The sequence below is a fragment of the Kogia breviceps genome, chromosome 11 (genome assembly GCF_026419965.1).
Source record: "Kogia breviceps isolate mKogBre1 chromosome 11, mKogBre1 haplotype 1, whole genome shotgun sequence".
Lineage (NCBI taxonomy): Eukaryota > Metazoa > Chordata > Mammalia > Artiodactyla > Physeteridae > Kogia > Kogia breviceps.
Genome location: NC_081320.1, coordinates 9,082,557 through 9,336,182, shown reverse-complemented (window position 1 = coordinate 9,336,182; position 253,626 = coordinate 9,082,557). Strand labels below are relative to the sequence as shown.

Genomic DNA, 253,626 nt, shown 5'->3' with positions numbered 1-253,626 from the left:
AAAAAGCATTACCCCTCCTTTGCTGATGAGGAACCAGAGGCTCTGAGAGGTCAAGTGATTTGCAGAAGGTCACACAGCATCTGGGCTGTCTGAGTGGAGATGAAAACCCACATTTTCTCTCCTTGTCAACCCCCCTTCTCCCCCTCCCCCCAACACACATGGGAATTCGACTTTCACCCTTCAGGCTCTAGAAGCATAAGAATCTCGGGTTTCTACCCAGCTGGGACCCAGGCCCAGCCCAACAAAGGATGTTGTTCCAGATTGGGCTGGAGGGCAGGGCTGGGTGGGGAGGGGTTTGGGGGGAAGGGGCAGCAGCCAGGTGCGGATGTGCTCCCAGAGTGGACAAAGCTGGGGAAGCTAGTGTTCACGTGCCCCCGGGGGGCAAAGTGACCAAAGCTCTCAGATCCCCCTCCCAGCGCCACCTCCCCACTCCCTCACCCCCGGCAGTTCCCCAAAGGCCGAAAGCTATTCTCGGCTTTTTCTAAAAGAGGCATTTGAAGCCATGAGCCAATTTTTTCCATTCCTGAGCTTGGGTATCGTCTATTTCGGGCGTTTGTTGTTTTCCATGAGTTGCGAATGCCACTATGAAGCCGGCCTTTCCTGGACAGCGAGCACGAGGGAGCGAGGCAGGAGCCAGGCGGGGCCGGCGGTTAAAAATACTTCCCGCTTCATTTCTCCTTTGAAAACAAAGCCCTGGGGGCCTTTTGCAACTGCCGAGCCTGGGAACGGAGCTTCCCAGAGCAGAAAACTGGCTGTGTGTTATTTCCTGAGTGTGCTGGATGGGTTTGTGGGTCCCAGAAGCAACAACACGGACTTGCTGTGTGACCTTGGACAACTTGCTTAACATCTCTGGGCCTGCTGGCCTCCTCTCCAAAATGAGGCCAGGTGGAAAGAAGATCTCGAATAGTCCCTCCAACTCTGAGAACTCTGGGATGAGGACCACCCCCCACCCCCACGCCCCGACCAGGTTTTCTTCCTAGAACTGGGCCAGCAAGGGGTTCTGGGATTTGGTGGCAAGAGGTAGGAGAAAGCAGCTTTTAGCTCAATCTCCTGGACTACTTTGTGAGCTTTGGAGCCTTGTAAATGTTGGATTCCTGTAATTGCAAAAAAACCAAGCACCACAAAGAGGGGATTTAAATAAAGACGGTGGTAGATCCATACCAAGTTCGGCAGCCTAATAGCCAGGAGAGAGAAACAGATCTGTCTTCTGACAAAGAGGGATCTCCAAGATACATTGTTGGGCAAAAAAGCAAGTTGCAGAATGGAGCAATTTAGAATTGTATTACTTTTTAAAAAAACACCCATAAAACAAAGTTACATATTTTTCTACACCACGTATTTATGAAAATACATAGGGAAAGTTCTGGAAGCTTTTATCCAATCTGATAATAGAGTCCTTGTCTCTGGGTCAGGGAGGGAACTGAGTTTGGAGTGGTGTCAGAGAGGACCGACTTATTTGTAATGTCTTTATGGGAGGAATGCATTCATTAGTGGTGCTTTTTTAAAAAATTTATTTGAGACATAGAGAGACACCAAGATATTGAGGGCCTAGGCTACTTCTCTCAGCCCATCGTGGGCTGGGAGCTGATGGTTGGAAGATGCAGGAGGAGGGTGTCTGTGGGCTCGAAGTGGAGAAGTGGAGGTGTGTGAGATAGTGGCTTGAGCAATGGATGTATTTATGCTTTTAGGGAAGCAAATGGAGATGTCACTCCTCTGCAAGATTTATTGGCTGTTGTAAATTACTTTCTATTGCAAACAGCTGCCGCAGGTGGCAATTAAACTTAGATCATATTGTTCCCAGGTTGGCACAGGCAGGTGTGGACTTGCTGAGGCTTTGCACAGCAGCCACTGCCTGTTAAGAGTGTGTTGGGCTGCCCGGATGGCAGAATAACTCTATCCCGTGTGGGGTGAGCTGCTGCTTTGTCAGGCAGTGAGTCTATCCAATCTGCGAGGGTGGGGTTGGCCTAGATTGGGATGGTGAGGGCAGCGTCCTGGTCTCCATCCTGAACCTTGGGCAAACAATCCTTATAGAATGGACGAGGGAATTCCCTGGTGGCCCAGTGGTTGGGACTCCGAGCTTTCACTGTCAAGGGCACAAGTTCGATCCCTGGCTGGGGAATTAAGGTCCCGCGAGCTGTGCAGCATGCCCCCCGCCCCCGCAAAAAAAAAGAATGAACAAAGCTACCTGATGGCATTCCACGTAGCATCTGCCACCACGGCCTCAGCTCTCCTGGAGAGAGCTTGTAAACTGGGAAGTGGGGTGCACTATTATAATCACCATGATAACAATTATTCTAGGCAGTTACTATTGTTGATGATGTGTCTGTTACCAAATCTACAAGCACTGGCTTTTTACAAACCAACCCGTTATGGAGTAGACAAGGGAGCCCATAGTGTTGTCCACTCTGGGCTGAGCCTGGAGAGTTCTTCCCTCTCAGAGCCAAAGGGTAAGGGACAGGGTTTCAGGGTCACCAACCTACAACTCTGGTCCATTTGTTTAGGGTGATGGCTGGGCAGTAACAGATGCAAACCTGGTTGGTGGGTGCCTGGGTACAAGGGCTCCTTAACCATCTGTATTTCCAATCTGCGCCTTGCTCCTGGATGCCAGGCCTCAGTGCCAGCTACCACTGGACATCTTGCTGACCCACCACGTCCTCACCAGCACTCAAATCTTCCCCCTTACGCTTTCTCCTTCTCAGGCCATGGTCCCTGATTCAGTTAACAGCACTGCCGAGAGATGCCAGGGAAACGGTTGAAGGGACCTGTACTGGAGCTCTGATGCCTGGATTTAGCTCAGGCTCCAGCACTTACCAGCTGATTTACTTGAGCTGATTAACCCTCCAGAGCCTCAGTTTTTTTGTTTTTTGTTTGTTTTTTGGCCGCAAGACTTGTGGGATCTTAGTTCCCCGACCAGGGATGGAACCCATGCCCCCTGCATTGGAGCCCTAACCACTGGACCACCAGGGAATTCCCGAGAGCCTCAGTTTTATCCTATAAAATTAGGAAGTGCATAGAGCTGTTTGTATTAAAACTAATCAACAAAATTGTGGGTGCCTACTCTTGTGTTAGGAACAGAGTTTAAATCCTAGCTAGCCGCATGCTGAGACCTTAGGCTCTTTCTTCAAGTTGAGGTAAAATATATATTACATAAAATTTACCATTTTATATATTACATAAAATTTACCGTTTTAACCATTTTTAAGTGTACAGTTCAGGAACATTAAGTACATTCATACTGTTGTGCAACCATCACCACCATCCATCTCCCAAACTTTCTCATCTTGCAAAACTGAAACTCTGTACATATTAAACACTAACTCCCTATTGCCCCTGCCCCCCAGCCCCTGGCAACCACCATTCTACTATTTGGCTCCATGAATTTGAGTCTAAGTACTATAAGTGGAATCATACAGTATTTATCATTTGTGTCTGGTCTATTTAAGGTTCATTCATGTTGGAGCACATGTCAGCATTTCCTTCCTTTTTCAGGTTGAGTGATATTCCGTTGTATGTACAAACCGCAGTTCACCCATTTATCCATCAATGGACTCTGGGTTGCTTCCACCTTTTGGCTATTGTGAGTGATGCTTCCAGACCTTGAGCTCTCAAACCCAAGCCTCGGTTTCCTCTTCTGTGATGTCAGTATGGCTGAGTTACTTTTCCCTCCAGCAGAAGCCCTGCTGCAGCTGGCTCAGCATCTCCTCGGGCCCCCCACTCCACCCGAAGCCTCACCCCTCCAAGCAGGGGTCATGCCCCTCTTTCGACTGCTCACTTTGTAGCTGTCTTCTCTGTCGTTGAGATATATGTGAACACTGGCCGTCCACATATCAGGTTTCCTGTCCCAGGCATTTCTGGGACCCCACAGAGCTTTGGCCAAAGACTTGCTACTTTGGGCGGGGTCCTTGTTTAGCTAACACCAACCATCTCTACTTATATGCTGGGCCGGGAGGGAGATGGACAATGCCTTCCACCGAGTTCAAGTCAAAGTCAGAAGGGCTTTGCTCACCCCACCCAGACCCCCAGTTCCCTGCTGAGGAGCAAGGAGGATTTTTCCAAGGCTCGAGTTTTGCCTGCAGAGGCACAAGGCAGCAGTGACTCCTGGGTGTCCTGCCTCAGTCCCTCCAGGTGAAGAGCCTAGTTCCGCGGTCTCTGAGCCTGGGGAGGGGAAGAACACACTACAACTTCCAGAGTTCCCCTGCCTCAGGGGGCGGTCCCTGCCCCTCGCGGAAGAATTGGACCCGCCAACCGGAGCCCAGAGCGGAGCGGAGGCGGGCGGGGCGAGGCGGGGCCGCGGGGAGGCGGCTGGCAAGCTGCGCGGCGGGCCAGTCGCGCGGAGAGCGCGGGGTCGGGAGATAGGAGCGTGCGGAGGGTATCGGGCTGGAGCCGCGGGACCTCGCTGCGCCATGGGTAAGCGGCTCTGTGGTCCGGCCCGGGATGGGGCGGGCGGCCCCGTGGGGGGGCGAAGTTGCGGCGCGCCAGGTCTCCCCCGGCGCTCGTAGCCGTCGGTGCTGCCTTGGGGGGCTAGCGGGGCCGGGGGTGGACTCGAGGGCGAGGACGCGGGGACCTAGCCTGGACCGGGGCGCCCGCTCCCCCCGCCCCGAGCGGGCGGGTGAGGCCCCGTGTCGGCGCGCGCTCTCCGAAAAAAAAGAAAGACAAAAGTTTTGGCGGCCAGGGGCTTCCCGGGCGTTTATCTCGAAACTCTTGTAGTCTTTCGACTGAAATTTACCAACTTCTGTACGGTTCTGTCATCCCACTTCCTGCTGTGGTTTTCAATCTCGAGCTGGTCTCAGCTAATTTGTTGTGACAGCTGTCCGCAGCAGTTCTCTGCCTGCAGCCCCCCCGGCCCCCCACCCCCTCTCGACGTCACATCCCGGTGGTTCTCAGAACCCGCCGGCGCCGCCGAGAAAGGGGCACCGGGGTCCGCTGGGCGCGCGGGACGCTTTCCACTGCACTGCGGCCGTCGTTTCCTGAAAGTGCGCGGGCTTTGAAGAACTTGCTCAATGCATTTTGAAGAATCAACTGTTCCTCTTTCAGCCGAGGGCCGTGCTGATCCTTCGGCGGTTACCTGCTCCTCGCCCCCTACCCTCTTTTTCTTTTCCCTTCTCTTTTTTCTTTTCTTCTCTGGTCTCTCCTCGTCTTGTCTCCTGTCCACCCTCCTCTACACACCCCGCCCCCCCACGCTCCCCACGGCAGGGAAGAAGTAGCTTCCCTTTTTGCTCGGCGCATCTTTCTCTTTTTTATCTCCTCGGGTCTCCAGGAGGGACGGGGTGGCGGCCCCAGGAGTGATGGGGGCGGTGGGGGGGGGGAGAAGAGGAGTGGCGGTGCGCGGGCTGCGAGCGTGCGAGAAGTGTTTGGCTTCGCGCTCAGTCCGAGCCTGGGACCACGACACGGCTGCCTCGTCTCAGTTCCCTGCGCAGGGCGTTCAGGGGGCGCGGCCAGGCCGGACTCCCGTCCTGCAGCCCCGCGGACGCTGGGATAGGGGTGGGGGTAGTCGGCTGCCGGACCCCCGAAGGCTCAGGGTGCGGGTCCGGCGGCACGTCGCTGGCCAGACCCAGGGTCCCTTTGTTTGCGGGGTCGTCAGCTATCGAGGAGGGGTCCGCGGGGCTGAGGAGAGGATAACAGGTGCTTGTTGTCCCCTCCCGAGCACCAGGGTTGAGGGCTTGGGGTCTCTGCGCCCACAGGCCGTGTTAGGGCAGAGGAGGGATGGGAGATGGCAGCTAGTGGATTGGGCCACGGGAGTGGAGTTCCAGAGCCCGTACAAGCCCCGGGGACCCGTGTGGGGCCTCGAACTTGGAACGGCCGAGGTAGAAAAGACTTCAGGGAATTAGCCCCTTCTTCTTTGAGTTACAGTCTGGGAAACTGAGGCTTACAGACCAGCCTTGGTCCGGCAGTAAGTACGAATCAGGCCTCTAAGACCCCGCCCCTCTCTCCCTTCGCAATGGTTCTGGAAACTGGCCTGGGATGGCCCACCCTCCCTCTGGGACCTTGCGGTACCGACTTGGAGAGCCATCCTTGGTGGAGGCTGTGGGGTGCTCTAGGAGCGGAGCGGAAAAGCTGAGAGGCAAACGAGTGCCCCAGGCAGAGGTCAGGCAGCTGACACAGCTCCGTCCTGGCAGTGCCTCTGTTGGCCAGTGTTTTGGACAAGCTGCTGCCAAGCCTGGTTCCCCCATAGGTGGAGTAGGTGCAGGAAATGTCGTCCGTGAGGACACAGGAAACGGTCCATAGATGGAGCCGTTACTGTTATTGTCAAGTATCACCCAGACTTGGAGGGGAGGGACAGTGGGGATTCAGCCCCACCCTGGAACAGGGTCCTTTAGGATATCCCAAGAGCTGGCTAAAGAGCGGCCATATTCCAGCAGGGCGTGGGAGTTGGCAGCGTCGTATTTGGTGCCCCCATGCCCCTACTTTTCTACACTCAGGGCTGTCATCTTGGCCCCAGATGTTGCAACACCCTGAGCCCCCTCTTCCCACAGCTGAGACCCAGAGGCAGGGCTGGGTCGGGAGCTGCACCCTGTGCCCTCTGGGCTTCCATGTCCCGGGGTCGTCCGTCTGTCCTTAGCGCTGGCTGGAGCACAGTCCTTGGCAGGTCCCCCTTCCCCAAACCACGCTGGAGCGAGCTCCACACGGAGACCGCCGGGCAGCCGGCTCCTGGGCCACAGAGTGGACTGGCCGCTTCAAAGGCTGTCTTTGTTTCAGCTCCAGCTCAAGCTAAGGGAAACTTAAGCCAAGGGCCTTAGGCGAGGAGGTGTGGCCGCGTCTGCTGGTTGTTATTGAGGCTGCTGTTACCATTATTGTGGTAATTGACGCGGTGCTCCCAGTGGGTGACTTTTCATGAAAGGAAGTGTCACTTCCTTTCCATCACACCAAGGGTGAATGAGGCGGGGGAGGGGGCGGGGGGGGGGGGGAGAGAGAGGCAGGCCTTGAACTAGTCACAGCCAGGCGGCTCTCAGCATCAGCACTATCTGAGGTCAGGTAGCTCATACCGCACCCATGAGGCTCAGTGGGGCTTGTGTTTTTGGAGCACCTGCTCTCTGCTGGGCAGGACTCCAGGCGCTGAGACACACCGGGGAGTGAGCAAGACGGGCAGACCTCAGATCTCACGGAGGGATGTGCGCACACGTGCACACAGCCAACTCTGGTTGGTAGGGGGAGCCTCGTTTCTCGCTTTGTTCTGCTTAGAACGATGGGCCCATGGGGTCTAATACACCCACCTTTATAGACAGGTAAACTAAGGTACAGAAGCACCTGTGTGGAGTCAGAGCCCCTCCCCATCCCTCCTCCTGCCCCACTATCATCTGCTTTCAGTTCATCTGGCAGGGCAGCAGATTAACGGGAATGCCGTGGTGGGAGACTGCAGATCCCCCAGGGAGGGTGGGCAAATGGGCACCCTCTGAGCACAGAGAAGGAATTTGGGGTCTCCCTGCTCCCATTATAAAACTCTAAGATCTCAGGGTTCAGTGTCTTGGGACAGGCAGACTTCACTGGTTCCAAATCCCAGCTTTGCCACTAGTAAGCTGTGTGACTTCAGGCAAGTTATTGACCCTCTCAGAGCCTCAGGTCTTGTATCGTTAAAGCGGGGGAAATAATACCCACTGGGTGCTGGGAAGATGCAGTGAGCAAGTAAGTGTACAGAAGTGCCTAGTCCAGGGCCTAGCAGAGACTGATCTCAGTTGGTGGAGTACATAGTGTGGCAAGAGAGGGAGAGAGGGGCCTGAGAACAGGTGGGCTTCACTTGGGGAATCTCCTCTTTTGCAGCCAGCGACTGAAATTAACCTCTTCACTGCTGCGGTTTTAGGATCTAGGGTTAAGCTTGACTTACACAGAGCCGTGGAGCTGAACAGAGACAGATTCCTAACACAGGAGGGGCCTGAGCCATACCACTGCCCAGCACCTGCCACGCCCCCTCTCGAGATGAGGAAATGGCAGGGGGCTGTGATCTTAGTCCTGCTGTCATTGTCAGGGCTCTTCTCACACTATTGTCTAGCTGCACAAAACTCGGGTAATAAGCTCAACAGGGATGCACAGGGCCTGTGAGCAGGAACCTCTGAGCACTGCAGAGGGAGACCTGAATCTGGGGAGACACCTGGTCCTGCAGAGGAAGATGCACTATCAGAAAGGTGTTATTATTTTTTAAAGTAATTTCTAAATGTAAATGTAATTCAATCAAAACCTCTGGTTTTTCTTCTTTTCTTCCCCCCCCCCCGCTTCCTCCCTCCCTTCTTTTTTTCTTTCCTTTCTATGTGACAGAATTATCCTAAACTTCAGAAGGAATATTCTAAGAGGAGTAATGATGGGGGACATAGGCTCTGAATAGTAAGTTGTGTTACAAGGCTACAGAAATTAAAACTGCATGGGTCCAGCATTCCACAGTGAATCAAGCAGAATAGAAAGTCCAAAACCAGCCCCCAAAGTGTTCCTTACAAGCCTGTAGATTGTGGGGAAAGGTAGCGTTTCAAATTATTGGGGGAGGAGATCACTCAGTCAATACTGGGACTGCCCACCCATGGGGAAGTATGGTTAAATCCCTATCTCGTACCTTATAAATGTATTTTTAAATTTTTGGCTGTGTTGGGTCTTCGTTTCTGCATGCGGTCTTTCTCTAGTTGCAGCGAATGGGGGCTACTCTTCGTTGCAGTGCACGGGCTTCTCATGGCGGTGGCTTCTCTTGTTGAGGAGCACGGACTCCAGGCGCGCGGGCTTCAGTAGTTGCAGCACGCAGGCTCAGTAGTTGTGGCTCACGGGCTTTAGAGCGCAGGCTCAGTAGTTGTGGCGCACGGGCTTAGTTGCTCTGCGGCATGTGGGATCTTCCCGGAGCAGGGCTCAAACCCTTGTCCCCTGCAACGGCAGGCGGATTCTTAACCACTGCGCCACCAGGGAAGCCCCTCATACCTTACAGATTCCAGATAGATTAAAGTAAACAGATAAATAATAACCATTATTGTCATTATTGCTTCCTGGATGGAAAAGGTGATGTCTGAAGGGCATGCCTTTGGAGAGCAGAGGTTTTCTTTTTGTAACTGAATCCACCTCCATTACAACAGGGCATCTGAGGCTTTGTGCTCAGATGGGATCTATACACCCATAAGCTTGGGGCAAGACAGGAACTCAGTGGCTCATGGCAGCAGTGGTCACTCAGCGGCAGGTGGGTTTCTCCTGCCTCTGCGGCTGGATGTGGCTGGGAGACTGGGATGGCCTGTCGGTAAGCCCCTTCCCTTCCCTGCAGAGCCAGGAAAGGGGCCCAGCTCCGCAGTCTCGGGCCCTGCATTGCGAGGTGTGCGAGCTGGGAGGCAGGAGGACTCACCCGGCACCTACAGCAGGGGGTTTCAAACTTATTTCTCGTAGCAGAACTCTTTTTCCAAATGAAGATTTACCCGGAACCCTGATCTACCAATGATTGGGGAAGAGAAGGATAGGACAGCCAGGGACAGGACAGGCTGGGGAAGGCGGGCGAAGACTCTCCCCGCCCTCCCTCATCCAGGGCTGCGAGGGGGTGGGCCCAGAAGGCCCTGCCAGGATCAGTGAGCACACCAGTGCTGGGTGGGAGAGAACGGAGGCCGGCTTCACTCTGGGACTCAGCCGCACACAGAGATAGAGTGTTTCCCTTTGTGGCTCTAGGGAAGCTATAATCCCTTTCCCGTCTGGAGTTAAACAGCTCAGATTGGTGACCTCCTTTCCAGGTAACCCAAGTGCCTGACTCCAGGAGATTTTCCCAGGAGAGAATGGCCCAGGCAGAGCTCACCAACTCTGGAACTGAGCAGGAGGGACTAGGGCCACTCTGGCCTGGTGGCTCTCAACCTGTCTGCCCTCTCAGCTCCCCTGGGGAGCTTTAAACTCTGATGCCTCTTGCAGGACCTTAAATCAAACTCAGGTGGGCGTGGGGTGAGAGACAGGCATCATATCTTTTAAATGCTCCCCGGGTGATTCCAGTGGGCCCTGGTCCCACCACCTTATTTCTCTGAGGCCCGAGGACAGTGACTTTGACTTGTAGCAAATTTGCGAGAGGGCTTCAGTGAGAAGCCCCATCACAGGAACACAGGGGAGAGACTCCTTTGGAGCTGAGCATTTTCCCTTCAGGCAAGAAGGGAGAGAGGATGTGAAAGCAGAGCAGAGAAAGCAGGAAGGGAAAGGAGAAAAGCAGGAGGATGCAGGCACGCCCATGACCTGGAAGGCTTCGGGATTCATGGATAGTTAGCAAAGGACTCCAGCGTCCTTCTCTCCCCATTTCATAGAAGGGGAGACTGAGGCACAGAGTCGCCCAAGGACCTGGTTGGAAAGGCGTCAGTCGGTGGGGGGGCAGTCATTAGCACCCACTTACTTCTGGAGATTGACCGTGTCTCCAGTGGTCAGGAGCCAGCCTGCAAGGACGGCCCAGGCCCAACTCATGCTTGACAAGTGTTAGGCTTGGTTTCTCTTCCAGGTTTATTTGGACTCTCCACCAAGTCTTCGCATTGTTGGTGATACAGCGGTTGCAGTGGTGGCAAGGCCAGGCCACTGGACTGGTGGTCAGACAGACCTTGTTTTGAATCTGGTCCCTCAGGGTTGCAAGCAACTTAACCTCTCTGGCTTCAGTCCCCCCAGCCTCCCTTAAAATGGGATTCCTCTGGGACTCAATGAGAGAACATACATGAAAGGGTCAGGGACACAGAACCAAGAACCTGCACAGCACCCTTGTGAACAGCTACCCAAGGGGACACTGTCCAGCGGCTGGAGGTTCTGCAGCTCGTGCTTCTGGGTACTGCTAACCTTCTGGGTCACACTGGTGTGCGTTTCTTGTTCTTACGGAGATTCTTTTTCTGCCTGGGTTGGAGGAGAATCTTGCAGGTTCCCAGCAGTAAGGATTTCTTGAGTTGGAGCGAAGCAGGACAGTTCTTGCAAGATTAACCAAAAGGAGAGAGACAAGAAAAAAAGAAAAAAGAAAAGGTGGTCAGAAGACACGGGCTCCCGGTCTCACACCTGCTGCCAGCCAGAGCAGCTCCCAGTGGCTGTGCTTTGGCAGCAGCAGGGGTGCTGTGTCTTCGCAGCCATCAGCTCTCAGGACGCCCTTAGTAAAACCAAGCCCCTGGCTCCTGCCTCCCTGTCAGGCTGTTGTGAAACTCACTCATTCTCCCCTACCTGCCGCCTACTTTGTGGGTTGCTGGGCGGCCTCAGGAAGCTCTCAGGAGGCCAGACGAGCCATGGGCGTCTCAGTCTGGATGGTTAGAGGATGACTAGAGAGAAGTGCTGTGCTTCGCGGGGGGGCTGGGAAGGGCCACCCCGAGGGAGTGACTTGTCAGGTGAGACCTGAAGGGGCACCAGGAACGGTGCAGGTGAGGGGAGCGTGTGGCCTAAGTAGGGGCAGTGAGGACTCTGCTGATGCTCAAAGGCTGGGTGCTTCACAAATAGGAACTTACTTTCTTCTTGATTATTCCTGGAGGGTTTATGGTCCAGGCAGCACCCCCCCCGTGGTGTTTCGGGGGTCCACAAACATGGAAGCCTCCGCAGCTTTCCCAAACTTTCTGCCTGAATGTGGGGCTGGTTTTGGAGATGTGATTTCCCTGAGCACCACGGCCCCAGTGCTGGTCTCCTCTCACTTGACCCCAAGGTGATTTAGGGTTTCCTTCCAAGTTGTGGGCAGAGGGCTGGCCTGGAGGAAGGAAAAGTGGCAGGTGTGGCGTAGGCGGGGCCTGGTGGAGCTGAGAGGGGAGGAGGGCAGAGTGGGGGGAGCCCTGTGTGCATGTAGAGGGCTGCCTGCAGCAGCCAGGACCGTGTGCAGAGGACACGCAGCAGAGGAGGGCGGCAAGGACTCAGCCCCACCTGGCCCTCCTGCCGCCCGCCCCTCCCTGCCAGCATCTCCCGTTCTCTCCCTCCTCCCCCTTCTCACCCTCTTCCTCTCCTTCCAGCACCTCCTGTCAAAGGCAAAAGGAAACAGTCAGAGGACAGTGACCCCTTAGACCCACCTCTGTCTCCACAACCCGATGCTGAGCAGAACAGGAGCCAGAGCCCCGTCCAGCTGGAGGTGAGTTGGACGACCCCCTCCGGGGCCCTCCTCCCTGCCCCTCCCTCACCCCCCCCACCCCCCCGTGTGCAGCCTCTCAGGTGAACGTGGAGACTCCCTGGAGATGTGTTCCCTACCCCCCATCCTGCAGAGAGCCTGGAGAGGGGCCCAGCCCTGCTGTCCTGGGCCCTGCACTGGGCACTGGGAGCTGGGCAGACAGGAAGGCTCACCTGTCACCCCTGGCTAGGGTTTCAGGCTTGGTTTCTGTAGCAGAACCCTTTTATCAAATGAGGATTACCTGGAACCCTGATCTATGAAACAGATAAAAGCACTATTCTACTATGTAAAACTACATTTACATCCTTCCGTCCATCGAAATTTATAACATGGACCTTGAAGTCACCTCGTGAGGTCAGCGCAGCTGTGCTGACCAGCGGGTCAGAGTGGTCAGCCTCCTCTCCGCAGCGTCGCGCCTTTCAGCCATTTGCTTCGGTGGCACAGGCTGGAGTAGAAATCCTGATTCATGTAGAAGAGTAGCTGCAAGTGGGAACAGGTTTTAACAGATTGCCTGGAGTTCAGAGAAGAGGAATAGAAGAGCACATTCATTTGAAGAGCTGTGGTCAGAGCGCCTTCACTCTTGAGGCTCCAGAAAACAGCTGCCTTGGGCTCCAGTGTGTTTTAATTTCATGCATTAACATATGAGCTGGCTTGTTTATTACCAGAGGTCTTTGATTAGTCAAAATCACGGACATGGTACTTGAATAGAATATTTTTGGAGCACGTGGCTCTCTGCACGGTTCTAGGCCCTGGTGTTTTTTGTCCTCGTGTTTGGGGCCTCCCCTGCCAGGACCTCAGCCCCAGCCTGACAGCAGCCCCCTGCCCTGCGCTACCAGGCACATGAACAGCACCGGCAGAAATTCCCTCTGAGAGCAGAAACCAAAAGACCTGTGCATCTGACAGAAGTGCCAGTTGGAGCCCAGGACAGGGTCTCCCCTCCGAGTTAAGCACATGGACGGCGGGTCACAGAGTCAGGCCTGGCGGCGTGGCGCCACAGAGCCAGAGAGCACCAGGCACTTTTGTTCCTTCAACCTGGACCACAGGGGCCACTGGGAGCCCTGGGGACACTGCACCTACTGCCAGGAATTCACAGTCTGGTAGAGGAGCTGAGATGCAGTTGTGACAAATACAAAGCAAGTTGAAGAAGTGGGCAGAAGCTTGGAGAAGGTGCAGGGCTGCTCCCAGGGCCTCTGTGGACCCTGACCTGGGGTTCTGGGCACTAACAGCTGACACCTGTGCCTTTTTGACCCCAGGAACAACCAGTGCAGCCCAGAGCCGGGTCTGGGGGTCTGCTCCCTCCTGTGGGAGCCTGGGGTTGGGGGCCACGCATCTCTTTCCTCCCCAGCAGCCAGTGGTTCCTCCTCTCCCCAGCCTCCCACCAACTGAGGGCTCATCCTACTGCCTCGTGTTCTTTCCCCAGGACTCCCCCGAGGCAGGCGGGGAGCGGGAGGAGGAGCAGGCCTTCCTGGTCAGCCTCTACAAGTTCATGAAGGAGCGACACACGCCCATCGAGAGGGTGCCCCATCTCGGCTTCAAGCAGAGTGCGTCCCTGGGGTGCAGGCAGGGAGGGGGGGCGCCCGGCAGGGGACCCCCACCCAGGCAGGGCATCGGGGAGCACCTCCGTTCTGGGTGACCCTGGACGCTGCCAGCCCACGGGGGTTGCACACAGAAAGGGTGCCCCCCTCCAGGCACAGGGCTGGCAGTGGGTGGGGCTGGATTTCCATCCTCACAGGCCACTGGGCCCCCAGTGCACGGGGCGTGGCCTGCCTAGCCATCCCAGTGGCCCTGTCCGGGCATGTACTGGTTCTGTGCCTGCCTGACAGGGCCAGGGGGACAGGCTGTTGGCTACCCCCTCCTCCTGCCAAGACTGAGAGTGGCCCTGCCCTCTCTTTTCTCCAGTTAACCTGTGGAAGATCTACAAGGCTGTGGAGAAGCTGGGGGCCTATGAGCTGGTAAGGATAGCACCTCTGAGGCCTCACCCTGCTGCATCTCCTGGCAAGTCAAGCTGGGGGAAGATGAGCCCAACAGAGCTGCCCTTACCCCTAGACAGGAGGACAAGGCAGCGTCCCAAACCCTGCCCTTTTCCCAGTTCCCCTGTGTGCTACGAGGAGAAGGAGGGACCCGCCTTGCCCGCTGCTACTTTGCTGCTCAAAGCAAGATTTCCTCTTTCCCATCTGTTCTTTCCCTGTGCTTGGAAAGCTGCTTGGGCCAGCACTCGGGCGGCCCCTGGGCGGGAGACCTGGCTGGTGGCCAAGGGAGCCCCCTCCAACCTCGCTGCCCCACTGCTGGAGAAGCAGCTGCAAAACTGCATCCAAGTGGGGACCCCGAGCTGTGAGGACCCCGCGGCCAGGGGGTGCCCTCCGGCCATGGCTTCACGTGGCATCCTTGCAGGTGACTGGCCGCCGCCTCTGGAAGAACGTGTATGACGAGCTGGGGGGCAGCCCGGGCAGCACCAGCGCGGCCACATGCACGCGCCGCCACTACGAGAGGTACGGCCAGGCCCCCGGGTCACAGGACCTAGGCCTTCACCCCCCAGGGTTGGACCAGTAGGGCCCTGAGCGGGGAGAGCAGACTGCAGGCCTGCTGGACGAGACGAGGGAGAGCGCGGGCCCCCGTGGGTTGTCTGTGTGCTTGCCGGGCAGAGGGATGTTCGCGGTCCGGGGCTGGAGGAGGCCGGGCGGGCCTGGAGCGGTGGGAGCCTGCTGCCAGCCTGGCCTCCTGGTCAACGTGCCCGGTTCCTCCTCAGGTTGGTCCTCCCATATGTGCGGCACCTGAAGGGAGAGGATGACAAGCCCCTGCCCCCCTCCAAGCCCAGGAAGCAGTACAAGATGGCCAAGGAGCCTCGAGGGGATGACGGGGCCACTGAGAGGCCAAAGAAAGCCAAGGAGGAGAAGCGGGTGGACCAAGTGAGCTCTGAGCCCGGCTGGGGCCACCAGCTGACCCTGGGCCTCCTCATGCCCTGCTCCTCACAGCGCCCCATACCTGTCCTCAGCTTGGCCGCAGGGCTCCCTGCCTAGAACACCCAGAACCTCCTCTGAGGGCAGCACTGGTGGCTGCGATGGGTGGGGTCTGAATTCCAGTCTGCACCCCGTTCACCAGTCCGTGTCCTGACCCCAGGCTGTGTCTATTCAGAGGACAGGACACCTTTTGAAAATTTTGCACAAAGGTGCTGGAAGGGCTAGCAGAGGCTCCTGGGTGCTCCCTTGGGACCTTGCTGTCACCAAGTCCCCAGGTCAGGGTGCATGGCTCACACCCAGCCCTGAGGCGTGGCCTTTTCTCTCTTTCCAGATGATGCCAGGAAAGACCAAAACAGATGCCCCTGACCTGGCAAGGCTTCCTAGCCAGGAGCCCTCCAGGGATGGCATGGAACAGCGAAGCCCAGCCCCTGGGCCCTCTCTGCCCTTCGTGGGTGCCAGCGGCTGCCCTGAGGCCTACAGGCGGCTTCTGTCCAGCTTCTACTGCAAAGGGACACATGGTATCATGTCACCACTGGCCAAAAAGAAGCTTCTGGCCCAGGTGAGCAAGGCGGAGGCCTTGCAGTGCCAGGAGGAGGGCTGTCGCCACGGGGCAGGTGGGGAGCCCCAGGCACCCCCAGCTATTCGGCCCTTGGAGAATCCCCGGAGCCCAGGAGGGCCAGCCGAGAACTCCAGGCACCGGCTGTCACCTCCAGAGGGAACACAGGGCCCTGGTGGCAGCCTCAAGGAGGAGGCTCAGGTGGGCCCTCGCCCGTCGGCCCCCATCTTCACTGGCTGCTTCCACGCCTACCCCACCGAGGTGCTGAAGCCTGTCAGCCAGCACCCCCGGGACTTCTTCCCCAGTCTTAAAGATGGGGTGTTATTAGGGCCTCCTAGCAAAGAGGAGGGGCTGCCAGCCAAAGAGCCCCAGCTGGTGTGGGGCGGGGATGCCGACCACCCCTCTGCATTCCACAAGGGCGGCTCCAGAAGGGGCGGCCTCTACCCCAAACCCAAAGCCTGCTGGGTGTCCCCCATGACCAAGGTCCCTGTCGAGAGCCCTGTGCCCCTGACCACCTTCCCAAGCTGCCCAGGCCTGGGCAACAAGCGCAGCCTGGAGGAAGAGGGCTTGGTCCATGGTGGCAAAAAACTGCGCGCAGTGTCTCCCTTTCTTAAGGAGATGGATGCCAAGGAGTGCGGGACCAAGTCTGTGGGGCCCGACTTGGCCGTCTCCTGCCTGCTGGGCCCGGCCCTGGGGCCCGCCCTCCCAGAGGCCTACAGGGGCACCATGCTGCGCTGCCCGCTGAACTTCGCCGGCACCCTGGACCCCTTAAAGGGCCAGGCCACACTCCCCTTCAGCCCACTGGTCATCCCGGCCTTCCCAGCCCACCTCCTGGCCACTGCAGCACCCTCGCCCACGGCCTCCGGCCTGATGCACTTCCCCCCCGCATCCTTCGACAGCGCCCTGCGCCACAGACTTTGCCCAGCCTCGTCTGCGTGGCACGTGCCACCTGCCACAACCTATGCAGTGCCCCACTTCTCCTTCCACCTGAACACCAAGCTGTAGGCCTGAGCCCGCAACACTGTGTACAGGGTCTCACTCAGCCTGGGATGGGCAGGCACTGCCAAGGGGCTCTGGGCTGAAGCCCACTCCTCAGGAGAACTCGGCTGTGCCTGACGCAGGGATGCGCCCTCGGCTTGGGAGCCTGGCCCAAAGAGAGGCAGTGAGAAAAGTGGGTTTATCTCTCGAGGCAGCCCGAGCCCAGGGGCTGGGGGCCCAGTGGTTGCAAGGCCTTGGGAGAAGACGTTAAGGCTGACAGCTCCCAGCCGGGGCCCCAGAACAGAGGCCAGGTGTGGGGTGAGGGGTTGAGGGGCTGGTTAGCAGCAAGAGGCATCCGGGCTGCCTATGGAAAAGCCAATAAAATACCTGTGAATCCACGCAGCCCTGAGGTATGTGTGGCGTAGATCTTTGCAAGGGCAAGGTGGGGGCATCCTTGCGGGTGGTGCCTCCCACAGGCTGACACAGGGGAGCCACGGAGAGGGACCTGCCCAGCACCTGCTCCGGCCTGGGATGCTACCACCCCAATGAAAAGCAGGACCCAGAGCCAAACCCAGCCTCCCGCTCATACCTCAGCAGGCTGTGCCCTTCATCCTGTGCCTTCAACCCACTTGGCTAGTTGCGCCTCAGGACAGGTGCTTTTTGCCTACCTCATGGTACAGATGGGGGCCGGAGGCTCAGAGGGGGCTGGGGACTTGCCCAGGTTCCCCAGCAGGTAAGTGGGGGAGCAGAGCTGTGCACTCAGGCGTGACTCCAGTGCTCTGAGCTAAGTCACAGGGCCTGGCTGGCAGGATGCCCTGCAGCACCCCCAGGGGCTGGGGGTGTGAGCAGGAAGCGCTGCTGGATGCAGACTTGCGGGGCTGTTGCTGAATCGTCCCGGTGAGCCCCCCGCTTCACCCCCCGTTGCCTGCCACACAAGGGAATTGGGCACAGGAGGTTCCTACTGGGGACACCTGAAGGGAAAGAGGGGTTGAAGGGACTGCAATCTTGGCCTGGGGCATCTGCCTTTTTTCAGATGTGGTTGCTCCAGGGGCTCAAACCCTGCAGCCTAACACCCTCCTTCCTACAGGCTCTGCCTGGGGAGCAGTGTGCCCCCACCTGTCTCAGTGAGAGGGGTGCCCCTGTCAGAGGCACTGCTTCCCTCCCTCCCTCAGGCTGCCTGTTCTCGGGAGCCGGGCACAGCTGCCTGCTGAACTTCATACAGGTTCCTGGAAGGTCAGTGCCAGTACTGGCCTCAGGGTCCTGGCTTCTGGCGTCAGATTTATCAGTGGGCGATGGGGTAGCTGGCAGGTGGTCACCACTGTTGTGAACACTCAGGCTCTGCAGGGACATCTCTGGATTCCCCTCCTCTGGGGAGAAGCCAGGCACCAGCCCAAGTAGCCCGAGCTCCCAGCTCCCGCAGGCACCCACGTGCCCCCATCCCTCTGAGCCTCTGGAGTCTCCGTGGTTGACGAGCAGGGAGAGGACCGAATTTTCTAGCCACCCTCCCTGCAAGTGCCCTGGGTGCTGGGCTACAGGTCTTTGGGGTCAGACCCCCTGGGTAGGGGCATCTGCTGTGTGGGGAGCCCTGCCTGATATGGGGCAGGGTTGCTGGGAGAGCCACAGCGGCCTCACCCTGGCACAGAGGTGGGCTGGTGGCCTGGCAGCAAAACTTGAGCTCGGGTGGCTCAGAGCCGATGGTGGCGCCCTCTGGAGGCTGCTCTGGGAAATACTCCTTTCCGTGTGAGTATCTTCATGCTGAGCTGGTCCCCGGCGGTGGCGGGGTGGGGGGGAATGACGCTGTGGTTCTGCAAACACCCGGGCTGAAAGTGGATGTGCTTCCTGGAAAACCTCTGTGCCCTGCAGCTCCGGCGTGCTAGCTTTCCATGATTTTCCTCACTCTCAATTCCCGGGGATGGCACCATCCTTGTTTACAAATGAAGCAGCAGCTCCGAGAGGTCCTGTAGCCTCAGGTGCCAGGCTGGGCTGAGTGGAGTGCCTGGCTCGCTGGAAAGGCACCCTGTACATGCTTCCTGGCACTGCCGCCCTAGGCGGACAGGTGCACCCTAGGTCATCGTGGTTTTTATACTCTTTCCTTTGCATCACCTGCCCCTGTCCCAACAGTCCCTGACTCTGCCCTGGGAACCCACAGGCCAGCACCTGCCTTTGAGGCATAAACCATGCTTCAGGGTCTTTTTAGGACTCCTTCCAAACCATTTGTGGTGTTTGAGCTGTCGGCGGTGGTGAGCGGAGGCGACTCTGAAAGGGACGTCCCCACAGTCCCAGCCCTTTTCCCAGGGACAGTCTAAGTAGAGGCCGTTTGACAAACACTGTCTATTTCCAGTGGGTGCCAGGTGCTGTTTTAGGTGTTGGATGGACACCCCAGTGGACAGAGCCTTCAAGTTTCTGCCCTCGTGGAGCTGACGCCCTGTGGGGGAGGCAGTTAATTTAAAAATGAATAAATACAGAGTGTCAGAAGTGCTGGGGAGAAAAATAGGGCTGGGAGTGTGGGTTGTGCAGTTTTGTTATGGCAAACGTAACAGCATAACCTTTACCATTTTAGCCATTTTTAAGTGTACAATTCAGCGGCTCTGAGTTACCTTCACAATGGTGGGTGACCATCACCACTGTCCATTTCCAGGGTGTGGCGCTTTAAACACAGTGGCCAGAGAGGTAGAAGGTGGCGTCTGAGCAGTGGCTGGAGGAGGAGACAGAGGCTTCTGGGAGCTTCTGGGACAGAGCAGCAGGGACGGGGAGGATCAAGGCCCCCAGGGCAGGAGCAGGCACGTGTCGGAGGATCTGGACGGCTGCGGGCTGCAGCAGTGTGAACGCGGGAAGCAGTGGCGGGGGGCGGCTGCGATCACTGTGGTTACTGGGTGAGTTCGTGGCACTGAGTGGTGTGAGGGTGGGAAAGAAATCACTGGAGGAGAGGAGGTCGGGACCAGAGAAGTTGAGATGTGGGAGCCTTGAAACCAGCTTTCACTGCAGGGGGTGCAGATCTAAGATCCCACATGCCTCGCCGCCAAAAAAAATAAAATTTAATTTAAAAAAAATTAAAAAAAAAAATTTAAAACAAAAAATCAGCGCAAGTAGGACAGCAGCGGTTCGGGGCGAGGACCACTGTCTGCAAGGACTGGGGAGGACATGAGGGTCTGTGGGCGACTGCAGCAAGGACACGGGGTGGGTGTCCTATTCTGGTGTGACCTTTGAAGCGGGGAACCAAGGGGTCTGGAAGCAGGGGGCGGCTCAGACCACTGTGGGTAGGGTAGCATAGGAGGGGCTGCAGGGGAGCAGGCTCAGGGTGGGCACAGCCATGGGCTGGCAGTGGAAGGGAGGTACTAGAAGGGCTGGCTGGGAAGACCCCACAGGGAAGTGAGAGATTTCCATTTAGGCTCAAGACCAGAGGCTGCAGATGGTGGCCTGAAGATGTGTTTAGTTGGACCCATGTAATTTTAAAAAATGATTTTGTAACTAGTTGCCAGCATTTAAAAATCAAGAGATTTCACATAAAAATTTGGGTATTGGGCTTCTCTTTAAAAATCAGAATTTCTGGACACATGGAGGTCACTGCCTGAAGCTCAGTGGTGGCTGCTGTCCTTTGGTCAGGATATACCTGTCCATCCACTACAGCCCTGCTTGTCGCCAAGCCCGAGCGACCCAGCCTGGGTTGGCCAACCGGTCTCCCGAGGACACGGGCATTTCCACATTCAAATTGGAGCCCTACAGCCACTCAGACGCTAGGCGGCGGCTTTCGCTCTGTTTTAAGATCAGCCAGGCCTGATTCCTAAGCAAGTTAACTCTAAGAATGTCCTGCTGGAAAACTCAACAGGGCTTCCAGACAGGAGGGCATGGCAGAATTGGGTCATTGCAGAGCCACCTGTGCAGTGTCCTCTGGTTTCCAGGCTGCAGGGGCAGGCGGTGATGGGTGGACGGGACAAGGGCTCAGGTACACCCTTGCCCGGCTCCTCAGGTATCAAAAGCCTTTGCCCCACTCTGGCCATGTCAAGTGGAGCCACTGCCCAGCTGTGTTTGTGAGGCCGCCCAGGAGGGAAAGGGCCGCTGGAGGGAGAGCAGGAAGGGGCTCCCAGGCAGGGAGGGGCTGCCTCCCAGCCTCCACCCCTTCCACGACCGACCAACGATCCTGACTGTCCGGTTCTTGGCTTGGTGTTCGACATTCCTACCACCTTCCTGGCCTGGTCACCCCTCCCTTGAGGGAGCAGGGGGTGGGGAGGAAAGATCAAGGAGGTGGAAGGCAGACCCCCAGCCCTGAGACCCACTCCCCCATGGTTCAGGAAGGATGCTTAGGCCCTTTACTTGCAAACAACAGGAATCAACTCCCACCCAGGCAGGAAAGAGCTTGCACGGCTCACAGGACTGCAGGGAGAGCTGGCCAACCATGTTGTGCGGGCACTGCCCTGCGCCGGCTCCACTGGCTCCTCTCTTCCCAACCCTGCATTCAACGACATCACGCTGGTAGCCTGAACTAGGCCAAAGTGAGAGGATTCACATCCTCCCCAAGCCAGCACTCCGGCATTTCCCAGCACACCACTGCCATCTGGCTCAGCTCTGCTGCCTTCTCCCCCGGGGGTCTCAGGGTAAGGACACATTTTTCAGGAGAGAGAGTCTGATCTCAGGTCCTGTGCTTACCTGTGTTACCTCACAGGAAGTGTGTCTGCCAGGTAGACCAAAACAGTAGCTGCCACGCTGGTGACACCAGACGAAGAGGGTTCACTGGGCCTCCATTTCCTCACCTGTAATATGGAAGTAAGTAATTTCTACCTCAAGAGTCATGGGCACTTAGTGAAAGTGCTTTGTAAACTAAAGTTATGGATGAATGTGAATCATCAACTCCTTCCCGGCACTTCTGCTTGGCCAGCCTGACCACCCCCTGCTCAGCTCCCAACCTCAGGGCCTTTGAAATTCCTGGTGTACTGACCGCTGCTCTCCAGCCTGGCTTCCGACTCAGAGTCACCCTGACCTTTGGATCCTGTCTGGTCTGGGACAAGAATGGCAGATCAGATCTGCTTCATCCCAGGTACCAGCTCTGATTGATGGTGGTTTGTCTGCAGCTCTGGGCTGACTCAGTGTGAAAGTGATATAATTGACTAGTAATGTCTGCCAAGGGCCCAGGAGAGAGAGGCTGCTCACCTGCCACAGAGCCGCCATGTGTATGCATGATGACTGGCTGGTGGCCACGTGATGACGGGCTGTCTAACTTAAACTCAGGTCCCTGACCTCACTGCCACGTCTCAGCCGCAGGTCCTGCGCAGAGCTGTCTGGTTTCCCTCCCACATAAGCAGTGGTTGTGGAGGAGCAGTGTTTCAGCTGGGGAGCCAAATCCTAGAAGCTTGGGTTGGACATCACCTGCCCATGAGCTACTGAGTTGAATGCCTGGGTAGTAATCAGGGAGGCAGCTTCTTCGGAGAGGTCCAGGTAGGCTGGCCCCAACTGTGCAAAAAAATAAAAAGTCTTTCCACGTGGGCTGTGTGGAGAGATATTATCTAGGATGAACTCCAAGAGTAGAGTGGAACAATTCTAGCGTCCCTTGTGGAGTAACTGCGGTGCATTTGAGATGGTGTTGGGTACTGGGGAAGTCAGGAGATGATAAATTAAAAGAATCATTCCAACTTTGATCAGCTCACTGCCCTGCATAAACCTGGCCCATGCACTCCACTGCCCTCAAGTTAAACCCCAGATGTCTTAGTGTGGAAGGCTCTTTATTGGCCCTGTTTCCTCCCAGTCTCCTGACTCCCTACCCCCATGGCATCCCCACCCCCCAAGGCAACCTCTGTCTGGGCTGAGCCCTGAGGCACCACCTCAGCTCCCCTGCATGCCTGGCTCTCCCTCGGATCTGGAAGCAGAGAAAACATTGACCTGAAAAACATTCTCTTCACAGCTCCCACCCTTCCTTCCAGCCTCGCTCAGAAGCCTTCTGAGGAAGACTTACTGGCTCAGGTACCCATCCCATGTGCCTTCACGGCACCCAGTGCTACTCCCATCCTGCTGGTGCAGGACCTATTACAAGTCTGTACCTTCCCCCCAGACTGCAGGCTCCCTGAGGGCAGCCAGTGTTTCCCGTTCACCACCAATCCCCAATCCTACCTACCTCCATAGGACAGGTGTCCTAGGCCCACCCGAATAATTATTATGTTACTTGTTCCTAGTAGTCAACATCAGGGCCCTGTTCCCCAGCCACCTCTGAGTGGCTCCCAGAGGGCTCTTACATGTGCAGGAGCTGTCCCCGGGTTATTTCTGGAGAACTGTTCCTCACCCCATCAGCCCAGAATGCTGGTGGCCCTGGACAGGAGTGACCTGGGCCAACTCCCCACCTGGCTTTGGAGAAAGGATAGAACAAACTCTTGACTACTGCTTCAGAAATATGGGCCAAGCCCCATCCCCTTCCCCCTTAAACACACACACACACACACACACACACACACACACACAGTTGAAACTAGGCAGGGAGAGATACAAGACTTTATTAAAATTTCAGGAAGAACAGAAGGGAGACACAACAAAGACACAAGCCATAACTGCTTCTTGAAGTTGCTACTCAACCCCACCCATGTGGCAGGTGCTGCTCCCAGCTCCCAATGTAGCAAAATGGAAATATATATATATATATATATATATATCTCACATGTCATTACTATTTTTTAAATGAGTATTTAGTAGTATTCCTTGAAGATAAGCAATAGGAACCAGCTGGGTAATTTAAGAAAAGGATGGAAAGGAGATGGTGGCTCATAAACGTGAAGGACTAGAGTAGAACCAGGCCTTGGAAAGCACAAGTCAGATCTGTGCATGGGATGTAAGCCAATCATAACAATTCTGTTCCCACTTCTCCAGTCTCCTGGCAGGTGGGAGCCATGACCCAAATCTGGCCACTGAGATGTTATGGACTGAATTGTGTCCCCCACTCCCCATTCAAATATTAAACCCTTAACCCCCAATGTGACTATATTTGGAGATACGGCCTTTAAGGAGGTAATTAAAGTTAAGAGAGGTCATGAGGATGGGGCTCTAATTCAATATGACTGGTGTCTTTAGAAGAAGAGACACCAGATCTTCCCCCCCACCCTCTCTCTGAACAGAGGAAAGACCATGTGAAGATGCAGCAAGAAGACAGCCATCTTCAAGCCAGGAAGAGAGGCTTCATCAGAAAAAAAAAAAAAAAGCAAAAACTGACAGAATTGAAGGGACAAATATTTCTATAGTAATAGAGACTTCAATACCCCACTCACAATAATAGATAGAACAATCAGACAAAAGTAAGGAAATAGAGGACTTAACACAATAAACCAACTAGATCTAACAGACACATACAGAACACTTCACCCAACAACAACAGCATACACATTTTTCTCAAGTGCACATGGGACATTTTCTAGGATAGACCATACGTTAGGCCATAAAGTAAGTCTCAATAGATAGCAAAAGATAGATATCATTAAAAGTATCTTCTCTTACCACAATGGGCTGAAGTTAGGAATCAATAACAAAATTAAAACTGGAAAATTCATAAATGGTAGAAATTAAATAATATACTTTTAAACAACAATGGACCAAAAAAGAAATCACAAGGAAAACTAGAAAATACTTAGAGATGAATGAAAAGGGAAACACTTAAAAACAGAACTACCACAGGAATTCCCTGGTGTTCCAGTGGTTAGGACTCTGCGCTTCCCCTGCAGGGGACACTAAGATCCTGCAAGCCATATAACACACCAAAACAAAACAAAACAAAACGAACTACCCTATGATCCAGCCATTACACTCCTGGGTGTTTATCCAAAGGAAACAAAATCACTATCTAGATATATGTACCCCCCTATTCATTGCAGCACTATTTGCAATAGCTAAGACATGGAAACAACCTAAGTGTACAGTGACAAATGACGATAAAGCAAATGTGGTGTATATACACAGTGGAATATTATTCAGCCATAAAAAAGAATGAAACCATGCCCTTTGTGACATGAATGGACCTTGAAGGTATTTTGCTAAGTGAAGTAAATCAGACAGAGAAAGACAAATACCATATGATCTCATTTATAATGTGGAATCTAAAAAACCCCAAACTCAAAGACACAGAGAACAGATTAGTGGTTGCCAGAGGTGAGAGATAGGGGGTGGGCAAAATGGGTGAAGTTGGGCAAAAGGTACAATTTTCAGTCTTCCAGTTATAATTATATCCTGGGGATATAATTTACAGCATGGTGACTATACTTAATACTGTATTGTATATTTGGAAATTACTAAGAGAGTAAATCTTAAAAGTTCTCATCACAAGGAAAAAAAAATTGTAACTGTGTGTGGTGATGGATATTAACTAAATATCATGGTAATCATTTCATGATATATACATATATCAAATCATTATGTTGTACACCTAGAACTAATACAATGTTATATGTCAATTATATCTCAATAAAAAAGGAAAAATAAATAAAACTTTGAAAAAACCCCCAAGAAAATGAAAACATGATATAACAAAATCTATGGGACACAGCAAAGGCAGTGCTAAGAGAGAAATCTATAGTTATAAATGCATTAAAAAATACAAAATCTTAATTAGGAACATGGGATTAACAGACACACACTACTATATATAAAACAGATAAGCAAAAAGGATTTATTGTATAGCACAGGGGACTATATTCAATATTTCATAATAACCTATAATGGAAAATAACCTTAAAAAGTATACATAAATGAATCACTTTGTTGTACACCTGAACTAACACAATACTGTAAATCAACTATACTTCAAAATTTAACCTCCCCACACACAAAAACCAAAAATCCCCTCAAGATCTTAAATCAACAACTTAAGGAACTAGAAAAAGAAGAACTAAACCCAAAGTTAGCAGAAGGAAATGATAAAGATTAGAGCAGAGATAACAAAACAGAGAATAGAAAAACAAAAGAAAATCAATAAAACCAAAAGGTGGTTCTTCAAAAAGATTTTAAAAATGACAAATCTCTAGCTAGATGGACCAAGAAAAAAAGAGAGAAGACTCAAATTACTAAAAATCAGAAATGAAAGTGGGGGCATTACAGAAATAAAAAGACTTACAAGAGAGTGTTGTAAACAACTTCACACCGAAATATTAGATAATCTGGATGAAATGGGGAAATACCTAGAAACACAAAACCAACACCAAGACTAAATCACGAAGAAATAGAAAATCTGAATAGATTTATAAGTAGTAAGGAGATTGAATCAGTAAACAAAAATCTCCCAACAAAGAAAAATTGAAAACGTGACGGCTTCACTGGTGAATTCTACCAAACATTTAAAGGAGAACTAATGCCAATCCTTCCCACTTTTTCAAAATACAAGGAGGTGAAGACTTACACAATGAAAATAACAACACTGCTGAAAGAAATTAAAGAAGACCTAAGTAAATGGAAACACATCCCATGTTCAGGGATTGGAAGACGTACTGTTAAAATGTCAATATAACCCAAAGCAATCTACAGATTCAGTGCAATCCTTATAAAAATCCCAATGATGAGTTTTGCAGAAATAGTAAAACCCATCCTAAAATTCACATGGAATCTCAAGGGACCCCCAATAGCCAAAACAATCTTGAAAAATAACAAAACTGGGGGGCTCACAGTCCTCATTTCAAAACTTACTACAAAGCTACAACAATCAACACTGTGGAATTGGCATAAAGGCAGACATATAGACCTATGGAATATAATAAACAGCCCAGAGATAAACCCTCACATATATGGTCAAATGATTTTTGACAAAGATGCCAAGACTATTCAATAGGGAAAAGATAGTCTATTCAACAAAATGTGCTGGGAAAACTGAATATCCACACATAAAAGAAGTTAGACCTTACTTAACACCAGATAGAAAAGTTAAATTCAAAATGGATCAACACCTAAATGTAAGAACTAAGACAATAAAACTCTTAGAGAAAACACAGGACAAAAGCTCCACAACACTGGATTCAGCAATGATTTCTTGGTTATTATATCAAAGGCATAAGTAATAAAAGAAAAAAATAGACAAATTGGACTTCATGAAAATTTAAAAAACTAAACATTTTGCATCAAAAGACATTAACCACAGTAAAAAGGCAACCCACAGAATGGGAGAAAATATTTGCAAATCATGCATCTGATAAGGGATTAATATCCAGAATATATAAACAACTTCCAAAACTCAACAGAAAAAAAAAAAAAAAAAAAAAAGCAAAGAACTTGAACAGACATTTCTCCAAATAAAATACATAAATGGCCAATAAGCACAGGAGAGGATGCTCAACTATCATTAGGGAAATGCAAAGCAAAACTACAATGAAATACCAGCTTACACCCATTAGGATGGCTACTATTAAAAAAGCAAACAGGGCTTCCCTGGTGGCGCAGTGGTTGAGAGTCCACCTGGCGATGCAGGGGACGCGGGTTTGTGCCCCGGTCCGGGAAGATCCCACGTGCCGCAGAGCGTCTGGGCCCGTGAGCCATGGCCGCTGAGCCTGCGCGTCCGGAGCCTGTGCTCCGCAATGGGATAGGCCGCAACAGTGAGAGGCCCGCGTACAGGGAAAAAAAAAAAAAAGCAAACAAACAAAAAACCCCCCAGAAAACAGCAAGTGTTGGTTATAGAGGATGTGGAGAAATTGGAAAGCTCATGTACTGCTTGTGGGAGTGTAAAATGGCATAGCCACTGGGGAAAACAATATGGTGGTTCTTCAAAAATTTAAAAATAGAACTACCATATGATTCAGCCATTCCACTTTTGAGTATATACCCAAAAGAACTGAAAGCAGGGTCTTGAAGAAATATTTGTACACCCTTGTTCACAGAAGCACTATTAAACAGCTAAAATGTGGAAGCAACCCAGGTGTCCCTTAACTGATGAGTGGATAAGCAAAATGTGGTATATACATACAATGAGATATTATTCAGCCTTAAAAAGGAAGGGACTTCCCTGGTGGTGCAGTGATTGAAAATCCACCTGCCAGTGCAGGGGACATGGGTTTGATCCCTGGTCTGGGAAGATCCCACACGCTGTGGAGCAACTAAGCCCATGCGCCATAACTACTGAGCCCACGCACCACAACTACTGAAGCCTGCACACTCTAGGGCCCACATGCCGCACTACTGAGCCCTCGTGCTGCAGCTACTGAAGCCCGCGTTCCTAGAGCCCGTGCTCCGCAACAAGAGAAGCCACCGCAATGAGAAGCCTGCACATCACAACAAAGAGTAGCCCCAGCTTGCCACAACTGGAGAGAAAGCCCACACGCAGCAACGAAGACCCAACGCAGCCAAAAAAAAAAGGAAGGAAATTCTTCAATATGCTACAACATGGAAGAACTTAAGGACATTACGCTAAGTGAAATAAGCCAGTCACAAAAAAGACCAATACCGTATGATTCTACTTATATGAGGTACTTCCTAGAGTAGTCAAAATCATAAGAACAGAAGGTGTCGTGGTGGTTGCCAGGGGCTAAGGGGAGGGAAGAATGGGGAGTTACTGTTTAATAGTTACAGAGTTTCAGTTTTACAAGATGAAAACAGTCATGGGTGTAAATGGTGGCGCAACAAAGGAATGTATTTAATACCACTGAACTGTACAGTTAAAATTTGTTAGGACAGTAAATTTTATGTGTATTTTACCATAGTAAGAAAAAATGACTGGAAAAAAGCCTGAATTTAAGCGCTAAATGTTTGCTATTATTCTCCCTACTAAGGGGGACAAATCAAGGCCTAGATGCAAGCAGGACTCAGCATCGACAAAATGATGCAGAGGCAGGTAATTCCCTGGTGGTCCAGTGGTTAAGAATCCGCCTTCCAATGCAGGGGATGTCGGTTTGATCCCTGGTCTGGGAACTAAGATCCCACATGCTGCGGGGCAACTTAGCCCGCACGCTGCAACTACTGAGCCCACGTGCCACAACTAGAGAGCCCGCGCACTGCAACTACAGAGCCCATGTGCTCTGGAGCTCATACACCACAACTAGAGAGAAGCCTGTGTGCCACAACTAGAGAGAAGCCTGCATGCCGTAACAAAGAGCCTGCATGCTGCAACTAAGACCCAACTCATCCAAAAATAAATAAATAAATATTTTTTAAAAAACGAAACAAAAAACAAACAAATGATGCAGAGGCAGAGCTGAGTTGGGGGCCAGAATCTGATCTTGTGCAGCTCCTAACAATAACTCAATGCTGTCTTGGCCTTTTTCTCCTGGTTGTAAGATGACTGCAGCAGCTCCTACAGCTATGTCCTTTGAGGGAAGGAAACAGTGGTCAATGGAGAGCAGAGAATTTCTCCTCAAATACCTCTCCCTTTTTATGAGAGGGAAAACCCTTTCTAGTAGCCCCTGGCCCATTCCTCTTATAACTTGCTAGCCAGGACTGGGATACATGCCCACCTCTCAGTAAGGGCTGAGTCCTCTTTCCCTGAGAAAATGTTTTCCCCCAATTCTTCAACAAAACTGGAATTTTATTAGTATGGAAAATGGGAGAATAGCCATCAGTTTTGCTATACCATTCTTAAACATCCCTTGGCCACCCTACCATTAAGACTCTTCCCTAGTCCCACCTCCCTCAGAAGCACAAGTGAATATAAATTAATTCCTCACTCTGTTTGCTTGAGTTTCTGCTAATACTCAGGTAGTCAGAGACACACCATCTGTTTCAGTTTCCTAAGCTTTCCCTAAACCACAAGTTCTCTCCCCAAGAGAAATTCTAATGTCAGCTCATTACAAATAAAAAGCTACCTGTATGGTATGATTTCAACTATTTAAAACATGTACAGAAAAGGACTGGGAACAAACACATCAACGTATGAATGAATGATGCAACTGGTGCAACTGGCTGTGAGATTATAAGCATTCTTTCCTTTTTTACACTTTTCTGTACTTGGCAAAATTTCTACGCCGAATATATATGCCTTTTATAGTTAAAAATATATCTATACGGCTTCCCTGGTGGCGCAGTGGTTAAGAATCCACCTGCCAATGCAGGGGACACGGGTTTGAGCCCTGGTCCTGGAAGATCCCACATGCCGCGGAGCAACTAAGCCCGTGCGCCACAACTACTGAGACCGTGTTCCACTACTACTGCAGCCCGCGTGCCTAGAGCCCATGCTCCACAACGAGAAGCCACCACAATAAGAAGCCTGCACACCACAACTAAGAAGAGACCTCACTTGCTGCAACTAGAGAAAACCTGAGTGCAGCAAACGAAGACCCAACACAGACAAAAATAAATAAATTAAATAAATAAATTTATTTTAAAAAGAAGGGGATCCCCCTGGAGATCCTTTTATTTATATGTTTAGATATATATATATATATACACACACACACACATATAGTGTTGCTTATTCTGTTTGCCCCTCCAGATTTATCCTTCTCCCTCTCTGCTCTGCTTTGTGTCCTAGGACACTATTCTAGGATGCTGACCTATATGATAGACTTCTGCTTTGCCTTCTAGCTTCCACCTGGGTTTAGCCCATGGGAAGCACAAGCAGGAAATGAGGCAGGAGAGGAGACTGGAGTATTTGTTCCTAATACCCATCTGTAACAGAAAACAAACCTGACTCCACATTGGATCTATTTCTTTAGCTCTAACCTTTGTGCTCTGTTGCCTGTACTAGTCATGCTGGCTCTACATCTTTGTCTCAAATAATAAAAGACTGGGGCTTCCCTGGTGGCGCACTAGTTAAGAATCTGCCTGCCAATGCAGGGGTCACGGGTTCGAGCCCTGGTCCGGGAAGATCCCACATGCCGCGGAGCAACTAAGGCTGTGCACCACAACTACTGAGCCTGCGCTCTAGAGCCTGTGAGCCACAAATACCGAGGCTGAGTGCCACAACTACTGAAGCCTGCGCGCCTAGAGCCCATGCTCCGCAACAAGAGAAGCTACCGCGATGAGAAGCCCGCGTACCGCAGTGAAGAGTAGCCCCCTATTCCCACAGCTAGAGAAAGCCTGTGCGCACCAACGAAGACCCAGTGCAGCCAAAAATAAATAAATAAATATAATAATAATAATAATAATAAATGACTGTTGCCTAAAGCCTGAAATATACATCATACCCCTTTCTCAAGGCTGTCTCCCAGGCTTGACCTTTAAAGATATGACACTTTTCATTCATATAGAGATAAAAAGTTGCAGAATAGAGAATAACATTTGTCTTATTGGAGGTTTACAGGAACATTGTGACCAGACTTATGTGGACAGCTGTAACAACAAAGGATTATCACAACACTCCCAGGGCAATAACCAGCCACACCCGTTCCCCACTTAGCATAAAAGAAGCTTGAGGGACTTCCCTGGGGGCACAGTGGTTAAGAATGCACCTGCCAATGCAGGGGACACAGGTTCAAGCCCTGGTCTGGGAAGATCCCACATGCCGTGGACCAACTAAGCCTGTGCGCCACAACTACTGAGCCTGAGCTCTAGAGCCCGTGAGCCACAACTACTGAAGCCTGTGCACCTAGAGCCCATGCTCCGCAACGAGAAGCCACTGCAATGAGAAGCCCGCACACCACAACAAAGAGTAGCCCCCACTCTCCGCAACTAGAGAACGCCCGCCTGCAACAACGAAGACCCAACGCAGCCATAAATAAATAAATAAATAAAGGCATACATACATACATACATACATACATACTCAATGTGATTTTTTTAAAAAAAGAAGCTTGACCTCTAACTTGGTTAAGATGATTCTTTGGGACACCAGTCTGTCACCTTCTCGGTCTGCTGGCTTTCCAAATAAAGTCACTATTCCTTGTCCCAACACCTCATCTCTTGATTTATTGGCCTGTTGTGTGACAAGCAGTAACATACCTACCTCACTCCCTCTTGTATTCCTCTTCCAGTCAAAGTCAGGTGGCCCTTCTACGGGGCTACAGTAACAGTGCTCCTTTGGGTCAATGGGTGGTAACAGTTTTCCACTGTTGAGTCCCTGGGTGCTTCACCGTTCCTTGTTTTTTCTCTTACCCTGACTAAATGGTCTCTTCATTAACTCTGATGTGCTCTTTGAGTACGCCATCTCTTCTTGCAAAGGTGTTAAATGATAACTCTATTAATAAACTCTTTGAAAGAAGACACATCTGATCATTCAGAGTGGAATAAGATTTGAAAGAAAGGTGTGTTGATTCACTCAAGCACATATGCAGTTCTTGGAGCCTAAACAGGAAAAGAACCTGTCCTACTGCCTGCTGATGGCTTGCACAGTAGCTTCCTCCTCAGAGAGAGGACGAATTCCAGCCCAGTTCTTATCCTCATGGAGACAGAATCCTTGCCATAGAAAATTTTCCTGTAAAAAGTGCTGTGTGCTACAATCTCTTCAAAAATTGGTTTTGTGGTACCTTCTAAAGCTGGACATAAGTATACCCTATGACCCAGCAATTCCATTCCACCAAAAGAAATGAGTACATGTATTCATCAAAAGGAATGAACATAGTTGCATCATTTATAATAATCCCAAACTAGGAACTATCATATGGTGATATATTCATACAATGAAATACTATACAACATTAAGAATGATCTATTGATGATGAACCTCACATAATGTTGAAAAAAGCCAGACACACAAAAAGGTACATGATTCCATCATTATAAAGTTTAAAAACAGGCAAAACCAATCTATAAGTGGTGGAAGTCATGAAAGAAATTACTCTGAAGTAGGACGGGGACAGTGTGGTACTGTTCATGTGTTGGGAAAATTCATCATTACTGTACACTTTCTACTTGTGCACTATTCTGCATGTACATTGTATTTGAATTAGAAGTTTACATTTTAGAAAGTGCCATGTGGAATCGCTGCATGTCAGAGACACTCTTGTACCAGAAAATTGTTTTAGGGCTTCCTGTGTCTAGAATGGGCTCCATAGGAGGTAGAAGACTTTTGCGTCTGCCCCCTGGTATCCAGCTTCCCAGCCCATGAGACAACAAGCACTCCCAGAATGAGCCCACAGTCTACAGAAGCAGTAGCAAGTACTGCTCAGAACCAGCTCTGCCACCTGCTGTTAGGCCAGGGTCAGTGAAACAGAATGGGCCCTTTTTGAAGACATTTTGGTCTTTCCCAGCCCTCTACCATGAGCTGTGTGGCCCTGGAGAATTCTCTTCCTCTCTCCAAGACTCAGATTCCTCCTCTGGAAATTGAGGGAGGGTACCAGATGCCAGAGATCCCCAAAGCTCACCTAAGGCACTTATTAAAATGCAAATTGGGGATTTCCCTGGTGGTCCAGTGGTTAAGAATCTGCCTTCCAATGCAGGGGACGTAGGTTCGATCCTTGGTCAGGGAACTAAAATCCCACATGCTGCAGGGCAACTAAGCTCCCGCGCCACAACTACTGAGCCTGCATGCTCTGGAGCCTGAGTGTCACAACTAGAGAAGCCCGTGTGCCACAATGAAGACCCCACACACAACGAAAGATCCAGCATGCTGCAACGAAGATCCTGCGTGCTGCAACTAAGACCTGACACAGCCAAATAAAATAAATAAATAAGTGAAAATAACTAAAAAATAATAATAAAATAAAATGCAAATTCTATGGCACAATCCCAGACCTGAATCAGAAGAGTGGGATTTGGTCATAGTTTAAATCCCAAAATAATTCAGTGAGCCAGGTGTGTGGAAAATATGGCCAAGCATCATCTCCAAGGACCCTACCAGCTGTTCTTTATCTGACATTTTGCCCCCATGGTTCTTGGGGCTCAGGGTTCTGGATCACAAAGACTGAGACAAAACAGCCTCTATCAGTTCGAGTTACCTTGGACTCTAATTGGTAAATTTAATTCATTTGTATTTACTATAATTACTGTAATAGGACTTATTCTGTATTTTCTGCTTAGGGTATTTCTCTCTCTCTCTCTCTTTTTTTTCTTCTTTCTTACTTTCCAATAGATTTAGCCAAAAAAATTTTTTTTGCTTGTTGGTTGTGCCGTGTGGCTTGCGGGATCTCAGTTCCCCAACCAGGGATTGAACCTGGGCCACAGCAGTGAAAGTGCCAAATCCTAACCACCAGACTGCCAGCGAACTCCCTAGCAAGTTTTCGTTTATTGGTTTAAAAAGATTACATTCTGGGCTTCCCTGGTGGCACAGTGGTTGAGAGTCCATTTGCCGATGCAAGGGACACGGGTTCGTGCCCTGGTCCAGGAAGATCCCACATGCCGCGGAGCGGCTGGGCCTGTGAGCCATTGCTGCTGAGCCTGCGCATCTGGAGCCTGTGCTCCGCAACGGGAGAGGCCACGACAGTGAGAGGCACGCGTACCACAAAAAAAAAAAATAATTAAATTTTTTTTTAAAAAAGATTACATTCTATTTTTGTTCTTAGAGTGGTTAATTGCCCTAATATTCATTCTTATATTCATATACCCTCATCATCATCTTAACATCTTCCCAGAACAGGACAAGTGCTTCAGCATGCTTTACATTTCCTTTTATCTCTTGCCTTATATCTGATTTTAGAGGAAAGCTTTCAGCTTTTAACCATTAAGTACGATGTTACTTGTGGGTCTGTCATAAACTACCTTTATTATGTTGAGATATGTTCCCTTTATATCAACCTTGATGAGAGTTTTTATCACGAATGGATATTGAATTTTGTCAAACGCTTCTTTTGCATCTACTGAGATGATCGTGCGATTTGTATCCTTCCTTTTGTTGATGTGGTGTATCACACTGATTGATAATGTGAATAATGAACCATCCTTGCATCCATAGAATAAATCCCACTTGATCATAGTGTTTGTGTCTTTTTATACATTGTTGAATTCAATTTGCTAATATTTTGTTGAGGATTTTTGCATCTCAGAATTATAGTCATCAAAGATATTGGCCTGTAGTTTTTTTTCCTCTGGGGCAGTGTCCTTGTCTGGTTTTGGTATCAGGATAATTGTGGCCTCGTAGAATGAACTTGGGAGTGTCCCCTCCTCTTCAATTTTTTGGTATAGTTTGAGGATAGGTAGTCGCTCTTCTTTATATGTTTGGGAGAATTCCCCTATGAAGCTATGCATTCTTGGACTTTCATTTGCTGGGATTTTTTTAAAATTACAAATTCAATTTCACTATTAGTGATCAGTCTGTTCGGTTTGTCTATTTCTTTCTGATTCAATCTTGGAAGATTTATGTTTGTAGAAATTTATCTATTTCTTCTAGGTTGTCCAATTTGTTGGCATGTAACTGTTTGTAGTAGTATGATTTTTTTGTATAACTTCTCTTTCACTTCTTATCTTATGTGAATCCTCTTTCTTTTGTACTTGATGAGCCTGGCTAAAGGCTTATAAATTTTGGTTTACTTTTCAAAAAACCAGCTCTTGGTTTCATTCATCTTTTCTATTGTTTGTTTCTATCTTATTTCCTCTCTGATCTTTATTATTTCCTTCCTTCTGCTGACTTTGGGCTTTGTTTGTTCTAATTCCTCTAGATGGTAGGTTAGGTTATTTGAGATATTTGTTTCTTGGGTAAGCCTGTATTGCTATAAATTTCCCTCTTTGAACTGCTTTTGCTGTGTCCCATAGATTTTGGAAAGTTGTGGGGTTTTTTGTTTTTTAAAATTATTTATTTATTTATTTATTTTTGGCTGTGTTGGGTCTTCATTGCTGCGCAGGGGCTTTCTCTAGTTGTGAGTGGGGGCTACTCTTCATTGCGGTGCATGGGCTTCTCACTGTGGTGGCTTCTCTTGTTGCGGAGCATGGGCTCTAGGCACGCAGGCTTCAGTAGTTGCGGTGGGTGGGCTCAGTAGTTGTGGCTTGCAGGCTCTAGAGGGCATGCTCAGTAGTTGTGGCACACAGGCTTAGTTGCACTGTGGCATGTGGGATCTTCCCGGACCAGGGCTTGAACCTGTGTCCCTTACATTGGCAGTTGGATTCTTAACCACTGTTCCACCAAGGAAGTCCTAGAAAGTTGTGTTTTTATTTTCATTTGTCTTGAGGTACTGTCTGATTTCCTCTTTGATTTCTTCATCGACTCGCTGGTTTTTCTAGATTCCACATATAAACAATATTATACAGTTTTTGTTTTTCTCTTTCTGACTTGCTTCACTCTGTATGATAGTCTCTAGGTCCATCCATGTCTCTGCAAATGGCACCATTTCGTTCCTTTTTATGGCTGAGTAATATTCCATTGTATATGTGTACCACATCTTCTTTATCCATTCCTCTGTTGATGGACATTTAGGTTGCTTCCATGCCCTGGTTATTGTTAATGCTGCAATGAACATTGGAGTGCATGTATTTTTTGGAATTATGCTTTTCTCCAGGTATATGCCCAGGAGTGGGATTGCTGGGTCATACGGTAGTTCTATTTTTAGTGTTTTAAGCAACCTCCATACTGTTCTCCATAGTGGCGGTACCAATTTACATTCCCACCAACAGTGCAAGAGAGTTTCCTTTTCTCCACACCCTCTCCAGCATTTATTGTTCGTAGATTTTCTGATGATGGCCATTCTGACTGGTGTGAGGTGATACCTCACTGTAGTTTTGATTTGCATTTCTCTAATAATTAGTGATGTTGAGCATCTTTTCATGTTTGTTGGCCATCTGTATGTCTTCTTTGGAGAAATGTCTTTAGACAATGATCTAAAGACAAATTTAGATCTTCCACCCTTTTTTTTTTTTTTTTTTTTAGGGTGGACATCAGTTAAGGGAAACTTTTATTGAAAGTCACAAAAGAATTTAGAAAAGTAGTTTTTCCAACCATATTAAATATTTAGATGCAATTTAAATAAAAAAGACTGTGGACTATTCATTCTCATTGGACTTATTTTTAGCAAAACTTTTTACTCGCACTTTTTTTATTAGTTATGTTTTATACATGTTAGTGTATACATGTCAATCCCAATCTCCCAGTTCATCCCACCACCACCACCCCTACCACTTTCCCCCCATGGTGTCCATACGTTTGTTCTCTACATCTGTGTCTCTATTCCTGCCTTGCAAACTGTTCCACCCATTTTTGATTGGGTTGTTTTTCTGATATTGAGCTGCATTGAGTTGTTTGTATATTTTGGAAATCAATCTCTTGTCAGTTGCTTCATTTGCAAATATTGTCTCCCATTCCGAAGGTTGTCTTTCCGTCTTGATTATGGTTTCCTTTGCCCCCATGGTTCTTGGAGCTCAGGGTTCTGGATCACAAAGACTGAGACAAAACATCCCCTATCACATGCGAGTTACCTTGGACTCTAATTGGTAAATTTAATTCATTTGTAATTACTCAATAGGACTTCTTCTGTATTTTCTGCTTAGGGTATTTCTCTTTTTTCTTCTTACTTTCCAATAGATTTAGCCAAAAAAAATTTTTTTTGCAATTTTTTCCTTTCCTTTGGTTTCCTTTTCCTGTGCAAAAGCTTTTAGGTTTCATTAGGTCCCATTTGTTTATTTTTGTTTTTATTTTCATTACTCTAGGAGGTGGGTCAAAAAAGATCTTGCTGCAATTTATGTCAGATAGTGTTCTACCCAGGTTTTCCTCTAAGAGTTTTATAGTGTCCAGCCTTACATTTAGGTCTTTAATTCATTTTTAGTTTATTTTTTTTGCGTATGGTGTTAGGGAGTGTTCTAATTTCATTCTTTTACATGTAGCTGTCCAGTTTTCCCAGCACCACTTATTGAAGAGGCTGTCTTTTCTCCATTGTATAGTATTGCCTCCTTTGTCATAGATTAGGTGACCATAGGTGTGGGTTTACCTCTGGGCTTTCTACCCTGTTCCACTGATCCCTATTTCTGATTTTGTGCCAGTACCATACTGTCTTGATTACAGTAGCTTTGCAGTATAGTCTGAAGTCAGAGAGCCTGATTCCTCCAGCTCCAATTTTCTTTCTCAAGATTGCTTTGGCTATTCGAGGTCTTTTGTGTTTCCACACAAATTGTAAAAATTTTTGTTCTAATTCTGTGAAAAATGCCACTGGTAATTTGATAGGGATTGCACTGAATCTGTAGATTGTTTTGGGTAGTATAGTCACTTTCACCATATTGATTCTCCCAATCCAAGAACATGGTATATCTCTCCATCTGTTTGTGTCATCAGGTGCGTATGTTTTAATGAGTGTTATATCCTCTTCTTGTATTGATCCTTTTATCATTATATAATGTTCTGCTTTGTCTTTTGCTATAAACTTTTTTTAAAGTTTACTTTGTCTGATCTGAGTATTGCTACCCCAGCTTTCTTGTCATTTCCATTTGTATGAAATACATTTTGCCGTCCCCCTCACTTTCAGTCTCTGTGTCTTTAGCTCTGAAATGAGTGTTCTGTAAGCAGCATATAGATGGCTGGTTTTTTTTTTTTTTCTTATTCCAATCAGCCACCCTACACATTTTGATTGGAGCATTTGGTCCACTGACATTTAAAGTGATTATTGATAGGTATGAACTTACTGCCATTTTGTTACTTGTTTTCTGGTTGTTTTTGTAGTTCTTCTGTTCTTTTTCTTCTTTATTTTCTTCCCCTGTGATTTGATGATTTTCTTTAGTGGTATGCTTGTGTTCCTCTCTCACTAGTTTTTGAGTATCTATCGTAGGTTTTTGACTTATGATTACCATGAGGTTCATACATGTTGACCTATACCTACTTGTTTGAAACTGGTAGTTAAAGTTCAAATACTTGCTAGAAGATCTACATTTTGTTTTCCTCACACGTTTTGTGGTTTTGGTGCTATATTTTACATCTTCATGTCTACTCCTTAATTGTTTACTGTAGTTATAGTTAGTTTTACTTCTTAGTCTTCATAGTAGCTTATTTAAGTGGTTGATTCACAGCCTTTACTATATATTTGCCTATATTAGTGGGATTTCTCCTTTCTGATAGATAACTTCTTGTAGCCTTTTCTTTTCCACATAGAAAAGACCCTTTAACACTTCTTTTAGGGTTGGTTTAGTATTGATGAATTCTTTGCTTTTGCTTGTCTGAGAAGCTTTTGGTTTTTGCTTGTTTTTAATCTTTCCTTCATTTCTAAATGCTAATCTTGCTGGGCAGAATATCCTACGATAAGGTTTTTTCCTTCCAGTGCTTTAAATGTATCATGTCACTCCCTTTTTACCTTAAGTTTCAAAAAGATCAGTTGATAGTCTTATGGAGGTTCCCTTGTTTATGACTCTTTTTCCCTTGCTGCTTTTAGAATTCTTTCATTTTTGCCATTTTAATTATGATATGTCTTGGTATGGGTCTGTTTGGGTTCATCTTGTTTGGGACCCTCTGTGCTTCTTGTACCTGGACATCTGTTTCCTTCTTTAAATTCAGGAAGTTTTCAGCCATAATTTCATCAAATACATTTTTGACCCCTTTGTCTCTCTTCTCCTTCTGGGATACCTATAATGCGCATGTCGGTACCCTTTATATTGTCCCAGAGAGTCCTTAAACTGTTCTCATTAAAAAATTTTTTTCTTGGGACTTCCCTGGTGGCGCAGTGGATAAAATTCTGCACTCCCAAGGCAGGGGGCCTGGGTTAGATTTCTGGTTAGGGAACTAGATCCCACACGTGTGCCGCAACTAAGAGTTCACATGCCACAACTAAGGAACCCATGTGCCTGCAACTAAGGAGCCCGCAAGCCTCAACCAAGGAGGCTGCAAGCCGCAACTAAGGAGCCCACCTGCTGCAACTAGGGGGCCAACATGCTGCAACTAAGGAGCCTGTGAGCTGCAACTAAGACCCGGTGCAACCAAATAAATAAATAAAATTTTTTTTTAAGTGCCATTAAAAAAATTTTTTTTTTCCTTTTTGCTCTTCTGATTGGGTGATTTCCATTATTCTATCTTCCAGATCATTTAGGCATTCTGCATCACCCAGTCTGATGTTCATTCCTTCTAGTGCGTTTTTCATTTGTTATTGTATTCTTCAGTGCTCACTGGTTCTCTTTAAAATTTTCTCGTTCCTTGTTAAAATTTTCACTGCACTCATCTATTCTTTCCCCTAATTCAGTTAGCGTTCTTATTACTAATGCTTTGAACTCTTATCTGGTAGATTATTTGTTTCATTAGTTGTTTGTTTTTTTTTTTCTTTTTTCATTTGAAACAAAATTCGTCTTCTCATTCTGCTTAACTTTCTCTGTCTCTATGAAATTAGGTAAAAGTTACCCCTCACAGTCTTGAAAGGGTGTCCTTATGTGGGTGTGTCCCTATACAGTTTGCACGTGCCCAGTTGCTTTGGTGGGGGAGCTGGATCCGACATGAGCAGAAGTCACATCTTCCCTCAGGGTGTATTGGCAGCAATCACCTTGGTAAGAGGTGGGGCTGGAGATGAAGGGGCTAGAGCCAGAGCCAAGTCTGAGCCAGGGCTTCTCCTCTGCTCAGTGGCCAACATCACCCTACTGGTGGGGGCAGGTCCCAAGCTGCTGAAGCAGAAGTCCTGAGGGTCAGGTCCAAGCTGGCTCTGTTCCCTCTAAGTGTGTGCTCTCCCTCACCCAGGTATTGGCACCTCTACCCCAGAGAGAAACAATGCTGGAGCGAGAGGGGCTGGAGCAGGCCCTTGGCAGGGGTCAGGGCATAGGCTGGGGTGGTCCTAGCAGTTGGAGTTCTGGACTACTCTTTTTTTTTTTTTTTTTTCCAGTACACGGGCCTCTCACTGTTGTGGCCTCTCCCGCTGCGGAGCACAGGCTCCGGACGCGCAGGCTCAGCGGCCATGGCTCACGGGCCCAGCCGCTCCGCGGCACGTGGGATCCTCCCGGACCGGGGCACGAACCTGTGTCCCCTGCATCGGCAGGCGGACTCTCAACCACTGCGCCACCAGGGAAGCCCTGGACTACTCTTGATCTGCTGCCTCTGCAAGCTCCAGTAATGGCTGCCGTTGCCTTGTTCAGATGCAGTGTTAGGTCTGAGTCAATTCCATCCCCCACAGCTGCACAATGTCCTCACCCCTGGCAGCTTTCACCCTAGTAGAAAGCTGTACTGCGGAGTAAGCAGGGCTGTAATGGGCACTCAGCTCAGACTGGGGCGTGTGCTTGGGCAGTTGCAGGAAACCAGCCAGAGCCCCAGGCAGTTTCAATCTGCTTCCTCCACCTTGTTTTGGGAGTAAGCAAGCATGTGCACAGTCTTCAGGAGTGGAGTCTTGGTTTCTTACAGCCTTGCTGTCAGTTCCACTGGCTTTCAAACCAGCTAAGGGGACTTGTCCTCCCAGTGTTGGACCCCAGGGGCACCTAATGTGTAGTCTGATCCGCACACTCCCCAGGGAGGATCTCTAAGCCCATATAATCCTCCTCCTCTTCTGTGTCCCCTCCCAGGGGTACAGGTCCCAACCCAACTGCTTCTCTTTCCTTCCTACCCAATTCCATGTGGATCTTTCTTGCAGTGTTAGTTGTGTGAGTTTTTCTGCCAGTCTCCAGTTTGTTTTCAGTGAGAATTGCTCCACGTGTAGATGTATTTTTTATGTGTTCATGGGGGGAGGTGAGCTTTGTGTCTTCCTACTCCACCATCTTGATATCTCTGTTTCTGAGTACTTTTAAATATTTCTTTCAATGTGAGTCTTTATGTGGCATACTTTTGAAGCCTTGTATGCCTGAGAACATTTTTATCATGTCCTTACATTTAAATTCTATGCTGTTGTCCTTGAATGCATAAAAAGCATTAATGAGTGACTCGAATCCAAGAGTCATGTTGAGATGTGTCACAGCTGTCTGATTTTGGTTCAAACCTTGTGGTGGATCTGCATTTTCTCCATGGAAGCCTTTAAGATTTTCTGTCTTTGACTATAACATGTATAGATGTAGCTTTTCCTTATTGCTCCTCTTGGGACTCCATGTGAACTCTTTCAAACTGAGGCCTATTTTCTCTTAATTCCTGAAAATTCTCCATTCTTTTAAAAATTATTTCCTTAGTTTTATTTTCATTTTTCTCTCCAAGATTCTTAATTGTGTTGTACTATTTCCACTTCTGCTGCTCTCTATATTTCTTGGCTTTACTTAATGCTTCCTGGAAATGTTCCTAATTGTAGCCTTCCAAGTCATTAATATTTTTAGCCATATTCCTCCTACTTTTTATCCCATTATCTTGTTCTAATTTTATCTATTTTTTTTCCAAATTCTATATATTTTCCATAACTAATATTTCTATCTGGTTCTTTTTTTATGTTTTCTTATTGTTCCATCTGGATAATTTCTAACCTTAACTCTACATATGTTCATCATATATTAACTTCTTCATTCATTTCTTCCAATAATCTTCTTCAGAAGGCATATGTTGTCCAGCATGCTGCCTTTTTATAAGGTGATTGTCTCTTCAACTGTCTAGATATTTAGGGGTTGGTGTCAAAGAAGGCCAAGTGGGGAACCAAAACTTTTGCTCCAATGAATGGGATGAGGCCTCCAACCTCTATCCCTACTGTGTTATGGGAGATTATATGGTTGGGCTGGACAAGCACCCCACCTTGAGGTAACAAGTCATGCTCCCTTCCCAACTGGAGTGGCACCAGCAAAGGCCTACTGGAGAGTCAGAACATTCGCCACTGCCCAGGAGTAATGACACATAACCCCTGCAGGTGTAAACCGAGGCCATGTGAGGAAGAGTAACGAGGTACCCCCTCCCCAGCTGGATTAGCATCAGCAGAGGCTAAGTGGGGAGCTGAAATTCTCACCTCCACACAGCAGTAAAGGGAAGCTCGCCTCCCACCCCAATCCCAGTGTCAATGAAAGCCGAGTGGGGATTCGAGACTTCCATCTCACCTAGCAGTATCAAAGCAGCTCCCTCTTTATCCTACCAGAGCAGTCTCAAATAAGGCCTGCTAAAACAGATGATTTAAATAAGATCTAGAGTTTCACAGAAAATACACAAGACATCACATTTCAATAAAAATCACTTAACAAACATACCAAGTAAAATCTCAGCTTTAATGAGAAAAGACAATCAACAGATGGTAAACATTGTGATGCCGTAGATATTAGAACTGTCTAACAAGAATTTTAAAGCAGTGATCATAAAAATGCTTCAGTGAGCAGTTGCAAACACACCTGAGACAAATGAAAAAAAAATTCTTAGCAAAGAAATAGAAGATATAAAGAATAAAATAGAAATTTCAGGACTGAAAAATATAATCACCTAAGTGAAAAACTTGATGGGCTCAACAGCAGAATAGAGGGGACAGGGGAAAGAATTAGTCAACTTAAAGGCAGACAGTAGAAATTACACAATCTGAAGAGAGGGAAAATAGAGCCGGGGCAAAAAAAGGTAACGTCTCATGGCCCCATGGGAATGTTAAAGATCTAACATTCATGTCATTGGCATCTAGAGAAGTGGAAAAAGAGGGTGGAGTTGAAAAATAATGGCTAAAAATTCCCCAAATTTGGCAAAAAGGTGTAAGCCTACAGATTCAAGAAGCTGAGTGAACCCTAACAAGATAAGCCCAAAGGAATTCATGCCAAGACACATCATAGTCAAGTCTGAGAATTAAAGAAAAAAAAATATTGAAAGCACAAAGAGGGAAACACCACCTTACCTATAGGGCGAAAAGACAATTTGAATGATAGCAGATTTCTCATCAGAAAGCAAGGAACTGGCTTAATATTTCTGAAGGGCTGAAAGACAAGAATGGCCAACTCAGAATTTTATATCCAGAGAAAATATCCTTCAGTAATAAGACATTGCCAGATGAAGAAAATTAAAAACTTCTGTTGCCAGCTGAACTTCTTGAAAAGGACGGCTTAAAGGAAGTTCTCTAAACAGAAACGAAATGGTAAAATTAGGAGTCTTGGAACATCAGGAAGGAAGAAAGAGAAATGGAATGAATAAAAATATGTAAATACAATAGATTTTCCTTTCCTTCTTTTGAGTTTTCCAAATTATGTTTGAAGTAAAACTTTAGAACATTGTCTAACATGGTTCTCAACATATACACAATTGTATTAGAAGTGGGAGAAGGTAAAGGGACAAAAAGGGAGGATAGGCTTCTACACTTCACTCGAACTGGTAAAATGTGGATACAAAGAGACTGCAATAACTTATGTGTATATGTAATGCAACATTTAGAGAAACCACTGAAAAGGCTATTCAAGGAGATACATTCAAAAACACTATAGATAAATCAAAACAATATTCTAAAAAAAAAAGTTCAAGTAAGTCACCTGAAGGCAGGAAAAAGAAACACAAAAACAAAAAACAGAGAACAAACAGAAAACAAAAACTAAAAATGGCTGACTTAAGTCCTAACATTTCTACAATTACATTAAGTAGAAAGTCTTAAAAAAACACCAATTAAAAAACAAGAGATTGACATCAGATGTGACATGTGAATGTCAGATAAACTTCAGGGCAAAAAAATTTACCAGGTACAGAGAGACATTACATAATGATAAAAGGGTCAATCCACCAAAAAGACATAGAAATCCTAAATGGTATGCACCAGATAACAGAACTGCAAAATACATGAAGCAAAAACTGGAAACAGACACAGATAATTCCACAATTATAGCTGGAAATTTCACCACTCTCCCAACAACCAATAAAACAACTTGACAGAAAACCAGCAAGGGTGTAAGAACTCAATAAAACCATCAACTGACAGAATTTTACCAACATTCACAAAAAAACCACCCAACAGAATACCTTTTCAAGCCCCTACAGAAAATATACCAAGACAGACCACCAGATCATGGACTGTATTACAAACCTCAACAAATTTTTAAATACCGTAATAAGGTATCACAACACAACTATGAGAATGGCTAAAACAAAAAAACAGAGATAGTATCAAATGCTGGCAACTGGATCTCTCTTACATTACCGGTGGGAATATAAAATGGTACAGGCTACTTAGGAAAACAGTTTGACAGTTTCTTTAAAAAAAAAAAAAAAAACAACTTACTACATGACCCAGTAATCACACTCCTGGGCACTTATTCTAGAGAAATGAAAACTAATGTTCATAGAAAAACCTGCTTATAAATGCTCATAGCAGCTTTATTTGCAATAGGCCCAAATTGGAAGGAATCAAGATGCCCCGCAACAGGTGAATGGTTACAGAAACTATGGTACATCCACTCCATGGAACATTCATATTCAGCAGTAAAAAGAAATGAACTACTGAAACACACATCATCTTGGATGGACACCAAGGGAATTATGCTGAGTAGAAAAAAAGCCTATCTCAAAAGGTAACGTACTGCAGGATTCTATTTATACAATTCTGTGAGATGAGAGAAGATTAGTGGTTGCTACAGGTTAGGAATGGTGAGGGGAAGGGGATGGATATGACTGTAAAGGAGTAGCAAGGGAGAGATCTTCGTGGGGGTGGAATTTGTTCTATATCTTGATTATGGTTACTGGGATAAAATGACATAGAACTAGACACACATACTGTACCAATGTTAATTTTTGGTTTTGATATTGTACTATACTTATGTGAGCTTTAAGTACTGGGGGAAACTGGATGAAGTGAACATGGGACCTCCCTATGCTATCACTGAGAGTTAAACAATCACTGTAAGTTACACACACACATACATCTACATAGCCCAAGTCTGTTTGTTTGTTTGTTTTAAATCCCTTCTCTTAGAAAGGTAATAATATGAACCATATGACTTCATCCTCTGGATGCTATTATTAGACTAGGGTAAGAAAGGATAAGAAGTAACAACCCGTAAGTGGGACTGAGCCAATCAGGTTCACTGTGTTCAGAATTTGAATTGAAAGACAGAAAACTGCCCATTTGCAAAGGGATGAAAAAAATCCAGTGAAAACAGGATCAAAACTGGCCCCTGGCCATTCCACGTCAGTTGACGTCATGCAGAAAGAAGCAGAAACTGTCAGGCCGCCTGTCAAGAGAAAACGTCAACTGAGAGAATATTCCCTTTTAGAATATGGGTGGTGAATAGTTTCTGCTTCTTGCAACCATCAACCCTGACTAAAACATATAATGTAGAAAGGGAAGATTAAAAAGGTAACAAAATTTCTTCTGCATTGTAATTTGCTGTGGCCCTGTCCCTATACTGCTAAAGTTTAATAAGACAGCTATCATTTAAACAGTCTGATCCTCATCTCTCACTTCATCTGACCCACCCAAGTCAGCGAGACCAGAGCTGAAAGTGAGGGAAAGATCAGGTCTCTATTAAGGATGGAAACAACAAGAGCTCATGCATACTAGACTCTCCAACCAGTATATCAGAACTACAGTTTGCACCCATAGAGGGTTCCAATGCTTAATGTAGAGAACTGGAATTTAAGGATAAGAAGGAAGGTCCTCTTGGATTCAAGTTTACAAATAATGTGGAGGTTGGAATTCATTCATTCATCTCTAAGTCATTATTTATTTATTGGAGGGCGTAGAGGTATAGGGATTTCAGTCTCTCAAGACCAAAGGTGAGGGACCCCACCTACTGACTCAGGCATAGCCAAGAGCCCACCAGGGCAGCAATAATCACTTTAGGCTTGGTGGGAGGTAAACTGAAAGGGGTCACATGAAGGCCAAGCCACCACCTCCTCACCTCCTGTGCTCATCTCCACTTCTGGTCTCCCATCTCAGAACCCCAGCACAGTGCAGAGTAGACAAACAGACACTGGTATCAGACTGCCTGGGTTCAGTCCTGCTTCTGCCACTTCCTGCTGTGTGACTTCTCTGTGCCTCAGTTTCCTCACCTTACAAGTGAATTACCTTAAAGGGAATTACAGTACCCACCTCATGGCTCCAGGCAACAGTAAGATGATCACTGGAATTACCACAATACCTTAGCTTTTATTTTCTGTGCCACTCAATTGGGTGGTTACCAGAATAAACGTAAGAAGTCAACTAAAAACACACTGAAGCAATCCAAATTTGCTTTTATTTTTATTTTTTATTGTTTTGGCGAATGGAAGAACAGAACCGTCACAGCAGCTCAGCTCGATAACCCATCCAGCCCAAGACTGTTCTAGTGGTAGAGCCAAGGACAGACAGGTCTTCCTCCATCAGTGACCTCTTCTCAAAACAAGGACATCTTCCATAGGGCATCAACATGCATCTGTCATCCAAGAAATCAACTAAAGCCCTCTTGATCCTTCTACACTTTCGGCCAGTAGTATCACCTTCTGAGGTTATGAACTCCAGGTTTGCTACATGATCGGCAGAGGAAAGCTTCCTTTTACACTTCAAGAAGTGCGGCTGGAGAAGTATGGAATTGGGGAACATGACTGTATAGACTTCAACCACTTCCTCCTTTAGCCTGTCCCTCCAGGGTGCAGAAGAATCAATGTTCTTACAACTTCCCTTCTCGTTTTGGCATTCTTTAAGGTGTATGACCCAAGCCTCAGGAAATCATCCATGGGAAGCATACTAGGATTTACACAAATGCAGGATGATGCATTAGTTTCTCCTTTGGCCCCAGCACACACAGGGCCAGCATCTTCCAGGAGCAGCCCCTCCAGGGCTGTCTAGACTGCACTCTAAGTCACGAATGGGTTGCTCAGGAACCTCTGTCCTGAATGATTCCTAAAACTTCACATAGTCTCACAGTTTCACTGTCTTCAATTCCTATTGGTGTGTTACTATCCTACCTGTAAAGTTATTAAACCCCTGACACTGGATGTCTCTTTCAGATTTCGTATCTTCCTCAAACTTATTAAATGCCTCCTGAATTTCAGAAAGCAGTTACCTGCCAGCTAGTACAGGGACGCAGCCTAATTCTGTGTGAATCACTGCTGAGACCAGCTCTGCAGGAGGTCGGGGAGGAAGGGTATGGTGTATAATCTGCCCACTCCACTCCTATCATATACACTCCCCTGGCCCTGCCTGTACCACCCCAAATGGCCTTGTCTGAGACTCCTGCACACTGTGTACTCCCTCCTGGCTGCCACTCATACTGGAGGTGAGGCTCCTGGATTGAATGCAGGTGGCCTGGTTTGGATATACGATGCACTACAGGTCAGGACCCTGGACCACAAGTCCAGCCATGGCATGCTGTGGGTCCTCCCTGCCTTCAGTACAGATACTGAAGAGTCATACCTGGGTTGCCTTATTTATCTCCTTGGCTGGAAACATTCTAGAGTATGGAAGGGAAAGGAGCCTGCTCTGGAGGATAGGTTGTCAGCCAGATCGAAAATACTTTTGCACACAAGTATTGTGAGGAGGTAAGGAGGGCCTCAGAGCTCCATCTTCAGTGATCACTTCTCCAGGGACCTCCACCTCCAGGGCTCAGGCTGGTACCAAGAGCCCTGCACAGCAGTCAATACCAATAATTTCCCCACTTCTAAGCAAGAAGACAAAACGTTTCACAGAGCTGAAACAGAAACACCGAAGCATGGCCTTCGTCATCCTGATGCCTGAGCTTCATGGGATAGCCAAGATGTTAACTTAGCAGTTATCCCTGTTTCACTTCCAGGCACTGGAGACAGAAATTTCAGGGGCTGAGGTTTCTCCCCTCCGGCTTGGCAAATTCTTCTCATCTCCAGTTGAATCAATGGCTCCTTAGGTACCAGATGCAAAGCCTCAAGCCCAAATCGTTTTCACCACTGACATGTCCTTCAAGCCACTTCATCTGCTGTTCCCTTCCTCTTCTTCAGCCTTTCTGGACCTGCAGGCTTTCTGGATACAAGAACTGCCCAAAGCATGATAGAAAAAAGAAAGAAGCCAGCTTTCACCTCCTGGCGACTGCTGGTCCCAACATCTATAGGTGGTCAAAGGGACTGAAAGATGACAGCCCAGTTCTCTGTGCCCTTTCGTGGGTTTGAAATGAGGAGTTCCTAGGTCTCAGCAGGTACTCAGTATCCAATGTGGCTCCTAAGGAGGGAGCTGCACGGGGAGCACTCTCCCATGGCTGCTTGGTGAAGGCAACAGTGATGTACAAAACAAGCCCTTCTGGCACCGAACCACTGGCCAGCGGGCCAGGATGATCCCGGTCCTCAGCACAGGGCTCTCAGTCCCAACTCGTGCAGCCCCAGACCACATGGACGTCTCCTCCCAACTTGGCACGGGGCAGTATAGACTTCAAAGAGGAGCTTCTTTATTAAAATGCAGTGAGCAGTCCAACACTGCTACTTGGGTCAAGTTACAGCTAATGCTGGAGAAGAAGTGCCTCCAATCCATACACGGCCAGATCTGCTGAGGACCTGGAGATTCTGGGAACCAGACCTGCAGATGCTAAAGGACGAGGCCCCCCTTGCTGGCGCCATATCACCTTGTCTAATGGTTACATAAGACCCAGAGGCCCAACCCTGAAGACAGTTGGCAGAGAGGCAAAAACGACTGTCTTAAAGAGGTCTTCAGACAAGTGTACAGCTCAGCAGGACAGCACACGTGCCAGGCCTCACCGTGCAGCAGCCGACACCAACCTGGTAAAGGAGGACATATCGCATGGCATCTTCAGGGCGCTGGAGGCAGGCGCTGTGGCAGGAGAGGTAGGGAACAAGGGTCAGAAGTTTGCCAGGTTAACACATACAGACCCTCTGACCCAACATCCCACTCCTGAGAATTTATTCCGAAGAAATGACGCTCAACAGGGAAAAAGCTGGATGCACAAGGATATGTGTTCTAGCAGCCAAGTGAAGAATAGAACATGGACTCTGGAGGTAGAGACCCACCTCTACTACTTTTCAGGGCAAGTGACTGACACTCTCTGAGCCTCCTTTCCCCACTCGCCCGGTGAGACGGAGGAGACAGCACCTCCTCCCCAGGGTTGTCGTGAGGTTACATGAGACAGTCTGCATAAAGCACCCACAGTCTGTGTTCAACCGCAAACACTAGCTCTTATTGTCATGTATAAGAACAAGAAAAGAATGCAGGAGAAAGGAAACAGGTGAATCGTTAAGGGTGACGGAGTTGAAGCGAAGTTTTCCATGACTGTACTGACAATATCACTGTTTCAGGTCTCGTCCACTCTTTAAGCGCTGTGGAAGATGCCATGGTTGTTGAGCCCTGCAGCTTAGGAAGAAGGAAGCAAGGTAGAGAGAGTTGGCCTTCCTTCACAAAGGTTTTCCCCACCTCTCTAGATTTCACCTTTGGAAAACTCCTAAGAGGTCTCTGAGGATACAATAAAGGGGGGAAGATGGAAGACACAGGAGAGGAGGAATGAAGAAGGGTTTGACAACCAAAACTGGAAAGGATCCGCCTCCCATCTGCTCTCCCTGCCCAAAGGTGGGCTGTGCACAGATGAGCTCTCCATCCTGATCAGGAGGTCTCCAGAGTGGGCCCGCTCACCCGGGGCTGCTGCAGGAGCAGCTAGAGGCTGCCTGCCAGCCTGACAGGGCACCGTGTGGCCAGAGAGGAGAAAAACCTTGTGATCACAGTCAAGGAGTCCATTCCCAGGACCCCGCTGCAGGGCACAACACAGTCTCTGTCTCTCCCCTTCCTCCTGCAACTTCTCAGCTGTAGGGTGTACATAATGGTCCAGTTCCATAAAGGAAACACACGGTAAATATTCACCACCGCCAGAAACAAAACACATAATTAAGTGCTTGCAAAGACCTTAGAGAAGTCTGAAGTCTAGCCAGTGTTTACAACCTTTTTTCATTTAAAATTCATTCTCTCCATAAATATTACAGTATATAACCCCAAAATTTAAAAAAAGGTTATTTTTCAAACTTACAACCATTATCACACATTAAAAAGGTTAACAATTCCTTAATATCAACAATTATCCAGTCAGTGTTCAAATTTCCAGGTGTCTTATAAACATCAAAAATGGGTGATTTGTTTCTCAACCTTTAAAAATGCATATTCCCAGCACCTGAGGACATTCTGAGACAGCCCCTACTATCCCACCACCACAACAATCACTGACTTATGCCAACCTCCTCACTAGACTAGATGAGAAAATGCCCAGAGAAGTCAGGTGACTTGCCCAGGATCACACAGCTAGCTGAAGACAGAGGGCCTATACTTTCCCTGATATCACACTGTCTGGCCGTCTGAACACTGAGGTAACTGTTAGACGCTTTTGAGTCAGCAAGTCTTAATCTAGTAACAACTCCTTTGTCTAAAAGAAAACAATCAACCACTAGAACCCTCCTACTAATTTCATACACCCATTTTACTGAGATAAAAACTAAGCTCTCAAGTTAATACCATCAGGTAGAAGTCAGATTTTGATCTTTATTCTGTACTTCAATTTAGCCATGGAAAAGGATTCTCAATGACCTCTACTCTTCTCAACTCTAACTAGCTCCCCCAGCCAGAGCAAGCTGAAGAGGACCACCTAAGAGAGGGGGAAGAAACCCATGGTGGGGCTCTGTGTTCTAGCTGTGCCTCAAATGTGGCACCAGCAAAGGATAAGACTGCCTGAAAATAGGCCCAAATGGCTTCATAGGTCATTTCCGTCAAACCATCAAGAAACTGTCAATTTCTGTGCTACACAAATGTTTTGGAATATGAGAAAAAAAATGTTTCCCATCTCATTCTATAAGGAAAGAATTCTCTCTTTTCTAAAACTGGACAAGGAAAGGATACACACAAAAAAGCAAGGGTGGAGAGGAAGACGACTACAGGCTAATCTTACTAATAAACACAGAGGTCAAAATCCTAAGTAAAATAAAAGCAAATCAAGACTAGACATGCTTTTTTCCTCTGAAGCACTTAGCTTCTTTCTTTCTTTTGTTTTGTTCTCCTTTGATGGAGTTTTGTTTCCTATACATGCACAATGAATTTAGGTATGTTCAGTATGTCCAAACAGAATAGGACATACTGAACAAGTATTGAATCTGGAATTTAGACAGTTTGATATTAGGAAATCTTTGAAAGTAATTCATCTTTTTTTTTTTTTTTTTTTTTTTTTGCGGTACACGGGCCTCTCACTGCAGTGGCCTCTCCTGTTGCGGAGCACAGGCTCCGGATGCGCAGGCTCAGCGGCCATGGCTCACGGGCCCAGCCGCTCCGCGGCATGTGGGATCCTCCCAGACCAGGGCACGAACCCGCGTCCCCCACATCGGCAGGCGGATTCTCAACCACTGCGCCACCAGGGAAGCCCAATTCATCATTTTAACTGATTAAAAGGAAATGTTTATACTCATTCAGTTCATTTGATTTCAAAAGGTCAATGAACAAAATTTAAAACCCATTATCAAGACAAAGGAAGAGAATAAAGATTATCTTAGCAAACTAGAAACATAATTGATATACTTCCTTAACTTGCGAACCTGCATTATCAAACAATAATAAGCTTGTGTAGAAACAGACAGGGTACAGGTCAAGGGTACAGAACAGGCCCTGTGTGTACAGTAATCTAGAATGTGAGCGCAGCTGATTTCAAATGAATAGAGGAAGGATGAATGGACTCATCAATAAAGTTAGATCTTTACCTCACTTAGCATAAAAAAATAAATTCCAAGTGGACTGAACAACTAAAGGTAAGCAGATGAACAAAAGCAATATAAGAAAACACAAAAACAGAGTTTCAGTATGGGACAATGGGGAAGTTCTGGAGGTGCATGGTGGTGATGGTTGCACAACGTGAATACATTTAATGCCACTGAATCGTAAGCCTAGAAAAGGGTAAAATGGTAAATTGTATGCAAGTAAATTTTACCACAGTTTTAAAAATAAAAATTTTTAAAAACACAGTAAGATTATGTTCTTGCAATGGGAAGAGCTTTCTTTCTTTCTTTTTTTTTTTTTTTTTTTTTTTTTTGTGGTACGCGGGCCTCTCACTGTTGTGGCCTCTTCAGTCGCAGATGCACAGGCTCAGTGGCCATGGCTCACGGGCCCAGCCGCTCCGCGGCATATGGGATCCTCCCGGACCGGGGCACGAACTCGTGTCCCCCGCATCGGCAGGCGGACTCCCAACCACTGCGCCACCAGGGAAGCCTGGGAAGAGCTTTCTTAAGACCCAAAACTTTGGAGCCATAAAGGGAAGAATTTGAAGATTTTACTACATAAAAATTTTTAATGCCTGTTTGATAAAAGATCCAGAAACAAAAATTAAAAGACAAGCACTTAATACTTCAACAGAAAGGAAAAAAAATATAAGCAATTAACTGGAATAAAATATATGCAATTTGTGTAAAATAAAGGATTAACACCTGCATATATAAAGCTGCTATGAATTAGATACAGGATATGACAAGCAATTCATAAAAGAAGACACACAACCTCATAAGTAATCAAGAAAATACATGTTAAAACAATTTCATTTTTCACCTATCAAATTAATAAAATTAAAAATACTGATTTCCACAACTGACAAAGGCATAGGAAAACAGATACTCTCATCACTGTGGCTTGAATTGTAAATGAGCAAACCTTTTGAAGGGCAATTAGCAGCTAGCCAGATGTTAGATGCACAGACTCTCCACTTACTGGTCTCTAAGCTGTAGAAATCTCCCAGAGGTACACAAAAATCATGAACAAGGGTATTCACTGTACCATTATTTACAATATCAAAAACCAAAATATAACCCAACCCACTAACGGGAGCTGATGAAATACGTTTTTGTACATCCACCCACTGAAATACTAGGCAGCTACTGACAAGAAATAGATAGGTCTCTATGTAATGAACAGGGAAACAGTCACAACATGTTTTGTAAAAAAAAAAAAGGCTAGTTACCAAACAGCCATACTCTGTGATCCGATTTTTGTCAAAAAAATAAAGTACTTTGTATACAAAGAAGAATCTAGAAGAATGCATATCAAGCTACCAACAAGGGGATATCATCTCTGGGAGTGGTACCATGGGAAATTTTCACTTTCTAAATTATATTATTTCTGTAATGTTTGCGTTATTTAAAATAAGTGATTGCTTTTGTAATTTAAAAAATAGGGGATAAAGTAAATAAAACCACCTCCGCCTCTCTGCACAAAGGCAGGGAAGCATAGCTATGATCCCCATGATTGCCAGGGAACAACCCCTGTGCAGTATCTTCCCCTACAGAGGAAGAGGCAGAAGAGCTCCTGAAACAGTTGGGAAGGGACAGGTGCCCAGCTCCCGGGCAGGGCTGGTGTGGTGGGAGTGAGGGGACAGGGCCAGGCCCTCAGTCAGGGCAGCCTGCAAAGCACCGGGCCCCGTGCAGGAGGCCTCAGCTGAAAAGTGGACACTGAAGGAAAGGACATGCCTACTGGACTCAAATTATTTTTTTCTTTAACCTGATCTTTGGGTGGCTCTCAGATCACCATTTAAGATAAGAAACATTTTACTTGAAAAGGTCATAACTGAAATTAGATCAGCTGAGAGAAATCGATGGTGACTTACTTCCTGGGTAAGAGCTCTAAAAACCTAACTGTGCCCTGAAAAGACAGCAATGAATGCAAAGATCTGGAATGGCACAATGCTGGAAAGTTGTTGGTCAAAGGAGTATTAGCCAATTAGCCTCTACCCAACCTCTGAATGATGAAAGCAAGAATGAGAGGAGAAAACGATGGAGAGGGGAAGGAAACAGAAACATTAAATAGGCACTAAACGTATTTACATATTTAATCCTCACAACAATCCAGGAAGCGTTACAGAAAAGGAGACTCAAAGAGGTCCATGACTTGCTCAGTCACAAAGCTATAAACTCCAACCAACAAGGACCTACTGTATAGCATAGGGAACTACACACAATATTTTATAACAACCTATGAGGCAAAAGAATCTGAAAAAGAATATATGTGACTGAATAACTGTGCTGTACACCTGAAACTAACACAACATTGTAAATCAACTATACTTCAATTAAACAACAAAAACAAAAACCCAACAACAACAACAAAGCTACAAACTCTGAATGTGGATGTGCATCTGGTCTGCCTACAAGTCCAGCTCCTCCAATCGGCCAGCCGGCCCCAAGCTTCCCAATATTGGAGGCCGTGTCCCTGGTCTTCCCAGGCAGACTCACCTGTGAGCTGGAGGGCAGCGTCTGGGAGCTGGGCTCTTCTGATGGGGCTGCTCCTGAGCCCATGGGGCTCAGGGTGGTGATTCGGCTGGGCTGGCCACGGAGTGTCAGAGTGATGGTGGTGGGGACCTTCAAGCCTGAGACAGAGACAGACAGACAGACAGAGGAGTAGGCTTTTTTGTCACAGCCTCCACTTCCCTTTCCTGGAGAGCTTCCGCCCCATGTAACATACCCCCATCAGCCCCCCGCCTCGGCTTCCTCCTCCCCAGCTGGGTCATCTACGTCCTATCAGTCAGTCTGAAAGGCAACAGGAACAGCCTGTGTTCTCTCAACCTTTCTGGGGGATGGACCCACGCAGCTGAATCCCTGAGGGTCAAGGCCAGGACCCTGTGGGGTTGGGTTCAACATCATACCTTGACCATGAGAGATGGGAAGGTCTTGGGGGAAGATCCCGTATCTGGGAGTCCCCACAGTTCTCATGAGAGACTCACCTGAGGCTTGGTTAGAGATCTGAGCCAGGCCAGGGAGGCTGCTTGCCAACTTGGCGAGGCCCCCATTGGTCAGCAGCTGGTGGATGGCTGTGGGCTTCCCACCAGGAGTGGCACCCAAGGAGGAGAGAGTGGTGGCCACAGGAATGGTACGGACAATGGTGCTGGTGCCCGTGGTGATGGCACCCAGGCTCTGCATGGGGGTGGGCAACTTCACACTGGTGGCCTGTGGGACACACAAGCCCAGGTGATCAGAAGCTGTTGCCAACAGCAACAGTTGAGTGTGGAGGGCCCATACTGTTAATGGCTACCATGTATTCAGTGCCTGCCACATGCAAGGTACTCTGCCAGGTATTCTCCACATATTACCTTCTTTAATCCTCAAAACAGCTCTGTGAGGGAGGTACTATCATTATCCTCATTTTACAAACAAGAAAACAAAGATACAGAGAGATCAAGAAACTTGCCCAAGATCACTCAGTAAGTGGTGGAGCCTTAACCTTTGGTAGTTCCCAGCCGAGAAGCCAGAAGGCTATTTGTCCTTGACCCAGCGTCTCTGCCAAAACCAACTAAGCTGAGGAGGCCTCCTCCCACACCTGCCCAGCCCAGTGGAAGGCAGATGTGCACCTGTGGGGCTGGCCCGGGAGAGGGGTTTGCTGGGAGGCCAGAGGTCTTGCTGCTGATATCCTGCAAGCTGAAGCTGAGGCCTTGGAGGAGGCTGCTGGCTGATGCGGCTCCTAGGAGAGGATACAGCAGACATCGGCACAGGCTCAGTCACTTTCCCACGAGCAGCTGTGCCTGTCCACCCTCAACAATCAACTAAAACACCAACGCTCTTTCTCTTGGACAGTCCCAGTGCTCAGAAAGATGCCAGAAGGGCTCCCCAGACACGCACGCTGGACGCCCACGTGAGGAAAGGGACCGTTCCTGACACACTGCCTTGGATTCATTATGCACACCCCAACCTGCTCCAAACCACCTGTCCTAAATTTTGGACATTTTTAGGAAAACCAAGGAGAACACGAATCCCACTTTTCAGAAATCTATCCCACCTTCCCAGGGAAGAGGAAGGACTTTTTAAGCCAAAAGAATCCCGAACATCTGACTTACACTCCACTTTACACACAGTCCAGTGGCCTCAAAGCAAAGAGGAAAGTCCTCTTGAAGGATCAGGGCATCTGCAGTGCCTTGGCCCTGCTGGGCTCAGGCAACTAGCCTTTCAGTACAGGGTGAGGGCGGAGAAAGTGAGGGGACAAGCATAGGCAGAAAAATGTCTCACTTTGCTAATGCCCAGTACAGCACCATTTCCAGCTGTATTCAACTAGATGTGTTTAAAAACACCAAAATGAAACCAGTACATACATTTCCCACCAGCTATTTCTCCTTGTAGTACAGGAGGCATTACCTGCAGATTGGGACATTTACTCACTGCAGACATTAAGGCCCCAAACTCCCCTACCTCAAAGTTAATGCCAGCTCCATGCCAAGCCTCCACAACAAGCCTGAGACCCAGAGCATCCTCCTCCAGATCTAGCTCCACAGGGCTTTCCCAGGACCACCCTCCAGCAGCAGCCCAAAGAGACTTCACTGGGAGGCAGGGAACACTGAGCTACCAGATACCTGGGAGGGAGCTGCCAGGAGAGGTGGCCACCAGGCGGCTCTGGAGTGTGTGCAAGGCACTGGGAGCAGTGCTGCTAGAGACCACTGAGGACGCTGGGCTCACTGAGACTCCCCCTTCAGCAGCACTGGACCTGGAGACAAAGGTAAGAACTCCATTATCTAAAGGTCCCTGCCAACACAGGGAAGGTCCAGAATGGGGCCCAGCAAGGCTTTCAGCAATGGACACAGGCTAGAACTTTGGTTTCTTCATCCCACTTTCTGAATCCAGCCTCTAGTCTTTCTAAAAAAGTGAGGCCTCAAGGAGAGACTTCAGGCCTTGAAGCAAGAGCTACAGGACTCTTTGTAAATTTTAAGTAAGCACTCAGTGGACCAGCGAAAAGGTGAAGAGAAAGAAGGGAACAGACAGACCGGGAGACAGACTCACTTGGTTGTGGTGAGAAGCCCTGTGAGCTCCTTGGCCCCTGCGGAAGCTTGCCCCAGTGTCATGGTGATGGGCTTCCCTCCTGCGGCTGCAAAACAGAAAACCCCAAGGCCACTGGTCAGTCCTGTTTCGTCCTGACCTTTCAGGGTTCCAGAGGCCAGGCTAAATCCAAAATATTATGGAAAAAACTGCAAGATGAAAAATGAAGGATAACTACATTAGAATAGGAAGAGTTGGGATTATTTTTTCCTCCTACATTCTAAACCTTCTGGAATATTTTATCTTTAATTGAAACCAAAGAAGAACAAAACGTATGATGCTTTGAATGACCCCACAGCTTCCTCGGATCCTGGTTCGGCCTCCCTGATCCTAGTTCAGATGAGGCTGCTGCCCTCTTTCCCCCCACGTGCAACCTTTGCTGTCTTCTCCGGGTGCCAGTTGTGCTGAAGGCGAGGCTGAGCCGCCCAGCAAGTAGCCACCAAGAGGGCAATACTGTGTGCCTGGGACAGTTCTGTCAGTGTTTAAAGAGGCCAAGAGAAACTCACCTTCTGGAGCTCCTCCTTGGGAAGGAGTACAAGGCCCTCCAGCTGTGTCCCCTTGGGAGATAAGGGACACCTTGATCTTCGGTCGCTTGGAGGTCTTACTGCCAGGAAGAGGACTGGAGGGATGGTGCCGCTTCAGCTGGACCCTGAGATCCTCTTTCTCGGCTTCCTCCGTTTGTTCTGATGAAACGGGAACTAAAAAATGGAGCTGTGGTGAAGTTCTCCACAATCCAAAAAAGCCCGACGATACTGACAGCTAGTACCAGCACTGGCATGGCTGTGCAGGAACACCAGGAAGAACCATCCCAACACGTGCAAGGAGAATGCCAATGCTTCAGTCCTGCCTCACTCGGGCCCATCTACGGTGCAACTCCACCTTGGCCCTCTCAGAAGATGGCTCCATCCCCTTCCCTTACCCTGCCCTGGAGGTGGAAGAAGGGGCTCTGAGTTGGTGGAAACAAAAAGAAAGGAGAAGACATCCTGACCCTGCCTGGCAAAGGCCAATCAAACAATAGAGGACTCACCACAGTGGACCTCAGCAGGGCTTCCCAGACTCAAAGAATGTGGCAATTCTCATGCCCTCCCCACATCACACAGCTGGAGGGCAGCAAACAGTTTCTGGAGAAGCAACAGAGGAGCAGGCTATCCAGTGCTCCCGACAAGGGAGACTTCCTCAAAGCTCTGAGTCGCACCTCTGCCCTCAGAGCCCACGGTTGAGGGTTTGCTTGCCAAATGGGACAACGGGAAGGATCATCACCAGGACGTAAGGCTGGCTTTCAGTTAAATCCTAGGCAGGTTATCGCAGCCGAGACAACTTTACAGTTCCTGCCCAGAGGTAACAGGGCAACAGTGGCCCACGTCACAAGCTAGTTCCCAGGTCATTTGTACTAGTACAGAGAAAGGCCACTTGTTCACACATGGGCTTCCCCCTCCACTGCATCAAACAGACTCATCCTGCACATGGCCAAGCCTCCTAGACTCTTAAGTTATCCTTCGGGTTTCCTCATGGATCCCCTCCTCTTTAAACCTAGAAGCCCGCCCCAGTCCTTCTTCTTAGCGCAGGCAATCAGGGGCGGAAAGGCAGGAGTCACACGAGAAATGGGAGGCCGGGGGGGCTGCCATGGGGCCACAGGGAGCTACTCCAGACCACAGTCAGGCCACAACCAGCTGAAAGGAAGGACTGCATCGACTAAAGTCAGAATAGGAAGGAGGGAAAAAGGGAAAGGAGTTACAGGTTTATGCTTGATAAGTGCTTGCAGAAGCCAGGATGGAAGCAGGAAACCAGAGGCAGGGAGAAAAACACAGGGAAATTCAGGCTCACAGGCACTGGCCTATAGGCACACACAGGAAACATAGAGCCAAGAGCCACAATAAGAGATAAATGGAGAAAAACACCATGAGAAGCAAACAGAAAGAATGGGGAAAAAGCAAAGACTGTGGAGTAATAAGCAAAACGATCAGCAAAGAAAAAAAACACAGAAGATAGAAAAATGCAGAGAGAAAAGAACAGGGGGAAACCAAAAAGAGACAAATGAGAGGCAGGGATGGGAAAGAAGTAAGAGGGAGAAGGGGAGAGCGGCAGAGAGCAGAGAGTGAAAAGGTGAGGAAAGAGCAATACTCACCAAAGAGACAGGAGGAGGTGCCGGGAGGAAGAGCTTTCCTCACCAGCATGTTTTGTGTCAGAAAAGCAGCAAACTGCGCTGGAATGAATCAGAAAGAATTACAGAATCACAGCCAGCCAGAGAAAGGAGAAAAAGAGAAGGAGTAAGAAAAAGGTATGAAAATGTTCTGGAAAATGGTCAACAGGGGCTTTTTCTGGAATTACTGCATGGGTTTGAAACCTGACTCTGCCATTTAGCAGCACCATGGAATCGTCCATAAACTGAAGGTAATACATGTACCTGCCTCACGGGGCCGCTGCCCACATTCCACAAGCAACAGCAAGCCAAGTGCCAAGAAGAGGGCGAGGCACGCAGCGGGGCCCGTAACCATTAGCTGTTCTCACTGCCGCACCTACGCGCTCTGCGCAGAGCAGGCTGCTGGGCTGCGGCTCTCCTCCGTGATGCTCTGGGCCCCAATTCGAACCCGGCGCACTGGTCAGCCTGCCAGAGCTCCTTACAGTCTCCACTAATCATTGGCAAACTGCTGGCTCTCTCTTCATCAAAAGCCCAAGAAGACAACGCCCACTTGGCCCTTGGCTCTGGCCACCACTGAAGAAGATGCAGGTCACACGTGGACCCTAGGGGCCTGGCCTCTTACTCGTCTTCACCGATCCACTCACACTTCTGCTCCTTGTTAGCACCACCATATGGGCAACTTCGTAAGAGGCCTGGGTCTAAGTCCTGATCCTTTGGCTCCACTAAAAGAAACACAGGGGAAGAGAGCAGAGGAGCCTCCTGTCTCCTGTGCGTCTCTCTACTTGACAGCCAGCTCTGGCTGCTGCCTCTTCCCAGGCACCTGAGACCCTCGGACGATACACGCTCCTGGATACATCACCAAACACCAATGCCCAAGAGACCTGGCCTCAGGGCTGCCCAACTGGATCAAAGCAGGCCAGGGGTGGAGCCACTGCTGCTCCCCTCCCCACCCACTGAACGCGCCTTTCCCACTGCTTCTTACATTGTGCTGACTGTTCTCTAAACTCTAATTTCAACCAAGCAAGTGTTTCCCAGCCTAATCAAAAACCTATCTGCAGAGACTCCTGAAAAACTTCACCGGAAGTCCCCGTGTGGGAATCTTAACTCTTCAAGGGCAAAACAAAGGGCAGGCACGACACCAGTGCAGCTGCCCTAGAATCTGATGAGCACGGCCAATCCCCTTGTCTGCGGACCTGAAGAGCTCCCTGACTGCAGGAGAGGTTGGGCAGGGCCCGGATTCGATAAAAAAAATTGAGGCCAATATACGTGTAGTCAGCTCATAAAGCCTAACTTGCCCAAACACCAAGCCAAAGCTATAATCAGTGGAACTATACAGTCACATTAACATCACCTTTTGTGATATTTTACCCTTGAAAACAGCCCTCGGTATTTATTTCAACCTAATTTTGCCTGGACAGAAACGTCGGGAAAAAGCTGCAGACGCCAATACTTTCCAACTGCCACATGGCGTCAACTGCAGAAGACAGAACCCAAGAGAGGCCACCAGGCCAGGCAGCTATACCTTGAGCTTGTTTGTGGGTCAGCACAGCCTCTGTCCGCTGCACGTGTCTCTTCAGCAGCTGAGTGCTTCCGATCTGACTGGACTTCTGGGCAGAGGCCACTGTGGTCACCTTGGTCTTGGGACTGGAGGTGGGGCTGCTGGACACACTGGAGAGATCCTGAGTAGATTAAGAAGGACAAGGGCCAAGCCAATGTCGTTCAATTTGACTGTCAATCGTCAAGTCCCCCTGGAATTCCCCTCGTAGGAACTCACAGGCCCACCAAGGCCAACAGGCATCCCCAGGAAGCGAAGGAAGCAACTCTTCAGTCCCCATTCCCCAGCAAAAGCACTCCCTCCCTTTCCGCATCACCTCCGAGCCTGAGGGTGAGGCAGGTAGCTTGGCAGCTGGTGACGCAGGTCGACTGCCCCGCTCAGAGACCTCAAAGGCCAGGTCTCTGCGGGCCACGTCCCGGGGCTTCTTCTTCTTCTCAGCATCCTGATCCCGAGGCTCAGAGCCCACGTGCCCCTCCGCGCGAGTGAGCACTCCAGTCAGGAAGTCCACAATCTCATCCTAGTGTAAAGAGGGGCCAAGGCCTCTGAGTCCTTGTCTGGAGAACAGGAACCTCCCTGATAGTCCCGACTAAAACCGATTCACCTCAGCTTTGATGTCAGTGTGCTGGTCCCTCCTACCACACAAAGCCTGGCACAAACCCCAGCCTCAGCCAAGGACCAGCAGAAGCCTGCGCCCTGCACCCGCGAGGCAATACTCTGGGGTGGTCACGCTTTACCACTCCTCCAATGAACCCTTCCTCCCCTCAGGCCCTGCTCACGTCTTAGATCGTTACTCTCCTTTCCCCCTCTCCTTTGCTTATGATTTAGCCCCAACAGACGCCACAGTGGATACCCATCCTCCTTAGTCAACAGGCTGCTGCCAACAAGAGTGAGCCTAAAAGGTTAGAGAAAGGCGAGCCTAGCTGGGAAAACCGCATAAAGCTGTTGTGTACCTGAATACATCTGTCCACCATGCTCTGAGTCAACCCTTCCGATTTCTTCTTTGCTTTGCTTATTCTAAGAGACAAAAAAGAGGAAATGTTTACTTTCCAAACATTCCACAGCACCATTTCTCTTCTGTGTTGGTTATTCTCTAGATCCAAGAAGGAAGACTATGTTAGCCTTCAGGCAGCTCTGCAACCTCTCTGAACCTCAGTTTCCACATCTGCAAAATGGGGAACCGTAACATCTCACTCATGGAGTTAATGGGGATGACACAAAACAACATATGTAAAGAACCAAAGAATACATGGAAAGTACCCGGGATGGTATACTTCAGAATTCCTACACCTATGGCTTCACAGGTAAACTCTATCTGATTGCTAAGACCTCATCTCGAGGCACCCCAACACAGACCCAAACCCTGAGATTACTGGGTGCTATTGAAATGAGATTAGCAGGAGGAAAGGCAAGGTGGCCACAGGTTAGTTCTAAAGGGATGACAGAAACTGGCCACAGCCGGCTGCATTCTCCTCTTTGAAAGCCAGCCTTAACCCCCCTGGTTTCTGACTGGGGGTCTCAGCAGAGAGGGAAACAGGGCACCAAGTGACAGGATGAAGAACAACATTCTGAGCCTCCAAATTCTGAGACCCCAATTTACTGGTTGTAGGCCTCTGACCTTGTGTAACAATGCTCATTTTATGGATGAGGACAGAGTCCCAGAAGTTAAGTATTTTACCCAAGCTTCTTAGCAAGGGAGCCAAGACTAAATTGAGGTCTCCCAGTTCTCAGTCCAATGCTCTTGGCACCATGCAAGTATGTCTCATAAGCAGCCTCACAACGTAACTCTCACTAAGGGTTATTTCCATTTCTCCTGCTCCCTCACCACAACTCAACACATACTGTCTATTCTCCTATAGATAAGAATGTCTGAATTAGCAAGAAAGATAATGTATTTACAAGCAAACATTGCCTTGAGCATCAAAGGATTAGATTCTAGGTCCACAAGAAGCTGTCAAATGACAAAGGCCAGGAGGACTTCTCCAAAGCATCTATGAGTAAGAAACTGACAAGAGAGGTGGGAATAGGTACTCGCTTTAAGCTCTCCAGTTATAGCACACAAATGAAGTTAACATCTAAGACTGAGCATATAAAAAAGGAGACCAGTAAAGGATACAACCTCTTTTTCAGTACATTTCATAAAAACATAACTAAAGGCCCTACAGGCAGCCAGCCTCGTAAGAGCAGAATGGCCATCTCAATGACTAGAGATGCCCTCCTGAAATCCTCTCCAGGGCTTCCCTGGTGGCACAGTGGTTAAGAATCCACCTGCCAATGCAGGGGACATGTGTTTGAGCCCTGGTCCGGGAAGATTTCACACGCTGTGGAGCAATGAAACCCGTGCGCCACAACTACTGAGCCTGTGTTCTAGAGCCCGTGCTCCTAGAGCCTGCGCCCTGCAACAAGAGAAGCCACCAGAATGAGAAGCCCACGCACCTCAACGAACAGTAGTCCCTGCTCGCCACAATTAGAGAAAGCCCGTGTGCAGCAACCAAGACCCAATGTAGCCAAAAATAAAATAAATTAATTTAAAATCCTCTCCAAACTTTGGTTGTTTATACTCCAAAATATATAAAAGGATGCTTAACACAAATAAAATCTATGTTCACATTCATCCTCAGTAAGGAACAAAACGTGAAGAAATGCCTACCCCAGTGAAAGCACAATGGCCAAGACGATAATTACAACATCTCAAAGTATTTTCTCCCCACAAGATGACTACTAATTACAAAGAGAAAAATAGTAAGTTTACAATAGAGGAACCTGGCAGATGCTTCCTTGATCAAAGTTAACATCACCAGTAGTAAGACATATCAACACCATGTAGCCCCTGAGGGGTGCACTGAGGGCACATCAGCTCCACAGCATTCCTGCCAAAAATGTGCACCCTCAACCTAATCATAAGATAATGTCAAAAACCTAAATTGAGGGACCGTCTACAAAATAGAAGTCTTCAAAAGTGTTGAGGTCATGAAAGACAAAGACAGACTAAGGAACAGTACCAAATTAAAGGAGACTGAGGAGACAGGCAACCAACAGCAATGTGTGATCTGGATTTGAGCCTGGACCAGAAAAGAACATTAGTGAGCTAACTGATGAAATGTGAGTCTGTAGATTAGATAACAGTATCATATCCATGTTAATTTCCTGACTTCGATAATTACACTTTGTTTATGTAAGATGTTAACATTTGGGAAATCTGGGTGAACAGTATAGGGAATTTCTTGGTACTAATTTTGCAACTTTTTAGAAATCTGAATTAGTTCAAAAACATTTTTTTAAAGTTTTTTAATGCCCTCTTTTCACTGAACCAGGTTAGCTATAATTACATCACCACCTGATAAGCATCTCTCCAACATGGCACTCTTGCAGCTCTGGGGGAACCTACCCACCTGAGATTATCATCAGCTCCCCCAACCACCACCAAGCTGTTCTCAGCCCGAATCTTCTCCCGGAAGTCCTCCATGGCTTCAGGGTGACACTGCAGGGAATTCTGACCAATGACAAAGAGGACTGGAGTCTTCATATCCAAGAGGGGATCATCCACATCCTAAAATAGATCCAGGTTTTATAGTCAGCCAGTGCATATTCACTGAGTACTGCCCTGGCAAGTACGCTCAAGAGAGTCAGCTGGGCAACTGCAGTCACTGAACAGCAGCTTGGGCGAGGCATGCAATCCCGTACTCTCACCTGCCAGTGACCCAGAAATCAGCCACACCCTGTGCTTACCCCTCTGGGGCCATCCACGGTAAGCAGAGGAAACCCAAGGCAGACAACTGCAGTGACGTATTCCATCACTGACACCTGGAAATAATGGCACGGTTTGTCTCAAGGTCAAATGACTTCAATGCAGCTACATCTTACCCAGAATCCTGGGGTGGTCCAGACCCACCAGCCAGTCCCACCTCCTCCCCCGCTGTCATGACATAACCCCTAGGTGTACAAAACTAGGTTAGGACATAACCCCTAGGTGCACCAGCCATAGTTGCAGCAGTAAGAGCAAAGAACACAAGATGTGCTGTTCTACCAGAAGCCACCACTTAGAGATTTAGGGCCCTCAGTGGACCCCAGAAGAGAGCTGAACCACAGGACGGTTTAATACTTCCATCCTGGCAATTTGCGAGGCTAGAGTCCTCCCTTTTCCCTCCACTAATAGCAAATGCAATCAGGAGAACACAAATGTTGCTCTTTTCCTTTAAGTGAAGAAAATCTCTCCCTTTTGAACTTAACAGATAGCTCCCAGACACCCCAAATTTCTTAGAACAGTCGCTGACAGGGTACTGCCACCCTTGGGACCAGGGAGTACCGGGAGATAGGCTTCTTCCTCTCACGGCCCTAGATGTCACTTACACTACATGAAGCAGCACAGACTTTGCTTACTTGATCCACTTGTGAACTGGGGCTTTGGACAGGTCGGAGGCACTTATACAAACTAATATACATGCAAATGTATGTAAAATAATAAAGAAAAGGTTCTCTGATGCCTTGGAAAGGGAAAGAACAGGAACACAACATCAAATTACGGAGCTATTAAAATTTTTGCTGGCTACAATTATTGTTTTGTTTTGTTTAGGTGGGAGAATAGCACTTACGTCGGGGGGGAGAAATAAAAAATTTTTTTCAGAGATACATGCTGAAATATATGTATATAAACACAATGATATGATATTTGAGATTTTCTTCAAAATAATTGGAGGAGACTGAAAGTAGGCAGAGGTAAGATGAAAAAAGCTTGGCCATGAGCTGATCACTGGCAAAGCTGGCTGAGGGGCCCAAGGGGTTTATTATACTAGTCTACCCTCCTTTTCAATTTCTGCTTAAAATTTTCCACAATAAAGTTAAAAAGTAAACTATGTAGGCAAAGCATCTAGCACGGTGCTCTGGAAAGCGCTCAACACTCACTATCACCAGGCTGGGCAGCAGCAGTCTATCTCAGGACAACCTCCGGATAAGATGGGGGTTACTTACATGACAGGCCACCAAGGCTCCTGTATTCCAGCCAATCAAGATAATGGGTTTGTGGGGGAAATGGCTGTGAATCTTTGTGGGAAGAGAAAGAAGACAGTAAGACTGGAGGCCACAGATTGGTGCAGAATGTTGGGTGTGCCACAGTGAACTGAAATAGGGACATTCTCACCTCCAGCACTTTGCTTCGCACTGCCCCAATCATGTGCTCCAGACACTGCAGAACTCCTACTCCACTACCATTGTTCAGCAGATGGGTGGCAACAGGGATGACCTAAAGGAAAGAGTGGCAGCCATGACAGCAGAGCTAAGTTTCAAATCTCCTCTCAAGTCTACTTAACCTACCTAAATCCCTTCAACCTCGGATAAGCACCATTGGCATTCTAGACAAAAAGAGACTTGGGGGACGCTCCACATTTAAGTTCATCTGTTTGGACCCCCTCTTCCTTTCTGTCTGCTCGAGCCTCCCCAGGAGGAGTTCCTCCTGCCCAGTACATACCTTGCCTAAGCAGGACAGCTGAGACTGCCAGAAGCGGTGGCGGCGCGAGGTGGGGAACACGGAGCTGGAGGGCCCGGAGGAGGCAATGAGAATGAGAGGAGAGCCGGGGAGTTTGCTCTAAGGAGAAAGACCCCACCAGAGAGCCAGTGAGTGAGAGGTGCTCCTCCATGGAACCCCAATACCTTTCTTATCCCAACCAATGCTAATTTGCTCAGGAAACTACGTTAAGCACTACACCCAGCCAGTTATCAATGAAAGCAGTTAAACAAGCCATTATCCTCTTGCCAAAATTCTAAGACTGGATTCTAAAAACAATTTCATGGGCCACAGTTAAGTCCAACTTACTGGTTTGTTATGAGAGAGCACTCCCACAGCGGGGTCCCAGGGCCTCTTCAGTAGGAGGGACAAGGCCTCAGCTCCAGCAGCCCCGGTCTTCGTGTTGGACGACACGAGCATCCGGTCAATCAAGGTAGGGATCTAGAAGCAAGGGAGAGCAAAGATGCTTCCAGCATGAAGTAGGAGACCCCACCACCAGGATCAGGTAGGAGGACACAGCCCCACTATGAGCCAAGGAAAGATTTCAACTACACCTCTCAAATTTTCCTCATGAGAAAAAGTACAAATAAGTGCATGGCTGAAAAATATGCCTCCCATCATATTAAAGATAAGTGGATAGAGTCCTCTGGAAACCAATCTGATGACACGCATCAAGAGACTTAAACTTATTCTTATCCCTTTCTTAACAACCTGTATCAGAAATACACACACACACACACACACACACGGGGGCTGGTGAGTAAGCAAAAGACAAATTCACTCTCAATAATACTCAAAAAGTGGACACAACATAAAGGCATATACAAGGAAGTGGTTAAGCAAATTATCTACATAATTAGATATTATGGATTAATTTTAAATATTTAAAACAATTTGTAATAACATAGGGAAATAATCTGCTAAAATGTTAAAGGTAAAACAAAAAATATAAAAATTATCTCTACTCAGAAAAAATACAAGAAAATATGCCAAAAGGTTAATAATGAATTTTATGGAGTTATGAATTTTTTTCCTTTTCAGACATCTGTATTTTCTAAAATTCCTCAGTGAACTCCAGTTGATTTTATAAATTAAAAACAAAACAAAACTCTGCACTTACTTCTAGAATACTGCCTTCAAACTGTGGAGTGTTAAAAAAATATGTTATCGTGCCCCAAATAATATATCCTACTACATTGAGTATACAGTTGACCCTTGAACAATACGGGGTTGGGTGCCAACCCCCCATTCAGTCGAAAATCTGTATAACTTTACAGTTGGCCCTCTGTATCAGTGGTTCCACATTACACCATTACGATTCACCAAAAATGTGACCTCACAGATGTGTAAATATAGGTTTCAGACATGCTGATGCTTACACTGAGAAGAATTATCTGTGTGAATCCCATACTACCCATAAGAGGTCAAAATGACCTAGGGGAAAGGAAAGATTCTTAACTGTTAGAGGTAGTTTTCAGAAAAATAAACTTTTTTGCGAAATTAGAGAATAAAAACTACTACAGTGATGCAGTCTGTAGAAGTTCAGTCCATAGCTAACATCGTACCCAACAGTGAAAACCTGAAAGCTTTTCCTCTAAGATCAGGAACAAGACTTTTAGTCAGCATAGTACTGGAAGTCCAAGCTAGAACGATTAGGTAAGAAAAAGAATGGAAAGGCATCCGAATTAGAAAGAAGTAAAACTGCTACTATTTGCAGATGACATCATATTACATAGAGCAAACCCTAGACTCCACCAAAAACAACCATTAGAATAAATGAATTCAGTGAAGCTGCAGAATACAAAATCAATATACAAAAATCTGCTGCATTTCTACACACTAATAGAGAAATTAAGAAAACTTTCTTGTTTAACACAGCATCAAAAAGAATAAAACACCTAGGATTAAATTTAACCAAGGAGGTGAAAGACCTGTACACTGAAATCTATAAGACATTAATGAAAGAAACTAAGACACAAATAAATGGAAAGATATTCTGTGCTCACGGACTGGAAAGAGTAATATTGTTAAAATGTCTATACCACCCAAAGCAATCAACTGTACAAATTCAATGCAATCCCTATCAAAATTCCAGTGGCATTTTTCACAGAAATAGAACAAACAATCCTAAAATTTGTATGGAACCACAAAAGACCCTGAATAGCCAAAGCAATCTTGAGAACAAAGAATGAGGCTGGAGGCATCATGCTTCTTGATTTCAAACTATTTTACAAAGTTATAGTAATCAAAACAGCATGGCGTTGGCATAAAAACAGAATCACAGATGAATGGAACAGAACAGAGAGCCTAGAAATAAACCCATGCATAAATGGTCAATTAATTTACAACAAAGGAGCCAAGACCTTACTTACAGTGGGGAAAGGACAGTCTCTTCAATAAATGGTGTTGGGAAAACTAGACAGCTACATGCAAAAGAATGAAACTGGACCACTATATTACATCATACACAAAAATTAACTCAGAAAGGATTAAAGACTTGAATGAAGATCTGAAACCATAAAACTCCTAGAAAAAAACATAGGCAGTAAGCTCTTTGGCATTAGTCTTGGCAATGATTTTTTGGATCTGACACCAAAAGTAAAGGCAGCAAAAGCAAAAATAAACAAGTGGGACTACAAACTAAAAAGCTCTGCATAGCAAAGGAAAAATCAACAAAATGAAAAAGCAACCTATTGAATGGGAGGAAATATTTGCAAATCATGTATCTGATAAGGGGTTAATATTCAAAACATATGAAGAACTCATGCAACTCAACATCAACAAAATAAACAATCTGATTAAAAAATGGGCAGATCTGAATAGACATTTTTCCAAAGAAGATATACAGATGACCAACAGGTACACGAAAAGATGCGCAACATTATTAATCATACGGGAAATACGAATCAAAACCAAAATGAGATATCATCTCACACCTATCAGAATGGCTATTATCAAAAAGACAAGCATTAACAAATTTTGGCAAGGATGTGGAGAAAAGGGAACCCCTGTGCACATTGGTGAGAATGTAAATTGGTGCAGCTACTACGAAAAACATTAAGGATGTTCCTCAAAAAATTAAAAATAGGGCTTCCCTGGTGGCGCAGTGGTTGAGAGTCCGCCTGCCGAGGCGGGGGACACGGGTTCGTGCCCCGGTCCGGGAGGATCCCATGTGCCGCGGAGCAGCTAGGCCCGTGAGCCATGGCCTCTGAGCCTGTGCATCCGGAGCCTGTGCTCCACGACGGGAGAGGCCACAGCACTGAGAGGCCCGCGTACCACACAAAAAATAAATAAATTTAAAAAAAATAATAAATAAATAAAACTAGAACTATCATATGATCCAACAATTCCACTTCCGTATATTTATCTGAAGAAAACAACAATAACTCAAAAAGATATATGCACCCCCATGTTCACTGCAGCATTATGTACAATAGGCAAGATATTGGAAACAACCTAAGTGTCCACTGATGGATGAATGGATAAAGAAAATGTGGCGCATATATATATATATACATATATATATATATATGCCACGTTTTCTACACACACACACACACACACACACACACACACACACACACACATTATTCAGCCATAAAAAAAGAAGGAAATCTTGCCATTTGTGAAAGCATGGATGGACCCTGAGGGCACTGTGCTAAGTGAAGTTAAGTCAGACAGGGAAACATAAATACTGTATGATCTCACTTGCATGTGGAATCTAAAGAAAAACAAAACAAACAAAACAAAAAACCAAACTCATAGGTACAAAGAACAGACTGGTGGTTGCCAAAGGGAGCGGGTGGAGGATAGTGAAATGGGTAAAAGGGATCAAAAAGCACAAAATAAATAAAGCCATGGAATGTAACGTACAGCACGGTGACTACAGTTAATAACACTGTATTCCAGATCTGAAAGTTGCTAAGAGAGTAGATCTTAAAAATTCTCATCGCAAGAAAAAAAAATGTTTGTAACTATGTGTGGTGACATATGTTAACTAGACTTATTGTGGTGATCATCTAGCAATACATACAAATATCAAATCATTATACTGTATACTTGAAACTAATATAATGCTATATGTCAATTATACTCTAATTAAAATAAAAAATGCAAAGATAGGACAAGAAGATAAGCTATTCCAGGCAATGATAAGCAAGGACAGTGATCCTAATTTTGAAAGAGCAAGACTAAAAAGGTTTCTGTACAAGAAATGAGGGGTGGGACTTCCCTGGTGGTGCAGTGCTTAAGAATCCGCCTGCCAATGCAGGGGACTCGGGTTCGAGCCGTGGTCCAGGAAGATCCCATATACCGCAGAGCAACTAGGCCAGTGCACCACAACTACTGAAGCCCGCGCGCCTAGAGCCTATGCTCTGCAACAAGAGAAGCCACTGCAATGAGAAGCCCGCGCACCACAAGGAAGAGTAGTAGTTCCCGCTCGCTGCAACTAGAGAAAGCCCGTGCACAGCAACGAAGACCCAACGCAGCCAAAAATAAATAAATTTTTAAAAATAAAAGAAATGAGGGGAATATAACTATGCGACTTTCTCAGTTTAATTCAAGAAACAAATGTTTACACAACACTGTTGTTACAAGACACCAGCTTAGTGCTTACTGCAAAGGAATTTAATCTACAAGGGTTAATGAAGACAAGCACACAAACAACAAAAGAGGAGGGGCTGATAAGTGCCATAAAGAAAAATAAGCCTCACACTATGATTCAAAGCATCTAACAGAGAAGAGGGAAGCGAGCAGGCAACTTTCATCTGAAGATGCAGCATGTGAAGTGAGATGCACTCTGAAGAATTCTAACAGAAGACGGGGAAAAGCTTTCTAATCAGAGACACCAGATATAAGCAAGAAAGAACAGGGCTTATTCTAGGCACAGATGGCCTGAAGTCGAGAATTCGAGCAAGGAAGTAGGAGGATGTAAGGCTAGTAACAAAGGCTAGGGCCCAACTGCAAAGGATCTTTACCCTAAACTGGCCATTTCTTGTAACTTACTTTGTCACTGTGAGCTACTCAACACCTTGAGGTAGAGGATCTGACAGAATTAGACTTTAAGAGCTTTCATCTGGCAGTAATAAGAGTACACCTCTCAAATGACAAAGCCTTGAAACTCACTTTCTGTAAATAAGAATACTTAGAAATAATTAATCAATAACCAACTTCTCTGCTTGGAGCCAGGCAGACCAAGCATCCCTGGTCTCTCCAGCTCTGCATCTCTCTCAGCAGACAATGACGAGGCTACGGTCTATACCTTCTCTGCTCCCCTTACAATAGGTCTGATGGTGAGAGTAGCTGGGCCAAGAGCACGATCCCATCTACCTGCATTTTCATCCAGCAGGAACATTAGAAATTGTGGGAAACAACCTAAGTATTTGCTGTGAATCTGAGAGTCGTGGGAAAACAAGAGCCTGAAGGGAGAGGAACCACTGAGAGCAGAGCCTCAAGCGGACAGCGGCTCACAGTCTGGGACCTTGCTGACTGTGTGTCCTTTGCCATTCCAGCTAACCCACACCATGACCTAGAAGCAGGGCTGGGCAGCATGCACTGTGCACACCTGTGGAGTCCCGCCAGTGGTCCATCATCCTCAATAAACCTGAACACCACTTACACCACTTCATTCACTTGGGAACATCCAGACAGTTACTTCAGTGGGGGAGCAGGGCAAACTTCTTTACGAGGGAAATGACCTCCAAGGCATACTGGCCATGCAATGTAAGGCAGAGAAGTGGGCTCTGGGCACTACTAATACTCATCTCCTAGGGGATATTCACCAATGCCTACTCTTCCCATAGGTAGAATGCTGTGGAGAACATTTAAAATGCCTGAAATACTCACAAGCCACTGTTCTCGGCCAGGGGCCTGTCTTGGCTCCACACCCACCCTGTGCCCATGCCTGCCCCCTATTCACCTCCTGGGCAGAGGAGCAGCACAGGGGGAAGTCTGGGACTATCTTTTCTTTTGTCTCTTTCTCCACTAGAAAATAAGCTCCATCAGAGTAGACAGCATTTCTGTCTTGCTCATCCCAGTGCCTGGCACATTATAGGCACAAAATAGTTGAATGTATAAATTAATGTCAAATTTCCTACCATGCATTTTAGTAACGCATCTGGTCCTGAGTTGTGTTTTATTTCCACACTAAACCAGTCTTCTTTTGCTTTCAAACTCAGCCACCTTCAAGTAACAAACAGGTAGGAAACAATAAGCCTGGAAATTGGGGGAATATGGCTGGGGAAAGCTGTTGGCCAGGTAAATTATAGCAACAAAACAGGCCAGCTTCCTGCAAAGGAGAAGAAAACCATTAAAAAAAAAAAAAAAAAGTCAAGAACTGAATTAATCCAAGTTGCCTGAGGCCATTCTGTATTGGAGCAAAACACTCTAAAAATGATGGTACCACTTATAAACCATTAATAGTTACTGTGGGTTTCCTACGTGCCAAACTTTGTGCCAAGCATTCTATCTCGATTAATGAATTTTCACAAAAATCCTAGATAGGTATTAGTATCAACCATTTTTTTAGAGAGGAGGAAATTAAGACACTAATCCAAGATTACACAGCTAATTAGTAATCAAGATGAGATCAGCCAGGCAGTCTGCCCCCAGAACCTGTACTCCAATCACACCAAACACAGTCCAGTGCAATAACTGCAACCAAAATAAACTGCAGTCATGAAGAATACCAGTTTAACTCTGTGCAATACCGTCTAAGTAAGAAAGCTGGGAAAGTTAACGATACGCTTTATAAAGAATGATTGAAGTGAAAGTGTTGCTACCGAAGGCTCATCATGATGAGGAGAGAGCGAGGCATCACATCACGGCGCTCCCTGCTCCGGAACACCTCCCCGCGCGCACCCCCGCACTCTCAGCACCACGGGTCTGCTTCCTGCCCCGCTCTCAACACCCCTCTCTGGTAAACCCCTCATCTTCTCCTTTCTCACCTCACCTCAAACCACAAGCTGCAGGGCTGTAGAGGCTAAACATGTTCTCTGGTTTTCAGGAGGGCTAGAGACATTTACGCCAGGTGAAAACACGAAATGATACCATGTCTCCTATTTTGATAACAAACCCATTAGCTTCAGTCATGCCCTCCAGGCTGACCAGGCAATGACCTCGCCCAACCCCACTTCCTAAACCCACAGCGGAGGCTGGCTACCCCAGGACAGGGCAGACGCCAATTACAGCCTCACCTTCCCTTTCAGTGTCTGCAAAGCATCCAGGTAGGCGGCCAGCATGGGCAGACTCAAGGTCTCCACCAGGGTGGTGTGCAGCCACTGGACCAGCTTGGTGTCCCAGCTCACACTCGCCAGAGCTTGCCGCACTCTCCTCGCACACTTGTCCACAGCAACACGGCGCAGCACTGGCTCGTTACAAGCCTGAGAGATGTAAGTGGGGGACAAAGTATGAGGGCCACCTCGTTACCAATGTGAGGGGGGGGAGCGGGGTGAGGTCAGCTAGCCCGTGAGGCCCGAACTAGGGGGAGCCCACGGTGGGCAGGTTTCTAGAGTCTTACCCCTTCGTTGGCCAAGCGGGCAAGCCGATCAGACTGCAGGGCTTTGAGGATCTTGTTGAATAGCTTGTTCTGGGCCATTGTCCAGCCAGTCCTATAAGAGAAACTCTGAGGAATTAAAGTCAAACCCTGGGGATGCTCGCCATGCATGTACACTGTACAGAGAAGATTATGTCATGTTTTTTTGTTCCCACTATGAAACAGTATAACTCAAAGTAGCTTAGAACGAAGCTAAAGCACAACACCCAGATCCTGGTCCCAATCCTGCCAATGAATCACCTCAACATATACTTGTATTAACATACACACTACAAGTCAAAACCAGTCACAAACAGAGTCTTTTTGGTGCTAGCAAAGGTAATTAATTACCTAGTGGCTAATATAATCCATTAGTAAACAAAAGCATGGCACCATTGCACAGACATACTTGAATTTCACAAGTTTAATATTTCACACAAAAAGGCAGACAGGATGAGAAAGCATTTTAAATGTACTAAAACCTCAGACTAAGATAAGAGGTCTATTTAAATCAGCTTTAGGAGCGAAAATATAACAAATGCAGTGGCTATTCTCCCACTCCTTAACAATCCACCCCTCACTAAGCTTTCTCCCTTTTCCATTTTTCCCTGTATATCACACAATTAACAAATTTACTTTTGAATGGCCTGTCCCATATAAGTGTACTCTGCATCACCCCTGCGTATGACCCTGGCAGACATACTGTTACCTTGCTCATGGAAGGCTTTATGGCTCCTCCTCCAGCTCAGCTGTAAACTCCCTGCAATTAGAAACCTGTCCTACTGCTCCTGTCCCCACCTAATGACACGCAACACAGCAGTGTGCAGCTGACTAAAGCCCCCCTCCGCCCCACTCCTGGCCATCTTAATTACTCTGATACTGCAACTCTGGCCAGTAATCTTCCTAAAGATACTAAGAGAAAGGTAACAGAAGACGCCCAATTGTTTACCAACTCTCCCTGCCATAAAAATAAACTGGTGAGGGGCTTCCCTGGTGGCACAGTGGTTGAGAGTCCACCTGCCAATGCAGGGGACATGGGTTCGTGCCTCAGTCCGGGAAGATCCCACATGCTGCAGAGCGGCTGGGCCCGTGAGCCATGGCCGCTGAGCCTGTGCGTCCAGAGCCAGTGCTCCGCAACGGGAGAGGCCACAACAGTGAGAGGCCTGCGTACCGAAAAAAATAAATAAATAAATAAAAAATAAACTGGTGATTCAATCTCCTTTAAAAAATTTTAGGTGGATGTCAGACCCAAATGAGAACCTGGAGTGAGATCAAGGTAGGACTCCAAATCAGTAGGGATAAAGTAAATAGGGCTGTGACAACCACTAGCCAACTGGAAAAAGAAAATCTGGATCCCTACACATCACTCTTTACACCAAAATAAATTTCAACTGGAATAAAAAGTTAAATAAAAATAAAATGACCAAAGTACTAGGAAAAAACAGTAATTAAAAAAAATCTATCTCCCTATCTAATCTATATCTTAGAATGAGTAAAACTTTCTAAGTACGACCTAAAACCTAGAAGTCATAAAAAGAAGAAAGATAAATGTAACTACATAAAAATTTCAAATCTCTGTAAAGGAAAAAATAAAGTATCATAAATGAAGTCAAAACACAATGAAAAAATAACTACTGTTTCATTAAAATAGAAAAAGCCTCTAGAAAACTATTAAGAAAAAGACAAAACACTCAAAAACAATGGGCAAAGAACATGAAAAGGCAGTTCATGAAAAGGCAGTCAACCGGGCTTCCCTGGTGGTGCAGTGGTTGAGAGTCCGCCTGCCAATGCAGGGAACACGGGCTCGTGCCCCGGTCCGGGAAGATCCCACATGCCGCGGAGCAGCTAGGCCCGTGACCCATGGCCACTGAGCCTGCGCGTCCGGAGCCAGTGCTCCGCAACGGGAGAGGCCACAGCAGTGACAGGCCCGCGTATCGCAAAAAAAAAAAAAAAAAAAAAAAAAAAAAAAAAAAAAAAAAAAACCCAACAAAAAAAAGGCAGTCAACCCCCCTGGGGCTTCCTTGGTGGTCCAGTGGTTAAGAATCCGCTTTCCAATGCAGGGGATGTGGGTTCGATCCCTGGTCGGGGAAATAAGATCCCACATGCCATGGGGCAACTAAGCCTGTGCTCTAGAGCCTGCGCACCACCAACTACAGAACCCGCACGCTGCAACTACTGAGCCCACACGCTCTAGAGCCTGTGTGCCACAACTAGAGAGAAGCCCACACACCACAACGAAGAACCTGGTGCTGCAACTAAGACCTGATGCCAAATAAATAAATATTAATAAATAAATGTAGGGACTTCCCTGGTGGCGCAGTAGTTAAGAATCCGCCTGCCAATGCAGGGGACACGGGTTCAAGCTCTGGTCTGGGAAGATCCCATATGCTGTGGAGCAACTAGGCCCGTGCACCACAACTACGGAAGCCCGCGGATGTAGAGACCATGCCCCGCAACAAAGAGAAGCCACCGCAATGAGAAGCCCAGGCACTGCAACGAAGAGTAGTCCCCACTCACCGCAACTAGAGAAAGCCCACGTGTAGCAGCAAAGACCCAATGCAGCCAAAAATAAAATAAATTAATTTAAAAAAAATGTAGTCATAAGAAGTTCAGTAGTACTCTGTTGTGAGGGTATAAGAAAATAGATCCCTCCAAACTTTGTGGATGAAAATATAAATTAGTACCACCTTTTGGAAAACCAATTTTGGAAGAAAATCAATCAAAAACCTAAATCAGATCATGTCACTCAGCTCAAACCCTTCAATGGCCCCATTTCAATCAGCTGAAAGCCCAAGTGCTTGCAATGGGCTGTCTGGACCACCCCTGCCTCTCCAACCTCATCCTCCATGACTGTCTCCAGCTTACTGTACTTCCCCACATTGCCCCCTCCCCTTATTTCCCCCATGCACATCCTGCAAGCTCCCACAGCACAGACTGGGCCCTAACCATCCATTCCCCTTACCTGAAACAATGGCTCCCTCTCCAGTCTCCAGGTCCTTGTTCAAATGTCACCTGCTGAGGCTTTCCCTGACTCACCTGTACTTAAAACTGCCGACACCTCACTCCCACCCTGGGATTCCCTATCCCCAATTCCAGCCATACCACCACCTCACATTGTATCCATTTTATTTATTTGTTTGGTTTGTCTTCCTCTGCTAGAATGTAAAGGCCAAGATGGCAGAGATTTTTGTCCATTTTAAGTGCTATATCCCCAGCACATAAAGCAGTGTCTGACACACAGTAGGGACTTGAACATCTGCTGAATGAAGAAACGGATGAATTGTATGCATACTACGTTCTAAATCCTGTCAACAGTGGAGTACAAATTCAGACCCTCTCACTCCCTACCACAGAAGCGCCTGGGTCCTAAGCAGCAGAGGAACACGGATACGCCATGTGGGCCAACTGCAAAGTGAGCCCTTCACTATACAGGGTGCCTGAACCGCAACAAAGCTGCTTCAAACAACTTCAGCAATCTCCATTTCTCTTACTTTATAACAGACTAGCATCTTTCCCATCATAACCCACCAACCAGACAGCCTCTTTTCTACAGGTCATCTCTCTAACACTAACAACATGGCCCAGTAAACGCGCAGATGGAAGGCATTACCCTTTGTTATGCACATTGCACAGTTATCCCACTATCCTTTCCTTCTGTCTCCAGTCTGACAACTTACCAGTTACACAGTCCAGGAGAACACTAGCTATGAGCCAGGGGTTGGCTGTGTGCCCTCAGTCTCCTTGACTGTAAAAGAGACGGACTAGATGATCTTTACGGTTCCTTCTAACAATGACAAGCTCAGGTAGCTATAACTACTGATGGGAGGACGAGTTCCACGAGAGCAGCTGAAGTCCACGATCACAGAATTCTTCGGGAGTACCCTCTACCTGTGGTAGCTTTTGTTGCCAAAGCCAAATCCGCTTTAACCTCCAAAGCCTCTCATCCTCCTCTCATCAACCCCTTGTGGCATACTAGAAGCAGTCTTAGGTTTCTTGGAATTGTCCTTTTTCTTATTTTTCCCATAGCTCTCTTGGCTTAATTTCTGCTACTTCATTAGGATCTAGTCAGTTTTTGTTGTGGCTTGATATTCAGAGAGATTCTGGATTTGGGAGATGGGGGAAGTTGGGCCTCAGGATACTTTGGGCCAGGAAGGTTTGTGGGAACCAGCATCTTCCAGCCCACTGGTTCATAATCTCATTTTCTTTCACATTATTTAAATGTACAACACACTAACATGAGTAGCATCTCTCATATGCATAGTGATTCTTGGATGGGCTTGGGGATTTGGTGGTGGCGGGAGGAGACAGAGGATGTCCACAAGTGGTTATAGAAAGCTCTCTGGAGATACATGGATATTTCCATTTTAATAAACTTCTTTGCTTTTAATGGCTGGTTCTACCCTACTGGTGGGCATTTAGGTTATGTCCCTTTTATTGCTATTATAAACAGTCACAGTGACCATCCCTCCTCTCCCCAATACACTCAAACACACATCTATTCTATCTATATCTTTACATGGTTGTGCAAGTATCGCTGAAGGATAAATCTTTTGAAGTGGAAATGGAAGATCTGTGTTAAAATTTTAGAATTTCAGTTCTGTAAAAATAATACGTATAAAGAACCTGCGACGTCTTGAAAGCAGTATTATACTGCAGCCTTACCCCCAGCAACAATGCTCAGTGATAATCAAACAGGTTAAACAATGAATACAATTTCTTCATGTTCAACAACCTCTTGACCTTTCTCAAAGCCTATTGATCATGTTGCAAACCTTAATCCCAAGGACAGAGAATGAGGTATAATTTTTATTTATGAGGTACCGACAGTGTTTCCAAAATTATCCTGTTCTTTATTATACAACAGGATGTTCTCTCTATTTGTTTTTCTTACTCTATGTTTATTCTGAAACCCGAAATGACAGGAGCAAGGAAAATGATGTGAACAAAACGGGAGGGGGACTACAAGCTATTTAGAAATTACTACCATACACCAATGACAGCCGACATTAAATTGAAAAACCACAATGTTGAGAGTCTAAAAGCCCCAGAAAAAGTTCTGAGGATTGTTGCTGGATATATAACAAAGTGATTCCAAGAACTGAAACATGTTGTCTATATTTTGCCAGTTTTGTGGGAGGCTGGAAAATTAAGCGGGCAGAAAAAAATGATCTAACCCAAGATTAAGAGCATGCAAAAGATATAATTAAGGAAAAATTTAAAAACAGGAGACAGAATTTTAAATACCAGTCTGAACAGTCAAATAGCTGATGGGAACTGTGGTGAGTCAACACACTCCCCCCACCTAAACCTATTCAACTTTCATGAGTGCAAAAATGCCTTCTCTCCATTGCTTAGATGAGATCAGACAGTAATGTTCTCCACGCTCCCACTGAACCCGAATGACATTCTGACTTCTGGCTCCTCTTATCCAAAGCAGCCAGAAAGTCGCATCAGTCCCAGAACCTGATATTTTCAAAGGTAATTCCTTCTCTGATACTAATTCAATATTAAAATGTCTAAAGGATTTTTTTTTTAAACCAGAAGGCAAGGAGAGAGAGAGAAAGAACATCAGAGAGAAGAAAAAGGTCACATTTACTTTTTCAGATTATAAAATTATTTGCTTAAACACCAGGAGAAAGGAAGAGAGGAATGACAGGGACAGAGAGAGGGAGGGAGAGAGGAAGGGAGAGGGAGGGAAAATAAACAACTCAAAGATCTTGAACTCAAAATTTCAAACATCCATCTGAGATTAACATAGAGATACATACAATATTGAGAGATATAATTAGAGCAAATTTAGAAAAGAAGAATTTTTTTCAATTGAATTCAGAAGTTCTGATTTCTAAGATAAGACAACCTGCTTTAGGACACTAGATTCTTTTACTGAAATGTTGACAACGTCCTAAAATCCATTTGAGAGCAATGCCCCGAAGTATCATATGTCAGGAGTATTTTGTTAAATGTCCTTGAAAAGCTGTGCATCTAATTAAACTTGGCATTTGACAAACATCTGGGGGAAAAAGCTGGTCCAACTTCTTGGGGACAACATTACTATACCAGCAAATGTATAACATTTTCAAAGGTTCTCCAGGTCACACGATTTTGGCATGCAGACAGAAGAACGCAATCTAGACCAGAGGTCGGCAAACTTCTTCTATAACGGACTGGATAGTAAATATTTTAGAGTTTGTGTGCCATATGGTTTCCATCACAACTATGCAACTCCGCAGCTGTAGTGCAAAAGCAGCTACAGACAATACCTAAATGAGTGGGCATGACTGTGTTCCAATGAAACTGTATTTATGGACACTGAAATCTGAATTTCTTGTGTCTTTTTAAAATTTTTTTCATCCACTTAAAAATGTAAAAACCATTCTTAGCTCATGGGCCATACAAAAATAAGCAATGGGCTGGATATGGCACATAGGCCACAGTTTGCCAACCCCTGATCTAGACAATTAATCAAGAAGAGAGGGATATTAAACTGTTTCATGAAATATCAGGGATTACTAGAGAAACTCAGAGTCAGTTCAGGCTGGGTGGGGGGCCTTCATTTTCTAAACATAGAAAGTTATCTGAAGGCAGTTGCTACTAAAATAATTCAAGAGGGTGAAATAGGGCACTAAAAAAGAAAATTAAGTTTCTGAATCCACTGATAAGAGAGGTCAGGAATCTCTCTGAGGAAAAACAGATTTCTAGGGAGCTGTCCTATATAGTCCATGAGTTCTTGATGTGGGAAACTAATTTTACATGATTTTATACAGGAAGAAAAGCAGCAGCAATTTAACAATCAAATCAAGGGAAAGAATGGCAACAAGATGATTATAATCAAGCAGAGAGAACTAACTGCAACGTCCAAACAGGCTACAGATCCAGAACTTGGGAACAAGGTCATAAAGTGGTGACCTCTGAAATTGAAGCCAGTACGTACCATCAAATAATGAAATTAGCTGTGTTCAAAAGTAACCTACCTGAAGAGATGGTTTGTAAGCCTGTTGCTAATGGGAGAAGGACGCCTCCAAAATCTCATCAGACACTAAAAGACAAATAATCTGAGATAAACTGAGCGCTAATTAATCATATCAATCTGTGGCAATGTCATAACACAGGGATGGAGGTCCACATGGAGAAAGACAAGCCAAAGATTAGAATCTGTCAGTGTTTCTCTGCAGGACTGGGCAGGTGGAGGTGTGCCCTGGCCTAACTCTGTGGGCCCGTCTTGCTTTGAGGAAAAGATGGGTGCATCCAGCTACCTTGTTGAAGGAGGGCGCCTCCTGTGCAGACTGTCCACTCGCCATCCACTGCGGGAACAGAATAGCTTCCCAGATTCTCCTACTGAGAATCAATGCTCTGGGCCAGGCCACCCCAGTGTCTCATCTGCCTTGCAGTTGTATCTCTCCTTATAAATTAAGAAACTGGTATTCATATGTATTATTAAGTCTCTGATGACTTTGGTAAACATGAAGAGTCCCCTAAAACCTTTTGACCATGACCATGGGCGAACTGATCAAAAAATTCATGCAATTCTCCCATGCAGTTTCTGAAACTGCAAACTGAGGACAAGGCAACCAACGCCATAAAGGACACATAAGTGTGAGGCCACCTTGTTCAGCCATAACTAACTGCTCTCTCTTTTTACTACCCTTAAAGAGAAGGTACAGCAGTTGAGAACACTGGGCTCCAGAGTCAGACTGCTCACTTTAAACAAATCGCTGCTCCACTACTTCCTAAGCTTTCTTCAACTCCCCGAGCTCGGTTTCTTCATTTGTAAAATAGAGATGAGGAAGGGATATGCCTAGGAGAGTTGTGAGATTTAAAAGAGATAATGCATATGAAGCGCTTGGCACAATGCCTGGCACCTAGAAAGCACTCTACAAATGGTAGTTCTCTTTTGTTACTACCACTGTCAGTATTTTTAGTATTATTAACTGTAACAATGGTGATAAACTACTTTGCTGAATTCATTGACTCCGGTAATATTCTAGTAGCTGATCTTCATTCACAGAAGTTTTCCTCTTTATCTGAAGCTCTAGAGAGCATTTCCCCTTCTCAGGGCACAATGTTAATTCCAATTCAAGACCCCCAACAACTTCTTCAAAAGCTCTTCAGCCAAGGTGCAGAACTGCTCCTCCTTCAACAGCTACTATCCTGATCACATAAACACACCAGCTCAGTCTCATTCCCTGCTTCCAGCCAAACTCATAAACCATGCCAATTAGCCTCAAACTTTCCTACCCTTCCTCCTACCAAATTACTTCTTGTTCTTCCATTATTATAAAGTAAGAGCTCTCCAACATTACAGCAAGTTTACCACTTACCAACCCCTGATATAAAGATCTTCACATTCCCTTAGTAGGTAAATACATATAGAGAGAGCCATGAGGGAATTGCAAATTAAAACCACAATGAGATGTCACTTCATACCCACTAGAATGGTCATAATAAGAAAAAGACAGATTAAAAACAAGTGTTGCCAAAGACGTGGAGAAACTGGAACTCTCATACACTGCTGGTGGGAATGTAAAAATGATGTAGCCCTTTTGGAGAACAATCTGAAAACTCCTCACAAGTTAGACAGAGTAATCATATGACCCAGTAATTCCACTCCTAGGTATATATGCAGGAGAAATGAAAACGTATGTCCACACAAAACAAGTAAATGGGGACTTCCCTGGTGGCCCAGTGGTTAAGAATCCATCTGTCAATGCAGGGACACGGGTTCAAGCCCTGGTCCAGGAAGATCCCACATGCTGCAGAGCAACTAAGCCGGTGCACCACAACTACTGAGCCCGCATGCCAAAACTACTGAAACCCATTTGCCTAGAGCCCATGCTCCGCAACAAGAGAAGCCACCACAATGAGAAGCCCACGCACTGCAACAAAGAGTAGCCCCCGCTCACCACAACTAGAGAAAGCCCGCGGCAGCAACGAAGACCCAATGCAGCCAAAGATAAATAAATAAAAATAAATAAATTTATTTTTTAAAAAACAAGTACATGAATATTCATAGTGACATTATTCGTAATAGCCAAAAAGTGTTAGCAACCCAAATATCCATCAACAGTTGAATGGATAAGCAAAATGTGGTACATCCATACCATAGAATATCATTCAGCATTAAAAGGGAATGAAATATTGACACATGCATCAACATGGAGGAATCTTGAAAACATTATGTTAAGTGAAAGAATCCAGTCACAAAAGACCACATTCTATATGATTCCATCTATATAAAATGTTCAGAAAAGGCAAATTTAGAAAGACAGAAAGTAGACTGGTGGTTGCTAGGCACCGGAGGGGTTGGGAGGAAATGGGAAGTGACTGCTAATGGGTATGGTGTTTCTCTTGGGGTTAAGGAAAACGTTCATCAAATTGACTGTGGTGATGAATATACTAAAAACCACTGATTGTACACATTAAATAGGTGAATTGTATGGTACATAAATTTTATCTTCATAAAGTTTTATGTAATAAATGAAAGATAAATAAATGTCTGCCAAATGAACAACAACAAATGACCTAAAGAGGAGTGTTGAGTCCCCACGGTGAGTAGGCTGTAAGAGAATAAAACTAGGCAGCAAACTCATGAAAATGGGGTGAAGCGTTCCTCCAAAACCACAGACTACAAATCTATTTTTAAAAGCCACTCAAATCAAACATCTGTTAGCTTTACGTACGACTCCAGAACATATTCACTACCCTAATTACAGACAATGTAAATACAGTGTCATACAAATGGATATTTATTTAACAGGGCTTTTTCCTAGCAGTCTGGGTAACTCAGACATACACGTATGTTAGTACATAACATGACATGTACTATATACGCTAGAGAGCGAGTCATACCTATCAAGTTTAACTCATTTATTTATTCACTCAACATTTACTATATGCCTACTATGTGCCAGGCAATGTCCTAGGTGTCAGGGATGGAAAGATGGCTGAGACACAAGCTCTCCTCCCAAGAAGCTCACTGCACAGTGAGCTGAGAGTTATCATGCAGAGACCGGAGAACATTCTGACTCATGTGGCTACAAATGAAATAAGCTCCTAATAAATATGTTTCAGTGAAAATGACACAACACGTTTACAGTGCGGCGACTATTAACCCTGGAGTGCCCAGTCCTCTTAGAAGCAGCCTACCTGTTGACATGCTCCTCCCAGTCCTCTGGAGGCGGAGGCGCATCCGCATCCGTCCTGGCGAAGATGACGTGCCGCTCGCACTCGTTCATCACGCTGCGTGCCTTCTGATTGTCATAAAGTGGCACAGGGGTTGACGTGACTGTCTCCACATCTATTGGGACGTCTGACTCGCTGTAAAGAAGAGAGGAAATAGGACCAGCCACACGTACTTCACACAACACAGGTGTTTAACGATCATCTGGTTGCCAAAAACGTCTCTTTAAAATAATCAGCTTTTATTTATTTATTTGTTTTGGCTGTACCGTGCGACATCTTAGGTCCCCGACCGGGGATCGAACCCGTGCCTCCTGCATTGGAAGCGGGGAGTCTTAACAACTGGACCCCCAGGGAAGTCCCTAATCAGCTTTAGAGTATGCATAAGCATATTGTATCCACAGGAAAATTATGATCCAAAGTCATCTTTCCCACACTTGTCTAGATCTCTTCCCTCTGACATGCTGGTATGTGCTGGGGGAACACAAAGTCGTTTTAAAATGAACCTATGCAAAAATGACAAAGAGCTACTTTTTTAAAAAGGACAAATATATTCCCTAAGCATTTGGGTGATTGCCTAAACGTGCTTTCCAGTACAGTAGCTATAAGCCACATGGAACTATTTAAATTAATAAAAATTAGAGGGAATTCCCTGGTGGTCCAGTGGTTAGGACTCTGTGCTTTCACTGCCAAGGGCCTGGGTTCAGTCTCTGGTTGGGGAACTAAGACCCTGCAAGCTGTGCAGCCTGGCCTAAATAAATAAATAAACAGAATTAAAAATTAAGTTCCTCAGTCACACAAGCCACATTTCAAGTGCTCAACACACATATCTGCCTAAGGCTCCCTTGCTGGACAGAACAGATACAGAACACTTCTATCACTACAGAGTTCTGTTGGGCAGTGTTGGTCTAGAGTTTTAAATAAATTCATACAAACCTGCCCTTTCCTTAGCAAGTCAACTGGTAGTTAATGATATGTTATAAAAGCCTATGACTGCCTAAGACAGATCACCTGGAATGCAGACGCCTTAGCTTACTCAATCTGTTAAAAAGCCTACAACAGAAACAAACACAAGTGGATACCTGAAGATCTTTCATATTTTAAAATGTTAAAGAAATCCTAGTGCCATGAGGGTCCTTCACTGCACCAACTTTGTCACCCAAAACACGATGTAAATCAAACTGGTCTACTGGCTATCTACCTAACATGACTTTAACTTTTTGACCTCAATGATGTTATTGTATCCATTCCCAATGGCTGGAATAGTTACATCATTATGAAATGAAGTGAAATAATGTGCAGCTAGATTTGGTGGTGGGTGAAAGAGCTGATTCTCTTCTGTGGACCAGACATTGGACAAGATACTTAAACTTGTGTTCCTAAAATAGAACTCCTGATTTCACTATTCCAACCATATCTTCCCCAAGTCTTCCCCAACTCATGGCACCACCCAGCTGCTCAAGCCAGAAATCTAAGAGTCATCCTAATTTCGCCTTTCCCCTTAACCCTGCCCACTCTTTCGAATTCACTACAGCAGGGCATGTTGGATCGACCTACAAAATACACCTCAAGGCCAACGGTTTTTCTCCACCTGTACTATTCCTGCTCCATCAGGCTCATGATCTCTGGCCCCAACCACTGCAATGGTCTCCTAAGCAGGTCTTCTCTATTCCACTCCTGCACTATAATCTATTCAACAAAAATTGAGAGTGATCTTTTCAAATAAAAATCCAATCTCTCGCTTAAAATCCTTCAATGACTTCTTACCAACTCTTAGAATCAAATTCCTACATGAGGTAGCCTCTGCCAACTTCTCCCTCAGCTCCCACTTACACCCCCCCCCATTGCAACCACATTCTGGACCCAATGGCCTAAAGAGTTCCCAAAACATGCCAAACCCCCACTTTCAGGGCCAATATATGGAGCCAGTCTATAAAAGGAAATAATTTTCTGAGCACTAAAATGACCAAACCCACAAAATCTCATTTTAAGAAAATATCATGAGATATGAACACAGGAGTCTCAATATCAAGAAGCTATTACATAACTAAGAGAAAGACCTTAAATTCTATTTAAAAGAGCTCTTCAGTTATGCCCTAGGCCAGAAGCATCAGGATTATGCTGGACTATTCCCTAAAGTCACAGATCCCATGCCCTGTACATTCAAAATAGGCCAACAAAATGCCGCCCTCACTGGGAAAAGAAATAAAAACCACTATTCTACACGTGTTGAACACACCCATCATGGTACTTCTAGCTCATAAAGGCTCACTGGGGGATCTAAAAAAGCAAAACACGAGATTTCTATTCTCCAACAAACCTAAAACCTGTGCCAGAGGAAAGATTAAACATCAGGTCACATTAAAACAAACAAACAAAAACACCTCTTCCCAATAAAAGTTTATAAAATTATTAAGGGCATGATTTAAGCATCAAAATAGAATATATCAACAAATCTTGAAACACCAGTAATCAGAACGCCTTAAAGCTCAAGAGAACTGCTAAATGAGTTTATTTAGGCCAAGTGTAATTGTATCACATATTACATGGTAAGTTTACTAAAAAGTCCTTACCCTATAATGCAGGCGGGCTGAATATGTAACCAGACCTAGGAAGGGTTGAGATCAACCCATGGTGACAGTTCTGTAACAAGCTAAGAGAGAAAGCAAGGTCTTGGGCATATGCTCCTCAACTTTCCAGGTGAAGCCAGGAAAAGCAAATCGAATTACCACAAAAAGGTTATTGCTGCCAGCGTTGGAGGCAGACCGCTGGACTAAAGGAAAGAGTCTAATCGTAGGTGGCAATTTTTAAAAGTCAACTCTTCAGTCTTTTTCTTCACAGTTGAAATAATCCTCTTCAATTCCTCTTCCCAGACAAGTCCTGTTATCTAAGTGCAACAGGTTGTTTGCTTTCCTAACTCATTAGATATCTTGAATGCAGATGTCCACATATAGGCCTGATAACCTCACGATGTTTAACAGTGATGCCTGAATTAAACATCCAAGCCCCCCCCCCCCTTTACAATCTCCCACAGTAAAATCCGCTCTAATCTCCAACCATCTGATCACTGCCCAGTTAGGGCAATGGCCGCCCTGAGGAGAGAAGCCCAAACTCACATGGTACTTTCGTGCTGCCTCCGGGGAGTAACAAAGAGCATGCGGGTGGGGCGGGCGCTACTGGCGTCTGGGTGGGCACTCCACGGCTTGGCATAGCTATGATCCAGAAACACCAGGTCCAGCTCCCGCTCATGCACCGAAAGCTGGAAGAGCAGCGAGGTGCCCATGCGCCGCGCTGACGTCTGGAAGTCCCTCTCCGCACCGCGGTGGGCCATGTCACAAGAGGGGCAGCAAGTCAGAGAACGGGTACCTGCATGCTAGTCACCTGCAGTGAAAAGTTGCAGTTTAAGTCAATTCAAATGCTCAGAATTTCTTCCAACCTAGAACATCTAACGGGCTTCTTACTTTTGTGACCTTCTAGCATTCGTCATCGAGTATCCATCACACTACAGACCCTTGCCCACGTAGGGAGGGTCTCAGAGTTTTAAAAATATACAGGTGAGAGCTCCTCCCCAAAATCTGTAACAGTGCTATGCCAGGAGGATCCCTACGTGGACAAGGGTCTGAGATCCCACTCCACCACCAAAAAAGGATATGGCACCGCCTCCATCCTCAATCTCTACAACTTGGTCCACTGCAAAGCCGAGGGACTCCAGTGTTCACCAAGGCAGATACTAAACTTGCTTGGCCAGGGCCCCAATTTCCCACGTGGGCGGGACGGGTTGTGGCAAACAAGAGGAATTACAAACACTAATAGTTCTAAAGCTAAGGGTCTCTACGGCTGCACACCATTCTCCAAAGCCTCTCAGAGCCGTCTCCAGCAGGAGCGTGAGCATCCCAGGAACAGCTGCTTAACGTGGGCCTCAAGGAGGCCCTTGACGTCTCTTGTTTGTGTTAAACTATAAAGTTTTGTAACGACTTCATAATACTCTGGAGTTTAAAAAATATACAGGTGAGAGCTCCTCCCCCAAATCTGTAACAATGCTAGGCGAGGAAGACCCCTCTCCCTCACCGAGGCCGGGGTGGTCCCTGGGGAACCGCCCTCTACTCCAGGTACCCTTCAGGGGTCCAGCCACCGAGCCCCAAAACCGCCCCAGCTGGTAGCCAGGGCTTGTGATTCGCACTTTACAGACGGAGGCGCCGACTCAGGGGGATGGAGTGACTTAGCCAAGGTCACCGAGAGTTCGCGACGAGGAGGAGCCGCCTCCCACCCGCCCCGGCCCCGCGCAGCGCCCGCGTCACGGCGGCCCGAGTCTGCCCCCGGCCCCACACTGCCGTCCGACCCAGGCCGCCCGGTCCCCGCGCACCCTGGGAGCCCGGAGGTCCTCACCAAGACCCCCGCCCACTCCGACCCGGGCCGCGAACCCCACCCCCCAACCCCCAGGCCCGCCACCCCAGCCGCGGCCGACCCTTCCCTCACCCGCAACCTTCCGGCCGCGCGCTCAGCCCGGGCCGGATTCCTGTGCGCTTGCGCATTACCGCCTCCACGCCCCGGCGCCACGGGCACCGAACAAAACGCGGAAGTGGATTACAGCCTGGGAAGGGAGGGGCGGTGATCCGCAAAAACCGGAACGGATTTGGCTGCGGGGGAAGAGAAGAGCCCAGAACGCGAGCGCGTCTCGCAGGCAAGACAGCGCAGAGTCGGGAGTTCGGGCCTCTTGCATCTTCATCAGGGAAAACTAGGGCGAGGGAGGAGGCTGGCTCCTGCAGCCCCTGTTCTCGCTTCCCCCCATTGTTGCTTTGCTGGGTGGCTGGCATACTTCTTTTCTTTAATTAATTTTATTGGAGTATAGTTGCCTTCTTTTCAAATCTATGTAAATAACTGTTTAAGAAACAGACTTACAGACGTAGAAAACAAACTCATGGTTACCAAAGGGGAAAGCGGGGAGGGGAATAAATTAGGAGTTTGGGATTAGCAGACACAAACTACTATATGTAAAATAGGTAAAGAGTAAGGTCCTACTGTATAGGACAGGGAACTGTACTCAATATCTTTAAATAAACTATAATGGAAAAGAATATGAAAAAGAACATATATACATATATGTATGTGTGTGTATATAACTGAATCACTTTGCTGTACACCAGAAACAAACACAGCATTGTAAATCAACTATACTTCAATTAAAAAAAACCTGTTTAATTTATAATTGTGATAATAGGGACTAGTATTTAGAGAATGCCCGTCAAGTTCTAAGTAAGGTAAATAACCTACTTCATTTAATCCTCTCAGTGACTTTATATGCTAGGTTCTATTATAGTCATATCCACAGAAGTCAAGTATTTTGCCTAAGGTTACACAGCTAGTAAGTATCAAAGGCAGAACTGGAGCCAGGCAGCCTGGCTTCAGAACCTCTTCACAGCTCCACTCCCCACCATGCCTACTGCAATAAGGAAAAGTGGATGGTGATCTGAGCATGTAGAACAGCAAGCCAGCCTTGGCTTGGGTGATGGGGTGGGTGTCCCTGAAACCAAAGGAAAAGAATACTGTAACATGGTAGATGCTGGGTGAGAAGCTCTCCAGGAGAAGGAACAGCAAAGACAAAGGCTCTGGGGCAGAAAACAGCTTTAGAATATATATATATTTTTTAAGTGGAAAGAACAGTGTAGCTAGGAAGCAGTGGTCAATAAGTGGAGAGAGACAAGGTTGGAGAGGCAGACATAACTCAGACCCTAAAAGGCCCCAGATGCCCCAGTAAGAATTCTCGTACTGATCATAGATTGCTTTGAGTTAACTTTCCTCTGTGTTTTGTAAAGAGAGAGTAGATCCTAAAGTGGGGGATGTTAACCTTCTTTGTATCCTTCAGAGAACATAGCCAGGATATAGGGAATGGATCCTGTGTTGACTGATTGATGACCGATCAGTTGGTTGACTGACTGACAGTGGGACACCAAAGCAAGAAACGTGGTTCAAGAAGAAAAATAAATCTTTATCACTTCACACCCGCTAGGATGTCTAAAAAAATCAATGGTGACAACAAAAAATGTGATAAAAAGTGTTGGCAAGTACATGGAGAAATTGAAACCCTTGTACATCGCTGATTGGATGGTGAGATGGTGTGACCTCTTGGAAAACAGTCTGGCAGCTCCTCAGAATGTTAAGCTCGTGTACCGCAAAAACAAACAAACATGTGCAGACCTACAAACACTCAAAAAATTCAGAAAGCTATGGAAAATCGTGCTCCACTGAGATGAGAGAGTAACTCAAGAAAGAGGAAGGGATCTGGGAAACAGAGTCCAACACAGGAGACAAACGGGGTAATTCTAAAACTGGTGGTGAAGAAGGGAAGCCCCAGGATGATAGCTGTGCTACAGGGCTGGTGAGCAACCAGTGTAGACTAGAGAGGAGAGGAGGCCAGGAGAGATCTCCCCAGGGCTCAGGGAAAATGAAAAAACTGGTAAAATACCTGATGGATTTGAACCTGGGGGAGATTGTATTAAAAGGAGATCACAGAGCTGTTGAAGGATGTTAGAAGACCTGGTCAGACTTTTAAGAAAAGCAAGCAAATGAAAAAATCGAAGCAATTTGTAAATTACAGAAAAACACAAAGTTGTATTAGAAAGGAGGAGGAGGACTTCCCTGGTGGTGCAGTGGTTAAGCACCCGCCTGCCAATGCAGGGGACACAGGTTCGAGCCCTGGTCCGGGAAGATCCCACATGCCTCAGGGCAACTAAGCCCATGTGCCACAACTAGAGCCTGCACTCTAGAGCCTACGAGCCACAACTACTGAGCCCGCGTGCCACAACTACTGAAACAACTAAGCTGAGCAACTAAGCCCGTGCTCTGCAACGCAATGAGAAGCCGGTGCACCGCAACAAAGAGTAGCCCCAGCTCATCACAACTAGAGAAGGCCTGCACACAGCAACGAAGACCCAACGCAGCCATAAATAAATAAATTTTTTAAAAAAGAAAGAATGTGGAATTGGAGGGTACTACTTGATCTGCAGTTAAAAAAAAATTACATTATTATAAAAATGAAAATACTGAATATAGATTTAGCCCCCAAATGAGATACAGTTATGAGAACAGGATGCAGGAAAGGCAGGTGTAAGAAAGCTGCCATGGTGTGATAAACAGCAGTAGATAATATCTAAAAGTGATGAGTTGGGGGAAGTTTGGGAGAGAGAAACTAGGAGGTAGGAAAGGAGTGAGAGATGATATAAAAGAGATGACTTGATAGACAGTGTCTCAAAGTGAAAAATTCAAGGGATGCTATTTAAATATGCTATTTAGAGATATAGAGGTTAATACTACTATTAGGATGACAGGAAAAAAGCAGCCTTTGGTCCATCTCTCCCCATGGTTAATTCTCTTTCCCTGGCACTTATCTTGGGCCTTCGTTCTGCTGTTTTTTTCTTTATACTCCGATCAGTTCTGTGTATGGATTTGTATCTTTTCTCTGCCCCTCTTCCTTCCTCAGCACACCAGGTTTATCATTTTTTTCATTCTTTGCCAATTTGGGAGGTGATAAATGGTATCTTGCTGTATTTCTTTGCTTATTAAGGAGGTTGAATTTTTTTTTAACATCTTTTTTGTTTTAGGGGCTTCTGAGTCCAATTTGGCAAAGTGCTAAACAGTATCTCATCGCGTTTCTTTGTTTTTTTTTTCCATAAATTTATTTATTTTTTTTGGCTGCGTTGGGTCTTCGTCTCTGTGTGTGGGCTCTTCTCTAGTTGCTGTGAGCGGGGGCTACTCTGTTGTGGTGCGCGGGCTTCTCACTGCGGTGGCTTCTCTTGTTGCGGAGCATGGGCTCTAGGCACGTGGGCTTCAGTAGATATGGCTCATGGGCTCCAGAGCGCAGGCTCAGTAGATGTGGTGCACGAGCTTAGTTGCTCCGCAGCATGAGGGACCTTCCCGGACCAGTACTCGAACCCGTGTCCCCTGCCTTGACAGGCAGATTCTTAACCACTGCGCCACCAGGGAAGTTCTCATTGTGCTTCTTTGATTATTAAACAGGCTGAATTTTTTTTACATCTTTTTTTTTTTTTTTCCACCCATTTGGACAGTCATCTAATCTACACTTTGCCCCATTTTCCTTTGGAGTATTCATCTTTTTCTTTTTTTTTTTTTTTTGCGGTACGCGGGCCTCTCACTGCTGTGGCCTCTCCCGTTGCAGAGCACAGGCTCCGGACACGCAGGCACAGTGGCCACGGCTCACGGGCCCAGCCGCTCCGCGGCACGTGGGATCTTCCTGGACCGGGGCATGAACCTGCGTCCTCTGCATCGGCAGGCGGACTCTCAACCACTGTGCCACCAGGGAAGCCCCATCTTTTTCTTATTGAATTATAAGTGCTGTGGCAAATATTCCCTACTTTGATATACCTTTTAAGGTATATTTTCCTGTACAAGAATCTTGAATTTTATGTGGTCAAATCTATCAGTCTCTTCTTTTTCCTGGGTTTTCCTTTTGTGTCATGCTTAGTTTGGAAAATTATTAACAAAGCAACAAGCATTGTGTGGTGTTTACATTTCAAGAAAAACTGTCAGGAAGTACTTTTTAAACCTGCTGAAAGCAGTCCTAAGACCAAGATCACACATTCAGTTTTTTTGTTTTTTTTTTCTCTAAAACATACCCATTCATGTTTTAGAATGGGTAGTAAGCTTACTGAGAAATTGTTGCATCAACTAATATACTTTTTTTAAACATCTATTAATTTTCACGCTAACTACTGGATAAGGTATAATTTATATAATGTTCAACCCTAAAGCAGAAAAAGCTTAGGGAAACAAGAGCAATGACCCGGTTCCATCCTCATGCTGGGAGGCCTTGAGGGCAATTAAGATGCCACAGCCAGATAATATGTCAGTGAGATTTTTCTTTAACCTTACTCATTGATGAGAAAGCTAGTTTCTGTTGGTTAAAGAGAGACTCAAGTCTAGACTCACATTTCCTTTAGAAAAAAGGAGGCCTAACTGTTTGCTTCCACGTTAGGAAGGACTTCTGAAACACCACTGAAATCGTCTTTGATTTCCTTATTTCTTTTCTCAGCTCCCTCCCTTCTCTATTTTCTCACCTAAACTGTGTGACTTTGGCAATGATTCACTCCAGATAACTTGCTTGTATAAGGAGCAGATATTATCCTTCTACCTGATCTTGAAATCAGAAGGACAGTAAGAACGAGAGAGAAAAGAGAATGGAAAGAGGAAATGAAGTTCAGCCAAATTGTTTTGTTTCTACAGCCCTGGTCACCTCAAGCCACCGGCTTCCTACCCTGTGATTTCTTCTTCCTCCCATTCTCCTCATTCCTCTCCAGAACCCAGAACCACCACCCAAGAACCGCTCCCCTTTGTGACATCGCCTCTCTTGCTAAGCAACACACTCGGGACCTTCCTCACCCCCTGAGCCCTGGGAGAAGCCTTGGACCAAGGTGCTCCAAGAAGGAAGCTTTGCCAGAGAAGGACGGAGGGAAGTAGGTGGAGGAGATGCTGCGGCTTGTCGTGCAGTCGGCCAACATTAGCCCACCCTTGAGCCCCCCACCCAGACCCTGCGTGTCCGTGTACTTCAGAGGTGAGAGCCAGGAGCCCCGAGAGGCAACATATGTTCAATGAAAAACTAGATTTATCGGTGCCCTACTAGGTAAAAGATGCCCTGTGTCACAGAAAGGTGAGGTAGACACCGTCTGGCTCTTTCAAATTTATCATCCTTGTTGCTATTATTTCTCTCAGTATGACTCCTCTGCCTCCCATTTTTTCCGGAGAATGGCTACTGGAGAGAAAAAAGATGAATGCTTCTCGGGCTTCTTCTATGAACTAGGGCTGTGCCACAAACTGAGGTTAAAAAAAAAAAAAAACAAGTACCTGCTTCATAGGATGGGGTATTTGAAAAGCTGTGAGGATTTGAAAAGATAATATACAGACAGGTCTATGTACAACTTCTAGTAGTAACTGCTCAATTGTATGAATTACATTTATAATCAACAAAGTCTTCTCGTAAATATAATGCTTTTTGCTCCTCACAACAATTCTATGAGGCAAGGTTATTGTCTCAGTTTTTCATAGATAAGGAAAAAAGTCCAAGAAAGGTGGGAGAGGTGGTGTAAAGGATTTATGAGAGAAAATGAAAAAGGTTAAGTGTATCTATATGACAAAGAGCGGGGATCAAAAAGGGGAAAAGGGAAAGAAAGACGCACAGTCTGTTGGAGGAGAGAAAGGGGGGTGTGGACACAAGCAAATGAGGTTTTCCAGGAAGTGTGCGGAGTGAGAAAATTGGGGCCAGGAGAAAACAGGACACGGTAGTTTCCCAAAGAAATCAGCGAAGACTGAAATTCCTTAAATTTTTTTCTGGCCTGTGAAACGCTGCTTGCTGAGTATGCTGTCACTCAGAGATGGGACGCTCAGCGCTCCAGGTGCACAGGGTGATGTAGGTTTATGTCCCCAGTTTGCGGGTTGAAAGAGGTGTAGTGGAGGTTCAGCGTGTCTTTGCCCTGAGACTAATTTTACGGTGAGCCGGGGAGCAGTCTCATTCCGAACCTCCCAGGCATTGTCTTTCTTTGTTGTTTTTTGTTTTTGTTTTTTTTGCGGTACGCGGCCCTCTCACTGCTGTGGCCTCTCCCGTTGCGGAGCACAGGCTCCGGACGCACAGGCTCAGCGGCCACGGCTCACGGGCCCAGCCACTCCGCGGCACGTGGGATCTTCCCGGACCGGGGCACGAACCCGTGTCCCCTGCATTGGCAAGCGGACTCTCAACCACTGTGCCACCAGGGAAGCCCCAGGCATTGTCTTTCTCCTCCTAGAAATCTCTCTTACAAAGATGCCTACAACCCAGAATCCTGGGTTTGCCCCCAGATTTGCCTACACATTTTTATAACTGAATGTTTGTTTGATATCTTTTATTCCTTTTTCACCTGTCGTTTCCAGCCCCACTTCCCCCATATACCATCCACTACTGTGTCCCCCTTTCCCACTACTGAACAGGCACAGAGAGTCCCCTGCTTCTCCCCCCACCCCCGTCTGTGTCCTCTCTCTTCTCTCTCACATACATACTTACCTTGGGAAGAATCTCAAATTTAGCCATTTAGAGGTTCTTTGCAGGGCTATAGACTGTGCTTTGTTAAAGATATTTCTGGGGGGAGGGTGACACAAGAGGGAAGAGATATGGGAACATGTGTATATGTATAACTGATTCACTTTGTTGTAAAGCAGAAACTAACACACCATTGTGAAGCAGTTATACTCCAATAAAGATGTTAAAAATTTAAAAAAAATAAAAATTAAAAAAAAAGATATTTCTGGGGAAGGCATATTTTAGTGGATAAAGAGCTGTCAACCCATTAGAGATGTTTTGGGATGTATTAGGGTACACTAGCTTTGCTCCGGTCACAACGGAACCCTTAAATCCCAGTGCCTTAACACAACAAAAGTTTACCTCTTGCCCACACCAAGTGCTGCATCGACAGTGCAGATCAGACAACAATCCAGAATGACTCCTCCAAACAGTAGTTTAGGTACCAGCAGCTCTTTGCTTGTGGCTGCAAAGTCACCAGGTACCACCCTGCCAGCAGACAGTGAGAGCGCATGTAGAGAGTGGGGAGGAGGACGGAGACTCTCGTGGGAGATTTTGGGAGCCAGTCCAGGCTGTGCTGAGCATGGATGCCATACTCCGTCGGCCAGAACGAGTCACACGGCCGCACCCAGCTGCAAGATGGCTGGGAGCTACGTACCCAGGAAGAAAATGAAATGAACACATAACATTATCTGTCACATGGGGTGATGTCACTCTTACAAAAAGTGAGAAATTTTGAGATCTCCGGAGTAGGAAAGAATCAGTGCTGTATCACATCTGCTAAGGTAGACTTGATGTTTTCTACATCAGTATAACTCCTACCCCTCTTTGCTCACTTGGAACTAGACTTTGAGATATTTCCTACCACCAATGCTGGCCCCTTGGTGTCTTTGCAGATGTCAAGAGGACAACTCATGAGGTGGAGGGCAATGACCCCATATGGAACGAGGTGAAACACATCAGGCAAAGCCCAGATGAGGCAATGCCAAGCCCAACAGTGAGGCTGGGGCCAGACCGAGCCCAGGAGTCCAGGGAGGGGCCAGGGAGCCTCAGCAGCCTTTCCCAAGGCTGGAACATCGTGCCCTGCGAGTAGCCTCCGAGCTGAGAAGGCTGTGCAGGTCTCAGGGCCACGGCAGCCGCATCTGCCCACAACTCTTGGCCCATCTCACCCACTCTGGGGATGGACCCGTCTTGTCGAACCCGGCCATCCTGATGTTCCCAGAAACCTGAGCTAGAGACAGGGCTCCTTGTGTAGGATCCCCTCTCCTCTCCCATCCATCCATGTCCCCCCACCCAGTCCCCAAACCCCTTAGCTACTAACAAGCCCACAATACTGCAGTTAAGCTGTGGGAGCCCAGGTAGGATATCTGGTCCCTTGGGGAAGGTAGCAAATGCCATCCTCTTAGGAAATTAGACTTGAGGGATATTCCTCAGTTTGAGAGAAACACAGTGCCGGCCCGTTCCCTGCATCTTTTCTAATTTCCTAGGAGGATGGAAAAGGGAGGGGAGAGGGAGGATGCTGACCTCTTTGTGCCTCCTACAGACCCTCCTCTGGCACCTCTGGAACCGCCCCCTGCAAAAGGACTCTTTCCTGCATATCACCCTTCGGGACGGGGACTCAATAAAGAAGGAGAGGTAAGGCAGAGAGAGAGGCAGGAGGGGCCTGATTCTCTGAATAAAGCTACGGCAGATGCTGCATCTCCTGTCTCTAATCTGTAACTCACTCAGATGCAAGGTCCAGAATCCACTCCAGACAGCTAATGCAAAAAAAAAAAAAAAAAAAAGGCGGGGGAGGGGGGCTGTATATGAAGGTTGGGTATATAGGTGGACAGATCAACTAGAAGTAGGAAACTGGGGACCCAGGGGCAGTTCTGTCTCTTCTGAAGGCACAGAATCTCAAATCTCTTTCTCTCTTCCCAACCCTGGCTTCTCATCACAGCCCCATTCTAGTGCCTCACTGAGACTGAGGCTGTGGCATCCCAAGTCAAAATTCCCAGGACAGAGAATCTGATTGGCCCAGCTTTGGTCAGGTGGCCACCTCCTGGTCCAATCAGCTGTTACTTGGCACAGGTCCCATTGCAGAGGAGTGTGGCTGCAGAGCTTCTGGGAAAAGGCTGGGCAGGGCAGAGCCAGTAACTGGGGTGCCCACTGTCCAGGAAGCCCCAAAGCCAATTCCCAGAGAGTTAAGAGCCCTCTGGTGGATGTTCCCAGTCAACTGCATCCTTCCTGAAGCCTCGGTGGACAGCACAGCTTCGAGGAGAGAAAGGCATCTCCGGATAAAGTCATGCCTGGGACAGAGAAGGACACCATTTCCTCTGGCTCAGGAGCTCACACCTGCTCTTCTGTCTCTCCAGGTTCATTGGCCTGGCCACAGTACTGCTCAAGCCCTTGGTGAATAAACCAAGTAAGATCCTGTTCGTGAAGGACCTGACCCTGCTCAACCATTCCATGACGCCCACGGATGTGAGTCGGGCCCTAGGAAGCGGGGGGGTGGAGGAGCGGGGGGCAGCTGGTGAAGCTGAGCTATCCACTCCAGCCGAGTCCCAGTGTGCCCCCAACCCTGCGGGGGACCCATCACACTTCCGTCATCTCCCCAATGCCCTCCAGCCACCTACCCGCATCTCCACCCTTCGTCCACCCATTGAGATTGAGTGTTCAGTTGATTGTCCACTGCTGTCAGCAACTATGCAAGGCCTGGGATACAAAACTGAATGAAGCCCACATCTGTTGTCACTCTCGGTGACAAGTGCTCCAGCACACGGATATTGGGGTCAGTGAGCTATTTCACTGAGGTCAGGAGAGAATGAACGATTCCACTTGGGAGGAAATGGAAGGCTTTACGGGGGAGGTGATTCAGATGTGTGCAAACACGTGAAGACCAACCAGATGAGAACAAGCAAAGGCAATTTATTCCGAGCTTGCTATATAACAAGGGGGTCAGCCACCGTCACTTGGTTTGGACAGAGACTCAAAGGCAGGCAGAGGAGTGGGAAAGCTTTATGGTAGAAAAAAGGGAAGGCTTCAGGCGTGCCCTGACTGGAGGCTGTTGGTGTCGGGAAGCTGTACGTGGACCACCTAGAAGCCGGGCATCCTCTGTGATCGCTTAGGGGTGCATATTTCTCTTTCTCCCATTGGTCCTGAGCTAGAAGAGGGGACAAAATTAAGGGATCTATCCGTTGTTAATCAAATCCCGACTCTTTGTTGCTAGAGTTGGTGGTTGGACTTCCTATGAGTCTGACTCACTGCAGGCTGACCTCCTGGGCTGGTTACTATAGATACCGTGTTAGTTTCCTGAGCTGATTGCTACGGACTGCTACATCCATTGTTATGGATGGTTTTTAAGGAGGGGCATAGAGTTTGCCCAATGGACAGGAAAGGAAGACCATCCCAGGCAGGGGTGTAAGGTACATGTGTGAAGGCTGGAGGGAAAAGAGGCAGCACTGCAGGTTCAGGAAGGGTGGGCTGCCTGCACTGCTGGCACCGGGGGAGGGGGCGGAAGGGGTGTGAAGGTCAGGGAGACCTGAGCCTGGGTAGGTGGCCAGGGGCCAGACGTAAAGGGTCTGTGGTCTATGCTGATGAGTTGTGACTTTACTCTGATAGTTTAGAGCACTTAGGGAGTGTTTAGGGGTCGATTCTGATCATGGTCTGGAGGATGGACAGGCAGTGAGAGTGCTTGCAGGCAGGAGGTCAGTTAGGTGTTTGCTGGAGTTCCCACATGAGGTCGTAAGACGTTGGGCCCGGAGGTTAGCATCAGTGGTTCTAGACTGGTCAACTCTCTCTCTCCTCCCCACCCTGCTGCATCCTTTTCTGTCACCACCACTAATGTGTGCCTCCTCTACTCTTCAAACCCCATCCATGGTAACCCATTGCTCTCTCCCCACCAGTTTATAACTTCCCTCCATCCCAGACCGCACAGGCCCCCAAGGTGTGGTCCTGTGCCATGGCCAGCATCACTCCACCCGGGAAGACTGGGTGTGGCCCCTGCCAGGCTGGACCAGGTTCCAGTGCTATGATCTGGCCAAGGATTGCAGGATCTTACAGCTACCCTGCCTTTGCCTTGCAGTGCACTCTCACCCTACAGGTGGCTCTCATGACCTACAAGGATATCGAGAAGATAGGTACGTACTTCCGTGAGGCTGAGCCCTGCATTTCACCAAGCATAGCTGGATGGGCTCTTGGGGATCTTGGAGACCCAACCATTGAGACCTACAGAAGGATAGTGACCAGGTTAGGGTCTGTAGGCCAGATCTCCGGACACCTGCCTGAGGTCACCTGTCCTCCCAATGTGTCCACTTGTCATCTGTAGACAGAAGACCCAGCCTCCAATGGGCTGCAGAGAGAGGCAAGGATGGCCATTTCCAAGGGCCCCCATATATAGAGTGTGAGGCCCACGGTTGCCCGTGCTGGGTGGAGACCATGGGAACGTCTGGGGAGGATATGTGCCCTTGTCAGGGCCTCTTGGCCATGATTTTAGTCAGGAGCTGGTCACTGGGGATAGAACAATGAAATGGGGGAAATGCCTCCAAGTCTCCTGAGCCCCAGCCTCTGAGAGGCCCCCATGGACTATGTTTCCCCAGGCAATGAAGACCACCTGGCCGTAACGGCACCAGAGGTGGCCAGGCAGAAACAGATGTCTCCCAGCTCCGCCGTACACAAGGCTCTGTCCCCAAAGCCTCAGCACTTCCAGGTGAGGCCGTCCAGGGTGAAAGCCCACGTGATTTGGCCGACACCCTCCTCGTGTTCCCAGGCCATCCCTGCCTCTCCACAAGGTCATGGAGGAAGGTCAGGGTTTCAGATCAGGCTCCAGGTCCTCAGATCTTCACCACATCCTCTGCTCCTCCAGGGGCCATTCTGGGAAACTTCTGCACGTGGCTGAGGCTGGAGCCAGCTGCAGGGGGGTGACAGGGCGCAATGTGGGCAGTGCACACCAGGCCCTGGCCATGCTGGGGAGGCAGGGCTGAGGCCTGGACCCTGCCCTTCAGGAGGTGGCAATACACGCCTAGGCTTGGGCAAGGAGAAGTGAGCTGCACAGCAGAGGCTGAGGAGAGTTCGAGGGGATCCCTGGGAAGCTCCACAGGTTCCACTGTGGATTCTGGAACCCCCATAGCATGGCTTACCAACTTACTTCTGATCTCTAGCCTGTGATCGAACATTTCTGCCCTGGTTGGAGCTGCTCCCCAGCCAGCCACATGCTCAGGAGACTGGGAGTCATCCTTGGCTGCCCCTCCTCCTCATCCCCACCCCCTGCATCCAGTCAATGGCCAAGTCCTAGCTCTTAATATCACCTGACCGCACCCATTGCTCCATTGCCTCTTCCATGCCCTGGTCCCAGACAACATCATCCCTTCTCTGGACCACCTTGAATAGGCTCCTCCCAAACTCCCAGCCCCCCAGCTCTCTCCTGTCCATTTTTCAGTCCAGGTGGTCTTTCAAAGATGTCATTCTTGGGACTTCCCTGGCGGTCCAGTGGTTAAGACTCCATGCTCCCCAAGCAGGGGGCGTGGATTCGATCCCTGGTCGGTGAACTAAGATCCCGCGTGCCGCATGACGCGGCCAAAAAAAAATAAAGTCCTTCTTATCATGCCATGCGTGTGGCTAAAAATGTTCTTAAAAATGAGGACAGGTTCTCAGGACATAACCCAAACTCCTTACGATGGCTTCCCAGGCCCTTGATAACCCAAGCCTGGCCCCCAAGCCACTCTGTCCGCTGCCCCTTCCCTGCCCCGCCCTGCTGTAACATCCTGCGCAACTTACAGTCCCCACTCTCAAGACTTTCTCCCCAGCCACCAGGAGTTTGCACGTGCTGTCGCCTCCTTTGGAGAACATTCCCTCTCCCCATTGGCCCTGGCCCTCTTCACGAGGCTAGCTGGCCACAGGATAGAAGGTCAGCGTGCCCAAATCACTACCCTTCCTATGTATTAGTGCGTAGGGCAAAGTTCTGACGTGAGGGCTGTTTGCCTGGTTTGACCACTCTTGTCTCTGATGGTCAGGTAGCTGCATGTGTATTACTCCTTGAAGGGCCCCTGGACTTGATGGAGGCACAGGAGGCCTCATGGAGAATGGCTGGATCCACGGGCTGGGCTGGGAGAGCTGCGTGCTGTTACTACCTCTAGTCTCAACAGGCTCCCACGACTGTGCCCTGCCAGCTGCCACCATCTCCAGTTCCTTCCCCTGGGGCCTTAGCCAGCCTGGATCTTACGGGTTCTTCTCCCTCCCACCTTCTAATTCTAGGCTCAGACTCCATAGTCCCTTTACCGGGTCTCAGGAAAGTATATAAAAGCAGCAGAAGAAGAAATCACAAATCAGAGATCAAATCACAGATCATAGATTCAACTGCATAGAACTTTAAAATGTTCGATTCCCTAAAATGACCGCAGACAAACATAAAAAGACAGAAAACTGAGATATGTTAGACTTTATTCTGTAACAGGTCCCTACCACCAAGAAACGCCCAAGATGAAAAGGGCAAAGTGGAGGTGACAGTTCCCAGAAAAGGAAAGAGAAGGAAGCATGGCCTTCCCAGGGCCCGTGGAGTCGCTTTCTATCCGCAGTAGATGTCTCTTATCAGAACATATTGTTCGTCTAGAGAAGAGTCCCCACTGGGGAAGGGGAGCCCAAGGTCAAGTTCCCCTGTTTCCTCCTCTGCAGGTCCGAGTGAGGGTGTTTGAAGCCCGGCAGCTCATGGGCAATGACATCAAGCCAGTGGTGAGGGTGGTCATCGGAGGCTACCAGCACCGCACGCGGATCAAGATGGGGAATAACCCTTTCTTCAATGAGGTGGGCAGCACATGCCCTTCAGGGCCGAATGGGGCACTTGGGCCAAGAGGGCCAGCCGAGGGCTGGGCATTTCCTGCCGGCAGCCAGCAAACTTGCTCCCTGACACGGGTGCTTTCATTTGTTTGTTCCACAAACTCTTACTGGGCATGGAGGGCCAAACACTGGGCTTGGCACAGGGACTAGAGAGTGAGTAATTCCGAGCCCTGCATGGGGGGAGCCAGTGGTCTGTGGGGGGCCTCCCACATATGTGAACACGTAAAGGATGAAAACGGGACAAGATTGCAGTACACAGGGACTGCAGCTGCGAAATGCAGGCCCTCTGTAGCCCTGGCCACTGCGGAAGCCCCACCTCATGGCATCACGTCTGACACAGTAGGAACTCCATAAACATGCGCTGAATTAATTGATGACTAGACCACCAAAGAGGAGATAAAAGCACGGTGGGAGCAGGCAGCAGGGGTTGGAGAGGACTCTGAAAAGGCAGGATGGGGAAAGATAATTCAGGAAAAAGGAATAGTGTTCTCAGAGGCCTGGAAGCAGAAGACTGGTTGGCAGAAGTGTAGACACGGGTGTAGTTGGAGGGGAGAGGCCGGAGGTGAGCCTTCAAAATGCCCCGGGAGGGGCCGCGACGGTGAGAGGCCCGCGTACTGCAAAAAAAAAAAAAAAAAAAAAAAATGCCCCGGGGCCCCGTCATGGATGGGACTTGGGAGCCATGGAGGGATTCAAGCAGGAGAGTGACAGGGCCCCGTCTGCATCTGGGGGAGGAGGTTCTGGCTACAGCAGGGAGTGGGGTGCAGTGGACAGACAGGGCGATCTTTTTTTTTTTTGGCCGCGTTGCTCAGCTTGTGGGATCTTAGTTCCCTGACCAGGGATTGAACCCAGTCCCTCGGCAGTGAAAGCGCAGACCCCTAACCACTGGACCGCCAAGGAATTCCCAGGGCGATCTAGAAAGAAGCGGAGGCTTGAATCTCCCTCCCAGGGCAGTTAGCTGGGCCTTGAGCTGCTCCTGACAAGTCCTCCAGGGATCCCATACCCCGCCCTTTTCTGGATAGAAAACCCCTCCAGGACCTGGCAGGCCTCTGCTTCTGTGGGAGGAGGGTGCGGGTGGTAGTGAGCTGAAAGCCATTGAAATGGGCCGACAGCGGGGCAGAAACCTGCGAGTCTGAGGCTTCAGGCTTGCTGAGTCCCTGGGGGAAGTGGTGGAAGGAATGTCTCCTAACCACACCCCGATTCTCTCTGCTTCAGATCTTCTTTCAGAATTTTTATGAGGTTCCTGCAAAATTCTTCGACGAGACCATCTTAATCCAGGTGAGGAGCTGGACAAGGTGGGCCCACTTTCTTGTCCCACCTCAATTCTGGAAAGTGCGTCAGCCCCACATCCTTACCTGTAAGGCTAGAGTCACATCAGATGGTCTTTCTGACCCCCGAGGCAGCATCTCTGCCACCTTCTTTACCCCAGCAACCAGACACCCCATTCATTCATTCATCCATTTATTCATTCATTCAACAAATGTTATGGAGGGCCAACTGATAGGCCCTGAGCTCCGCTCCCAGGTGAACAAAGCAGCCCTTTCCCATGTACCAGGATTCTCATGCCACGTCTCAAATGTCCCCTCAACATAGGACATCCCTTTCTCCAATCAGAGGAGTCCGGTAACAGTGGTGAGCATGTACTTATCAAGTGCTTCCTATGTGCCCAGCACAGGGCTAAGGAGAGCAAGGTTTCTCCCTTGAAGAGTTTACATGTTCTTGAGAAATAGCCAGGACAGCATGCAGTGGAGAAAGTTGAGTGCAACAATTTGCTTTGTGGAGATCAAGTGAATTGTCCTCTCTGATCAATTTCCTCATCTGTAAAATGGAGCTGAAATATATGAACTTCACAGGGCTCCTCTGCAAATTAAAGGAGAAAAACTACATGGAAGTGTCAGCCATTGGGAAGCATTGAGTAAATCCTGGAGAATCCAGATGTGCCCTTATGATTCCTCCCATGGGGCTGGGGGAAATTGGGGTTGTGAATAACTGAGATCTTTCTGGAAACTCCCCTGCAGGTGATGAATTCCTCAGTGATGAGATTCAATGCAGAGATCGGGAGATTCCAAGTGAGCACTGGATGGTGGAGGCGCGGTTTGGTGAAACAGTTACAGAGACCCACCCTGGGCTCTATGCCCAAGTCTAGGGGAAAGGATTTTGATGCTACAAGATCCAGATTTGGATCCACCTACCAACTGGTGATTTAGACAAGTTATTTGGAGCCTCTACTTCCTCATCTGTAAAATGGGGATAATAATATACTCAACCCACAGGATCATCGTGAGGATTAAAGTATGTATCATTTATGAAAGCGCTGGGTGCCACGTTGAATCCCCCCACACTTATAACACTGTGGAAGCAGAGGATTCAAAAGGTCAACCAAATTGCTGGAGAAACCTAGAGAAAGATTGCTGCCTGTGAAGACAGAGTAAAAAGATTTGCTTTGGGAAAGCCCCAGGTTGAGAAGTGAGGAAAGTTCACATGGTCGTGAAGGGCTAAACTAAGATTCTCCAAATCCAGGAAGATCAGGAAAAGGTAGGGTTGCCAGATTAAACACAGGATGCTCCGGAAATTTTTTTTTTTTTTTTTTTTTTTTTTTTTTTTTTTGCGGCCTCTCCCATTGCGGAGCACAGGCTCCAGACATGCAGGCTCAGCAGCCATGGCTCATGGGCCCAGCCGCTCTGCAGCATGTGGGATCTTCCCGGACCGGGGCACGAACCCGTGTCCCCTGCATCGGCAGGCAGACTCTCAACCACTGCTCCACCAGGGCAGCCCTGCTCCGGAAATTTTGAATCTTAAACAACAGGTACTTTTAAAATATAAGTATGTCCCCAGTATTTCATGGCTCCTCATGAAATATCGCTGGGGACCTACGTATACTAAAAAAGTTGTTGTTTGTCGTGGTCCGAACGCGGATTGGAAAAGAATTTCCAGACATAAGGCAGAATGTAAAGAAGATAGAATTTATTAGAGGGAAGGGTCGCTGCCAGAACAGAGGACCAACTTCCTAGCAGTCTGGGAGAGTCGAGCCCAAACATGTGCTATTGGTCAGCTTTTACAGCCAGAAAACAGAGGAATGGTAGGAGGTGAACTTTGCCTTTACTTATTGGTCGAGGCACATATACCTTCCTTCTATAGGATGGGAGTGGGACAGGGCAGACGCCTTTCCTTGTTTCAGACAGGTCCCATCGCCCAGATGGGCTCAGGAATTTCGTAACCATGGTAACATGGTAGGGAAGGTGATTAAGAGTCTGGTAGGGGGTGTAACGCTGAAACTTTTTCAGGCAGGGTCGTCCTTTGTCCTTGAAGCACCACTGTTCTTGGAGCACCACATTGTTTATCCGTAATTCTACTTTAAGCTGCCATCTGTATTTTCATTTGCTAAATCCGGCAACTCATGGAAAAGGGCCCAGCCCTTGGGAAAGGCAAGTTTAGGGCAAATCAAAGTAAGGTTTCTTTCTCACTACGGTACTTGTAATAGGCACACGAAGGGTCATGACCTTCCCCTTCCCCACCTAACCCTCAAGGAAGCAGCACAGGTTTAGAAATTAAGAGATTCTAGAGAGGCTAGGCAGCAGGAGGTCAAAATGTGCTTTTGACAAAGGCCACTGTGCGACTTCCAGACGATGGCCGATTGTTGAATACGTTTTAGAGGTCAGGGGAAAACCTGAGCTTTTAAAAATATATATATTCCTTTTTTGGAAAATTTCAAATATGCGCAAAAGTAGAGAGAATGGTACCATGAATTCCCCCATTCCCATCACTCACCTTCACCAATTCATTGTGACTCGTATCATCATGTTTTATCTACACCTGGCCCCCTCCCTCTCCCCTACAGATTTTGAATCAAATCTCAGACATCATTTTATTTTTAAATATTTCATTACCTATTTCTAAAACATACAGATTTTATTAAGCATAACCAAAGACAATGACTACATCTAAACACCTTTATAATTCCTGGATAGCACTAAATATCTAGTCAGTGGTCACATTTCCCTAATTGTCTTGTGAATTCCATTTACAGTTTGTTCAAATCACGATCCAAACCAGGTACACCTACTGCAGTTGGTTAAAATGTTATTTTTAGGTGTCTTTTCTTCAGTTGGTCCTGCCCCCTAGTTTACCTTGCCATTTATTTGTTGAAGCAACTGGATAGTTTGTCCTGCAGTTTTCCCTCCGCCTGGATTTTGCTGGTTGTACCTCCAGGGGATCACTTCTCACGTCTCTCTGCCCAGGTATTTCCTATCTAGAGGCTAGATCAGATTTGGGTCAATTATTTGGCAAGATGATGTCACCAGGAGACACCAAACTACTGTTGGTCTCTTTATATGTTGTTAACAGCTATTGATGAGCACTGCCTAGATCTATGGCTTCGTTAGAGGTGACTGAGTTTCATTTTGCTTTGCTTACCTCTAGCTTTATTGGGGTACAATTGACATACAATGAATTATACTATTTTGTTTTATCAGGATCTTAGTCCCCCGACCAAGGATTGAACCCGGGCCAAGGCAGTGAAAATGCTGAGTCCTAACCACTGGACTGCCCGGGAATTCCCTATACATATTTTAAATGTATAATTTGATGTTTTAAAATATGTATACAACCATGAAACCATGATCACAATCAAGGTATATCTATCATATCTATCACCCTCCAAAATTTCCTTGTGCCTCTTTGTAATTCTTCCCTCTTCTCCCAATCCTGCCTGCTCCCATCCCCAGAGAACCACTGGTCTGCTTTCTGTGACTACACATTGCTTTGCATTGTCTAGAATTGTATATAAATGGAATCATACAGCATGTACTTCATTGTTGTTTGGCTTCTTTCGATCAGCATAATTATTTTGAGATTCATCCATGTGGTTGCATGGATTGATAATTCATTCCTTCTTATTGCTGAATAGTATTCCATTTATGGATATACCACAGTTGTTGATCCATTCACCTGCTGATGGACGCTTAGATTGTTTCCAGCTTGGCGCTATTAAAACAAAGCTGCTGGGGCTTTCCTGGTGGTGCAGTGGTTGAGAATCCGCCTGCCAATGCAGGAGACACGGGTTCGTGCCCTGGTCCGGGAGGATCCCACATGCCGCGGAGCGGCTGAGCCCGTGAGCCATGGCCGCTGGGCCTGCGCGTCCGGAGCCTGTGCTCCGCAACGGGAGAGGCCACAACCGTGAGAGGCCCGCATACCAAAAAAAAAAAAAAAAAAAAAACAAAGCTGCTGTAACACTGATGTATAACTTAGTATGGACCTATGCTTTGATCTCTTGAGTAAATATGTAGACGTGAAATGACTACCTCATATGGTAGACACCTACCATATGTGTTTAACTTTTAAAGAAAATTCCTAGCAGTTTTTTCCCAAAAATTCCAGATAGGTTCTACTTTTTTTTTTTTTTTTTTTTTTTTTGTGGTATGCGGGCCTCACTGTTGTGGCCTCTCCTGTTGCGGAGCACAGGCTCCGGACGCGCAGGCTCAGTGGCCATGGCTCACGGGCCCAGCCGCTCTGCGGCACGTGGGATCCTCCCAGACCGGGACACGAACCCGTGTCCCCTGCATCGGCAGGCGGATTCTCAACCACTGCGCCACCAGGGAAGCCCGGTTCTACCATTTTATATTCCCACCAGCAGTATATATTAGAGTTCCAGTTGCTCCACCTTCTTATCCAAACTTGATACTGTCCATCTTTTAAATTTTGGCTCTTCTAAGTATGTGTGGTGGTATCTTGTTGTGATTATAATTTACCCTTCCCTGATGATGTTGAGCATCTTTTCAAGTATTTGCTATCTAACTTCTTTGATGAAGTGTCTGTTCAAATCTTTTGCTTGTTTTCATTGGGTTGTTTGTTTTCTTACTATGGAGTTTTGAGATTTTCTTATATATTCTGGATACAAGTCCTTGATCAGATAAATGATTTGGAAATATGTTCTCCCAGTATATGACGTCTCCTTTTCTTTTCTTTTCTTTCTTTTTTTTTTTTTTTTAAGGGTTCTTTTTCTTTAAAAAAATAATTATTTATTTATTTATTTTTGGCTGTGTTGGGTCTTTGTTGCTACACGCAGGCTTTCTCTAGTTGCAGCGAGCGGGGGCTACTTTTTGTTGTGGTGTGCGGGCTTCTCATTGTGGTGGCTTCTCTTGTTGCAGAGCACGGGCTCTAGGCACACGGGTTTCAGTAGTTGTGGCACGCAGACTTAGTAGTTGAGGCACACGGGCTCTAGAGCGCAGGCTCAGTAGTTGTGGTGCACAGACTTAGTTGCTCCACGGCATGTGGGATCTTCCCGGACCAGGGCTCGAACCCGTGTCCCCTGCATTGGCAGGAGGATTCTTAACCACTGCGCCACCAGGGAAGCCCTCTTTTCATTTTCTTAACAGTGTCTTTCAGAGAGCAGAAGTTTTACATTTCGATGAAGTCCAATTTATCAAAATTTTCTTTTATGGATTGTGTTTTTGTTGTTGGATCTAAGAAATCTTTGCCTACCTAACCCAAGGGGCTGACTGAGCTTTAAAGCAGGCCTACATGCAAAATTTGGGGCTTGCTCTATGGACCCTTCCAAGGGTGGCCTGAATGTTCTGCGGTGCCTTGCCCCACACCACCTTCAATCCTGGACTGCATCCCTCAGGCCTCAGGGAGTCAAAAACTGTCTCCCAGGGGAAAGGGAAAACCCATAGTCTCTTTGCCAAATCCTACCTCGACCATCCTCTTCCCCAGGAAGGGAGACACCTTTCCCCACCCCCCAGGGGTCGGGAAGAACAACGCTGTGCTGGCCAGCAGTGCTGGTGGTGGTCAAGAATCCTTCCAATCCAGGCCACCTCACTTACTAGTTGTAAAACTTTGGGCTCTTCTCTCAAACTCAGTATCCTCCTCTGTAGAGTGGAGGTGATAATGGCCCAACTTCTAGGTCATTGTAAAGAGTAAAGGAATTAGGGTGGAACGAGTACTCGTATTGTCATCAAGTTGGTTGGCTGGAGGCCCTAACTAATCCTTACTCTATTCTTGTCTTTTCAGACAGATATTGGGTTCATCTACAACTCTCCAGGTAGGTAGCGTCGTTGGAGATATGTGCGTCTTCTGAGAAAAACCAGGTCAGGTGTTGAAATCATCTCAAAATCCCTGTATGTTCAACACATGGGGGGGGAGAGTATTAGAAGGTGTGAATTATTTTCTGTACTTAACATTTTACGGTACTTCATGGTATTTTATCTTGTTTTATAATAACGTCTTTCTCTGCAAAAATCAAAGCATCTCTTTGGGTCAAATGCTAATTTTTTATTGCAGCATTGGGTTGAATTTCTATTTTTCTATGCCAGTGTTTGAATTCTGTTGTTGTTGTTGATTTAATTTCTTTTAATTGAAGTACGGTTGATTTACAACGTGTGGCCAGTGTTCGAATTTTGAGTAGACCTGACCATAACATACATACCAGGTTGAGGTTGGGACTTAGGATTGGGGAAAATACTTGCCTCTCTCAGACCAGAACAGTAACAACTGTAAGTCCCCTGGATGGGAAAGTGGGGTCCCTGTTTCCTAAAAGCAATAGCTGGCAGTTTTTGCTTAAAGGTAGGAGTGACTCCCATTTCCCCCTGTCCCTGGCTAGGAACCAGAATATATGAGACGCATTTCCACACCCGTCTCCTAAAGAAGCAAAGGCTGGTTTCAGGGAAGAAGGATAGAGACCGGAGGCTGGTCTCCCATGGGCCCTCTGCCTCTCCAGGTCACACACTCCTGAGGAAATGGCTTGGCCTCTGCCAGCCAAGTGAACCCAACAGTGGTGTGAGAGGCTACCTGAAAGTCACCATCTCTGCCCTCGGTGTGGGAGACCAGGCACCGGTGAGGCTGTCCCCCCAACACCCCAGGAACATTTCCTACCCTGGCTGCTTCCGTGGGGCCCCCCGTGGGCCCTCCAAGAGGCCATTGCTCTTCACATGTTTTCACTTGTCCACTGTGTCCCATCCCCACCCCAACCAAGCAGAAGGTTGGGGAAGCCAAGTCTGGCGGCCGTGACCTCCCTAAGACGCTGACCCTATCAGCTCTCTGGTCTCTCCAGGTAGATCGAAAGCTGACCTATAGGGCTGATGACACTGACATTCAGATCTTCAAGTCATCGGTGGTACCCATCAATATGGCCTACTTACAGTTCTTCATCTACTGCGCCGAGGACCTCCACCTCAGTCAGTCGGGGCGGGGGAGGGGGTGACCCTGAGTTTCCCTACCCGGTGGCACTCTGGTTTCTCCTGGGGCTCCCCAGTTCCGTTTTGACACTACGATTTGGGGTGGGGGAGAGAGGGAGACTGAAATCTGCCAAGAATGGTTTTATGAAGGTCCCTTTAAAATGGGCCGTGTGCCCCTGCCCTGTCTTTGACGCCCAGATGCAGACTCCAGGTTCCCTATGCCAGGCCCCACCCCCGCTGCTGTTGTGTGCCAGGACACACAACGGCACGTGGAGACAGAGTGGGAATGGGAGGTGTCTGCCCAGGGGGGCACCAAGCCAAATTATGGGGGAGGGTTTTAAGTTGTTCTGTCACTTCTCCATTTCCTTCTCCTGAAAAAAAAAATGCTGCTATCTCAGAAATCTTTTAACTTCTTTGCTCTTAGAGAAACACCACTCAGTGAGTCCTATGTTGGAGGTGGAACTAATTGGGGAAAAGGTAAGCGTAAAAGTGGTCTGAGACTTAGAGAAATTGGCACCTAAAAAAAAAAGGTGTGGAGGAAAAGTGGCCAGGACCCCAGGTATCGTATTCCAGTTCTTCCATTTATGGGTGATATGATCCCACTGGACCCGGGCCTCTGTGAAGGTGGAGGCCATGGCTTAGTCAGCCTGTATCCCAGAGCTGACCCAGTGCCCTGCATAGAGAAGATGCCCACCGAAAACCAACATCCAAATGCGCGGGTAAGTGGACAAGTGGATGAAACAACATGCCCGCAAATGCACAACATCGAAACTGTCACCTTCCGCTTTGGACCTCAGTTTCTTCATCTAGAAATTGAAGGTTCTGGGCAAGAGAGTTGCTGACATTCCATGAACCTCTATGAACATACGGTAGCATTTTCCAAAGGGTGTTGATGGATGTTATGTGCAAAAAGAAAGATCGCATGTTCAAATTTGGGGAATGCTGGGTTAGATTTGTTTCAGAATTCATCAACCATCATTTCCACCATATTCTACCTATTAGAAAAAGTCATTAAATCCAGCCCAAGGGAGAGTACCAAAGGGAGGTGTGGACATATTTTGAAGCCACCACACTGAGTGGCTTTATTTATTTGTGTATTTATTTCCCAGTGAGTGGTTTAGGAACCCTGGAAGTAGGTGAGACACTGTTGGGTGGTTAGAGGCACACATTTTTTCAAAAATTTTAATATTTCTGTGTTTTTCTTATAGTGTATGGAAAAGTTTAAGCAGTTCAACTTACCCTTGGTTTCACTGACATGATTGCTTAGAATAAGGCTAGGTTTAAAAATGAAGTCAAGTGGTGTTTTGCAAAGGGGGATAACATCAGCATTGTAATTGCTGACTTTTTGCTGGGATCTTAGAGTTTATCTAACAAAATCTACGTGTTTGCACTGATGTAATAAAGTTAGTAACCCTGTATCTATTTAAAAGTTAACTGTGGGCTTCCCTGGTGGCGCAGTGGTTGAGAGTCCGCCTGCCGATGCAGGGGACACGGGTTCGTGCCCCGGTCCGGGAGGATCCCACATGCCGCGGAGGGGCTGGGCCCGTGAGCCATGGCCACTGAGCCTGCGCGTCCAGAGCCTGTGCTCCGCAACAGGAGAGGCCACAACAGTGAGAGGCCCGCGTACCACACACACACACAAAAAGTTAACTGAAAGCTGATTTAAGGGAAAATATGAAGGAGTCTGGATCTAGGTAGCTACTACTCAAAGGACCAAAGTTGTAGCGGATGAGAAGTTGTCAAAGTGTCTTTGGATCAGGGATTCTCATGACCAGCCCTGTGCTGCAGACAGGTTCACCTCTGGGCTGGACAGGAGGAGCTGGGAGGTGAGGCCAGTGGAGGGAGGAGGGGACAGGCTGGCACTGACACTGCTTTGGGATGTTCCAGCTCAAGACACACGTGCAGATGCAAACTGAGAACCCGATATGGAACCAGATCCTGACCTTCCGGATTCAGGTATTGCTGTGCCATCACACCCGCCCTCTTCCTCCTGCACCACAAACAGAAGGGGGTTTGGGTGTTTGTGGGGGGCTGTGAATGGAAGGTAGGGCCACGAAGCACAGCGGGAGGGGCCGGGGACTCTGCCTGATAGGGAGCATGAGGAAGTCGAAGACATATTACAGAGAAACTTACTTGGAATGAATGGGGGGAATTTCCTGGCAGTCCAGTGGTTAGGACTATGCTCCCACTGCTGAGGGCCTGGGTTCGATCCCTGGTCGGGGAGCTAAGATCCCACAACCAGTGCTGCAAGGCCAAAAAAAAAAAAAAAAAAAGGAAACCAATAAATGACCCAGATGATTTCAGCTAATGATCAAGGAGGCCAGGTTAAAAAAAAAAAATGAAATGAATGGACTCTACGACTGAACTTTCCAGAGAACTTAAACGTGCCCTTTCACCTACATAAAAAAAAAAAAAAGCAATAAGTTTCAAGACTCATTCTAAATTGTATTATGCATTTTTTATCTTCTAGGCAAAGTGCCCTGAATATAATTACAGCTCTTTGTTGATGGCTTAGAGGCACTACAGGAACACAGTTACATGCTAGCCACATGCAGTGTGGGGCTGTTTGTTCCTACATTCAATGGCCCCAACATGCTCTTCTTTGTGGGGTTCTGTAGTCTGATTTCTAAAGCCTTTCAGTCCTTCTCAATCAACTATCAGCGGTGTGGCTGCCAGTTTTCTCCAAGCCCTGGAAGAGCCTTGATTGCGTTTTGACTCCACGCCAGGCTTCTAAGAGCTGTGTGTAAAATAAGGGTATGCAGTCTGAGAGAGAACTTGGGCACTCCTGTAAATGAGAGTGTACAGAACTTTGTGTGGCATCTGTTTGGCTACCCAGGGAGTGTTTTGCTTTCCTTATACCTACCTTACATCTGTGTGACGTGAAATTACCTACCCTTCTATGGACCCTCCTCCCTGCTTCTCGTAGAATCTTCTGCCTCCTCGTGAGTCATCTTTTTTTTTTTTTTTTTTTTTTTTGGCTGCATTGGGTCTTCGTTGCTGTGCGCAGGCTTTCTCTAGTTGTGGTGAGCGGGGGCTACTCTTCGTTGCAGCGTGTGGGCTTCTCATTGTGGTGGCTTCTCTTGTTGAGGAGCACAGCCTCTAGGCACGCGGGCCTCAGTAGTTGTGGCATGTGGGCTCAGTAGTTGCGGCACACGGGCTTAGCTGCTCCGCGGCATGTGGGATCTTCCCGGACCAGGGATCAAACCCGTGTCCCCTGCATTGGCAGGCAGATTCTTAACCACTGTGCCACCAGGGAAGTCCCCGTGAGTCATCATTTTTAACCATTCCTCATAATCCCCACCTTCTTGGATGACTTTATAGATTCTTAAAGTAGGGAGAGATTTTAGAGGGGGCCCAGTCCATCCCCCACCCTTGCTCCCTCCCACCTGTTCTAGCTGTGATGAAGTTCATGGCTGGAATCCCTTAGTTGCTCTTTGGATGCTCAGGGCCTTGGATGTCCTCCCTTATGTTCAGCTTCCTTCAGGCTCAGAAGACAGTGGGGAGGTGTGTCAGGGAGGCCAGGGCCCCCTTCATCCCTGAAAGAGGCCTTCCAATGTTTGAAGATGTCCCAACACACCCTGGACCCCCACCCGTTTCCTGAAGACACAGTCTCCAGCGCTGGGGCGATTTGGGGGCAGGCTGATTGTCACTAGCCCTCTGGAAGTGCAGCAGGCAGATGTGAGCTCACTCTGAAGTGGCGGCATGACTGCACAGCCAGTGGCATGTGAGACCAGCTGGTCAGGGCCCCAGCAAGGCAGGCTGCAGGGGCCGCGCTGCTGAAAATGGTCTGTGCCAGTTAACAGTTCAAGGGCTCCTGGACAGGAGGGGAATCAAGACAAGGAACTGGGAAAGGGAAGGAGATTTCCCAAGGATGGATGAAAAGATACTTGCACCATAAATTCAAATTTGGAGGGTTTGGGACTTTGGAAGACCTGGATGCCCAACGACTCCAATCTCTCCACTTGCAGTGTCTTTCCTTAACTTGGGTGATCTCCTCGTAGCTCGCTAACCGGATGCTCAGCTGGAAAGCCCTTTCTTTCCCCACTCCCCCTGACCCTCAGCTTCCATGGCAAGGGGAGAAGGAGAGGGGAGTGGAGAACTGAGGACCCCAGACCACACCCCAGGAACTGCTGTGAGCAGAGAAGAGGCTCCAGCTGAGAGAACTTGGGGCCCACTCAGGCCTCACCCCCAACGGCTCTGTTTTATATGTGGATTTTTTGTTTTCATAACTGAGGGCAGAGCAGAGATAAGACTCAGAAGCTTGGGTTCCAATCCTGATTCTACCCCTTATCGTGCGATCTCAAGCAAGTCCCTCTCTGGGCCTCGGTCCCGCTCAGTAAATAGGGACAGTCAGGCCTTGCTGGGTTATGGCAGAGTGGGTAGGGGCTCTGCCTGTTACTTGAGAACTTCAGGAACTCAGCCTCTCTGTGCCACAGTGCTCCTGTCTGAAAATGGGAATAATCATAGCTCCTGGCTTCTGGGGTTGTAGGCGGGGTGGGTGTCTCAGGTGATCCATGTAGACCATTCAGGACATGCTGGAGACAACAGAAACCCTCCCCAGAGTGGCAGCTATTGTGATTTACTCTTTGAGGAGATAGATGTCCCACTGTTTAAAGGTTAAGTGCTAGGGAATTCCCTGGCAGTCCAGTGGTTAGGACTTCACGCTCTCAGTGCTGAGGGCCCAGGTTCAATCCTTGGTCGGGGAACAAAGATCCTACAAGCTGCGGGGCATGGCCAAAAATAAATTAAATTAAATTAAATTAATAAATAAAGGTTAACTGCTAAATGTGAGGAAGACATTCGATGCCTACAACCTCCCCATGAGGCTTGGTAAACATGCCTCCAAACTGAAGGGCCGTGTGAGGAGGAGCCCAAAGTAGGGTGGACTCAGGTCCACTAGGACCGATATATTTTATAAAATGTATAAAATAAATTTTCTACATTTATTTATTTATTTGTTTTTATTTTGGGCTGTGTAGGGTCTTCGTTGAGGTGCGTGGGCTTCTCACTTTCATGGCTTCCCTTGTTGCAGAGCACGGGCTCTAGGCACACAGGCTTCAGTAGTTGTGGCATGTGGGCTCAGTACTTGTGGCTCACGGGCTTAGCTGCTCTGCGGCATGTGGGATCTTCCCAGACCAGGGCTCGAACCCATGTCCCCTGCATTGGCAGGCGGATTCTTAACCACTGCACCACCAGGGAAGCCAGGTCCACTAGGGAACTTATGTAATGAGGGGCCATTTTAAGAATAAGAATACAAAATGATCATGGGACACAGTCCAAGGCCTTTCCCAGGCCCTTGCAAAGGGCCGATGCAGTGGGGGGCCCACAGCCAAAGGTCCATAAGCTCCCATGGTCAGTCCCACTGGGCTCACTGGTGACCGAGCCAGGCCTTGACCCAGACTCAGGACTTTCCACCTGCTCCCACTCTCAGCAAGGTCCAGGCCATCCGAGCAGGCACCCACTGCCCCTCTCGCTTGCCCCTTGCAGCTGCCCTGCCTCTCCAGCTACATCAAGTTCAGAGTCTTGGACTGGTGAGCAACTGGGTGGAGACTGGAAAACACACCAGGGAGGAAGAAATCAGAGCTGGGCCAGGGGCTCAGCCTGCAGGGTGTGTTTCTCTCCAGCCCCGGAAACAACTGCCATGATGAGATCGGGACGGTCAGCCTGTCCCTCAACCAGATCTCGTCCACTGGAGCAGAAATAGAAGGCAAGCAAGCACCCGGCCCCACCTCCTGCACCTCTCCCACCCGGACGTGGGGACCTTTCTCACCCTCTCCCCTTGCAGGCATGTACTCTGGCTTCCTCCCCTGCTTTGGCCCCAGCTTCCTGACTCTCCGTGGGGGTAAAAAGGCCCCTTTCAGGATCAAGGAAGAAGACGCTGTAAGCTTCTCATGTCAGCTCTAGGGAACAGAGGAGGTAAAACCAACCATGTGTAAGGCACTGGGGCCTGGGAAATGCCTGGGGAGGGCCAGGCCCTGGTTTCTGTCCACCAGGACTTGAAGGCTGTACATAAATGGCCATATAAATACGGGTCATGTGCTGTGGCACATGAAAGGAACAGATGGAGTGCTCTGGGCAGTCACTGAGGAAGGGACATTGAGATGAGACCTCAGGTAAGAGTTTCGGCAGGTGGAAAGTCATGGGCAACAAAAGAAACAGCACAGGTAAATGTGGAAAAGCAATGGGTTATTCAAGACTGGTGGTAAATGTCAGGAAGCCAATTGGCAAAAGAAGGGAATGGGTCTGGGAAGGACTCTGAGAGAGGAAGAGCTGCAGAAACCAGGAGCTCAATGCCATTAGGAGACTCTCCCACGTTCACTCCATCTCTCATCTCTCCTGTTCTTTCCTGGGCCTCATTCATTCCTACTGCAGTCTTGCCTCCCTGCTGGGAAGAGGACCATAGAAGTCTCTACTAGGGAAGGCCAGGGAAGCATTCTAATTGGCCTTCCTATGTCATATGTGCTTCCCTTGGACCAATCACTGTTGATGAGGAGGCGGGGCCTGTCCTGATTGGCCAGTCTGGGATAACTCAATAGGTACCACGGTCCCCTCCAAGCATGAGGGGTTTACCAGGAGCAGGGCCCTTCAGGTGGGCCAGCAGGTAGAACTGCATGAAGGGGAAGAGTGGACCTAAGGGTGTAGAAGTTGGCTCAGGGCCCAGAGGTTTCCAGGCATGGACGTGACTGGAGTTTCTGGAATTCCTCCCTGGGATTGTGGTCAGCCCTATGTAGGAAGTTACAGGACAACCGTGTCCTTCCTACAGAGGTTTCAGGGGAGACTTTCCTAGTTGTTTTTTTTCTCTCATCCCTTTTCTCGCCGTTTTCCTTCCTGTCACACTAGACTATTCCCAACATTGTTAAGGATGGTTTAGCTTATCGAGGCCGAGTCTTCCTGGAGTTAATCACCCACATCAAGTCCCGTCAAGATGCTAAAATGAAGGATCTCTCCCAAGATGTGATCAGCGTAGAGGTAACCACAGAAGCCAGGTAACCTAGGAAGAAAGAGCTCCTCTAGGCAGAGGAGGCCAGGGAAGCAGACCTGCCCCTGGTCTGCTGTGGGTCTCATTTCTGACATTGCAAGAGGCCCTGGCCAGCAGTGGAATGAGCTTTTTGGATGTTTGAAGATGTTTGGTCGATCCACCTGAGTCTTTGCTAGGCTCCTATGGGGGCTTCCTGCCGTGTCAATCCCAGGAGGTTAGGGGACCCAGTAAAGACAAGGCTTCAGTTTAAGAGATATGTAATCCAATTAAGGAGAAATGATGTTCTAAGGAGCCTGGATTTCTTCCTGAAGGCCAAGGAGGGTCACCGAGGCAGGAAGGGGCAGGAGGAACAGAGTCAGGAATAGATTGGAAGGGAGTCAATTGGGCCACCCCCTTAGGAGAAATGGGGACACAGTTACAGGGGAGGAGAACTGCAGAGGAGTGAGCAGGTGCCAGAGACCCTTTGGAAACAACGATCAGAGCCACTGACCAACAGGACCCTAAGAAGTGAGGCTGACTCCCATCTTCTGCCTCAGGTGGCGAGGTGGGAAGGTGGGGGGCGTACATCAACATGGGCTCCCCAAAGGAGGAACAGGTCTGGGGGAGATGATGAATCCCACCTTTCACGTGTGCTTGTGAGACACCCACGAAGACCAGTCCCCAAGGCTGCTAGACAGCCGGATGTGTCATCAACACACATCCAAGGATCTATCCAAGGTTCTGGAGGGATTGCCCTGGGGAGTAGGTGCAGTGAAAGGAGAAGGGAGCTGAGGCTGGAGCCCATCAGGAAGCACAGCCTATGAGACTGGAGGAGGAGGAGGGCGACTCTGCAGAGAGGCGGAGGGGGAGTCTGCAAAGCGGAGAACTGAGGCAGCCTCCGGAGGGGAGAGTTGCAGAAAGGAGCGATCAGCGATCTGAATGTGGCGGAGAGAAAGGCTGAGGACCCAAAAGTGTGCGCTGGTTATTAGGAAGACACCAGTAGCCTCGGGTCAGCAGAGAAGCCAGGCTGCCGTGGGCGGGAGGGAGAAGTTACAGACGGTGCATAGAGGCAAGTGCATAGAAACTTGGCTGCAAAGTTGAAGGAGATAAGATCAGGTCACAGCTAAATAGTGGCTCAGACAGGAGAAGGAGGGTTATTTTTTAAGAGGGGGAGACTTGAGCTAGTGAACAGACTGGGAGAATGCGTAAGTAGGGCAGAGGTTGACAGTGGAAATGAGAGAGGGGCTCACATGATGGATAGAGGGCCTGAGCAGACGGCCTCGCGGTGGGAGGACGGGGTTCGAGAAAAGCCAGGAGCAGGTGTGTGTGTGTGTGTGTGTGTGTGTGTGTGTGTGTGTGTGTGTGCGCGCGCGCATCCCCCACCACGCACCCCTGCCCACACTCGGTCTCATCCGATGGGGGGCATTTAGGCAAAATGGAGAGGAGTGGCGGGGGGCCCAATTCAGAGTCTAGCCTGACCAGGGAGAAGACCCTCCTGCCTGATTTCAGGAAGAGAAGGAACCAGGGCTGGCTGGGTGGAGGGGGCCAGGTGATGGAAGTCCTGGGAGGAACTTCCCTTGATCAGCCAGGTGAGTGGGAGTCAAGGCAGGATTTTGAGAGGGGGCAGGGGTTCAGTGATGGTCTAGGTCACCCTGAATAGAAGCAAAGGTAGCTTTTGAAAGAAACTGGGCACCTCATGCTTGCCTCCCTGCCTGTCTCTATAGCCTTGTTCATCCCTTGGCTTACGCACTGGGGATGTGGTGGGTTATTGTTTTAGAAGCACCAGAACCGCCAAAAGTATGGGCTGTGTGTCATCTTCCTTTCCTGTACCATGATGCCCAACTTTAACGACCTGATCCAATTCGAGGTCAGCATTGGTCACTATGGAAATAAGATGGACCTGAGTTACAAGCCTCTCGTCTCCACCACACAGTACAGCCAAGTGATATATGATGGTAAGGGTCAGATCCAACAAAAGAGTAGAGAGCAGCCAGTGCATGCCGGGCTGTGTTGGTCCTTTTCTTTTCTTTTCTTTTCTTTTTTTTTTTTTTGCGGTACGCGGGCCTCTCACTGCTGCGGCCTCTCCCGTTGCGGGGCACAGGCTCCGGACGCGCAGGCTCAGCGGCCACGGCTCACGGGCCCAGCCGCTCCGCGGCACGTGGGATCTTCCCGGACCGGGGCATGAACACGTGTCCCCTGCATCGGCAGGCGGACTCTCTCAACCGCTGCGCCACCAGGGAAGCCCTAATTTCCATTTCTTTAATCACTAATGATACTGAGCATCTTTTCATGCTCACATATCTTTCTTTAGTGAAAGGACTGTTCAAGTTTTTGCCTATCTTTCATTGTTTGTCTTTTTATATGACATTGTAGGAGTTCTTTTATATTTTGGCTACAAGTCCTTTGTCAGATATGTTCTGCTAATATTTTCTTCCACTCTGTGGTTTGATTTTTCAATTTCCAAGCAGTGTCTTTGGAAGATCAAAAGTTTTGAATTCTGATGTTTAATTTGTTGGTTAGCTTATCTTTTAGAGTAGTGCATTATGTGCTCTAAGAACCATTTGTCTACCCCAAACCAAGATCGTGAAGATATTCTCCTGTGTTTCATTCTATAAGCTTTATAAGTTTAGCTTCTTTGTTTAGGATTATGGCCTAACTTGACTTAATTTTTGTATCTAATATGAGGGAGGGCTCAGAATTCTGTCTATACAGATATCCAATTCAGCATCATTTGTTGAAAAGACTATTCATTTCCACATTGAATAACTTTGACACCTTTGGTGAAAACTGATCAACCATAAATTGTGGGTCTCCTTCTAGAAACCCTATTCTGTTCCATTAATCTGTTTGTCTATCTCTATGCCAATATCACACTGTCTTGATTACTGTAGCTCTAAAGCAAGTCTTGAAATCAGGTAATGTAAGTCTTCCAACTTTGTTGTTCTTTTACAAAATAATACAATTTCTGGCTATTGTGGTTCCTTTCCATTTTCATATAAATTTTAGCATCAGCTTGACAATTTCTACCAAAAAAAGCCTGCTGGAATTTTCCTGTCTTTTGTTTTAATCAAATGTTTTTTATTTGTTTTCTTTTGGTTTGGTTTGGTTTTAGTATTGCATTCTATCTTCGCTATTGACTTACTAGCTATACATCTTTGATTATTTTTAGTGGTTGCTTGGGGATTACAATACTGACCCATAACCTATCAGAGTCTACCTTGAGTTAATATTATACTACTTTACATATAATAATTGTTATATTTATTACATATAATATGTAATACAATTATAATAGCATAATTGCATTTTCACCTTTGTTATACACTCTTGAATTGGTTTGCTAGTATTTTTTTTGCCTGTTTTTTTTTAAACATCTTTATTGGAGTATAATTGCTTTACAATGGTGTGTTAGTTCTGCTGTATAACAAAGTGAATCAGCTACAGATATACATACATCCCCACATCTCCTCCCTCTTGCGTCTCCCTCCCACCCTCCCTATCCTACCCCTCTAGGTGGACACAGGTTTGCTAGTATTTTGATTAGGATTTTTTCATCTGTATTTATGAATGAGATTGACTGCCATTTTTTTTCTTGTAATGTCCTTGTTTGGTTTTACTATCAAAGTTATACTAACCTCATGAAATTGATTGAGTAGCATTTCTTCTTTTTACTCTCTAGGAGCATTTGGGTAATAATGGAATCATGTATTCCTTGAAAGTTTGACAGAACTCACCTCTAAATATGAGGCTGGTGGGTTTTTCTGCAAGGATTTAAATATAGATTTATTTTACTTTACGCCTATTCAGCTTTTCTGTCTTTTACAGTCAATTTTGGTAAGTTTAATTTGTCTAGGAATTTATAAATTTCATCTAAGTTTTCAAATATTTCAGCATAAAATTGTTCATAACATCTTTACTTTTTTATTGTGGCAAAATATATATGACATAAAATTTTACCATTTTAACCATTTTTAAATGTGGAATTAAGTACATTCACAATGTTTAACTATCACCACTATTTCAAGAATTCTTTTCTTAATAATTATCCTTGGTTTTCTTCTATATCTGTCATTTTCTCCCTGATCCTTTTTGGCTCTTTGTTTCCATCTTATTTTGGGCGCTTTTCTTATCTCTGTGCCTCTCACTGGATTGTCTGCAGAGTCTAATGTCCCTTGGGCTTCCTTTCATGTGGTCTTCCTTCCTGTGATGTTTCTGGTTTTTTTCTATTCGTTTTCTGAGTTTTGCCAGCTCACATGTCCTTGTCTGAGTCCTGAGTTCGTTCTGGGGGTGTATTTTCGCTGGCACTTTCTGCACTCGGCTCCCATCAAGCTGTGACTCTCGCTGTCTGTCTTGCTATTCATTCCCTGCAGGTGACCTCTGACACCCTTCAATACTTGCAGCTCCTGGGGCACTCGCAGTTGCTTTTGGCAGCCCTTATGTGTATTTTGAGCCTGCAGATTATATCTGTCTCCTTGTTTTGCTGAAAATGGAGTTATTTTCCTTCTCCTTGTTGCTTTTGTATGCTCTCCAAGAGTAGAAGAAGAAAATTGCTGTCTTGTATTGGCACGCTCATATCTGAGAGCCCCAGTCATGGATCTCTGCTTATTTATCGTTCCAGTGATTCACTCAGTGCCAGGGTCTGAAACTGGCGTCTTTTCAACAATTCTGGATAATTATAAAATACTTTCTCTTTGAAAATTACCTCTTCTCCTTTTCTTTCCTAGCTCTGTCTCGAATTCACTCTATCCTCTGTGGAACTTCTCATTCTGTTCTGCACATTTTAAAATCTTTTGGGACTTCCCTGGTGGCGCAGTGGTTAAGAATCCGCCTGCTAACTCAGGGGACACGGGCTCGAGCCCTGGTCCGGGAAGATCCCACACGCTGCGGAGCAACTAAGCCCGTGCGCCCACAACTACTGAACCTGCACTCTTGAGCCCGCGAGCCACAACTACTGAGCCCATGTGCCACAACTACTGAAGCCCGCGCACCTAGAGCCCATGCTCCGCAACAAGAGAAGCCACCACACTGAGAAGCCCACGCACCACAGCGAAGAGTAGCCCCTGCTCACCGCAGCTAGAGAAAGCCCACGCGCAGCAACGAAGACCCAACATAGCCAAGAAAGGAAGGAAGGAAGGAAGGAAGAAAGAAAGAAAAGAAAGGAAGGAAGCTATTAAATCTGGTCCATTTAATATGGACCATTAAAAAAAATCTTTCTTCCACGTTTTTCATCTCTCTGGGCTGCACTCTGCATAATTTCTTCTAGATTTTTCAGGAGAGGCCTTAGGTAATCAACCATTCTATTAAAAACTTCTGGCAGATCCTTATCCTTCTCCCTCACTTCATCCTTCTCCATAGCATTTTCCATCATTTGACACACTGTATTTTATGTATGTTGCCTTTTTTGCTCCCACTATTTTCTTAAATTCTTGAGTAAACTTTTGATTCAAGTATAACACATCTGTGGAAAAGTACACAAACCAAAGCGTCCAGCTCAATGAATTACCGCAAGGCAAACATACCCACATAACAACATTCAGACCACGAAACAAAGTCCCAACATCCCAGAGGCCCCTTGAGCCCCTCAGTGCCCCCTACCAAGGGCTGCTATCCCTCTCCTAACTGCCAGTTGGTTTTGTCTGGTTTTTAATTTTATATAAAAGAAATCATATAGTATGTATTGTTTTGTGCCTGGCTTCTTTTGCTCATCATTTTATTTGTGAAATGCATTCACAAACCTAGATGCTGTTGGGTGTAGTTGTGGCTCATTTATTCTCATTGCTGTATAGTATTCCATTGGGCAAATACTGTAATTTATTTATGCCTTCTACTGCTGAAGGAGATTTTGGTGGTTGCTAATTTTGGACTGTTATGAGTAGTGTTACTGTGAACATTTTCCTTTTGATAATGATGTTCTATGCCTTTCTGTTGGTTGTATACCTAGGAGCAGAATTGCTAGGGTAGAGGGTATGTATATTGCTCCTTAGCGGCTCGTTTTCTTGGAACTTTATCTGTGGGAATCCTTTGGGACTTGACCCAAGTTTCATGCTCCAGTGAGGATTTGTCTTTGCCTCCTCTAGTTACCTGGGGCACTGCCAACCAGAGACTGCGTCAAGCTTTCTCCAGACCGTGCAGGTGGCATGAGTGCAGAATGCAACCTGCATGAGGCCCCACTTGTGGTAACAAATTTTCAGGAAAATTCCTGCCCCTCTACCCGGAGCCACGCTGGAGATGGGCGAGTTTCCTTACTGTCTTCTTCCGTGTGGTGGATTCTTTCTCACTGATTGAGGGTTTAGGGTTTGTAGTGCCAGCTCTGCATAGCAGACTTGTTTGCCGGGGCTGCCATCAGAATGTACCGCAAATTGGGCGGCTTATAACAACACAAATGAGTTCTCTCACAGTTCTGGAGGCTAGAAGTCTGAAATCAAGGTGCTGGTGGGTTGAGTCCTTCTGATGGACCCGGGAGAGAATCTCTTCCACGTCTCTCTCCCAGCTCCTGCGTGTGGCCTGACATCTTCGGTGCTCCTTGGCTTGTAGATGTATCACTGCATCTCTGCCTCCATCTCCACACAGCGTTCTGCCTCTGTCTCTGTGTCTCTACAGGCCTATCATCTCTCTGTCCCTCTCCTCTGCTTATAAGGACACCAGTCATTATGGGTTAAGGGTCCAACCTACTCCAGTACGATCTCGTCTTACCTAATTACAGCTGCAATGACCCTATTTCCAAATAAGGTCACATGCAAAGGTAGCAGGGATTGGGACTTCAACATAGTTTTATAGGGGATGCAGTTCCACCCATGTCACATGGGGTGTCCTGTTAGACTGCCCACCCCGGGCAGTGCTCGGCTCTCTCTCCTGGGCCCTGGCAGTCATCAAAGAGAAGAACCAGTTCTCCAAGATTTGCCAGAAACTCAGAGGACAAAAGTCCGCTTTGCTTCCGCTTGCCTCACAGACTTTCTGCTTTTACTTTGTTTTTGGTTTCTGTGGACTTCTTGCTTTTATGTCAACCTAGCAATACATCGCATAAAAAGAATCCCTTGGGAATTCCCGGGTGGTCCAGTGGTTAGGACTCCGCACTTTCACTCTCATGGGCCCGGGTTCGAATCCTGGTCAGGGAACTGAAATCCCGCAGGCCACACAGTGCGGCCAAAAAAAAAAAAAAAAAAAAGAGATTCCTTTATGCTTCACCTAGCTTTTTGCCCCTCTTTTCTTTTTTTAAAATAAGTTTATTTATTATTTTATTTTGGGGCTGCGATGGGTCTTCGTTGAGGCGCGCAGGCTTCAGTAGTTGTGGCACACGGGCTCAGTAGTTGTGGCACACGGGCTCAGTAGTTGTGGCTTGCGGGCTCTAGAGCGCATCCTCAGTAGCTGTGGCGCACGGGCTTAGCTGCTCCGCGGCATATGGGATCTTCCCAGACCAGGGCTCGAATCTGTGTCCCCTGCATCGGCAGGCGGATTCTTAACCACTGCACCACCAGGGAAGCCCCCCGCTCTTTTCAATAAGGATCATGGCCAGGAGACCCAGCCTGCCAAGCCCATCACTGGCTTTTGCCCATGCTTGCTCCTCTACCCCACTCCTCTGCACGGGCAGCCCCTTCATGTCAGATGTCTGCCCACGCCAACCAAACCCTGGGTCTCCCGAACCCAGAACCCACTCCTCCTGTGCCTACCCACCACCCAGAAGGAAGACCCTCCCTCAGGGCAGGCCCCTGGCCTTGGCATCTTGCCTGAGTTAGGGGCACGGGCTCTGGAACTGAATGCCTGCCTTATATCACGTGGTTGTGCCACCACAGGGAAACTGCTTCCCATCACTAGCGTGGCTTTTCCCACCTGTCAACTGGGGACTCTGTAAGGCTGTGTGACACTGAGCACAGAGAATGCTCCGGCGAGCCGGCTGTGCTCATCAAAGCACGTCCATCCTGGGCTGGCCTGCAGCCCACCTTCCAGTAGGAGGGGGTCCGGTGAGCATGCTTAGCAGACCCTAGAGGAATGAAGTAGCCCAAGAAAGGTCCTCTGAGGGGACACAGTGAGGGAACACTGTCCCTGAGACCTCCAGCCCCCACCCACTGCTCGTGTCTCTGTGTCTCAGGGAACGTCTACCATTATGTGCCCTGGTACAACACCAAGCCCGTCGTGGCCGTGACCTCCTACTGGGAGGACGTCAGCTTCCGCACGAACTGCCTCAACCTCCTCCAGTTCACTCGGGACCGCCTGGTGAGTGGTGTGGGGCTGGGGGATGGGGTGGTGGTACAGGGAAGGACCCGGGTCGTTGACGGGAGACTTGGGAAAACGAATCGCAGTCTTAGGAACCCGGTCACTCAGCTTTCTCATGCATTCCACACCTATTGAGACGGACGTGCCAGACACAGGGCACTGAAGACACCACGATGGGTAGACACGGTCTTCACCAGCAGGGAAGTGGGATATGCAAACAGGCGGTACGCAGTGCAGTAGGGCTGCGGTGGAGACGCAGGAGAACCGTGGGGGCGGAGAGATTGGGGTGCGGGAGATGAAGAGAGGAGAGTCAGAGGAGGTGTTCAAAAAGGAGATGACAGGGCTTCCCTGGTGGCGCAGTGGTTGAGAGTCCGCCTGCCGATGCAGGGGACGCGGGTTCGTGCCCCGGTCTGGGAGGATCCCACGTGCCGCGGAGCGGCTGGGCCCGTGAGCCGTGGCCGCTGCGCCTGCGCGTCCGGAGCCTGTGCTCCGCAACGGGAGAGGCCGCAACAGTGAGAGGCCCACATACCGCAAAAAAAAAAAAAAAAAAAAAAAAGGAGATGACATTGGAGCAGAGTCTTGCTGGGGGGGCGGGGCAGTGGTGGGGTGCAGAGAAGGGAACGACGGGCAGACGTGGTGATAGGAAATTCGGGGGTGGTGGGGGCCTGGAGGTGAGGTGGAAGTAAGGCCAGGGAAGCTGGGAAGGGTCCGATCACAAGAGGTCTTCGTGACCGTTAAGGAAGGAAGCCGCAGAGCAGTTTTAGGCAGGAGAGCCACCCGGTGCCCCCGCCTCAGCTGTGACTTTCTCGCACCGATAGAAGGGGAGCCCAGCGTCAGGGCCCTGGAACCCCTTCACGGTCCCACCCTGTCCTGGCTCCTACCTGCCCCCCATTGGCGGGGGTGGGGTGGGGTGGGAATCCTAGCCTCGCGAGGGCGTGTGACAGCTTTGGACCGACATCCCCAGGCTACCCCTCAAATGTCCCCAAGTCCTGGCTGAAACCATCTCGGGCCAATCAGCCCTGCAGCCTGTCCTGAGGGAGGCCCATACTCACTCGCCACTTCTCTCCTGCTGGGCAGAAAGCCAATCTGGATACCCTGAAGGCCATGAGGAATCCAAGGGACCCGGCTCTGCTCCGCCAGTGGGAGAAACTGCTGAGGGAGCTGATGGAGGACTGCAAGTAGGGGCGGTGGGCACCTCACCCGGGGCTGGGGCTGAGCCAGATCAGGCTCACACAGGGTCTGGGGTGCAGACAGGACCCTACAGAACCACCCTCACCGCCACCCTTCCGCACCCCTGCCTCCGCAGGAAATACGAGCTCTGCGCAGATCTCTCCCCAAACCACAGAGCTGCCTCTCTCCCATTCGGGGACCCCCGAAATGGCCCTGACCTCTCCACCCATCACTGTTCCCCCCACACCCATGCCCGGTGCTCCTACCAAACCAGCCTCCCCGTCGTCCAGACACGTCCCGCACGGTCCCGACCCGTACCTTTTCCCCTGCAGCTCCTCCTATCCACAAGGCCCTCTTCAGGGTTCTGTCTGTTCTGGAAGAGCCATTGTAAGGCTCCTCCCGGCCCGGCAGCCCACTGGATCCTCCCCGCTCCCGCCCGGGTTTGGTTGGCCCGTCTCACAGCTCACACCTCTGTCCACGAGGAGGTCCTGAGCACGGGCCTGGCGCGCTGCAGGGGCTGGAAGGATAGGAAGGGGAAGGATGAGGACCCAGGGACCAGGGCCGCAGTGGGTGGGCTTCCTAAGGAGGGTGGGCAGGGCTCCCCGGGTCAGGCCAGCAGACGTGGGGCAGGATCTCGGGTCTAGGAAGGGCACTGAGGCCGGACGGGATGGTGAGCAAGTGACATGGAGAGAGACTCAGCCCCCGCCCTCCCGGTCCTGGCCACAGGTTCCCGCTGCCCTGCATGACTGATCAGCCCAAAGCAACCGACCTGGACAAGAAGAGGTGGCAGCTCCGCAGCCTTCTTCTGCAGGAACTGGCCCAGAAGGCCAAGGAAGCCCAGCCCAGGGACATGGCGGCCACCGTGGAGGGCTGGCTGTACCGCCTCAATGCCGTGCTCCCCGAGGTGGGTGCTGGACACTCCGGCCGGGAGCGGGCCTTGGAGCCGGCCACGTGGGCCTGACGCTCTCCCACCCGGCAGCCCCAGATGAACCTCCCGGACGTGATGATCTGGCTGATGTCCCGGGAGCAGCGAGTGGCCTATGCACAGGTGCCCGCCCACACCATCCTGTTCTCCCCGACCGGGACCCGGCACTCCGGCAGGTTCTGCGGGAAGACACAGACCCTCTTCCTGCAGGTGGGGAGGCCAGGGGTCCTCAGGGGAGGAGAGGGCCCAGGACATCCCAAGGGAGAAGCCCTGAACCACCACCCCCCGGGCAGCCCCCATGAGCCGCCCAAGGACATGCCCACTTCCTCTCTGTCAGGCCCTTTACCAGGTGAAATGGGGTTTAAACAGTTCTCCAGAGGAAGGCGGGGGCCTGTGGCCATCAGCATGTGGCCGACGCCAGGTCCATGCCACCCATAAATATTCCTCAAATTTGTCCCCTCCGTCATCCTGATGCTTCACTTGGTCCTGTCCCTGTCCTGTCTCCCCTGGACCACGATTGGCTGCTATCTACGTATTTAATACCCATAAGGTTTGGGTGCCAGCGCCTCATATCAGACACAATCCATAAACAAGGCTGACTGACCACAAGTCCCCTGCCCTGAAGACGGCCCTGTGCTTCCAGCCCTCCCCCGGGGAGGCAGGTGGGGGACACTGCCTCCGTCTTGGAGACGTCCCTGGCTCCCCACTGCCCCCTCCGCCACGGTGGAAGGGCCCGCCTGAGTCCTCCTCCTCCCGCAAGGGTCACTGAGACTTGAATCCTGGCTCTACCGCTCACTGGCTCGTGTGAGCCGGAGCCAACCCCTGACCGCGTCTGGCCTCAGGCTGCTCCTCTGTGAAATGGGCCCGGCGATAGCCACGCCCGCCTCGTGGTGGCATGTGAGGATCAGAGCACTTAGCACGTTGCCTGGCGCATAGCAAGCATCAAAGTCAATGGGACCCTCAGCACCACCCCTCCCTGGAGCATTCCCAGGTTCCCCGGCGGCACTGACTCCCCCCCCCACCTCCGCGCAACCCGTACCAGCCTGTTACTCCCATCACCCAGCTCAGCGCGAGGGCCCTGCCTCCAGGGCTCAGGGTGAAGGGGCACGTGTGTGTGCCCCTCCCTCACCCGCACCCCTGCCCCTGGGGGCCTGCGCCCCCGTGGTTGTTGACCTGCCTCTGGCTCAGTACCCAGAGGGTGAAGGAAAGAAGGACGCGCTCCCGGCCCAGCTCCGGGTCTGCATGTGGCTCGGCAACGTGACAGACAGCAAGGATCTGCAGCTGCTCCACCAGGGCGAAGTGGTCGTGTCCGCGGAGACGGTGAGTGGGGGGCCCCGGGTGGGGTCCCGGGTGACCAGGCAACAGCCCAGCTCCGGAGGTGGAGAAGAGCCTCACTGGCATATTCTGAGAACCGTGAAAGGGGCTTGAGAGAGGTGGCAGAAACGAAAGAGGTCCCCTGTTGACAAGCCACAGGCTGTGGTCACAGGGGGGCAGCTGAAGTGTCCCCTGGGGCTGGTCCCTCTCACCCAGATGGAGGTTGATTGGGAGTTTCTCCCAATTAGTTCAGCGTATGTGAGGTGAGCAAGGCTCCGACTGCTTGCAGGGGGGTCTCATCCATCATCAGCGTGACAGCCCGGGACCCCTGCCGACCCCAGCTGGGTCCTGCAGGCCAGCCTGGTGGTCCCGGGGAGGGGGAGGCCTGGGACAGTCAGAGGAGCCGGAAATGAGGCATGTTCCCTTAGAACCGTAAACCCAGGAGGTGTGTGAGCAGCCGGCCAGAGGCCCCTCTGTAATCCTGAGAACAGAAGAGAAATGAGTTTTGAGTTTCGGGCTTTTTAACTTACTTTGTCAAAACATTTTCACGGTTCCTCAGTTGCACGCTGTGGATAGATTGTAGAACTCGGAGGTGCTGAGACAGAGAGGGATTTAGGATGAGTGTACGGAGCAGGGGCCGCGTGCCCAGAGGGGAACGTGGAAGAAAGGTCCAGAGGCGGCAAGACGTGGCAGTGGTGGGGCAGGACCGGGTTCCCCAGGGTCAGCAGTGACTCGGGGCGGACAGGTCATATCGCAGAGGCACCACCAGGCTCTAACACGGGCATCCACCCCACTCCACTCCTCGAGAGCTGAGCCGCCTGGGGTAGAGGTGACCTTTGAGCCTCAGTCTCCTCACCTGTGAAATGGGAGTGTGCGGCTGAAAGGGGACAGTTCATGTAACGCCCTTGGCAGGGGCCCAGCCACAGTGAGCCCTTGAGTGGCAGCTGTCTGTGCTGATTGACAGACGGGGCAGTGCTGTCCCATCACAAGCGACAACGCAGCTCCTGCCCCCGGGCGGGTGCCACATGGCCCTCTGCCTGACTACCACATTTCTGGGAGGTGCCTGCAGCCCAGAGTGGGGGGCCTAGGGCCGGTGCCGGGTATGCTGGGGGTGGCAGCAGGCACTGATGGACTCCCATCCCCCAGTACGAGAACCAGGCCAAGTATAAGGACCAGTGGGGACAGCAGTGGCTGCAGCACTGCCCCAGCTTCTCGGATGTCATGGGCCACAAGGCCCTCCCCAAGGAAGATTTCAAGGAGCCCCAGGGATGGCACTGGCAGGGGCCGTGGACGGTGGAGCCTCAGCGGAGGTTAGGCTGGAATGCGGGCCCCGGAGCCTGTGTGCCCCCGGACAGGCAGCACTGGAGCTGACACTTCTTTTTACCCAGGGGGGCCAGTAGGCAGCAGCCCAGAGAGGCGGGCACACAGCCACTGCAGCCCGGTCCCGGGGGCTGGGGTGCATAGGACAGGGGGCCCTGTCCACCCCCCCTACCCTGCATGCCAGGCCCTGCTGCCCAGCCTTGCCCAGAGCAGGTGGGGCTGCCAGGTACGGGAGCGCTCGGCCATCAGAGGAGGACCCCGGGGGCCTGTAAGCTGAGGGAGAGATGCTGGAAACTTGGGGTCTCACTGCCCCCAGGCTCATCCTGGACACAGACATCAACAGGAGCCAGGTGCTGGAGGAGGTGTACGAGAACGAGCACCGGGATGCCACAGGGGCCTGGGTGCCTGCCGCCATCCCCAACACAGACGCGGTGAGCGGGGGCGCGGGGCGGCAAGCGATTCAATCAGGGGGCGCCTTGGAAGCTGGGGTGTCTGAGCGGACAGAGCACTGGATCAGGCGTTACCATCTGAGCCCCGCTCCCTGGTGTGACCTCGGGTGAGCGCCGATGGGGTTTGTATCCCGAGGTGGTGGGGAGAGGTCCCCTAAACGGGACTGGAAGAACCACAGAGTGGGCACCTTTCCTTCCCCCTTTCGAAGGTGGCGCTTTTACCCAGAATTCAAAGTTCAGTAAGGAACTGAACTTTGGATTTTGTTTCTTTTTTTCTGGCTGCACCGCGCAGCATGCGGGATCTTAGTTCCCCGACCAGGGATCGAACCTGGGCCTCCAGCCGTGGAAGCGCGGAGCCCTAACCGCTGGACCACAGGGGAATTCCCGAATTTGGTTTCATTTTTAACGAACTTAAATTTAAGAAGCCCATTGGACAGTGAGGTTTAACCCATCCGTCACGCACACCGGTCTCCCCTTCCCAAGAGCCGCCCTGGGCAGGCAGCAGCGCCCAGCTGAGATTCAGTCACACTGTCTTGCTTTCACAGTCATTCGTGTGGCTGTTTCCTATTTATGGTGAGTGGTTCCACTGAAACTGCTTATATAAAGTTTCCTTTAAAAAATACACGTACGGATCGGAAAGGCAAGCCAGTAAAAGCGTATTAAGTGAACATGTGGGCGGCACAGACGTAACAAGCGCGGTCTGCTCCTGGGGGCTGGAGGCCACGATAGCTGTAGTAGGTGAGCAAGACGGCCCTTGGCCCGCCCTCTCTGTCCACCCACAGAACGGAGAACCCGTGGAGGCCCGGGAGAATGTGAAGTGCCCCCCAGGCTGGCACGTGAAGAAGAAGTGGGCTGTGGAGCTGAACCACGCGGTGGACAGTGCGGGTCAGTCCTCTGGGCAGCGGCCAAGGGCGGCGGGGCCTGGAACTGAAAGTAGCCAAGCTGTCGGGTGGGGTAGGCCTGCCTTCCTGGTGGTCCTCAGTCTCCGGAGAGCAGGGCCTCCACCCTTGCCACAGACGCGGGCCCCAGCTTTGAGACAGGGCAGGGGCCAAGCGCCTCCCGAGCATGTGAACTGGGGTCGCGTCCAGAGCCTGGTTCACCCCAGGTGGCTCCAGGGAAGGGGCGGTGGGCTGGCAGTCGGAAGGCCTGGGCTCGAGATGCAGTCTCTGCTACTTACGGGCTGTGTGGCCTTGTGCGCGTCCCAGGACGCCTGTGAGCCTCACCTTCCTTGTCTGTAAGGTGGGCAGTTGAGCCCAGGCCACCCGGGTGACGTAGTGTGAGCACACCTTCCTCTGTGGCCGGAGAGACCTGGACGTGAGGGACAGCACTGCCCCCTCGGCCTGCCCCTCCAGGGCTTATCTCTCAGGCCTGTCCGAGCCCCTGAGCCCGTGGGCCCCTGGGCGGCTACGGGCTGTGTCCTGGTCCCTCAGGCTGGGAGTACGGAGTGGGCATCCCGCCCTCGGGGCTGCCCCAGGTCTGGAACTCGGTGGAGAAGACCTACTACTCCTACCGCCGCCGGCGCTGGGCGCGCGTGCGGTACCGGGACCACGGGAGGCTGAGCCACGAGCAGGAGACCCTGTCCTTCCTGCAGCTGGTAAGGGGCCGCCTGGTCAGGGACCTGGCGGAACCATGGGTGGTGGGACCCACCCCACCCTCGACCGGGTGAGAGGGCGACTCTGCTCTCCCCGCAGCACCAGCCCAGCCTGGCCGAGGACACGGCGGGCTGGGAGTACGGCGTCTTCGGCTCCAAGTTCCACCTGAACCCTCAGCCCCAGAGCCGGTTCCGCCGCCGCCGCTGGCACCGCAGGCTGGTCCCCGACAAGGTCAAGGGCATTGCACCCATATTCCTCCTGGAGGGATCCTTGGTAAAGCCCCAGTGGGCTAGGTGTCTCCTCCTTCCCCCTCCACCCTCCGGAGCCAGGGCCCCCTGGTGCGCCAGGCAGACGGAGATGCCCCGTGTGGCCAGATGCACTGACCGCTGCAGGTGGAGGGTCCTGGGTCCCGGAGCCACATCCTCAGGCTTTGGATGGGGAGAAGGGTGACCTGAGCCTGGGCCGGGGGAGACAGGAAAGGCGCCTATGAGCCTCAGGGACTCTTGTCCTGCCTGGGCACAGAGCCTAGATATGAAACAGCAAGCTACGAGGGAAGCGGACGTGGCATCGTCGACACGGAGACTGGACAGAATCAGGAGCTCCTGGGGGACTCCCCCAGAGATCACCCAGCCACCCAACCTGCCCTTCATCTACTGCGTCTTCAACAGTGAGCATTCAATTGAGAGTTGGCTTGGGTGGCCCCAGAGACACCCAGCACCTGAGGGCAGGGAGCAGGGGGCACGGGGTGGGGATCCTGGGGGCGGGGGGCGGACACAGCTCCTCTCTTACCCAGAGCCCCACTACTACCAGCTCTTCTGCTACATCTACCAGGCCCGGAACCTGATGTCCAACCACATTCAGACGTTCCAGGGTAGGCGTGGTCACCTCTTCTCCCCCAGCCCCTCCACGCGGCCACCCAGCAGTATAAAGGATACGGCGAGGAGGGGGTGACACACATGCAGACCCCTGCCCCCAGCAGCTCATGGCCCTGGTTTGGGGAAAAGACACAAGAACAGGGAATAGAAGACAGGACCGGTCCCCAGCACTGTGCAACCAAGACAGGGAGGCTTCATCCCACTGGAGGCCACTTAGCTGAGCCTTGAAGAGGGAGGAGGAGTTTGCTGGGCCTTGACAAGGAAGAGGGAGGATGACACACTTGGGAACCACTTGTCTCTTGTGCTGGACAGAAGATGAGGGGTGGGGAGGAGGCATGGCCATTTCTAGCCCTGTGTGGAGGCCCCATGGGAGGTTTCAGGTGAGTCCCGTGCTCCTGCCCTGGGCTGGCAGTGGCCCTGTTTGTTGGGAGCCAGGGCAGCGGGTGTCTGCTGGGAGCTGTGTCCACTGGGCAACAGCACCCTCAGCGAGAGGGCCGAGTGATGTTCCTTGATGCCAAGGCCACTTGCTGATGCTGTGGAAGGGCAGCCACGTGTAGCCTGGTCTCCCCAGAACCCCTCCAGAGGAGCCGCCGGGCCCTCTGCGTCTGTGACGGCTAGGCCCCAACCAGGACGGTATGAGGGGCCTCTAGCTATAAGCCCATGTGCTCTGTGGCTTACTCTGAGGTGGCCTTCTGGGGAGTTGGAGTGGCTGTGGCTGTCTGGCCTGAGCCTCCCCGGGTATCCAGTCCCGTGGCGGCAGCAGCCAGAAGAGGGGAGAGCCTCACTCGGCAGCTCAAAGGCACGGCTCTCCTTCCACCCACAGCACCCTTCATTCGGTTGGTCTTCTTGAACCACAGCCAGTGCACCCAAACCCTGAAGAGCTCTGCAGCCCCTACGTGGGCCCAGACGCTCATCTTCCAGCACCTCCTTCTGTACGAGAACCCCCAGGACACCAAAGAGAGCCCGCCATTTGTGGTGTTGGAACTGTGGCAGCGGGACCCCCAGGTAAGGTGGGCTGGGCTGGGCAGAGCTCTGAGAAGTTTTTCATGTATTTTTTGGGGCCGTGCCGTGTGGCATGCCGGATCTTAGTTCCCCGACCAGGGATCGAACCTGTGCCCCCTGCAGTCAGTGGAAGCGTGGAGTGCTGACCACTGGACGGCCAGGGAATTCCGTGAGGAGCTTTTATTTTAGAGGAGAATATTCAGAAAGCGCTCCAGCGGGACCTGATTCGCAGAGCACATCACGTTGATCCTAGAGTTGTCAGAATCCCAGGAGGAGCCAGACCCCTGCCAGCCTGGCCTCCATGTTTTGTGAACTTCCCCTTCCCTCCAGGGCAATGAGAGCTTGTGGGGACGGAGCATGTGGTCACCGGTGGTCTGGCTGGATGTCCAAAACCGGATCCTGCCCCCCATGAGGTGGCACCCCCTTGTGAAAGGGTTGGAGGAAGAAGAGGGAGAGATCTTGGCGTCCTGTGAGCTGATCCTCGAGACTGAGGTGCTGGGAGAGAGGGCCGGCTGGGGGTGTGGTGCTCAGAGCCCTCACCCTGCCCCACTCCCCTGCCACATGTTCCCACAGCCAGCAGCCCCCAACCGCAGCCCCTCAGCAAAGTCCTGGGGCCCGGGAACCGGAACGCTGGGCTGGGAGGTGCCGGCCTGCCCAACCTCTCCCTAACTCCCCTGCCAGCTTCTGCCCATAGGGCTCCGGGGCCGCCGCAGTTGAGCCTCTTAGGGTCCTGCTTGCGTGGGGTGGGGGTGGGGGACAGTAGGACCAGCCCATCAGGGCCTCAGGCTCCCTGCTCTCCCACCTCATCCCTTCAGAGTCTCAGACAGGAGCTGCCAATCTTAAGTGTTCCCTGGAAGAATGGGATCTACATCCTCCCCAAGAGCGTCCAGCCCAAGCTAAGGAAAATGGCTATTGAGGTGATGAACCGTGGAGCACGGCGGGTGGGCAGGGTGCAAGCCACCCCCAGAGCAGTCGAGCACCACGGTGCGCTCTCTGCCGACCCTCTTGGTCCTTCTGCCTACCTGCTCCAAAGCTTGGACCCCGAGAAGATACCATGTGAGAGATGGAGGGAGACAGGAGAGAAATGAATGTTCTGACAGAACATTTAAAAGTATTTTAAGGGCTTCCCTGGTGGCGCAGTGGTTGAGAATCCGCCTGCCGATGCAGGAGACACGGGTTCGTGCCCTGGTCCGGGAAGATCCCACATGCCACGGAGCAACTAAGCCCGTGAGCCATGGCCGCTAGGCCTGCGCGTCCGGAGCCTGTGCTCCGCAACGGGAGAGGCCACAACAGTGAGAGGCCCGCATACCGCAAAAAAAAAAAAAAAAAAAAAAAAGTATTTTAACGCAAACCTCTGCGGTGGGTCGTAGACAAAGGGCTTTAGTATTCATTACCTACCGAGTGTAAGTAAGCCTCATGAGGCCCCTGTGCAAAAAGCAGGGATGACCTTCCAGAGATGGAAATTCAGGCTCTGAGACAACACACCCACGCACAGGGACACAGGGGCTCAGCGGCAGCGCCAGAGTTTGGGCCCGGCCCTGCCTGACTCCAAATGCCAGGATGTTTCTCACCTCTTCTGAAAGTAGCATGGAGGCCCCCAGGTCAGAACCTACGTGCCCTGCCACACACCCGGCAGAGAGAGGAAGACGGTCAGGTCCTCCCGGCACTGGAGCCAAGCTCAGACCACCTGGCTGGTTTCCACTCTGGCCCTGAGGCGGCCCCATGAGTAGGCTGTGGACAGCTCCTGGGGTACCCAGTGTTTGTCCGTTGAGAGTGAGATCCCAGGGTGCCGGCTCGCTGACTGGCCGTGGGGTTCTGTGGAATGCAGGTCAGCCACGAGCTGGATGGCACAGAGGTGCCCAAGAACCCGGGGGCACTCCAGCTGCTGCGGGCCTGGGAGGAAGTCACCCCTGAGAGAGATGATTAGAGGCCAGACAGGCGACAGGGGAGAAAGGGCAATACCTAACGGACACCTCCCTCGTGGAGGAGCGATGACAGCGTCCAGGCCCGGAGGACTCATCCCTCACAGGACAGGAGGCCCGGGTGGGCCTTCAGACTCTGCCTTCACCCAGCCTCGTGCCCTGGCCCTGCAGGCCCCCTGAGGCCCCAGTGCTCCCAGGCCAGGACCCCATCAGAGGGGCCGCCTGCCCCTTTCCCCACCCTCCCTCTCTGTCCTGGCAGATGCTGGCCTGGGGCCTTCGGAACATGAAGCAGGTGCGTTCGCCCCGGCTCCTGGTGGAATGCTGGGAAGAGTCCGTGCAGACAGAGCCCATCAGGGACTTCCAGACCAATCCCAACTTCACGCAGTCAGCCCTCTTCCTCACGCTGGTGAGAAGGCCTTGGGCCAGGGCTGGGGCAGCCCCGGCTCGTGGGAAGCCTCACGCTCCGGCCTCTCCTTTGGGCTGCAGTACATGCCTACGGATGAGGCCTTTGCACTGCCCCTGGTGCTGAAGGTGGTAGACAACCAGGATTTCGGTCAGGAGACCGTCGTGGGTCAGGCCAACGTCGACTCGCTAGAGCCCTACTTCTGTGACCCCTGGGCTGAGGACTACACGCCCCCACGGCCCCCAAGTACGGCCCTCCTGCTTGGCCCTCCCCAGACCTCACAAGCTGGCACACTGGGAGTGGCCAAGGCCCTGGCTGTCCTGCCGGGTTGGTGCCCCCCCCGCCCACTTCTCGCTTCTCCTGAGACTCATGACTGCGCTTTCTCCATGCAGTGCTGTCTGTGAAGAAGTACCAGGAGGTGAGTAAAGGGCTGGAGGCCCCGTGCCATTCAGAGAAAACAGCCCTTGTGCCTGAGGAGGGTACAGATTAAAAAGAGTTCCGGGGCTTCCCTGGTGGCGCAGTGGTTGGGAGTCCGCCTGCCGATGCAGGAGACACGGGTTCGTGCCCTGGTCCGGGAGGATCCCACATGCCGCGGAGCGACTAAGCCCATGAGCCATGGCCGCTGGGCCTGTGCGTCCGGAGCCTGTGCTCCACAACGGGAGAGGCCACAGCAGTGAGAGGCCCGCATACCGCAAAAAAAAAAAAAAAAAGAAAAAAAGAGTTCCGATATCCGCGCCCCCAGTGTGAGGCCTACTTGTTCACGAGAGCTCGAAAGCAGTGATCTCAACCTGGACTGCACATTAGAAATGCCCGAGAGTTTTAAAAGTCCTCAGGGACTTCCCTGGTGGTCCAGTAGTGAGGACTCCGCGCTTCCAATGCAGGGGGGATGGGCTCGATCCCTGGCCGGGGAGCTAAGACCGCACGTGCTGCACAGCCCCCCACCCCACCCCCCAAATGGCTTCTGACCAGTTGCTGGGGGTAGGAAACAGGAGAGCAATTATTTTATTCAAGCCCAAACCACCTACGCCCCACCCCCACCCCAGGTGATTCCAGTGTTTCCAAAGTTCACAACTGCTGCTCTAGAGCAGCACCTGTCAACCTCGAACATGCACAGGAATCCTTTGGCATCTTGAGCAAGAGCAGATTCAGCTTCAGGAGGCCTAGGGTGGGGCTTGAGGCTCTGAACTTCTGAGCCCTTCCAGAGTTAAGTGGGGAGCTGTGGGCAATGAGAACCAAGAGCTAACCTGACCCTCCTTCTCGGCCCCGGTCCTATGTCTGAGGAGCCCTGAATTAAGAAGCCTCTGTGAAGGGCAAGGGAGCCAGGGAAGGGAGCCGCGGCCTCGAACCCCTTCTGATCCCGGAAGTCAGAGGCGGTGGGCGGACTGGGCGGCCAGGCCTTGCCTTGCTCACCCGCAATCATTTTTCAGCTCCTAGGTTACCTGTACGAAAAGTTCTGGTTCAAGTCCAGCAAAGCTGAGGTGACGTAGGCTCAGCCCCGGGGGATAAGGAACAACTCTAGGCGGCTCAGGGAGGTGGGGCAGCGCGACTCCGGGCAGAGGAAGGCCACGCACGGTGCCTTCTCCCCGGGGCCACAACGCCCCTCCTCCTCGCTGCCAGGATGAACACGACCAGGAAGTGGACTGGTGGAGCAAGCTGTTCTGGGCCACAGGAGACGCCCCCCAGGCCCTAAAGTACAAGTACAAAGAGTATCACACCCTGAAGGTTTGCAGGCCCCTACGAGGGGACACTGATGAAGGATGGAGAAAATCTGCGGGGAGAGGCCAACAAGCCCAGCCCCGAGTCCTTGGGGAACCACCGAGTCGGGGGGTGGCTTCCTCGTCTTTTCACAAGACTCCTGGCCATGCTGCCACAGGCCACACCCTTTCAGGAACCAGGGCTGCCCACCAGCACAGCTCTGCTGACCCCGGGGCAGATGCTCTGGGGCGAGACCTAGGGGGGGAACCCCTCGACCCCCTGATCCTAGGAATGGCCCCCCCGAGCCCTGGCCAGCTCCCCGTGCCGGCCGGGTCCCACACGTCCTCCCACAGGTATACGACTGCGAGCTGGAGGCCGTGCCAGCCTTCCAAGGCCTGCAGGACTTCTGCCAGACCTTCAAACTCTACCAAGAACGGCCCAAGCTGGACAGCCCTGTGGTAGGGGAGTTCAAGGTGCGTGCCCCAGCCCTGCCTAGCTGCACCCGTCACCTCGTGCCCCTTCTGTCTGGGGGCGACTCTGATGGGAGTGCTGGCTCCATACGCTCGGCATGAGGATGGGGCACGGAGGGCTTGACGGTCTTGGGAGTGGGGGGCGGAGACTGACCTCTGCAGGGACTCAGGGTGGCCTCCCCCAACGCAGGAAGGGCGGGGGCTTCTCGGTCCCAGCTCGGGCCTGCGCTGCTCTCGCAGGCCCGAGAGCCTTCGAAAACAAGTGCGGAGCCCAAGGGATGGGTGGGGGTGGAACGAGACCTCCCTTCGGCGGGAAACGACACCGTGGTCCCCGTAGAGCATCTCTGCGGCGCGTGCCCCTACCCGTCCTCGCGGGCTTCGCCCCTGCCACCCTCCACACAACCCACTCTCCTGACCTTGGACCAGGGGCGCCTCTGGAGGGCTCTACAGAGCCAGGCCAGAGGCCAATACCTTCCCTCCCCAACACACACACAGGGCCGATTCCGTGTCTACCCCCTTCCTGAGAATCCAGAAGCCCCCAAGCCCCCTCGCCAGTTCCTGCCTTGGCCTAAGAAAGAGGACTTCCCTCAGCAGTGCTTGGTGCGGGTGTACGTGGTGCGTGCAGTCAACCTGCAGCCCCAAGACACCAATGGCCTGGTAACGAGCAGCCCTGAACCGCAGCGCTCATCTTCCCCAGCCCCCCAGCCCGGGCACCCCCCTCACCTCACCCTACACCCCAGCATCCCAGAGCTCCCTCAGGCTGACACCCAGACTGCCAACTTCCCACAGGCCCCATCTGGTACAAGGGGCTCCTTTCTGCCCCACTCCCACCCTCCCTGACCAACCTGGGCTGACTCTCTCCATTTCCCGTCCTTCTCTCACATCTATCTGAACCCCAGTGTGACCCTTATGTGATCCTGAGACTGGGAGAGACAAAGGTTGGCAACCGGGACAAGTACCAGCCCAACACTGTGGACCCCATCTTTGGCGTGTGAGTTGCCCCAACGCACCCAACCCCACATCCCCGCTCTCTGTGCCGGGAGCAGTTCCAGAAGGCAGAGAACTCTCACGTTCCTTTCTAGTCTCCACGTTCCTAGCACAGTGTCCAACACGTGGAAGATGCATCGAGGGGCAGCCCAGCTCTCTCCTCCCCCCTCAAACACTTTGCCTGGGAAGGGAGCTCAGTCCCACGCCCCGGGGCCTGTCTAAAGTTACTCCCAGCCACGACTGAGGGGTGGCTATTGGCCGACAAGAGCCATCCCAGGCTCTGCTCTCCAAATTCACCAGGGCCAAACAGGGGATGGAGCACGCGCACGTGCGCTTGGGATGCTGGAGAGGGAGCTGTGTAGATAACATGGTCCTCCGTCTCTGTGTCTCCAACACCCTCACCCAAGGATGTTTGAAATGAGCTGCACCATCCCCCTGGAGAAGGACCTAGAGATCCAGCTGTATGACTTTGACCTATTTTCACCCGATGATAAGATTGGAACCACGGTCATCGACCTGGAAAACCGACTCCTGTCTGGCTTTGGAGCTCGTTGTGGGCTCTCCAAATCCTACTGCCAGTAAGCGTGGACCTGAACCAGGGCAAGGGAGCACGGGGCGGGGGGTGGAAGAGTAAGCCCACAGCTCCCCTCGAAGACGCCTGCATCCCAGCCTGGGGAACCAGGGCCTGTACCTGTCTGCACCCCTGCTCCCAGCACTGGTCAGCCTGCAGCTCGAAGCAGAGGCGTCTCCAGGACTCAGATCTCCCCACCTTTCCCCCACAGGTCAGGGCCCTTTAGCTGGCGGGATCAGATGCCCCCAAGCCTGCTCCTGGAACACCATGCCAGGCAGAAAGGACTGCCTCCGCCTCTGTTCAGCCCTGAGGATGACTCTGTGCTTTACAATGGGAAAAAATTCAGACTGCAAAGCTTCGGTGAGAAGCACAGCACACCGCCAGAAAGCAGAGCCGGGCCTCTGTGACAAGTGGGGCTACAGCATGGAGGGGCTGCCAGAGGGCACCCCGCCTCCCCTTCTCTCCTGTAGCGGATAACCAAGCCCACTGCCCAGGCTGAGGGTGGAGAAGGGGCCTACGTGGGAGGCGGGAAGGCTAATGACCTCCTGATGCCCTCCTTCCATCCCCCTCCAACCTAGAGCTCAAGCCCCCTGCCGCTCGCTTTCTGGGATCTAAGAAAGAACGCCTTGCGCTGTACCTCCTGCACACCCAGGGACTCGTACCTGAGCACGTGGAGACCCGCACACTGTACAGCGACAGCCAGCCGGGCATCGACCAGGTATGAGACTGGAGGGGCTGGATCAGGAGGTGGGGAAGCCCACCCATCAGGACAAGAGGGGAAGGCGAGGCCGGACACCCACAGATGTCCATGAAAAGACCAGCACGTTCTGCGCGTGTAATAAGCAAGAAGTCGCAGTGGTGTCTCTTAGAATGGAGAAGTTCAGGGGCTTCCCTGGTGGCGCAATGGTTGAGAGTCCGCCTGCCGATGCAGGGGACACGGGTTCGTGCCCCGGTCCGGGAAGATCCCACATGCCGTGGAGCGGCTGGGCCCGTGAGCCGTGGCCGCTGAGCCTGCGCGTCCGGAGCCTGTGCTCCGCAACAGGAGAGGCCATAACAGTGAGGCCCACGTACCGGAAAAAAAAAAAAAAAAAAAAGAATGGAGAAGTTCAGAGCTGGAAAAGTCACCGACGAGAAACCGAGGCCCCATGTCAGCTGTGGAAGTGTTTCGGGGCCTTCCCCGCCGGCGCCAGCACTGCCTTAGTCTCTCCCGAGGGAGCGTAAGGAGGCAGCACCTGGGGTCAGAGCGCAGGCATCACGGCCCCGGCTTGGCTGTTACGTGCAGGCTGGGTTTTCTCCACGGCAAGGAACCCCAAACAGGGGGAATAAAAATCCCCACAGGCACCCTAATTATCCCCTACCCTCCAGCCACCAGAATGGCTCACCTCGTTCTCCAGATCTCTCACGATGACAGCACATTCTAGAAACAAAGTTCTCCACTGAGCACTTCTTAAAACCATCCTCATTAAACCTGTGTTCTCATTAAATGGGGCCAATTTCAAAAGAATAAAACTAGGTCACATGGTTTGAAGGAATCTATCTTCCACTGTTGGTAGTTCTACCCTCTTTTGTCTCCCCTTTTCTTACCAGCTTCAACCCTTCTTTCCTAGACCTCTGTGCTTTGTGGACAGCTTGACATCCTTAGGATGTGGTTCCACAACATAAAATGACCTGGAGATCACCTAGTTTACTCTTACTCAGGGCCACTAAGGTGGCGAATAATTGCAGCCCCAATCCCATTCTGGAGCCCCATCCAGAGAGGCTGTCCAGCAGGACCTGTTAAATGGCATCAACCCTCCAGAGCCCAGTTACACGTGACATCCGTGCGACACAGCCATCAGCCTCGTAGCCATCGTATGCTCCCAACCTTACTGCGCTGTTCTCCCAGCCAAAAAAAAGAAACAAGGGGAAGCTGATGGGCGGTGCGCTCACTTCAGCTCTGAAGTCCATCCCACCTCCCAGAGGCCTCGATACCCCACCACTCGGTGTTGGAGGCACAGCCTCAGCAGACCTAGAAGCTGAGACAGGGCCCCCCCACCAGACCAGGGTGCCGAGAACGGGGGCTGGCCAACCCCAGCCAGCGAATCCATCTCCACTCTAGGGAAAGGTGCAAATGTGGGTGGACATCTTCCCCAAGAAGCTTGGGCCTCCCGGCCCCCCATTCAACATTAGGCCCAGAAAGCCTAGAAGGTGAGTGACGCCCATCTCCCGAGCAACTGCACCAGTGTGGCCTTCCCAGCGTGTGGGGCACCGGCGGGCTCCAACACCGAGTCACGGTGATTCTCTTCCTCTGTTGGGAATCTGGGGAGCCTCCTTTCCCTGTGGTCCCCCAAACGCAGCATGGCTTGGGTGGGCACGGAGGGCAGCCTCCCAGGCCTCTCTTCCCTCACCGAGGTTGCAGCTGGGGAGCTATTCCTCGGCAAAGCCTCAGACAGCGGTGGCTACAGGTATGAGCTGCGCTGCGTTATCTGGAAAACCGCCCACGTGGACCGGAAGGAAAACAGTTTGAGTACCGAGAAGACGAGCGACATCTATGTCAAAGGGTGAGGGAGAGGAGCGGGGCTCCATCAGAGTGCCCTCAGACTTTCCCAGCTCTGTCATTCCTGGGGGGTCCTACTAATCTCGGGGTGACGTCTCTCCATTTCCACCCATGCCTGGCGTCTACTGGGCAGCCCTCCCCCCAGGGCTCCAGCTCAGGGGTGGGGACAATCCGAGTGAACCCCAGGCGAGTGGACTTTGGCCCCAGGTGGTTATTCGGGCTGGAGAAGGACATGCAGAAGACAGACGTCCACTACCACTCCCTGACGGGGGAGGGCATCTTCAACTGGCGGTTCATCTTCACCTTGGACTACCTGGCAGCAGAGCAAGCGTGCGTCTTGAGTCAGAAGGTAACAGGCCCAGGAGCGGGAGGCCTGCTCCCCCTCCCCTCAGAGCCTGCGAGCTGCGCCAAGACACTTGCAACGTGGCCTGGGGTGGGACCACTCCCCGCTCCCCCCTCCCCTTCCCCGACTTTCTTCTCCTCCTCCTCCACGGTCCACCACTGCTGGGAGATGGGCTGCTAAGTGGCCAGAGGAACTCTCAGAGGAGACAGGCCGGAAATACGCTCTCCTGCCATCCTCCAGGACTACGTATGGAGCCTGGACCCCACGGTGGTGAAGTTCCCAGCCCGGCTCATCGTCCAGATCTGGGACAATAACATCATCTCTGCGGATGACTTCCTAGGTGAGATCCTGGCACGGGGCCCATGACCACAGGACAGGGAGCTCCTTTTTGCTGACGGCATTTCTCTGGGCTCAGGGGTCCTGGAGCTGGATTTGTCTGACATGCCCCTCCCGGCCCGGCACGCCAAGCTATGCTCCGTCAGGATGATGGATGCTGACCCCAAGTGGCCTCACTTCCTCCAGTACAAGCACTGCTCCCTCTTTAAGATGAAGACTATAAGCGGCTGGTGGCCTTGCCAGGTCCTCGATGGCGGCAAATGGCGCTTGTCGGTAGGAGCTGGGGAAGGTGCCTATTGCCTAGGAACAGGGCTGACTACTGTGCCGCATAACTTGGCTCTGACGGACTTCTGGGCGCCTGAGCTAAATGCCTTTCCCTTTCTGGACCCTGGGGAGAGGCCTGTAAAGCTAGCCTTGCTCCTGCCATCTGAGCTCGGCTCCCACCACCCATGGTGTTTCTAGGGTAAAGTGAAGATGACCCTGGAGATTCTGACAGAGAAGGAAGCCTTAATCAAGGCAGCAGGAAGAGGCCAGTCAGAACCCAACCAATACCCTACACTCCATCCTCCCCTGTAAGGGTCTGCAGGGCAAAGGCACCAAGTCTCTTCCTCGTTCACAAAGCTGAGCTGCTGGGCCTAGCGGTCTGTATGGGGTGGTGACCGGGGAAGGAGGCTGACAAGTAAAGAGGGATAATTATCCCCCCACCTCCCCGCTCCAGCTCAATGCTCAGTTACAACTGGGGAGGACAGCTGGGGAGGGGGCAGGGCAGAAGCTGCCTTTTAAAAATGAAAGACCTCTGCTCTGGACTACGTGACCTGAAGTTTCTCTCTGCCCTCCGTTCTCTGCCCTCCCTGCTCCTGGACAGACGCACCCATACCTTGTTCACGTGGTTTCGGACACCCGTTACAAGGTTCATCCAGGTTTTCTGGAAACGCTACCGCTTCAAAATCATAGCCATCTCAATCATACTGCTTATAGGGCTTCTGCTGTTCAACTTTATCTATTCAGCTCCGGTGAGTGACAACCCTGGAGGCAGGGGAAAAGGCACAGCTGCTCTCGGGATGACCCAAGAGAGAGCCCTCAGGTTGCTACTTCAGGCTAACTGGTGCCTATTCTCTCTAGAACTATTTGGCCATGAGCTGGGTCAAGCCTGAACTTCGGCTGAATGCTCCCATTCAAATATACGCCAAAATCATCAATTCACTAAACACCAGCAATGCCGACTCTTCCAACCTCACCACTCCCCATCAGAACCTGGAATCTACAACAGGCCATGAGCTGAAACTCCTCCAGGGACACATAAATCACCTGTGAGCTATTCTCCCAGAACCTCCAGCCCCACCACACTGATTCCCCCGCGTCTGCCAGGCTTCCCTCCTGCCCATCCACAGCACTACCCTTGGGCTTCCCACCAGTTCCTTTCTTTCCGGGGTCTAGGGATATTCCCACCATTCTGTTCAGACCACTTCCAACAAGAAGGGCAGAGTTGTAATTTTCCACTGAAATAAACAACTTTCGTAACGGAGCCACCCTGTAATTTGGCGGGGTTCACACCACCATGAAAGGCTGAAAACGCCAGGCTCTCAGACAAGACTCACAAGGATGGGGAATGATGTCACCCTTACGCACCTCCTCGAGTCTCCAGGGACTCTTCCACTCTAAGAGGCCCTGATGTCACAGGAAAACAGAAGGCAAGGAAGGGCACCTGTGAGGAAAGGCGGCTCATGCGGGGTAAGCAGCCGGCCGAGGCCGCCGCTCTCACCCCTCACGTGACCAGGGGGCCCCCTCCTCTGGGACACAGCTGGGACTCCAGCGCCCAGAACGACATTCGGCCCCACTCACGACGGGAAGCGTGTTTCTAGAACAAGAGGGAAGAGCCAGGGCAGAACCTACCGCGCTAGTCAGATTGTTTCCCTGCACCACACGCTGCTCGGAGGCCGGCCCGGCTGGGGGGACTGCATTTCACGTCTTCCCCGCCCTCTTCACAGAGCCTCAAGGACCTCATGAGCTAGAATCACACAAAAGGCACAAGCGTGACGATCTCCACGCTGAGCTGCCCCTCCTGCAGCCCTGCCCGGGCCCGCTCACGAGCCCACTGGTATCCTCCCACTACAGGGGTTGGGGCCAATCTCCCGCGGAACTCAAAAACACGTAACAGCCATTTGCTTTCTCAGTTCCACCTGGTCCGAAAGCCAAGCCCGGGGCCCCAGCTGACCCTCTGGCACTCTGGAGCCGCTCTGCCGTCGGGGGGTGGGGGGGGAGGTCAGGAGGGTCCCACTGTCATCCCACCTGTGCGAGAGCACTGCCGCCTATGGGGAGGATACAGAAAGCTGCAGACAACAGAGACCCACAGCCAGACAAGGTAAGCCTCCTTTCCTTCAGGGCTGAGCAGAGGGCTTTCCCAACCCAGAAGGCAGGGCAAGGGTGGACGGCTAATGCTCAGCCGAAGCCCCCCCGTGAAAGGAAGGCCACTCAAAGTTCACGTTTGGTTTCCATCAGCCATGTTAAGACTTTCCCTCCGGCTACAGAAGCACAGGGCTAGGAGAGCTCAGAGTCCAAGCCCTCCAGGGAGCCTCCGGCCCGTTAGCAATGGAATCACAGGGCAGACAGGTGAGCAGCACGTGACCCCTGATCAGGTAAGGCAGTGGAATCAGGGCTGACCCACAGAGGACGCTCAGGCTCGGCTGCTCAAATGACAATGAACTCTTCCAGGCACAGATGACGGGGGTCCTACTGCTTCCAGACTTACAACCACCATTTCTCATCCGTTAAGAAAGAGAAGCCAGGTCTCCTCTTTGGGGAGGATCCAAGCTCAGGCTATAAGAACAAAGTTTCCTTACATTTTGAACACTCTAAGTAGGATTCCAAAAATTACGATGAGCACGAAACATGCAGCTCAGCAGGCTCCAGAGAGTCCAGAAACAGCTCCACGTGGTCAGGTCTTGTGACAGATGTGGCTTTCGGTGTCAAAACGTGGTCAGTCACACTGCATCCGTGACGTCTCCCAAGCTTCTCTTGACCTGCACACCAGCTTTCAGCCAAACCTGACTGAGGGCCTAAAGGGACCTAAACGGGAGGGTCATGAACACACCAACAGAACCAAGATCCAGCCGCAAGAACAAAGGCTAGAGCAGTGAGCCCCAGAAGAGTGCCCCCTGCGGCCACCTAATGAGGGTCTGTGAAACTCAAGTTTGTTCTGCAGTCCCAGGCCCCAAGAGAGAGGCAGCCGGATGTCTTTTCCAGCTCAGGTTGCCTCTGCAGAGGACAATGAATGGAGGGAGAGGAAGGCGAGGCAGGGAAGAAGTTTCCACCAGATTTCCAAGGAAAGCTCCTCAGCTGGAGAGAGGCTTAGACAAAAAGCAAAAACCAGTGGATGGATGACTGGAAGGTATGAGGAGTTATCAGTTTTTTAGTCTTTGCAGATTTAAGAATGAAGTACGAGGGTCCTCTGAGCCCAACAACAAGGCAGCCTGGGCTATGAAACTCTTTCCGGTGGTTTTGGCATCATGACAGCCTATGTTCTCTCCATCCCTCTTTGCTCCCAAGTGGCAGGACTGTGGGGAAAGGCACATCACAGCAGCGTTGCCCGGGGGGGTGGGCTTCCTGATCCAGAGTTAGACGTCCTCATGGGTGACCATGGGAATGCAGCGTCCCTGCTCTCAAAGCTCCAGTGACAGAAGCAAGTCCCTGACCAGCTGCTGGAGACGAGAGAAGACCCACCTGGCTATGTGCTCAGGCCAGTGCCTGCTCCTCCTGTACTCCTGGGCGACAGTCACAGAGGTCGTGGTCGCAGGAGGGCTCAGTAGAAGCGCTTTCGGCTCTGATCCTGCCATTTGTTGTACAGTATGAGCCCAATGACAATGGCAAATACGGAAAACACCAAAGAGAAAAAGACGATGAGAAAGAGGGCCAGGCCACTCAGGGGCGGCAGCGGGGCTGTCACTAAGGAAGCAAGAGAGAAGCAAGTCAGAATGAGGGAGCCCGCCCAGTGGGAAGGACCAACCAACAAGCTATCAAGTCCCCAATTCTGGGAGCTAGAGCTCAGACTCTCCCTTTCCGATGCCACAATTTAAAACCTTAACAGCCCACAGTCTGCTCATCTGTAACATGGAGACAAGTGAGGAAGTAGGGGCAAGTGCTCCAAGTACTTGGGAGAAGAACCCCGAAAAGAGGCAGCCCCGCCAGCTGTATACTGCATGTCACTCCAGACCCCCCATAGCCCTCAACCTCCTCACTGGCCATGGGGCCTTTCCCCAGGATCCCCCGTGCTCACTCTCGGGCAGTTTCATGTTGTCCACCGAGGGCAGGAACACATCTCGATGCAGCTTCTCCTCTTCTGGGGTTCTCTCCACCGTCAGCTCAAACAACTTCAGGGAAATGACGTCATGGTTGTCTAAAGAAAAGGAGAACAAGGATTACTCAAGCCACCCTGAAAAGAGTGTCTTGGTTCAAGCTTCTAATCCACAGCTAACAAACAGTGACCTGAAATAAAATAACTGAAACTTCTGTTTCTCATCTAAAAATAAGGACAAAGAACAGGGAATATTCTACATTATCCTGTATTTATAGTTTTTATCAACAAGCATGCATTACCTATATAATTTTAAAATTTAGAGAGGGACTTCCCTGGTGGTCCAGTGGTAAAGAATCCACCTTCCAATGCAGGGGACGCGAGTTCGAACCCTGGTCCGGGAACTACAATCCCACGTGCCTCGGGGCAACTAAGCCCACGTGCCTCAAGTAGAGAGCTGGCGTGCTGCAAACTACAGAGCCCACGCGCTCTGGAGCTGCGGCGCCACAACTGCAGAGCTCACACGCCCTGGAGCCCGCGCACAACTAGAAAGAAAACCCGCACGCCACCACTAGAGAGAGAGAAGCCCGCGTGCCACAGCGAAAGATCCCTCATGCTGTAAAGAAGATCCCGCGAGCCACAACTAAGACCCGACGCAGCCATAAATAAATAAATAAAATATATTTTAAAAAAGGAAAGTCAATGTTATAAAAATAAATAAATAAAAATAAAGTAAAATTTAGAGATGATACAAGAACTAACCCCCAATCACACGTAAAATCTTCTAGTGAAAGGAGACACAGTAGCCCCACAGCTTCCCTTTAACATGGACAACACACACAAGCAAGACAGGAGAGGGCCTCACAGCAGCCGTTTAATGGGCCATGAGCAGGGCACAGCTACTGGCGTGGAACACACTTCCCTTCTGGACTGTGCCTAATTCTTTGCAGTAACTGTGACCCTGAATCTCACTATTAAGTACCAGAGAAGGATGAAGAAGTTAGGAACTCAATTTGTTCTCTCCTTTTTTAAAGTTAACATTATAAATTCAGACAGTCAAACATACTTGACGTGTCTCAATACACTGAAGTTGTATCTCTTACTGAAGCTCAACCCAACCCAACTTTATCGAGCGGGAGCCTACTGAAGTGGGCTCCCAAGTCCCTTCACACGAACCCAGAAGTTTTTGACATTTTCCTTGCTTTTCTAGGAAGTTTTCAGCCTCTATTTCCTACCTTAGACCTGGCATTAGCCATATCCCCAAGAAGCTCTTGTTCCTCTTGGTATTGGTATTTGTATTAAGAGACCACAAATGTGCGTGCTAGGGGTGCTCATTGCTGCTAGGCTGGTTATTGCAGACTGGATTTCTTGCCATCTCTATTATTAGGATGGCATTTACAGCTGCTTGGACTCTTAGAATCTTTAGCAGACTCCCAGGTAAAAAAACTGGATTTACCTTCAATTAGAAAAAGTGTTTTCCCTGCCAGGACTGAGATTAAACCACGGGACAGGGTAGAGAGCCACAGTGATACTCCTCACGATGTAGGGGCATCAAAGACTGGGACAGCTGTGATGTGTCCTTTCTCAGCAGTGTCCAGTGATCCACAGCAAAACAAGTTAAGATGTTAACAAGAAAGACCTTACTAGAAGGACGCAATTTGTATTTAGGGGTATCCTACAGGCTGAGAACATGGACGTACGAACCTAGGCATTATTGCCAAGAACTTAGAACAAAGGACTCCTTAGGATAAACAAAAAATTATTCTCTTTGGCCATTTCCAACAGCTGGGAAAAACTTCCCACAGACAAGTACAACAGGAGGTTAACTGAGCAGGTCCCAGAAGCCTGCAAGCTCAAAGGAAACTTGTGGACAGGGATACCTCTTTCAACCCGAGTCACATAACAAGATTCCATAGCAAAGATCTGCAGCCTGTGCCTCCCCTTACCTGTGTCAAGGTAAGATGTCCCACAGCTCTGGCCTACCTGCACAGTATTTAGAACTAGCTGCCAAAATTAATCTCTTGTAAGTGACAGAAAGCAGATCAATGATTGCCTGGAGACAAGGTAAGGGAGGAATGCTGCAAAGGGGCACAAGAGAACTTTTCCCTGATGGAAACATTCTGTATCTTGACTGGGATGGTGGTTATATATATGTAAATATTTGTCAAAACTCTTCACACTATATACTTCTGTTATGTGGAAAGCATATCTCAATAAGGTTGATTTTTTTTAAAAAAATTAGTTGCCAGGATTTACAAAATCAGATTTCATTTTAAAAATCCAGATTTCCAGCTGCTCTTGAAAAACTAGAAGACATGGCCTCACTGAGCCCACATTTTCTATTGGCAACAATGGCTGAAACTGAGTGGATGCTGCCCATTTCAGATGGATATGTGCCTTTCTTTCTTGCCAGAAGAAAGTTCTACTTCATCCTAGCTTCACTCATAATACATTATATCAAAAGAACCAAAAGTTTAATTCTTTACCTCTTCTGAAAAGACATTATGATTGACGCTAAAGCCAAGGGAGAGAATAAGCACATAAAAGAAGCTTCTAATCGGAAACAAGTAGGAAGAAAATCCAGAGGAGAGAGAACAGTAGAAGAGCCCGGTACTGCTAACACCACATAAGCCAAGGAAGGCAGGGGTTTCAGAGTAATTGGTCAAACGAGCTGAAGAGAAGACAAACAGCAAGCACACAGAACAGCAAAGAAACAGAAGGAGCTTTTACAAAACTACTTGTGCTAATAGCACGGCGGAGACACAGGCCTGAGTGAAGCATTTACCATGGTGGTAGACTTACAGAGGTGGATGTCTTAGAAACACAAGCATCTGCACACACAACACATGCAAAAGTCTGGGCACAAAGGAGAGTCTGGGGGTCGGAAGAGGGAGGGCAGAGTCAAGGAAAAGCTTTGTTAAGAGAAAGGGAACTCAGCACATTAGGTGAAAGGACAGGAACCCGACTATAAAAAGAGGCACAAGAAACAGGAAAGCACAGAACTCAAAACACAGGCTGGAAGAGCTGGCTTGATGTAGAGGCAAACACTGCTTTCCATTAGCACCACACATCTCCCGAAGACAACTGTGCTAGATAACCCCCGGCCTGGGCTTTTAAGGGATCTGGACATGAGAATGCGTGAAGATAAGCGCTCACGGGGCACCTGTTTGCCAGAGCTCTGCCTGGCTGGCTCTCCCCTCTGAGAAGCCTCACTCAGGCTGCCTACCGAGATGGGACCTCAGTTAGGGCTAGTAAGGAGGCACATGGCAGTACCGGAGAGATCCCCAGTGATGGAGGAGGTGCCGAAGTAGTAGCCCCGGGGCAGACGGACACCGGGCACCTCTATGCAGTCCCTCCACTCGTGCTTGCCGTCGATGTCCATCATTATCTAGAACAGAAGGAAGAGATAGATCAGGGCCAGGCCACGGAAGCGGGAGCGAGACAGCCCCTATCGCCAACAGGTCCAGAACAGGGACTCACCGTCAAATGCCTCTTGACATAGCGAATCACAAGGAAGGTGTCATAATGGAGATTGCGGACAATGGCCGTACAGCCCCCCAGCTCTGTAGGCCGCCCGTCCCGCTCGTGATCATAGCTGAGGGAGCCATTGTTCACCATGGCTGAGATGTAGGGGAAAACCCGCTGGGAAAGCAGGGAAGGAAAAGCAGAGAACGGTGAGGAAGTACTCTGAGGAACAGCTGTGCAAACAGCATCAGGAATTCTGCACATAAAGCTGAGCTCCTCACAGCAGACCAGACACTGTCTCATCACTAGCAGCCCCTGAGAACCCACGCCGAGATGGTCACTCGAGGGACATGGCCCAGAAGTGACTGACCTCTCTACCTGCCTTCAGGAATCCTCCTTGCACCCATCTGGGGTGGGTCTGAAATGGCCCCTAGTCTACCCAAGACTGTTGTTTTTCTTCGTGTGTGTGTGTGTGTGTGTGTGTGTGTGTGTGTAACTGCCATGTAAATTTCTTGACGAGAAAAATCATTTATTATGCCTCTGTGCATGTGTCCACCTTAGCTCCATCCCTTCCCCCCCCAGGGCAAGTATTTTGCACACAGAGGTATTCCAAAAATACCTGTTCAATCAGGGAAATCTTTCCATTCACGATAGCACCTTTCAAATTCTAAAATTCTATAAGCATATGATGCTAAATGGGTCAGGACTCAGAAAGGGCAGTGCCAGAACCAGGCTGCAAGGTGGTGTTCTCCAGCCACACATGACTGTTCTTAGGCAAAAGACCATCCAGCCCATTTAAGCTTCACCACACATAACTTCTCCCACTAATACTCAGGGCGAGGTTCTCCCACTGAAAGTTTCCCCATATGCCACCCATTTTCCCACCTACTTCAGAGGCCCTCTCTCTCCAATAGACTCGTGGAGCAAATTCTTCCCTAGAAATGATAAGCTAACCACCCCAGAACAAGCCCAGTGCTAAGGCAGTGCAGAGAGGCAGGGGGATGAAAGGACAGGAAAATGAGACATGCCACTTCTTTGGTGAGTCCCTCATTGTCCTAAACAATCAACATGCAAGGTGAAGATGCAGTCGAAATCAGAGACTGGTGACTCCTGAGACAACAGCCACACGGATTCTAAACAGTAGCGAATGTTGGATGGACACATAGGGAGTACGGGATGGCCATGGTGCGTCAAGAATGAGTACCTGGACTCCGGGAGAATATCGCCTCTTCTGGGCCTGACAGGGTCCAGCAGGTTATTATAAAAACGAGAGAGGGCACAGAAGACAGGAGATCAAGTCAGAAAGAAACAGCCAGGGAAGAGCTATGACCCAGCTGTGGCGGATGAGCAAACCAATCTAAATCCCCAAACAGAATTTTAGGGTCCGTGGAAGGCATTTCACAAGTCCTCATACCCCTCAAAATTATAGGCAAAACTATATGTACAGGTGTTTGTACATTTTCTAAGGAGAGGGTCTGCTGCTCTCATCAGGTTCTCAAAGGGGTCCACTAGGAAGACCCCTCTAACCCACATGGGGTCCTGAAACTCTCCGAAACTTTATAAAACACACAGCATCACACTCTCCAAGCAGGCCTCACTTATGTCTCTGACAGTCCAAAAGTCAGGCCATGAGTTGGTCTGTACCCAGACTACAGTATTTCTTTAGCAAGCGGAGAGACAGGAGTGATAAATAGGGCTAAATTCTTCCAAATTCAACATGTCCTTTACTACCCAGGATCTCAGGGTACAGCTCTTGCCCAGAAGACAAAAATCCCACCACTTGAGAGGCTATCAAATTAACTCTAATCCAAAGCGATCATTTACCCTGTAATTGAGCCTTATGGACAAATATTTCCAAACAGGTATTCTAACCGACAACATGTGGGCAAGAAAAAACTCTGTGGGAATGCTGCAGCAGGACAGACTTAGAAAAATCACAAGGTTCAAGCATGTTTAGCTTTGCTCCCGAAAACTGCTACAGTTCTAAGCTACTAGCAACAAGAGATACCCGTACAAGCTCAGCTCGGCCCTGCCCCACAGGAAGTGTGGGCAAAGGTGTAGAACCCAGAGCGTCCCTGCCCTCTAATACTTAGTGAGCACCTATTACGAGCCAGGCACAGTCCCAGATGCTGGGAGCTCAATGGTAAACAAGATAGGCAGACATCTGCTCTCATGGAGCTGACATTAAAGTGGAGGGGACGAACAGTAAGTCATTTGAGACTGATAAATGCTGTGATGAAAATAAAATAGGTAACACAATAGAGACTGATGAGGAAACATCTCTCTGAGGAGACAACATCTGAGCTGAGACCCAAGTAGTTACAGGGAATCCACCAAAAAAATCTGAGGGCACAGGAAGCATGAGGTTAGCGTATTCAAGGACCAGAAGATGACAGGGGTGTCTTCAACCCAGCTAGTGAAGAAGGGGCTGGTGTGGGTTGAGGAGGGAGCCAGCCCCTTACAGGCCACAGCAAGGGTCTGGGGTGAGCCTCAGAGCAGCTGCTCTTCTCTTGTGCCACTGGTGGCATATGTGCAGGATTACAGAAAGGTATGAAATCAATCAGGGGATGATTAAACTGCTGGGAAACTACTCTTCTACAGCTATCATTCAGGGCAAGGGAATCGTGAGTATGTTATCAGCAGTTTCCACAGATGGGCTTCTGACAAGAAAGCCCGTAACTTCAGTAAACAATTAGGGAAAGAAGGGATTGAAAATGCCCTCGTGAGCTCTGATGATCCCAAGGCTTGCTTCATTTATCAACCCCAGCACCTGTGATCAGAAGTTGAAGCTGTAACTTTCAAGGGCGTGCCCAGGACAGCGATCCTTAACCTAAGGGGGCCTTACTCTTCCCAAGGCTGGTGAAAACAGCCAATCATCCAGTATCAGCCAGAGGCAAGCCGGGCCTCCGGATGACCTGGGGGAGCTTTTCAACTGCACATACACGTGGACCCCGCAGTCAAAGAGCCTCACCCAGTAGGTCTAGCATGGGGCACAGGACTATGTAATTTTTTTTTTTTTTTTTTTTTTTTTTTTGCGGTATGCGGGCCTCTCACTGTTGTGGCCTCTCCCGTTGCGGAGCACAGGCTCCTGACGCGCAGGCCCAGCGGCCATGGCTCACGGGCTTAGTTGCTCCGCGGCATGTGGGATCTTCCCGGACCAGGGCACGAACCCGTGTCTCCTGCATCGGCAGGCGGATTCTCAACCACTGCGCCACCAGGGAAGCCCAGGACTATGTAATTTTTAAGAGGCACCACAGACGACTGGGATGTGCAGCCGAAGTTAAGAAATACTGCCCTAGACGGTCGCACAGCTTTGGAGCTGGACTCTGTCTACTTCAGCAACTCCTGACTTGGCCTTCCGCTTTACACCTCACATTAACCATGTCTTTAAATGCCATCTTAACTTCTATGCCCACTCAGGAGTTCTTGAAGGGTTCCTTGGGTACCCACTCATTTGACACAGCAGCTAATTTTCTTTCCTTGGAAAGCAGCCTATATATAGCCAGAACCAAAGGCAGAAGAATCACCCTGACTCCGGCAAAGGTGGTAGTTTCACTCCTAATTTAAGAGTCATCAAAAATTAGGAACTCCTACCTACTGTCCAAATGGTTGATGTCGGAAAGGTGGGGAGATGTCTTCAACTTTTTGTATTACAAGGCCCTCCACACGGTACTGCATCTTCAGCGTAGCTTGATTGAAAAGAGACTCGTGAACTTGTGGCTGTGTGGATCCTATGCTAACATTCCACAGGTGCAAAGCACACAGGCTGTGAACCACTAGGTGTAAAAAAGAGAGCACACAGCCCTCTGTAATCAGGGAGACCTGGGTTCTAAATGCAGTTACACGACTCACACCTGTGTAATCTCTCTGAGATTCTATTTCCTCACTGTAAGCAGGGAGAGTAATACACAGCTCACAACGTTAATTACCAAGATGAAACGAAATATGTGAAGCATTTAGTACAGTGTCTGGTATTCAGAAGGGAGTCAATGAATGTTCATTCAACCAATGACTAAATTAATGAATTTTTAGATATATTGTTCACAGGTGTTCATATATAAACACAAAGCCAAACACATGTCTTTTAGAGCAGTAATTCCCAGACCACTGGCTGTCATGGACCACTAAAATCTCTAAACATATTTTTGGGACTAACAGGTTTGCCTTTTCTTGCTTTTTTTTTTTTGCCTACTAAATATATTACAATATAATAATGAACGACAGGACAACCATCTATAATAAACATTTTTAAAAACATTTTAAACCAAAAAAAGAAAGAACTATATAATTTTATAATAAATAAATAATTAATAAAACATTTCACATTTATGAAAAAGTCACTTCACTGTTCCTATTCTTAAACCAGTGAAACTCTGTAACCAACCAATTTGAGTCTATGAACCAGCATCTAGGAGCCACTCTCTTAAAGCAGGTTTACCAACCTAAACCCCAGTGCGGTTGAGGAAGCTGGCCAAGTTTGCTCCCTGGAACCTAGATGTGAAAAAAAAGGAGGGTGGGAGGGGAGAGGGAGAGCACAGAGCCACACCAGCTACTGCCAAGATGTCGGTAAAATGTCCCTGGGAATGTCACTTAGTGGTGTGAATACGAATAGCTAGCGTTTTTTGAGAGCTTGCTCTGTGCCCGCCACTGTACTCAGTAATGTACACATATGCGTTCATTTAATTCTCTCAACCCTAAGAGGTAGTACTGGTATCTGCATTTCAGTTAAGAAAACTTATTTAAGGTAATGCAGGAATTAAGGAGTGAAACCAGGGTTTGAAACCAGGTAGTCTGGCTTCAGAGCCCTGGCTCAATCACTATGCCACACTGCTCTCAAGATCAATCAGTATGGAACAATGGTTGGTATATACGTAGATACAACCAAAACCAGCAAACAAACAAACAAAAATCTAGGTCTCTAATATACCCTAAAACACAAAGAAATACTGGAAAATGGCTCCAAATTAAAGGAAAGGAGAGATATGACAACTGAATGCAACACAGGATCTGGGGTTTTCTTTTGCTATAAAAGACACAGTGGGGACAACTGGTAAAATCGAATAAGGTCAATAGATTAAATAATAATATCGTTATCAATGTTAAGTTCCTGATTTTTATCACTGTGTTTAGGGAAAACAAGTGAAGAATTTAGGATTAAGTAAACATGATGAAGGCAATTTACTCTTAAGTAGTTCAGAAAAAATGTACACATACGCATGAGGTCTCACACACACACACACACAAACACACACGAGCACAGGCACAGACAAACATACACATATCCACGTAAAAGAAAAGGACAGGGCTTCACTGGTGGCACAGTGGTTGAGAGTCCGCCTGCTGATGCAGGGGACACGGGTTGTTTGTGCCCCAGTCTGGGAAGATCCCACATGCCGCGGAGCGGCTGGGCCCATGAGCCATGGCCACTGAGCCTGCGCGTCCAGAGCCTGTGCTCCAAGAAAAGAACAAAGCCAATGTACTAAAACATTAACATTTTGGGAAATCTGGGTGAAGGGCATTCTAGAATTCTTTGTTGCATTACTGTAAGTTATCTGTAAGCCTGAAATTATATCAAAATTTTAAAAATTAAAAAAAAAAAATTTTTTTAAATTTTAATGAGTAATCTGAATCTAGTATTTACCACACTTTCAACTTTTCTGTGTCTAAAAAATTTCAAAATTAAAAAAAGGTTTAAAAGAACAGTATGTTAAATATGATGCAATGTTTTCATTTTTAAAAAGGTATGTATAGTTGTTTTTGTTTTAGTCTTTTCTGATTTTTCTGTAATGAGCTTTCACACAAAAATAAGAATGCCTTATTTTTACATAAAAATAAGAATAACAAAACAAACGCCTCTTCTACAGCACCTCCCTTCACACCTCCATGTGACCTACCCCTTGGCTCACCAAAAGAACACACTCACTGCCACTTCCCAGACAGACACTTTTCAGACTTTGAAAACTTTCTATGTCGCTGGTCCTACAGTAATCTTCATCCAACTAACCCTTTGTGCAGGAATCTGGATTAGAGGTGACCGGTGAACTGAGCAATACCCATCCTACTTAGAATGGGTAACATCAGTGAGATTAAGCAGCATGAGAAGGCCCCTGCTCCATAAGCCCCCAAACTTCTACTAAAACTAGACTAGCTGTGACTCTGTCTCCAAGTCTCCAAGCTCCTCAACTGGAGGATACGGAACAGTGCAGCCTCCAGACCAGCTGACTGCCTGGAAAAGCTTCACATACTTGAACATTAATTATCATGAACTCTTAAACTCACAGAATGATTTTAATCCCACTTATCTCAGTTGTGATCCCCAACTAGGGCAAACGCAAACCATGTAATGTGGGGACTTCAACAGAGTACTGTAAAATCAGGAAACCTTAAACTCGAGGTATGCCCCAAACACTGAAGTCCATAACCCACCTACCCAGATTACAAGGGCCAAGATGCAGAACACAGCCTAAGAGGCAACACCTTAATCTCACTGCTAACCAACATTATGGTAGCATGTGAACACTTCTTGTTAACTCTACGGAACAGGAGATCTTGTCTATAGTTCTACTGTGGGGAACCCATGAATCTCCTGACATTGTATGTAAAATCCTATTGCATTCAAATCTACCAGAAAGCCATACATTTCTACTTCCCCTGAAAACTAGTTCTCACCAATGAAGCTCAGCCTCACTGCCTAATCACATCTGAGAGCTTGCTGGACCTAGTTTCCAAAGGAGCGTCTCTTGGAAAACACTGCCTCACCAAGGACTGAGAAAAAAAAAAAAAAAAAACCTAAGTCACATCCAAGTAGTATAACAACAAGAGAATTTAAGAAGTTATGGAGTTCCTTTAACACTGTAAAAATTCTGTCCACCAACAATAAAGAGACCAAAAGGGATTAGTGTCTTCATCACCATAAAGATTTGAGGGAATGTGCTTTTCAACTGGAATGGCGTATTATTGTTAATTTTCTTCCAGTTTCAAAAGAGGAAAAACGATCATCACATTAAAAAAATACGGGAAGCACCTCAAACTAGACTTCCAAGCTGGCCTGATCTGAGAAGAGCAGTGAGCTGCTCGCACCACTTTCCAACCAGCTGTTTCTGCCTCCAGGGGTGAGGCCCGAAGGTCTCACTGGGAGAATGAGGGCCAAGGCTGCAAAGGGCTGCACTTCTGGGCTCTCATTCCAGGAAGGCCTCTTGCCACCATACTGTGATTTCAACCGAGAGAAGACATTCCTATTCCAAGACTGCTACTGAATTCTCTGCAACTCTTCACCAACATCTGTGTTCTCCTGAGAAACGGATGACCATCAGCTGATGACTTCCTGGTGCCAAGAAAAGATCAGGTTGTGTTTTAATCAACATTGTAAAAAGTTAGCAATGCCAAGATGTAACTCACAAACCACACAATTCACCTATTTAAAATCTATAATCCGGGGGCTTCCCTTCCCTGGTGGTGCAGTGGTTGACAGTCTGCCTGCCAATGCAGGAGACATGGGTTCGAGCCCTGGTCTGGGAGGATCCCACATGCCGCGGAGCGGCTGGGCCCGTGAGCCACGACTACTGAGCCTGCGCGTCTGGAGCCTGTGCTCCGCAATAAGAAAGGCCGCGATAGTGGCCCCTGCTTGCTGCAACTAGAGAAAGCCCTTGCACAGAAACAAAGACCCAACACAGCCAAAAATAAATAAATAAAAATTTTTTAAAAATCTATAATTCAATGGGGTTTAGTATGTTCACAGGTAAGATTATGATAACCGCAATGAATTGTAGAACACTTTCATCACCCCCAAAAGAAACCCTGTGCACTCTCCCCACCCCAGCCCCCAACCCTGGCAACCACTCATCTACTTTGTCTCTATAGATTTGCTATTCTGAACATTTTTTATGTATGGGATTATACAATATGTGGTCTTTTGTGACTTGCTTCTTTTGCTTAGCATCTTTCCAAAGGTCATCCACATTGAAGCATGTATCAATGCTTCATTTCCTTTTAATGTTGAATGATATCCCATTGTATAGATATATTTTGTTTATCCATTCATCAGCTGATGGAAATTTGAGTTGGATCCATTTTTGGCTATTATGGATAACGCTGCTATGAACATTCATGTAACTTTCTGTGTAGATATGTTTTTATTTCTCTTGGGTGTATATACCTAGGAGTGGAACTGCTGGATCATATAAACTCTACATTTAACCATTTGAAGAACTATGGAATAGTTTTCCAAAACAACTGTACCATTTTCCACCCCACCAGCAGTGTATGAAGGTTCCAATTACTCCACATCTTTACCAAACTTGTTATCATGTTTTTTTAAATTTTAGACAGACAAGTAGATATAAAGTGGCATCTCATTGTGGTCTTTTTTTTCTCACTGTGGTTTTGATTTGTATGCCCCTAATAGCTAATGAAGTTGAGCATCTTTTCATGTGTTTATTGGCCATTTATATCTCTTCTTTGGGAAGTATCTATTCAGATCCTTTGGCCATTTTTCACTTGGGCCGTCTTTTTAATTACTGAGTTGTACCTAGAATATATAAGGAACTATTACAAGTCCCTTATTGGATATACAATTCACATTTATTTTCTCCTATTCCATGGGTTGTCTTTTCACTTTCTTGATAGTGTCCTTCAAAGTATAAGACTTTTAAATTTTGGTGATTCACGTTTAGTTTTCGATCCACTTTGGGTTAACATTTGTGTATGGCGTGAGGTGGGGAAACACTTCATTATGCTGCCTCTGGATATCCAGTTGTCTCAGCACCATCTGGTGAAAAGATGATTCTTTCCTTATTGAACTGACTTGGCACCTTTATCAAAAATCACTTATTCATAATTGTGAGGATTTATGTGTAGATTTTCAACTCTATTCCATTGACCTATACGTCTGTCCTTATGCCAGTACCACACTGTCTTTATTACTGTAGCTTTATAGTAAGTTTTAAATACAGGAAGTGTGAGTCCTCCAACTTTGCTCCTCTTTAATGAAGAGGAGGCTATTCTGGTTCTCTTGAATTTCAATACTGATTGTAGAATCAGCTTGTCAATTTCTGCAAAGCAGCCAGCTAGGCTTTTGAAAGATAGGGATTCCCTCAAATCTGTAGATCAATGTGGGAAGTATCACCATCTTAATGATACAAAATTTTCCAATCCATGACATGGGATGTCTTTCTGTTGACTGAGCTCTTTTTCAGTTTCTTTCAACAATACTTTATAGTTTTCAGAGTATACGTTTTTCAGTTAAATTTATTTCTAAGTACTTTATTCTTTTTGACGATAGTTAATGGAATTGTTTTCTTACTTTCATTTTCTGATTGTTCAATGCAAGCATATAACACACAATAGATTTTTGTATGTTGATCTTATATCCTATAACCTTGCTGAATTCATTAGTTCTAATAGCTTTTTGTGAATTCATTAGGATTTTCTATAGATAAGATCACATCACCTACAAAGAGAAGTGGTTACTTCTTCCTTCCCAGTCTGGACTAGCTGCCCTGACTAGAACCTCTAGTACAATGTTGAATAGAGGAGGCAAGAGCAGATAGTCTTGCCTTATTCCTGATCTTAGGGGGAAAGGATTCAGTCTTTCAAAATTAAGCATGATGTTAGCTGTAGGGTTTTTTTTGTTTTTTTTTTTGCGGTACGTGGGCCTCTCACCGCTGTGGCCTCTCCCATTGTGGAGCACAGGTTCCGGACGCGCAGGCTCAGCGGCCATGGCTCACGGGCCCAGCCGCTCCGCGGCATGTGGGATCTTCCCGGACCGGGGCACGAACCCGTGTCCCCTCCATCGGCAGGCGGACTCTCAACCACTGCACCACCAGGGAAGCCCTGTAGGGTTTTCATAAATGCCCTTTAACAGGTTAAGGAAGTTCCCTTCTATTACTAATTTGTTGAGTATTTTTATTATCATAAAAAGGTATTTAATTTTGTTGAATACTTTTTCTACATCTATTTATAAGATTATATGGTTTTTGTCCTTTATTCTATTAATATCGTCTATCATATTAATGTTCAGATATTAAACCAACTGTGAATTCCTAGCATAAATATAGTGTATTTACACATGGCGTATACTCCTTTTTATACGTTGCTAGATTTGGTTTACTAGTATTTTGTTGGTGACTTTTACATCTACACTCACAAGAGATATTGGTCTGTACTTTCCATTTCTTGTGATGTCTTTATCCGGCTTTGGTATCAGGATAACACTGGCCTCAAAGAATGAATTGGTTAGCATCCGCAACTTTAATTTTTCACATGGGTTTGAGAATTGGTATTAATCCTACCTTACGTCTGGTAGAATTTACCAGTGAGGCCATCTGGGCCTGAGCTTTTCTTTGTGAGTCACTTTTTAATTACCAATTCAATCTATCCAGATTTTCTATTTCCTCAACTATCATTTTAACAGCCATTTACGGTCTGATAATCTCACTGTGGCACAGTGAGATTGTTCTTCAAATACTAAAGCTCTTGACTTACCTAAACAACAATTCTTATATTGCTCATGGGGGAACTGAGGTTATGTGATTTTGAACAACGTGTCCTGATTTCAGGGAGCCAAGCCTAAATACAACTTAAATCCTAAACTCCCTCACCTCCTTCTCAGATGCATTAATGTTGCTAGTATTTTCCCAATATTTCCTCATAAACAAATGTGGCAGACAGTGAACTGAGCAACGATGTCAAGGGCACTCTGGTGACAAGGAAACAAGAAACCAGAGAGACAATTTTACCACTGCCTTGAGTGATCTGCTGAATTGTTCCACAGCCCCTCCTGCCTGCTCCTTGTCCTCCTTGTCCAGCACATCTTCAACGAACGATGTTTCCAAATTTTCAAAAGGTACTCTATTTGTCACCCTCTCCTTATGAGCTCAAAATAATAAAGCAAAATAAAGAGATTGCAGTCTCTGGAGTCAAACCCACTACCTGGGTGTCACTGACGAGTTTTTTTTTTAACCTTTCTGTACTTCAGTTTCTTACCCATAATGTAGGGATAACAATAATATCTACCCCAAGGGGTTGTTAGGATAAATAGGTAAGACATGTAAAAGCACTTAAAACAATGCCTGGCACCTTCAAGTATGATGTCAAAGAAAACCATGCCGCTAACAAAACCCATCTGACTTCACGCTCTAAGACAGCACCAGGTCACTGGGATGTAGAGAGGAGTACACTTTCTCCACTCTCTGCACTGAGCATAAGCTCTGAGAACTGAAATTGCAGAGGAGATCACTCTGAGAATGAATATCTCCGTTCTCAAGGAAATCATCCTGGCGTAAGGAAAAACGGATGGGAGGTGGCAGAGCACCATAATTACAAGTGCAGCCTGTGGAATCAGGTGGACCAGTGTTCAAAATCTGGTTCCACCTTATATTGGCTGTCACCTTGGACAAGACACTTCTCCAGTCTTCTGTTTATGCATTGGTAAAATGGGAAAAATAATATTGACTATAAGGAGATCTGATGAGGATCAAAATAATAACTGTAAAGTACCTGGCACATAACAGCCACTAAAAAACAGAAGCTGCTTCTTTTCGTTTTTTTTAAAAATTTAGTTTTAACAAATAAATTTGTTGAATAAATAATAAGCAAACAATGACCTGACATTGATCCAGGGGTTCTTCATCCTGGTTACGTATGGAACTCTCAACTGGAGATCTCTGAAAAAGTAAGGTTGCCCAGATTGCACCTAAAACAAACAGCATCAGGCTCTCTGAGCTCGGGGCCTGGACATCAATAGTTTTAAATGCTCTCCAGGTAATTCCAAGTGCAGCTGGGAGTCAGGCAGAAAAGAAGTCCCTATTTTTACCATCGGAAACTAATTTTTTTGATTAACGTCTACTCTCCTTACAAAATGAGGTCCATCAGATCTGCCCTCTCAACCAGAATTACTCCTATCTGATGGAGAAATGGAAGCTAAAATAGTTTGAACGACTTATTTCTGGGAGAAGCAGGGAGCCACGTTTAAAACTCTAGTCAAGGGCTTCCCTGGTGGCGCAGTGGTTGAGAGTCTGCCTGCTGATGCAGGGGACGCGGGTTCTTGCCCCGGTCCGGGAGGATCCCACATGCAGTGGAGAGGCTGGGCCCGTGGGCCATGGCCACTGGGCCTGTGTGTCCGGAGCCTGTGCTCCGCAGCAGGAGAGGTCACAGCAGTGAGAGGCCCGCGTACCGCAAAAAAAAAACAAAAAAACAAAAAAACAAACTAGTCAAGCCCTGAAGCCCACACCTCTTATTCAGATGTATTTCTCACTACCACCACTATTTCTTCAGCGGGACTGCAAACCTTCTCATGACATTCCCCTCATTAAAATCCTTTAATGCACTTACCCCCTTACAATACTTAGAAACCCAGACTCCCCAACAGACACGCCGCCCTTCAGAACCTGCCCCACCACGTGCACGGTGAGGACGAGTCACCTGCATTCAGGCTGCTCTGCTGCCGGTCTGAACAGCCAAGTCACCAACCCCCCAACGAGACGCTGCTCAATCTCACGGGCCAGGTAATGTGCTCAAGAGGAAGGAGTGTTAGCAGCAAAGAATGCAATGTGGATGGCGGCCCTGGAACATGGCGAGACTGAGGGCCCTGTTTTTCTTTCTACCCTCATCTCTCCCTGACCCCCCTTTTTCCCCCTCACATCCACTTTCCCTTCTCTAACTTTATCACCTTAACACATGGCTTTTCCCTCTGCACTGGTTCCTAATTCGGCAGATTTCAACGTCAATGTCACTTCCTGGAAGAAGTCTTTCCCAACCACTCTCCCCACCACCACCGTCCCACCCCAGGTTAGATGCTCCTGCTGGGTCTTCCTACAGCCCCCCTGGAGCACCCCCATCAGCACCCTTACTATTACATCAGCACCCCTGCTCTACTAAGTGCAAGGACTGTGCTGGTCTCGCTAATTCCCAGGGCCTGGCACCTTGAAAGTGCTTGAGGTCTGATGGACGGAAGAGGAGCCCAGAAGCAACGTGGAGAAGCAAGTCTATAACTGACCCACAACAAAGGTTCCTCTCCTAACTCACGTCTCACTTTCTACTTCCTCTAAGCAGAACTCTGTGGGGAATGTGAAAAACTGTTGAATCTGGGTGTTGTATATACAATGATCTGTTCATCCAATTTTCTTAGAAGTTTGAAATTTTCCATAAGGAACTTTTGGGGAAAAAAGTAAAGTAAGTTGGGCCTCCATTCCTAATCCTGCCTTTCTTGCTAAATATTATTTAGCAACAGGATACCCAGCAACAACGCGTCCTAATCATCTTCCCACCATCTGCTCTTAGGGCCATTAGGCAGAGAGCAAGCACAGACCTGTTGCTAGTGTAAGACAGTACTTAAGAACACTCAGGGTCAGCTAACAGAAAGAAGCTTCTGCCAACAGCCAGATACGGGGTTTCCACAAAATGCTGAGATTTCATCCATTTCTTTTTACAGCCTTTCCTAGAGGAGAGGAGACTTGCTGTGCACTCCTCTGCGAAGAGGAAGAAGAGGATGTGGGCAAGGGGAAGCAGCTGCAGAAGAGAGCTCAGCAGTGATACAGGACATCAGGGGAGCGGAGGTACATAAATTCCGCTTGCTCCGTGCCGGCCTAGGAGCACCAACCAGCCACACAGGCTCAAGCCTAGGGGCTCCCAACGTGCACAAAGAGAGCACACTGCTAACACTAAAGAAAGAGCCCCCATTTGCGAGAGCCATTCCCAAGACTGCGCACCATAAACAGCTCTATCTAGAAAAAACCCTGACAGAGACATTAACTGTTGAAGTTCAGCAGGTGAAGAAAATAGAACCGAACCCCTCACTTTCTTTCCCCTCTGTTTCCTCTTGAACAACATTCCTAAGGCAAAGGGCTGTGACGTCAGGGCAGCTGACCTAAGCTCTGACACTTGCCATTACCTCTTGCTGCTTCTCCTCATTGGGATACGTGTCTACAAATACTCCCAGCCCCACAAATTTGTCCATGTTTCCAAACACAGGCCCTAGAGAGAGAGAACAGATGATGAACAGTGAAATAAAGCCAAGAGTTGATAAAGGAATAATACATCACTATGATAGAGGAAAAAGTGAAATTCAAAAGACTTTCCAGCCTCTCCTTAAGATGAGGAAACAGCTGTAAAAGCACCCAGTGAAGGGCACGGCCTGTAACAAGCACCCAGTAAGCACCTGCAGTTGTTTGTCATTAAAGGCGGGGAAAGAGAGAGGCCAGCACCACCCTGTTTAGCACCCCAGTTGCTCCCTGATTCAAACTGGTTGCTAGGCGCCCCTAAAGAATTCTGCTTCACAAACACTTGGTGACAACTACACCCCTGAGAGAATTGAATTCCCAAGTTTCCACTTCTTGTTGCAGAAGAGATCAGGTCAAATCAGGCTGAGTTTTGCCATAACTTGGAGCAATGGCTCCCGCACAACAAGGAAAAATAGATAACTCTTCTCCTTTCTCCCGACTCTGGAGTTCTGAGATCGGTCACTATGCATGACCAGAAGAAACCAGAGAGCCCAATGTCAGTGTTCGGGACAGGTAGTGCTTTCCTCCGGCCAACGGGCCGGGAGGTTTCAAAGGGAAAGCGGAAGTTACCAATTAGCAAGAAATCACCCCGGGATGAGTCAAGTTCAGCTGCTTTTAGGACTCAGACCCCATTCTAGAGACTAGACAGGCCAGTCTTTATCTACAGACATCAAGAGAGGGAAAACCGCTGGCACTGTGGAGACACGCCCTTCTCAAAAAGAGGGCACACAAAAAAGCAGGCCTGTCACACACCCCACAAGACCAACCCAGGGTCCCAGTACCTGGCTGCATCCGATCCTTCGTGTACCAGATCGCCAAGCCGTCCCCGTGCAGGTTCTTCTTCCCTTGTCCGTGGATTTTGAAGTGCACCTGCAACTCCCAGTCTCTCAGGAAACACGGCTAAAGTGAAAAAGACCCTAGAATCAATGAGGAACATGAAACGCGAAGCCCTCATCCACAGTCTACAGACTTGGAAAACACAAACGAGGTGACGTGAGGCTAAGGGGTAAAACTGAGATCTAAGGCTTGCAAAGTGTTTGTGTGGTAAAATTAAACAGATTGAGCCATTCAACAGTATATGATATTTAATATGAAAAGTGAATAAACCTCCCCATCATCTTCACCATCTCCCAACAGAAACAGGATAGCACTCCAAAGTTGGAAAAGACAAGAGAACTTCGTGTTAGAGCACTGTGATCCTACATCCACCCAGCAAAGGATCTCAGCCCACAGAGCAGAGGTGGCTGATTAACACTCATCTGCAACTTAAGATCACCCCTCTGACAGAAAGACTCTAAAAAGCTTGGATTTCAAGAAGGGTCAAAGCCCCATGCATTACAAAAGAAAAAGATAAGCTAAGTCATTCTGCAAAGGTCTGCAGGAATAATTAGCAGACGCTATAAACAACTCTAATTGGCTAGACTTGGCCCTATGCAGCGCAGAGTTCCCTTGAGGAGGGGTAAGCTATGGCCCCACCAACCTCAGGCCCACCGCCAAGGAGCACAAATGCACCAAAGGAGAACACCACCATCCCCAGCACAGGGACAGCCTCTGGTGGAAAAACATTTAAGGAAGTGGTTACCAAACAGACTTGTTTTGCTTCTTTTGAATTGTGTTATCAAAACCTTGGAAAAATGGAGGAGGAGGTAAGTGGATGGTTAAGTGTTCTAAATAGTTGAACACTTTCAACCACTTTCAACGGACTTTCAAACCAGAGTGGGTATTTGATTTACAGAGGCTCCTGGTTTAAAGTTCACAGTGAAGAAAGAAGGGAAGGACGAGCAGATAGACCAGTGGGGTTCAGCCAAAGGCCCTCCACACAGATTGTTCTGGGGAATTCCCTGGCGGTCCAGTGGTCAGGACTCTGCACTTTTGCTGCCGAGGGCTCGGGTTAAATCCCTGGTCAGGGAACTAAGATCCCACAAGCTTCGTGGCGGGGCCAAAAAAAAGATTGTTCTGGCTCTTGAGCAACATATTGCTAGATTATTTTCAGTTTTCATTTTTAATTTCTGGGAAATCTTCCAAAAGTGTTAGTATTAGGAGTACATAGTCAAAAATAAAAGGGGTGTGGACACTTCTGAGTTCACCAAACAAGCCTGAAATCTCCAACAGCTTTCCCTCCCCTGATGAGCCCAGTCCCTGTGTTGTCATTCGGGGTTCTCATCTTTCTGCTATTTCATTTAGATTTCATAGCAAGAGTGAAATTCAGCGGCAGGAAGCTGCCCCATAGCCAATGGGTAGGTATGAAGCCCCTGGGAAGAGGGCAGGGCCAGAGAAGTTCACACTGAGCCAAGAGGTGTCTGCCATTTATCCTTGGCTTTGTGTAGCGCCATGCTATACAGTTTTGCTCAGGGCTATGTCTAACAGTGGGTCTCAAACTTTGCTGCATATTAGATTCACCTAGGGAGCTTTTAAAAATCCCAGTGTCTAAGCTGCACCCCATTCCAATTACTTCAGAATCTCTGGGGGTGGGACCCAGCCACCAACTCCAATGGACAGCCAAATTCGAGAACTGCTCAAACAAATCTATCCTATTCAAATAACTCAAAACAATGCCAAAGCTCATTCTGAGAGTCAAATAACAAAAACTACAGGTATAAGAGAATCTGAAAAAGAGCAAGATAACTAGATCCTACACTGGAATCACCACTACATAAAAGGGTTACATAGAGACAGCTAGCAAGACAGCAGCAAAGTCTTGGACACAATCATTTATAATCCATAGACCTGTATCAGTGACCCTTGTAATAGAGGTAATAGAGGTGTAACAACAGCACATTTCTGTAACCATTTTAACTTTCCAAAGCTTTTTCATGTCTATTGCCTTATTTTATTCTCACAAGAACCCTGGTGGGCAAGTAGGACAGATATTATGAAGCTCATTTAACAGGTGGAGAAACTGCAAACTGAGAGAGGGTAAATAACTGCCAGGGCTCACAGTGGGTCTGTGATACAGCTAGATTGAGAACCCAAGTCTTTCAACTGCCAGCCCTTCACCTCTTCTACCAGAACACACTGCCCTGCATGCTGTCCAAGACCGAGTTCAGCACTACAGTCTGGGATAAGGGGCCAGCTTGTGCAAATAGCTCCACATAGAAACTTCTCATCCTGCTGCTCCTTTAGAATTCTCTGCCACACAAAATGAACAGGGGAAATAAATCGTTTCCCTTTCTGAGATTCACTTGTCTACAACTAATGATAAAAACCATGTACAAGTAAGTTCTTAGCTTCTGAGAACCCATGAGAAAGTGTTAAAGGATGCCAAGGTCACTCCTAAAAGTGGTCATAAAAGACTTAGAAAGAGCCCTGGAAACCAAAAAGAAAGCATCATCTTACACTTGTACAAAATCACAGTGCAGCCACACCAGGAATACTGCATTCACTTCTTGCCGCCATACCTCAAGGAAGACAACGTAGCTGGAAAAGGCCCAGAGAGGAAGGACAAATCAAATGGCCAAGGGCTCAAAGTGCCTTTTACACGAAAATAAAATTTAAAATTCGACTCAAAGGGAAATAACAAGTGGGGGGGGGGCGCAGTATTACTGGGATGAAGCTTGAGATAAATTTAAAACAGCAGTCTTCTATTTCATAAAGCAAAGTAATTAAACATGAGTTAACTTACTAACCTGCAAAATTACACTGTCAGGTCAATCAGGAATTAAAGACTGCTATTTTTCTGTTTTCCGAAAATAGAATCAAAATTGATTATTTGCTATACTTAGGGCAACAGAGCATCTCCCTAAATATCTGATTTGATTATGAAGGTCATGATAATCTCTGAAATGAAAATCCTTGATATCCACAGAAGACGGAATACTGGGATAGACAGTGAAATTAAGTCAGTATGCCACTGGTGAACTTTTTAGTACTTTTTGGGTCAGTAACACAGGAGGGAGAAAGATTCTTACCAGCCGGTTCCACAGGGCACCCTGTTTACTTTGCATATCTGGGGTAAGGCGGACATACTGGGTCATCACCATGGCATTACCCATCAGATTCCACAGGGAGGAACTGCTTGTGCCGACACCTACGGAGGAGAGGAAGGAGATCAGTTCAGTCTCTTCAACGCCAGCCCGTTCCGAAAGCCACCATGGACCGTCCGAAAGCTGGAGTCATCACCTTTCTTTCCCCTTTCATGTCACTTGATCTCCCATCTTCTGTCACTCATAACATCTCAACTCCTTACCATCTTTAGTTTCCTTTCACAAAGACCTTCTCAGGTGAAGACCCCAGAGCACATCAGAGCTGTCACTTTACCCAGGCCACAGTAGCCACAGCTCAGCTCCATTCTTCCCCATTTTGTATGTGAGTAGATTTTAGAACCATTAAAGAAAAAAATTTCCCCCAGTTATACCAAAAGAGCTTGACCCTTTGGGGCTCTGGGGCTTAATCACATTCTTTCTTTGAACAATCCACGCGTAAAGCTACTTTTCTCCTTACCTCAGACTATCAGCCCCTTGAGAGTGAGAACTTTGTGTCAGTATAACCCACAGTATTAGCAACAAGAAGGCACTGGATGCATCTGCTAAGTAAATAATCACCCTTAGCAGCAGTATATACACTCTTGCACTTTGTGTTTTTGTTTGTGTGCTGTCCCCATATCCTCCAGTGGGGAATCAGACTTGTGTTAATTAAGCCATCTACACTGATTTGGGCTTCTTTGTAGCTAACCATGTAAATTTTCTGGTTGGTAAGCTGTGCCTAGCGGCCTACGAACACTAAACAGAGCAAAGCTAACCAACCTCTTTCATCAATAGGGCTCCTGGACTGGAGAAGTACACGTGTCTTAACTGACAACAGAATTTTATCTTCTCAGTCCGTCCAAGTTCTACCCTAGCTCTGCCGCCTGCTTTATTTCTAGCACATCCACAGCTCCATCCGGAGGCAGGCTCATTGCTAGTGGCCCTCAATCACTCCCATCGGTCGCAGTTCTCTCCCCTTCCCACATTCCTCCTGTCCAACTCTAAGCTCCCCTTCCTCCAGGCCCGGCGCTAGTGGCATCCGAGAGCCCCCGGTGCCTCCACCCACAGCCGGCAGCATTCTCGGGGCCATGAAGCCCTTCACCGCCCCCGCCTCTACGGACAAGCTCAGGTCCGGAAGCTCTCCCCATGCACGACCACCTCGCCCCCGGCGCCTCACCCTGGTAGGGCTTCGACAGCGAGTGCTCCCGTTTCAAGTACTCGAACGTTTGACCCGCCCTGACTTGCCGTGGCCCCTGGCCTGACCCCAACAAAAGGAGAAGGAGCAACATCCTGGACCCATCCCGAGCCGACAAACGCCGCCGCCACCGCTGCCACCACCCAGACGATTCCAGGGCCGCCGCCATCTTTCCCACTGCCTTCCCTTCATCGAAAGCCCGCCCCGTCGTCCAAGCCATTGGCCCATGGAACCACCTGCTTCACGTCCTATTGGCTCTTGTCGAGTCCCCGCCCCCGCAGGTGAGCATTTCACCGATTGGCTGGCTTGGGTACCAGTTTGCCTTGCCAACTCAGGAAAGGGACGTGGTCGAATGCCTGGATTCCCTTATTTGCATTTGTCCTGAGGGCCACTAGGCCTGCTGGGATACGTAGTGATTTCCATTTCGTGTATGCATTCTAGAGTAAATTTAAATAGATAAAATGTTTCTTCCAGTTCCACGCAAACGTTCTAGCCTCTCTGCCATAGCACCCTCCTGACTGTGCGGATCTATCAAGTGATCTATAGAACTGAAGGGAGAAATAGACAACTTCACAACTCAAGTAGTTGGAAAATTATCAGGAAAATTATCAAACTTATAAAAGACTTGAAGAGCACTATCAAACAATTTGACCTGATGACATTTATAGAAATTCCAGCCAACAACAGCAGAAGACACATTTTCTTCGGGTGCAAAAGAAACATTTCCCAAGATAATCTGAACCAAAAAAAAAACCCAAACCTGCACAAATTTAAAAGAATTGAAAGCACATAAAGGATGTTCTCTTATCATTACAGTATTAGACTAGAAATCAATAACAGAAAGATTTCTGAGAAATCTCCAAATGTTTGGAAATGAAACTAACTTCTAAATTACTTGTGAGGGAGTAGGAGGCACTGGGCGACTTCAGCAAGTCCTCTGAGAAATGGAACAGAGTAATCAATCCTTTTTACCTGTTGGTGCAATAATACATCCGGGCCCCGAAGCCAAAAAAGTGAGATTCATCCCAGCTTGCAGTCTCTTTCTCAGCAATTCCACCACCGAAACAGTAAATAATCATGTCTTGATGGTTTTATTCCTAATTATTCCTCAAAGCCATCTCATCCTTTCCGTCCCTCCCTTTGTCTTTCCCCTGAACCACAACAAGTGTCCCAACTGTTGTTCTGGCCACTATTACCCACATGGCCATCCAAGTGATCTAAACCATCTACCCATGCACTTTCCTGAGTGTCAGGGTTAAATAAGTCCATACTGGTAAAGCTCTTACTTCTTAGAGTAGTGTCTGCCACGTAGTACAGCATCACCATCATTACTAACAGAGCCCAGTATGGTTCACCATCACCTGTGGGGAAGAGATTCAGGCCCCTCAACCTAGCACACAAAGCCATCTGCCATCTGCCATCTGGCCCACAGCCCCTTTCCTTGTCTATATGCTCCAGTTTCCCCTGTTCCCTCTCCTTTGCCCCAGCCCACTTTCCCCTGGAGGCCTTTCCGGACTCCCTCAGCCAGAGGGCAGTGCCCCACTCTGAGCTCTCAGTATTCCCAAGCACATTTCTTACACAGTACTTGCCAGCTCTGTGTCTCTGTCTTCCCAATAGACTTGACCAAAGTTAAATCCTTCTTTCCTGAGCATAAATATATTCAATAGGAGATATATGACTATGAGCCTGTTTTATGGGGGATCAACTTTTCAAAATTAAAGCTGTCACAGCTAGTGATCTTTTACACACTCCACACAAAGCAGACGACTGGTGATAAAACATTAGGAATTGAATACATCTATCTGTGTCATACCTTGGCTTTAAAACCATGCATGCCTCCCAATTACCACAGGATAAACTCCAAACTCCTTAGTGTAACATTCAAGGCCCTGCTCAGCCTGAGTCAAATCAGGCTGTACACATGTCTATTACAATGTGTGTCATTCTGAATTATGGTGCTCAATTAGCAGATTATGTGTTTGTTTCCCTAGCAAGTCTAAGAGCTCCTGGACCACAGGGAGCAGATCTTACTCATTTCCTATCCCAGGCCCCACCCACTTCTCCACTCCCTAACCCATCACCCAGCACATAGTAGGGATTCTCATTGTTTTGAATAAAATTATTTTCATTGTATTTCTCTATCAGCTGGAATTTTTTTACTGTGGTAAAATATACATAACATAAAGTTTACCATTTTAAGTATACAGTTCAGAGGCATTAAGTACATTCATATTGTTGTGCAGCCTGTGAGCCTGATTTTTGGTAGATTATGTCAGGAGATGTCTCATTATGAAACTCATTACAATGAATAAAAAGGGAATAAAAGAGAAGGGTGTGAAAGACAAAATGCACAGGACAATAAATCAGACTGTTGCAAAAGGGAGAATGCTCACTAATGAGGAATGCATCAAAGAAAAGGAACTGGGGTTTTATAGAGGCAGGTAAACAAGGGAGTCATCATGAGAAAGGCTGGAGAGGGTCTTATCTGAGTCAGTGAGGAAGGGTGGAAGGGGATCTTATTGTGGAATATTCTAGAACAGGATAGTCCTTTGAAGTTGGGTATTTTCAGAATTCAAAATGGGATGAGGGGGGACACAAAGCAGGGGAGGCATTTCTTGACTGTAACTGTTTTCCAGAAGTACAAGGTTCAGATAAAGTTCAACATGTCAAGGTGTTGAGGGGAGGTGGAAGAAAGAGAAAAAGGAGCCCTGCCCCACTCCAGCACTGCCCTACACACACATAGAGGCACCTTCTGAAAGCTGGGTCAGGTCTTAACAGACCACCCTTTCAGCTGCCTAATATCCCTCTTTTTCTCCACTGAATCACAATCTAGGGCTGCATAGCTCCAAGGTGGGGGCCATTCATGTGCAAAGTGAGCTGTGAATTCTAGAGTTCTGGTTGATTCCTAGTTTACTGTCTTCAAAGTCAAACAGGAGCATCTTAAAGCCTGATGCTCCCCACCCCATGAAAGAGGTTCCAAGGTAGAATCTTGGCCCCATCCTTTCCCTCCCTTCCACCCTGCAATCCCCCCCTTTTTTTAAAAATTGAAGTATAGTTGATTTACAATATTGTGTTAGTACCACCCTTGAGTTCTAAACCTTGATATTCCATTTAAATCTACCCTCACCCAAACCTAGGACACAAAGCAGGGCCTAACATCAGCCCTCCCCAAACCAGGTAGACCATTCCTCCCTCCTCAGAGATCCAGGCTGAGCTTTGGGGTTGGGCCCATCTTCAGCCCTAAAGTTGCAGCTGACCTGGCCCCACCCCCCTCCATTTCCAGTTCTCCCAGCAGACCCTGGAGCATAGAAGGGGACAGTAGCTCCAACACTAACTGGCCAACTATTTTCCAGTGGCAACTGACAAATTCTGACCTCCCAACAAGCCACAGTATTAGTTAAGAAATTCATATTTGGGTTTATCACTTAGTAACTTGCTTAGTTAGTGTGACTTACCTTCTCCAATCTGTTAATCCATCAGTGAATTAATAAAAACCAATATCTTAAGGACCAGATCTTAGATCTGTGATGGCTCGATGAAGTGGGAGAACTAATGAATTAGGGACTGCCTCTAGGCATCCAGATGCCTGCTTGTCACAGAGTTGGGATATAAGCGTCACCAAGAATTACAGAATGGGAGTGGGGGGAGAGGAGAACTCCGGCATGTTTGAGTTGGGAGGAAAACATCTGCCCTTTTGAAACCCAGCTCTACTGTATGACCTTGGGCAGATTACATAATCTCTCTGAACCTCAAATTCTCTACCTGTAAATTCGGTGTGATGAAAACCTACCACACTTGATTGTTGACAGCATTAAACTAAAGAACGTATAAAGGATACACATGCACCTTGCTGACTCTAAAAAGTTCTATAAGTATCCAGATTAGTATTGTTTGTAAAGCTCTGCTATGGCTTGCTCACTTGTGTTCTGGACTGTATTCTGTGAAAGTGGGTTTGGTCCCTTTGAAAGAAAATACCTCTGTTAGAAGTAGGTTTATAAATGAAGTAGAAACCACTGGCTTATTTGAGGATATTGTTCAGGGATCTGGGGTACAGAGTGGAAGTGTGTAATGTGCAAATCTTATCACTGGGGTTTCTAATTAGAAATACAACAAGCTATAGCTTTGAAGGTCAAACAGCTCAGGAAAGGCTTTGTTGGGTATAATTTTCCTCACTCTCCTTCTTCCTGTGGAAGATGAACGGATGGAGGAACCCTGAGCTCTCCAGGAGTCAGACGTGTAGGGAAGCACATGGATACAGCTGAGCTACAGCTATGACAGAAGCCATGGGAGGGGGTGGATGAGGATGGAAATTCCCATTCTGTGCAGAGAATTCAGAGCCCATCTCTGCCAGGAATGGCAGGCTCTTCAGGACGAGTGGATGCCATGGAGTCAAGGGAAGCCATCCTGTGCCTTTGGAAATTAACCTGGCCTGAAGTCTTAAGCCAGCCTGATGATGGCTATTTCCAAAGTCAGCTGGAGGGTTGTTGGCTCTGGGAGAGAGCCAAGAAGTCAAGGTTAGACTACACACTAAAAGACAAAAACTGAAGATTAATGTGTAAGAAGTCCAATTATAAAGACATTGCTTTATTTCTTTAAATCATATTCTACTTGGAATTTCTTTAAACAACTAGACTCATGCATGGCTGTTTTATAATAAAGATTTCTATTTTCTGTAATGAAAACTCTTATGATGTCCCTTGGTTTCAACATTTGTCAATGAAAATGACAGCTTGGAAAGCATTGGTAGTACACAAGTTTGGGTTTCAATACATGGCTCTGTTGACCTTGCCTAATTGTATGACCTTGGGCAAGTTATGTAACCTCTTTGGGACCTGGTTTTTCTACCTGTAAAATGAGAATAATAATAACGCCTACCTCACAAAATTGCTATAAATATTTAAATGACGAAAGGTGTGGAAAGCACAGTGTCTGGCACATAGCACTGAATAAATGGGAGGTAATTTTTTTTTTTTTTTTTTTTTTTTTTTTTTGCGGTATGCGGGCCTCTCACTGCTGTGGCCTCTCCCGTTGCGAAGCACAGGCTCCGGACGCGCAGGCCCAGCGGCCATGGCTCACGGGCTTAGCTGCTCCGCGGCATGTGGGATCTTCCCGGACCAGGGCACGAACCCGTGTCTCCTGCATCGGCAGGCGGATTCTCAACCACTGCGCCACCAGGGAAGCCCAATGGCAGGTAATTTTTATTAATTGTTACCTGTCCCTTCACATATGAATAACAATGGCAGCTTCTTTGCTGGACTCCCTCCCACCCCATTTCCCCAACACACTGACCAAATGTTAGTTTCCATTACATCACTTCTCCAATAAGAATCTTTGTTCCTCCCTGATAGGATTAAGACAAAACTCTTTAGTGTATAGGCCAATGTCAGGAGTTTAGTTCTTACTTTAAAAGAAACTGAGCTTCTGGAAGGTTTGGATCAGAAGAGGTTTATAATTAATGTTTTTAAAAGATCACTGTGGGGAGTTCCCTGGTGGCCTATTGGTTAGGATTCCGGGCTTTCACTGCTGTGGCAGGGGTTCAATCCCTGGTCAGGGGAACTGAGATCCCACAAGCCATGTGGTGTGGCCAGGAAAAAAAAAAAGGAAAATAAAAATCACTCTGGCTGTTGCCTTGAGAACAGAATGTGGGAGGGAAAGGGTAGGAATAAGGAGGCCAGGTAGGAGGCTGTATCGGTGCTAAAGGAAGGTGCCTGGAGCCTGGGTGGTTGCAGTTGAAGTGGGGAGAGGTACCTAGATTCTAGATGTACTTTCAAGGCAGAGCCAACAGGATTTGCTGATGGATCAGACAGAGACATAAGAGAAAAAGATGAGTAGGATGACTCTGGATTTTTGGCCACAGCAACTGGAAAGATGGAATTGCCATATACTGATAGAAGGGAAATTATGGGAGATATACGTTTTGGAGGAGAAATCAATATTTTAATTTTGGTGATGATGGCTTTATGTGTCCATTGGACTTCTAAGCAGAGAACAGGCTCTCCCACCCTAACCATTAACCCAGTAAGACTGTATTCCCAAGTTTTAAGAGAAGCTGTTGGGGGTCAGGGTTGGGGGACGTATGTTAGTTGATCCGTATTCAGTAGAGGATTTTCCCTCACCTCCTGTGACAGCCAGCCTCCAAATGGCCCCCAGTAGTCCGGGTCACCTGCTATTCATGCCTTGGATAACCCCCTCCCATAGTGTGTCAGTTTTGGTACATGTAGCCAATAGAATTTGAAAGAACTGGTGGCATGTCACTTCTAAGGCTAGATCATAAAAGACATCATGGTTTCTACATTGTCTTGCTCTCTCTTGAATTACTTACTCTGGGGAAAGCCAGCTGCCATGTTGTGAGCAGCGCTGTGGACAAGGGCACATGAAAAAGAACTGAAGACTCCTGCCAACAGCCATGTGAGCGAGTTTGGAAGTGGATCTTCCATTCCCAGTCAAGCCTTCAAATGACTGAGGCCCCAGCTAATGTCTTGATTTCAACTCATGAGACTCTGAGCCAGAACCACCCAGCTAAAGTGCTTCCTAGGGGCTTCCCTGGTGGCACAGTGGTTGAGAATCCACCTGCCAATGCAGGGGACATGCGTTTGATCCCCGGTCTGGGAAGATCCCACATGCCATGGAGCAACTAAGCCTGTGCGTTACAACTACTGAGCCTGTGCTCTCAAGCCCACGAGCCACAACTACTAAGCCCGCGTGCTGCAGCCGCTGTAGCCCACGTGCCTAGAGCCTGTGCCCCGCAACAGTAGAAGCCACAGAAATGAGAAGCCCACCCATTGCAATGAAGAGTAGCCCCCGCTCGCCGCAACTAGAGAAAGCCCACGCGCAGAAACGAAGACCCAACGCAGCCAAAAATAAATAAAATAAATAAATTTATTTTAAAAAATAAAATAAAATAAAGTGCTTCCTAATTCCTGACCCCAAAAATCTGTGACATAATAAATGTTTACTATTTTAAACAACTAACTTCTGGGGATAATTTGCTATGCAGCAGTAGGTAACTAACATACTTCTCAAAGTCAGGTGAAGGGGGTGCTCTAAGAAAACTCGGCGGCTCCTGCAAGAAGAGGGACTAGCATCTTATACCACCATAAGCACCAGACTTGCTGTTCTGCCCTGTGACTCCTAGAGCAAAGGGAGGAGAGAACTGAAGACCTGAGGCAGAGAGAGGGGTCATCAGTGGAGTGGTCTCTACAGCATCCATTGGGTGGACCCAAGAGGGGCTCTCTGCCAGGCAAAGATTACCCCAACAGCAAGAAGCTGGGGGCAAGGAGTCCCAACAGAAGCTCAGCTGAACCTCCCCCTATAAGAAACCAGTAACTGAACACAAGCCACACTCAGTCAAGCAGCAACAGCCATAAAGGGGAGGGGGGGGTCTAATCTGTGGGAGGTTAAGTAAAGAGAAATTGCCCTTCCCCTTGCCCCCTTGCCCTACCAGGCCCCAATGCTGGAGAAGTTTGACCCTGAAAAGGAAGAATGAAGTAACCCCCTCCACTTGACACCAGATACACACATACACACTCACCCCAAACTGGCTGCAGTGATTGGAGGATTGAAAGGCTGACCAAGGCCCTTCCCCCCTCCAAGTCCTTGGAGCAGACCCTGGACCCCATGCCTGGAGAAGGATGACAGGGAGGGGGCACAGGTGATGTAAGTCAGAAATGAGATGGCAGTTGTTAATGGACCTGACTGGATTCCTGGTACTAAAGTCACACTAAAGATGGTGGACCCCCCAGAGACCTCAAGGAGGGCTGGAAAGGGGAAATTTGACAGAGATTGGTTAAAAGCCTTGATTAGAAAAGAAATAAAACCATGTCATGTTAAGTCCCCACTGAATTGAAATTCCTCAGTCAACCGATTACAGTTCTGTTCCTGGAACCCTAGTCCTCAGATGGGTAGCACATGCAGGAGGGTTAAGAAGGTTTGCAGTCCAGACAGGTTGGAACAGTATCGAAATCTATTTTTGTGTGATCCTGAGCAGGTTTCTTTCTTTATTTCTTAGGGGGTGCTGTTCTGTGTAGCATGCGGGAATCTTAGTTTCCTGACCAGGGATCAAACCCGTGCCCCCTGCAGTGGAAGTGCGGAGTCCTAACCACTGGACTGCCAGGGCAGTCCCCGAGCAGGTTTCTTCAGCTTTCCAAATCTCCCTTTTCTCATCTGTGAAAGGAGATGACTAATAGTACCCTTTTGGGGGCTGTGGTGAAGCTGAACAGAAGTACTGCCCTCAGCAGGGGGAGGGGACCTAGTAACAGACAGCTTGAGGCTTCTATTACCTCCATTTAGGGACCCTCCCCCTATATAAAAACCCAGGCTCCTGATTGGCCCTTCTTGGTGTCCTACCCACCCTAGGTCAATTGCTGTGGCCTGGGGTACTTTTGTCCAGGCCCGGTCAGTTGCCCATCCCCACTAGAACCCGTGAAAATGGAGGTGGGACAGTTTCCCAGAGGAAAGGGAAGTGCCTTTTGCAGAAGGAGGGGAAGGAAGCTGAACAGACCAGAGCAACAGATGCCCACTACCTCTGATTTTGCTGGTCTTGCCTTTACCTTCCTCCCTTCGTTGTTCAGGAAGAATTGTAGATCAAAGAATTTAAATTAGGATAGAACCTAATTATCTGATCCAGTTCCCTCAGGTTAAAGATAAAGGCCCTGAGGCTAGCAAGATGAGCTGGTTGCTGAAGTCTCTACAGGTATTCCGTGACTTGGCAGTTGTTTGGGCACTTGGGAATGAAGATCTGAAAGGCGATCTCCCTTTCTGGGTCGGGCTAGGAGCCAATAAGGTTTGGGAATCAGGAACTTGGCTCACTGATCTGCCTGGGCTGACTTATTGCCACATGTGGATTATGGAACGCACTGTTGGCGTAGAGGACATTTACAAGGAGAGCGTTCTAACTCCCACCATCCTCACAGGCTTCCCCCAAGGGGAATTCCAGTGGATACCCATGAGCAACGCATGAGACCAGTATTTTTCAAGTTGTGACCCTATCAAGAAATCAGTTTAGTTGGGTCAAGATCAGATTTTTTTTTCCTAAGAAATACAATAGAGCAGAAATGATATCAAGGGGTAAATATTGTCTTGTCAAACAGCTTTCTAAGGTACAATTTCATATATAAAGCTACTGGCTAAATGCTTCCTCCTCATTTCCTATCCCTGGTCCCCGATAGTATTGTTTTTGCCCTCTTTTTTTTAAATTTTTTTTTATTTTTTATTATTTTTTTTTGTGGTACGCGGGCCTCTCACTGTCGCGGCCTCTCCCGTTGCGGAGCACAGGCTCCTGACGCGCAGGCTCAGCGGCCATGGCTCAATGGCCTAGCCGCTCCGCGGCATGTGGGATCCTCCCGGACCCGGGCACGAACCCGTGTCCCCTGCATCGGCAGGCGGACTCTCAACCACTGCGCCACCAGGGAAGCCCTGCCCTCTTTTTAAAGGGAAATCCAATTCATTCCACAAACGCATATGGAATGCTGAGTATTCCGGATACAGAGATGAGTATGACACAGTTTTTGCCCTGAAGAGTTCTCAGCCCAGTGGGAAATGGCCTCCAGTCCAGATTAGGGAAGAGAAATAATGAAGAGGGCAGACAGTGGCTGAATACTTTACAGAAAAACAACCCCCGGGCAGTGGAATGGGGGTAGGGGAGCTTTCGTGTTCTACTTTATACCCCCTATGTTATTTGAATTTATTGCAATGAACATGTATAACACCTATTTTATAAGCCCAGCAAAAATATAAAAATACACGAATGGATAAATGAATGAAAGGTATAGTAATGTGAAAGTCCTGGCCTGGGGGAAGGGAAAGAAACCAGGGTTTACAGAGCAGGGCTTTCAAACCAGGGCTCATTTGGTCCTTTCAACACAGCGAGAAGGGTCTCTTGATCTTCGTCTTTAAAGTGGAAAAACCGGGCTACCCTGGTGGCGCAGTGGTTGAGAGTCCGCCTGCCGATATAGCGGATAGGGGTTCGTGTCCCGGTCCGGGAAGATCCCACATGCCGCAGAGCAGCTGGGCTCGTGAACCATGGTCGCTGAGCCTGCGTGTCCGGAGCCTGTGCTCCGCAGCGGGAGAGGCCACAACAGTGAGAGGCCCGCGTACCGCAAAAAAAAAAAAAGTGGAGAAACTGAGACCCTATGAGACCAAGCACGTTGCCCCAATTCACCAGATGGTAAAGGTCAGAGCCCGTGACATTTTTGCCAACTAAGAAAAAGGGTCAGAAACTAGGGACAATGACTCCAAAAACTTTGTTCTTAAGCCTCTATAAATACTCAGCGTTTGTTAGCTTGCTCTTCCTACTTTTTTTTCTAGCGATGAGCAGTTAATCTGTTAAAATAGAAAAGGGTCAGACTTCCCTGGTGGCACAGTGGTTGAGAGTCCGCCTGCCGATGCAGGGGACGCCGGTTCGTGCCCTGGTCCCGGAGGATCCCACGTGCCGCGGAGCAGCTAAGCCCGCGTGCCACAACTACTGAGCCCGTGCACCACAACTGCTGAAGTCCACACGCCTAGAGTCCATGCTCTGCAGCAAGAGAAGCCACCGCAATGAGAAGCCTACACACCGCAAGAAAGAGTAGCCCCCGCTCACCGCAACTAGAGAAAGCCCGCGTACAGCAACGAAGACCCAAAGCAGCCAAAAGTAAATAAATAAATAAGTAAATTAATAAATTTATTTTAAAAAATAGAAAAGGGTCTTTTTTGGGGGGAAGGCAGAAGGAAAAGCTTGCTGAAGTAGCCAGTCCTGGGGACGGAGGGCACTCCACTGCACCCGACAGGCAGGGAAGCAGGAGGGAAGGAGAGCGGGCAGAGTCCTCGGTCTGGGAGGCCCCTCTCACACCCAGTGCTGCCCAGGGCTCCCCACAGGGGCCCTGGAACATCAGGGGCTTCCCTAGGCCTGGGCTTGCAGGGTGTCAGGTCTCTCTGATCCCAAGTGAGAGGCTTCTCTCCCTCCCAGCAGCCTGAGAGCTTGTGTGTAACCCCCAGCCCCCCTACTCCCCCCACCTCCCCTAACCCCAGCCTCCTTTCTTCCCTCCGCACAGAGGCCCAAGGGGGCCACACGTGGTCTTGTTCAGTCCTCGGTGATCTCCCCCTCAGCCTCTGGTTTCCCCCATCATCCTCTATTGATTTCTCCCTCCGCAGGAAAGGGAAGGGAAAGGACAAGAAGACTGGCTGAAGTTGTCTGGAGAGACACAGCAGAGCTAAAAGACATTTGTGTGTCCTCTAAAAATCCTGGCTGCATCGCTCCCATCCTTGTCACGGTACTGAGCTCTTACCATGGGCCAGACATCCTCTCACTCCGCACTCAAGAATGTCCCGGAGTCCCAGGTCACACAGGCAATCTGTGGCCAAGCCAGCACCCCCATCGTGCCTCCAGAGCTGTGCCTGAACCCGCATGGTGGGGCATCCTGCCTCCCGTGAGTCTGTCCCAAAGGAGAACAACCTGTCCCATGGCCGTGGGGGCCTTGAAGCCTACCCAGTGAATACAAATGCTTCCTTCCCCTTGCCGCTTTGGCATCTCACTGCTTCTCAGAGGCACATCCTTATACTGGCCTGGATCCGCTGACCTGATGTTTTCATCCCCTTCTCTGGCTCAATGAAGTATCTGTCTCACCCACTGGGTCTTCATGGCCCCACTTGCTGGGGTGACCTGAGTTGGGATGTGAGTCAAGGCAGCATCCAGGGACTTCCTGGGTAGTCCAGTGGTTAGGATTCTGCACGTCCAATGCAGGGGGCATCGGTTCAGGGAACTAAGATGATCCTGCTTCCTGCGTAGTGCAGCCAAAGGAAAAAAAAAAAAAAGGCAGCATCCAGTTAACCCCACGCCTGCTCCTTCCCTCCTGAGAAAATTTTTTTTTTAATTTTTATTTATTTTTGGCCGCGTTGGGTCTTCATTACTGCATGCAGGCTTTCTCTAGTTGTGGCGAGGGGGGCTACTCTCCGTTGCGATGCATGGGCTTCTCATTGCTGCGGCTTCTCTTGTTGTGGAGCACGGGCTGTAGGCGCTCGGGCTCAGTAGTTGTGGCGCACAGGCTTAGTTGCTCTGCAGCGTGTGGGATCTTCCCGGACAAGGGCTCGAACCCGTGTCCCCTGCATTGGCAGGTGGATTCTTAACCACCGCGCTACCAGGAAATCCCGCTCCTGAGACCATTAAATGTCATGGATGTTTCCTGCAGATGCTCAGGGTTACTATAGATTTATAGACAGTGGTGAAACCAACCACGGCAGGTATTGAGGATGGTCCATGTCTCACTCCGAAAAGGTGTCCCACGGCTACCAGCCAGGCTCTCACAGCCCAGGCCCACGGCATCCCCCAAGGGCTCTGCCCAGCCTGGGGCCATGGCAGACCTCAGGCTCTGAGCTCCACCAGCAGATGGGCAGCTTCTCTGCTCACAGCTCCCCATTGCGGAGACCCAGAGATTGAAAAGGGGTAAGAATCCAGGCTGGGAGGATCCCAGCGTAGGAAGTGGGAAAGGAGATTCCAGGTTACTAATTCAGGACCTTGTTCATCACTGGATCCTCAGTGTCAGCTCAATGCCAGGTACAGACGGGGCAATAAACCTTTTAGGCTGTCTCCCTACACAGGACCAGAAAGGAGGGGGCTCAACCACGGGAGGTGTAGATGTGCTGCCATAGGTCCCGGAAAGAACCCATCAGGCCCAAATGTCGTGAATGGAGTGCTTTAGGATGCTTGGGGATCTGGTATCAGGACCCCTTGGGGAAGGACCTTCTCCAAACTCCTTACTTTCGAATGGAGGCAACTCAGGTGAGTAAAGACTTCTACCCCCGGCAGAGGAACAGGTCTGCCCCCTAAAGGAGAGAGGCTTCTCACATGCACGTCACTTTCTGCTGTTCTCACAGCCTCGTTCACAGGAGCCAGACATGGTCCAGGCTTCCTGCTTTGCACATTAATACACCTCCGTCTCCACGTTGTCCCCACCACGCTGCGGGAAGTTTCTCAACTCTGCAGATGAGGAAAGGTTTAATGCCCTAACCAGGGACAAATGCCAGGCAGAGAATGAACGTGGACTCCAGTCTGCATCTCAAATACCTCCTCTGACACTTTCGGGGTTGTATCATTTAACTATTACCCAGGGAGTCTTGAAGGCCCTGGGAGGGAAAAGAAGAATTTCATTCTTTCCTTCTTTCTCCCTTTCTTTCTTTCTCTCTTTTTCTTTCTTTCTTTCTTCCTTCCTTCCTTTCATTCTTTCTTTCTTTCCCCTCCTCCCTCCCTCCCGCCCTTCCTTAACTGTATAAACTATTTAATAACAGATGACGCCTCCTCCTTCATTTGCAGGGCATCAAGCATTCTGGACATTGTGAACGCTTCCCTTTAAGTTACGATGAGCACCCAGAACAAGGCCGTATGGACCTCTGCCTGGGTAGCATGGAAAGGGGAATTTCTTTTCTTTACTTCATTGCATCTGCTCTATTCACCTAATCACAGGTGTGAATATAATCATGGATGGGTGTAATTTTTTAAAAATAATTAATTTATTTATTTTTGGCTGCATTGGGTCTTTGTTGCTGTGCGCAGGCTTTCTCTAGTTGCGGGGAGCAGGGGCTACTCTTCGTTGCAGTAACAAACTTCTCATTGCGGTGGCTTCTCTTGTCGTGGACCACGGGATCTAGGCGCGTGGGCTTCACTAGTTGTGGCATGTGGGGTCAGTAGTTGTAGTTCGCGGGCTCTAGAGCGCAGGCTCAGTAGTTGTGGCACACGGGCTTAGTTGCTCCGCGGCATGTGGGATCTTCCCGGACCAGGCTCGAACCTGTGTCCCCTGCCTTGGCAGGCGGATTCTTAACCACTGTGCCACCAGGGAAGCCCAGGGTGGGTGTAATTAAATGAACTTTAGCAAAGACTGATTTTTCCTACCAAATCCTCACCAGCCCGGGCATTTTTAACCCAAGTATCTTGAAAATTTATTTTTTCCTTCCCTTTGCTGGCTTCTGTCATTGGGCTCAGTGCATGCATAGAATGCTTCTGAGTACAGATAGTTTGAAAAGGGCAAAATAAAAACAGCCAATGGGTCGATAATAGAATGGGAAAGTCTTTAGGTACCGTGGGTGAGGGCACTGGTCCTAAAGCTGGCTGGAAAGAGACGAGGGCAGAAGCATCCCTGAGAGCTGGGCTTGCTCCGAGGTGATGTAGGTGGCTCATGCTGGTCAGGGGACATGGGAGGGAACAGCTGGTGAAAAGTTCTGCTTTCTGTTTTTCTTTCTTTCTTTCTTTTTGGCTGTGTTGGGTCTTCGTTGCTGTGCGCGGGCTTTCCCTAGTTGTGGCGAGCGGGGGCTACTCTTCGTTGCAGTGCACGGGCTTCTCATTGTCGTGGCTTCTCTTGTTGTAGAGCACGGGCTCTAGGCACACAGGCTTCAGTAGTTGTGGCACATGGGCTCAGTAGTTGTGGCTTGTGGGCTCTAGAGCTCAGGCTCAGTAGTTGTGGTTGCACGGGCTTAGTTGCTCCGTGGCATGTGGGGTCTTCCCAGGCCAGGGCATGAACCTGTGTCCCTTGCATTGGCAGGCAGATTCTTAACCACTGCGCCACCAGGGAAGCCCTCTGCTTTTATTCTGTGTTGGCCAGTGCCCAGCTGAGGCTCCTGGTTTCTGGAAAACTGGCAGGCTGGACACTCACCATGGAATATGAAGTGAGGCACCTGCAAGGGGTCGCTTCAGGCTGGCCTAGCACCCTCTACCCCTGCTAACAGGGCTTAGCTGAATCAGGCCTCTGCCACCACGCCTCCTCCTAAAACACTATATTATTGTTCCTCTCTGTTTAGTCTCCTTCCAGCTGGTATTGATTGTTGCTTTTGTTGGCAAACAGTATACCGTAATAAAAATAAACACAAGTGTTTCTGCAGGGAGAGAGTGAAATGGATTCTGTGTCTCCAGGGCTAGGAAAAGACTTGCTCCAAGACGCAGTGGTCAACCTGGTACCCGATCCTCCTGTCAGCGCACGTCTGCAATTATAAGGATGTTTGTCTGCCTCTCTCCTTCTCCCTAACTGGATGGCAGCTGCGGTTGGTCTTTGCCCCCACACCCTGAGTGCTTGGTGCTCAATTCATAGTTGCCAACTGACATCGAGGTAGGGCTGCCCAGGAAACAGTCATTTCAGGGCTGGGCCTGGTGCTGCGCGTCTCAGCTTGTTTCCACATGCAGCTGCCCCAGGGTCAGTCACCACAATTTGGGGTTAGGGGTTTGGTCCCAGCAGGGCAGACACAGCAACAACAATAACAACAACAGCTGCATAGTCAAAGAACATTCACAGAGTTGTCCTGTCCTGTTCAATGCCTAGGCCAGCTGTTCCCACAAGCTTAGTGGAATGGTGCTGTGTTATCATTCTTTTTTCTTTTTTTAAAAATAAATTTTATTTATTTATGGCTGTGTTGGGTCTTCGTTTCTGTGCGAGGGCTTTCTCTAGTTGTGGCAAGTGGGGGCCACTCTTCATTGCGGTGCGCGGGCCTCTCACTATCGCGGCCTCTCTTGTTGTGGAGCACAGGCTCCAGACGCGCAGGCTCAGTAGTTGTGGCTCCTGGGCCCAGTTGCTCTGCGGCATGTGAGATCCTCCCAGACCAGGGCTCGAACTCATGTCCCCTGCATTGGCAGGCGGATTCTCAACCACTGCGCCACCAGGGAAGCCTCTGGGTTATCATTCTTATCCCCATTCTACAGATGAAGAAAATGGGGCTGAGAGACATTCCAACTTGCCTTACCCAAAGTCACACAGGCCTGCTCTTAAGAAAACAGTCTGGGTGGACTCTGATTTGTGCCTAGACTCAATTTCTTCATCTGTAATATGGAAATAATAACACTACCGCTTAGGGTTGTTGGGAAGATCAAAAAAATATTATGTATGTGTTTGTTTATTGCCGGTTTTCTATCCTAGACTGCAAACTCCAGGGGGCAGGAACTTTGGCTCATTCACTGCTGTACTGTTTGAGCCTGGAACAAGTGACCGTAGTAGGTGCTCAATATTTGTGTCCTAAATGTTAACGACAGGAGATAAGCCTAGGTCAGACCCTGGCCCTTCTATCTGCGGGTACATCCTACAGCTTCAGTTCCCCAGATTTTCCCTCCACTGGTCCCCAAGGGAGACCTCGGGCCTGGGCCTGAGGAACGCACTTCTGGTCTTGGGACAAGGTGGGCAAAACCCCCGGGAGTTCCAGAACAATGCCGGTGGACTTGAAGACCTCCCTCAGGCCTATGCCCTCAGGTTCTCCTTTACTTTTTTCATAGCAGAAAATCAATTTTCTCGCCCGAGCACAACTCGGTGCTGCTTCGGAGAGGTTCTTGCAGAGAAGGGCCACCGCCCCGAGCTGCAGATTTCTGGGGAAGGGGAAGGAGCCCAGCAACCGATCCCAGTCTGGGCTGCGGAAGAGGAACTACGTGGTCGAGAGAGAAGGTCGGGGAGGAGAAAAGAGGGACCCGCCGAGAGAGCGGAAAGGCGTGCGAGGAGAAGGGCGGGGCGTGCGCTCGCCCGCGGCTCCCGCGCTCCTACGCCGCGCCACCTTAAAAGCCGGACCTCCTTAAGGGAGGGCGCTGGAGCTGCGCGCCAGGGGCGGGGCCCTCCCATGCAAATGAGGGGCGTGGCGTGGCGTGGCGGGCGGGGCGCTGACCTGACGTCAGGCAGGAGGCCCGGGCAGTTGGCTCGGCGGCGGCGGAGCGGCAGGAGCGGCGGCGTGAGCGGGGCTGCGCTGAGGGGCGCGGGGAGCGGCGGCGGCCGAGCCGGAGCAACATGGCGCCGGTGGGCGGGGGCGGGCGCTCGGGCGGCGGGCCGGCCCGAGGGCGCCTCCTCCTGGTGGCGCCGGTGCTGCTGGTGCTGCTGTGGGCGCGGGGGGCCCGCGGCCAGGGCGACCCCCAGCGGGGCGCGATCCTGGGCATGAGGCTGGCGAGCTGCAACAAATCGTGTGGGATAAACTCGGATGGCATCATCTTCGTGTCCGAGGGCAGCACGGTGAACCTGAGGCTGTACGGCCAGAGGCTGGGCTCCTTCTCCAGCAACCTGATCTCCTTCACCGAGGTGGACAACGCCGAGACCATCCACAACTCCACCAGCTGCCCCGAGCTCACCAAGGACCTGGTCGTCCAGAAGCTGGTCAACGTGAGCCGCGGGGACACGTCCGGGATGCTGGTGGTGCTCACTAAGTTCCTCCGGAGGAGCGAGAGCATGAAGCTGTATGCGCTGTGCACCCGGGCCGGCGTGGACGGACCCTGGCAGAAGTGGACGGACAAGGACTCGCTGCTCTTCATGGTGGAGGAGGCTGGGCGGTTCCTGCCCCTCTGGCTGCACATCCTCCTCATTTTGGTGCTGCTAGTGCTGTCGGGCATATTTTCTGGCCTCAATCTGGGGCTTATGGCCCTGGACCCCATGGAGCTGCGCATCGTGCAGAACTGCGGCACTCAGAAGGAGAGGCGCTATGCCCGCAAGATCGAGCCCATCCGACGCAAGGGCAACTACTTGCTCTGCTCCCTGCTCCTGGGAAATGTGCTGGTCAACACCTCCCTCACCATCCTTGTAGATAACCTCATCGGGTCTGGGCTGGTGGCCGTGGCCTTCTCCACCATAGGCATTGTCATCTTTGGGGAGATTGTGCCTCAGGCCCTGTGCTCCCGACACGGGCTGGCTGTGGGCGCCAACACTATCATTCTCACCAAATTCTTTATGCTACTCACCTTCCCCCTCAGTTTCCCCATCAGCAAGCTCCTGGACTTTTTCCTGGGTCAGGAGATCCGCACCGTTTACAATCGGGAGAAGCTGATGGAGATGTTGAAGGTGACGGAGCCCTATAATGACCTCGTGAAAGAGGAGTTGAACATGATCCAGGGTGCCCTGGAACTCCGGACCAAAACTGTGGAGGATATCATGACCCAGCTCCAGGACTGCTTCATGATCCGGAACGATGCCATCCTGGACTTCAACACCATGTCGGAGATTATGGAAAGCGGCTACACGCGCATCCCCGTGTATGAAGACGAGCAGTCCAACATCGTAGATATTCTCTACGTCAAAGACTTGGCCTTCGTGGACCCCGATGACTGCACCCCCCTCAAGACCATCACCCGCTTCTACAACCACCCAGTGCACTTCGTCTTCCATGATACCAAGCTGGATGCCATGCTGGAGGAGTTCAAGAAGGGTAAGGCCCGATGCAGCTCTCGCTTCACTGTTTGTGGTGTCGCGTGTATCCGTGCCTGGTTTGTGTCTGCTGATCTTAGCGTTCCATTCGCGTGACTCTGTGTCCCTTTGCTCAGCACCTCCTATGCCTCTGAGGTGAACGGTACTCAGGGCAGCAGAAACAGTTCTTAAGCATCTGCTGTCTGCCAGGAATTGTGCTTTGTGCTTCAGGTGAATCAAAGCAGAGCAAGACACACTCACCCACATGGGAGCCAGACAGAGGGAAGCTAATGCCTCAAAAGAGGCCAACACCAGGGCATGGAGATTAGGGCAAGGAACCAGAGCCAGCATATCTCACTGGGGTCAGGTGGGGAAGGGATCGGGTGGGGAAGGGGCCGGGGAACTGGGAAAAACCTTCACAGGGGAGGGAACATTTGAGGAGAGCCTTGAAAGGTGGGGAGACTTGGTACTTGAGGCAGAGGGAACCCCTCGAGCAGAGAAGCTGAGTTGGGGAGCAAAGGATGTGCTTGTGGCCCAGCAGGTGGTCCTGTTGCTGTGGTTACAGGCTCTGCTGATCACTGGTCAGTGGGGGAGAGACTGAGTCATCTGGGGCCTCAGGAAGGGCCTGAAAGCCGGGGAAGTCAGCCTGCTGGAAGCTTGGAGCTATGGAAGGTTTTGGAGCAGGGGAAGTGTCACTGGAGCTCCTGTCCCACAGAAGCCGAATTGGGAGGGCTCTAGTTGGTTTCCCGCTCAGAACAATGCCAAGTAAAGCTTTCGACTATTCAGCAGAAGCAAGCCGATTAAGTTTGGGTTATTGTTCTGTCTTTCCCAGGCGCCAAACAGAAGCTTCCCTCCCGTGGTCTGCTGGGAATCTTCAGCGGGCCTTGCATTGCCTTGTGTTTTTTTCTCACACGGGTTCTTGGCCAATATTCAGGTAGTTAGAGAGACACTCAGAGAGTTTACTCACCAGCTTCAGAGCTCAGGGCGCACACCCGTTTCCTTACTTCCAACAGAACTTTTCTCCTGCCTCTGCCACTCCAAAGCCTTCAGAGTGACAGTAAACAAACCAATTACGGAGTAAAACCCTCCTAGGCCAAAGGGAGAGGGGAGGCAGGAAGGGAAGCTTTTTATAAAGGAATGGGGGAAGAGGGGGAGGTACCTTATCCGAAACCTGGGGACTTGGCTGTGTTTCTCCTAGGTGGAACTCCCTCTGGCTGAGGGCTTCTAGCTTCTAGCTGGGAGCAAGCGCCCAGACCCTTCTCAGTCATTTCTGGAACCGAGAGTGGAGGAGAGCTTGACCTGGCTTGGATCAGTGGGTGATGGAGTGGGTTTGGGAGGAGCTGGCCTGGCAAGGATGCTGGGGTCAGGGTCAGGGCCAGGCACCTTCCCTTTTTCAGTTTGACAGACTGAATCTCAGCGTCAGAGCTGAGGAGGACTTGAGTGGGAGACAGCCCGGTAGGTAAGGTCGTCTCACTGCAGAGGGACCCGTGGTGACGGCACAGCCTGGGGGGAGCTTCGGAGTCTGAACAGAAGAGCATTGAGGATTTGTGCGCCACCCCACCCTGCCTCTAGGCCCCGAGGACCTCTCCCCTGTTGCTTGGTCAGGGACCAGGTTAGGACTCACCAGGGCAGCTTCCTCCTTACCACCTCCAGGGTCTTTGGGACTGTTACTGGTGACACACCCAACAAGCATGTTTGTTTGCATTGTTCAGCCGCATCTGGATCCAACCTGTATGGATGGGCTTGGTCGGGCTTCTCAGCCCCTGATCAGCAGGGTGGGAGCTTCCTGGGTCTTGGCAGGGCCACCTTTGGACTCATCTTTAAAAAAAAAAAAAAAAAAAAAGGTACCGCTTCCTGAAGCTGAGGAAGCAGAGCTAGCATCTCTCAGGCCAGAGCACTGCTGAGTGGGGCTCTGCAGATGCACATTTTAGTCCACTGGACTCTGCTCCCTAACAGGCTTGCAGCCTGAGACTGAGGCCTGGAGGGGGTGCTGGTAATTCCGTGGAAGCACAGGCACAGTCTGCCCTGTGCAGCGTGAGGCCCTGGAGATGCAAGTGTGAGGGATGGTCGCCCCGAGGGAACGTACCCGGGGTGTTATACCATCACTTCCTTGTTCGTGGCCGTGCTGGGCTCCCCGCAGTGTGACCTCTGCCAGATCTTTCCATCTGGCATCTACCTTTTCAGTCTAAGGCCCTCCAGGATGCGGCAAACGCTTAGTGTACATCTGCAACTTAAAGGATTTTCTTTACAAATCTGGTGTTTGGAAGGCTTCTTTTTTAGCTAAGAAAACCCAATAAGCCAGGTTAACACAGCCAGCATCAGCAGCAGCACCAAAATCGGGGCCAGGGTGCCTGCTAGTCTAGCCGAGGGTCTTTTCTGCGTTTCAGGGGACCCTTCGGCACCGCCAAGTTGGGTGAGGGTCCTGAATTCTGCCAGAGTCTTTCCGCTGCGGGTGGAAAGCTCCTCTTTTAAGGTTGTTTTACCTCTACCTTACCCACCAGCATTATAAGCTCCTTGAGAGTTGGGATCATGCCTTATTAGTGTTTTCTCCACTCAGTTGCGAGCGAAGAAATTAACAGTAAATGTTTGTTAAACAATGAATGAGCAACAAGCGAATGGTTCTCTCTGGCAAGCCCTGCTGGCCTTGCTGGCCTTGAGGACACTCACACCCTAGAGCCTTTGCCCTGGCTGTTACCTCAGGCAGGAATGTTCTTCCCAGACTTTGCATGGCTTACTCTCGCCTCCCTCAGGTCTGCTTCAACTTCACCTTCTCAGTGAGGCCTTCCTGTCACCCTAGTTAAAACTGTAACCCCCTTCCCACCCTGACCTTCCTGATCTACCCAGACCTACCCTGTGCTCATTTTTCTTTTTCTCATATCACTTTCTAACAACTGTACAATTTACCAGTTTACTTTGTTTTTTATTGTCTGTCTCCTCCCACTAGAATGTAAGTTCCAAAGGGCAGGGCTCTAAGTTCTGTTCACCAATACATCCCTGGAACGTAACATGGTTCTTGGCACATAGTGAGACCTCAATAAAAAGTCACTGAATGAACGTATGACCTGTCAGGTTTGAGAGAGAATTATCTGCATTCTAGAAGTGTTAGAATTTTGACGAGCTGATAAGGGCTAAAGAAAAATGGGTGTGTTGTGCTGTTATCCAGGGACTTGACATTTCCAGCTGCCCCAAGAAAGCCAGGAGGTGCTCCTGCAGTGACACATGTATCAGAGGTTTCAGGTCAGGGACTGAGAAGCAGAGTGTGGAGTCTTGGTTCTCCTTCCCTGTGCCTCAGGTTCTCAGTGAATAAGCGGTCTTTGACCATCAAGAGCTGACAATGGCTTCACTCATTAGTGGGAGTCCTGGATATGCTCCTACACACTTAGAGACAGGCTCAGAGAGTCATTGCAGGCCTGGGGGCACTGAGCTTTGCCTAGGGACCAAAGCAACGAGGTGACAGCTTCCCAGCCTTCCCAGCCGCTTGCTTCTGCTTTCCAACTCAAGGCAGCTGTCACTGTTTACTGAACCCCGTGCTATGTGCAAGACACGATGCCTGGTGCTGCAGGCCCTCAGAGTAAGACCCGCTAATTGGTGAGAGCTGTGAGGCCACTGAGAGGCTCCTGCAATTTGAACCTTGGGCCTTCCACTTAAACCTCGCCTAGAGTGTTCGCAGTACTGGGAGTTTTGGTTGAGTTTGGCTACAGCTCGAAAGGCTACAGCTCGAAATCTTAAAACGAAGCTTCCCTGGGCTGCTCCTGGCCCTGCTGTGTTTTTCCTTCACCACAGATGCTCCCCCAGACTCTGGAAGCACAGTAATGAATGAACTCTCCACTTGAGAGGTTGGAAGCTCCACCCCTCATTGAAACCCACCCTCCAGCTTCCGCTGTGCCCCTCCCTCCCCGTCCCTCCGGGACATTCCTGCCCCTCCCAGGCATTCAGCTCTTCTTTAGTCATTGGTCACTGACCCCTGGGGTAACCTTGCGCCTATTACTTCTCCTCATAGACAGTTAGTGAGTTATATTTGGAGGGAAAAAGCTAGAAATAATCTCATCGAAAACTCCTCCCATATTTCCAGCCATGTCACATCACATTTTCCCCACCTGCTTAATATTATTCCTGAAACAACTTTAAACAGGCTGGAAAGAACACTGCATAATTTTTGCATTTGCCTTGGGTTCCTACCGTCTGGCGCACCTTAAGTATCTTATTTCCCTGCACCTGCCTGTTCTCTTCATTTGTTCAGCAAACATCTAACTGTTGGAAGCCTGTGTGTCAGACGGTGTGCTAGCTTTTGGGAGTCAGAGGACTAACGCAGCCCTGTTCACAGCAGCCGCTGTCTACCAGGGAGACAGGTAGGCGCCGTGGGACCCGGGAAGGCCTAGGCCTCCAGGCGCCTCTGCAGTCAGAATGACAGGGCCCAGCGATTATTACGGAGATGTTGGGAGTCGGGGTGGGAAGTATTTGTGAACATCTGAGGTTTCTGCCTGGGATTCAAGTTGATGATGTTGTCATTGGACGGGAGTGGGCAGAGGAGAGAGCAGAGCCAGTCTGGTGAGGGCGGAGGGAGGGGTGGTGCCACCCTTTATCCGACTTCTGTGCCCAGCATTGCGTGCCCCCGAGCATCTGGCGCTTCAACGAATGTCCGACTGCCTAGGTATTCTGTTCAAATGCAGATGAGAGCTCAGTGGGTTTGGGGGTGCGGCCCAAGGGTCTGCCTTTCTGACAAGCTCTCAGATGATGCCCGTGCTGCTGGCCCTGGACCACCCCAAGCAGCACGAGGGTGCAGTCCATCCAGGCAGGTATGCAGGGGAAGTGCCACGTGGGGCTCGGGAGTGAGGCGGGACCCGGCTGAAAGGTTTGGGAGCGACTGAGAGTAGGCAGAGCGTGTGAGGCATGGAGAAGCCTGGCCCAAGCGGCTCCCTGGCGAGATGAGAAAGAACCATGCAGGCCTGGTCTGGGGAGCCTCCTGGGGAGGTCGCCTAGGGCTAGTGCTGAGCCCAGCTGTGGGATGGGACAGTGGTCACGAGGTTCTGGGAGAGGGCGGCCTCCAGAGTGGAGAGGAAGGCAGCTCTACACCTGGAAGTACTTTTGAACTGAGCTGGTGATCTGATCTCGAGAAGCTTCCCCGGGGGCAAGTATATCTGAGCAAGCGACAGGAGCTGCCTGTGGGGCAGAGATGCCAGCGGGGCAACTGACAAAACGCTGGCCAGAACGCTGCTCACTTTCTCTTCAGTGTGGTGCACGTGCAGCCCGTGGGCCAGCTTCCATAGAGGAGCCAGAGCTGAGGGCACCTCACCCACCTTCTATTTACAGATCTCTTCCTAAAGCTCTTATTTGTGTACTGGAAGGCTCTGCCTTACGGCCAGGCCCTCATAAGAGCTTCTTAGATCTTTACTTGTCAAAAGTCTTGTATTTCTAATTCAAAAGACCAGCTCTAGAGTTTTCCTGGACTCCTCTGGTCAGGACAGGAGGTACTGGACAGATGATGAATATTGAAAACAGTGCACAGAAACACAAAACCACACTTCTCCTGTGTCCTGCAGGAGAAGTGGATAAGGGGCAGGGGACCCTCCGGAAGCCGGAGCCTTGCTTGTCTTGTCAGTAGAAATCTGACATTTCAGCTGGATCTTCGAGGGGGAATCGACACAGCACTTTCCATGTCTGTGCCTCTTGTTCTGGGAGCACTTGGACGAGACCACAGGGTGAGAAATGAGCTTCTCAGTCCTTGGTGCCAACTTCGGGGGAAACTGCTTCTGCATATTGTGACCGCCTCTCAGCCCTTCCCAGAGGGGCTGGGAGGTGCCACTGCGGTGTGCCCGTCTCCTCCCGAGGTAGTGTCATGCTGATGAGCCAGGTAACTGAACAGCTAGGATATCCTTGAGGGAAAGGAACATGACGTTTCCTGCCAGTCTGTCTCCTCGAGGGCAGGGGCCGCAAGCCTGTTTATCAGACACTCTCTAAGAGGGGAGTGTGCCTAGAGGGCTAGGGTGGGCTGGACCCTTCCGTCGCTGACTTGGTGATTGATTTTAGCGGACCTCTCTGGTTCCTTCAGCCCATTCTGCAGGGAGGGACAGCTTGCCTTGCCTGTCCTAGGGCTGCCCCTCTCTTTCTGCCTTCCTATGGCCTTAGGGAGTTTTGAGCTTCTCAGCAGAACTTGCCAGGAGGATGTGAGGGTTATGGAATTTCCTAGAGGTGCCCAAGGTGGCCCTCAGCTAAGAGGACGGGGGGAGCAGCTTCCTGGTGCGGTTGCTGCCGTTTGATCCAGTCCTCTCTCCTTGTTCTCCGAGCCCCTCCATCTGCCACCGGGCACAGCTGCCCTATGACAGGGTGCTCTCCTGTCCTGAACCTCGGGTTACCCCTCCCATCACACCTGAGCGTCCCAGGACATCCAGCTGTCAAAGGCTTTGTGGCTACAGAAAGGACTCCTGGCTCATTTCATAGACTGGATTCTGGACTACTTACTCTATTCCTGTTCCATTTATTATGGAATTTTTCTTTTCCTTAATGTTAATTAGAAAGACCTACATATCACTATCAGAACCTTTGAAAAGAGGCAAAAATCAAAACCAGACAATCCAGAAACCTGTGACTTAGAAAGAAGCACTTTTAATATTTTAATTTACTTTGATAACTTTTTAGAAATTTAATCTTTTTTTTTTTTAAAGTTTAAAAAATCTTGTAACAAAGACAACAGGCTCAAAATCATTTTCATTTTTACAGCCATGCTCTCTCTCATTAGCTGCCCTTACGTGTTTTCACATTGAAATCACTGTCTACGTACAATTTTGTGCTCTGCTTTTTGGAACACAGTTTAGATCAGTTCTTCAGATTTCTCCTCTGATAAGAAGTGAAATCCGTTTTTATCCCTGGGATCCTTAGGAGGAGCATCTAGGAGGATTTCCACAGACTGAGGGCTGGGCTGCTTTCTGTGGCTGACAAGGTGAGCCCAGAGGGCTGGGGTGTGTGGCAGCCAGCCTGTTTGGTTGGGGGTTAGACCTAGGATTGCTGGAGCATTCCCCAGAGGTTACAGCCAGAGTCTCTTCCCTGCTGCAGGGCCTATTTACTGTGACCTGGGCAGGGTTCTCGAAAGACTGGTTTTGCCGGGCTCTCTGGAACGCCTGGTCTCTGGCCAGCTGGCAGCCAGGAGCCTTGGTTGGAAGGAAGCCTCCCCCCACCACCCCCTGCCCCACCCCAGGCAGGCTCACTCCCACACCTACATCCACACCCACACACACCCACATCCACACACACACACACACACACACACACACCCACACACACGACCCCACACCTACATCCACACCCACACACACCCACATCCACACACACACGACCCTACACCTACATCCACACCCACAAACACCCACATCCACACACACACACACACACACACATGACCCCACACCTACATCCACACCCACGTCCACACACACACACACACACACACACGACCCCACACCTACATCCACACCCACACACATCCACGTCCACACATGCACACACATGACCGCATGCCTACATCCACACCCACAAACACCCACGTCCACATATGCACACACATACATGCACACATATGCACCCACCTACCCACTCACACACAGGCAGGCTGAATCCCACACACACTCAGGCATCCTTTTACACACTCTTACCCACACCCACCAGCAGACAGACACACACATTTATCCACTCCAGGCAGGCACTCCCTTTCCTCTCTCTCACACGCACACGCACACGCACACACGCACAGTCACCTAGAGTCCTGCTTTAAATGTACGTCCGCCTCTCATCAGACTTTCTCGAGAGTAAGTTTAAGAAGGGAGCAAACGCTTGTGCAGTAGAGTTTATTTTGTAAAAGGCTCAAAATAGTGACTGACTTTTGGGCTCAGAGAAATTTCTCTTCGGTGATTTCGGCTGTTGATTTGGTCATCCTCATGAATGACAGCACCCAACCCAGAGGTTGTGGGGAGGACAGAATGAGGTAGGGCACGTACAGGGCTCAGCTCAGCCCCTGGCACCATGTTGTCGTGCAATAAATGTCAGCTGTTTTAAAAATTACCGTTATTGGGCTTCCCTGGTGGCGCAGTGGTTGAGAGTCCGCCTGCCGATGCAGGGGACACGGGTTCGTGCCCCGGTCCGGGAAGATCCCACATGCCGCAGAGCGGCTGGGCCCGTGAGCCGTGGCCGCTGAGCCTGTGCGTCCGGAGCCTGTGCTCTGCGACGGGAGAGGCCACAACAGTGAGAGGCCCGTGTACCGAAAAAAAAAAAAAAAAAAAAAAAAAAAATTACTGTTATTACTATCCAAAAGGTACCCCCGTTGGTGTTGACACCCACTTGGGCCACGGTGGTTCTTACATACTGGCTTGGGTGGCAGCTGCCCCACTGTCTGGGTGTGGTGTCTTTCTTGGAATTATGAATACATTGAGGTCAAAAGAGCCTGCTATATAATTGCACGCTAATTCAGATGGCATCTTATCTGGACCCTAGCGTGTATGTTAAGGGTAACAGAAGCCAGAGCTTAAGAAAAAAAATGTCCAGAAAAGTAACTTAAAACTGAGGAGATGCTCCTCATTCAGTTATTTGTCTCCCGCACATTGGGAAAAGTGCAGGCAGCCGTCCTGATGGCCAGCGCCTTTGTGGTCTCACTGCAGAAGCACAGTCTGAGGGGTGCTGCTCTGGGGAGATGTCTGGGAAAAGGAGCGTGGCCACATTTACCAGCTGCGCCCGCCCCTATGTGGGTTCTTTCATCTCAGGATCCACCAGTCACCTGTCCTCCCTGGTGCCCCAGTTAGGGAGGCAAAAGGCTGTGATAGAAAAGCAGCAGGAACAAGAGGGGGATCCAAGGGACTGAGGCTCCCCAAGAGGCCCAGTCTCCCCAGAAATGCCCCAGACCCAAGCTCTGGAAGAGAGTAGAGCAGGGATCGTTAAAGAAAGAAGTGCCTTCATGAATGGTTAGCCTTTGTTGAATACTGAATTAATCCTCCAAGCGCTGTAGACAGGGAACTGAGGCTCAGAGAGGCTGAGAATCTTTCTTTCTCAGCCACATGGCAGCTAAGTGGCCACCCCAGACTGCTCCCCTCCACAGGCCAAGCCCTTGACTGCTGTTCTGTGTCACTTCTCAGGGGGGTTGTAGGTATTGAGAAAGAGACCAGAAGATTGGGATATTCCAGTAACCCCAGGCTAGAAAATTTACTGTCAGTTCTACATTTTAAAAAATTGAGATATAATTGACAGATTACATTATGTCAGTTTCAGGTATAAAACAAAATGACTTGCTGTATGTATATGTTGTGAAGCAGTCATTGCGATAAGTCTAGTTCATTACCACACATAGTTACAAAAATTTTTTTCTTGTGATGAGAACTTTTAAGGTCTACTCTCTTAGCAACTTTCAAATAGATAATACATATTATTTATTAACTATTTACTGTAGTGCTCATGCTGTACATTACATCCCCAGGACTTATTTATCACCCCGCCCCCTCCCCTCCCCCTCTCCCCCTCCCCTTTCCCTTTCCCCTCTCCCCCCTCCCTCCCCCCAATTTTAAGGACTTATAACTGGAAATTTGTGCCTTTTGACCACCTTCACCTGTTTTGCCCAACCTCTCACTTTCGGCAACCACCTAGATTTGTTCTATTTTTTATTTTTTAAAATTTATTTATTTTATTTATTTATTTTTGGCTGCATTGGGTCTTTGTTGCTGCTCATGGGCTTTCTCTAGTTGCGGTGAGCAGGGACTACTCTTCGTTGCTGTGCGCAGGCTTCTCGTTGTGGTGGCTTCTCGTGTTGCAGAGCACGGGCTCTAGGTGCACGGATTTCAGTAGTTGTGGCATGCGGGCTCAGTAGTCGTGGCTCACGGGCTCTAGAGCGCAGGCTGAGTAGTTGTGGCGCATGAGCTTAGTTGCTCCGCGGCATGTGGGATCTTCCCGGACCAGGGCTCGAACCTGTGTCCACTGCATTGGCAGGCGGGCTCTCAACCACTGCGCCAGCAGGGAAGCTCCTAGATTTGTTTCCAAGTAAACTTTCTGTTGAAGCAAAGTGCTTAAATCATAAGTATTCAGCTTGCTAGTTTTTCGCAAAGGAACATCCTTGTGTGAATACCTCTTAGCTCAAGAAATAGAACATTATCAATATCCTAGAAGCCCTCTGCAGACTCTTCCAGTTACTGCCCCTGCCCCCCAAATCATCATGGGTCAGTTTTTTCTGTTGCTTGTAGCTGTAGTTCATTCTCTTTTTGTTGCTGTATAGTATTCCATGATAGAAACACACCGCCATGGTACTGTTGGTGGACGTTTGGATTGTTTCCACTTTGAGAGTCTTACAAATAATGCCACTAAGAGCACGCTTGGCATGTCTTCTGGTGACTATGTGTAGCCAGTTCTGTTGGGAATATGTCTGGGAGTAGAAATGCTAGGCCATTGTATAGGCATAGAGGAGACAGTTTTCCAAAGTGCTTGTACCTGTTTCCACTCCTATGCTCACAACTCTGGTATTGTTGGCTCTTTATTTATTTTATTTTAGTTAACCCGTCAGGTGGGTGTGTTGTAGTATCTCATTGTGATTTTAATATAGATTTCCCTAGTGGCTAATGATGCTGAGCACATTCTCATATGCTTATCATCCATTGTGGTGGTTAGTGCTTTTGATTCCCCGTTTTTAAGATTCCTTGCCTGTATGAAAGTCAGGAAGCTAGAATCCTGTGTTATCTTCTGGAAGCTGTATTGTTTACCTTAGCGATCTATAATCCTTCCGGAATTTATTTCTGTTTTTGATGTGTTACAGGTCAAGATTCTTTTTTTAAAAAATCCATATGGATGTCCAACTACTTCAGTAGAACTCATTGAAAGGGCTGTCCTTTCTTCACTGAACCATGGTATATATGTAGGTCTGGACCCTCTTCCATTGGTCTCTTTATTTTTCCTTGTTCCAATACTGCATTGACATAATTGCAGTACTTTTACAGTAAGCTTTGGGACCTGATAATGTTCGATACTTTGTTCTTTGTTCTTCAAGATTGTCTTGACTATTCTTAACCTTTTTTGCCTGGGAATTTTATGGAACTGCATTGACTCTATAGATAGCTTGATGACTTGACATCTTTATAGTAATGAATCTTCCAATCTACAAACATAGGTTACCCCTCCATTAGTTCATGCTCTCTTAATTTCTTTCAATAATATAGTCATTTTTCTGTGTAGAAGTCTTACACTTCTTTTCTTGATTTATTGCTAGGTATTTGGTGATTTTAAGCAGTGTCTTTAAAATTGTATTTTTCATTTGTTTGTTACAGATTGTTCCAACCAGGGTGTATTGCAGTTCAGTTCTGGTGCCAACCACCTGGCATCAGCCTCAGTCCCCATGGGTATAAGGGCTCAGTCCTCCAGAGACAGCTCTCACCTCAGATGCCAGCCTCAAGTGGGGTCCCCTCCACCTGTGTACATCTGACCAACTGGCTATGCACTCAGGGGTTTTCATGACTCCCCCTCAGGTTTGATAATTCGCTAGAATGGCTCACAGAGCTCAGGAAAGTGCTACACTTAAGAGTACAGTTTTATTTTAAAGAATGTACCTAGGATGGGGTCTGTCTGAGGGACGGGGAGCTTCCACGCCCTCTCCCTCTGGAGCCAGAGTGTGTCACCCTCCTGGTACATCGGCGTGCTCACCAACCTGGACGCCCCACTGAGCTTTGGGACCCAGAGTTTTTTTTTTTTTTTTTTTGCGGTATGCGGGCCTCTCACTGTTGTGGCCTCTCCCGTTGCGGAGCACAGGCTCCGGACGCGCAGGCTCAGCGGCCACGGCTCACAGGCTTAGTTGCTCCGCGGCATGTGGGATCTTCCCGGACCAGGGCCCGAACCCGTGTCTCCTGCATCGGCAGGCGGATTCTCAACCACTGCGCCACCAGGGAAGCCCGGGACCCAGAGTTTTTATCATCAGGACTTCCTTAGCATGCTTGATTAAGTCATTGGCCTTCCCTGGAGGCAGGGCCTTTTGTGCCCTCTTTAGTTTCACTGGTGACCATCTCCAGTCTCTCTCTAGGGTCCCACCTCGAGTCACCAAAATTATTATTATTATTTTTTGGCTGCTCCCCGAAACTTGTGGGATCTTAAGTTCTCTAACCTGGGAGCGAATCCGGGCCCTCAGCAGTGAGGGCAGGGGGTCCTCACCACTGAACCACCAGGGAATTCCGGAGAGTCATCTTATTAACATCACAAAGACACTCCTGTCACTCTGGAAATGCAAGGTTTTTTGAAGCTCCGTGCCAGGAACTAGGGTCAGAGACCAGATGTATGCTTTATTATACTTCACAAGTATAGAGAAATGTAGTTCATTTTTGTATAGTGACTCTGAATTCATTGACCTTGCCAAACTGACCATTTATATTTAATTCAAATAGTTTATTTTAGATTCTTTTGGCTTTTTTACACATATAATTATGTTGCCTATGAATAAAGGCAATTTTATTTACTGCTAAACTTTATTCATTTTATATCTATATTTTATATAGATATTTTAGATATAGATATAGATATTTTATATATATAGATATAGATATTTTATATCTATTTTATATCTATTCATTTTATATCTATTCATTTTATATCTTGTTCTTGCCTTTTTCACTGCCTAGGACATATAGGATCATGTTGACCTGGTGACAGTGGGCATTCTTATTTAAATATCTGCTGAGATGATTGAATGATTAATTTCCTTTTTTCTGAATTATACTGATTGATTTTTGAACGTTAATCCTTAAATATTTGTTGTATAACTGGAATAAACCTGACTTAGTCGTGATGTATTCTTTTTATGCATCATTGGATTTGATTTGCCAATATCTTTGTTTAGAATTTTGGCATCTACGTTCATGAGAGACATAAGCCTATAAGTATTTGTTCTGCCATTAAAAAAGCAATTGAGGAAGATATTGTTACGAGGTGCCCCGTTAGGTTGGGTTTTTTTTGCGGTACGCGGGCCTCTCAATGTTGTGGCCTCTCCTGTTGTGGAGCACAGGCTCCGGACACGCAGGCTCAGCGGCCATGGCTCACGGGCCCAGCTGCTCCGCGGCATGTGGGATCCTCCCCGGACCGGGGCACGAACCCGTGCCCCTTGCATCGGCAGGTGGATTCTCAGCCACTGCGCCACCAGGGAAGCCCCCCGTTTAGGTTTTTGTTTGTTTGTTTGTTTGTTGTGGCAGGAAAAATAATTGCTTAATAATTGAGTCTTTTTCCCTCTTTTAACTAATATTTCAGTTTAGGCGAGCAAATTTGAACGTAGCAAGTAATTATCTCACCCTCTCCCTCCCCGTTTCCTGCTTCTCCTTCAGACAACCAGTATAAGCGTCTTACGTCACGGGCAATATTGCTGCAGTTTTTCTCCTTCTTTAGGGTTTTTTTTTTTTTCTCCTTCAGATTTTGATATCAAGGTCTAGAATGATTTTAATAGTTTACAAATTATTTGGAAACGTGTATGATTACCAGGAACCAACTGGGCTTCACCAATGGAAACAAAACAAAAAACCTTTTTTTGTGTGACGGGGGATAGGATTACTAGGTTAGTTCAGGAGAAAACTAGTCCCAGACTTAATGTTATCTTGATGTTAACATTTAAGAGAATTTCCTACTATATCTTCATGAATAGCATGCGACACGTGGGCTCATTACCAGTGGTCCAGTTTTTAGGTTGATTTGCCCGTAGATTATTAGCTGGTTGCACAGACAGATCCAAAAGAGCAGGTGCCTCTGAAGGCAGTAAGTGTGCTGAGTCTGTGAGCGGTCCAGCCGGGAGTGGTGAGGAAGGGGCTTTTCCTGGGGGTGCGGGGGCTGGGGCGGGAGGCCAGATGGCCAGGAGCTGGGATTCCAGGGGGAAAGGCCAGGGGGGCTCCTGAGACCAGAGGACAGGTGGAAAGAGAAAGAAGCAGTTTGCTGGAAGGGTCCAAAGTCAAAGGGTGCATTCCTCCGCTCACAGGCATGTTAGCTGGGCCAGCATCTTCTCTCCACTTTATTTCTTTCCACTGTGTAGCGTAGCTCTCGTTCTCTGTGTTCCTCCCCACCCTCTACACCATCCCTGGCTGTGTCCTCCAGGAGAGGTTTCCACATCTCTGAGGACCAAGACACCAGCACTTGGTCTGAGTTCACTCCTTAGATAACTTAAGAAACTTAAACAAAACGCAAACCCTCTCCTTTGACCCAGGTATGCCCCTTCTAGAAATCTATCTGAAGGACGTGGAGATAGATCCAAATATATTTATTATGAGGATTTTCATGTTGGCAAAAAAAGGGGAAGGGCACAGTTTAAGAGCCCAATGGGGCTTGAGATGATGTACACATGTGTGCAATGAAATATTATCAGGCCATCCAATTTTTACAAATATTTCTATGACATGGGCAAATACAAAGAATGCAAAGTATTTAAAAAATGGACTACAAAACTATTTACATTTTGATCCAATTTGTGGAGAAAATATATAATATTTTATCTATGTTAATTTTAAAAGACCAAAGAAAACAAGCAGTTACCAGTACTTATCTTTGGAAGGTGGGATTAAAAGTGATCTTAGGGCTTCCCTGGTGGCGCAGTGGTTGAGAATCCGCCTGCCGATGCAGGAGACACGGGTTTGTGCCCTGGTCCGGGAAGATCCCACATGCCGCGGAGCAACTAAGCCCGTGAGCCATGGCCGCTGGGCCTGCGCGTCCGGAGCCTGTGCTCCGCAACGGGAGAGGCCACAACAGTGAGAGGCCCGCATACCGCAAAAAAAAAAAAAAAAAAAAAAAAAAAAAAAAAGTGATCTTAATTTCCTTCTTTCTACTTTTGTTACCACAATCAGAAAAAAAAAATATGTAAAAGTTAGATGTAAAAAAAAAAAATTAAAGAAAATTGGGGAAGTTAGAGCACTGACTGTTGATGGTCTGAAGGAATTATATGTTTGGGTGTGATGATACTATTGTGGTTTTGTTTTTTTAAAGGGTCCTTAGGGCTTCCCTGGTGGCGCAGTGGTTGAGAGTCCGCCTGCCGATGCAGGGGACACGGGTTTGTGACCCGGTCTGGGAAGATCCCACATGCCGCGGAGCGGCTGGGCCCGTGAGCCATGGCCGCTGAGCCTGCGTGTCCGGAGCCCGTGGTCCGCAATGGGAGAGGCCACAACAGTGAGAGGCCCATGTACCACAAAAAATAAATAAATAAATAAATTTAAAAAATGAAAAAATAAAGGGTCCTTAACTTTTAGAGATACTCACCAAAATGCTTGGGTAAAAGTTACAGATGTTTACAGATAAGATCTGGGATTTCCTTCATAATAAACCAGTGGAGCTGGTGGGGCGAAAGAGGAAACAGGATTGGCCACAGGAGTTGTTAATTGTTTAAGGTAGGTGAAGGGTGTAATGATATTATTTCCTCTCCTTTTGTATATGCTTTTGTTTTCCATCATAAAAGGTTAAAAATTAGAGACTACTAGTTAACTGAAAAATCAAAAGCCATGAAGCCCCAGTTGTGAGAATTAGAGAACAGTCTTAGGGTTCCCCGACATCCGTTTGTCAACAGCTTGACCCCTGGGGCGCTTGGGTTTAAAAGAAGGCTCTTTGGAGAAGTCCCATTTCTGAATCCCAGCTTGCGTACCTCCTCACAGTGCTTTTCTGGGCAGGACCTCCCTGAGCTGGGGTTTCCTCCTGTGAAGAGTGGGGTTGGTCATAGGAGATGCTCTGATGGGGGGAGGGGAGGGGCGGGATAGCACCCTGCCCTCCTCCTCCCCCAAAAGTGCTTGCCCTCTGACTGCTCAGCGCCTGGGGGGAAGTAGACCCTGAGGGGGGACACCCAAGCGTCTATGGTGCAAAGGGACAGCGAAGGTGTGGCCACCTTTTGAAGGCTGTTCTAAACAGAGCTCTTGAAACTTTTGATTGTGGACCCTATTAGGAAAAAAAATTTTTTTAATTTGTATCTCCATTCATTCAAAAATTATATACATGTACTGTTTTTCTAATACATATATTATAAAACAAAGAAGAACAATTTTAAAGAAGTAAAAATGGAATAACCGTTATTTTAAAATGTCTCGCGGGACTTCCCTGGTGGCGCAGTGGTTGAGAATCCGCCTGCCAATGCAGGGGACACGGGTTCGAGCCCTGGTCCAGGAAGATCCCACATGCCGCGGAGCTACCAAGCCCGTGCGCCACAACTACTGAGCCTGTGCTCTAGAGCCCGCGAGCCACAACTACAGAGCCCGCGTGCCACAACTACTGAAGCCCGCGTGCTTAGAGCCAGTGCTCTGCAACAAGGGAAGCCACCGCAACGAGAAGCCGGCTCACCACCACAATGAAGAGTAGCCCCCGCTCACCACAACTAGAGAAAGCCCACATGCAACAACGAGGACCCTAACGCAGCCAAAAATAAAAAAAAGTAAATAAATACATTAATTAATTTAAAAAAAAATAAATAAAAAAAAAAAATAAAATGTCTCGCTAATAGTTATCCCTTCCTGTTATCTCTAGCACATACTTTATATACTTTCTCAAGGCACAAAATACCCTTTTGCTGGGATTCCTCATTACTGACAGTGGCTGGACGTCTGTGTTTCACATAGTTTTCTTTGTTTTGAATCACTTTGGCCAATCCCTCAGCCCTGACTCCATCCTTCCTGATTTCCCCCCCCCGATGCTGGTTGAGGCAGCGGGTGGTGAGAGGGGCAGCTCTGGCCTTCGTTGGCGTCTGTGCTCTTCATTCTGGGATTTCCTTGCCCGGATCTTGTTAAGCAACTGTCCCTTTTGCGAGCTTTGCTTTGGTCCCGTGTACTCCACATCGTGTGTAAATCCCTGTCTGCACTTGCTCCCAGTCTGCTGGGGTATGAGTGAGTGTGTGTGTGTGCAGGACATCCGGAGCTCCGTGGTCACCTGCGGTGACTGGTGACTGGCTGGCTTTGCAGGCCTGGTCCAGGCCCACCCGTGGTCATTCTGTGTAGAAACAAAAGCTAAAGCTGCTTATTTATCTTGGAGTAAAAATAAACAGAAACCGTGTAAGGGATGAGCACCCCCTTGGGAGACGCTGTTCTGAAAGGTCCCGGACAGGCCGTGACTGCGTTGTTGTCTTGCTCGGGACGGCTCGGCTTGTCGATCTCCTGGTCAGTCTCTAGAACCCCTTTTAACTGCAGACTCCTGTCTGTTTTGGCAAGTGGGCCCCAGTGTCTCCATTTCCATTTCTCTTTTCCATGTAGCTCTCCTATCACTTTTTTTTTTTTTTTCTGCTTTACTCTGTTTTTTACCTTTTGTCTTGCCTTACATTTTCATTTCTTTCCTTTTAAAAACATAACCCGTTGGGGCTTCCCTGGTGGCGCAGTGGTTAAGAATCCGCCTGCCAACGCAGGGGACACGGGTTCGAGCCCTGGTCCGGGAAGATCCCACATGCTGTGGAGCAGCCAAACCTGTGCGCCACAACTACTGAGCCTGCGCTCTAGGGCCCGCGAGCCACAACTACTGAGCCCGCGTGCCTACAGCCCGTGCTCGGCAATGGGAGAGGCCACCGCAATGAGAGGCCTGCGCACCGCAGCGAGGAGTGGCCCCCGCTCGCCGCAACTGGAGAGGGCTGGTGCACAGCAGCGAGGACCCAATGCAGCCAAAAATAAATAAAAATAAAATAAATAAATTTATCAAAACCAAACAAAAACATAACCCGCTATAATGCAGTATTTTCATTGGTGCTATTCATTGGCTCGCTTGCCTATCGGGCACCTGCTGTATATTGAGCCTCATCTGGACAAGGAGGCATGAGTCAAGAACCACCCAATGTAACTTCTGCGGGTGAGAGTGTAAACCGGGACCCATGCTGGGGAGGGCAATTGGGAGTTTTCTATAAAATTTGCCCTTTGACCTGTGACTCCACAACTATAAATGTATCTCACGTGGGTCAAAAATGGTGGGCGTACAGGGATTATCCTTACAGCATTGTTTGTAGTAGAAAAAAGCCTGGCAACAATAATGTGTCCATCAGCAGAAGGGAGAGGGTCAGATCCACATTCGTACTGGTGCCCACAATCCGAGATCTCGGGCCGCGGAGTGGGGAGCAGCTCTGGGCTCCAGTAACCTCTCTGAGGGCAACACGCGACGTGCAGAAAAGTGTACCTTGTATTTTTAATTAAAATAAAAATAAAAGTAATATATTTATTGTAGAAACTTTTAGAAAAGTGGAAAATGATTAAGAAATAAAAGTCAAAGTCACCCTCATCCTACCACCCCAAATGTTTTTGTTGCGTTTCCTTCTAGTGAGTCAGCAATGAACTGTATTGCTTCTCCCCCTCAAAATGAGACATCCTTCTTCTCTTTTCTGATTATAAATGTAAAAATTAAAAAGTAATACATGTTGACTTTAAAATGCATCAAGCAAAAGCAAAAGAAACCAGTATTGCTCTTACTGTCGTTATTTTGTAACTTTCTGCTTTACACAAACAGTGAACCACCGTCCTTTAAAATAAATCTATATCTACATCAGCCTTTTTAGTGGCTGCAGTACTGTGTCATAAACCACACTGGGTGGACCCTCCTGGGCACACCTTGCACATGGCCTGGGCACTTCCTTTGTGTTAAGGTCTTTCCTAGAAGTGAAAGAAACGGTGGAGTCCAAGGTCTTATACATTTTACATCTTGACGCATACTGCCAGGTCATGACGGAAAAAATGTCATTGTTCTCTCCAGTACTGCACTCTTTTAGTCACCACGGCCTTATATTTTAATTTATATTAAAATTAAGGACCTCCTCAGTGTTTTTTTTTTTTTAATTAAAAAAATTTAAAACTTTTTTCTTACTGTTCTTTTAAATTGCTTATTGATTAAACGACTTCCACCCTGCCCTCCCCAGTCCGGCCCGGCCCTCTCTGCTCTGGATGCCCTGCAGTATTCTTTTTGCATGTAACTCTCCCACCCTCTTGGAGCTGAGTTGGGAGGGCTGTGCTCTGCCCCTCTGGTTCCTTTGTCACCCTGGCCCCTGGCTTCTTGCTGGGATGGGCCACGGCTCCTCCTGCTGGCTGAGGTCAGCGCTATTAATCATCAGCCTAATCCTGCCCTGGCCGGGTGGAGGGAGGCGGAGGAGGGGGAACCCCAGGAAATCAGGGTGCCCGTTGTCTGCACTTGGCAGCTGGCTGCCTGGCCAGCTCCTCTTCCCATGGCGGGGGCCTGAGAGCTCAGGGCCAGTCTTGGAACCTGGGATGGCAGGAGGTGGGACCTGCCGGGAGGCCAGTGAGGGAGACCAGAGAGAGATGCCAAGGACACCATCTTGGGTGGCGGTAATCCCACGTCTGATCTGGGGCCCCTGGATCTTCCCCATGAGAAAAGGCAACTGGAGCTGGCGAGTAGGGCCTCTCGGAGCCCTTGTGGACTTTGAAACCCAGCACCTAGTAATGTGTTTTTCTTATGATCTTTGAGAGACTATAAAGGTTTTTACGGGGGGAGGGCGGCGGGGAGGAGGACACAGCTGTTTGCTAAAATGGGCATTGTGGGCGGTGGAGGACTGGGCTTTCCAGGGCCCCTGGAGACCTCCCTGTATGTTTCTAGCAGAGTTTGGAGCATCTGCTGTGCACCGGGCAAGGGATGGGGGACTCGCGGAGAGAAGCGAATCACGGTGCAGGCCAGGGCTGAGCTGCATCCTGGTCCTGGTCCGTGGGGAGCTGGGTGCCAGGCAGCCGATGGCACAGCCCACGGCCTTCCAAGTGCTGGGAAAGGAAGAGTTGGGGCGGGGCAGTGTGGGGGCAGTGAGTGCTAACGGGCTGGTGGGAGGGTAAAGAGGTTGTTGAGGGACTCAGGCGGGTCCTCTGTCTGCTTGCTCCCCTTCCAGGTGGGAGAGGGCAGTGAAGGAGGCCCAGGCTTACTGTCTGCATCTGCCGATCCTGCGGGGGTTTCTAGAGGCCTCGTGCAGCTTTCTCACCTGGACAAAGGCCGACAAGGGTGGAGAGGGGAAGCTTGCAGCCAGATGTGGCCCAGAGGTGACCTCAGGACAGCAATTTCAAGGTGCCTCCTTCCCTTCCGCACAGCCAGGTTGCCCCTTCCTAGCAGTGCTTGAATTTAGAAGGCTGGGGAAGCCCCAAGCCCTAGCAAAGCAGTGAGAGTATTTTTAGGAGTTTCTTTCTTTCTTATGCGTTTCTTTCTAATTATACCATTGATTATGGAAATTTTAGAATTTCTATTTAGGAAATTGTCTTTTTTTTTGGGTCAAAAATAGTCAAATATCAGCAATTTCATATGGGTCAGCCAAATATAATCATTTTGCTACATTTTCTCAGCCTCTTTTTCTCTGAATAAGGACTGCCTTGGAAAATGTGGGATTCTCAGCTTTTGGAGTAGATGTATTATGTCAGTTTTCATGTTTCATTTCTCACCCCACTTCTCCCCCCAAAATCCAATTATCCAGTTGAATGGATACTAATAATCAAATGAGGTAACTCATTAAAATGAAATTCTATATTAGATTTAAATTCCATATAGTGAGAATCATAAATGTAAGTCCTGAGTTGATCCTCTTATTCTAAATGGTAAATCAGTTAATAGTAATTTCTGAATTACTGTTCAGAAGCTGCTTTTTTTTAAAAGTCATCACCCCCATTGCTTTTAAAAAAAAAAAAATTTATTTATTTATTTGGTTGCACCGGGTCTTAGTTGTGGCTCGCCGGCTCCTTAGTTGTGGCACATGGGCTCCTTAGTTGCGACATGCATGTGGGATCTAGTTCCCTGACCAGGAATCGAACCTGGGCCCCCTGCATTGGGAGCATGGAGTTTTAACCACTGCGCCACCAGGGAAGTCCCTACAGAAACTTCTTGATTACTAAAATTCAGAATAATTCTTTGCCTAGTCTCCGTCCCTCTCCCCCTTCCCCCATTGGTTATGTTTCTTTTCCTAAGGCACATCCACATGAACTGTGTCACCCATTCCACAAATATTCATTGAACACCTACTGTGTGCTGCTTGCTGTTCTGAGTTTTGGGAACACAGACGACAGCCTCTGATATGATGGAGCTCTCAATCTAGTGGGAGAAGATGGGCCATAAAATGACAAACACAATGAAGAAGCATGTTCTATTTATTTTTAAAAATTGATTTATTTTTGGCTGCGTTGGGTCTTTGTTGCTGCACATGGGCTTTCCCTAGTTGCGGTGAGCGGGGGCTACTCTTCATTGTGGTGTGTGGGCTTCTTCTCATTGCGGTGGCTTCTCTTGTTGCGGAGCACAGGCTCTAGGTGCGTGGGCTTTGGTAGTTGTGGCTCGCGGACTCAGTAGTTGTGGCTCGCGGGCTCTAGAGCACAGGCTTAGTAGTTGAGGCGCACGGGCTTAGCTGCTCCGCGGCATGTGGGATTTTCCTGGACCAGAGCTCAAACCTGTGTCCCCTGCATTGGCAGGCAGATTCTTAACCACTCTGCCACCAGGGAAGCCCTCTATTGTTTATTGTAGGTGAGAAACTAAAGACCAGGGTTGCAGGGCTGGAGGAAGGGTTGCAGTACTCAGTGAGGCCCTCTGGGTAGGCCAAGGTGACATTTGAGTAGTGAAGGAAGACCCGAAGCAGGCTGAGTTGGGCAGGTGTGTGGGGGAGGAGCAGGCCAGGCTGAGGGAGCAGCCTTAGGAGTTTGAGGAAGAGCCAGGCGGCACAAGTGTGAGAGAGCAGGGCAGGAGGAGGGCTCTGGGCCCCAGGCCGCTGCGAGGAGTATGCTGTCTACCTGGAGTGAGACAGAGCCACTGGAGGGTTTGGGGCACAGCATGAGGTGACGTTGTAACTTCTCCTGTAAGAGGGTCCCCCTTGCTGCTGTGTTGAGAGTAGACTCAGGTCCAGGATGAAGACTTGGGGTCTCACCCTCTGGATGAGAGGAGGTGCACATGGCAGTGGAGACTCCCAGAAGAGGTTGGATTCTGGGTGTCCGTTGCAGGCAGAGCTGATGGGATCCGCTGAGTGGGTTGGATGTAGAAGGGTAGAGAAACCGAGGAATCAGGGACTTCCCTGGTAGTCCAGTGGTTAGGACTCCGCGCTTCCACTGCAGGGGCCCGGGTTCGAACCCTGTTTGGGGAACTAAGATTCCGCATGCTGCACAGCGTGGCCAAAGAAAACAAGAAATAGAGGTGGCAAAGTTTATTCCTCCAGGGCCTCATCCACTGGATGGATGGAGATTGGGGAGGTCTGGAGGAAGGGCAGGAGCTAGGTTTTGGCCGAGTTAAGTTCAAGATGTTAGACATCCATGTGGAGCTAGCTGTCAGCGAGCAGCCGGCTGGATATGTGAGTCTGGAGGGCACAGGAGAGGGCTGGGCTGCTCATACTTATTTGAGATGCCTTGACGTATAGTTTGTATTTAAAGTCCAGAGGCAAGGGACCAGGTGCAAGGACTGAGCCCAGGGACCCTCTCTTCTCAAGAAGGAGAAGCAGCCCTGAGGTCAGAGGAACACCAGGAGAGCCGTGTCCTGGAAGCCGAGGACAGGGAGGATTTCCAGGGGGAGGGGGAGAGTTGGCCCCTTGTCAGAGACTGTGGCCTGGGCAGGTCACCTGAGACTGAGACCCCACCCTTGGAGGTCATTGGTGACCTTAGCAAGAGAGGTTCTCTGACCGGGGGGAGGGGAGATGGTTCTGCTACGACCCAAGAACGGCCCCTCTGGGCAGATAAATTAGAAGAAGGCAGACACGGCCCAGGGTCCTGTGCCCGGGCCAGCAGAGGATGACTGACTGGCCCCCAGCCCAGCACCTTTGCATGGGGCCCAACTGGCCAGCCTGTCAGTGCAGTGTTCCAAGCTCTCAGCCTGCAGAGCAGGGCTGGCCGTGGGCCGTGCCCCAGGTTGCCTTACCTACAGGGTACCTGTCTGCAAGGTGCTGCCACTAGAGGGCGCCCACACCCACCGGTGGATTCCACAGACCAAGGTGCCCCAGAGAGGAGCGGGGAGGGCTGAGAGGGGCTCAAGGGATCTGCTGGTTTCATCCACAGGAGGGGCATTTCGGTCCTTAAGAGAAGCCCCCCACTTTTCCCTGTGAGGCCCAGTGTGACCCGTGACTCTTTTGTGGGTCAGGACTTGTTGTGAGTCTGTGGGTTAATTAGAGGGTTCAGTGGGGAGGGGGACGTTTTCTCAGATTACTGGAGTTGTGTCTTCTCTGCAGGGGCTCTGACTTCTGGGCTGTGAGCAAGGACCTGCGGACTGAGCCACACCCACCCTGTTCTCCGGGGCTCAGTCTGGGGCAGGTTAGGCATGGAGGGAGGGTCCTTGCTCACCCCCTCTCACCAGTTTCCCTTTGTTCCCTTTAATTTTGTTTTTCCACCTTCATTTTTTCTCAATTAAAAAAAAAAACAACTGCAGAAGTAAAACATGCCTAGCAAATAGAACAATATAGAAGGGTATAAAGTAAGGAATAACAAGGCCCCTCCCTCAAACTCCAGTTATCCCCGAAGGTGGTCGTGGTCATCTCCTCCAGACACTAACAGGGTAGTTTACACCTCACCGGCCCTCGCAGGCAGATGGCAGCACGCACCCTGTCCTGTTATAGCCTCTCCAGGGCTTCCTTCCACAACGTGGTTTATCCGGCTGTGCCGCGTTCTACCCAGAACAGCAGTGCAGCAGTGGCTCCTGTTAGGGACTCCTGCTCCATTGCTCTCGAGGTTTGAGGTTGTTAAAAAGAATGTTCTGGGGCTTCCCTGGTGGCGCAGTGGTTGAGCGTCCGCCTGCCGATGCAGGAGACACGGGTTCGTGCCCCGGTCTGGGAAGATCCCACGTGCCGTGGATCGGCTGGGCCCGTGAGCCACGGCCGTTGAGCCTGCGCGTCCGGAGCCTGTGCTCCGCAATGGGAGAGGCCGCAGCGGTGAGAGGCCTGCGTTCCACCAAAAAAAAAAAAAAAAAAAAAAAAAAAAGAATGTTTTTTTTCTGTCTTTCTACGTTTTGAAAATTACATCCATAGAGTAAGTTCCTACCCGTGGAATTTCCAAGTCCAAAGCTTAGGGACCCTGAATTCTGAGACATGCCGCCAACTTGGCCTCCTGAAATGAGTGCCCGTTTACCTGCCCACCCACCAGAGTGCCTGCGGGGACCGTGTCTCCCCAGCGCTGGGCACTCCCAGGCTTATTAGGGTGTGCTGTCTGGAAGCAGCAAAAGCTACCTGGCTCTAATTCTGGTTCCCGCCTGCGGCCACCGCTCACCTGGCTGCCCCAGGCCCCTCAGAGCATCGTTTCTGCCCCCAGAGAGCGCCCCTGGATGGGCAGCGCTGGCAGGTGAGGAGGCCGGGGGGCCGGACACCAGCGTTCTGGCCCTGACTGGCTGCTGCCTGCTGAGGACCTTGGCCGAGCTCTGGGTCTTGCCGGCTCAGCTCTGGAAGACACTGGAAAGTTTTAATCGAGCCCATGATTCTTCCTGGCAAAGTGCTGAAAGGTTTTTGACCACAACTGGAAATAAGGATACCACAGTGCCCGAGACCTTGTGGAAAAGTTTCACACACACAAAAAACCAACCACACAAACAAAAAAACCAGTACTTCCCCCCCATGTGGTGTACTCTGCAATTTTTCACTTTATTTTTAAAAACGCTGGTCCCGAGAACTGGCATGTGTCTGTTCTCCCTCAGAGGCCCCTAGGAGTTATGAAGATGCATCCCGGGGCTGGAATTCCCCGAGGCCTTAGAAACCTGGAGAACATCCTCTGCGCACCGTGCGCTAGAGTCAGGGCTGAGACGGGGTCACGAAGGGCAAGCTGAGCAGGAGACCCTGACTTGACCTTCACAGCTCTCCGGGGCCTTCTCCCCTTGGGCTGCTCTAGACCCGTGTCCCCGGGTGTGGGTCACACAGTCCCGTTCAACCCAGAGTGGGGGCCGGGCCCTTCTTGGCTGTCACCCTGTCATTGTCACGCACTGGGGTGAGAGGCACGAGAGCAGTGTGGGACCCCAGGGGCGGGCCTGGGAAGCCCTGCCACCCCACAGAGCTTCTGTGGAGGGTCCTTCCTCCCCACCCTCTGCCTCCTAACTTTCTTTCTTGCTTCTAAGGGTGGCCCTCCTCTAATTATAGTACCTGCCTGGCCTAATTATAGCCTGGGCTAATTTGTTAATGGCTTTGGGAACTGAGAGCCCTTGCCTTGGGCAGGATCACGGCCCCTGGGTACACGCAGGGAAGTTTGGCCAGGGAGCACTGGGTGAAGGAACGCGAGTGGCCTTTGAGGCCCACGTGGGGGCGGCGTGGGCCCCCTGGGGAGCCCCATGTCCAGCTGGTACGTGCAGGGCTCTGACCAACGCTGCCTCTGTCCACGAGTTGTCAGGCTGGGTCTCTCCCCTTCCCAGGGGTCCCAGGAGCCCCTGATGCACCAGGCAGGGCCTGGCCATTTTCATTCTATTTAAACAAATGGTCCTTAATTAAATGCCTTTAAATTGAAAAATACTTTTGGTTTTCCCTTCCATGAAAGCAATGTCTGTTTGCAATAGAAGCTTCAGGAAATGCAGAAAAGGGAAAAAAGGCCGTTCATGACCCCACCCCAGTGACTTATGACCCCAAATGTGTTAACTTCTGGCCGAGGAGCCTCATGACTGGTCCCTTTGCTCTCGTTTGACTCATTATATTGTCCCCGCAGGGAAGTCCCACCTGGCCATCGTGCAGAAGGTGAACAACGAGGGTGAAGGTGACCCCTTCTACGAGGTGCTGGGCCTGGTCACCCTGGAGGACGTCATCGAGGAGATCATCAAGTCCGAGATCCTGGACGAGTCTGATATGTACAGTGAGTCCCCTTGGCACCCCGCCCTGCCCTGCCCTGCTCAGACTGGCACCTGCTGTCCCCAGGCGGGAAGGCGGCCGTGGGGACAGGAGGCTGGGCACCAACCAGGGCTGCTCGGAGCATCCGCAGGAGCTGCCTTCCTTCTCCCAGCCTCTGTGTCTCAGCCCAGACACTGCCGCCTCTGCTTCTGGTGGAAGAAGGGCCCACGGAGAGCTGGGAGTCGGCGGGTGGGTACCAGTCCGTTCCCCAGTCCTTGGGGGATGCTGTTCTCAGTTCCAGATTCCTTCTCTTGCAGCTGACAACCGAAGCCGGAAGCGGGTGTCTGAGAAGAACAAGCGTGACTTCTCAGCCTTCAAGGATGCTGACAATGAACTCAGAGTGAAAATCTCACCTCAGCTACTTCTGGCTGCTCATCGCTTCCTGTCCACGGGTAAGAGCATGAGGGGGGCCTTCGGCTGTCGGTGGGACACAGCCCCAGAGGGAGGCGTACTGGGCCTCTGGTTACTCCCCCCCAGGGGACAAGGGCTACAGCAGATGAAGGGCCTAGGGCACGCGCGGCCGCCTCTGGAAGGGGGCGAGGTGTTTTCCTTCCATCCCCACCGAGGATCCCTGCGGTTTGTTTTCCCCGTTAATGGGTTGCTGCTACAAACTTCCAGGAACCATCCGGGTTTGTTTTGGCTGTTTTGTGCTGGGAGGGCCTGAGGTGGGCACCGGGCTCCCCAGTGAGGAGGGAGAAGGAGGCCCTTCCATGTGCCCCCTCCCCCTGGGTACAGCCCACAGCCTTGCCTGCTCATCCTCTGTGAGCATCTGGACCCAGCTCCCTTCTCATCTCTCTGCCTCCCCTCGGCTTGCATCTGCTGGGCCCCTCGGGACCTGGCTTCTAGGTCAATGACTTTTCTCTCTTCTCACCCCTGACTCAAAGCTCCCTTGGAGACCCGGGTGATGGATTAGGAGAACGCCCGCCTGCTCTGTCCTCTCCCCTCCGTCTTACTTCCTTCCCAGCTCTCACTTGCTAAAGCTGTGATCCTTCCCTCTCCTGTGCTTTTCCTGCCGGGCTGTTGATGATGTGGATACTGACAGTGGTGATAGTCACGTTTATATTAGGCATTTCGCATGTGGCAAGCGTGTGTCTAAGTAGCCTACGTCTGTTATCCCATTTCACCAAACAGCGACCCCGTGAAGTTTTAAATCCCCATTTTACAGATGAGGAAACTGAGGCACGGGTGAAGGAGTTTGCCTGAGGTCATGTTTTATTAGTGCAGGAGCCACTGTTCGGGCCCAACTGGTGACGGACTTGCGTGTACTGAGGCCGGAGCCAAGGTCATGCCCTCCGGGGAGGCAGGGCCAGGCAGCGAGGAGCCGTCCAGCACATCAGTGACCATGTTCCAGCCACTGCCCGGCCCAGCGTGGCCTCATGTGAAATCCTCCTCTCTCCTCCTCCAGAGGTTCCCCAGTTCAGCCCCTCTCTGATATCAGAGAAGATACTGCTGCGGCTGCTCAAGTACCCAGACGTCATTCAGGAGCTCAAGTTCGATGAACACAACAAGTACTCCGCCCGCCATTACCTGTACACCCGCAACAGGCCGGCCGACTACTTTATCCTCATCCTGCAGGTGCGCCTGCCTGCCCCGCCCCCCGTGCCCGCGCTGCCCTCCCACCTGCTTTCCTGCCCTTGAGCCTCTGCTCCCCGTTGCCCGTCCTCCTCCTGCAAGGTCAGCGTTGAGCCCCCGGGTCTCCGGGGCTCCGGAACTAGCTCCTCCACGGGGCCCACAGCCCTGTTCACTGCCCGCTTCTCCCTCGCGCCTCAGGCTGCTGCTTCTCAGGTGTTTCTTTCCTTCTCAACTCTGTTTGTGACCCTGACCCGTGTTCTTTCAGGGGAAGGTGGAGGTGGAGGCCGGGAAGGAGAACATGAAGTTTGAGACGGGCGCCTTCTCCTACTACGGGACCATGGCCCTGTCCTCGTGCCCCTCTGGTGAGTCTCTGGGCCATGTCTGGGCCGCCCTCCAGCACTCCTGGATGGGGGGGAGACTCGGGCTGGCCCCCCAGAACCTAGGGCCGCCTAGAAGGGTCATAACCCAGGTGGCTCGGGGGAGAGGAGGCCAGCGAGGGCCAGAGCTGCCAGGGCCTCGAGGAAGTGGCCTGGAAGAGCAGTGACTCGCCCCTTGGGACAGGGTTCAGAGGGTGCAGGGAAGAGATGAGGAGGGGATTCTGACGAAAGCCCGCGGGGAGCTGAGAGCGTGTGCTGAGGTGGTGAGACCGGCCCACCAGGAGATGAGGAAGAGGGTGGATACGAGTCAGGGAGCCGCAGGAAGTTGATGGCGTTTGCTTGCGATACGAAGCAGGAGGCCATTAGTGGCCCTTGAGCAGGGGGACCTGTGACAGCGGAGTGGGCCAGCTGGGCAAGCGGGCCACAGTGGCCCTCCTTAGCCGTGACGGCGGGAGGCCAGTTGGGAGGGGGGCAGGTGGAGGGAGGCTGCAGGGCCTCACTTGTGAAGACTGGGCCAGGGGAGTCAGGGTGGGGGAAGGGGGCCCCTAGCTCCCACGTTTGGAGGCCAGGCCAGGGCCTGTTTTTCGGCCGCGCAGTTTGCGGATGGCTTCGGCTTTTCATGGGGCTGAGCCACTGCCTTTTGGTTAAGGGGCCGTTCTGATGGAATAAAGGGACCTGGGGGCAAAGAAAGGACTGGACAGCCTCTGAGAAGGGCCACTGGCCACCCCGGCGCCCTCTGCTTCTCCAGTCTTGGGTGGCTCAGGCTCCCCTTGCTGGAGGGGGTGCCCTGCAGACAAGGCCCAAGTCTCTCCTGGCTCAGCTCCTCGCCAGCAGTGTGACCCCTCCGGCCCCAGGTTGCTGCGGGCTGGAGAGTGAAAGTCTGCTTTGGTGCCGGGGACAGGCACATGGTGAGGGGGCTGCTGCAGCTCCTGGGGAGCCTCCATGCTGTGCCCGTTCCTGTCCTTTGACGAAGAGGACCCCCGCGTGGGGGGCTGGGCACCCGTGCACACTGACAGTCACAGCTCAGCTCCTCCACCAGCATGAGCAGGCTCCTGGGGGAGGGGAGCAGAAAACAAGGCTGCAGAGCTGGGTTTTGGAACAGGTGGCCCCTGTCCAGGTACCTCAGGCCTGGGGAGGACTTCTCTGCCCCTCCTGAGAGCACCTCTGGCGGTCCAGCTTGGGGAAATCTTGTGCAGCAGGGCACACAGTCACAGGACGTTCCTCCAAGCACCCTTTCTCTGCAGCCATGCCTCAGATTCTGGTTAGGGTCCTGGGCTCTGTCTTTTGATGTGGGGCCCCCTGGTTCCCACTTGCAGTGGCTGGAAGGGAAGGGAGATGACTTCCGCGGGCTGCCCTTCTCCGATCGGGGCTCTTCTGGTCAGCTCTGAGCACCCTCCCTGTCAGGGCCGGGCCCCCTTTGCTGTTGTGCCCCCTCTCTGCTCGAGGGAACCTGGCCCCCAGCAAGTCTGCTTCTCCATCCTGTTCCTGTGGCTCCACATCCACCCCACCCATCACTGACCTTTTCCTCTTTTGCTCCGGTGCCTTCCACCCTGGTCAGGGGCCCGCCTGGCAAGCGGAACTCCCTGCTCTCCCGGCTCTCAGGTAACATGGCATGGCTGGAGAATTTGCACTGCCACCTGCCGCCTGAGCCCTCACACTGCAGCTGCATTAACCGCTCCCAGCAGGCACTGGGGGCCCCGGCCCCGCCCAGCACCTGTGCCATCCCACCTGTTCACACTTGTGCACCAACCTGACCGGTGCTAGCTGTGCTTGGCCTGGGGCCCAATTACTGTGTGCCTTTGCCCAGGTCCTGGAAGGGTTTCCCCAGAGGTCCTTCAGTCTTTGAGAAGAGACACACACGCCCGCAGGTGACAGGCTGGGAGTGGAGGGTGGCTCCCGGCCAGGCCCAGTGAGCCCAGCTGCTCAGGGCCACTCACAGGCCTCAGCAGGATGACTTGTTACCCCATCAGCTTTCTCTAAAAAACTTTCCAGCTTTCCTCACAGGCTTTGGTTTTCATTCTTTGGCTGCTGGTTCCACCTGCCAGGGGGAGGCAGCAGCTGGGTGGTTAGAAGTGTGGCTGCAGTCATAACGCCCTGGTTGAATGGTGTCTCCATGGACACCAGCTAAATGATTCCGGGAGCTGACTTACCTTTTCTAAGTCTTGGTTTCCTCCTGTGAAATGGGAGCAATACATGTGCCCACTTCTTAGAATTGTTGGCAGCAGTGAGAGAATTGATATACAACATTTAGTTAGAGCTCAGTTACTGTTTGCTTTTTTTCTATGACAACCAAAATGTGACATTCCAATCAGAAAGTGTTTAGGAAAATTCCAAGAGCCACAGAAACATGCTGTTTCTGGCCTTTGATACGTGACACTCCCGAGCCTTGTCCCAGGGTCGATGGGAACTGTGTTGGCCCCAGGATCACTCAGTTCGAGGGATTCCTATCCCATGGATACTGTGGCGGCAGAGGTCCCGATGTCAGGATTCTGGCCTGGGCTGCTGAGCCTGGAGGAGAAGAGCATTACAAGTGCCTTTGTGCATAACTTAGAGAAGGTCCCTGGGCCCCAGCAGTGCTAAAAACCTATCACTTCAGTCGACTGTTTCCCCTATTATGTTTGTACAGCTGGGGTTTTATCCATCTTCAATGTACAAAAACACACTTTTTAAAATTGATCCTCTTTAAAAAAAAAAAAAAAGTACAAAGGTGATTTAGAAGTCACTTGTCCCGTTCAAACACAGCCAACTTTTGGCAGTGATGGGAAGTACAAAGCAATTCATGGTCTTTGAGCAGGGGGCGGTCTGATGAGAACAGAATGGGCCATGTTAGCCCTCACTGGCCAACCTCTCAGCCTCGCTCTCCTCTTCTGCTCTTGCTTCTGTCTCATAGATGGCCGGGAGTTGATGCGCACATGATTTGAATCCTGATGTCTTTACCTAATATGGGAACCGAGACACTCTTCCGTAAGCTTTCTAGTTAGAGCTACACAGGGTTTCACCGAGCAGGTGTGCCTTCATTTTTTTTTTTTCCCCCTTATGCATATTCATGGAGGTCTATATTCTAAGTATAACAGCATGATGTAAACCTCTTTATGGAAAAACTTCTTCTGTATTTAAGATTATGTCCTGGGCTTCCCTGGTGGCGCAGTGGTTGAGAATCTGCCTGCCGATGTAGGAGACACGGGTTCGTGCCCTGGTCCGGGAAGATCCCACATGCCGCGGAGCAACTAAGCCCGTGAGCCATGGCCGCTAGGCCTGCGCGTCCGGAGCCTGTGCTCCGCAACGGGAGAGGCCACAGCAGTGAGAGGCCCGCGTACCGCAAAAAAAAAAAAAAAAAAAAAAAAAAAAGATTATGTCCTTAGAATATTCTTCCAGAAATGGACTTACCAAGTCAAACCCCCTGTTTTTTTGTTTTGTTTTGCTTTAATCATAAAAGTAACATAGCTTATTTAGAAAGTTGGGAAGGTGGAAACAAATCTTAAGAAAATTAAGAGGCATCATAATTTCATTATTCAGAAACAAACAGTTCATATTTTGTTTATATTTCTAGACCTCTGTTTTTAATAGGCCATGTGACTCATTTATGTTGGTTTAAATTCAGTTCCTGTTCCTGGAGTGTTAATAAGCATTAATTAAAAGCATTCTATCATCCAGATAATTAATGTTAAATATTAAGGAATATCCCTAGTGTTTCTGTTCTTTGCTAGAACTTAATCAGAGGTGTTGCTTAAGGTAGAATGAGTGATACATGCACATGGTCCTCTAGTGGTTGTATACCACCTAATCATAGAATATCCAGACTGTATTTTCTTAGTTTTATGAATGAAACTCAAACGTAGAGTATTACTCAATTCAGTCGCACTTGGTTCAGCCACCCAGATTCAATGCTTGCTCTTTTCACGGGTCTGTTTGTTAGAATAGCTAACTCAGTAGTTAGTAACTTACTAGTTAACTAAGCAAATCAGCTCAGTCCACTTCCTGTTTGTTTAAAACAAGCCAGTAGGCCTCCACAATTAACTTCTTGGTGCATTTCATTGTTTTCTGAGTGTTCCCCAAAATACGAACTAATGATGTACGCACGATAATGTGTGTGCCCTTCCTCTTCCAAAATAAGGAGCTGGTTCCTTCCCTGTTGGAGGTTGAGCCATTCCCCTTTCCTGCTTACAGTTGACCGAATGGAGGCCTGTGCTTCCCCTGGTGGCGGGAAGAGGCACCGCCACCGCTACCCCAGGCTCTGCCTCATGGGAGGGGGACTGGGACCCAGCCCCCAGACACCCCAGAGTGGGAAGCCTGGAGCTCTGGGGCCTCTAGCTTCCTCTGAGAGGAACCTGCTGCACCCCATCCCCCTGCCAGACTGGCTGGGCTCAGCAGACACGGGGCAGGACTGTTCCACACACAACAGGTTACGTGCAGAACACACTTTTGAGCTCTGACGAGCATTTTGAGATGTGAACAGGGTGTCACGTTGGGGGGTGTATGACGTGTGGTGAGAGAGTGCAAACCGTAGGTTCTTCCTTTTCATATAATTCAAAAGTATGCAGCTCATGTCTCTTGACAGAAGCTGTCATCGAGACTGGGACAGTGGCTCCTCTGCCATGCTCGGGTCATCATTGTGTCACCCTTGCCTGATCAGCTGTTGGGGAAATGAGGGGTTTTGTGGCCATAAACTTTCTGGGTCTCTGGTGTTTGTTTTCTGTTTTGTTCATCTGTTCGGGGAGACTTTTTATTACTTACTGCACCACAGTCCTAAACAAACTAACTCATTGGCGTTGATGAGGTCAGACCTTCTGCAGGCAGAGCTTCCGTTCTTTTGTGCCCGAGAACTACTTCCCGCTGCCAGTGGGGGCACCACTGCCCGGGTGTCCGTGGACAAGGTCGGACGGCAGGCTGTGAGGGGCACCAGGCCGGCCCCCGGCCTGACAGCCTCTCTCCCTCCACAGACCGCTCCCCGTCCCACCCCGCACCCCTCAGCCGCTCGGCCTCCCTCAGCTACCCGGACCGCTCAGAAACGGCGTCGAGCACAGCCCCCTTGGCAGGCAGCAGCAACCAGTTCGGCAGCTCCGTCCTGGGCCAGTACACCTCCGACTTCAGCGTCCGCGCGCTCATGGACCTCCAGTACATTAAGGTGAGCGCTCCCCATGGCCCCCTGCCCGGGCAGCACCATCCTCCTCATCCTGGGCGTCTGGATCACTCTGCCTCTGACTGGCAGCTTCTTTCTTTGATCCACCACACCCAGCACGGAGGGCCTGGGGGGCCCGGGATGCGTGTCTCTCCTGCTCTAGCTCCTCGCTCTTTGGTCACCCCCCCAGCCCCGCCCCCTGGGTCACGCCCTCTCTCCTGGACTCGCGCCTCCCTCCTGGCCGCCCGTTTCTCCGGGTCTCCTGGAGGGTTGGCCCCCCCCAGCCCTGCTGTCGGTGAACCAGGCCGTCCCGCTTCCCCCTGCAGATCACCCGGCAACAGTACCAGAATGGGCTGCTGGCCTCACGCATGGAGAACTGCCCCCAGTTCCCCCCGGATGGGTGCACCATCTGTACCGAGAACTTGACCCACAAGTCCGAGCTGCCCCTGGTGGACGAGACCACGACTCTCCTGAACGAGCACAACTCCTTGCTGCACAGAGCCTCCCTCGAGGCCGCCATCTGACAGGAGGGCCCGGGGTCCCCCGCCAGCCCCGCGGGGGCCTCCCCAGTGGGCCCACACGAAGACAGGGAGCCTGTTAGGCCGGAAGGGGTACAGATAGCCTGTCTGACTGAGCAGCCAGATGGCCCCCGACCCGAGGGGGATCTGGCCTCCGACAGGGACCTCTGAACAGCTCCGAGCTGGCGGCCGCCCACCCTGGACTGTGCGGCAGCGGGCCGGCGACCAGGAGCGCTTCTAAACTAGGCTCGTCTCACCTCTTTTTAATATCACATGGGGAAGGGAAGACAGGGTTAAGGAACTTTATTTAAAAACAATTTTTTTTTTTTGTTTCCGCAAAAACTTTAAAAGGGGTAGGGTTTCTCACCCCGGGAAGCAATAGCCATAATCTGCTCCCAGCCGTGACCTTTTTGGCTATGTCCCTGACTCAGGAAGCCTACCGTTTCTGCTTCTCCTCCGCCTCCTCCAGAGATGGCATCCCAGGGGCCTGCTGGAGGAAGGTTTTCTCTTGGGAGGGAAGACAGTTCTTCCCAGGAAGCAAAGAACCAAATAATGCTGAGAACCATTGCCCGGACACGCCCTGAGGCTCGCCTGGTGTCGCCGAGGCCGAGGGATTCTGGGAACTGTGATCAGGGACGTGACACTCGCAACTGCGGAGAGGAGCACACCTCCTCCTGGTAATCGCTGAACCCAGGAATCTCCTAGAACTCTGCTGACGGGCTCTCCTGGTGAGTTGGGCTCCGCTGAGGACTCTCGTCCCGTCCCTCACGTCTGCCCCTCTGGACAACTGTCCCCTCGGAAGGGGGCCGAGTGCAAGAGTTAGGCAAGGTCTCACACCTTTAAGATTGCTCACCCCTGCTCCCCAGGCCCTGACCTCACTTTCACCAAAGGTTTTCCCCAGGTTGGGGGAGCAACTGCGTTAGAGGGGACTTGTCTGCGATGCTCCTTTTGGGGCCAGGAGGGAACCTGGTCGTGGGCATCTACGTCGTTAGCAATTCGTTCCATTCCCCTTCCTACCCCACAGCGAGAGTCAGGTCTCGGTCACCGACCCACCAAGCCCTTCTTTCCGGACTCGCGGTTTCTAATCCAAAACCCCAGTGCCTCTTGGGGATTGAGGACGAGAGGACGTTGCAGGAAGCCAACCTAAGCGGGTCCTTCATGTCCTTTCCTCTGTGGCTGAGGCTCACCTGCTTTGTTCACGCGCTTACAGATCCAACTAAAAGGCACACAGCTGGCAGCCCCGTCTTCCCCACGTGTGTGTTATCCTAGTGTGAGATGTCGTCCTGGCCTTTGCTGAAGCTCGTGGTCCTGGGCGCTCAGAGCCCCAGCCCCACGCGCAGTCCTGCCCCAGCACCTTTTCCCTGTGCTGCAGGCTTCCCGCCATCGGGGAGGCTGTAGGACCAAGGTCCACGGTGGCCCTTTGGTTGGGTGGAACAGTTGCTGGGGAGGGGGTGGGGCGGGGCCGAGATCAGACAAGGGAGACTCCACAGGCCTTCCTGAGTGTTATTTATTCACTCCTTTCCTCAGCCTGTGAGTCCTGTTACCCCAAGCGCTCTGTTGGGGACCAGGAAATGTCTTGCACCAAGAATACTGGCCCCTGGTCATTTTAAAGTCCTTCCAGACACAGAATTGATTCCTACAAGTCTGCAGAGAAGGTGGTGACAGCCATGAGTTCTCAAGCCATAAGGAAAAAGGACACCAGACCTTTGTCCCCCTTTGGGGCCTGAAAACCCCTTAGTTTTCTCCAGGAGCAGCTTGCTTTCCGAGTCCACACGGAGGCTCGCAGAGCTGTGTTCCTGGGGCCTGAGTGCCAGGTGGAGCAGACTCACGGCCTGAACCGAGCGTGTGTGAAGCCAAAGGAGCAGGTGCACACACTTGCACGGCTACCTCTTTGCACGCGCAGTTACTTTCAAGAGATGGTCCTGCCTCCCCTCCTCTTCCCGTCCCCATTTATAATCACTTTGTGCAGAGCGTCATGATTATCTCCACATATTACTGGTCCGACGACTTCCTCCTCCCAGTGCAATTTTTCACCTCCTGTTCCAATCTCTGGTTCCTGGGCTGAGCAGTACCCTGACCTGGCCCAGTCCTGCGTGTCTTCCCGTGGAAGGGAGACCTTCGCAAACGGCCTCTGGATGGGTAGGCGAGTTACAGCCACCGTAGCAAATAACTCATATTTATTTTGCATAAGATTTTAATTTGTATATTTTTGTGATTTATTTTGGCATTGTTATGAGTTTGACTCTCGGGGAGTTTTGTTGTTATGACTCTTGTGTCTTTTGTCACAAAACAATGATAATATTTGCTAAACGATATATGGAATTTATTTTTGATTGGTAATAAAGAAAGAAATATGTATAAATCCTGGTGAGTTTACAGTTGCCCTGTTTGAGTTCTGTCGATACTCGGTACCGGTCATAGAGCTAGAAGTGGCTGTGCTTGGCTGTCACCTATGACAGGGCAAGGGGCAAGCATTCTGGGACTGTTTAGCAGTAAAAAGGAAGCAGAAAGGTAACTTACAAAAATATATAGAATCAAAGGCTGTTGTTACAGGAGCTAGAGAGTGCCAGCTGCTGCTAGACAGACAGGGCAAGTGTGCTGCACTGCCACCCTTAGGAATCCAGTAAAATGGACACCAGAGGGTTGGGGGCAGCTGGGATGGACAGATTGCCCCTCCTCTCTCCCCTGGGGGCTGAGGAGAAAGGAGCTTGATCCAAAAATATGATCGCATTGTCTTAGAGCAGCAGGTGCCTCTCAGTCCATGCTCAGGGGCTGGTTGTGGTTTCACAGTTGGAGCGCTCACCGCTGGAGAGCCCGCCTGAGAGGGACCTCACTGTATCCACTCCCGAGGCTTCAGCCAGGCAGACTCCTGCCCACAGGTGCCTCGGCCTGTGTGTGCAGTCGAGTGCACCCAGGCCAGGGGCTCAGACAAGCCTGGCCTGACAGGGCGAACTGGGCGGCGGGCGGTGGGGGGGGGGGGCGTTTAAAGAAAGGCAGGCACTGGGTAGGCAGACAGGAAAGAGGACATTTCAGATAAAAGGAGTAACAAATTCAAAGTCTTGTGCATAGGTGGGCAAGAATAAATTTCATTCATCCATCTCTTCCACATATGTTTAAGCCCTTGCTACATGCCAGGTGCCACCAACCCCTCAGGCTGTCTTCTCCGCCTGGGACTTCCTCCCGGGTCTTTGTGAGGCTCACCCCCTTGCTTCATCTAAGCCTCTGTTCAAATGCTACTTCCTTGAAGAAGCCTTCCCCCATCACCCCATCCAAAAGAGCTTGGCCCCAGTCCCTCTGTCCGTCTCCTTCTATTGCCATGTTTTTCTCCATAGCACTTATTCTCAGATATTAAAATACGGATTTGGGGCTTCCCTGGTGGCGCAGTGGTTGAGAGAGTCCGCCTGCCGAGGCAGGGGACACGGGTTCGTGCCCCGGTCCGGGGAGATCCCACACGCCGCGGAGCGGCTGGGCCCGTGAGCCGTGGCCGCTGAGCCTGTGCTCCGCAACGGGAGAGGCCACAACAGTGAGAGGCCCGCGTACCGCAAAAAAAAACCCAAAAAAACAAAAAAAACAAAAACAGATTTGTATATTTTCTGTTGTCCTCACACTAGAACTTAACCTCCAGCAGGTCAGGGTCTTTCTTATTTCCACTGCAGTCCCAGCACTAGGACAGTACCTGGTACATCGAAGGCACTGGATGCAGGAAATACTCGTTGAATGAATGAATGGGTCTTACAAGAAGGTGAGTACTGGATGCTATTGGAGGGGAGCATAAGGCTCCCATAACCTTGACCCAATCTAGTCAAGATGGTTGAGGAAAACCAGCTAGAGGAAGTGGCGTTTGCAGACTTGAGAGGGAAGAAGGAATTAGCCAGGGGTCACACACAATAGTTATGGGTTTGAAACTCAAGAATACTAGATAAAACATGGAAATGTCTTGAACCAAATCATCAGAAAGGAAAAATCGCCCATGGGGGCACTGAATGCCCGATGACAAGTGTCTCCACTGATGCTGTGATGATAGGCCAAAGAGTGACTCAGAGCCAAGGAAGAAAGAAGCTGGCAAAGTAGTGTTGGGGCCTCTGTCGTTCACAGAAAGTCACTTGTCAGCAGCTTTGTTTGCTCTGTACCGGATCCTTTGTCTTTGGGTCTCACAGTTTAACTCACTATTTGTGTTTTCCAAGCGTGATCCAACTGCTCTTCTACTCAAAGCTTTCCTCCCTCCCAAATATGCTACAGGTTGTTTTCCAAGGGAGCCCGAGACCAGGGAAAAAGTAACTTGTCAAAGGTCAGAGCCCTGTCTAGCTAGATATACCGAGTGTTCTCCCCATCTTACCTCTGGAACCGGTCTTTGCTAGTTAACTTTTCAGGCACATGACTCATTTCAAGCCTGTTGTCCATTCTATCTCAGTGTCAGCATTTTATCTGGACGTGGAGACAGAAGTGTGAACCAAAGGGGTTGAGTCTACTATTATTATTATTATTCTTTTTTCAAAAGAGGCATGCCAGCCCAGTGGAAAGGCTTCAGTAGTCATTATTGCTTCTGCTGGCGGCTTATTCTGGAACTTTTCACACGACATTTCTGCCGGTCACTCGCCACAGGCTTATTCATTCTTGCACATAACTTTCCTCACAAACGTATTTTACTTAATTGTGGCCACAGTGCCTAAACTGTTGTTTATAGTGTTTTCATGACACAGCACGTGAATTTCTATAGAATCCTTGTAAAGACCATTTTAAATGACATGTACATGCACGGCCTTATGAAAGTCTATGTATGTTAGATTTGAAAATACATAAAAATGTAAAGAAAATACAAAAAACCCCATTTCATCTGGACACCTATAGAGAAGTCTTGTTAGCAGGTTGTCTATTTCCTTCCAACCAGGTAAAGTTCACATAGAATAGGTTGAAGAACATTCCACACTGTCAAGGACCACACAGTCTTTGGGAGGATTCTCTTGAATAGTTCTTGTTGGTCTTTAGGAATTATTTTCCCAAGGATGATCTGCTAGAAGTGGAGTGACCAGATACTGCACAGTTAATTTCTGACAGAATTAACTGTCAGGCTGGGATGGCGAACAGGGTATTAGGCCGGTCGCGTTGAAACCCAACATCCGTGCCTGAGTCTTGCTTCACTTTTCTCCGGTAAAATATATTCATAACATGTAGTAGCTGTGAGATCCAAAGAGGTAGTGATTTCGTGCGTGTACGTATTTACCATCGTTCTCCCTGGCAGGAATGCAAGTTCCTTTAAGGCAGGGGCTGTGTGTCACATGCCAGACCTATAGCAGAATCGGGCGCGATCAAGAAACGCTTTCAATAAACCTTAGCTTCCGATGCCCAGTCATCGGTTCTTTCAGCCCTCCTCGCCCTTTAGGTCGGTGGTTCAGGGGCCCTTTCTGAGAAAACGGCCCATCTCCCTTGGCTGAATTCTCTGCCTGCAATTTCAGGAGCACCGCTCCGCTCTGCGGCCCGAGTCCCGAGCCAGGGACTTCCCAAAGCACGGGCCCGGCCTCCCGGTGAGTGGGGACTGCCGGTGAGAACCAGACGCCCGCGGAGGGGGGCCAGTTCGCCGCTCCGCGCCCTCCGGACACCAGCCAGCCCCAGCCTCAGCCCCAGGAGTCGCGGCCGAGCCCCACGGGGCCGAGAGCCCCACGCCCCCGGCCCGCCCCGGGATCGCGCCGCGGCTTGTTTACCGCCCGGCGCAGCCTAGTCCGACCCTGGGGCCCGCCCCCGCCCGCTGCCTATTGGCGGAAGCGGCGCCAGGGCTGGCGACGATTGGCCCGGGGGAGGCGGAGGGGTAGGCTGCGCGGGAGGCCGAGAGGGGGCAGCAGGCGATGGCGGCGGCGGCGGCGGCGGGTCGGCTAGGCTGGTTGCTCGCCGCGCTCTACCTGGGCAACGCCGCTGGAGAGGCGGCGTCGGGCCCGCGAGTGCTGGGTGTCTGTCTGGAGGAGGACGGAGCAGCGGGCGCGGGGTGGGCGCGCGGAGGGGAGATGCGGGCCGCTCCGGAGGCCACCTTCCGCCTGCGCCTCTTCGGATCGGGCTTCGCCAACAGCTCCTGGTCCTGGGTGGCCCCTGAGGGGGCGGGTTGCCCCGAGGGCGGGCCGGCCGCGGCGTCCGACGAGGCGGCGGCCCCCACGGGCGAGTGGCGCGCGCTGCTGCGCCTGCGCGCTGAGGTTGTGCTCCCGCACTCGGCGCTGCTGGCGGTTCGCGGGGAGCCGAGCGGCGCGGAGGCAGAAGAGGCGGCGGCCCCCACGGGCGAGTGGCGCGCGCTGCTGCGCCTGCGCGCCGAGGCCGTGCGCCCGCATTCGGCGCTGCTGGCGGTGCGTGTGGAGCCGGGCGGCGGGGCAGCCGAGGAGGCGGCGCCGCCCTGGGCTCTGGGCCTGGGGGCGGCGGGGCTGCTGGCGCTGGCGGCGCTGGCGCGGGGCCTGCAGCTGAGCGCGCTGGCGCTGGCGCCGGCCGAGGTGCAGGTGCTGCGCGAGAGCGGCTCGGAGGCGGAGCGTGCGGCGGCGCGGCGCCTGGAGCCCGCGCGGCGCTGGGCCGGCTGCGCCCTGGGCGCGCTGCTGCTGCTGGCCAGCCTGGCGCAGGCGGCGCTGGCTGTGCTGCTGTACCGCGCGGCCGGCCAGCGCGCCGTGCCCGCCGTGCTCGGCAGCGCGGGGCTCGTGTTCCTGGTGGGCGAGGTGGTGCCGGCCGCCGTGAGCGGGCGCTGGACGTTGGCGCTGGCGCCGCGCGCGCTGATCCTCAGCCGCCTGGCAGTGTTGCTCACCTTGCCCGTGGCGCTGCCCGTGGGCCAGCTGCTGGAGCTGGCGGCGCGGCCAGGGCGGTTGCGCGAGCGCGTGCTGGAACTGGCGCGCGGCGGCGGCGACCTCTACAGCGATCTCAGCAAGGGCGTTCTGCCCTGCCGGACCGTGGAGGACGTGCTCACGCCCCTCGAGGACTGCTTCATGCTGGACGCCAGCACCGTGCTGGACTTCGGCGTCCTGGCCAGCATCATGCAGAGCGGCCACACGCGCATCCCCGTGTACGAGGACGAGCGTTCCAACATCGTGGACATGCTCTACCTCAAGGACTTGGCCTTCGTGGACCCCGAAGACTGCACGCCGCTCAGCACAATCACCCGCTTCTACAGCCACCCACTCCACTTCGTCTTCAACGACACCAAGCTGGACGCCGTCCTGGAGGAGTTCAAACGAGGTAACGGCCCGGGAATCGCGGAGGGGACTCGCATGTCAGCGCCCTAGAGAAGGAGTGGGGGTTTAGGGAAGCTTCTGGGGAAGGGTCCCACCCCCGTGGAGGGCAGGGACGCCTCTAAGGGCCCTTTTAATGAAGAGGATGGCTTTGCAGCTCTGAGTGACCCTTCGAAATATCATTTAAAGGCTGTGGCTCCGAAACTGACAGTGCTATAGACAGCAAAAATCCCCTTCTCCTGGCAGGCCCCCAGTTTGGGGAGGTATGTCTACCTGGCTCTAACTGTCCAGCTCTTTACCAGGTCATTTCTGTGGCCTTTGGCTTTGTAGCAGGTCCAAACTCTTGGATAGAAACTGAAAGAACATAGAAGAGTAGTCTTCAGGTACGTGGACGCTGCTCTCTGCACACATATAATATAAAAGTGGCTGGTCCTGTGATGTTTCCAGGGCGTCATTGTTAAGGTCACTGATGGGCTGCTACCTTCCTGATTGGTAAAAGGAAGGGAGAGGGAATGATTGGTAAATATTTTTCTACAGGTGTGGAAGAAATTTCCACTGTAATTTCACCAGAAGCAACTTGATGGATACCAATTAGTCTCCTGTTACTTTTTTTTTTTTTTAAACCCCGAGTAAGGTTTCAAGTTCTCTCTTAACTCCACATTTTCACCCTCTCCTTTCACCCTGGTAAAAACTGAGACCCTCGCATTGTGAAGGTTTGGATTCCCCTGCAGTCTCCCTCTCCGTTGTTGAGCTTGGGTGTCCTCCCCAGAGCTTGGCCATGTCTTGGCCACTAGCCAGGCTTTTCACACCTGAACTGCAGGATGGGCTTGGGGACATATCAGGACTCTGGATGAGCTTCACCCTAAAGACTGCATAATTGCGGTGGAGAAGTGAGCAGCTCCCCCTCATCTTCCTCGCAGCTGTGAAGTCTCCAGGCCCCTGTGAGCCCCTTGACTGTCAGGGCAGGAAGGCCAAGCTCTGCGGTAGTGACCATGTTACTCCTGCATTAGCACTGCTGTATGGCGGCCACTAGTGGGCGCTCTCGCGCACCATCTCCTTTAATCCTTGCGAGATGCTTGGGTGTTGAAGTTAGGCAGTAACTGTTATTACTGTATCTGGGGATCTCGGTGGGAGACTGTTGTGGTTTTTTTTGCGGTATTTTTTTGCGGTACGCGGGCCTCTCACTGTTGTGGCCTCCCCCGTTGCGGAGCACAGGCTCCGGACGCGCAGGCTCAGCGGCCATGGCTCACGGGCCCAGCCGCTCCGCGGCATGTGGGATCTTCCCAGACCAGGGCACGAACCCGTGTGCCCTGCATCGGCAGGCGGACTCTCAACCACTGCGCCACCAGGGAAGCCCTCGGTGGGAGACTTTGATGGGCAGCCCTGGCTGCTGTCCTAGAGAATCTCTGATAATCTCCTGGCTGTTTCCTCAGAGAGTAGCCATGCAGCCCTTCACTGGGGAGAGGAGCCTGGGTCGGGGGCCAGGCAGAGCCCCCCAGTAGCAAGTACTCTGTCTCCGAGTGGTACTGTAGTCTCTGAGGCAGTGGGGATTCTCGTGGCCTAGTGGCCAGCCGTGCAGGCCCTGGAGTCAGCAGGGGAGGGTGCCATCCTGCCCCTGCCGCCTTCCAGCTTGAGGCCCTGGGGAGGCCGGGCTTGACCACCAGGGCGGTGCCTGTGAGCAGAGCGTGGCACCATCTGAGTGGTTTGCACAGATCACTGACTGGTGTGGAGACCACAGTTGGGGGTTCCCAGTGGTTGGGGGGGGTTCAGTGAGAGGTGATGGTAGCCTGAACAGGGGTGCACAGCGGGCCTGGAGAGGAGTAACCCAAGAGGGCATTTGAAGGTGGGCTTAGGAGGATTTTGTGGTTAGCTCAGGGACTGTGGGGCAAGAAGAGGAGCTGAGGATGAATGTGGATTTTGGCTTGGTGGTGGCCTTGACCCTCCCTGAGGCAGAGCACACGCAGGGAAGAGAGGGCTTGGGGGCAGTGGCGGGTGGCAGGCAGATGAGTTCGTTCTGGGCATTGGAATTTGTGTCGGTGCAGTGGCCCGAGAGGCAGGCTTCTAGGATTAGTTGATGTGCAGTGAAATGGAAGTGACAGTCCCAAGCAGGAGGGAAGGATCTGGACGTCTGTGTTGAAGTGGTCCTAGGAAGCGGAGCCTAAAGAGGGGCACAGCAGGTAAGGGGTGGAGGGCAGAGAGGAGGGGCTGCTGAGGAGAGCCAGACCCTGGAATGCTCTGGAAACTAAGGGAAGGAGAGTGATCAGGAGAGAGGCTGGCATCATGTCCTTTGGATCCAGCAACCAGGATACCCTTGACCTTTGCAGAGCAGTTGTGGTGCCATGGAGTGGGGTGCTGGGGATTGAAGTACGACAGCCCAAGGAGACAGGCCTTCCGGGAGGTACGACTGCGGAGCGTAAGCCAGGGGGCAGTGGCTGGGAGAGGCTGGGTGGGCAGGAGGCCTTCTGCTCTTTGGTTTTAAGATGGGGGAGTCGAGTGGGTTTAGGTCTAAGTGTTGGTAGGAAGTTGCTGGTAGGGAGGGAAGGCCAGTGCAGGCTGCTTCTGTTCTGGGGTGGTGGCCTTGGGGCGGCTCTGGAGAGCCTCCTTCTAGAAGGAGGTGGGGGAGGGGTGCAGTCTGGAGGTTGAATGGGGGGCTCTTCAGTCCCCTTGACCTCCTGACTCCTGTGGAGAGTGAGGGCCATTCTCAGGGCAAGATGGTCACGTCTTTCCTGTGACATCCTGAGCTTTCTCTGCTCTCGTGCAGTGCAGTCCTTTGGCCGAGAGCTTTATGTTTCCTCACTGAAGTCCTTGTTAGCCTAACACTCCGCATCATTCCTCTGCTGGTGAACAAAGGGCATATCGCAGCCTCCCTGGTGCGTGAGGTTTTAGGAACTGATCCTGTTCCTGTCTCTCTGCCAAGTGTATGAGACGGTGGTCCCTGTGAATTCCTGAAGCTGGAGGCCCTGGCATCTTGGCAGTTACTGCCATTCCGGGCCCTGTTCCTTTGTCTCCTTCAGAGCGCAGTTTTGGAACTGTGTAGTCTGGGAGAGGCACCTTCCCTGGTGAGGTGCCCCTCAGTCACTGTGCAGACTTGAGGTGACAGCTGATTGTTTTGTGCAAGCATTGCCAGGAGGAGCGCACACTTTGGAGGTGTAGTAAGTGGCGTGTATTTTCTTTAAAGCTACTAACCCCTGCCTTCTTTGTCAACCCCCAGTGACCTCGAGGACATTCAGCCGAAGGAGGGATTAGGATGGGTGCGCTTTTCGGAGTCTGCTTTAAACCCTGAGCTGTGGTTCATTGCCTGTCAGAAGCCAAAGGATTGCCCCAACTCTGAAGAGTCAGACCTGCTCAGACATCTGTGAGGGATGGTCACATAGTACTTTTCTCACAAGATACGTTCAGACAGTTGTTTAAAAAAAAGCTAAAGAGGGAAGGCAGAGGAATTTCAACTCCAATTGCATTTTTAGGAATGTTCTAGAAAATAGGAATTATGGAAGGGTCCTCTAGCATCCCTGTCGTTTGTGAGCGTTCTCGAGCCTGCTAACTAAAATCAGAACTCCAGAGCTTTTCAGAGCTTCCTGGTGGGCGTCGGCAGGTGTGCCATCTACCCGTGGCCTGCGGCTCTGTAGAGCTTTCATGGGGAGAGCTGACGGCACCTGTCTTGGGGCCTGTGTCCGTGTTTGCAGTCAGCCAGCCAGGGGGCCCCATATCTTCAGGGCGTTTTATCCTATCAGATGAGAAACTTGAATCCCTCCAGCTTCCCATTCTCTGTGTGCCCCTTACTCCTTTCTCCTGGTTGCCTTCTGGACCCCTCAAACATTCTGTCTTAAGGTTAGATCACATGGCCACTGTTTGGGGGACTTTGCAGGGGCTCTTTCTTCTGTTCATTATTGAATCATCTCATCACTGAGAATCTTGCGCCTATTTTATAGAAGTTTTGAAAGCAAGGTGGAACTTAGTCATTCCTGTAGGTAACCTGCCAAAGGGACTGGCTTTGTGGAAGAAGGGGGCTGAAGTGGGTCCTCTGCTCCCAGATAGCCATCTAGAACCTGGGTTTTGGCTCCCGAAATCCCAAAAGACCGTTGACCAACATTGTGTGTCAAGCCTCAGCCTTCCTGATGTGGCCTGACCGATTTGTATCCCGTGGCAGAGCTGCTGGGGCCCTCGTAGCAGTGCTGCCTGTCTGCCGGTGTGAGCCATTCCAGCCCAAACACCAGGGGTGGGAAGCGTCTGGAAATGCCACGTTCCTCGTTCAGTGCCTCTGTCTCAGCAGGAATGGGCAGACAGTTCCCCAGGGACCCCTAGCCCCTTCCTCCTGGGAAGTGGGGAGGCAACTTAATGTGGGCATTTCCACCTTTAATTTTTGTTCCAGGATGGTAGAGCCCCTGAAGAGGGCTGCTGGCTTCACTTCAGCGGGGCCCTGCACTTGGCACCATGCCTGTCTCCCAGAGGGGAGGGGGCTCCTAAGATTCGGTGTTTTGTTCTCTTCAGTGAAAGTCACTTGCGTGGGGTGGGGGTGGGGTGTTAGGAGAGTGGACTCAGAGCCAGCAGCCTGGGTTCCAGCTTGGCGGGGTCACTGAACCTCTCTTGGCCTCAGTTTTTTCTGTGAACTGTAAAATGCAAATAATAATATGTGCCTTATAGAGTTGCCAGAGGATTTGGTAAGTTAATAAATGAATAAAGCATTTGGTGGCTGGCACACAGTAAGCAAGCCCTAAGTATAGGCATACCTTGGAGATATTGTGGGTTCAGTTCCAGACCACCACAGTAAAGTGAGTCATACAAGCATTTTGGCTTCTCAGTGTATATAAGAGTTATGTTTTAAGTATAGGGTAAGTTTGTTTATTTGAGATTTTTCTCGTTTCTTGAGGTGAGATTGAATTGCTGTGAACTTCCCTCTTAGAACTGCTTTTGCTGTGTCCCATGGGTTTTGGGTGGTCGTGCTTTCATTGTCATTTGTGTCTATGTATTTTTTTATTTCTTTGATTTCTTCAGTGATCTCTTGGTTATTTAGTAGTGCACTGTTTAGGCTCCACGTATTTGTGTTTTGTACAGTTTTTTTTTTTCCTGTAATTGATAATACAATGTCAGAGCGTTGTGGTCAGAAAAGATGCTTGATACGATTTCAGTTTTCTTAAATTTCCCGAGGCTTGATTTGTGACCCAAGATGTGATCTATCTTGGAGAATGTTCTATGTGCACTTGAGAAGAAAGTGTATTCTGCCACTTTTGGGTGGAATGTTCTATAAATGTCAATTAGATCTATCTGGTCGGTTGTGTCATTTAAAGCTGATGTTTCCATATTTATTTTCTGTTTGGATGATCTGTCTATTGGTGTAAGTGGGGTGTTAAAGTCCCCTAACTGTTACTGTGTTACTGTTGATTTCTCCTTTTATGGTTGTTAGCATTTGCCTTACGTATTGAGGTGCTCCTGTGTTGGGTGCAAAAACATTTATAATTGTTATGTCTTTTTCTTGGATTGATCCCTTGATCATTACATAGTGTCCCTCCTTATCTCTTGTAACAGTCTTTATTTTAAAGTCTATTTTATCCGACACGAGTATTGCTACTCCAGCTTTCTTCTGATTTCCATTTGCACGGAATATCTTTCTCCATCCCTTCACTTTCAGTCTGCATGTGTCCCTAGGTCTGAAGTGGGTCTTTTGTAGACAGCATATATATATAGGTCTTGTTTTTGTATCCATTCAGCCAGTCTGTGTCTTGTTTGGGGCATTTAATCCATTTACATTGAAGGTTATTATCAATATGTATGTTCCTGTTACTATTTTCTTAATTGTTTTGGGTCTGTTTTTGTGGGTCTTTTCCTTCTCTTGTGTTTCCTGCTTAGAGAAGTTCCTTTAGCATTTGTTGTAAAGCTGGTTTGGTGGTGCTGAATTCTCTTAGCTTTTGTTTGTCTGAAAAGCTTTTGATTTCTCCATCGAATCTGAATGAGATCCTTGCTGGGTAGAGTCATCTTGGTTGTAGGTTTTTCTCTTTCATCACTTTAAGTATGTGCTGCCACTCCCTTCTGGCCTGTAGTTTCCACTGAAAAATCAGCTGATAACCTTATGGGGACTCCTTTGTATGTTATCTTTTGTTTTTCCCTTGCTGCTTTAAATATTTTCTCTTTGAATTTAATTTTTGTTAGCTTGATTAATATGTGTCTTGGTGTGTTTCTCCTTGGGTTTATCCTGTATGGGACTCTCTGTGCTTCCTGGACTTGGGTGACTATTTCCTTTCCCATGTTAGGCAAGATTTCCACTGTAATCTCTTCAAATATTTTCTCAGACCCTTTCTTTTTCTCTTCTTCTGGGACCCCTGTAATTCGAATGTTGGTGTGTTTAGTGTTGTCACAGAGGTCTCTGAGATTGTCTTCAATTCTTTTCATTCTTTATTCTTTTTTCTGCTCCTTGGCAGTAATTTCCACCATTTTGTCTTCCAGCTCACTTATTTGTCCTTCTGCCTCCGTTATTGTTATTGATTCCTTCTAGTGTATTTTTCATTTCAGTTATTGTGTTGTTCATTTCTGTTTGTTTGTTCTTTAGTTCTTCTAGATCTTTGTTAAACATTTCTTGTCTTTTCTCAATTCGTGCCTCCATTCTATTTCCGAGATTCTGCATCATCTTCACTATCATAACTGTGAATTCTTTTCCAGGTAGATTGCCTATTTCCTCTTCATTTGTTTGGTCTTGTAGGTTTTTACGTTGCTCCTTCATCTGTGACATATTTTTTTGCCATCTCTCTCTCTCTCTTTTTTTTTTTTTTTTTTAATGATTGAGATTGTGTTCCTGTTTTACTGGTTGTTTGGCCTGAGGCTTCCAACACTGGAGTTTATAGGCTGTTGGGTAGAGCTGGGTCTTGGTGCTGAGTTGAGGAACTCTGTGAGACCTCACTCCGATGAATATTCCCTGGGGTCTGAGGTTCTCTGTTAGTCCGATGGTTCGGACTCAGAGCTCCCACCACAGGAACTTCCGCCCAACCCTGGGCTTGTGAATCAAGATCCCGCAAGCCGTGTGGGGTGGCAAAATTAAAAAATAAAAAAGAACAATAACAAAGTAAAAAATAAAATTAGACTAGGAAACTAACAGATATGTTAGAAAGAATGTAGAAATAAAAATTTAGATGAATCAACAATGGGAAGGTACATCAGTATCACAATAGTAAAAAAGTGGAGGGAAAAGAAAAAAAGGGTGGTGGGGGAAGGCCTTGGATGTGGAGGGCGGGTCCTAAGCAAGGGCGAGGTTTGGGAGGTGCGGTGCGGTGCGGTGCGCAGGACCTATGCTCAGGACCCACAGGGCTGGAAAAGGCCCTGGGGGCTGTGTGGGGTGGGGCTTAGGCTCAAGGAATAGAAGGAGCCCAGGTGTGCCGCACACCCCCTGGTCTCAGGGGGCAGGGGACCTCACCTGGGAGCCTAGCAGGCTTCCTGGGCTCAAGTGGGTGGGGAAAACACCCTTCTCTCCTCTCCTGCTCCTCCTGGAGGGCCCCTCCCACCTGCCTCTCCTGATCCCCACCTGGCCTCCCTCCTATGCCCCTAAGGACCCACACAGCCTGGAGGGGCCTTGGAGGGCAGAGGATTGGTCTGGGAGCTCAGCAGGCTCCTTGTGCCTGAGTGGGCGGGGCAATCGCCCTCTGCTCCTCTCCTGCGGCAGGACCCCTCCCGCCTGCCTCTCCTGATCTCCCTGTTCTCCCTCCTGTGCCCCCAGGACCCATGCAGCCTGGATGGGGCTTTGGAGGCAGGAACCGGCTTGGGAGCTCAGCAGGCTCCCTGGCTGAAGTGGGCCAGGTGATTGCCCTGTGCTCCTCTCCTGCTCTTCCCGAAGAGTCCCTCCCACCTGCCTCTCCTGATCTCCTGGCCTCAGGGGCGCTGATCTTGTCTGACCTCCACTTCTCCTCCCCACTCGGTCCCCCTGTGTCCTACCAGTTCACTCTGGGGTTCCTCCCATCTCCTTGGGGGTCAGAGTCCCCCACAAGCAGACGGCAGGAGCCCTAGTTGTGGGGAGACGCTAACTCTGCGTCTGAAATAGAAACGAAGGAAGCAATAGCAAAGATCAATAAAACTAAAAGCTGGTTCTTTGAGAAGATAAACAAAATTGATATCCCCTGAGTCAAACTCATTAAGAAAAAAGGGAGAGGACTCAAATCAATAAAATTAGAAATGAAAAAGGAAAAATCACAACCAACACTGCAGAAATACAAAGGATTATAAGAGACTACTACAAACAATTATATGCCAGTAAAATGGACAGCCACGAAGAAATTGACAAATTCTTGGAAGGGTACAATTTTCTAAGACTGAACCAGGAAGAATTAGAAAACATAAACAGACCAATCACAAGTAATGAAATTGAAACTGTAATTTAAAATCTTCCAGCAAACAAAAGTCCAGGACCAAATGGCTTCACAGGTGAATTCTATCAAACATCTAGAGAAGAGTTAACACCGATCCTTCTCAAACTCTTCCAAAAAATTGCAGAGGGAGAAACACTCCCAAATTCATTCTACGAAGTGACTGCTGGCTGATCAGGGTGGTGGCTGCTGATTGGGGTCACCGTGGCAGTTTCTTAAGATGACGGTGAAGCTTGCTGCATCAGTTGGCTCTTCCCTGCACCAGCGATTTCTCTGAAGCACCTGATGCTGTTTGATAGCATTTTATCCACAGTAGAACTTCTTCCAAAATTGGAGTCAGTCCTGTCAAACCCTGCCAACCCCAACCCCTTATCAGTTAAGTTCATATGATGTTCTAAATCCTTTGTTGCCATTTCAACAGTCTTTGCAACATCTTTACCAAGAGTAGTTCCCATCTCAAGAAACCAGTTTCTTTGCTCATCCGTGAGAAGCAACTCCTTGTCCGTTCAAGTTTTATCCTGAGATGGCAGCAATTCAGTCACACCTTCAGGCTCCACTTCTCATTCTAGTTCCCTTGCTAGTCCTGCCACATGTGCAGTTACTTTCCTTCATGAAGTCTTGAACCCCTCAAAGTCATCCATGAGGGCTGGACTCAAGTTCTTCCAAACTCCTATCAGTGTTGATATTTTGATCTCTTTTCATGAATCATGAATGTTCTTAATGGCGTCTAGAATGGTGAATGCTTTGCAGAAGGTTTTCAGTTGACTTGCCGACATCCATCAGAGGACTCTCTGTCTATGGCAGGTGTAGCCTTATGAAAGGTAGTTTTTGTTTTTGTTTTTTTTTTTTTTCAGGTTCTGCCAGACAACCTTTTATTACATCAGAAAAGCAACACTAGGCACTAAATCTTGCAAAATATGTTCTGACCAACTCTAAACTTTCTGAAATTAAATATGCATAACCACCGTAAGGTTTTTTTTTTTTTTTTTTTTTTTTTTTTTTGCGGTATGCGGGCCTCCCACTGTTGTGGCCCCTCCCGCTGCGGAGCACAGGCTCCGGACGCGCAGGCCCAGCGGCCATGGCTCACGGGCTTAGTTGCTCCGCGGCACGTGGGATCCTCCCGGACCAGGGCACGAACCCGTGTCTCCCGCATCGGCAGGCGGACTCTCAACCACTGCGCCACCAGGGAAGCCCACCGTAAGGTTTTTAATGAACAAAACAGTTAAATACAAACTTTCATAGGCAAAATAGACTACTGTATAACTGGCAACCTCAGAGCCAAGTACTACATTTTCTTGCACAGATTTCAGTGGCGGTGGAATGGGGAGATGTAAATACTAATGAGTACAAAACTTAATTTTTTGCTTTAAAGGTAGTTCTTAAATAATAAGACTTGAAAGTTGAAATGACTCGTTGATCCATGGGCTACAGTATGATGTTTTGTTAGCAGTCATGAAAATAACATTAATCTCCTTATACAGCTCCACCAGAGCTCTTGGGTGACCAGGTGCATTGTCAGTGAGCAGTTCTACTTTAAAAGGAATCTTTTTTCTGAGCAGTGGCTCTCAACAGTGGGCTTAAAATATTCAGTAAACCAACGTGTTGTCATCCTTTATTGTTCGATTTATAGAGCACAGGCAGAGTAGATTTAGCATAACTCCCAAGGGCCCTAGGATTTTTGGAATGGTAAGTGAGCATTGGCTTCAACTCAAAATCACCTGCTAACTGAATTAGCCCATAACAAAAGGGTCAGCGTGTCCTTTGAAGCTTTAAAACCAGGCCTTGACTTTTCCTCTCTGGCTACCAGAGTCCTAGATAGCATCTTCTTCTAATATAAGGTGGTTTTGTCCACACTGAACATCTGTTATGTAGTGTAGCTACCTTCATTAATGATCTTAACTAAATCTTCTGGATAACTTGCTGCAGCTTCTGCATCAGCACTTGCTGTTTGACCTTACTCTTATGTTATGGAGACAGCTTTCCTTAAACCTCATCAGCTGATCTCTGGTAGCTTCAAACTTTTCATCTGCAGCTCCCTCACCTCTCTTAGCCTTGATAGAATTGAGAGGTGGGGCCTTGCACTGGGTTAGGTTTTTGGGTAAGGGAAAGTTGTGGCTGGTTTGATCTTCTATCCAGACCACTGAAACTTTCTCCAGATCAGCAAGAAGGCTGTTTGGCTTTCTTACCATTCACGTGTTCACTGGAGTAGCACATTTATTTATTTATTTGCTTGTTTGTTTATTTTTATTTTTTTGGAGCAGCTCTTTATTTAAAAATTTTTTAAAATTATTTATTTATTTATTTATTTTTAATTTTTGGCTGCATTGGGTCTTTGTTGCTACGTGTGGGCTTTCTCTAGTTGTGGCGAGCGGGGGCTACTCTTTGTTGCAGTGCGTGGGCTGCTCATTGCGGTGGCTTCTCTTGTTGCAGAGCGTGGGCTCTAGGTGCGCGGGCTTCAGTAATTGTGGCACGTGGGCTCAGTAGTTGTGGCTCATGGGCTCTAGAGTGCACGCAGGCTCAGTAGTTGTGGCGCACGGGCTTAGTTGCTCCGCAGCATGTGGGATCTTCCCAGACCTGGGCTCGAACCCGTGTCCCCTGCATTGGCAGGTGGATTCTTAACCACTGCGCCACCAGGGAAGCCCTGGAGTAGCTCTTTTAATTTCCTTCAAGCACTGTCCTTTTGCATTCACGACTTGGCCGTTTGGTGCACAAGGCCTAATTTTCAGCCTGTCTCAGCTTTCGACATGCCTTCCTTGCTAAGCTCAATCATTTCTAGCTTTTGTTTTAAAGTGAGAGCCCTGTGATTCTTCTCAGGGAACAGGGAGAGAGGAGAGGAGAGGGAGAGAGACAGGGAATGACCGGTTGGTGGAGCAGTCAGAACACACACAGTATCCGTCAAGTTCCCCGTCTTATGTGGGTGCAGTTGGTGGCGCTCCCCCAAAACAATTACAATAGTAACATCACAGATCGCCATAACAGATATAATAATAATGAAAAAGTTTGAAAATCTGGAAGAATTACCAAAATGTGACACAGACACAGAGTGAGCAGATGCTGTCTGAAAAATGGTGCCGATAGGCTTGCTCCCCGAATGTTGCCACACGCCTTCAGTTTGTTGGAAAAAAAAAAAAAAGCAGTATCTGTGAAGCACATTGAAACGACGTAGGCCTGTACTGCATTTCTTCAATTCTCAGATGCACGTTTTTTTTTTGCATTTTAACATCTCTCTAACCAGGATGTCTCATGATTGATGACATCTTGGATTTGATGACATACAGTAAATGTGATCTTTTTATTCTTTTACAGCCTCCTTCCTTTCTTCGTCGTCTGGTTAGTGGTCTGATAATAATAGCTTTTGCTTGACTCTTGGCATTTTCATTCCCTCCAACTTTGGAGCAGAGGTCTTCCTATACCTGATTACTGGGGGCAGGGCAGGGGGCACGGATGCTGAAGAGTGAGGCAGAGGCATGCCACCTGCTTCCAAAGCATGTGCTGCTAAACCCAATCACTACATTGTCATTGAACCCAAGGTATGTAAAGTAGGATTCACACAAAGAGGTGAACTTGACTTTTTGCTTTACCAAAGGATTCTTGAAGCAAGCACCCCTTTACATGCAGGTCCAGGCCTGCTTTTACCCTATGCTTTATTCACTAGTAATAAAAAGGGGCAGCAACCTAAATGTCCATCGACAAATGAATGGATAAATAAGACGTGGTATATATGCAAATGAATACTACTCAGCCATAAAAAAGAATAAAATGATGTCATTTGCAGCAACATGGATGAACCTAGAGATTATACTTAATGAAGGAAGTCAGACAGAGAAAGACAAATATTATATATCACTTTTATGTGGAATCTAAAAAATAATACAAATGAATCTATACAAAATAGAAACAGACATAGAAAACAAACTTATGGTTACCAAAGGAGAAGGGGGGGAGGGATAAAGTAGGAGTATGGGATTAACATATACAAACTACTATACATAAAATAGATAAGCAACAAGGATTTACTGTATAGCACAGGGAACTATATTCAAAATCTTGTAATAACTATAATGGAAAATAATCTGAAAAAATATGTCTAACTGAAACACTTTGCTGTACACAGTGTGAACTAACATAATATTGTAAATCAACTCTACTTCAATGAAAAAAAAAATACTGTTAAAAAGGGGGGGACATGGTTGAGATGAGTTTGCTCTCAGTTCCATATCCTAGACCTGCACAGTCCAGTCCAGTCGCCACTACCCACATGTGGCTGCTGAGTTCTTGAACGGTAACCAGTCTGAACTGAGATGTGCAGTGAGTGCCAGACACACCAGATATCAAAGACTTAGTACCCAAAAAAGGAAAAATGTCTATTCATATGTTTATATTGACTGCATGTTGAAATGATATTTTGATTATATTGAGTTTATCATAAAATATTATTAATTTCATTTCTGTCTCTTTAATTTTTTTTAATGTAGCTACTCAAAAGTTTTAAATTACCTGTATGGCTTGCATTGTTTCTTTTTGTTTCTGTTTTTTTTTAAAAAAATGGTTGTTTTGATGTGAACCATTTTTAAAGTCTTGATTGAATTTGTTACAATATTGCTTCTGTTTTATGTTTTGGTTTTCTGGCCCCGAGGCATGCGGGATCTTAGCTCTCCGACCAGGGATCGAACCCTCACCCCCTGCATTGGAAGGCGAAGTCTTATCCACTGGACCGCCCGGGAAGTCCCACATTCTGTGTCTTTTGGACAAGCATAAAGCTTTATGGAGAAAAAGCACTTACCTGAAACAGAGTATATTCTTGAAGTTTCCCTAACATTCCCCCCAGCACGCTGAGGCTGGGCTTTTCTCAAGCTTACATTTTCTCGTAAAGCAAGCAGTTAGCTCACCTGAGGGGGATGCAGAGGAGGAAGGAGAAGCGTTGCAGCTTCCTGCTCTTCCTCCCGCACAGTGTGGGCTCTAACTGGCTGATTATCATCATCTTCGTCCCCCTGGGTGACTTTCACGCACCTCGGCTTCTGGAAATACAGAGCAGCCTTCGAATTGGGAACGCTCCCTTTGGAGACTCAGGCGGGGTGGCCCCTCTCGGCTCCTGCGTTCAGGCTGTCCCCCGGGAGCCCGTGTCTTTGGTGTCGGCGCCCTGTGTCCACGGTCCGGTTGCTGCTGTATACGGTGTCTGTTCTGGTCCGGATGCATCCTTGCCTAAACCACATTTGCGGCGTGGAGTGGCACAGACCCGGGGTGACTCCAGCTCCGCCGCTGCCTGGGGGTACTTGGGCAGGTAGACGTGGGGTCCGAGACTTACTCCTCACAGGCACCTAGGAAGAGTCTCTCCTGGTGCCTGGCGCGTTGCGGGGACATAGACATCAGCTTCTGTCCTTGTGGTGGGCCAGTCACGTGGGACTAAGGAAAAGAGGAGCCCCCCTAGCAAGCTGTAACTCGAGTGTCCCTCCCCGCAGGGAAGTCCCACCTGGCCATCGTGCAGAAGGTGAACAACGAGGGCGAAGGTGACCCCTTCTACGAGGTGCTGGGCCTGGTCACCCTGGAGGACGTCATCGAGGAGATCATCAAGTCCGAGATCCTGGACGAGTCTGATATGTACAGTGAGTCCTGGCCCTGGCGCTTTTCCGGCTCAGCTGGTCTTTCGAGCTTACAGGGACGTGTGTGTATCAGAGGATGGCGGGTCTCTGTGTTGTCAGAAGCGGGGCTGGGTCTCGGGTCAGAGCCCGTTGCAGGAGGGAGGGCTCACACCTGTGCCTGGACGCAGAGCCACGGGGGCGCGTCCCATGGTTGGCTTTGCAGTCCCAGGGCTGGCCTGGGGCTCTGGCTTTAACGGGCTTTTTCCCAGTCTTCATCTTTCTTGGTCCGTTTGCATTCTCTTGTTCTGTTGTACAGAAGTGTCTTCTCAAAGAAGCCCATTCTTTACTGCTGAGAGGTTTTGCCCCACACAGATGATAGTGGGGCCCGTGATTGTGTTTTAGAAGGGCCTGACTCTTGGGCTGGCAGCTGCGCTCTTCAGGGCAGACACAGAGCCCAAGCTTGACGGCGGGCCTCATGTGGGCCCCCTGAGACACTGAGCTGCCCACCCTGTGATCTTGGAAGTGAATCTCTGCCCACGTATCTGTCCCCCAAATGCAGCATTTTGGTTTGGCATCTCAGACTGCCGTAGGCACGGGGTCTGAAGGCTAGCGGCTGTTTGGCACCAGTAATCCTCGAACATGTGCTTTCTAGCGAGGGGCCTGTTGTTTTACATAAGCTGTCTGCTATTATATCGGCATTATCTTCTCCCAGCTCCGAGGAGGGAGCAGGCCTCTCTGCTACTTCTCGGGACATCGCTGGAATGCAAGCTGCCGCCCCTCTGACCGGGCACCAGATCACTGCCTGGGTGGAGTGGCCACCAGGTGCCGTCAAGACAGCAGTGCCCTGATGCTATCCCCCCCCCACCAGGAGCCCCGAGGCCTTGTGGGGAGGGAGAGGCAACGTGCCCCTGGGTCCGGTCATGCTGATGGAGGGCTGCTGGAGCCTAAGCAGGCCCTCTTCTCCCTGCCCCAGGGGACACCATGGTGAAGAAGAAGCCCGCGTCTCTGAGCGCCCCTCTCAGGCAGAAAGAGGAATTCTCCCTCTTCAAGGTGTCTGACGATGACTATAAAGTGAAAATCTCGCCTCAGCTGCTCTTGGCCACCCAGCGCTTCCTTTCCCGAGGTGAGGGCGAGGGTGGGCCTCGTCTCTGCTCACCGGCCAGTGGATCAGGAGACCGCCCCTCCCCATTCCCAGTAAGCAGGAGGGCGTCCAGGAGAAGTTTGGCGACTCTCTCTGCCACCCTGTCAGCAGCTTGGGTCACCTGAAGGCGGCTCCTCTGTGGGGGGCGGGGAGCCGCGGCCGGCTGGGTGTTGTGGGAGGCTGGGGGAGCCGGGGCATGCAGCGGGAGGCGGGCGGTTACACGGGCTGCTCTGGGCCTGGTGGACACTGTCCCCGTACCTGTCTCCCCTGTGGGGCAGAGGTGGATGTGTTCAGCCCGCTGCGAATCTCCGAGAAGGTCCTGCTGCACCTGCTGAAGCATCCCAGCGTCAACCAGGAAGTGAGGTTTGACGAGAGCGACCGCCTGGCCGCCCACCACTACCTGTACCAGCGCAGCCAGCCGGTGGACTATTTCATCCTCATCCTGCAGGTACCTGCGAGCCCGGCCTGGAGCCCGCCACTCGCTTAGGAAGTGGGGAGGGTCTGAGAAGAGGAAGGAACATCCAGATGCACCCGCCCTGGATAAGTGGGGTCGGTGCTCTCTCCTTGGTCTCTTTGCCGGCAGGAAGGATAACCTGTCCACCTCTTTCTTTGCCTGTCCCTCTTTCCTCCCCCTCTTCCCCGACCTCCCAGGGCAGGGTTGAGGTGGAGATCGGGAAAGAGGGCTTGAAGTTCGAGAATGGGGCCTTCACCTACTACGGAGTGTCCGCCCTGACGGCGCCGTCCTCGGGTAAGCTGCAGCCGTCCCAGAGCTGGAGGCAGGGGTCGGCGGCTGGATGGGCGTTGCCGAGGCTCTCCAGTGCCCTGCGTCCAGCCTGTCCTTCCCGCAGAGCCCATGCCTCCTGCGAGGCAGTCTGCCTTGGGACCTGCTGGCCCTTCTCATCTCCGGGCTGCATGGAGGGTGGGGCAGCATTTCTTCAGGGCTCATCTTTGTTGCTCTCCCCACCCCTGCACAGCTTTTCCCAGGAGGAGCGTGTTTGCCGTCCTTTTCAGAGCCCCTGGCTGTATTCCCTCACCAGGGTGATTCGTGGGGTGGATCTCAGAGGCTGGGTGGGGCCGGCCTGCTCCGTCACCCACTGTCCTCTCATAGCTCACCAGTCCCCGGTGTCCTCGCTCCAGTCCATCCGCCACGACCCGCTGCCCGAGCCTGCCGAAGGCGCCCGCTTGTCTGCATACTGTCCTGACTACACCGTGAGGGCCCTCTCTGACCTGCAGCTCATCAAGGTGACCGTCTGGGCTGCTCACTGGTGCTGGCTTTTAACCAGCTTTGCGTCCCCGAGGGCTAGACCAGCTGCTCACACATTTGAATGGATTGAGAATAAATTCTGATTGAGTCTATCTGAGACTTTCCAGAGCAAGACCTTGTACTTGCTGTGAAGGGTGGACGGCCTGGCCCCTCTGTCTGCTGGTGGCCTAAGCACCCAGCTTCCTTGGAGATATTAACAACGCCTCCACCCCGCACCCCCCCACCCCCCAACCCTGGTTCGGGGGCTTGAGGGCAGGAGGGAGGGGTGTGGCCCCTCACCTCACCTTCTCCGTCCAGCTGCATGAGTTGCAATGCTTCCTGTGCCCCAGGTCACACGGCTGCAGTACCTCAATGCACTCCTGGCCACCCGAGCCCAGGCCGTGCCGCAGTCCCCTGAGAATGCGGACCTCCAGGCCGTCCCAGGCAGCCAGACCCGGCTCCTTGGTGACAAGACAGCCGCAGCCACAGGTGAGCCCCGTGCGGCTGCATCCCGCGGCATCGACCCCGGGGCGAGCGTTCCCTTTGCCGTCCTGGCTGTACACACAGACCTGCTCTCTCTGCCCTCACCCTGCCCTACGTTCGTTCTTTCTCCCTTTGTCTCCCTGTCCTTTTCTCTCTCCCTTCTTGTGTTTTTAATAACTTCATCAACGCTGAGCTATACGTCAGCTGACATTTTGGGTAGAGCATGTAAGTCAGCATTTTCTCTCCGGGTCCTGTAGGGTGGGTTGTTTTAATTAGAGAATACAGTTGACCCTTGAACAACAGCAGGTTAGGGGCACCAACCCTCCGTGCAGTCAAAAATCTGTGTATAACGTGGTCGGTCCTCTGTATTTGTGGTTCTGCATCCGCAGATTCAACCAGCTACAGCCTGTGTAGTGCTGTAGTATTTACTATTGAAAAATAATCTGCATATAAGTGGACCCACGCAGTTCAAACCTGAGTTGTTCAAGGGTCAGCCGTAGGTGCTAAATGGGAGTACGGTCACGTTCAGGCGCTGTATTGGGTCATTTGGGATTAGGGTTAGGTCACCTAGAACGTAAAGATTTGGGTCACCAGTGGGCCTGACGCAGAAGGTAGGTGGCTGGTGGACACCATCCCCCAAACCCAGAAGAGCACCTCCTGAGGCGTTTGGTCCCATCCAGGCGCTCCACTGGGAGCAGGAAGAAGCAGACTTTGCAGAGTGGGATGGGAAACCCCACCCTTAGAGTGTAAGGAGGGAAAAGAAAAAAGGAGCCTGTGAAGGGTGGGCTTTGGGTGGGAGTGGTAAAACACATCAGGGAACTTTCTTGTCCTTGTCATTCAAGAAGGTACTTTCATGCTGACCGAGCTCCTAGGTTGGGGTCTGAGGTCCTCCGGGGCTTGGCGGGGCTTGGGAGAGGCCGTGGAGGGAACTGCAGGGGCCTGACTGCCTGTGCTCCATCCCCCTTACCCTGCAGTGGGGACGCCGAGCTCTTACTGAGCACTTCCCGTGCCAAGCACTGTGCTAAGGGCTCTGCTCGTCCCGACTCATCTAAGAAAACGTCCCTGAAGTTTTGAGAGGTGGTAGTTGTCACGGCCGTTGTACAGGTGAAGAGTTGGAGGCCGGGAGAGACGGGCCCTCTGGCTTGGAGACTGGGCGCACCCTTGGTTACCGGACCCACGTTTGAGAAGGGAAACAAACGTGTTTTTATAATGGAAAGGCGCTTCCTGAGCTGCGTCGGTGGCTCCACTCCTGCGAGCTGCATCTGTGGTGCTGGTGAAGGACCCTGGGGGGTTGTGTTGGGTCCTGGATCCAGGTCCTGGTCGCGGTCCTTTTGGAATGAACGGACCCTTCGTTCCCCTCTTAGGGCGGAGCCCGCTCCTCTGTTTACCCACTGTGACGGTCTTTTATTTTGTGCGGCACCCCTCACACAGAGGTTCGCACCAGCACGTTAGACTCGGGTCTCGAAAGCCAGGACGTTTTTGTTTTTCAAAATGTGAGCCTTTCGGTTTTGGTTTTCTCACGTGTGAGCCTCTTCTGGCGCCGTCTGCTACACTCAGAGTGCACAGGTTGGGTATAAGGTACAAACTTGATCTAAGAATCCTGGTTTTTCCCTTCATTTCATCTTTTATCACGTACCCAGAGGTTTTTTAATCCTTTTGTGGCTTCAGCGGCTCGTGAGGCAGTCCTCTGAGAGAATCGTCTTTAGTGGCTCATGGGTCATTTCCTCTTTGTAACGGATTACCAACCAGCCCCTGTTCTGTAGTCATGATGTTGGTGATTTTCCCCTAAGTGCGGCCTGACATTGGCCCTGGGCGGCCCTCAGGGTCTTGCACTTTATCTCTGTTCACCTGTTGCTTCGCTGCCGGGGGAGCTCAGTGTCGCTACACGTGTTGGAGTGTCCCCGGGGCGCTGCTGAAACGGTGCAGGTCAGTCAGAGCCATCCTCTGGGTGACTCTGGCTCTAGGTTCCCTGGCAGAGAAGTGTCTGAAATGCTTGGAAAGCACAATGATTTTGAGCTGCCTTCAGCCGGGTCGGCAAATGGCATGAGGGCCAAATCTTCCTGTTCTCGTAACGTTTTACTGGAGGTGCCCGTCTGCTGAGGGATTGCACTCGGCTGCTGGTGGAGTTGCCTCGTTGCCCCCGAGGCCTGCAAAGCCTAAGAAGACTGGCCCTTTACAGAAACACCTTCCGGAACCCTGGTCCGCCCCTCCACATCGATCAATCCCAGAGCGGGATTCCCAGGGAGAGTCTGAGCTTGACACCGAGCCTCCTGGGCCCCTCTCGCCCCCCGCGGCCGCCTTGACTCTGCGGTGCTGCCCAAGCTGCCTCAGCGGAGCGGCTCTGCCGGTGCAGCTCCATAGCTGGTCTTCTCTCTCTCTCCCTCCCTCTTCCCCTCCCTCTCCCTTTCCCCGCTCCTCCCCCTCCCTCTCCTTCTCCCCCTCCCTCCCCTCCCCCTCCCCCTTCCTCTCCCTTTCCTTCTCCTCTCTCTAGCTTTCCCAGTAGGCCTTTCCCTCTTTGGCACATTTGGAAACTGCAGTTGATAATTGACTGTGGACTAGTGAGCATTTTTTGTTTTAAGACAACATGCAAGGTAAATATCTTGCCTTTTACTTTACCTTTTCTTTGCTTTCCTTTGCCAGCCTGTTAGCTGCTGGGGGGCAGTGCAGACCTCTCCCCCCAGGTGAGGGGCACTTCTCCATGGGGGTGAGTGGGGGCTTCCTGTCCCTTGTTGCTACTTCTCATCTCATTTTCCTGGAGGGCAGGAGGGACCATGAAATGCCTGCTAAGCCTTGGAAACAAAAGCTCCCTTCCAGTGCCTGCTGTGTTGTCTGGGCAGCTGCCTCCTGCCTGGCCTTATGGCCTCGGCCTCCCACGGGCAGAAGCCCTGCCTCTCGGTGATGGCATCCGTCCTGGCAGTGGTTTTCTCTCACGAGGCTGAGCATTTTCCTAACTAAACGCTCCCAGCTCTGCCTCGATGTCTCCCGAAGAGGCCCGAGGCTCCTCGCCGCCCCCCCCCCCCCCCACCGCCGCCCCTTCCCGTCCTAAAGAGGACTTAACACCTGGTGTCACAGGACCCACCACCCCCCCCCGCCGTACTGGCTCTGATGCTGATCCCCCTCCCCTCTCCCCTCTAGGGTCCAGCCACAGCAGACCCGGCCTCCCGGCGGAGGAGAGCCCTGGGCGGAACCCGGGAGTTTAACCGCTTGGCAGGCAGCCCCAAGTCTGGGGAATGGACAGTCACGTGGGGAACTGGAGCGAGCCGAGGAACGGCTTCCTGCCAGCCTGTACCCACCCCCTGCAGGCCACGTTTTAGATGGCCCTCATGGACGCGGGTCCTGGCTGCCCTCAGCACCAGAGGCCGGTGCCGGGAGCCTCAGCAGGTCCTGCCCCCCTTTAGGAGATGGGGGTCCGCCGGGGCCAGCCCTCCAGGCCTGCTTCCGAACGGAAAGAAAGGAACAGTGCCATCTCCAGTCCCTGGGCCAGCCTCCCTCTTACAGTGCAGTGTATTTATACCTCTTCTGGCCAAGCCACGATGTGAGTGCACGATTACCGCCTTCCTGTGGCCGTGACCCGTACTCCCTTTGCTTTTAATTTGCCAGCCTTCTGCTGCTGGCAGCACTTTTTGAGCAAACCAGGAGCACCAGTTTGGGCTGGGGGTTCACATCCATGGCCTTGGCCACGGTGACCTTTTTGGCTTCCCTTACGATGCCGTGCTTCAGAGCACGCGCCCAGCCTGTCCCATGTGCCAAAGCTGGAAGCAAGTCTGTCACACCAGCCCCGCTCCCTCCTGTGCAGGTGGCCTTCTCGCACTGGCCCCAGCGAGGAACCGCTTCCTCCTGCCACTCCTCCGCCCGCCTGGCTCAGTCGCCACTAACAGTATTGTCATTTCCTGTGTTTTAAGAAGAGGTCACACGTGGGAGGAAGGGACTGCTCTGCTGCACCTAAGCCTTTGTCGTGGGGTTCCGGGGAGGGCAGCCCGCGGCCCCGGGGGGTGTGGGGGGGGGCGCCGTGCGGTTGTCAGGTGCGCGGAGGGCGGAGAGGGAGGCCAGGGCTGGTTGTGAACCAGCCCTCTCCGTCCTTTGGAAAAAAGAACATGACATCGGAGTTTTTCTTAGATCTCTGAAACATTTCAAGCTCTCTGCTGTTTTCCTGTTCTAGCTCTGGGGTTTTAGAGAAGCGGGAACGAGAAGGCATTTGTCTCGCCTTCTGGTTTACCTAAACTCACCTTCCACAGTGCTTCAGCTGCGCAGAAACCAGGGCACCACGGGGACCGAGGATGGGGAGGGAGGAGGATTTTTGGAACCTTTCCCAAAGGCATTTGGGTCCTTATCCAGGATCAGTGGGAATGAAGGCCAAAAAACAGTGGCATGCTCCCTGAGAGACTTTTCTCAAGGAATTCCCTCCAGGAGAAAACCCAGGTGGGAAGTAGATACTTTAAAATTCTCTCTCTCCAGAACAGTGGGTCTTAACTTTGGCTGCACATTGGAAATCACCTGGCAAATTAAAAATACTGATACCTGGGGCCCACGCCCCCAGGGATTCTGTTTTAATCAGTCCAGGCATCAGGATTTTATTCTTTAAAATTATTTTAGGTTCACAGATCATATACCCTTCACACCCCCTTCCCTGAATGTTATCTCACATAACCTTTGGTGCATTTATCGAAACAAAAAAATTAACATGGGTACAAAACTATTAACTAAATTACAGACTTTACTTGGATTTTTATCAGATTTTCCATTATGTCCCTTTTCTGTTGCAGGATCCAATCCAGGATACCAGGTTGCATTTAGAACTATTGCTTTTTTTTTTTTTCTAAGTAACTTTTTACTTTGAAATAATTAACAGATTCATAGGAAGTTGCAAAGATAGAGGTCCCATGTACCCTTCACCCAGTTTTCCTCAATGATTACATCTTACATAGTTACAATGCAGTATCAAAACCAGGAATCTGACACTGGTGCGATGTGGGCATATAGTTCTATAGCATCTTATCACATGTAGATTTGTGTAACCACCACTGCAATCTAGATACAGAACTGTTCCTCCCTAGGATCTCCCTCCAACAGACTCTTTTTAGAGCCCCACCCCCACCCCCTCTGGCCACTGTCCCTAATTCCTGGCAACCACTTATCTGTCCATCATCTCTATAATTTTGTCATTTCAAGAATGTTGTATAAATGGGATCTTACAGTACGTAACCATTGGGACTGGCTTTTTTCCCTCGGCATAATGTTCTGGAATCCCCTCCAGGCTGTTGCACGTGTCAGTGGCTCCTTCCTTTTTGATTGCTGTGTGGTGTTCATCATATACTCACTGTCCTGTCTAAGGACATCTGGGTAGTTTCCAGTTTTTGGCTATTCCAAATAAAGCTGCTATGAACATTCATTACAGGTTCTTGTGTAAACACTGGTTTTCTTTTCTCTTAGCTAAATGTCTAGGAGTGCAATCGCCAGGTTGTATGGTTACTGCATATTTAAGTTTTAAAGGAAACTGCCAAACTTTTTCAGAGTGCCTGTACAGCTTTACATTCCCACCAGCAACGGGTGAGTGTTTTTCCACATCTGCTCCAGGGTTTGGTATTGTCACTATTTTCTGTTTTAGCCACTCTGGTAAGGTGTGTTGTGCTATCTCATTGTGGGTTTTATTTGCATTTCCCTAATGGCTAATGTGTATTTTTTCATGTGCTTGTTTCACCTTGTGAATGTCTGTTGGTGTCTTTTGCCCATTTTCTAATTAGATTGGGTTTTTTTTACTGCTGAGTTCTGAGAATTCTTTATATATTCGAAATACTAGGTTTTATTGGGTTTTTGGTTTGCAGATATTTTTTTCCTCATCTGTAGCTTATTTTTTCATACTCTTAACAGGATTTTTTGCAGAGCGAAAGTTTAAAATTCTGATGAATTACAACTTACTGATTTTTTTTTTTATGGATTATGCTTTTGGTGTCATGTCTAAGAATTCTTTAGTCCTTGATTGTGAAGATTGTCTTTTGTTTTTCTAAAATTTTATAGTTTTAATTTGCATGTAAGTTCGTGATCCATTTTAAGTTTCTCTTAAAAAATTTTTTTTGCCTATAGATGTCCAGTTCTTTCAGCACCATTTGTTGTAAAGCATAGCTTTCCTCCGTTGAATAACTCTGGCATCTTTTGGCATCTCTGCTGTGTCTATTCCTGGGTTGTCTATTCTGTTCCTTTGAGCGATGCGTCTGTCTCTTCACTGGTACCACAGTGTCTTGATTATTATAGCAATTTAATAGGTCCTGAAATCAAGTTGACTGATTTCTCCCACTTTGTTCTTTTCCAGAGTTGTTTTAGTTTTAAATTTTAGAATAATCTTGTCTACATATACAAAAAAAAATCTTGTCGGGGTTTTGGTAGGAACTGCGTTAAACCTGTGTATCAATTTGGGTGGAACTGACATCTTTCCTCAGCTGCATCTTTCAATCCATGTGTATGTGTCCATTTATTTAAATCTTTGGTGTCATTCATCAGCATTCTGTAGTTTTCAGCATACCGGTCCTTAGATGTTTTATTAGATTTACACCTAAGTGGGTTTTCTTTTTAGCAATTACAAATGGTACTGTGTTTAATTTTAGTATTCAGATTCAGAGTCATTGTTAGTATGTAGAAAAAAGGTTTTTGTATGTTTATCTTGTATCCTGAGATCTTGCCGGAACTCCCTTATTCTAGGTGGGGTTTTTCTGCTTGTTTTTTTTTGGCTGCGACGTGTGGCATGTGGGATCTTAGTTCCCCGACCAGGGATCAACCTTGTGCTCCCCCCGCCACCCCCCACCCCCGCAGTAGAAGTGCAGAGTCTTAACTACTGGGCCGCTGGGAAAGTCCCCGTTTTTTTGGTTTTTGTAGATATCTTAGGATCTACCATAGACAAGCATGTCATCTGTATGATAATGCTGATATCCGGGTCCAAACCTAGGGATTCTGATTTAATCCATCTGGACATCAGGATTTTTAAAATCTTACCTCTTGATTCTAATAGGCAGTCTAGGCTGAGAAGCCCTAGACCGCCCTGCCTACCTGCTCTGCCCCCGGGGACCTGTCTTGCTGTCAGGCTGGCATGGTTATCAGGCTTGAGTTTCTGAGGAACTGGTCCCTCTCAGCCCAGAAAAAACAACCAGGCCGTGATGGATAATCAACCAGTTTTAATGAACAAAAAATACTGATACATATAAAAAGGTATTTTTGTCTGTCACTTAAGTGTCCCCATTTCCTAGATGGGAAGTGTCTTATCCATGGACTTGAATGCCTGTTTCTCCCATGGCCCCAGCGTCTGGGTGCACGGGGCTCTGTCAGGACAGGGCAGGAGCTGCCCATGTGAAGGGAAGGCGTGTGGCCCCTGTTGGGAGCTCTTGCCAGCTTTTTCACAGAATAGAAACTGCCTTGTCCTTGGCCTGAGAAGGCCACCAGTTAGTTAGACTAAAAACTGCTGCAAAATGGATATCAACCCAGGTTCCTTATGTGAGGGAGGCTAACCTTCATCTTGGAACCCAACCCTCTGCCTGTGGTTCTCAGTGTAGGGCAGAGCTGTTCTCAGATTCACCTTCTGGCATGTAAGGACCCTGCCCGCCAGCAGTACAGCACAGGTCTGCACCAGTGCAGCATGACCGGGAAAGGACAGTGAGAGGGGGAAGCTTTAGGGGAGCGTGTGGAGGTGGGGCCTCGGGCCACCCCCCAGTCGGTGGAGGAGGGAAAGGAGCAGGTGACCTCAGAGTCCTCCACGTCCTACCTCCGAGGGTTAGGGAGAAGCAGCACGGCCACGGCTGCAGGGGCCAGCTGAGAGCACGCACTCTGGCACCAGGGCTGGGGTGACGTCAGCGCCGAGGCAGGGTAGGGTTACAGGCCACCACCCCAAAAGTTGAGCGGGCCACAAGCAATCCCCAGCACCCAGGCGCATCCCCCTACAAGGGGAGCCACCAGACGGCCAACCAGAGGGCAGTGGGCAGGCCTGTCCGAAGCCTTCGCCAGAGGACACAACGTTTCCCTAAAATAAACAGCTCCAGCTCGTCGGCCTTGGGGCTTCTGAGGCAAGCAGGCTGGGGCTCGCCTTCTGTGCAGGGGTGCTCAAAGCCGTCCAGCAGCCCCCTGCAGACGGCCAGACCCGCCAGGCACGGAGGCCTCCGGCGAACCCCGCACCCAAGGGCGTCTGCTGCTGGCCGTGCACCGAGTCGCCACCTGGTGGCAGGAGGGCCCTGGTGGAGGGCAGAGCCTGGCCACCTCCTGGACCAGGGACCAGCGGGCACCGAGGAGCCCTGGCACCGGCCCCAGGGGGCTCGAGGCTGTTCCCGTGCTGCTCCGTCCTGGGCCCCCAGGCTCCTCCGCTGCCCCTCGTCTGGACCCGCTTTGTTTCCTGCACCCGCCTGCCACCCCCGGGTCCTCTGCGTCAGCCCCCAGCTCGCGCCCCGGCGGGGACCGGCTCAGCCTGGGACTGGAAGCCAGGGAGGCTGGTCTGACAGGGCTGCCTGGAGGTGCGGAATCAGCCCTGAGCGCGGGGAGTCGTGACCGAGGGAGGACCAAGCGGGTGAGATGCGTGAGTGGCACGGGGGCGGAG

At 49.6% G+C, this 253,626-nt stretch overlaps 7 protein-coding genes and 1 long non-coding RNA gene across 44 annotated transcripts in view; 4 read left to right on the top strand and 4 right to left on the bottom strand.

The window, feature by feature from the left end:
* Positions 1-4,279: 4,279 nt before the first annotated feature.
* On the top strand, positions 4,280-16,924 carry ARID5A (AT-rich interaction domain 5A). 4 transcript variants are annotated; one of them, XM_059078491.2, is made up of 7 exons: positions 4,286-4,407; positions 11,880-11,995; positions 13,452-13,572; positions 13,931-13,983; positions 14,423-14,520; positions 14,778-14,937; positions 15,320-16,924. In XM_059078491.2, exons 1-7 carry the CDS (start codon positions 4,404-4,406, stop codon positions 16,547-16,549), a joined length of 1,782 nt encoding a protein of 593 aa, XP_058934474.1. In that variant the 5' UTR covers positions 4,286-4,403; the 3' UTR covers positions 16,550-16,924. The 4 variants fall into 4 exon arrangements, with proteins under 4 accessions (XP_066863281.1, XP_058934474.1, XP_066863280.1 ...); XM_067007179.1 differs by lacking the exon at positions 4,286-4,407 and adding an exon at positions 4,670-8,313; XM_067007180.1 differs by lacking the exon at positions 13,452-13,572 and having other exon boundaries at positions 4,280-4,407.
* LOC136792122 (uncharacterized) lies at positions 8,299-19,537 on the bottom strand. The gene is made up of 3 exons (XR_010835364.1): positions 11,113-19,537; positions 10,744-10,868; positions 8,299-8,835 (listed from the first exon to the last, which is right to left on the bottom strand). It is a non-coding gene; the product is annotated as an uncharacterized lncRNA (long non-coding RNA).
* A 1,629-nt stretch (positions 19,538-21,166) lies between these two features.
* Positions 21,167-88,223, bottom strand: KANSL3 (KAT8 regulatory NSL complex subunit 3). 21 transcript variants are annotated; one of them, XM_067007165.1, is made up of 25 exons: positions 88,132-88,160; positions 87,501-87,641; positions 86,772-87,036; positions 83,623-83,793; positions 73,465-73,555; positions 73,142-73,327; positions 66,258-66,389; positions 65,913-66,029; positions 65,586-65,687; positions 65,417-65,488; positions 64,178-64,252; positions 63,841-63,998; positions 61,402-61,465; positions 60,768-60,968; positions 60,419-60,575; positions 58,882-58,959; positions 57,263-57,454; positions 56,721-56,805; positions 56,297-56,427; positions 55,304-55,413; positions 54,680-54,902; positions 54,192-54,325; positions 42,916-42,994; positions 22,744-22,852; positions 21,167-21,270 (listed from the first exon to the last, which is right to left on the bottom strand). In XM_067007165.1, exons 3-25 carry the CDS (start codon positions 86,984-86,986, stop codon positions 21,267-21,269), a joined length of 2,886 nt encoding a protein of 961 aa, XP_066863266.1. In that variant the 5' UTR covers positions 86,987-87,036; positions 87,501-87,641; positions 88,132-88,160; the 3' UTR covers positions 21,167-21,266. The 21 variants fall into 21 exon arrangements, 15 of the variants coding, with proteins under 15 accessions (XP_066863266.1, XP_066863274.1, XP_066863265.1 ...); XM_067007173.1 differs by lacking the exon at positions 87,501-87,641 and adding an exon at positions 80,451-80,515; XM_067007164.1 differs by lacking the exon at positions 87,501-87,641 and having other exon boundaries at positions 88,132-88,177.
* A 4,912-nt stretch (positions 88,224-93,135) lies between these two features.
* Positions 93,136-144,085, top strand: FER1L5 (fer-1 like family member 5). Its single transcript, XM_059078462.2, has 53 exons — positions 93,136-93,220; positions 95,611-95,663; positions 96,258-96,349; positions 97,069-97,177; positions 98,778-98,832; positions 99,292-99,401; positions 101,363-101,491; positions 102,737-102,799; positions 103,540-103,590; positions 108,530-108,560; positions 109,236-109,351; positions 109,569-109,692; positions 110,117-110,169; positions 111,580-111,648; positions 115,180-115,223; positions 115,317-115,399; positions 115,478-115,572; positions 116,533-116,661; positions 118,428-118,605; positions 124,737-124,861; positions 125,939-126,039; positions 126,758-126,935; positions 127,011-127,166; positions 128,145-128,276; positions 129,417-129,580; positions 129,907-130,021; positions 130,822-130,924; positions 131,470-131,648; positions 131,752-131,904; positions 132,154-132,298; positions 132,425-132,502; positions 133,330-133,511; positions 133,839-134,015; positions 134,336-134,425; positions 135,690-135,836; positions 135,917-136,079; positions 136,226-136,251; positions 137,261-137,311; positions 137,451-137,555; positions 137,882-138,001; positions 138,494-138,655; positions 138,898-138,989; positions 139,393-139,563; positions 139,768-139,916; positions 140,135-140,274; positions 141,655-141,743; positions 142,001-142,096; positions 142,300-142,441; positions 142,676-142,775; positions 142,851-143,044; positions 143,234-143,343; positions 143,637-143,784; positions 143,894-144,085. The coding sequence occupies exons 1-53, from the start codon at positions 93,136-93,138 to the stop codon at positions 144,083-144,085; spliced, it is 6,144 nt and encodes a 2,047-aa protein (XP_058934445.1).
* Positions 144,086-145,255: 1,170 nt separating this feature from the next.
* Positions 145,256-169,887, bottom strand: LMAN2L (lectin, mannose binding 2 like). 10 transcript variants are annotated; one of them, XM_059078504.2, is made up of 9 exons: positions 169,664-169,887; positions 168,433-168,551; positions 165,307-165,424; positions 164,416-164,498; positions 151,732-151,764; positions 150,543-150,704; positions 150,336-150,450; positions 147,045-147,164; positions 145,256-146,713 (listed from the first exon to the last, which is right to left on the bottom strand). In XM_059078504.2, exons 1-9 carry the CDS (start codon positions 169,848-169,850, stop codon positions 146,571-146,573), a joined length of 1,080 nt encoding a protein of 359 aa, XP_058934487.1. In that variant the 5' UTR covers positions 169,851-169,887; the 3' UTR covers positions 145,256-146,570. The 10 variants fall into 10 exon arrangements, with proteins under 10 accessions (XP_058934487.1, XP_066863286.1, XP_066863288.1 ...); XM_067007185.1 differs by having other exon boundaries at positions 145,256-146,597; positions 169,664-169,878; XM_067007187.1 differs by having other exon boundaries at positions 169,732-169,873.
* A 16,512-nt stretch (positions 169,888-186,399) lies between these two features.
* Positions 186,400-226,761, top strand: CNNM4 (cyclin and CBS domain divalent metal cation transport mediator 4). 2 transcript variants are annotated; one of them, XR_010835365.1, is made up of 8 exons: positions 186,400-187,801; positions 213,315-213,458; positions 213,751-213,885; positions 214,899-215,068; positions 215,331-215,427; positions 220,383-220,567; positions 220,888-221,807; positions 222,607-226,761. XR_010835365.1 is itself a non-coding variant. In XM_059078481.2 (7 exons), the coding sequence occupies exons 1-7, from the start codon at positions 186,400-186,402 to the stop codon at positions 221,083-221,085; spliced, it is 2,331 nt and encodes a 776-aa protein (XP_058934464.1). In that variant the 3' UTR covers positions 221,086-226,761. The 2 variants fall into 2 exon arrangements, 1 of the variants encoding a protein (XP_058934464.1); XM_059078481.2 differs by having other exon boundaries at positions 220,888-226,761.
* A 121-nt stretch (positions 226,762-226,882) lies between these two features.
* On the top strand, positions 226,883-248,343 carry CNNM3 (cyclin and CBS domain divalent metal cation transport mediator 3). 4 transcript variants are annotated; one of them, XR_010835367.1, is made up of 9 exons: positions 226,883-228,276; positions 242,071-242,214; positions 243,164-243,313; positions 243,610-243,779; positions 243,983-244,079; positions 244,440-244,573; positions 244,925-245,063; positions 247,549-247,648; positions 248,193-248,278. XR_010835367.1 is itself a non-coding variant. In XM_059078482.2 (8 exons), the coding sequence occupies exons 1-8, from the start codon at positions 226,920-226,922 to the stop codon at positions 248,255-248,257; spliced, it is 2,256 nt and encodes a 751-aa protein (XP_058934465.1). In that variant the 5' UTR covers positions 226,883-226,919; the 3' UTR covers positions 248,258-248,343. The 4 variants fall into 4 exon arrangements, 3 of the variants coding, with proteins under 3 accessions (XP_058934465.1, XP_066863284.1, XP_066863283.1); XM_059078482.2 differs by lacking the exon at positions 247,549-247,648 and having other exon boundaries at positions 248,193-248,343; XM_067007183.1 differs by lacking the exons at positions 247,549-247,648; positions 248,193-248,278 and adding an exon at positions 247,698-248,185.
* A 3,857-nt stretch (positions 248,344-252,200) lies between these two features.
* Positions 252,201-253,626, bottom strand: part of ANKRD23 (ankyrin repeat domain 23) — a 5,668-nt gene continuing 4,242 nt past the window's right edge. The window contains 1 exon segment of the mRNA XM_059079647.2: positions 252,201-253,626. This exon segment is cut by the window's right edge and continues 145 nt beyond it. Within this exon segment, the coding sequence (XP_058935630.1) occupies positions 253,493-253,626 (134 nt within the window). The 3' untranslated portion in view covers positions 252,201-253,492.

Excerpts from the sequence above, each read along its gene's own strand:
- ARID5A (XM_059078491.2), top strand. Across the intron at positions 11,996-13,451 it reads AGAGCCCCGTCCAGCTGGAG|GACTCCCCCGAGGCAGGCGG; the intron begins GTGAGTTGGACG and ends TTCTTTCCCCAG. Across the intron at positions 14,938-15,319 it reads AGGAGAAGCGGGTGGACCAA|ATGATGCCAGGAAAGACCAA; the intron begins GTGAGCTCTGAG and ends CTCTCTTTCCAG.
- KANSL3 (XM_067007164.1), bottom strand. The coding sequence starts at position 86,986 with ATGGCCCACCGCGGTGCGGAGAGGGACTTCCAGACGTCAGCGCGGCGC. Across the intron at positions 65,489-65,585 it reads TGCGAAGCAAAGTGCTGGAG|ATTCACAGCCATTTCCCCCA; the intron begins GTGAGAATGTCC and ends CTTCCCACAAAG. Across the intron at positions 57,455-58,881 it reads CACCTCCTCCTGTCTCTTTG|TTCCCGTTTCATCAGAACAA; the intron begins GTGAGTATTGCT and ends TCCATTTTTTAG.
- FER1L5 (XM_059078462.2), top strand. The coding sequence starts at position 93,136 with ATGCTGCGGCTTGTCGTGCAGTCGGCCAACATTAGCCCACCCTTGAGC. Across the intron at positions 140,275-141,654 it reads GCCAGCCGGGCATCGACCAG|GGAAAGGTGCAAATGTGGGT; the intron begins GTATGAGACTGG and ends TCTCCACTCTAG. Across the intron at positions 143,344-143,636 it reads CCTACACTCCATCCTCCCCT|ACGCACCCATACCTTGTTCA; the intron begins GTAAGGGTCTGC and ends GCTCCTGGACAG.
- LMAN2L (XM_067007185.1), bottom strand. The coding sequence starts at position 169,850 with ATGGCGGCGGCCCTGGAATCGTCTGGGTGGTGGCAGCGGTGGCGGCGG. Across the intron at positions 151,765-164,415 it reads ATGAGGAGAAGCAGCAAGAG|GCCCAGAAGAGGCGATATTC; the intron begins GTAATGGCAAGT and ends GGACCCTGTCAG. Across the intron at positions 146,598-147,044 it reads CAACATGAAACTGCCCGAGA|GATCAGAGCCGAAAGCGCTT; the intron begins GTGAGCACGGGG and ends AACAAATGGCAG.
- CNNM4 (XM_059078481.2), top strand. The coding sequence starts at position 186,400 with ATGGCGCCGGTGGGCGGGGGCGGGCGCTCGGGCGGCGGGCCGGCCCGA. Across the intron at positions 213,459-213,750 it reads GGACGAGTCTGATATGTACA|CTGACAACCGAAGCCGGAAG; the intron begins GTGAGTCCCCTT and ends CTTCTCTTGCAG. Across the intron at positions 220,568-220,887 it reads TGGACCTCCAGTACATTAAG|ATCACCCGGCAACAGTACCA; the intron begins GTGAGCGCTCCC and ends TTCCCCCTGCAG.
- CNNM3 (XM_059078482.2), top strand. The coding sequence starts at position 226,920 with ATGGCGGCGGCGGCGGCGGCGGGTCGGCTAGGCTGGTTGCTCGCCGCG. Across the intron at positions 242,215-243,163 it reads GGACGAGTCTGATATGTACA|GGGACACCATGGTGAAGAAG; the intron begins GTGAGTCCTGGC and ends TCCCTGCCCCAG. Across the intron at positions 243,314-243,609 it reads CCAGCGCTTCCTTTCCCGAG|AGGTGGATGTGTTCAGCCCG; the intron begins GTGAGGGCGAGG and ends CCTGTGGGGCAG.